The 288,358-nt window shown below is 45.1% G+C and overlaps 1 long non-coding RNA gene across 2 annotated transcripts; it reads right to left on the bottom strand.

Annotated features, from left to right (window-relative positions):
* Positions 1-142,030: 142,030 nt before the first annotated feature.
* Positions 142,031-267,350, bottom strand: LOC143769253 (uncharacterized). Of its 2 annotated transcripts, none has more exons than XR_013214302.1 (4): positions 267,299-267,350; positions 264,393-264,523; positions 186,572-186,640; positions 142,031-142,129 (listed from the first exon to the last, which is right to left on the bottom strand). It is a non-coding gene; the product is annotated as an uncharacterized LOC143769253 (long non-coding RNA). The 2 variants fall into 2 exon arrangements; XR_013214303.1 differs by lacking the exon at positions 142,031-142,129 and adding an exon at positions 173,544-173,594.
* Between the last annotated feature and the right edge of the window lie 21,008 nt (positions 267,351-288,358).

Genomic DNA, 288,358 nt, shown 5'->3' with positions numbered 1-288,358 from the left:
CTGTAAGTACCGCATTTACCGGATTGCGGCAAAACCGCAAGTGCCGCACATGTCCGCAAGTCCCATAGGGAATGAATGAGGCCGAATGCAGTGTTGCCGTAAGTGATCCGTTATGCGGCAGATGCGGAAAAACTGCCAGATCTAGTGCAAAAAACGACTTTCACGTCAGCGATTATTGCCAAAGTCACTGCCGATAGTGTCATACTCACCAATGGGGGAGTCAGCACTAAAAGTGCCTAGGGCAGCAGAAACTCTAAATACCGCCCTGCACCTGCCTAATAATCATTGTACAGACCAAGTACCCTCTTCATGGTGGTGCCTCTTTTGGTAGAATAATGGTCTGTCAGGATGATCTGAGGAACATGACAAAGAGACTTGTCTTTAAAATCCCCAGGACTCAAACTGATTGATCTGTTGGATGTCCTAGAAAATTAAGTCTGATCCATGGATTTGCTGCTAAAGCCCTGGTGCCAAATACCACAAGACAGGGCACCTCCAGAAGTTTTGAGGTGCCTTCATGATATTAGGTAGGAGGCTATAATATTTTGGCTGATCGGTGCAAGTGACTGGTATGTTTTTCTTAAGTCAGTATATGGGTATTTTTCATTTTCAAATACATTTCATCCATATGGTCATAATTAATATTACACTTGTATGAGTGAATGTGTTTAAGCACGTTAAAAAAAACATGGAAAGGTTCAGGTGTTAATTTTAGGTCCTGGACTAGTAGAGGTGAGATAACTTGGCGGTGGATATTTTGGATGTGAGAGCAGGTAGGAGGGACTAGACAGGGAGGTGCTGAGTATCATGTGTGAACCAAAAGCTCCCCGAAGGAATAATACACCCATTTTACACACAGACCGGATTCTTGTCTGGATCTACCCAAAGGGAAGAGTTCAAAGCAATTAAAAGTTGTGAAAAATGCATCTTCATCCAGAGGCTTAACTATCTATAGAATGACGATCATCACTTCTTTCCTAGACTGATTATTATTCATGGGAAAGTTTTACTTGATGAAATATTTAAAGGGGTTTTCCTGGCCTCATAAAAAAAACTTCAAATAGTTCAAATATTATATATTACTTACTAATATAGCTATATTAGTCCAAGTGGCATGATCAGAAGCATACATAGAAATCATAGTGCCCCATAATAGCAGAGGTCCTAATTGTACCCCCGAAAAAATAATAATATTCAGTTAGGTCAGAAAAGAGCACATCTCACAACTTTGCAGCTCTTACAAAGTAATTTTGCCCATATTTTGCCTCTTAGTGTTCCCATGCATTGAAGTACCCCTTTCATGGGACTGATAAAGTATGATGCAAGCAGAAGTGCACCTTAAACAGAGTAACGTACCCCCACAGTGAATTCCTCCAGAGTACCCTCCACACACACTATGATGACCCTACAGTATCTCCCAACTTCCACGAAGTAGGATACCTGCACAGTGACCACAATACAGTTTGCTGGCCTTCACAGTTCATCACACAGTATGATGGCACCAACACTGCCCTCCACACAATTTGAAGGCCCCCCACTCAGCCCTCCATAAAGTATAACAACCGTCCATATAGGATAATGGCCCTTTATACTGTATGTTGGCCGTCCATTCAGTATAGTGGCCCTTTCATACAGTGTAATATCCCTCGCAACCCTCCACACAGTATGATAGACTCCACACAACCCTCCACACTGTATAATGGCCAACATACAGTATAATGGCCCACACTAGCCCTACAAACTGTATAATGTCCCCACTTAGCCCTCTATACAGTATAATGGCCCCCACGTAGCCCTCCAAGTAGCATGATAGACACTAGTCGTTCAAATATTATGATGGCCCCCACAAAGTACTCATTGATTAAAGAAAAATTAATGCAGATATAGTTGAAAGTGTGATCCTGGACAGGGCAAGGGCCTGGAGTCGGCTACCCACAGGCCCCATAGCACCTATGTGGCTTCTGCTATTAGTGGTATGCCACTTCATCCTTAGACTCGGCAGCTTGGCTTCTGGTCCAGTACAGCGTTTTCTGTGTCAACATGTGAAAATAGTTGTCTGTGAAGGGGCTCGCTGATTGCCTATTTAAATTGGAAAGCCAGCCTCCTCCTTCCTATATATATATATATATATATATATATATATATATATATATATATATATATATACATATATATATATATATATATATATATATATATATAACTGTGACAAAGAAGGTGGTTTAGCTAATAAAAAAAAAACCACAAAACCGAAACAAGAATTTGTCAAAGTGGTTGTCTGCTTTGAAAAACCTTTACTTTTTTAGAAGAGGCTCTGGACAAAAGAAGTTTATCACAGAGTGCACTTCTGCTGCAATCCCCAGTGATCAGCTCAGCTGTGGTCTGTGATTAAACCTAATAGTAGGTATTCAGTTTCCCTGCAGCACCACCACAGGAGAAATTAAGTATTGCACAGTGTTAATTTATATTAGGCTTATTTGTATCATGCACAAAAGAACAAGTCCTCCAGAGCGCAAGAGACTCTCTGGCCAAGAGATAAAGGTCCTGTATGGAGGATATGGCACCAAGAATAGACTACAGAAGAACCTACAGTTGGCATTGGATTTTTAGGGGTTTAATTTTTAAAATATGGTGTCAGTCAAGCCTGAATATTACTTTGATGTTAGCCCAATGATCATCTGAGTATTACATCTTTAATTCCAAAGACATACTGATAGGGAATTTAGATTGCGAGCCCCATCAGGGACAGTGATGATAATGTGTGCAAAACTGTAAAGCGCTGAGGAATATGTTAGCGCTATATAAAAATAAAGATTATTATTATTATTATTATTAATAATAAATATGGTTATTCCACTTGAAATCTTCATTAGATAAAAAGGGGACATCTGCACACCTTCTGTTATTGGGAAGTCTAAAACTGCCCTACTGTTTGATCACAGAGTTTATGAATGTGTGATTGTGTTCTGCTACTGCAAACCCTGTCTTGATCATAGTGCGTCAAAGCTTGTGAAAGGGGTCAGACATTGACATTTCAGATGACTACCTCCAATCAGTGGCAGTGGAGAGCTAGATTTCCTCATTTCTTGGTGGGAACAAATTTGCATACACTTTTCACAGACAGCCTTGCAAAGCCTGTAAGACTGCTCATACACAATAGATGGCTGTTGACCAAAAGATACTTTGGTAGATCATTTGGCCTACAACCATCTCAGCTGTCTCTTCCATACACAGAAAGAGAAGGTTGGATCCAGAACTTCAAATAAACTCCCACATTTTATTTCACTAGGTTTAAAACATGATTCCAGGGAAAAATTTAAGTTCTACTATGGATGAATCATTGGTGAACCAGGACACTAAGTTTCTCTTGGGACTTTCTCCTCGGATGCTATATTCATCCCTTGAAGAATGTGAATTTTTCCCTGGAATCATGTTTTAGAGAGAATACAATCAGCAGTCCAAAATCAGACACGCGTGATCAACATCTTTCCAGACCATCAGCTATCCACCCACCGATACAGATTGGATTGTTGGCCTAACACATCGATATAAGCGGCTCGTTGGAAGGTCAGTTAGAAGTCTCCACGATCACAGTCATTAGCCCCTCCGTCAAAAGCATCTCACTAGAAATGAGTGAATTTATTATAAGCAAATTAAAGTCCCATGAAATTCATTTAAAAAATTTAGACTCCGACTTACTCAGAATTTTGGGGGAATATAATTTGCAAGAATTCAGCAAAATGGTGGCCAACTCTGAAGTCCGGGAAAAGGGTAAAAGAAAACTTATCAACTCTTATGCTTAAGTCTATGCAACCCTTCCAAAACCTGTCCCTTCACTGCTCCTCTTCCTTCATCTAATGGCCTTATTTTTATCCCCCTTGGTCACAGCGTGCACTACACACATCGATAATGTACATAACATATCCATTATGACTATATGGAGTGTGGGGCCTAGTCAGCACCTGTCCTGGAGGAAGAAAAAAGATGGAAAATGAGTTGATCGAAAGAAACAGACGGTGAGTGATGGTGGCTGAATCAGAATGGGAATGTTACACATCTGTTGATCATCTTCCTTCAACTTTGTCTGCTGTCCTCTGTTGTGCTCCTTATCTGGTTTTGCAGGTTGCCTGACATAGATCAGTGATATAATCTCCCTAATCTTTCTTAAGGTCCATTAGGACACACACGTGTGTCTTAGAGACTCTAGACTTCTGTTTGGTGTGCTCCACCTTCTGAGCATCCTGTGCTTCAACTTGCTTCCATCCCTGCTGGGTTCCATGTTGCTCCTGAGATTCCTGAGTGTACCAAGTCTTTGCTTCTCATGTGCTTTCCAGCTTGCTGCACCAATGCCAAGAATCCACGTGCCCACTGGGCCCAGAGGCTAAGAAGATTATTATTATTTATTTATATCGCACCATTAATTCCATGGTGTTGTACATGAGAAGGGATTACATCAAAATACAGATATCTCTTACAGTAAACAACACTAACAATAACAGACTGATACAGAGGGAAAAGGACCCTGCCCTTGTGGGCTTACATTCTACAGGATTATGGGGAAGGAGACAGTAGGTTGAGGGTTGCAGTAGCTCCGATGGGGTTGAGGTGGCCGTGTGGTCATTACAGGTTGTAAGCTTCTTTGAAGAGGTGGGTTTTCAGGTTTCTTTTGAAGGATCCAAATGTGGTGGATAACTGGACGTGTTGGGGCACAGAATTCCAGAGGATGGGGGATATTCGGGAGAAGTCTTGGAGGCGATTGGGTGAGAAGCGAATAAGCGAGGAGGAGAGAAGGAGGTATTGGGAGGACCGGAGATTACGTGAGGGAAGATATTGAGAGATTAGTTTGGAAATATACGGAGGAGAAAGGTTATGGATGGCTTTGTAGGTCAGTGTTAGTCATTTAAACAGGATACGCTGGGAGATTGGGAGCCAGTGAAGGGATTTGCAAAGAGGGGAAGCAGGAGTGTAGCGAGGAGAGAGATTAATTAGTCGGGCAGCTGAGTTAAGGATGGACTGGAGGGGTGTGAGAGTGTTAGAAGGTAGGCCTCAGAAGAGGATGTTGCAGTAGTCGAGGCGGGAGATGATTAGGGCATGCACAAGCATTTTGGTAGAGTGAGGGTTGAGGAAAGGATGGATTCTGGAAATATTTTTGAGCTGGAGGCAACAGGAGGTGGCTAGAGCTTGGATGTGCGGTTTGAAGGACAGGGCAGAATCCAGGGTTACTCCGAGGCAGCGGATTTTGGGGACAGGGGAAAGTGTGATTTTATTTATTACGATAGATAGATCAGGTAGGGAAGATATGCGAGATGGAGGAAAGATAATTAGTTCAGATTTGTCCACATTGAGCTTGAGGAAGCGAGAAGAGAAGAAGGAGGATATGGCTGATAGACACTCTGGGATTCTGGAGAGCAGAGAGGTGACATCTGGGCCAGAGAGGTAGATCTGAGTGTCATCAACATATAGATGGTACTGGAAGCCATAGGACCTTATGAGTTGTCCCAGGCCGAGTGTATAGATTGAGAAGAGTAAGGGCCCAAGGACAGAGCCTTAAGGGACACCAACAGAGAGGGGGCAAGATGAAGAGGTAGCATGGGAGTAAGAGACGCTAAATGAGCGGTTGGTAAGGTATGAGGAGATCCAAGATAGGGCGAGGTCTTTTGACCCCAAAGGAAGAGAAGATCTGTAGTAGGAGGCAGTGGTCAACTGTGTCGAAGGCAGAGGACAGGTCTAGAAGGAGGAGTATAGAGAATTGTCTGTTAGCTTTGGCTGTAAGTAAGTCGTTAGTAATTTTGGTCAAGACAGTGTCAGTGGAATGGTGGGGACTAGGGTTGAGCGAAACGGATCGGTCATTTTCAAAAGTCGCCGACTTTTGGCAAAGTCGGGTTTCATGAAACCCGATCCGATCCCAGCGTGGGATCGGCCATGCGGTACACGATCTTCGCGCCAAAGTCGCGTTTTCTATGACGCTTAAAGCGCCATTTCTCAGCCAATGAAGGTGCATGCAGACTGTGGGCAGCGTGATGACATAGGCCCTGGTCCCCACCATCTTAGAGAAGGGCATGGCAGTGATTGGCTTGCTTTCTGCGGCGTCACAGGGGCTATAAAGGGGCGTTCCCGCCGACCGCCATCTTACTGCTGCTGATCTGAGCGTAGGGAGAGGATGCTGCCGCTTCGTCAGAAGCAGGGATAGCGTTAGGCAGGGTAAATTGACCCCAAAACAGCTTGTGCTGTAGCGATTTCCACTGTCCAACACCACCTTTTCTTTGCAGGAACAGTGGAGGCTAGATTTCTCTTCATCAGCTCTGTAGGTTATAAGGCTCCCTGATAGCTGCGTTGCTGTGTGTACGCCGCTGTGCAAACCAACTGCTTTTTTCAAAGCACAAATCCTGTTGCTCCTTCCTTTCTGCACAGCTATCTTGTTTGTTTGTCCACACTTTTGACTTTTGTGTGCAGCAGTCCTTTTTATTGCTGCCTGCCACACTTTTCTGAGATTACTCTAGGGAGATAGTAATTGTAGTACAGTCCCTTTTTTTTTTTTTTTTTGGTATATCTCTTCAAGCCACTTTCTGCCACAGAAAATATACTGTAATACAGTGGCCCAGATTTATTCACTAGTCTCCCTGAAAAAAAAAAAAGAAGCAGATTAAAATTGGCAAATCTGCATTAGTGCCAGTCCTGTGTGTGGCATCTGTCTTTGTTTTTCTGCCACAGAAAACCTACTGTTTAACAGTGTGCCTGATTTCTCCCTAATTCTCCCATAAAAAAAAAACAAGTGGGAGATTAAGATTGGCAAATCTGCATTAGTGCCAGTCCTGTGTGTGGCATCTGTCTTTCTTTTTCTGCCACAGAAAACCTACTGTATAACAGTGTGCCTGATTTTTTCCTAATTCTCCCATAAAAAAAAAAAATTGGGAGATAAAGATTGGCAAATCTGCATTAGTGCCAGTCCTGTGTGTGGCATCTGTCTTTCTTTTTCTGCCACAGAAAACCTACTGTATAACTGTGGGCCTGATTTTTTCCTCATTCTCCCATAAAAAAAAACAAGTGGGAGATTAAGATTGGCAAATCTGCATTAGTGCCAGTCCTGTGTGTGGCATCTGTCTTTGTTTTTCTGCCACAGAAAACCTACTGTATAACTGTGGGCCTAATTTTTTCCTCATTCTCCCATAAAAAAAAAAATTGGGAGATTAAGATTGGCAAATCTGCATTAGTGCCAGTCCTGTGTGTGGCATCTGTCTTTGTTTTTCTGCCACAGAAAACCTACTGTATAACTGTGGGCCTGATTTTTTCCTCATTCTCCCATAAAAAAAAATAAATTGAGAGATTAAGATTGGCAAATCTGCATTAGTGCCAGTCCTGTGTGTGGCATCTGTCATTCTTTTTCTGCCACAGAAAACCTACTGTATAACAGTGTGCCTGATTTTTTCCTCATTCTCCCATAAAAAAAAAAAAAAATTGGGAGATTAAGATTGGCAAATCTGTATTAGTGCCAGTCCTGTGTGTGGCATCTGTCTTTGTTTTTCTGCCACAGAAAACCTAGTGTATAACAGTGTGCCTGATTTTTTTCCTCATTCTTCCATAAAAAAAAATAAAAATTGGGAGATTAAGATTGGCAAATCTGCATTAGTGCCAGTCCTGTGTGTGGCATCTGTCTTTCTTTTACTGCCACAGAAAACCTACTGTATAACAGTTTGCCTGATTTTTTCCTCATTCTCCCATAAAAAAAATAAAAATTGGGAGATTAAGATTGGCAAATCTGCATTAGTGCCAGTCCTGTGTGTGGCATCTGTCTTTCTTTTTCTGCCACAGAAAACCTACTGTATAACAGTGTGCCTGATTTCTTCCTAATTCTCCCATAAAAAAAAAAAATTGGGAGATTAAGATTGGCAAATCTGCATTAGTGCCAGTCCTGTGTGTGGCATATGTCTTTGTTTTTCTGCCACAGAAAACCTACTGTATAACAGTGGGCCTGATTTTTCACTGCATTCTGCCACACATAAAAAAGGGAGATTTACATTCACAACAAGTTCACATACACCTTCTACCAGGTTTTACAGGACCACCTAACGGTTGTTAGTTAGGTTACATTTTTCAAATAATGAGGAAGTCTGGTGGAAGAGGTCGTGGCCGTGGGCATTCATTGCCAGCTGGTAATGATGGTAGTGGTGGTGGTCGTGGAGCATCAGGTGGTCGTGGGAAAAGCAATATAGCCCCTAAGTCTCGAGTTGTTGAGCCTGCGTCATCGTCAGGCTCCACAAGGCCTCGAAGGCTCCCATTTCTGGGAGTAGGAAAACCGCTTTTGAAGCCGGAGCAGCAGGAACAAGTATTGGCTTTCATTGCTGACTCTGCCTCTAGCTCTTTCACCTCCTCCTCAGAAAGTGCCAAATGTCAGAGCAGTGCGTCGTCAGTGGATGCTCCCGGTCAGGAACAAGTCGCTTCCTTGTGTCCTTCACCAAGAACAACAGTGAAGGATGCGTCAGGCGACACAACTGGTTGCTCCATGTATCTCTTTACACATACCGTGCCTGGGTTAGAAAGGGAAATTGTTAACAGGCCATGCCCATTACAAGATGAATCGGACATGGAGTGCACAGATGCACAGCCACAGCCAGATTATTATGCTGTTCCTTAGACTCAGATCAGAACATTGCCCTCGCAGTGTACTGATCCAGAATCTGACCCCGATGAGACTATGGAGCCCCGTCACAAACGCTATAGCACCGGCTTACACGGTGACCCAGAGGAAGGTGCCCAGAACATAGAAGAGGAGGTCATAGATGACCCAGTTGTTGACCCCGACTGGCAGCCATTGGGGGAACAGGGTGCAGGCGGCATTAGCTCTGAAGCGGAGGAGGAGGAGGAGCCGCAGCAGGCATCAACATCGCCAAAGGTTCCATCTGGCAGGCCCGTATCTGGCCAAAAACGTGTGGCAAAACCAAAACCAGTTGTAGGACAGCGTGGCCATCAGGTTAAAGTAGCTCAGTGTGCAATGCCTGAAAAGGTATCCGATAGGAAGAGTGCAGTCTGCAATTTTTTTAACCAAGATCCCAATGATCAGCGCAGTCATCTGTAAGAAATGCTCAAAGACCTTCAGCAGAGGTCAGAATGTTAAAAATGTAAATACAAATTGCATGCATAGACATTTAACCACCATGCACTTGCAATCCTGGACAAACTACCAAACGTCCCTTAACGTTGTAGCACCCTCTCACAATGAAGCTAGTCAGCAACGCGACATCCCTTCCCTCACTGTAAGCCCACCGTTTACCACACCACCTGCAGGTAATGTGGGGGTTTCGTCGCAAGGCCAAAGCAGTCAGGGAATCACCAGGTTCGTGGTCGTAAAAACTGTATGTAGGGCAACATCAAGAATACCATCACCAACCCTCTCTCAGTCACCCATGTCCACCGGCACCCCCGCTAGTTCCACCGTATGCAGCTCTCCAGTCCAGCTCCTGCTATATGAGACTCTCGTTAGGAAAAGGAAGTACTCATTCTCGCATCCGCGTACACAGGGTTTGAACGCCCACATTGCTAGACTAATCTCGTTTGAGATGATGCCCTACCGGTTAGTTGAAACCGAAGCTTTCAAAGCCCTGATGGACTACACTGTACCACGCTACGAGCTACCCAGTCGACACTTCTTTTTGAGAAAAGCCATCCCAGCCCTCCACCAGCATGTAAAAGACCGCATTGTCCATGCGCTCAGGCAATCTGTGAGTAGAAAGGTGCACCTGACAACAGATGCATGGACCAGTAGGCATGGCCAGGGGCGTTACGTCTCCATCACGGCACACTGAGTTAATGTGGTGGATGCAGGGTCCACAGGGGACAGTAATATTGGGACAGTTCTGCCTAGCCCACGGTCTAGGAAACAGTTGGCTCTAGGCGTTCGTACCCCCTCTTCCTCCTCATCCTCCAGCAGAAGCGAGAGCTCGTCCACAGACCGCAGTCGCACGACCACTCCATCCGCAGCTGCCACTGTTGCACATGAGGTGTCCAATTATTGAACAGCTTGTGGCAAGCGTCAGCAGGTTGTATTGGCAATGAAGTGTTTGGGTGACAACAGACACACCGCGGAAGTTCTGTCCGAGTTCTTGCAGCAAGAAACTCAGTCATGGCTGGGCACTGTACATCTTGAGGCAGGCAAGGTAGTAAGTGACAACGGAAGGAATTTTATGGCTGCCATAGCCCTTTCACAACTGAAACACATTCCTTGCCTGGCTCACACCTTAAACCTGGTGGTGCAGTGCTTCCTAAAAAGTTATCCGGGGTTACCCGACCTCCTGCTGAAAGTGCGCAGACTTTGCTCTCACATCTGCCGTTCGCCCGTACACTCCATCCGTATGCAGAACCATCAGCGGTCTTTGAACCTTCCCCAGCATCGCCTAATCATCAACGTTGCAACAAGGTGGAACTCCACACTGCACATGCTTCATAGACTGTGCGAACAGAGGCGTGCTGTTATGTATTTGTGGGAGGATACACATACACGGGCAGGCAGTTGGATGGCAGACATGGAGTTGTCAGCTGTGCGGTGGTCGAAGCTCCAAGACCTGTGTCAAGTCCTTCAGTGTTTTGAGGAATGCACATGGCTGGTTAGTGCAGACAATGCCGTAATAAGCATGAGCATCCCCCTAATGCGTCTGCTGATGCAAAGTTTGACGCACATAAAGGAGCAGGCGTCTGCAGCCGAGGACGAGGGAAGCCTTGATGACAGTCAGCCATTGTCTGCTCAGGGAAGTGTACAGGACGAGGTGGTGGGCGAAGAGGAGGAGGACGAGAAGGATGATGGGGATGAGTATTTTTTGGATGATGAAGCTTCTCAGGGGGCAATAGAAAGTGCTGGCGGTGCAAGGCCGGGTTCAGGGTTTTTGAGGGAGACAAGTGACGTTGATTTGCCCGAAAGTGCTCCTCAACCCAGCATATGCACTGACTTGACAACTGGAACATTGGCCCACATGGCGGATTATGCCTTGCGTATCCTCAAAAGGGACCCACGCATTATAAAAATGATGACCGATGATGATTACTGGTTGGCCTGCCTCCTTGATCCTCGCTATAAAGGCAAATTGCAAAATATCATGCCACATGAGAACCTCGAACAAATATTGGCAACCAAACAAGCTACTCTTGTAGACCATTTGATTCAGGCATTCCCAGCACACAGCGCCGGTGATGGTTCTCACACGAGCTGCAGGGGGCAACAGGGCAGAGGTGTTAGAGGTGCACAAATCAGAAGTGGCATAGGACAGAGGGGTTTTCTGACCAGGTTGTGGAGTGATTTCGCAATGACCGCAGACATGACAGGTACTGCAGCATCAATTCAAAGTGACAGGAGACAGCATTTGTCCAGTATGGTTACTAACTATTTTTCCTCCATTACCGATGTTCTCCCTCAACTGTCATTCCCCTTTGATTACTGGGCATCCAAAATAGACACCTGGCCTGAATTGGCCGAATATGCATTGCAGGAGCTTGCTTGCCCAGCAGCTAGTGTGCTATCAGAAAGAGTATTCAGTGCTGCTGGTTCTATACTGACCGAAAAAAAGGACTCGTCTGGCGACCCAAAATGTTGATGATCTAATCTTCATTAAAATGAACCACTCATGGATTTCTAATTATTTTGCCCCACCTTTCCCGGCTGACACCTAGCTTTCCTGTAAAAAGGTCTTGCTTTGGGACTGGTATTACTGACTGTTCCAATCTCTTAATTTGCTGCTGCTGTTTGTCCAGCATACGACATGTTTACACCTCCCTAAATGGCCTAACTCCCCCCACGGGGCCGTGGTCTCGCCACTTGGCGCAAGCACCCATCAGAGTGCCGTTTGTCTGAAGAGGTGGGTGTGCCCACTTTTGGTCGACGGCACTGGCATTGGGTCCCTCATAGTACAATGGCGGTGGTGGCGCGCACCCAACGTCAGACACACCGTCGTAACATGAGGGGCCCTGGGCTTGTACCGCCATCCAGGAGAGAGTTTCCCCCACCCAGGTCAAACTGTGCTCTACCACTTGCAAAATTATCTCTCGATGCTCCACCACTGTTTAGTCTATGCGCTGAAATCCTTCAATGTCTGGCACAGACAATAACAATTTATTGACATGTATGATGCTAGTTAAAATAGTCAGGGGCCCTGTCCTACATTTACACCAGTAAATACATTGCACCAAATTACAATGTCAGAAAGTCAGCATAGGAGCACACCGCTGTACCTAAGCATGCCACCCTTTTTTTTTTTGGGGGGGGGCTTGTTTTTTTTGGGAGACATTAACATCTATTTTGTTTTTGGGAGTACTTAGTGTGTCAGACACTCCTTCCAATTGTCCTCCACTGACCACACCAATGCTGCCTGTGTACCCCTGCCACCTAATGGAAGCTGCATAGAGCCTATTTTATTATTTTAGGCCTAGGAAGTCTGTCTGCGGTCCCTCCTTCCAATTGTCCTCCGCTGACCACACCAATGCTGCCTGTGTACCCCTGCCACCTAATGGAAGCTGCATAGAGCCTATTTTATTATTTTGGGCCTAGGAAGTGTGTCTGCGGTCCCTCCTTCCAATTGTCCTCGGCTGACCACACCAATGCTGCCTGTGTACCCCTGCCACCTAATGGAAGCTGCATAGAACCTATTTTATTATTTTAGGCCTAGGAAGTCTGTCTGCGGTCCCTCCTTCCAATTGTCCTCCGCTGACCACACCAATGCTGCCGGTGTACCTCTGCCACCTAATGGAAGCTGCATAGAGCCTATTTTATTATTTTGGGCCTAGGAAGTCTGTCTGTGGTCCCTCCTTCCAATTGTCCTCCGCTGACCACACCAATGCTGCCTGAGTACCCCTGCCACCTAATGGAAGCTGCATAGAGCCTATTTTATTATTTTAGGCCTAGGAAGTCTTTCTGCGGTCCCTCCTTCCAATTGTCCTCCACTGACCACACCAATGCTGCCTGAGTACCCCTGCCACCTAATGGAAGCTGCATAGAGCCTATTTTATTATTTTAGGCCTAGGAAGTCTGTCTGCGGTCCCTCCTTCCAATTGTCCTCCCCTGACCACACCAATGCTGCCTGTGTACCCCTGCCACCTAATGGAAGCTGCATAGAGCCTATTTTATTATTTTGGGCCTAGGAAGTGTGTCTGCGGTCCCTCCTTCCAATTGTCCTCCGCTGACCACACCAATGCTGCCTGTGTACCCTGTTGTGAACTCCGTTTTCAGGCTCCCTCTTGTGGTCACAGATGGTATTGTGTGACTTTGGTTTTTTGGCTCCCCCTGGTGGTTTGGTTTATTATCCTGCGGGTCTGCTGGATCAGCTGCCTCGTTATTCACCAGGGAGGCTCCTATTTATCTCTGCTTCACTTCCACTTGTTGCCGGCTGTCAATGTATTCAGTGCTATTCTGATTACTCCTGATTATCTCGTTTTCTGCCTCTTCAGGATAAGCTAAGTTCTGTTTGAATATTTTTTGCTCATCTGCCTGCAATATGATTTCTGTGTATGATGAGTCTAGTCCAGCTTGCTAACATGTGATTTCTTTTTGCTGGTAAGCTCTGGGGTACGGAGTTGCTTCCCCCGCACCGTTAGTTGGTGCGGGGGCTCGAGCAATCTCTGCGTGGATATTTTGAATAGGGTTTTTTATTGACCGCACAGTTTCCTTCCTATTTTCTGCTATCTAGTATTAGCGGGCCTCATTTGCTAAATCTGATTTCATCTCTGCGTTTGTGCTTTCCCCTTAACTCACCGTTAATATTTGTGGGGGCTATTCTATATCTTTGGGGTCTTCCACTGAGGCAAGTGAGGACTTACTTTCCCTCCAGGAATAGTCAGTTTCTCAGGCCGTGACGAGACGTCTAGGATTTTTTAGGTAACGTTCCACGGCTGCCTATAGTTGTTTGCGGATAGGATCAGATTGCGGTCAATCTAGTTACCACTTCCCCAGAGCTAGTAGTCTGTTCAGTTACTTAGCTAGTCCGACCTGCGATCCTTGCCACTAGGATCATAACAGAGCGCGTTCAGGGCCTTAGATGACGTCACGGCTTGTGATTGGTCGCGGCCCCCCATGTGACCGCCACGCGACCAATCACAAGCCGTGACGTAATTCTCAGGTCCTAAATTCCTAGAATTAGGAATTTAGGACCTGAGAATTACATCACGGCTTGTGATTGGTCGCGTGGCGGTCACATGAGCGGCACGCGACCAATCAGAAGCCGTGACGTCATCTAAGGCCGTAAACGCGCTCATGTTAAGCAAAGAAGGCTGCCGGTTACCAGCGGCGATGTCCAGGGGCCTCCGGAGAGGTGAGTATATCAATATTTTTTAATTTAATTCTTTATTTTACACTTAAATGTGGATTCCGATACCGATTTCCGATATCGCAAACATATCGGAACTCGGTATCGGAATTCCGATACCAGATTCAGAAGATCGCCGACCTCATGGCCGACCCCACACAGGGGTCGGTTCGGGTTTCATGAAACCCGACTTTGCCAAAAGTCGGCGACTTCTGAAAATGGCCGACCCGTTTCGCTCAACCCTAGTAGAAAGCAGTGGCAGTGTCTGTGTGGTGGAGTGAGGATATGGATGCTAGTGGTAGGATAGAGTCAGAGAGTGTGTGTGTCTAGGTGTGCGAGGTTCATGCATGGGTGCGCATGCAGCGCCCCAGAGTCCTGGTCGTTGCAGTAGCATGGTTCAGCCACTAAGGGGGGCCATGCTGCGTTCGATGGCACGGAAGGAGTTCTCTGAGCAGGTATCACAGTCACCAAGACATTTCACAGCTGGGCCTCCGGGGGGAGCTAAGGGTGCTATTCATTAGGCCACTCCCCACCATAGTGGGTAAACTGGGGGTCAGGCAGGAAGTTAGAGAGAACGCTGACGGGATTGAACGGAGCAACACCTGGTGGCAGAGGGTGTTGTGAAGGGAGAGACTGTAGGGTCCCTGCCAGGGGTGGGATCCTGGCAGAGGCTTGGCATGGAAAGAACGTAAAGGGACCGTGCCTGCTCAGCATAGCGGCGGTGCCCAAGGAAGGACTAAGAAGCGAGATAGATTGTGCTGAGTGAGAAACGAAATCAAGCGAAAGGAGATACCAGTGAGGGTTGTGCTGAAAGAGGCAGCACCTTACTGAGGCGCACTACCGGTGGCCGGAACGCCGAGGAGGTAAAGAGTTTCAAGCCATACCTCAGACCTACGGCAGGGCAGTTAGCTTGAGGCGGACTGTCTCACGCATCACCCAGGAAGGCAAAGGGGGGTACCAACAGGAGAGGGGCGCAGATAGAGTCCCGGAAGATCTCCGAGCCTCCCCGTCATACGGGTGCGTTCCTACCATAGTATCTGGAGGGACGAGGAAGATCATTGCGAATTAAGTTGTTGTGAGGGAACACGAGAAACAGACACAACAGTTGTGGGGTACTTTCCGTAAGCACAGCAGGGAAGGACTGCAACACATAGCGCTAGAAGGAAGGCACCGATTTCCACCTGCAAGGAGAGCTCTGGAAGTGCCATTGGACCGGCCGGACTTGCGTAGCCTGGTGAGCCGTATTCCGGACTGAGGACCCAGAGAGCTTCAGTAAAGAGGTAAAGAGACTGCAACCTGGTGTCCTCGTTATTTACCGCGACCTGCACCCCACAACTGCACCGCTACAACATCACTTATTGCACCGGACGTCCCCCACTGACAGACAGGGCCACGGACCGGGTCTAGCTACCGTGACAACCCCAGGACTGAGACCTAGAGGCCCGGCTCCGGGTACCCCTCGGCCCTGCGGCGGTGTGGGGGCGCTCCACGCATGTTGCTGGACATGGGTGACAGGTGAGGAGGACAGGGATGAGAAAGTGAGCAGATGGTGGTCAGATAGAGGGAGAGGGGAGGTTGTGAAGTTAGATAGGGAGCAGAAACGGGTGAAGACAAGGTCTAATGTGTGTCCGTCTGAGTGGGTGACTGAGGAGGACGACTGAGTAAGTCCAAAGGATGAAGTAAGGGACAGGAGTTTGGAGGCTGCTGACTGGTGGGTGTCAATGGGGATGTTGAAATCACCCATGATGATGGTGGGAATGTCAGCAGAGAGAAAGTGAAGGAGCCAGGTGGAGAATTGGTCAATAAAGGCAGTGGTCGGGCCCGGAGGTCAGTATATGACAGCCATTTGGAGGTTGTAGGGGGAGTAGATGCAGACAGTGTGGACTTCAAAAGAAGGGAGGATAAGGGAGGGTAGAGGTGGGATTGGGTTAAAGGTACAGATGGGAGAAAGGAGAAAGCCTACTCCTCCACCATGTTTATTGCCAGGGCGAGGAGTTTGGGTGAAGTGGAGGCCACCGAAACATAGTGCAGCTGGGAGGCTCTGCCAGAGGATGTCAGCCATGTTTCGGTGATGCCCAGAAAGAAAAGATTATGAGAGGCAAAGAGGTAGTGAATCACATGGAGTTTATTGCAGATGGAGCGGGCATTCCATAGTGATCCAGAGAGAGGGTGCAGGGGGGTGGGCATCATGGGCACGGATTTGAGGTGGGCAAGATTTCGAGTGTTTATATTGGGTTGGGAGTGGTAAGAGGGGGTAGTAATGGAAGGTATGAGCTATGGGGGTCCAGGATTGGGAGATATGTCTCCAGCAGTGAGGAGAGACAGAGCAGGTGGGAGAAGGAGAGTGGGCGGCTTGTTTTGTGTTTTATTAGGAGAGATCTGAGGTTGAGGAGCAGGTCAGCAGAGGAGGTCAGGTGGGGAGGCAGGAGGGAAGGAGAGATTATTACTTGGTTAGAGGGTGCTGGGGTTTGGGGATAGCAAAGGAGGCTGAGGAGTAATGGAGCCAAAACTGTTAGAGCGTATGTCAGCATGATGAGAGTAAGTGTGGTGGAAAGGGAAAGAAATTTAGAACATTTATTAACAGAGGTTAGTCTTACCTTCTGTACACTTCTGGCTCATTTCTGGCATATTTCTGCTGTCATATTAGCTGTTATCCTTTTAGAGACATCCTTCTAGAGACAGACCACGGTCCAGACAGACCTGTGTCTCTGAATTTATAACAAGCTAAGAAGTGCACATGAAATAGGCCAGGTGTTATCAGGAGGGAGGAGCAGCAGGGAGACTGGTCACAGACACAGGAGGGGATTAATTAGAAGTCAGAAGGGAAAATGCAAGGGGAAAATAGATCCAAACGGAAAGATAAAGCCAACTGTGTATTGGCATCAAGGAATTAAATTGAGAAAACATGCAGGGGAAGGAAAAAAACAAAACAAAACAAAACAAAAAAACAGTAGTAGCAGCCAGCAGACCTACCAGGAATAGCAGGATGAGGAACATCAGGAACGTTGGTTGATGGTGATGGGATTGGGGGTGCAGCCAGTGGACATACCAGGAATAGCAGGGTGAGGAAGATCAGGAAAGGTGGGTGATCGTGATGGGATTGAGGGTGCAGCCAGCAGACATAGCAGGAATAGCAGGGTGTGGAAGATGAGGAAAGTTGGGTGATGGTGATGAGATTGGGGGTGCAGCCAGCGGACATGCCAGGAATAGCCATCTCTCCAGTAGACATGAGCGAATATCTTCGGCTCCCTCCTTATTTGGCTCACTTATAGAGATTACCAAATAGCTGCAGCGAGAACCCGGATACCTGGATCGCTCCCAATAATCAGGTGTCCAGCACTGCAGCTGCATGCGTCGCGGCTATGTGACATTCACAACACACTGGCTCTCCATGCATGTGTTGTGACTATCAGACAGCCGCGACACATGCAGCTGCTGCACCAGACACATGATTATTGGGAGCGATCCAGGTATCTGGGTTCCGGCTGCAGCTATTCGGTAAGCTCTATTAGCATCTCAAATAAGGAGGGAGCCGATGATGTTCACTCATGTCTACTCTCCAGGCGAGCCTAAACAAGGAGGGGTAAAGGAGAGATGAGCATAATAGCTTATTATTATTTTTTTAACCTTTTCCCAACAGATTGGATACAAATTCAATCTCTCCCATAAATTAAGCTAATCTGCACAAACTGAATTTCAAAAGTTTTGTACAATTTTACCTCTCATACAGCCATCAAGTACTGTATCGGCACTGAGCAGGAACCCCAAAGCAGTCGTCTCCAGATAGAGGTCTCGGTGTATCTTGTTCTTTTAGAGAAGACCCTGGATTGCTTTGGTTTATGTCCAAAGTCTTTTGGCATGGGACATTGGACCTTTACTTATTGAGTAGTTACCTCAGTTGGTTGCACTAAAGTGCCAGCTTTCTTTGTCTCGGAGGAGAGCTCATTTACACATTATTTGCCAAGAATCTGATATGTAGAGAAGCACGTAACAAGTCACAATCAATCTCTGTATTCAGAAATGTAATGTGTTAAGTTAGGGTAATATAATCCAATAACAATCAAGCAACTAATCTAAGATCATTTCTCGCCTTCATTGGGTCTCATCAGAAATCATCTGGACTGGTCATCACCTTTTTGTAGCAATGCTCCATAACCTCAAATATCTCCCGCTGGGACTACACTAAGCTTCAGAAATCTCACAAAATGTCAGTTTTGTATGGCAAATATCTCCACACGGCCCAAAGGTATAAAACACATCCACATTTCACAATTAAATATGGATTTTCTTAGTAGACTGGTAACAAGATATCATGTTGGCAGTGAGAGGAAGCCTATTCCATTAGCTGTCACCAAGCAACTAATGGAGACGCTGTATGTGGGCAACCTGATATTTGTAGATTTTTCCTTCTGACCCCTGAAATTAGAGAAGGTTCTGTAGTATGGCTTTTTTATAATCTGACTTGTATATGGACCAGCCATGGAAGGGAAGGTCAGGTTTGGGTGGCACAGCTTTTAAATAGAGATCTGAAGACTGAACCTGTGTGAAATTAATTTTGTAGAGGAATTGTACCTGCTATGTTTTACTTATACAGTATTGTGCGAAGTCGTAAAAAATGTCGCAAAGTAAGAATGCTTTAATATGTGTTAATTGTCTCTTCAGAGAGGAAGAGGACTAGAACTCTAGTGCCACCTATTGGAAGTAGCAATCCTAACAGTCAATGTCGACCCTTTAACGAGCCTTGTCACATGACTTAGGATAATAGCCAAACCACAATCTCAATTTGCAGACACTATGTTTCGGGGTACTGCCCCTCGTCAGTGCAGAGTGGAGATCTGGTTTGGCTGATTGAGAGGCGTCTGACTGGGATCTAGAAGTATTGTTTCTCCTTGCGGAGAGTGACATGATAAGCATGTCGAGGTGAGGAGACTTAAAGCCGCAATGCTCCTCTGGGAAATATGCAAATTGTCTCTTCAGAGAGGAAGAGGACTAGAACTCTAGTGCCACCTATTGGAAGTAGCAATCCTAACAGTCAATGTCGACCCTTTAATGAGCCTTGTCACATGACTTAGGATAATAGCCAAACATAGTTTTTGTTATCAATTAACAAAATGCAAAGTGAATGAAAAAAAGAGATATCTAAATCACATCAATATTTGGTGACCCTTTGCCTTCATAAATTCCTCTCTGTACTCTTGCTCACAGGTTATGAAAGGAGGTTGACGCAAACATCTTGGAGACCTAACCAAAACTCTTCTGTAGATGTTGCATGTGCAAATCCTTCTCTGTGTCTCATGTGATCCCCGACAGACTGGATGTTGTGAGATCAGGGCTCTGTGGGTACAGATCATTACTTCCAGTACTCTTTGTTCTTCTTTATGCTGAGGATATTTCTTAATGATATTAGCTGTGTATTTTGGGGTTATTCTCCTGCGAAGTTTGGAACCAGACACCACCCTGATGGTATTACATGATGGATAAGTATCTGCCTGTAGTTCTCGGCATTGAATACATCATTAATTATGAGTACGACCAATTCTCAATTCCATTTGTTGAAATGGAACCCCAAACTTGCAGGACACCTCACCATGCTGTACTATTCCTGTCCCGATCTCCAGCCCCCCAGAGAACAAACTGCCTTTTGTTCTAAACAAATATTTTACATTTTAACTCATCAGTCCAGAGCACCTGCCACTATTTTTCTGTACCCCAATTCTTATGTTTCCATGCATACTTGAGTCAGTTGGCCTAGTTTCCATGATAAAGGTATGATGTTTTAGCCACAGTACTTCCATGAAGACCACTTCTGGATAGACTTCCCACTGCTGGATATCTTCCAATTTCAAAGGGTAGTAAGATTGATTAGCGGACAGCTGCAGCTATGGTCCTCAGTGTTGCCCATTTATTGGTGTCCTCAATGCTGAGAAGTGCAGGCAGATACTTTTCCATCAGGCATCAGATGGGTTCCAAATTCATTCTACAGCGAGATACTCTTATTGAAGCCGAAAGGGTGAAATTCTGGTTCAGGCAAGATATGAGGAAAGCTGCTTTATGATCTCAAAGCTATGTTTTATATATTTTTAATGGGGTGGGGAACCTCCAGCCTGCAGGCTGCTTAAAACTGGTGTTTACCTTTTCTGCACTACCTGGGCAGATTCCCATGGACCGCAATGCTCTGGCCGGCAGCTGTGTTTTGCTGCCTACCGCCGCTTTAAACCCCTTTTGAATTGCATTGCAAGCACATGCATGCAGAATGATCTACTGAACGCTGCATGCGCATGCATGCAAGGATTATGTACAGACTCTGGCCACGAAGACAGAAGCAGAAGCTTCTGCGTCTCCTGTGATTATACCGCAGCTCCAGCCCTAATGTCTCTTCTGATTATACAGCAGCCCCGGCCCCAGTGTCTCCTGTGTTAATACCACAGCCCCAGTTGCAATGTTTCCTGTGATTATATCGCAGCCCCAGCCACAATGTCTCTTGCTACTATACCTGAGGCCCAGCCCCAATGTTGTACCGCAGCCCTAACCTCAAATTCTCCTGTGATTATACCACAGTCCCAGCCCCATTGTCTCCTGTGATGTGCTCCAGCCTCAAAGTTTTATGCGATATGCTCCAACCTCAAGTCCCAATGTTTCCTTTGAAGTATATTCTCCAGCCCCAGCATCTCCTGTGATGTATATGTTCCTGCCCCAGCATTGCCTATGTGATGTATATACTGGAGCCCCAGCATCTCCTAAGTGATGTATATACACCTGCCGCTGTGTCTCCTATGTGATGCATATGCTTCAGCCCCAGTGTCTCTTATATGATGTATATGCTTCAACCCCAGTGTCCCTTATATGATTTTTATTCACCAGCATCTCCTATGTGATGTATATACTGCAGTCTCGGTGTCTCCTATGTAATATATATGGCAGATTAGGTGTCTCCCTTATGTGATGTATATGCCTCAGCCCAAGCCTCTTTTATGTGATGAATATACTTCTGCCACAGTGTATCTCATGTTAAGTCTATGCTCCAGCCTCAGTGTCTCCTTTGTGATGTATATGCTTCAACTCCAATATCTCGTATACAATTGTTATGCACCAGCGTCTCATATGGTGTAGATACAGCAGTCTCTCTGTCTCTTATGTGATGTATACTAATATATACTATGACTAAGGGCGCCATAGTGCGCCAGAAACGCATCAGGCAGAGTCTCTCTCTCTCAATTTTAAAAATAGTTTTTTAAAATGTTCTGATAAAAAAATTATTTTATTTAAACTGGATGGACGTGCTGGAAACACCCCTCCTTCTTCCCATACAGCAGAAACCTCACAGCTTGAGTTCTATAAATGTAACGTGAAAAGTGTTCAATTTCCCATGTGAGGAGACATGCAGTGTAGTACACATCTGTGTTTGGTACAACTTACCTCTGAGAGTTCTTTGCAAAACTTATCATCACAAAGGTGACTGTGCACCATAACGACACAAATCTGGAAAAGCATCCATAATCACCTAACATCACAGCCTCTCCAAAGAAAAGCAGCTCCAGCAATCACATTAGGAGTGAGATAATTGTTTGACCAAATATAGCAGGGTAAATTTCAAGTTGATCATTTTGTGTGGTCCCCTATTGATGGCATAAATATGCAAATGGCCCTTGACATAAAAAAGATTCCCCACCTCTGATTTATAAGAAGCACCGGAGAATTACTCCCTTGGATATTATGCTTTTTGGAGAATCAGACACATATTCATGTTGATTTGAATGGAGACCTCTGAACAGACTATAAGAACACCTGGCTCTGGTCATGAGCGGAAATTGAATCTGCATTAGCTTGTGTTTTGAGGGCTCAAACTTTATATTTTTTGTTGTTTTTCTTTTGTTCTTGGGTTTCTCCAATCCTAAGATATCGCACCCCTTTCCTATAGATAATCTAGTCTTTTTAGCAAGTAGGTGTTTTCCTGAGGGTCACTCCTAGTTGGCTATATAGACTAGATTTATATGCAGGGAACAGGAGGCCATATCTCAGGAATGAAGAGGAGCATGAACAAATGAAAAACAAGGCTGGATTCAGAACAGCGACATTTACAACACATAAAAAATAGATATTTATCGTACTTTTCACTGAGCAATATTATTATATTTTTTACTTTGTGTTGTTATTTAGATTAATTTTTTCCACGTGTTTTGTATGAGCAGGTCATTACAATACATTGTTAAGAGTTGCATAGACTGCTCCTCTCATGACATGGCATGGTGAAGCTACAAACTAGGGTTTCTTGTGTACATTAAAAGCTGGTATCATGCAATACCTTGGCCGTGGACAGCTGCCCTGATGTTACTGTGGACCACACCATCACAAGGGATGTGTCTGGGTGACCCTATGACAAGAAATGGTCAACAACTGGAGATTCAGGACAATATCATTGATTTTAACCTAGAAGGACAGTAAAGCTTAAACATCCAAGTTTTCCTTCCTGGACTTAAGAATGAGTCAGAGCAAAGTGAGTCTGACCTCAGGGAACAGCGAATCTGACTGATAGACCACTCGATAAATCTGTCACCAACTAAAAAAAATAAACTTCAAATAAAGAACTTCTCACTTTTCCGAGACTACAACCTTAAAGAATCCAAATAAATGCAGCTCTCCTGAAAGTGGCCTGGCACTTAAAGCCTGCTTTTGACATTAGTATTTAAGTCAATACCCTCAGATTTACAATCTTGGGGGTGCTATTCCCTTGAAGATTAAACCTTCATTACGTTTTTTTGTTCCTGCTCTTGCATCCATCGGGTTCTTACTTTAGGAGCCGCTGTTTTCTAGAACGCTGCAGAAAGTCACTCTCACATGGGATTAAATCCATACCTAACACCCTGGAAAATGTTTATAGGAAATTGATGCCCCCCTGCAGTTCCCTTTTTCCCCCTCGCTCTCATTTTGCTTTGGTTCTTTCTCCCCTTGCCATTAAAAGCAGGATAAAGCGTATGACCCTCTTGACATACGTGAACATCAATCAACTTCTCTGCAGGCAAAAAGCATTTTTTTTCTCTTTCTCCAGACCTCAAATTTAAAAATGTCATCGAAATGAATAAGATAGAGCTGAAGTAATTCCCAATGTGGTTCTACATAAAATAGTCACCGGGAGGTAATTTATTGAAGGTATGTTTCAATCAACCTAACTAATGTGTCTGGAAAAGAATGTCGAATGTATTGTTCCTAAAGGCATGTACTCTGGGAGCATATCTCATATACACAAAGAGTGTAAAAGTTATGTGTAACGCAAGACTAGCAAAGTTCCCAATACCTTAAAAAAGCATACTGCATCTGTAAATCCCCAAAATAATTATAAGAATAATATAACAAGACAGTTAACCAGGGTAAAATAATAAATGCTGCCTCTAACATTAAAGACGCTCTCCTCCTCCCATCAAAATTCTTATCCTCTTAATACAGTGGGTATGGAAAGTATTCAGACCCCTTTAAAATTTTCACTCTTTGTTTCATTGCTGCCATTTGGTAAATTCAAAAAAGTTCATTTTTTTTTCTCATTACTGTACACTCTGCACCCCATCTGGACTGAAAAAAAAACAAAAATGTAGTAATTTTTGCAAATTTATTAAGAAAGAAAAACTGAAATATCACATGGTTTTAATTATTCAGACCCCTTGCTCAGTCTTGAGTAGAAGCACCCTTTTGAGCTAGCACAGCCATGAGTCTTCTTGGGAATGATGCAACAAGGTTCTCACACCTGGATTTGGGGATCCACTGCCATTCTTCCTTGCAGATACTCTCCAGTTCCGTCAGGTTGGATGGTGAACGTCGGTGGACAGCCATTTTCAGGTCTCTCCAGAGATGCCCAATTGGGTTTAGGTCAGGGCTCTGGCTGGGCCAGTCAAGAATGGTCACGGTTGTTCTGAAGCCAATCCTTTGTTATTTTAGCTGTGTGCTTAGGGTCATTGTCTTGTTGGAAGGTGAAGCTTCGGCCAATTCTGAGGTCCAGAGCACTCTGGAAGAGGTTTTCATCCAGGATATCTCTGTACTTGGCCGCATTCATGTTTCCTTCAATGACAACCAGTCGTCCTGTTCTTGCAGCTGAAAAACACCCCCATAGCATGATGCTGCCACCACCATGTTTCACTGTTTGGATTGTTTTTGGCAGATGATGAGCAGTGCCTTGTTTTCTCCACACATAGAATTATCACCAAAAAGGTCTATCTTCATCTCATCAGACCAGAGAATCTTATTTCTTATAGTCTGGGAGTCCTTCATGTGTTTTTTTTGCAAACTGTATGCGGGCTTTCCTATGTTTTGCACTGAGGAGAGGCTTCAGTTGGGCCACTCTGCCATAAAGGCCCAACTGGTGGAGGGCTGCAGTGATAGTTGACTTTGTGGAACTTTCTCCTATCTCCCTACTGCATATCTGGAGCTCAGCCACCATAATCTTGGAGTTCTTCTTTACCTCTCTCACCAAGGTTCATCTCACACGATTGCTCAGTTTGGCTAGACGGCCAGGTCTAGGAAAACGTCTGGTGGTCCCAAACCTCTTCCATTTAAGGATTATGGAGGCTACTGTGCTCTTAGGGTACCGTTACACAAAACGATTTACCAACGATCACGACCAGCGATACAACCTGGCCGTGATCGTTGGTAAGTCGTTGTGTGGTCGCTGGGGAGCTGTCACACAGACAGCTCTCCAGCGACCAATGATGCCGAAGTCCCCGGGTAACCAGGGTAAACATCGGGTTACTAAGCGCAGGGCCGCGCTTAGTAACCCGATGTTTACCCTGGTTACCATAGTAAATGTAAAAAAAACCAAAACGTACATACTCACATTCTGGTGTCCGTCAGGTCCCTTGCCGTCTGCTTCCCGCACTGACTGAGTGCCAGCCGTAAAGTGAAAGCAGAGCACAGCGGTGACGTCACCGCTGTGCTCTGCTTTTACTTTCCGGCCGGCAGTCACAGTCAGTGCGGGAAGCGGACGGAGAGGGACCTGACGGACACCGGAATGTGAGTATGTACGGTTTTTTTTTTTTTACATTTACGATGGTAACCAGGGTAAACATCGGGTTACTAAGCGTGGCCCTGCGCTTAGTAACCCGATGTTTACCCTGGTTACAAGCGAACGCATCGCATGGGTGTCACACACACCGATCCAGCGATGACAGCGGGAGATCCAGCGACGAAAGAAAGTTCCAAACGATCTGCTACGACGTACGATTCTCAGCAAGGTCCCTGATCGCTACTGCGTGTCAGACACAGCGATATCGTATGGATATCGCTGGAATGTCACGGATCGTACCGTCGTAGCGACAAAAGTGCCACTGTGAGACGGTACCCTTAGGAACCTTGAGCACAGCAGAAATTCTGTTGGAACCTTCCCCAGATCTGTACCTTGCCACAATTCTGTCTCTGAGCTCCTTGGCCAGTTCTTTTGACCTCATGATTCTCATTTGGTCTGACATGCACTGTGAGGTCTTATATACAGTGGGGCAAAAAAGTATTTAGTCAGTCAGCAATAGTGCAAGTTCCACCACTTAAAAAGATGAGAGGTGTCTGTAATTTACATCATAGTTAGACCTCAACTATGGGAGACAAGCTGAGAAAAAAAAATCCAGAAAATCACATTGTCTGTTTTTTTATCATTTTATTTGCATATTATGGTGGAAAATAAGTATTTGGTCAGAAACAAACAATCAAGATTTCTGGCTCTCACAGACCTGTAACTTCTTCTTTAAGAGTCTCCTCTTTCCTCCACTCATTACCTGTAGTAATGGCACCTGTTTAAACTTGTTATCAGTATAAAAAGACACCTGTGCACACCCTCAAACAGTCTGACTCCAAACTCCACTATGGTGAAGACCAAAGAGCTGTCAAAGGACACCAGAAACAAAATTGTAGCCCTGCACCAGGCTGGGAAGACTGAATCTGCAATAGCCAACCAGCTTGGAGTGAAGAAATCAACAGTGGGAGCAATAATTAGAAAATGGAAGACATTCAAGACCACTGATAATCTCCCTCGATCTGGGGCTCCATGCAAAATCCCACCCCATGGGGTCAGAAGGATCACAAGAACGGTGAGCAAAAATCCCAGAACCACGCGGGGGGACCTAGTGAATGAACTGCAGAGAGCTGGGACCAATGTAACAAGGCCTACCATAAGTAACACACTATGCCACCATGGACTCAGATCCTGCAGTGCCAGACGTGTCCCACTGCTTAAGCCAGTACATGTCCAGGTCCGTCTGAAGTTTACTAGAGAGCATTTGGATGATCCAGAGGAGTTTTGGGAGAATGTCCTATGGTCTGATGAAACCAAACTGGAACTGTTTGGTAGAAACACAACTTGTCGTGTTTGGAGGAAAAAGAATACTGAGTTGCATCCATCAAACACCATACCTACTGTAAAGCATGGTGGTGGAAACATCATGCTTTGGGGCTGTTTCTCTGCAAAGGGGCCAGGACGACTGATCCGGGTACATGAAAGAATGAATGGGGCCATGTATCGTGAGATTTTGAGTGCAAACCTCCTTCCATCAGCAAGGGCATTGAAGATGAAACATGGCTGGGTCTTTCAACATGACAATGATACAAAGCACACCGCTAGGGCAACGAAGGAGTGGCTTCGTAAGAAGCATTTCAAGGTCCTGGAGTGGCCTAGCCAGTCTCCAGATCTCAACCCTATAGAAAACCTTTGGAGGGAGTTGAAAGTCCGTGTTGCCAAGCGAAAAGCCAAAAACATCACTGCTCTAGAGGAGATCTGCATGGAGGAATGGGCCAACATACCAACAACAGTGTGTGGCAACCTTGTGAAGACTTACAGAAAACGTTTGACCTCTGTCATTGCCAACAAAGGATATATTACAAAGTATTGAGATGAAATTTTGTTTCTGACCAAATACTTATTTTCCACCATAATATGCAAATAAAATGATAAAAAAAACAGACAATGTGATTTTCTGGATTTTTTTTTCTCAGTTTGTCTCCCATAGTTGAGGTCTACCTATGATGTAAATTACAGACGCCTCTCATCTTTTTAAGTGGTGGAACTTGCACTATTGCTGAATGACTAAATACTTTTTTGCCCCACTGTAGACAGATGTGTGCCTTTCTAATTCAAGTCCTATCAGTTAAATTAAACACAACTGGCCTCCAATGAAGGAGTAGAATCATCTCAAATAGGATCACAAGGAAATGGACAGCATGTGACTTAAATATGAGTGTCTGAGCAAAGGGTCTGAATACTTATGACCATGTGATATTTCAGTTTTTCTTTTTTATTAAATTTGCAAAAATTTCTACATTTCTGTTTTTTTTCAGTCAAGATGGAGTGCAAAGAGTACATTAATGAGAAAAAAATGAACTTTTTTGAATTTACCCACTGGATATTGCAGTCATCATATTATACGGCACTGTGCACTTACAATTGCTCATTTTGCTCTTCTACCCAGGAAATTCTTCTCTTTCATATTAGATCTATGGCATCATGTGATTAAAAACTGACTAGCTAATTCCTTCTAAGCTCTATGGAGAAAGAGGAGCTCAACTTTCCCTGTATGAGTCATGAGTCACTGCAAAAGTCTATGGCAGGAGAGGAACGGAACAACTGGGTCAAAAGTTGAAGAAGGGAATGATAAGTGCAGTGACAAGATACTTCCTGTTTCTACATAGGGCAGAGAAAACAAAATTAACTGGGTAGAAAGGGAAATGAGCAATTGTAAGTCCAAGGTGCTATATAATATGACTTTTAAAAGGATAAAATCTTTGATGGGAGTGCGTTTTTAACCCCTTTCCGACATGTGCCGTACATGTACTGCTCTGCGGGAGCTGTGTTCCCGCAAACAGCAGTACAGGTACAGCGGCACAATCACGCGGCCTCACTCTGAGCGCCGCTGCAATTGGGTGCTACTGTCAGCTCTGTGTAAAAGCTGACACCCTGCAGCAATGCCCTCGATTGGTGCTAGCCCAGATTATGGGCATTTAACCCCTCTGTAGTGACAGCGACATAGAGGAGAATCAAGCAGGGAATGAGTTCCCTGCACGCTTCCATCAGGATAACATAATGCGATCGCATTGTCCTGATGGTCTCCATGGAGACCCGGAGGCTAGATGGCTACAAAGTCCTTCAGGGAAGGTGGTGTGTCAGTGCCTGCTCAGAGCAGGACCTGAGACGCCTCTGAGTTGCCCGCCAGGGCCGTGGGGTACTTGATACTGGGTCCGGTACTTAAAGGGGATGTCACGGTGGCTGTGGCCCTGGGCACCCAAATAAAAGGAAAGGTCTTTAAAGGGGATTTGGAATAAAGTTTGTTTTTGTGACGCCACCTGTGGTATTCGGTCAGTGGGGACCGACGCTGCTTAAAGGGGTCCTCTGGGGTGATGTTATGGCAGTTAGATGGTATAACTTCCCACAGGGGAAGTAGGTCCCCAGGGCTACCGGTGTGTAGATGAGGATGGTGAGTGGTGCAGTAAAAAACGGAGGATACAGGTTTGCAGTCTCTTTACCTGGTTTACTGAAGGCTTCAGGCAACCGCAGTCCAGGGCACCAGATCACAGGTACAGTCAGGGTCTGGCCGGCTTGGAAGCAAATTCAGGATGCCCTTTACCAGGTGGAGATGAAAGCCTTCCTACCAGCGCCTTGGTGTAGTCCCTTACTGCCTATGGCTTCTGGAAAGGTCCTCACAGTTCACTCATCCTCCATGAAGATTAATAGAAATTGTGGGACACATTTTGGTGCCATTTGTATGAAAATGTAAAACTTGGAGCTAACACACAATCTTAGTGGTAAAAGTGTAAATTATTTTATCTTCTCTGCTCAATGGTATAAAAGTCTGTGACACACCTGTGGTGTCAACATAATCACTGTACCCCTAGATTAATTCATTGAGAGGTTTTAATTTTTAAAATGGGGTCACTTATGGGGGGTTCTGGCACCTTAGGGGCTCTGCCAATGTAACATGACACCCTCAAACAAGTGCAGCAAAATATGCACTGTAATATGGTGTTTCTTCCCTTCTGAGCTTTGCACTGTGCCTCAAAAGTAGTTTTTGATGACATATGGGGTATTGGTGAACTCAAAAGAAATTGCACAACATTTGGGGTCCATTTTCTCCTGTTGCCCTTGTAAAAATACAAAATTTGGAGCTAAAAAAGAGTTTTTCTAGAAAAATGTGTTGTTTTTTTTTATTTTCACGGCTTAACGTTATAAACCTCTGTGAAGCACCTGTGGATTCAAGATGCTCAATACACATCTAGATAAGTTCCATATGGGGTCTAGTTTCCAAAATGGTGTCACTTGTGGGGGTTCCACTGTTTAGGCCATCAGGGGCTCTCCAAACGCAACATGGCTTCCACTAACTATTCCAGCAAATTTTACATTCAAAAAGTCAAATGGTGCTCCTTCACTTCCAAGCCCTGCCGTGCACCCAAACAGTGGTTTTCCCTCACATATGGGGTATCGGCATGCTCAGCAGAAATTGCACAACCAATTGGATGGAGCAAGTTCTCCTGTTACCCTTATGAAAATGCAAAATTTGAAGCTAAAAAAGATTTATCCGGGAAAAATGTGAATTTTTTTTTCACGGCTTAACGTTATAAACTTCTGTGAAGCACCTGTTGGGTTCAAGGTGCTCAAACCAAATCTAGATAAATTGCCTAAAGGGTCTAGTTTTCAAAATGGTGTCACTTGTTGGGGGTTTCCACTGTTTAGGCACATCAGGGGCTCTCCAAACATGACATGCTTCCGCTAATTATACCATCAAATTTTACATTCAAAAAGTGAAATGGCGCTCCTTCCCTTCTGAGCCCTGCCGTGCACCCAAACAGTAGATTTCCCCCACATATGAGGTATCGGCATGCTCAGGAGAAATTGCTCAAAAAATTGTATGGTCCATTTTCTCCTGTTAAAAAAATAGACCTAAATGAAATTTTTAGTGAAAGAAAAGTAAATGTTTATTTTTTCCTTCCACATTCCAAAAATTCCTGTGAAGCAATTGAATGTGGTTTTGAGTACCTTTAGGGGTGCAGTTTTTAGAATGGTGTCACTTTTGGGTATTTTCTGTCATATAGACCCTTCAAAGTTACTTCAAATGTGAGGTGGTCCCTAAAAAAATAGTTTTGCAAATTTTGTTGTAAAAATGAGAAATTGCTGGTCAACTTTTAACCCTTAGAACTTCCTAACAAAAAATTATGTTTCAAAAATTGTGCTGATATAGACATGTGAAAAATTTTATTTTTTAACTACTTTGTACGATTTGACTGATTTAAGGGCATAAAAATTAAAAGTTTGTAAATTGCTAAATTTTCAAAATTTTCGCAAAATTTCTGTTTTTTTTCACAAATAAATGCAAGTCATATAAAAGAAATCTTAAAACTGCCATGAAGTACAACATGTCAGGAGAACACAACCTCAGAATAAGTGGGATCCATTGAAACGTTCCAGAGTTATGACCTTATAAAGTAAACAGTGGTCAGAATTGTAAAAATTGGCCTGGTCAGGAAGGTGAAAACAGTTTTCAGGGTAAAGGGGCTAAAGAATATGTTAACTATAATACGGGATTTGGATGTTTTGCTCCCAGCAGTTTACCCCGGGTACATTTCGCCCCTGCACCCGCACATTTCGTCCCCAGCAAATGCTGGGGACGAAATGTGCGGGGGTGAAATGTACCCGGGGGTGAACTGCTGGGAGCGAAACATCCTACAACCATATAATACTGCCTCCTATGTACAAAAATACAACTACTATAATAATTCCCCTATGGATAAGAACATAACTACTATAATACTGATCCTATGTGCAAGATGTGAAAGGGTCACTGGCACAGTGTACGAGGGGAGATATGTGTCACTGCGCATGTTGGTGTCAGTGGTATGGAACCAGGATATTTTTCCAACAGCACACTAAGTATTGGGAGGGTTAAATTAAGCTGCATTCATGGGCTGGTTTTATGTGAGCACTCATAGAGTGGGAGGGAGCGTGTTCACTGTAAGGAGGTGAAGCACAAGAAGAGTCCGGGGGCGGTTACCTTCTCGGAACCATTGAGCTGTGCTACAGGTTCCCCAGGGGGCAGACTTAGAGACCGGGACAGGAAGGAAGCCGGGCAGAGAGCGGGAAAGGCGTGCACGCAAGGGTCAGAGCAGCGGTCAGAGCAGCGTGAGCAGCGGTCAGAGCAGGACGCAGCTGCACTCCGGGAAAGAGAAAGAGCTCCAGGTCAGAGGACAAATACAGGGAGATCACCCAAAAAGATCTTGTGACTACATGAAAGCAGACTCTGCTGTGACTGGAGAGGGGCGCCTTGACACCCATGCGGAGACAGTGGCCCGTGCAGAGACTGTGACCCCTGGTACCCACTGTACCAGTGCAGAGCCCTTGATTCCTGTAGAAACTTATTAATAGACTGACCATTGTTTTCCCGGGATAGGCTGTGCTGTAAAAATTAAAGACTCAGAGCCAGTGTATATCACATTAACTCCCGAAACACCAGGCAGTGGGTTCCTACAGACTACTCAGCCCACGGACAACAGAGGTACGACAAGTGCCGCTGTATCTCGGCACCTACGTTGGAGAAGACGACCCTTCAAGCAAGTCCTCATCAGACTGATAAGTGTTTTTCCCAAGAAATTCCGTTTTCTACTGTTGCACTGTTTGACTCCCATATTTTTGCACTGTTATACAGGTCCTTCTCAAAAAAATAGCATATAGTGTTAAATTTCATTATTTACCATAATGTAATGATTACAATTAAACTTTCATATATTATAGATTCATTATCCACCAACTGAAATTTGTCAGGTCTTTTGGTCTTTTATTGTTTTAATACTGATGATTTTGGCATACAACTCCTGATAACCCAAAAAACCTGTCTCAATAAATTAGCATATCAAGAAAAGGTTCTCTAAACGACCTATTACCCTAATCTTCTGAATCAACTAATTAACTCTAAACACATGCAAAAGATACCTGAGGCTTTTAAAAACTCCCTGCCTGGTTCATTACTCAAAACCCCCATCATGGGTAAGACTAGCGACCTGACAGATGTCAAGAAGGCCATCATTGACACCCTCAAGCAAGAGGGTAAGACCCAGAAAGAAATTTCTCAACAAATAGGCTGTTCCCAGAGTGCTGTATCAAGGCACCTCAATGGTAAGTCTGTTGGAAGGAAACAATGTGGCAGAAAACGCTGTACAACGAGAAGAGGTGACCGGACCCTGAGGAAGATTGTGGAGAAGGACCGATTCCAGACCTTGGGGAACCTGAGGAAGCAGTGGACTGAGTCTGGTGTGGAAACATCCAGAGCCACCGTGCACAGGCGTGTGCAGGAAATGGGCTACAGGTGCCGCATTCCCCAGGTAAAGCCACTTTTGAACCATAAACAGCGGCAGAAGCGCCTGACCTGGGCTACAGAGAAGCAGCACTGGACTGTTGCTAAGTGGTCCCAAGTACTTTTTTCTGATGAAAGCAAATTTTGCATGTCATTCGGAAATCAAGGTGCCAGAGTCTGGAGGAAGACTGGGGAGAAGGAAATGCCAAAATGCCTGAAGTCCAGTGTCAAGTACCCACAGTCAGTGATGGTGTGGGGTGCCATGTCAGCTGCTGGTGTTGGTCCACTGTGTTTCATCAAGGGCAGGGTCAATGCAGCTAGCTATCAGGAGATTTTGGAGCACTTCATGCTTCCATCGGCTGAAATGCTTTATGGAGATGAAGATTTCATTTTTCAGCACGACCTGGCACCTGCTCACAGTGCCAAAACCACTGGTAAATGGTTTACTGACCATGGTATTACTGTGCTCAATTGGCCTGCCAACTCTCCTGATCTGAACCCCATAGAGAATCTGTGGGATACTGTGAAGAGAAAGTTGAGAGACGCAAGACCCAACACTCTGGATGAGCTTAAGGCCGCTATTGAAGCATCCTGGGCCTCCATAACATCTCAGCAGTGTCACAGGCTGATTGCCTCCATGCCACGCCGCATTGAAGCAGTCATTTCTGCCAAAGGATTCCCGACCAAGTATTGAGTGCATAACTGAACATTATTATTTGATGGGTTTTTTGTTTGGTATTAAAAAACACTTTTATTTGATTGGTCGGGTGAAATATGCTAATTTATTGAGACAGGTTTTTGGGGTTATCAGGAGTTGTAGGCCAAAATCATCAGTATTAAAACAATAAAAGACCTGACAAATTTCAGTTGGTGGATAATGAATCTATAGTATATGAAAGTTTAATTGTAATCATTACATTATGGTAAATAATGAAATTTAACACTATATGCTAATTTTTTGAGAAGGACCTGTATTGTTAGTTATATTCCACTGCTTCCTCCCTGCGAGGAGAACCTGATTCCTGTTAATAAACTCCTCAACTGTTGGTCTGTCTGTTCCGTGGTGACACAGTCAGTACCTGCATACTATTACATCACCATATCTCTTCCTGCAGCCGACACTGGCATGTGTACTAGCAGGACCTGCGGTGATGTCACAATCATGTGATCATCACATGGTCCTAGTTAAATACCTGGACATATGAGACAATCTGGGTGGTGTCTTGGGAGAGGAGGTACTCCACGGAGCTCCAAGGAGGAGCGGAGGACATTGCCAGGTGTCTGCAGGTTGAAACCTGGAGAGAAAAAGACTCTGTTATACTTTATTTGTTTTACCATTATGCCAGCAAGGCTCTGTTTATTTTGTTGAACTCTGCCAAGGTTTATGCTATACACAATAAACCAGCAGGTGATTCTCTACCAGAACTGTTCCTGTGTCTACCCTGTGAAGCAGACAAGTGTGTCAACCCCTCACAAAGAATATAACTGCTATAATACTGTTTCTGTGCACAAGAATATAACTACTATAATACTTCCTCTATGTTCAAGCATATAACTACTATAATACTGCTCCTATGTACAAGAATATAACTACAAAAATACTGCTCCTATGTGCAAGAATATCTATATATATAATTGTCTAAGGGTTTTTCTGTCTGTCCTGGAAATCCCGCGTCTCTCATTGGTCGAGGCCGCCTGGGCCTTGACCAATCAGCGACGGGCACAGTATCGACGTAGATGTCATAATGGATGCCATGGCAATGATGATGTCATAAAGGTTGCCTCGACCAATCAGCGACGGGCACAGTCTGCCGCGAATTCTGGAATCATCATTGTCCATATACTACGGGGACATGCATATTCTAGAATACCCGATGCATTAGAATCGGGCCACAATCTAGTAACTACTATAATACTGCTCCCTATGTACAAGAATATAACTACTATAATACTGCACCTATGTACAAGAATATAACTACTATAATACTGATCCTATGTACAAGAGTATAACTACTATAATACTGCTCCTATATGCAAGAATATAACTACTATAATACTGCCCCCTATGTACAAGAATGTAACTACTATAATACTGTTCCTATGTACAAGAATACAACTACTATAATACTGCCCCTATGTACAAGAATATAACTACTATAATACTACCTCTATGTACTAGAATATAACTACTATAATACTACCCCTATGTACAAGAATATAACTACTATAACACTGTACCTATGTACAAGAATATAACTACTATACTACTGCAGCGCCCCAGAGTCCTGGTCATTGCAGTAATGTCGCTCTGCCACTAAGGGGAGCGATGTTACGTCTGATTGCACTAAAGGAGTTCACCTGACCAGGTATCACAGTCACACATTACACTTCACACTCCGGCCACCAGGGGGAGCAAAGAGTTCTATGTATTAGGACACTCCTCACACTCTGGTAAAACTGGGGGCTGGATAGGAAGTTAGAGAGAAGCTGACTGGGTTTTGCCCAGGTAACACCTAGTGAGAGAAGATGTTGCTTGGGAAGATCCAGGGCGGTCCCTGTCAGGGGTGGGATCCTGGCAGAGGCCTAGCGAAAAGGACAGATCGTTACGGAGCCGCGCCTGCACTTCATTGCGGCGGCATCTTAAGAAAGGACACGAAGCGAAGTATATTGTGGAGAAGTGAGAAACGAGATCACAGCACAAAGGTGATAGAACCAGTAGGATTCGTGCCCCGAGATCGGCAACATCCTACTGAGGCATGTAGCCGGTGGCTGGAACGCCGAGGAAGTATTGGGCTCTATGCATTACTTCAAACCAATGGCAGGGCAGTTAATTTTAGGTTGGCTGCCTCACCTAAATCACCTAATGAAGACAACGGAGGCAATTGTGGGAGAGGGGCGTCTCTAGGGTCCCTATAAAATAACTCCAGGCCTACCCCGTCATACGGGTGCGTCCTATCCATATCATCTGGGGGACGGAGAGAAAGAACAGAAACATACACGACAGTTGTGAGGACTATCCCGTGGTGCTCAGCAGGGAAGTACTACAACACCCAGGCGCTAGTAGGTAGGCACTGATTTCCACCTACAAAGGGAACTCTGGATGTGCCTTCGGACCAGCCGGTCTCAGCCAGCCCTGTTAACAGTGCTCTGGATTGCGGATGCCGAAGCCTTCAGTATAGAGGAAAGAGACTGCAACCCTGTGTCCTCATTATTTCCTGCGACCTACACCACCACCTACACCTTTTATTGGGCACCCCTTAGCAGGACCATGGACCGAGTCGGGCCACCGTGACATCCTCAGAACCGAGAGACCCGGTATCGAGTGACCCGTCGTCCTGCGTCTGGGGGCCGCTTCAACTTGGCGTCATGAACAGGATCTACTTAAGCCTGAAGAATCAGGTCATGTGTGCCTTGGAACTGTGATTGAATTGTGTTTGAACCGTGATTTATTGCAAAGACTGTGTATTGCTATTTGCCGCCATAAGTTCCCGCCAAAACGGCCACCATTGCAGCGCCACGAGGAGCGCAGAAGAAGAAGAAGGGCGTGCCATGGGAGGAGACTATCAAAGCGGCGCCAAAAGTGGCGACCGCCCCCTCCGATTATTGCTGCGAGATGACGATCTGCCTCGAAGCAGAGGAGAACCGCCCCCTGATTGGCAACGGCGGGAACCAAGACAAGAAGGAGCTCCACCCTGGGAAAATTGCGGAGCCTCATGCATGTGCAGCTGCCGACTGCGAAACAGCGAGGCTGACCAGCGAGTACCGTGTTATGATCCCAGTGGTAGAGGATCTCTGATATTCCGGCAAGATAGCAAAAACATAAATACTGCTCTAGGGAGGTGGAAACTGGGCTAACCGCATACCTGATCCTAACACACACAACTAGAAGCAGCCGGTGAACGTGCCTACGTTGGTTCTAGACGTCTCGAGCCAGCCGGAGAACTGACTACCCCTAGAGGGAAAATAAGACCTCACTTGCCTCCAGAGAAATTGAACCCCAAAGATATAGAAAGCCCCCAACAAATAATAACGGTGAGGCAAGAGGAAAACACAAACATAGAGATGAACTAGATTCAGCAAAGTGAGGCCCACTAGTCTAGATAGACAGAAAATAGACAGTGGACTATGCGGTCAGCAAAAAACCCTACAAAAACATCCACGCTGAACATACAAGAACCCCCACACCGACTGACGGTGCGGAGGGAGAATATCAGCCCCCTAGAGCTTCCAGCGAGCCAGAAAATCAAATATTAAGCAAGCTGGACAAAGACACTGAAAAATGCAAACGATCCAAATTATACAAAACGGACTTAGCTTTTCTTGCATGAGACAGATGAAAGGAATCCGGAGGAGACCATATAGGTCTGGATACAACGATGCCAGGCAAGAGACTGAGTCCGGAGGAGACTTAAATAGGGAACACCCGCTGCTTAACGACACAGCTGGAGCTCAGGCCTGCAACAAGACATGCCTAACACAATACCGTTAGTGACCACCAGAGGGAGCCCAGAAACACAGTTCACAACAGTACCCCTCCCTTGAGGAGGGGGTCACCGAACCCTCACCAAGACCCCCAGGGCGATCAGGATGAGCAGCGTGAAAGGCATGAACCAAATCAGCCGCATGAACATCAGAGGCGACAACCCAGGAATTATCCTCCTGACCATAGCCTTTCCACTTAACTAAATACTGGAGTTTCCGTCTAGAGATACGAGAATCCAGAATCTTCTCCACCACGTACTCCAACTCGCCCTCAACCAAAACCGGGGCAGGAGGCTCAACAGCAGGAACCATAGGCACCACGTACCGCCGCAACAAGGACCTATGGAACACATTATGAATAGCAAATGACGCTGGAAGGTCCAAGCGAAAAGACACCGGGTTAAGGATTTCCAAAATCTTATAAGGACCGATAAAGCGAGGCTTGAACTTAGGAAAGGAGACTTTCAAAGGAACATGCCGAGAAGACAACCAAACCAAATCCCCAACACGAAGTCGGGGACCCACACCGCGGCGGCGGTTGGCAAAACGCTGGGCCTTGTCTTGTGACAATTTCAAATTGTCCACCACATGGTTCCAAATCCGCTGCAACCTATCCACCACAGAATCAACCCCAGGACAGTCAGAAGGTTCAACCTGGCCCGAGGAGAAACGAGGATGAAAACCAGAGTTGCAGAAAAAGGGTGAAACCAAAGTGGCAGAACTAGCCCGATTATTAAGGGCAAACTCGGCCAGTGGCAAAAAGGTAACCCAGTCGTCCTGATCAGCAGAAACAAAACATCTCAAATAAGTCTCCAACGTCTGATTAGTTCGCTCGGTCTGGCCATTAGTCTGAGGATGAAAAGCCGACGAAAAAGACAAATCAATACCCATCTTAGCACAAAGGGATCGCCAGAATCTGGACACAAACTGGGATCCTCTGTCAGACACAATATTCTCAGGGATGCCGTGCAAACGAACCACATTCTGGAAGAACAAAGGGACCAAATCAGAGGAGGAAGGCAACTTAGGCAAGGGCACCAAATGGACCATTTTAGAAAAACGATCGCACACCACCCAGATGACAGACATCTTCCGAGATACCGGAAGATCCGAAATGAAATCCATGGAAATGTGTGTCCAAGGCCTCTTCGGGATAGGCAAGGGCAAAAGCAACCCACTGGCACGAGAACAGCAAGGCTTAGCCCGAGCACAAATCCCACAGGACTGCACAAAAGAACGCACATCCCGCGACAAGGAAGGCCACCAAAAGGACCTAGCCACCAAATCTCTGGTACCGAAAATCCCAGGATGTCCCGCCAACACTGAAGAATGAACCTCAGAAATAACTCTGCTGGTCCATCTGTCAGGGACAAACAGTCTCTCTGGTGGGCAACGATCAGGCCTATCAGCCTGAAATTTCTGCAGCACTCATCGCAAATCTGGGGAAATGGCAGACAAAATCACTCCCTCTCTGAGAATACCAGCCGGCTCCGAGACTCCCGGAGAGTCAGGCACAAAACTCCTAGAAAGTGCATCAGCCTTCACATTCTTCGAACCAGGCAGGTACGAGACCACAAAGTCAAAACGGGAGAAAAACAATGACCAACGAGCCTGTCTAGGATTCAGGCGCTTGGCAGACTCGAGGTAAATCAGATTTTTATGATCAGTCAAGACCACCACACGATGTCTAGCTCCCTCGAGCCAATGTCGCCACTCCTCAAATGCCCACTTCATAGCCAACAACTCCCGATTACCAACATCATAGTTCCGCTCAGCAGGCGAAAATTTTCTTGAAAAGAAGGCGCATGGCTTCATCACGGAGCCATCAGAACTTTTTTGCGACAAAACAGCCCCTGCACCAATCTCAGAAGCATCAACTTCAACCTGAAAGGGAAGAGAGACATCCGGCTGGCACAAGACTGGCGCTGAAGTAAACCGACGCTTCAGCTCCCGAAAGGCCTCCACGGCCGCAGGAGACCAATTAGCAACATCAGAACCCTTCTTGGTCATATCCGTCAAAGGTTAAACCACGCTGGAAAAATTAGCGATAAAACGACGGTAAAAATTAGCAAAGCCCAAGAACTTCTGCAGGCTCTTAACAGACGTGGGCTGAGTCCAGTCATGAATGGCACGGACCTTGACTGGGTCCATCTCCACAGTAGAAGGGGGAAAAATAAAACCCAAAAAAGAAACCTTCTGTACCCCAAAGATACATTTTGAGCCCTTCACAAATAGAGTATTCTCCCGCAGAACCTGAAACACCATCCTGACCTGGTTCACATGGGACTCCCAATCATCAGAAAAAACCAAAATATCATGCAGATAAATAATCATAAATTTATCCAGATATTTCCGGAAGATGTCATGCATGAAGGACTGAAACACAGAAGGGGCATTCGATAATCCAAAAGGCATCACCAGGTACTCAAAATGACCCTCGGGCGTATTAAATGCCGTTTTCCATTCATCTCCCTGCTTTATGCGCACAAGGTTATACGCACCACGAAGATCTATCTTGGTGAACCAACTGGATCCCTTAATCAGAGCAAACAAATCAGACAACAATGGCAAAGGATACTGAAATTTAACCGTGATCTTATTCAGAAGACGATAATCTATACAAGGTCTCAAAGACCCGTCTTTCTTGCCCACAAAAAAGAATCCTGCACCAAGAGGAGAAGAGGATGGGCGAATATGTCCCTTCTCCAAAGACTCCTTTATATAACTCCGCATCGCGGCATGCTCTGGCACAGATAAATTAAAGAGTCGTCCCTTAGGAAACTTACTACCAGGAATCAAATCTATAGCACAATCACAGTCCCTATGAGGAGGAAGGGCACTGGACCTGGCCTCATTAAATACATCCTGAAAGTCTGACAAAAACTCAGGGATCTCAGAAGGAATAGAAGAAGCAATAGACACCAATGGAGAATCACCATGAATCCCCTGACACCCCCAACTAGACACAGTCATAGCTTTCCAATCTAAAACTGGATTATGGGCCTGTAACCATGGCAGACCCAAAACGACAACATCATGCATTTTATGCAGTACCAGAAAACGAATCACCTCCTGATGTACAGGAGTCATGCACATGGTCACTTGCGTCCAATACTGAGGTTTATTCTCTGCCAATGGCGTAGAATCAATTCCTCTAAGAGGAATAGGATTTTCCAAAGGCTCGAGGACAAAACCGCAGCGCTTGGCAAACGACAAATCCATCAGACTTAAAGCAGCACCAGAATCCACAAAAGCCATAACTGAGTAAGAAGATAATGAACAAATTAAAGTCACAGACAAAATAAACTTAGGCTGAAAAGTACCAATGGCGACAAGATTAACAATTTTTTTTAAGCGTTTAGAGCATGCTGAGATAACATGTGTTGAATCAACCCAGTAGAAACACAACCCATTTTGACGTCTATGATTTTGTCGCTCGGCTCTGGTCAAAATTCTGTCACATTGCATAGAATCAGGTGACCGTTCAGACAGCACCGCCAAAGGATTAACAGATTTGCGCTCCCGCAAACGTCGATCAATTTGAATGGCCAGAGCCATTGAATCACTCAGACCTGTAGGGATAGGAAACCCCACCATCACATCTTTAATGGCTTCAGAAAGACCATTTCTGAAATTTGCGGCCAGTGCACACTCATTCCATTGAGTAAGCACGGACCATTTACGAAATTTTTGACAATATACCTCAGCTTCGTCCTGACCCTGAGAGATAGCCAACAACATCTTTTCAGCCTGATTTTCAAGATTAGGCTCCTCATAAAGCAAACCAAGTGCCAGGAAAAACGCATCAACATTCACCAATGCAGGATCTCCTGGCGCCAGAGAGAAGGCCCAATCTTGAGGGTCGCCGCGCAAGAAGGAAATAACAATCTTAACTTGCTGAGCGGAATCACCAGAGGAACGAGGTTTCAGAGACAGAAACAATTTGCAATTATTCCTAAAATTCAGGAACTTAGATCTATCTCCAAAAAACGGCTCAGGAATAGGTATTTTTGGTTCAGACATAGGGCTATGGATAACAAAATCCTGAATGCTTTGCACCCTAGCAGCAAGCTGATCCACACTAGAAGTCAGAGTCTGGACATTCATATCTGCAGCAGAGTTCCAGCAACTCAGAGAAAAAGGGGATGGAAGAAGCTAGGCAAACTGCAGCAACAAAAAAAAACCAAAAACTCAGAACTTCTTTTTAATCCCGCTTCTGCGATGCAATAAACATTTTCTTTCGGCCTGGCATACTGTTATGATCCCAGTGGTAGAGGATCTCTGATATTCCGGCAAGATAGCAAAAACATAAATACTGCTCTAGGGAGGTGGAAACTGGGCTAACCGCATACCTGATCCTAACACACACAACTAGAAGCAGCCGGTGAACGTGCCTACGTTGGTTCTAGACGTCTCGAGCCAGCCGGAGAACTGACTACCCCTAGAGGGAAAATAAGACCTCACTTGCCTCCAGAGAAATTGAACCCCAAAGATATAGAAAGCCCCCAACAAATAATAACGGTGAGGCAAGAGGAAAACACAAACATAGAGATGAACTAGATTCAGCAAAGTGAGGCCCACTAGTCTAGATAGACAGAAAATAGACAGTGGACTATGCGGTCAGCAAAAAACCCTACAAAAACATCCACGCTGAACATACAAGAACCCCCACACCGACTGACGGTGCGGAGGGAGAATATCAGCCCCCTAGAGCTTCCAGCGAGCCAGAAAATCAAATATTAAGCAAGCTGGACAAAGACACTGAAAAATGCAAACGATCCAAATTATACAAAACGGACTTAGCTTTTCTTGCATGAGACAGATGAAAGGAATCCGGAGGAGACCATATAGGTCTGGATACAATGATGCCAGGCAAGAGACTGAGTCCGGAGGAGACTTAAATAGGGAACACCCGCTGCTTAACGACACAGCTGGAGCTCAGGCCTGCAACAAGACATGCCTAACACAATACCGTTAGTGACCACCAGAGGGAGCCCAGAAACACAGTTCACAACAGTACCGGAACGACGACGAAGTGATCCCGGACTATCCCCACCGACCGGAGGCGGATCCGAACCCACCGCAGCTGGAGGATCCGGACCTCTTGGAGCCGCAGGCGGAGGAGCTGAGTCAACCTATCCCGAACACGGAGCCAGTAAATGCGAAGCAATGGAAGTTGGAGCCGTGCTGGAGAGATGCCTTGAAGGAACCGTGGTCCGAGCCGCTGCCGACTCCAGTGTCCTCGTCAGTGGAACAGATCGGCATCGGTGGAACCACATCAGATGCAGGTATGGAAAGCGCCCCTGCCCCACTGACCGATCCTGCTCCCATGACCGCTCCCCGTCCCGACAGTGACCGATTCCTCTCCTCCGAGCTGGTAGTGGTAACCCCCGATACTATGGAGAAGCTGGTGCCTCCATTACCGACAACTATGGGAGAACCGCTAGATGTGAGCTCGGAGGGGGTGATCTTCCAATGGGATACCCCGAGGATTGGACCAGACGGGGCCAGACAGGAGGGCCTCAGCATTGCTGTGATCACTTGGGAACAATATAAACAATGCCTAATTCTACACTGGAAAAACCGAAAAGAGACAGAACAAAGTGATCCACCGAAAGTACAAAACCCAACGACTGCACGCGGCAAGAAGGACTTGGTAAAACGGGGGACTGTACTAGCCTTTCACCCGAAACGGGGTTGGGGCTCTATACAAGAACCGGGACTGCCGGCTGAAATCTTCTTTACCAGCTACAATGTGAAAACCCCGTTCCGCAACAGATGTGACGATCCACTACTATGTAAAGGGGACCAGGTGACCTACACTCGCCATCAGAGTGAGCAAGGATGGTGCGCCCGGAACATCCAACGATGCGAGCCTGCAGTGGCACCACCTGCTGTCCTGACTACGACTAATCCGGACCTGACAAAGTCTGCTACCATCACCACTGTGTGCATTGTTGCTGCTACTGAACTTGCAACCAAAGCTGACATTCGAATCCAGACACCGGGTGACCTGACCGTGCCTGAGAGACGAACCACTGATACTGACACCGCAGCAGCCGAGAACAGGGAACCGGATCTTCCCCGGTCGGGAAGCGTTCGCTACCGGCTGGTGTCTTGCAACCTACTATGAGGATAAACCTCGGAACAATGAAACTGTAAATAGTTAACGGTGTGTGTTTTCCTTGCTGCTAAAATCCGACCAGGGTTAGTCCTTAAAGGGATCCCTTCATTTACCCGGGATCCCTAATGCTTTGTTTGTTTTGCATCACTGTTTTAAAAAGACTGCTGAATCATGGACGGTGAATGATTCACAAACTGTTGCTGTAAATAGTTGCACCTTCTTAAGGGTGCCCCCTACTGGTTTTACAAAAGGAAGAGCTTTTTGAAGAGACTGTTCCTGGATACAGCGTAGAAGCTCTGGTTCACTGCAGACTTGCAACTTGAGAGTTGCACTACCTCAAAGAGACTTGAGATGTCCCTCTTAAAGGGGATGTTCACTGTTGCAATTAGTCAAGATATAATGTTGCTTTAAGAAAGTTAGATAGTAATGATGTTTTACATAGTAGTATGTAGCTAGAAAGATAATGATAAGGAATAGAACTGTTGATAATGAATAAAAATTGAAGTCGAAGTGATTATCGGAACTAACGATAGAGAGCTAAGGAAAGATGCAGTAAGCCCGTGGGGGTAGACGAGAGAGTCCTGCATAGGAGAAAGAGAGCTCAGGAAAATATTGATTTGCACTTTTAGTCTTGTAGTATGCTTTTAGTGGGTACCTGCCTTACGCCCTTAAAGGAAAAGTTAAATTATTGCTCAGAATTTGCACTTAGTAGATAGAGCCCGGCTGGGTAATAATGGTTATTTATAGTCAGTTATTTAATAAATGTTATTTAAAATCTTAAGCACTATGTAAATACGTTCCTGTTTGTAATGTTCAAGTGTTCTCACCTCCCATAAAGGGAAGCACTGTTAAATTTACTTGTTTATTGCATTTCAAAATTTTGTATATCTTTTGCTAACATGTATTGTTGTTCTTCTTTCCCAGTCCGGGAGTACTGGATTTAACCGGGGGGAGTGCAGCGCCCCAGAGTCCTGGTCGTTGCAGTAATGTCGCTCTGCCACTAAGGGGAGCTATGTTACGTCTGATTGCACTAAAGGAGTTCACCTGACCAGGTATCACAGTCACACATTACACTTCACACTCCGGCCACCAGGGGGAGCAAAGGGTTCTATGTATTAGGACACTCCTCACACTCTGGTAAAACTGGGGGCTGGATAGGAAGTTAGAGAGAAGCTGACTGGGTTTTGCCCAGGTAACACCTAGTGAGAGAAGAGGTTGCTTGGGAAGATCCAGGGGGGTCCCTGTCAGGGGTGGGATCCTGGCAGAGGCCTAGCGAAAAGGACAGATCGTTACGGAGCCGCGCCTGCACTTCATTGCGGCGGCATCTTAAGAAAGGATATGAAGCAAAGTATATTGTGGAGAAGTGAGAAACGAGATCACAGCACAAAGGCGATAGAACCAGTAGGAGTCGTGCCCCGAGATCGGCAACATCCTACTGAGGCGTGTAGACGGTGGCCGGAACGCCGAGGAAGTATTGGGCTCTACGCATTACTTCAAACCAATGGCAGGGCAGTTAATTTTAGGTTGGCTGCCTCACCTAAATCACCTAATGAAGACAACGGAGGCAATTGTGGGAGAGGGGCGTCTCTAGGGTCCCTATAAAATAACTCCAGGCCTACCCCGTCATACGGGTGCATCCTATCCATATCATCTGGGGGATGGAGAGAAAGAACAGAAACATACACGACAGTTGTGAGGACTATCCCGTGGTGCTCAGCAGGGAAGTACTACAACACCCAGGCGCTAGTAGGTAGGCACTGATTTCCACGTGCAAAGGGAACTCTGGATGTGCCTTCGGACCGGCCGGTCTCAGCCAGCCCTGTTAACAGTGCTCTGGATTGTGGATGCCGAAGCCTTCAGTAAAGAGGTAAAGAGACTGCAACCCTGTGTCCTCGTTATTTACTGCGACCTACACCACCACCTACACCTTTTATTGGGCGCCCCTTAGCAGGACCACGGACCGGGTCGGGCCACCATGACATCCTCAGAACCGAGAGACCCGGTATCGAGTGACCCATCGTCCTGCGTCTGGGGGCCGCTTCACTACTGCCCCATATGTACAAGAATATAACTACTATAATACTGCTCCTATGTACAAGAATATAACTACTATAAGACTGCTCCCTATGTACAAGTATATAACTACTATAATACTGCTCCCTATGTACAAGAATATAACTACTATAATACTGCTCCTATGTACAAGAATATAACTGCTATAATACTGCCCCATATGTACAAGAATATAACTACTATAAGACTGCTCCCTATGTACAAGTATATAACTACTATAATACTGCCCCCTATGTACAAGTATATATCTACTATAATATTGCCTCCTATATACAAGAATATAACTACAATAATACTGCTCCTATGTACAATAATATATCTACTACTAGATGGTGGCCCGATTCTAACGCATCGGGTATTCTAGAATATGCATGTCCACATAGTATATTGCCCAGTGACGTAGTATATTGCCCAGTGACGTAGTATATTGCCCAGTGACGTAGTATATTGCCCAGTGACGTAGTATATTGCACAGCCACGTAGTATACAGCACAGAGCCACGTAGTATATTGCCCAGTGACGTAGTATACAGCACAGAGCCACGTAGTATATTGCCCAGTTATGTAGTATACAGCACAGACCCATGTAGTATATTGCACAGTGACGTAGTATATTGCACAGAGCCACGTAGTATATTGCCCAGTTACGTAGTATATTGCCCAGTGACATAGTATATTGCCCAGTGACGTAGTATATTGCCCAGCCACGTAATATATTGCCCAGTGACGTAGTATATTGCCCAGTGATGTAGTATATTGCCCAGTGACGTAGTATACAGCACAGAGCCACGTAGTATATTGCACAGCGACGTAGTATACAGCACAGAGCCACGTAGTATATTGCCCAGCCACGTAGTATATTGCCCAGCCATGTATGTCACAGGTTAAAAAATAAACATATACTCACCTTCCGAGGGGCCCCTTGTAGTTCTGTCACCTGTGTTCGGTTCAGGCGGCAGCTTCCGGTCCGAGGGTGTGATGACGTCGCGGTCACATGACCGTGATGTCACGGCATGTCCTTCTCGCGCAGGCGCACAGGGCCTGTGATGACGTCGCGGTCACATGACCGTGACGTCATGGCAGGTCCTTGTCGCACACCAACCTTAGCACCGAAACCTGCCGCTTGCATGGACTGGTCACCGGAGCGTCGCGAGGAGCGGGAAAGGCGGCGGAAGGTGAGTATATAATGATTTTTTTTTTTTAAATTATTATTATTTTTAACATTAGATGTTTTTACTATTGAGGCTGCATAGGCAGCCTCAATAGTAAAAACTTGGTCACACAGGGTTAATAGCGGCGGTAACGGAGTGAGTTACCCGTGGCATAACGCGGTCCGTTACCGCTGGCATTAACCCTGTGTGAGCCGTGACTGCGGGGAGTATGGAGCGGGCGCTGAGCACTGACTGCAGGGGAGTAGGGAGGGACTAATCGGACTGTGCCCGTTGCTGATTGGTCGCGGCAGCCATGACAGGCAACTGGCGAGACCAATCAGCGAATGAATATCCGTGACGGAAGTTGCCGACAGAAAGACGGAAGTACCCCTTAGACAATTATATATATAGATAATGCTGTTCCTATGTGCAAGAATATAACTACTATAATACTACCCCTATGTACAAGAATATAACTATTATACTGCTTCTATGTACAAGAATATACCTACTATAATACTGTTCTCTATGTACAAGAATATCACTACTATAATACTGCTCTTTGTACAAGAATATAACTACACTACTACCCCTATGTACAAGAATATAATTACTATAATACTGCCTCTATATACAAGAATATACCTACTATAATACTGCCCCTATGTACAACAATATAACTTCTATAATACTGTTCCCTATGTACAAGAATATCACTACTATTACACAGATCTATGTACAAGAAAGTGAAAACTAACAAATGACCAGCACATTGTAGTTAGTGTTCGCTCTAAGTCATGTAACTGGTACTAGACATGATGGTGAGGAAAAAAAACTATAATTACGGATGCGGAAAATATTCTTAAATTAACAAATACAACTGTGAGCAAAGTTAATGGAAAACATACTTCCTGGCCTGTATTGTTGTTATTGTGCCGTATGGCAATTAGGCGTACAGGTTGGGCTAAATGGCAGTGATTACATTACTTTTTATATAAGCAAACTGAGGTTTTAAAGTGTTTCTCCTATTACAGCACTTAGTCAGTGGCTATAAAGAGCATCAATGTCCACAGATTTCCATCACAGCCTGTGGGTAGAATAGCGGTTTCTCTACCCTTTGACCATTTTTAGCTCCTAAATTTTTTTACATTTCCCTCAAATCCATGCATTACAAATGTAATTCTTCAATTTATACAGTATGTCATGGTATGGTGGTATCAATACCAATATCTAAGGATAAACTAAAGCAAATTATATTACTCCACTGTGAAATCTTTTCCTACTTAGTGGTATTTATTTTGTCCTGGTGGCGCAGTATATCTACTTTCCCCCGTCACTGGTGATCCGTGGTTTTTATAATGGCCGTTGATTTGTAATTCCATATTAATATTGTATCCATTCCTTAACGATCTGTTGGTATATACTGTACTCATTCAAGTCTAGGTGTACGCCACAATGGAGAATCATTGATAAGAGATGTGTCAAGATTCTGATGACTACAGCCAAGATGGGGGCTGGTAAACTTGGAAACAAATACTTGCCGATCCGCTAGTCGCCCTCGACCCAGGGTTGTTGTTTCTTGTCTTTCCAGATTATATACTCATTTTTATCCTACAATACATACATTAAAGACTAAAGTGTCCATATCGTTTAAAGTAACAATTGGCTTTTCTTTCCAGATAGTACTGAAATAATCCAGGTGTAATTTTGGTGCCAGAATAGAAAAAAAATCATAGCATGGCACTTGTTCTTTTGGATTCCACATGGAAATTCCAAGGTTTTGCCCTATTAAATTACAATTGGGTAGGTCTGTTGCACCTAAGAAAGTTCCGAAGCCGAGGTTCAGTCTCTTCTTTAAATGCAGGCTAAGGTTGGTTACTCAAGTTTGCGTTTCATATTGTACACTTAGGTTCAGACAGATCATGGTTCTCCCACTCCAAATGGCATACTGGGTTCAAATCTGGAAACTCTCAGTTGGTCCAGATGGACGGTGAAGCGAGGACAGGTGAAACTGGATTTAGGCTTTTTTTTGTTTTACGTCAATCTGGACTTGGAGTTATTTTCGAATAGGACAAAAAACTAAAATTTCCCCAAATACTTCAATTTGTTTGCAGCAAATTGAATATTCCTTATTAGGTTTGGCGTGTCTCTCTAGACCCTAAAGCATAATAAATGTAAGATGAAAAAAAACTAAAAAATACAAAAACCTCACTGCTCATTTCTCCAGTTGCCCCTATGCTAACTGCTCACTGAAATCTTCATCTCCATCCTCTTCACTTTTTTAGCCAGGACTTCCTACTCGGTCACTGCACATTGTAAGATCACGCCACACATTGTGACGTCACAACATCTTGACCTTATGACGTGCTGTGACCCCCAAGCCTGATCGTGGTCTGAAGTGCTGGTCTATAATGAAGAGGGCGGAGATGCGGCGTGCGATAGTGGAAAGAAAAGGACTGGACGGTGGGTCAGTGAGCAGCAAGGTGGCCAGAGAGGTAAACTGTCAGCGGAGTATTCAAGGAGGGGTTTTTTGCTTTTTTTACGACAGCCCTAAAAAGTTCACCATAACAACCGGGAATTTTTGTTTTTGGCATATTGAATTGAAAAGTGTTCGAATTCGCATATGACCGCAAATTCCAGGAAATTCGACTCAGACTCATTCTTCCACGGATCGATTTGCTCATCACCAGTAAGTACATGACTCCACTCGCTTACAGTCAACTCTCTTTTACTTTAATTAAAACTTGAACTAATAATCATATGGAAGAGGACAGAACGCGAAGACTTTGAAGAATCCCGGTCGATACCGGGAACATTGCAGAGATTTGTAGTGATAGCGGGCTCACACACTGAAGACATTAGACCATTTGCTCATGGGGAGTTCTGACCTTGCTAAATTTCTCCACCACCAGCACAAATATGCCTTAAGTGACAAATCTCATCACTTCCCAGTGATAACGGCTGGCTATAAATGGATATTTTACTGCTGTCTCTGCCAGGCAGTCAATAAGGGAGTTGTACTGAAGACTGTTGTCAGGATGAAAAATTGTGCAGTGCACAAGGTCTCCATACCCGGGACACCGACAATAGAGAAACAGCCGGCTGGGGAAGTCAAGCATTTGACAAGCAACTTTGGTCTTGCTGTTAGGTTCTCCTTAATGCTGTCTTGAGTGATGACCCCTGCTGCTTGCAAAACATGTCCTAATGCTTCTGAAGTGTCATTTTGCTTGTTTTTCTTTAAGAACTGAATGAAATGTGCAATATGTGAGGTATTTGCAAAAAAAAAATCTTAAAATCCATATGGCGGCATTTGAATACAAGATTCCTATAACTCTGCCTCAGATCTACACTATTCCGTGAAAATAAAGTATAATTAATATATAATATATGTAGATATGATTGACGTAGTTGCTCTGTTTTGCTGTTTGAGCATTTTTCTAACAATTTCACAGAATCAAATTATTGGGAAAATTTAGCAAATTGAAGGAAATTGCTGAAGAACATTTAATCCACTTTGGTGGATTTTTTGGCCATTGCTGGAAGTTTCCATCTGATTTTATTTCCCTAAATATTGTTATATACCACTTTCTGCTTAAGGACCAGGTTCCTGCTGATGGTTGCACTGTGGCTATACAACCCGATACTGCTTCCTACTCTGCCTCTCCATCGCTTGGGTTCTGTAATTTTTTTATTTCTGGGCCACAATCTCCTGTTTTTTTCTTTGTTGTCCACATCAAATAGCCTAGTTGACCATCGCCTACAGTTAACTTCAGGTCAGGAATTTTTTCTAGTCTATTTGCTGATGTCTACTTTGACCTTGGCTTCGTTTTTGGTAACGCTTTCCAACTTGTCCACTGAAATGGTCTTCTAAATATATGTAGTACTATATATTTCTTCTGTTCTCATCCTGATATTGTCTGCATTATAATACTCACCTTGACCAATGAACTCTGCTTCTTGGTTTCGAATTCCAGCTCTTCCTCCATCCGTCTTCATCTCTACAAAAAATTGTAGCAATGTCTTATTTTTCATGTCATGATTATTTTAAAACAAACACTGGCCAATGGGGCTATTTTAGACTAATACTTCCTTTCATTTCAGGAAGAGTATTCAACAGTCTCATTATCATCACAGACAAGATTACAATGACAGGTAACGCCTCTCTAAACACAAGTGATATCACAGGATCTACCAATCACAATAGGTGAAGTCACAGCACAGCTGATCCCGCTCCCTCACCCTTCACAATGACTTTTACACGTTTATTAGATGCGCATGTGAATTTCCTGAAATAACAGGAAACTAGTGTTAAAAAATATGGCCAAAAAAATCTTTAACACAAAAACCTGATGATTTTAACAACGAAATCCTGATGAACCTTTAGAACCAATTATAAAAACGTAATTACCGCTCACCCAGTTGCTATATGCTCATCCACCTGGGGCTCAGACACCGGCCTTGCCCTGGCCTCACATCAAGGATAATAGAAAAAATTGGAGTCCGGCTCAACAGGACTGGATTTTCCTTTTCTTTTTCAAAAGAAATTATAGTGCATACAAAAGAAAAATGTATATGGTCGACATGACCCAGTCAACACGTTTTGACTGCACTCAACAGTCTTACTCATGACTCAATACTTCTAGCAAGCTATAAATGGATTGCTGATTTATAGAATTACGGTACTTTGGACTATATATCAACAAATTTCCCAAAATTAGTTTCTGGCAGATTCTCTCAAATCAAAATGCTCAATTTATTTGGTCCAAGTGAAGTTTGACGAAATTACTGTGAATAGACCTCTGTTATGCCATGAGGTCTCTTAAGACTACAAAACATATCATCGAAGGGCCAAACAGAGATGTAAACTAATAAAAACATATACTAACATGTCTTCAGCCTGCAAGTCATCTGTCCTATTGCTGCAGCGCTCCACCCGAATCTCCACTCACTCCCTCTGCTCACTCTTTGGTCGCTTTTTTGATCTTCCGGCACTTGACCTCACACAGTCATGTGCATTGTGCCAAGTGTAACCTTATGAGACCTAGTGCTAGAAAATCCAAAGAGTGACTATTGAGGGAGCAGAGAGCTGCAATGGAAGAACATGGGAGTGACCAGCTCAGGACAGGTGGACAGGTGGGTATAATCTTTTAAAATGTTTAATCGATTTTCAGCTCTGTAAAGAATCCATCAACATTTTGCTGAAGTCATGCAAATCGATTCACAATTTTTATTGACATTCATTATGAATTTGATTTGTCACCTGCAGTGGCCTGGTCTTGTTCTACTATATGTTGTAGTAAGACTCAAGAGGATCTGCAAATGCCAACAGTGAGGGAGCCACATATAAATGGAGACCAAGTGGCAATATTCAGGGAACTTTGCCCTTACCATACATAACCATGAGTTGGTTTTGTCAGTACCCATAATAGTGTGTTTAATCCATATGCTCAATATGTTACAATCAACCACAAGCACAGCAAAAGGCAGCTGTCTGGAAAGCGCATCTGAGGGGGTGTGAAATATGCTAGCACTCGGAAAATATGAAAAGTAAGAAATGTCATGCATGCTTCCATAGTTTTTACATTATTGTGGTCTGTCTTCATGAAGCAGATATATCAGCTTGCAAATAAAATGGGTACAAATCCTCTGGCTCACCCCCCACCCACCCACAATAACCAGCAGACCATAACATGGACATAGTCCAAATCTATCCACACCACTCAGCAAAAGAGCTGAAAAGCTCGGAGAAGGCTGAATATTTTAGTGGTGGTTCCATTTTTGTTATTGTAGTGCTGTAATTGCCGGGTGCTAAGTGATGGCATAAAAAGAACTGAAAAGAAACCTGCTAAGAATAAAGCAGGACTGGTAACATAAAGGGCAGTAGAACTCGTGAGTGCTAAGCTGGGTATAATCCTCGGCCAGTGGAACGTGATTAAAACCAGTAATCTGTTATCAATCAGTAAAAGGGTCAAGATGCCACTTAAGGAGCGTCAGCCGCCTGCTGAGACACAATGGTATATGGCCGGCAATAGTGTGGTGGTACTACTCATTGTCACTACTACTGGGCCAAAAAAATCTCGAAAAGTCAAGACGTTTGTATGTATATATGTGTGTGTGTGCACTGTTTTCCTTTAAGGAAACAATACAATACATTTTAATATTAAAAATACAATATTAATGATTATACAAAGCAATATACCCCACTTAGGATCCTTATCTATCAGCCAAAGTAGAAAGTAACTGCAAAAAAGAAATGGAGAACGTCCTTGCATTACTGAGACAACCCATGTGTAATGCCTAATTTCTCCTCTAGGGCGCTGAAGGGAAGTAAACAATATCTGATAGGTTGAAAAGTGGCTACAGAAAAAAGGAGAACCTACCACGTCCTTGTATCACTGAGACTACCCACATGCAATGCGTAATTACTCCTCTGGGGGCGCTGCAGGAAATTGTGATTGTTGATAAGTTAGAAAGAGGCTACAAAAAAATTAGAGCACCTACCGTGTCCTTGTATTACTGAGACAACCTATGTGTAATGCCTAATTTCTCCTCTGAGGGCGCTGCAAGAAATTAAACAGTTGCTGAAAGGTTAGAAAGTGGCTACAAAATAAACTGAGAACTTACCATGTAATTACTCCTTTAATGGCACTGCAGCGAATTAAACAATCACTGATAGGGTTGAAAGTGGTTAAAAAAATGGACAATCTACCACGTCCTTGCATTACTAAGGCAACCAATGGGAAATGCCTAATTTCTCCTCTGGGGCGCTGCAGGGAATTAAAAAAAAAATTGCTGATTGGTTGGAAAGTGGATATAAATATGAGCACCTACCATGTCTTTGCATTGCTGAGACAACCCATGTGTAATGCTTAATTTCTTCTCCGGGGGGTTTGCTAGGAATTAAACACTTGTTGATAGATTTCTTCCAAGACAACAGCTCATTACTTTGGTCCCCTGCCTTTGATCAGCTTATTCTAATGAAAAAAATAACAATTTTAAGATAATCTAAAGAGGGTCTCTATTTTTTTACAATTTTACACTTCAGAAGGGTCCCTTGATAGTAACCTGATACAATATCTGATGACAAAGTGTCCCCCACAGCTGAGATCCCCAGTGATCAGCTCTGATTTTTGTAGTAAGTGTTCTGTTTCCCTGCAGTGCCACCACAGGAAAAACTGAGCATTACACAATGCCTATTTCGATCAATGGGTGTGGAGCGCCCCCACTGCCGCAGGGCCGAGGGGTACCTGGTACCGGGCCTCTGTGTCTCAGGTCTGGGGTTGTCACGGTGGCTAGGCCCGGTCCGTGACCCTGCTGAGGGGCGTCCAGTGAAAGTTGAGAATGTGATGATGTCGTAGTGTGGTGCCGGTCGCAGTAAATAACAAGGACACCAGGTTGCAGTCTCTTTACCTCTTTACTGAAGGCTTCAGGATCCTCAGTCCGAAATACGGTTAACCGGGCTGCGTGAGTCCGGCCAGTCCGATGGTACCTCCAGAGTTCCCTTTGCAGGTGGAAATCTGTGCCTACCTTCTAGCGCTTGTGTGCTGTAGTCCTTCCCTGCTGTGCTTACGGGATAGTCCTCACAACTGTTGTGTCTGTTTCTGAAGTTCCCTCACAACTCGATTATGATGTTCTGTTTCGTCCCCCAGATGATATGGCTAGGACGCACCCGTATGACGGGTAGGCTCGGAGGTCTTCCGGGACCCTAGAGTCGCCCCTCTCCAGATGTTGCCCCCTGTGTCTGCTTAGGTGATTTTGGGTGAGACAGCCCGCCTAGAACTAACTGTCCTGCCGTAGGTTTGAAGTAAGGCCTGGAGCTCAATACTTCCTCGGCGTTCCGGCCACCGGCTACGCGCCTCAGTAGGATGTTGCCTCGTCTTACAGCACGACTCCTACTGGTAATTCTCCTTGTTGCGTTGATCTCGTTTCTCACTCAGCACAATAAACCTCGCTTCTTGTCCTTTCTTGGGGTACCGCCGCAATGACGTGCAGGCGCGGTCCCGTAACGTTCTTTCGGTTCGCTAGGCCTCTGTCAGGATCCCACCCCTGACAGGGACCCCCCCGAATCTTCCTCTGCAACACCCTCTGCCACAGGATGTTGCCTGGTTCCAACCCAGTCAGCTTCTGACTAACTTCCTATCTAACCCCCAGTTTTACCAGATTGTGAGGAGTGGCCTAATACATAGCACCCTTAGCTCCCCCTGGAGGCCAGACTGTGAAGTGTATTGGTGTCTGTGATACCTGGTCAGGTGAACTCCTTCAGTGCCATCAGACGCACCATAGACCCCCTTAGCGGCGGAGCATCAGTACTGCAATGACCAGGACTCTGGGGCGCTGCACTCCCCCCCGGTTAATTCCAGTACTCCTGAACTGGGAAGAAAACAACAATACATGTCAGCAAAAAGACATACAATTTTGAAATGCAATAACAAGTAAACTTTAACAAGGCTTCCCTTTATGGGCACATGAACGTTACAAACATGGTTAAATATTTTAAATAACATACTATAAATAACTTCTCTTACCCAACCGGGTATTCTACTTAGTGCAATTTCTGAACAATAATTTAACGTTGCCTTTAAGGACGTACACACTGAATCCACTAAAGACCTTCTTATAAAACACTATAAGGCTAATCAACTTTTCTTCATTTTCCACCTTTACATCTGCAGGACCGCCTGTTTATCTGCCCCAGGCCTACTGCCTCTCGCTCTGTTGCAGGACCGCCTGTTGTGATTCGGTTCGTGGGCTCCCCCGGTGGTCTCTTGTGGTACTGGTGTCCTGCAAGCTTTGCCTTCTCAGTTCACCTGTTCCTATCAGGATGTGGGAGTATCCTATTTAACCTTGCTCCTCAGTCATTCTAATGCTGGCCATCAATGTATCCAGAGTGATTCTGTTGCATGTTCCTGCTCCCAGTTTTCTGCTCAGCTAAGTTGGACACTTTAGTCCTTAAGTCTATTTTTGTATGTTTTGTCCAGTTTGCACTTATGTGAATCTCTGCAGCTGGAAGCTCTTGTTGGGCTGAAATTACCACTCCAGTGGTGTCATGATCTCCATGGCCAGAGAACTAGCATAAGCCTATATAGGAACAAGCTCTTGGAAGATGGTAACTGTACTGACCATGAACTAAACCTACCGCACAACTAGAAGTAGCCAGGTAGCATGTCCTACTTTTTATCCCTATATGCCCAGCGCCGGCCGGAGAACTAAATAATGCTAGCAGAGGGAAATATAAGACCTGACTCACCTCTAGAGAAATGCCCAAAAAGGAGACAGAGGCCCCCCACATATATTGGCGGTGATTTTAGATGAAATAACAAACGCAGCAGGAAAATAGTTTTAGCAAATTTGAGGTCCGCTTTCTAGATAGCAGAAGACAGAAAGCACACTTTCATGGTCAGTAGAAAACCCTAACAAAACACCATCCAGAAATTACTTTAGGACTCTGGCATTAACCCATAATACCAGAGTGGCAATTCCTGATCAACAAGAGCTTTCCAGACACAGTAACGAAACTGCAGCTGTGAACTGGAACCAAAAAACAAAAACAAACAAGGACGAAAGTCCAACTTATCTAGTAGATGTCTGGGAGCAGGAACAAGCACAGAGAGGCTTCTGATAACATTGTTGACCGGCAAGCAACTAACAGAGAAGCCAGGTTATATAGCGACACCCAGATCTGATGAGAACAGGTGAACAGGGAAGATGATGACACAAGTTCAATTCCACCAGTAGCCACCGGGGGAGCCCAGAATCCAAATTCACAACAGTACCCCCCCCTCAAGGAGGGGGCACCGAACCCTCACCAGAACCACCAGGGCGATCAGGATGGGCCCTATGAAAGGCACGAACCAGATCGGAGGCATGAACATCAGATGCAGTGACCCAAGAATTATCCTCCTGGCCGTATCCCTTCCACTTGACCAGATACTGGAGTCTCCGTCTGGAAACACGGGAGTCTAGGATTTTCTCCACAACGTACTCCAACTCACCCTCAACCAACACCGGAGCAGGAGGCTCAACCACACCAAATCTCCAACACAAAGCCGAGGACCAACACGACGGTGACGGTTGGCAAAAAGCTGAGTCTTCTCCTGGGACAACTTCAAATTGTCCATCACCTGCCCCCAGATATGATGCAATCTCTCCACCACCGCATCCACTCCAGGACAATCCGAGGATTCCACCTGACCGGAGGAAAATCGAGGATGGAACCCCGAATTACAGAAAAACGGGGACACCAAGGTGGCAGAGCTGGCCCGATTATTGAGGGCGAACTCCGCCAATGGCAAAAAAGCAACCCAATCATCCTGGTCAGCAGACACAAAACACCTCAGATATGTCTCCAGGGTCTGATTAGTCCGCTCGGTCTGGCCATTAGTCTGAGGGTGAAAAGCAGACGAAAAAGACAAATCTATGCCCATCCTAGCACAGAATGCCCGCCAAAATCTAGACACAAATTGGGTTCCTCTGTCAGAAACGATATTCTCAGGAATACCATGCAAACGAACAACATTTTGAAAAAACAGGGGAACCAACTCGGAAGAAGAAGGCAATTTGGGCAGGGGAACCAAATGGACCATCTTAGAAAAACGGTCACACACCACCCAGATGACAGACATCTTCTGGGAAACAGGCAGATCTGAAATAAAATCCATCGAGATGTGCGTCCAAGGCCTCTTAGGAATAGGCAAGGGCAACAATAATCCACTAGCCCGAGAACAACAAGGCTTGGCCCGAGCACAAACGTCACAAGACTGCACAAAGCCTCGCACATCTCGTGACAGGGAAGGCCACCAGAAGGATCTTGCCACCAAATCCCTGGTACCAAAAATTCCAGGATGACCTGCCAATGCAGAAGAATGCACCTCAGAGATGACTCTACTGGTCCAATCATCAGGAACAAACAGCCTATCAGGCGGACAACGATCCGGTCTATCCGCCTGAAACTCCTGCAAGGCCCGCCGCAGGTCTGGAGAAACGGCTGACAAAATAACTCCATCCTTAAGGATACCTGTGGGCTCAGAGTTGCCGGGTGAATCAGGCTCAAAACTCCTAGAAAGGGCATCCGCCTTAACATTCTTAGAACCCGGTAGGTATGACACCACAAAATTAAACCGAGAAAAAAATAATGACCAGCGCGCCTGTCTAGGATTCAGGCGCCTGGCGGTCTCAAGATAAATCAAATTTTTGTGGTCAGTCAATACCACCACCTGATGTCTGGCCCCCTCAAGCCAATGGCGCCACTCCTCAAATGCCCACTTCATGGCCAAAAGCTCCCGATTCCCAACATCATAATTCCGCTCAGCGGGCGAAAATTTACGGGAAAAGAAGGCACAAGGCCTCATCACGGAGCAGTCAGAACTTTTCTGCGACAACACTGCCCCAGCTCCGATCTCAGAAGCGTCGACCTCAACCTGAAAAGGAAGAGCCACATCAGGCTGACGCAACACAGGGGCAGAAGAAAAACGGCGCTTAAGCTCCTGAAAGGCCTCCACAGCATCAGGGGACCAATTAGCAACATCAGCACCCTGTCTAGTCAAATCGGTCAATGGCTTAACGACATCCGAAAAACCAGAAATAAATCGACGATAAAAGTTGGCAAAGCCCAAAAATTTCTGAAGACTTTTAAGAGAAGAGGGCTGCGTCCAATCACAAATAGCTTGAACCTTGACAGGATCCATCTCAATGGAAGAGGGAGAAAAAATATATCCCAAAAAGGAAATTCTCTGAACCCCAAATACGCACTTAGAACCCTTGACACACAGAGAATTAGACCGCAAAACCTGAAAAACCCTCTTAACTTGCTGGACATGAGAGTCCCAGTCATCCGAAAAAATCAGAATATCATCCAGATACACTATCATAAATTTATCCAAAAAATCGCGGAAAATATCATGCATAAAGGACTGGAAGACTGAAGGGGCATTAGAAAGACCAAAAGGCATCACCAAATACTCAAAGTGGCCCTCGGGCGTATTAAATGCGGTTTTCCACTCATCCCCCTGCCTGATCCGCACCAAATTATACGCCCCACGGAGATCAATCTTAGAGAACCACTTGGCCCCCTTTATGCGAGCAAACAAATCAGTCAGCAACGGCAATGGGTATTGATATTTAACCGTGATTTTATTCAAAAGCCGATAATCAATACATGGTCTCAAAGAGCCGTCTTTTTTTGACACAAAGAAAAAACCGGCTCCTAAGGGAGATGACGATGGACGAATATGTCCCTTTTCCAAGGACTCCTTTATATATTCTCGCATAGCAGCATGTTCAGGCACAGACAGATTAAATAAACGACCCTTTGGGTATTTACTACCCGGAATTAAATCTATAGCACAATCGCACTCACGGTGCGGAGGTAGTGAACCCAGCTTGGGTTCTTCAAAGACGTCACGATAATCAGACAGGAACTCAGGGATTTCAGAGGGAATAGATGATGAAATGGAAACCACAGGTACGTCCCCATGAGTCCCCCTACATCCCCAGCTCAACACAGACATAGCTCTCCAGTCAAGGACTGGGTTGTGAGACTGCAGCCATGGCAATCCTAGCACCAAATCATCATGTAGATTATACAGCACCAGAAAACGAATAGTCTCCTGGTGATCCGGATTAATACGCATAGTTACTTGTGTCCAGTATTGTGGTTTATTATTAGCCAATGGGGTGGAGTCAATCCCCTTCAGAGGAATAAGAGTCTCCAAAGGCTCTAAATCATACCCACAACGATTGGCAAAGGACCAATCCATAAGACTCAAAGCGGCGCCAGAGTCGATATAGGCGTCCGTGGTAATAGATGACAAAGAGCAAATCAGGGTCACAGACAAAATAAATTTAGACTGTAAAGTGCCAATGGAAACGGATTTATCAAGCTTTTTAGTACGCTTAGAGCATGCTGATATAACATGAGTAGAATCCCCACAGTAGAAACACAACCCATTTTTCCGTCTAAAATTCTGCCGCTCGCTTCTGGACAGAATTCTATCACACTGCATGCTTTCTGGCGTCTTCTCAGTGGACACCGCCAGATGGTGCACTGGTTTGCGCTCCCGCAGACGCCTATCGATCTGAATGGCCATTGTCATGGACTCATTCAGACCCGCAGGCACAGGGAACCCCACCATAACATCCTTAATGGCATCAGAGAGACCCTCTCTGAAAGTAGCCGCCAAGGCACACTCATTCCACTGAGTAAGCACAGACCATTTACGGAATCTTTGGCAGTAAATTTCAGCTTCATCTTGCCCCTGCGATAGGGACATCAAAGTTTTTTCTGCCTGAAGTTCCAAATGAGGTTCCTCATAGAGCAACCCCAAGGCCAGAAAAAACGCATCCACATTGCGCAACGCAGGATCCCCTGGTGCCAATGAAAAAGCCCAGTCTTGAGGGTCGCCGCGGAGCAAGGAAATCACAATCCCAACCTGCTGTGCAGGGTCTCCAGCAGAACGAGATTTCAGGGACAAAAATAACTTGCAATTATTTCTAAAATTCTGAAAGCCAGATCTATTCCCTGAGAAGAATTCCGGCAAAGGAATTCTCGGCTCTGATACCGGAGCATGAACAACAAAATCTTGCAAACTTTGTACTTTCGTGGCGAGATTATTCAAACCTGCAGTTACACTCTGAAGATCCATTATAGACAGGTGAACACAGAGCCATTCAAAGATTAGAAGGAGAGAGAAAAAAAAGAAAGACTGCAGCATAGACAGACTGGCAAGTGATCCAATTAAGAGCACAAAAAAAAAAAAAAAAAAAAAAAACTCTCAGCAGACTTCTTATTTCTCTCCTTTCTCAGCCAAGGATTTTAACCCTTTAGTGGGCCGGTCAAACTGTCATGATCTCCATGGCCAGAGAACTAGCATAAGCCTATATAGGAACAAGCTCTTGGAAGATGGTAACTGTACTGACCATGAACTAAACCTACCGCACAACTAGAAGTAGCCAGGTAGCATGTCCTACTTTTTATCCCTATATGCCCAGCGCCGGCCGGAGAACTAAATAATGCTAGCAGAGGGAAATATAAGACCTGACTCACCTCTAGAGAAATGCCCAAAAAGGAGACAGAGGCCCCCCACATATATTGGCGGTGATTTTAGATGAAATAACAAACGCAGCAGGAAAATAGTTTTAGCAAATTTGAGGTCCGCTTTCTAGATAGCAGAAGACAGAAAGCACACTTTCATGGTCAGTAGAAAACCCTAACAAAACACCATCCAGAAATTACTTTAGGACTCTGGCATTAACTCATAATACCAGAGTGGCAATTCCTGATCAACAAGAGCTTTCCAGACACAGTAACGAAACTGCAGCTGTGAACTGGAACCAAAAAACAAAAACAAACAAGGACGAAAGTCCAACTTATCTAGTAGATGTCTGGGAGCAGGAACAAGCACAGAGAGGCTTCTGATAACATTGTTGACCGGCAAGCAACTAACAGAGAAGCCAGGTTATATAGCGACACCCAGATCTGATGAGAACAGGTGAACAGGGAAGATGATGACACAAGTTCAATTCCACCAGTAGCCACCGGGGGAGCCCAGAATCCAAATTCACAACACAGTGGCATGAGTTGTCACATGAGTTAAGGTAATTTCAGGATGGTGTTTTGAAGGGTTTTGCAGCTGACCGCGAAGTCCTCTGTTGTATCTTTCTGCTATTTAGTTAGCGGGCCTCTCTGTGCTAAATCTGCTTTCATACTACGTGTGTCTTTTCATCTGCTCTCACCGTTATTATATGTGGGGGGCTGCTATCTCCTGTGGGGACATTCTCTGGAGGCAAGCCAGGACTGAGTTTTCTTCTACCAGGGGTAGTTAGTTCTCCGGCTGGCGCGCGGCATCTAGAGACAAAGCAGGAATGCCCCCTGGCTACTTCTAGTGTGGTGTGTAGGTTTAGCATCGCGGTCAGCTCTAGTTTCCATCACCCGAGAGCTTGTCCGTTTATTCTATGCTTCTGATGTTTCCTTGCCATTGGAAACCATAACAGTATGGCCAGCCCAAATGTTTAATCTATAGGCTGAAGCAGGAGAGAAAAGGAACTGTGTGAAACCTTTTTTTTTTTTTTTTTTTTCCTTCCTCTGAAGTTGCACTCCAGCTCTAATTGCAGCCTCCTGTTTTCCTCTCCTCTTAACCCCTGAATGGCTCAGACTTTATCTGTTGAAATATGGATCCCCAGAGTCTGGCTACCAATTTGAATAATCTTGCCTCTAAAGTTCAGAATATACAAGATTTTTTGTTACATGCTCCTCGGTCTGAACCTAAAATTCCTATACCGGAGTTTTTTTCTGGAGATCGATCTTGTTTTCTAAATTTTAAATACAATTGTAAATTGTTTCTTTCGCTGAGATCTCATTCTGCTGGAGATCCTGCCCAGCAAGTAAAAATTGTTATTTCTTTACTGCGGGGTGACCCCCAAAATTGGGCATTTTCATTGGCACCAGGGGATCCTGCGTTGCTCAATGTGGATGCGTTTTTTCTGGCTTTGGGGTTGCTTTATGAGGAACCAAATTTGGAGATTCAGGCTGAGAAAGCCCTAATAGCCCTCTCTCAGGGGCAAGATGAAGCCGAAATATATTGCCAAAAATTTCGAAAATGGTCTGTGCTTACTCAGTGGAATGAGTGCGCTCTGGCGGCAATTTTCAGAGAAGGGTCTCTGATGCTGTAAAAGACGTCATGGTGGGGTTTCCTGCGCCTACTGGTCTGAATGAGTCCATGACAATGGCAATTCAGATTGATCGGCGTTTACGGGAACGCAAACCTGTGCACCAGTTGGCGGTGTCTTCTGAAGAGGCACCACAGAGTATGCAATGTGATAGCTTTCTGTCCAGAAGCGAACGACAGATTTATAGGCGCAAAAATCATTTGTGCTTCTATTGTGGAAATTCTACTCATGTTATATCAGCATGCTCTAAACGAACAAAGAAAGTTGATAAATCCTCTGCTATTGGCACTTTGCAGTCCAAGTTTATTTTGTCTGTAACTCTAATTTGTTCGTTATCTTCTATTGTTGCGGATGCGTATGTGGATTCTGGCGCCGCTTTGAGTCTTATGGATTGGTCCTTTGCCAGGCGCTGTGGGTTTGATCTAGAGCCTCTGGAAGTTCCTATACCTTTAAAGGGTATTGATTCTACACCATTGGCTAGTAATAAACCACAATACTGGACACAAGTGACTATGCGTATAACTCCAGACCATCAAGAGGTGATTCGCTTCCTTGTACTGTATAATCTACATGATGTGTTGGTGCTGGGATTGCCATGGTTGCAAACTCATAACCCAGTCCTTGACTGGAAAACAATGTCTGTACTAAGCTGGGGATGTCAGGGAAATCATGGGGACACATCTTTGGTCTCCATTGCTTCATCTATTCCCTCTGAAATTCCTGAGTTTTTGTCTGATTATCGTGAGGTTTTTGAGGAATCTACTCTTAATTCTCTTCCTCCTCACAGAGATTGCGATTGCGCCATAGATTTGATCCCTGGCAGTAAATTTCCTAAGGGTCGTCTATTCAATCTGTCTGTACCTGAACATGCTGCCATGCGAGAGTATATTAGGGAGTCCTTGGAAAAGGGACATATTCGTCCTTCTTCGTCTCCTCTTGGAGCGGGGTTCTTTTTCGTAGCTAAAAGCGATGGTTCTTTGAGACCTTGTATTGATTATAGACTCTTGAATAAGATCACAGTCAAGTATCAGTATCCTTTGCCATTGCTGACAGATTTATTTGCTCGCATTGAGGGGGCGAAGTGGTTCTCTAAGATTGATCTTCGCAGTGCGTATAATTTGGTGCGAATTAAGCAGGGGGATGAGTGGAAAACCGCATTTAATACGCCCGAGGGCCATTTTGAGTATTTGGTGATGCCTTTTGGTCTGTCAAATGCCCCTTCGGTCTTTCAGTCTTTTATGCACAATATTTTCCGTGAATATCTGGATAAATTTATGATTGTGTATTTGGACGATATCTTGATTTTTTCGGATGACTGGGAATCTCATGTTCAACAAGTTAGGAGGGTTTTTCAGGTTTTGCGGACCAATTCTCTGTTTGTTAAAGGTTCAAAGTGTGTTTTTGGGGTTCAGAAGATTTCTTTTTTGGGGTACATTTTTTCCCCCTCTTCTATTGAGATGGATCCTGTGAAGGTTCGGGCTATTTGTGACTGGACGCAACCGACTTCTCTTAAGGGCCTTCAGAAATTTTTGGGCTTTGCTAACTTTTATCGTCGATTCATAACTGGTTTTTCTAGCGTTGTCAGGCCTTTGACTGATTTGACTAAAAAGGGTGCTGATGTTGCAGATTGGTCTCCTGCTGCTGTGGAGGCCTTTCGGGAGCTTAAGCGCCGTTTTTCTTCTGCTCCGGTGTTGTGCCAGCCTGATGTTTCTCTTCCTTTTCAGGTGGAAGTTGATGCTTCCGAGATCGGAGCGGGGGCGGTTTTGTCGCAGAAAAGTTCAGATTGTTCAGTGATGAGACCTTGTGCGTTCTTTTCTCGAAAATTTTCGCCCGCCGAGCGAAATTATGACGTCGGTAATCGGGAGCTTTTGGCGATGAAGTGGGCATTCGAGGAGTGGCGTCATTGGCTTGAGGGTGCTAAACATCAGGTGGTGGTCTTGACTGATCACAAAAATTTGATTTATCTTGAGTCGGCCAGACGTCTGAATCCTAGACAGGCGCGCTGGTCGTTGTTTTTCTCCCGGTTTAATTTTGTGGTTTCGTATCTGCCAGGTACTAAGAATGTGAAGGCGGATGCCCTTTCTAGGAGTTTTGAACCTGATTCCCCTGGTGATTCTAAACCTACGGGTATACTTAAGGATGGGGTGATATTGTCTGCTGTCTTCCCAGACCTGCGACGTGCTTTACAAGAGTTTCAGGCGGATCGGCCTGATCGTTGTCCGCCTGGTAGATTGTTTGTGCCGGATGAGTGGATCAATAGAGTCATCTCGGAGGTTCATTCTTCTGCGTTGGCAGGTCATCCGGGAATTTTTGGTACCAGAGATTTGGTGGCTAGGTCCTTCTGGTGGCCTTCCCTGTCTCGGGACGTGCGTACTTTTGTGCAGTCTTGCGATGTTTGTGCTCGGGCCAAGCCTTGTTGTTCTCGGGCTAGTGGGTTGTTGTTGCCCTTGCCTGTTCCTAAGAGGCCTTGGACACACATCTCTATGGATTTTATTTCTGATCTCCCTGTTTCTCAGAAGATGTCCGTCATTTGGGTGGTGTGTGACCGCTTTTCTAAGATGGTTCATTTGGTGCCCTTGCCCAAGCTGCCTTCCTCATCTGAGTTGGTGCCCCTGTTTTTTCAGAATGTGGTTCGGCTGCATGGTATTCCGGAGAATATCGTTTCCGACAGGGGATCCCAGTTTGTGTCCAGATTTTGGCGGGCGTTTTGTGCCAGGATGGGCATTGATTTGTCTTTTTCGTCTGCATTTCATCCCCAGACAAATGGCCAGACGGAACGTACTAATCAGACCTTGGAGACTTATTTGAGGTGTTTCGTGTCTGCTGATCAGGATGACTGGGTCTCCTTTTTCCCGTTGGCTGAGTTTGCCCTTAATAATCGGGCCAGTTCTGCCACTTTGGTCTCCCCTTTCTTTTGCAATTCTGGGTTCCATCCTCGTTTTTCATCTGGTCAGGTGGAGTCTTCGGATTGTCCTGGAGTGGATACCATGGTGGATAGGTTGCATCGTATTTGGGGGCAGGTGGTGGACAATTTGGAGTTGTCCCAGGAGAGGACTCAACGTTTTGCTAATCGCCATCGTCGTGTTGGTCCTCGTCTTCGTGTTGGGGACTTGGTGTGGTTGTCCTCCCGTTTTGTCCCTATGAGGGTCTCTTCTCCTAAGTTTAAGCCTCGGTTCATCGGTCCTTATACGATTTTGGAAATTCTTAACCCTGTGTCTTTTCGTTTGGACCTCCCAGCATCCTTTGCTATCCATAATGTCTTCCATCGGTCATTATTGCGGAGGTATGAGGTACCACTTGTGCCTTCTGTTGAGCCTCCTGCTCCTGTGCTGGTTGAGGGTGAATTGGAGTACGTGGTGGAGAAAATCTTGGACTCCCGTGTTTCCAGACGGAGACTTCAATATCTGGTGAAATGGAAGGGCTACGGTCAAGAGGATAATTCTTGGGTTACAGCTTCTGATGTTCATGCTTCTGATTTGGTCCGTGCCTTTCATAGGGCTCATCCAGATCGCCCTGGTGGTTCTTGTGAGGGTTCGGTGCCCCCTCCTTAAGGGGGGGGTACTGTTGTGATTCGGTTCGTGGGCTCCCCCGGTGGTCTCTTGTGGTACTGGTGTCCTGCAAGCTTTGCCTTCTCAGTTCACCTGTTCCTATCAGGATGTGGGAGTATCCTATTTAACCTTGCTCCTCAGTCATTCTAATGCTGGCCATCAATGTATCCAGAGTGATTCTGTTGCATGTTCCTGCTCCCAGTTTTCTGCTCAGCTAAGTTGGACACTTTAGTCCTTAAGTCTATTTTTGTATGTTTTGTCCAGTTTGCACTTATGTGAATCTCTGCAGCTGGAAGCTCTTGTTGGGCTGAAATTACCACTCCAGTGGCATGAGTTGTCACATGAGTTAAGGTAATTTCAGGATGGTGTTTTGAAGGGTTTTGCAGCTGACCGCGAAGTCCTCTGTTGTATCTTTCTGCTATTTAGTTAGCGGGCCTCTCTGTGCTAAATCTGCTTTCATACTACGTGTGTCTTTTCATCTGCTCTCACCGTTATTATATGTGGGGGGCTGCTATCTCCTGTGGGGACATTCTCTGGAGGCAAGCCAGGACTGAGTTTTCTTCTACCAGGGGTAGTTAGTTCTCCGGCTGGCGCGCGGCATCTAGAGACAACGCAGGAATGCCCCCTGGCTACTTCTAGTGTGGTGTGTAGGTTTAGCATCGCGGTCAGCTCTAGTTTCCATCACCCGAGAGCTTGTCCATTTATTCTATGCTTCTGATGTTTCCTTGCCATTGGAAACCATAACAACCGCCCCATCTCTCATCCGGGCCTACTGCCTTTCTGCTACTATACACAGTATAGAACTTATCATCCTTCTCTCAGTTCAAGATCGCTGAGCCATCTCTGTATGGCTCCTAGGAGGACTCACCGACTAACCCCATATGGGTTCACTTCCTGTCCTCATTCTCTAACACATTATTAAGCATTTCTTACAATTAACTAGCTATCTACATATAACTTTGACAAGTAAGCATTATTCGACTTTAAGTGCTATTGGTAAACGTCCCCTTTAAGAGGGGACCAAGTCTCTTGGAGGTAGTGCAACTCCTCAAGCTGCAAGTTCATATATAGCAAGGACTCCGGTGCTGTTTCCAAGAACAGTTTCTTCGCAAAGAGTCCTTTTCTTTGTAAAACCAGTAGAGGGCACCTTTAAGAAGGTGCAAACTATTTACAATAAGTTTGTAATCATGCAGTGTTCATGATCCAGCAGTTCTTTTCAACAATGATGAACGAGAAACAAAAGCAAAAAGGCAAAAATAGGGATTCCGGGTAAACTAAGGGATCTGTTATGATCCTTAGTGGTTGAGGATCACAAATTACTCCAGCTAAGTAAAAAACATAGGACAAGCTCTAGGGAGGTGGCAAACTGGACTGACCGCAAATCTGAACCTATCCAAACACACTAGAAGTAGCCGGTGAACGTGCCTAAAAATCCTAGACGTCTCTAGCCAGCCTGAGGAACTAACTACCCCTAGAGAGAAAGAAAAGACCTCTCTTGCCTCCAGAGAAATAATCCCCAAAGATATAGAAGCCCACAACAGATAATAACGGTGAGGTAAGAGGAAGGCACATAAACAGGGGTGAAAGCAGATTCAGCAAATGAGGCCCACTAATACTAGATAGCAGAAAATAGAAAAGGGAATCTATGCGGTCAGTAAAAAACCCTTACAAAATATCCACTCTGAGATTTCAAGAACCCCCACACCAAAAATGGTGTGGGGGGAGAAACTCAGTCCCCTAGAGCAACCAGCAAGCGAGGAAATCACATTTTAGCGAGCTGGACTAAAAACATAATGAACACTGATAATCAAAAAATGATCAAACAAAAACTTAGCTTGTCTTGGAGAGACTGGGAGCAAGGTAGACACAAGGAATCTGAAGAGCACTGAATACATTGGTAGCAGGCAAGGAACTGAGTCTCCAGGTGAGCTAAATAGGAAACCAACCAAGGATAATGAACCAGCTGATGCAGCCAACCTGCAGAAAGACAACACTACACAGTACCGCTTGTGACCACTAGAGGGAGCCCAAAAATAGAATTCACAACAGGGATCCCTTTAAGAGTTAACCCTAGTCGGGTTTAAAGCAGCAAAAAGCAGGGAAACAAACAGTTAACTATTTACATGTTCAGGTTTCCGAGGTTTAGTTGGACGGCTTCCAGGGCTGCACCTGGCACTTAACCCCTCTTGGCCTGGGAAAAGTGAGGTCCAGGGTAATACCCAGTGCTGGACAAACGCCGTTAATCCGTCTTTCAAGTACGGTGAAATCATATGCAGCGATGGAGGTCTGCGCAGCTTGAGTATGGGCATTTGCTGCAGCAGAGGTAGCAGCTGCTGCAAGATCAGTCACTGGAACGGAGTCAGCAGCTGTGGCACTAGCAGTCACTGCAGTGGTGTCGGTCGTCAGGGCAGGGTCGTCCTTCATACCTGCTTCAGATGCGGTCCCTACGGTGCCGGTCTGCTCCGTCTCCGCTGGGGTCTGGAACACTGGTTGCGGGGCCTTGTGCGGCGATGTTGTCATCTCTGCTTGCAGCATCCCGCTTTCCGGCAGGGCCTTGCTTTCTGGCTTCAGAGCGCTGGAACTTCTTTCCTGCTCCGGACCAGATGAGGCTGCCGACAGGCGTCTGGTGAGGCTCCCGATGAAGATCCTCTTCCACCCGGCCTCAGTGCTCAGCTGCGTCCGCCGGGGTCGGTCGCTGAGCTCGTCCACTCCAGCCTGCAGGAATTCAGCATCAGCGGTGGAGGCCTGGTTGCGGTGCCCCTCCAGGTGGCTGGGGGAGTCCTCTGCTCTGACCCCACACCCCGGCTCCGGGTGGCTCGCCATGGCGTCCTCCACATGGCTCACTTCCTCTTTGTCCTTTTCCCGCTCTCTCCTCCGTGGGCGGTTTCGTTTTCTTTGTCTCTGCCCACCATTGAGGATCAGGAGGCGGATCTCGGCTGCTGACGGACACGGCCTCAAGGGGCCGAAATATTTAGACTGGGCGGCCATTGTCTTTCGCGCTCTTCAGCTTGTTCACGCCCACTTCCACGCTCTTCTTCTTCTCCTGCGCTCTCCTTAGCGCTGTAATGGCGGCAGTTTTGGCGGGAACTTTTGGCGGCAAGTGGCAATCCACAGTCTTTGCAATAAGTCACAGTCCAAGCACAAAAAATCACAGTTCCAAGGCACACATGACCTGATTCTTCAGGCTTAAGTAGATCCTGTTCGTGATGCCAAGTTGGAGCGCCCCCACTGCCGCAGGGCCGAGGGGTACCCGGTACCGGGCCTCTGTGTCTCAGGTCTGGGGTTGTCACGGTGGCTAGGCCCGGTCCGTGACCCTGCTGAGGGGCGTCCAGTGAAAGTTGAGAATGTGATGATGTAGTGTGGTGACGGTCGCAGTAAATAACAAGGACACCAGGTTGCAGTCTCTTTACCTCTTTACTGAAGGCTTCAGGATCCTCAGTCCGAAATACGGTTAACCGGGCTGCGTGAGTCCGGCCGGTCCGATGGCACCTCCAGAGTTCCTTTTGCAGGTGGAAATCTGTGCCTACCTTCTAGCGCTTGTGTGTTGTAGTCCTTCCCTGCTGTGCTTACGGGATAGTCCTCACAACTGTTGTGTCTGTTTCTGAAGTTCCCTCACAACTCGATTATGATGTTCTGTTTCGTCCCCCAGATGATATGGCTAGGACGCACCCGTATGACGGGTAGGCTCGGAGGTCTTCCGGGACCCTAGAGTCGCCCCTCTCCAGATGTTGCCCCCTGTGTCTGCTTAGGTGATTTTGGGTGAGACAGCCCACCTAGAACTGACTGTCCTGCCGTAGGTTTGAAGTAAGGCCTGGAGCACAATACTTCCTCGGCGTTCCGGCCACCGGCTACGCGCCTCAGTAGGATGTTGCCTCGTCTTACAGCACGACTCCTACTGGTATTTCTCCTTGTTGCGTTGATCTTGTTTCTCACTCAGCACAATAAACCTCGCTTCTTGTCCTTTCTTGGGGTACCGCCGCAATGACGTGCAGGCGCGGTCCCGTAATGTTCTTTCGGTTCGCTAGGCCTCTGTCAGGATCCCACCCCTGACAGGGACCCCCCTGAATCTTCCCCTGCAACACCCTCTGCCACAGGATGTTGCCTGGTTCCAACCCAGTCAGCTTCTCACTAACTTCCTATCTAACGCCCAGTTTTACCAGATTGTGAGGAGTGGCCTAATATATAGCACCCTTAGCTCCCCCTGGAGGCCAGACTGTGAAGTGTATTGGTGTCTATGATACCTGGTCAGGTGAACTCCTTCAGTGCCATCAGACGTACCATAGCGCCCCTTAGCGGCGGAGCATCAGTACTGCAATGACCAGGACTCTGGGGCGCTGCAGGTGTAATGTCGGACAGGTCCTCCACAAAGAAAGATGCTTCATGTAGCTGTTCTTCTCTAAGAGAGAAGGATCCAGCACAGAAGATCTCCCTTTATGAACTCTGAATTGTTTTTCCAATCTGGACACCCCCTTGAATACTACAAATAATTTATATACATGGTAGCGTACATCAATACGTCTGGATTAATGGAAAACTTCAATATGAAAGACTAATTCTAAGAAGCTTTTGGTTACAATTATTGCTGCCACCTAAATATTAAAGAGAAAGTTATTTTTACACATTGGTGATATAAAGTTGGATCATTTAGTTCCTTAAAGGTATTTTCCCACCCAAAAAACCTATTACACAGTATTTACCATCTGATATTTGGAGACCTGACCCCATGAGAGCCTGACCAATGAATTAAAAGATAGGCGAGTACTAGTAAACGTATGGTGTCCTAATGTTTGGCCCTCCATTGATTAGACCCATGATGCCAGCAAAAGTTTATAATCTGTATCTTGTGATCATTTGGGTCCTCTTTGCACTTTACCATGGGTGAACGCTACTATGTGCTGAGGCTTTTACTAAATAAGCATTTAATTAAGCAATTATTTCCTGCACATTGGAAAAATAAGTCCAGTATTGAAAAGTAGGATGGAGATTGAAGCTCTCGTTTGTCAAAAGCTCTTCTGCAACTGTGTATATAGGTGTATCCTATACTAAAAATTCCAGCTGCTGCATAACATCTTTTGTAAAGGGAATAGACAGTTTCAATCAATCAGCAAATTTTATCTCCCTGTCCTTAAAAAAAGCATGTCCTGTAACAACTGAGTCTCTACACAATTATTTTAGATTTACATGCACCAACTTTTTTATGGAGCTTATAGAGGACCTGTCTTTCACTTTCCATAAATACGTTGTTTTTTTTACCTGGTAAAAATGCCACTGTTCTCCTGAATCCGATGTTGTTTTTCATTTGTTTCTGCATATCTCCGTTCCTGAGATATGGTCCTCTCTCCCCTGTATTGTTTCCCAAGTGGGTGTGGTCATAAAAATACAATAATAAAAAAGACCTGAGGACCACTCCTTCCTGGCTAACAAGACTATAGTAATATTTATATATAAAGATGGTGCCAGGTCTCAGGAATGGAGAGGCACAGAAACCAAAGAAAAACACCAGATTCAGGAGAACAGCGGCATTTACACCAGGTAAAAATAAATTACATGCTTATGGCAAGTGACAGGTCCTCTTTAAAGGAGTATTCCCATCTGGGACATTTATGTCATATTCCAATTAAATTTTGCGTATTACCTCAAGAGAGGGACCTTGGCATGTACCACCTGGAATGGAGAGGCGGCTGCACAAATGGAGAAGAAGAGCTGCGCTTGCGGTTCCAACTCCCTGCAGACAATGACATCAGATGGGCCTAAGAGTCCTACTGGTTTGGACCTGCAGATATGAGATAAATGTCCATGATGGGACAAACCCTTTATTGGTGGTTGGTTTTGATGCAGAAGAAGTGAAAAAGAGGAGCACAGGAAAGATGATGGAGGTAGCGAGTGCAGGTATTAAGAACAGCTGTCAAGTAGGAAAGCGCCAATGCCGAAAATTGAGCAATGGTTTGAGGAACCTGTCAGTGAGTCATCATAGCAGATCAGACTCACTGTCCTGCATTGAAACAATTGTAATCTCATCCAACGTAACATCATAAGATTCAGTCACATCAATGGGAATCGTCTTTCGTCATGTACAGTACATACTGTATAACTACTTTATTACTAGCTGCATACTTTCCCAATCGATAGAACTGTAATATGTGTGAAGGGAGACAAATTTTCCAAATCGTGAGAGCATGACTTTTTTTTTATTAATGTGCAGTGTATATATTAGAACATGCCACCCATAGGTAGACTATAAGCCTGGGGATTGTTACCTACCACACAATGCTGTAGTAACCCAGAAAGTAGCTTAAAAAAGGGAAAATGCTTATTGCCTTTGGTAATGGAAGAAGTGCTCTTGCGGAGTTTCACAGCCTTCATTTCCCATGGGAAGATCACAAACTATTTTTTAATTGCTAAGAGCGAGAACACTCATTGAGCAGGCAGATTCCCAATGACCGTCATCTTCTAAGAATGCAAGCAGAACGACCCAGAGCTATAGAACGAGGCAGTGTCAAATAGGAGCTCTTGCCAAGGAAGCAAGAGTCATACAAAACAGTATGCCCTTGGCATTATTGCTTGGCAGGTAATTCTTGGCCCATGTGAGAGCAATGGCAAAGCTGGATGAAAGATGGAAATTTGGGTTGTTGACACAGGAACTAGTTTGTCTGTTTCCACATATAGCACATTGCTAATGGTTTATGGGGAATCATCCTATCTGGAGGGCACAAGTTTGTGAGTGAAGTTGCACCAACATTTTTTGGTGGTTAACACATCAATGTACATGCTTGTCTTAGAACGAGCTTTGACATAATTCAACTGAATTGAATGAAAATATGGATGACACCACTGAACTAATCTTTGTGACTTTGAGGTATACTATGCCTCTTCCACTGAAGAAACTATCCAGAAGTGCTGCTTTCTGTGAGGTTTTAGGAAAATTTGCTTGCTCTCAGATTAGTCAACTTTCAGAACTGTGGAAGGTCTTCCATTGTTACACACCGCTTCCAGGTATTCCAAGCTTTGTCTCCTTCCCCTGGGTCCGCTGCCCTATGCTGTGCTCTGCATCAGGTTTTGCACATTTCCCAGAGTGGATTAATGACACCATATTCCTACACCTATTTGAGACCCATTTAGACACACATCTAGATCTTGAGATTGAGACTCTAGTCCAATTTTGGGTGTGCTCCACAATCGGTGCTTTGTGTTTTTACTTGCTTCCTTCCCTAGGTTCCACTTCATCCAGCCTGCAGTTCCTGAGATTCCTGAGTGTGCTTAGTCCTTGCTGTCAGTGTGTCTTTTTGTTTGCTGCATCAACGCCTGGGGTTCGTGAATACACCCGAACCTGAAGCTTAGAGGATCCACCTCACCTGGTGAGCCTAACTTTCATTTTACCAGGAGCCGCTAGGATGTTGCAGGGAAATTGTAAAATATGGCATAGCTTCATTATATAGATGATGGAAGTCAAGTGTCTGTTGGGACATGAAAGGGAACCTGTCGGGTCCCCCGTGCCCCCAGAACCACCTGCAGTTGTGTCTACATAGCTAAATACCCTGCCTAACAGTCCCTTTATTACATTACACACATAAATAGATCTTTAGAAAAAGTATTTCTAAAGTCCGTTTATGATGTGTAAATGAGGTCTATGACCAGTCAATTGGGCATTAGTGTCCCCAGACTAGTTTGCCCACTTAACATGTTATCACACACCTGTGGGCATGAAAACATAACTTACAAGCCCTGGAGTCATAGCCAGCACTATACATATCTCACGCATGCGTGCGGCTTCTTTCCATTTCTGCATTCATCCTCTAAAGCCAAGTGTAAGTGTAGCGCCCCCCACCGCCGCAGGGCCGAGGGGTACCCGGTACCGGGCCTCTGAGTCTCTGCTCTGGGGTTGTCACGGTGGCTAGGCCCGGTCCGTGACCCTGCCGAGGGGCGTACAGTGAATAATAGATATGGATGATGGTGGTGACGCTGTAGTGGTGCGGTGCAGTAAATAACGAGGACACCAGGTTGCAGTCTCTTTACCTCTTTACTGAAGATCTCTAGGTCCTCAGTCCGGAACACAGTTCACCAGGCTGCGCATGTCCGACTGGTCCAATGGCACCTCCAGAGTTCTCTTCACAGGTGGAAATCGGTGCCTTCCTTCTAGCGCTATGTGTTGTGGTCCTTCCCTGCTGTGCTTACAGAAAGTCCCCCACAACTGTTGTGTCTGTTTCTTAAGTTCCCTCACAACTCGATTAGATGATGTTCTGCTAATCCTCCGTCCCTCCCTGATGTTCTGGTTGGAACGGCACCCGTTTGACGGGTAGGCTCGGAGCTCTTCCGGGACCCTAGAGTCGCCCCTCTCCACAGGTTGCCCCCCAAGACTGCATAGGTGATATAAGTTAGACAGCCCGCCTTAGACTGACTGTCCTGCCGCTGTTTGGAGTATTGCTTGAAGCTGAATGTTATGATACTCCCTAAGCGTTCCGGCCACCGGTAGTGCGCCTCAGTAGGATGTTGCTTCGGTCTTACAGCACGACTCCTACTGGTATTTCTCCTTTGCATGATCTCGTTTCTCACTCAGCACAATCTATCTCGCTTCTAATCCTTCCTTGGGCACCGCCGCTACCCGGAGCAGGCACGGTCCCGTTATGTTCGTTCAAGTTGCCAAGCCTCTGTCAGGATCCCACCCCTGACAGAGACCCTACTGTATCTTCCCCTACAACACCCTCTGCCACAAGGTGTTGCCTGGTTCCAACCCAGTCAGCTTTCTGATCTAACTTCCTGCCTGACCCCCAGTTTACCCACTATGGTGGGGAGTGGCCTAGTGAATAGAACCCTTAGCTCCCCCCGGAGGCCCGACTGTGAAATGTATTGGTGTCTGTGATACCTGGTCAGATGAACTCCTTCAGTGCCATCAGACGCACCATAGCTCCCCATAGTGGCGGAGCCACAGTACTGCAACGACCAGGACTCTGGGGCGCTGCATAAGTATCCCAGCTTCAGAGAGGGGCACTGCGCATGATCAGAAGTCTTCGATCACTGCACATGATAGGAAAGTGGTGCCTAAAGGCCAAGAGGTGATTTTGAATTTATTCGGAAAGCTGCTCCTATATAAAATTTTGTGCATCCAAAAGGCATCAAGGGGCCAAGGCCACTACAGTACTTCTGTACCATTCTGCCAATCAGTTGTAGATAGTGGCACCAATGGCACCCATTGAAATATATTACTAAGAACATCTTGAGTTGTTATTGTTATCAATACCATGACATATTGAAAAGCTATGATTTTATGGGAATAATAGGACCAGTCTGCAGTGTTCAGATCTGCACTGTCTCCTGTTTCTCCATTGTGTATGACCTCTCCCAACAACAAATTCTTTGCAGGTTTACTAGTGCCATAAAGTGACAAGTGGAAAAGTGCCCCCCCCCCAAAAAAAAAAAAAAAGCACAGAAAAGTATGAATGACAGATCAGCGTATAAATAGTGGCAAATGCTCCAAGATGAATAAACTAATGGTTCAATTGACAAGTTACAAACAGAGTCTACCTTGCGAGGCATGCCACCAAGTTTTGACAAATTTTTGCAGTCTTTTCATGCCCTTTTGAATTTTGGCAAATTTTATCTTCAATCTTAGCACATTCGATCAAGTTCTGATTTTGCCAAAATTTTGAAGGGTGCAAACTTTAGTACTTGATATCTATCACTGTACCCTCATAAATCTACCACTCTTCACTATTAGGAACCATTCACTAGGTGCAGCTGCATGTTGTAGACAACCCTGATGCAAACATTGTTTATTCTAAAGCTGCCCATGAACATATGCATCATACCCCAGTGCGATGAGCACAGAAGGTGTTTGTCGTTCCTATGATACTGTGTGCAGATTACAGTAGGCTCAGCTTCCTGTATATCAGTAACAACTTGGCATGGCTTGTGAGAGAGGTCGGATCTGGGAGGTCTCTAAGCTGATAATTGCTAATATGAACACTTTTTGTAATTCGATTATTAAGCTTCCAGCATATCACATTACCGGATTTCCTGAACTGCCACATACAATTGTTTTCATTCATGGACAACATTAGCCATGGGGTCCCACTTCACCCCTAGATAAGCAGGGTAGACCTGTTGAGGTCACTTCAGATGTCATGAAATGTATTGAAGATGCACAGGTTCATATTGGTAAATCTGAGCGAAGAGTGTAGGTAGAATTCATAGGGTGCCATAGCAAAAGCTTGATTTTGTCAACACTCTTCCGCACCCCCCCCCCCAAAAAAAAATCAATTAAGCAGGATCAAGTGGGTTTACGGTCCATTATCACAGCAGTGCATACTCACCAGATGTTCAAAACAAAAAAGAGGGACATGTGTTGTGGCGCAATACCCCTATCATGACCCACACAAAGTATAATGCCTTCCCATGTAGTATGATGTTCCAATTATGCCCCTCCACACAATAAAACTCAGTACTCCTACACAGGTGATGTTCCTCACAGTGCCCGTAATACAGTATGATGCCCCAACAGTGCCCTTAAGCATGGCATAATGCTGCCACAGTGCTCTCTACATTGTATGATGCTCACACAGTGCCCCCAACACAGTATGATGCCCCCAATGTGCATTCCCTCCCAAATTATGATGGCGTCGCAGTGCCTTCCTTACAGTATGATGCCGCCACAGTGTAGTTAAGTGTGGTGCCTTCCTCATCACTCAGAAAAGTACACTGACTAAATAATAAAAAACTAGTAATCTAGCCCTGTTCCCATGATGAATAGCTCTCATGTGTGCTGAGTGGTTCTACGCCTGCTTCATGAAAACTCTCCTGCTGAATGGTGAAGCGGGGAGCTAATGGCTCCTTGTTCCACCATTGTATTAAACAGCATATTTGCCCTGAAGGTGCAGATATTGCTGAAATCAAGACAACGGGCAAGGGGCGGGCCATTTAGCATCGAGCCCTCCAACTCACAATCACCATATCAGCTGCATGGTTTGCCTTTATTGGATGCATGACACTGATCTGGGTTATGGTTACTTTTTCTATTTCCATTATTTCTAAAAAATAAAGTAGGGAGTCTAAAAGAATCATTTGCTATGTTCTCCAACTACATTTCCTTATAGTAAACTATAGTGATAAAAGGAGTCATCAATCAGATAAAAAATAGGTTTTTTTCCAAAGCTAAAACTCACCCTCAACCCAATATCTTTTCCTGGTTCCTGCTTTCTGGTCCAGTCATGATAAAACAGTGCTAGCCAGAAATGTCCGCTGACGCTGAGCCAATCACTGGCTAAGGGGAGTCACCATTGCAGCTAGTGTTGACATTTCTGAGAGGTTTAGGGGTGTTTCAGGGAGGATGGCTTAAATGGGTCTTCCAGTTTCAGAACACCCCTGTCCCCCACCTGCAGCTTCTTTAAAAAAAAAACAATTCTCTACTCACTCTCCACAGGTCCAGTACTCCTGCTGTCAGTTATTGTCTGCAGCGATGACCACGTTTACACCACTGCAGCCAATCACTGAGCTCAGTGGCTCTGCTTAAATTGACAGCAAGAACCACTCGGAGTCGCTGAGCTCACAAAGTGATGTCAGCACTGCAGACAATAACAGAACCAGAGAAGCAGCAAGGACTCAGGGAGGGTAAGAAAACTATAGGTTGCTCGTTTTTGTTTTTTTTAACGTAAATTGGTTCAGCATATAATAAGTTTCCTTGCATGCCTGGTACCCAGGGCACATGTCAATTGAACATGCTGGCCATGAAGAGACCATCAACGAAGTCACAGATTTGTTAAAATAAATCCAAACCCAAAAGTAAACATGCTGGAAGCTCTATATTCACTGCAGAAGTTCAGGTTTGGGCAAAACAGTAGCTCATTGGCTTTCAGCACTGGTTTCTTAACCAGAAGAAGATGTGTGAAACTGGAAAACCCCTTTAAATTTTGCGCTGTAAGTGTTTGAAAGAATTTAAATGATCAGATTCCAGAATATTGTGGCCCCACTGTTTTTTTTATACTAGCTGATTTTGTTTCTCGTCTTATTGCAACATCGTCTTGCTACCTGTTATCCCAGCTGCATAATAACGCATACCAATTAATAATTGTCGCTAATTAAAACAAACACTGGATTCTTGAGGTTCATAAAACCTTCATTAAAGGCTAAGAGGAGAGAGGAATGGCATAAAATATAATTAGCCAGTCTCTGGGCAGGGGCCAAAGAAAACTATGTCAGTTTCAGGTGTTTCAGGTTGGATAACCAATACATGATTCCCATCATTATGGACAGTCAGATACAGGTACAACACTGTTATTTTAAGAACAAATCACCCATCGGTTATTAATGCTCTTGGGTGTGTGCTGGGAAGTGAAATTCCAATAGTCTGCCATGTCCAAGTGAAATGACGGCACGGTGGCATTACAGTCAACAAACTCCAACGTTCGAGCTTACAGTCTGCTATCATGGTTTTCCAGGCTATCCAAATAATATTATAGGGGATCCTAATTTATGAAGGTCCAGCCTCCTAAATTGGTCTCCAGTTCAGAACCTTACTGTCATGACTCTGTTGTTGGGTGTCCTGGGACTAAGGGCTCCTTCCCTATCCCTAACGCTAGGGTTGTCCTAGCTCGCCCTGATTACTTCTGATGGTGAAGATGCTGGGGCCGCATACCTTGCCTTAGCCCCTGAATCGGCCCTCAGTCTGTACCCTTCCCCAACCCAGGGAAGAGGGGAGTAGTAGTGTACCATATTACACCAAGCAGACTAACAAGTTAATATACATGGGTAAAGAATAATACCGAACATACAAATATGCTCACACATATAACAGAGGGATGCACCAGGGAGTGGAGGATGGGGTTAAACCAAACTAGAAGAAGAAAGGGAATTATAACAACCACCAGCAACCTCCAGTCATGCAGCATAAGCTAACCCTGACAATGAGTGCTAGTCAGGACCCAGCTTATATAGGAAATGGGAGTGACTACCAGTGCACAGCTGAGAGCCTTACTGCTCCAGGAGCTCTCAACTGAGCAAATTAACCCCTGCACTGCTAAAATAAACGTACACCATTTAATATGAAGGTGAAGTGCTTCTAATCAATGCAGGAGTAGCAGAAATCAGACGTTGAGGTCTTCTGGCTCTTCTCTGTCGTGGTAAACCTGTGACACTTACCACTTAGCCCTTGTAGCAAGTAGTCACGAAGAGGGTCTGTTTTTTTTCTACGTTATGCAACTGAGGGTTCGTTCACACTTGTTTTTTAACTTACAAGAAAAATGGTCCAGTTTCATCAGTCTTTTTTGGAAGAGAAACTAAAGAAAAGATGTTTCTCCTCCTTTTCCTCTAGCAATGCGTGAGAAACAGACAGCACTTAGATGGTATTTTTTCAGAAACCTATTGGACATGTCTACGTAATTTTGCTCAGTTGGACATGTGAACAGTCCCATAGACTATACTAGGTACGAGCAGGACTGGTTCCTGGTTTTTGTGCACCCATGGCAAAAAAGCCCCAGTGAGCCCCTGTAACACATACTACAATTCATGATGCCCAGATACGACAGAGAAATATAGGTATAGTACAATGCCAAAGATTTTACTTCTTTCATTACATGAGTGATATCTATTGTAAATTTGACAAGGTGAGATAATTGGGGGCAACCTGGCTATATGGAAGGCTGGTGCACATTGTGCAAGCCATGTAGTGGTCAAGATCTCTGCTTGCTGCCAGTGAATGGGAACCTTTTAAATCATTGGAAAACTGTAACCCTGTCCAGTATGAATACTTCTGAGGGTTTGCTACAGTTGCATGTAGTTTGGGCAGTCTAGGACCAGCCACTTATGTTTGTGCACTCTAAGCAGTAGGTTTATCTGCAGTCCTGTGTAACATCACCAGATGACAAGTTCAGCTGTGTTACATCGGCATATCTATCCCACAGCAAGAATCAAATAAATTATATCCAGCAAGTTCTTGTGCTCTCTGTCTGTGTCAGTTTTCACTACTCATTGTGTATTTTATTCATGATGGAAGAAGCTGGGTGACAACTTCTGTAGACACCGTAATGGCAACCATATTGATTGTCACCCAGCTTTTCCAAGAACACAGCTGTGTTTTTAAAGAAACAGTGCCAATTACAAAACTCATGTTGACTGATCACTGGTCAGTGACTGATCCTTTGTGTCGGATCACTGGGTCAGTGACTGATACTCTGTGCTGAATTAGTGGGTCAGTGACTGATTCTCTGTGCTGGATAGCTGGATCAGCGACTGATCCTCATTGGTGGGTTAATGACTGATACTCTGTGCCGGATTGGTGGGTCAGTGCCTGATCCTCTGTGCTGGATTGGTGGGTCAGTGTGACTAATCCTCTGTGTTCTGAGCTATGGATTCCATTCGATTAGAACTCTCCTATTCTAAAATCAAACTGAGCCTCCACCGCGCTCTGACCAATCAGTGTCGAGCTGAGGTGCTTTCTACCCAATGAACGGTGAGCAGGAGGAGCACATTGAGACTTCACGCTTGGGTCCATTCACTCTGAACTCACTCACTCACTCACTCACTGTTTGTGCACTTCTCCTAGGTTTCAAGGTACATGGAATATGCCCCCAGCACAGACGGGCTGCCCCGTGCCTTCCTCCACAGGCTGCACACCCTGTTTGACATCTTGGATGATGAGAGCGGGGGATATGTGCATATCCAGGTGATAGATAGCCACTGGCAGGGGCCAGACACCTGAGCACTTCCCCCCAGGGTGCTGCTGAGCCTCAGGAAGGTAGCATCCCCTAATAGCTACCTCACTTTTGACCGGTGTGTTCATAGCCTCCGGACTTCAATATTGAACTCTTGGAACAAGGAGAACTACCAGGCAGGGGCGCCAGAGTTCCTGCAAAAGTTCCTGGCAAAGTGGGGTACAGTGCGACAATCAGCAAGTGGCAAGCCTCGCGGACGGTTGGCAAGTGGGACCCCCATTTGTTCAGGGCTCCGACACTTGCTCGGGTGTGCCGGGTGGTGAGGCCGCCACTTGATACAAGCTCTACCTGGCAAAAACATGGTCTCTGCCCAAATTTGGGGCTTTCTGCCATGAAGCTAGAGCTTCCAACACGTTTACTTTTGGGTTTGGATTTACTTTAACCAATCTGCTGTGACTTACATAGTTATTAAGGTTGAAGGAAGACTTTAAGTCCATCTAGTTCAACCCATAGCCTAACCTAACATTCCCTAACATGTTGATCCAGGAGAAGACAAAAAAAACCCATGTGGTAAGAGTAAGCTCCACCATGGGGAAAAAAATTCCTTCCCGACCCCACATACGGCAATCAGACTAGTTCCCTGGATCAACGCCCTATCAAGGAATCTAATACATATACCCTGTAACATTATACTTTTCCAGTAAGGCATCCAGTCCCCTCTCAAATTTAAGTAATGACTCACTCATTACAACATCATACGGCAGAGAGTTCCATAGTCTCACTGCTCTTACAGTAAAGAATCCGCGTCTGTTATTATGCTTAAACCTTTTTTCCTCCAGACGTAGAGAATGCCCCCTTGTCCCTGTCGCCGGTCTATGATTAAAAAGATCATTAGAAAGGTCTTTGTACTGTCCCCTCATATATTTATACATTAACATAAGATCACCCCTTAGCCTTTGTTTTTCCAAACTAAACAGCCCCAAGTGTAATAACCTATCTTGGTATTGCAGACCCCCCAGTCCTCTAATAACCTTGGTCGCTCTTCTCTGCACCCGCTCCAGTTCAGCTATGTCTTTCTTATACACCGGAGACCAGAACTGTGCACAGTATTCTAAGTGTGGTCGAACTAGTGACTTGTATAGAGGTAAAATTATGTTCTCCTCATGAGCATCTATGCCTCTTTTAATGCATCCCATTATTTTATTTGCCTTAGTAGCAGCTGCCTGACACTGGCCACTGAATATGAGTTTGTCATCCACCCATACACCCAGGTCTTTTTCATTGACGGTTTTGCCCAGAGTTTTAGAATTAAGCACATAGTTATACATCTTATTACTTATACCCAAGTGCATGACCTTACATTTATCCCCATTAAAGCTCATTTGCCATTTATCAGCCCAAGCTTCTAGTTTACATAAATCATCCTGTAATATAAAATTGTCCTCCTCTGTATTGATTACCCTGCAGAGTTTAGTGTCATCTGCAAATATTGAAATTCTACTCTGAATGCCCCCTACAAGGTCATTAATAAATATGTTAAAAAGAAGAGGGCCCAATACTGACCCCTGTGGTACCCCACTGCTAACCGCGACCCAGTCCGAGTGTGCTCCATTAATAACCACCCTTTGTTTCCTATCCCTTAGCCAGCTCTCAATCCACTTACACATATTTTCCCCTATCCCCATTATTCTCATTTTATGTAACAACCTTTTGTGTGGCACCGTATCAAAAGCTTTTGAAAAGTCCATATACACTACATCCACTGGGCTCCCTTGGTCCAGTCCGGAACTTACCTCTTCATAGAAGCTGATCAAATTAGTCTGACATGAACGGTCCCTAGTAAACCCGTGCTGATACTGGGTCATGAGGTTATTCCTCTTCAGATACTCCAGTATAGCATCCCTTAGAATGCCCTCCAGGATTTTACCCACAGTAGAGGTTAAACTTACTGGCCTATAATTTCCGAGTTCAGTTTTTGTCCCCTTTTTGAATATTGGCACCACATTTGCTATACGCCAGTCCTGTGGTACAGACCCTGTTATTATGGACTCTTTAAAGATTAAAAATAATGGTCTATCAATGACTGTACTTAATTCCTGCAGTACTCGGGGGTGTATCCCATCCTGGCCCGGAGATTTGTCATTTTTTGTGATTTTTAGACGCCGCCGTACTTCCTGATGGGTTAAGCAGGTAACATTTAATTGGGAATTTTTATCACTAGTCATATTGGCTGCCATGGGATTTTCTTTTGTAAATACTGATGAAAAAAAGTCATTTAGCATATTGGCTTTTTCCTCATCCTCATCCACCATTTCACCCAGACTATTTTTAAGGGGGCCAACACTATCATTTTTTAGTTTCTTACTATTTATGTAGTTAAAGAATATTTTGGAATTATTTTTGCTCTCTCTGGCAATGAGTCTCTCTGTCTCAATCTTTGCTGCCTTGATTTGCTTTTTACAGAATTTATTTAATTTTCTGTATTTATTTAATGCCTCCTCACTACCTACTTCCTTTAATTCCCTAAATGCTTTCTTTTTGTCACTTATTGCGCCCCTTACAGCTCTATTTAGCCATATTGGTTCCCTCCTATTTCTAGTATGCTTATTCCCATACGGTATATACTGTGCACAGGTCCTATCCAGGATGCTAATAAACGTCTCCCATTTTCTTTGTGTACTTTTATGTCTCAGGATATTGTCCCAGTTAATTGCACCAAGATCCTCTCTCATCCGTTGGAAATTTGCCCTCCTGAAGTTTAGTGTCCTTGTAACCCCTGTACTACACATCTTATTAAAGGAGACATGAAAACGTATTATTTTGTGATCACTATTCCCCAAGTGACCCCCAACCCTTATATTTGATATGCGGTCTGGCCTGTTGGTTAATATTAGGTCTAGCAGTGCCCCCCTTCTTGTTGGGTCCTGAACCAGTTGTGAAAGGTAATTGTCTCTCATAGTTGTCAAAAACCGATTACCTTTACTGGAACTGCAGGTTTCTGTTCCCCAATCTAATTCAGGGTAGTTGAAGTCCCCCATAATAATGACTTCTCCTTGAGTCGCAGCTTCATCTATTTGCTTTACGAGGATATTCTCCATTCCTTCCATTATTTTTGGAGATTTATAACAAACCCCCTGTAGGTAATTTATTATTTTTTCCCCCTCCCCTTATCTCCACCCACAGGGACTTTACATTTTCATTAAATTCACCTATATTATCACGCAGGATGGGTTTTAAGGACGATTTTACATACAGACACACCCCACCCCCTCGCTTATCTGTACAGTCATTTCTGAAAAGGCTATAGCCCTGCAAGTTAACAGCCCAGTCATGGCTCTCATCCAGCCACGTCTCAGATATCCCCACCTTGTCATAATTATGTTCCAACAACATTAGTTCTAATTCGTCCATTTTGTTGGCGAGGCTTCTGGCATTAGTATACATGCACTTGATGTTCCTCTCTGTACCTCTTTTCTTTCTTAAATTATTAGCTGTTCTAACCCCACCCCCCCATGCCACCGCCACCCCCAACTTCCTTATTTGTGCCCAGGTCTCTATCTGCACTATCTTCCCCTCCTATAAAATGAATACCCTCCCCCCAATCCCTAGTTTAAACACTCCTCCAACCTTCTAGCCATTTTCTCCCCCAGCACAGCTGCACCTTCCCAATTGAGGTGCAGCCCGTCCCTAGCGTAGAGCCTGTAGCCAACTGAGAAGTCGGCCCAGTTCTGCAGGAACCCAAACCCCTCCTTCCTACACCAATTCTTGAGCCACTTATTAACCTCCCTAATCTCCCGTTGCCTCTCTGGCATGGCACGTGGTACAGGCAGTATTTCGGAAAATACCACGTTGGAGGTCCTTGCTTTCAGCTTGCAGCCTAATTCCCTGAAATCATCCTTAAGGACCTTCCACCTACCTCTAACTTTGTCATTTGTGCCAATGTGCACAATGACCGCTGGGTCCTCACCAGCCCCTCCCAGTAATCTGTCCACCCGATCAGCGATGTGTCGGACTCGAGCGCCAGGTAGGCAGCACACCGTCCGACGATCCCTGTCTTTGTGACAGATTGCCCTATCTGTTCCCCTAATAATTGAGTCCCCCACTACCAGCACCTGTCTGGCCTGCCCTGCTCTCCTATTTCCCTCCTTACTGGAGCAGTCACTCCTCTGGCTTTCAGAGGACATGCCTGGCTGCAGCAGTGCTACCCCTGTACTGGCACCCCCCTCATCTGCCAACTTAGCAAACTTATTGGGGTGAGCCAGATCAGGACTAGCCTCCCTGGCACTCTTCCCTCTGCCCCACTTCCTAACTGTCACCCAGCTTGCTACTTCACTGTCCTGCAGCTCCATCCTACCATCCCCATCTACCTTCATTGATGGCTCTTCGCAAGTTCATCTGGCATATACCCTCGGTACAAGGCATCAAAGGAAGACCAACATATACTGAAAGTATTTCTGGATATGGGTCTTGTAAGTAGGACCTTTACTGAAGGAAGTGAATATCTCACCCAGTGTTTTTTTAAATGTGATAAATAAAAAAATCTAGAAAAGCTCATTTTGGCATTAGCTTTTTTAAGCCTGGATTTTTATTGAGTGATTCGTGGGTTTGTACTGGGAACTGCCTTTCCCTCCCCAGTAGTACTGATGTAAGAAACGTTGAGGTCACACAGACAGTCAAAATCAGTAGGGGCGCTGGGATTCGAGCGAGAGACAGTTCACAGGGCTCTTGTTTGGCAACTATGGATTGTCGATATGGACGCTAGACCAGGGTCCAGAGAACCGATTGGCTTATCTCTAATACTTACGTCCTTTTGCTTTTCATATACTTGTATATATACGTATGCATGAAATGAAGTTTTAATAACAATACAATATGTTCAAGGTAATTAAAATGTGCTTGATTAGGAGGTTGTTTTCAGCTCTCCACACTCTCACATTCTTATTCTGTATTACACACCTACAAAGGAACGTTCTGAACCACCTACATTCACAGTAAAGACACAAATGTTTTCCTTCTGCTTTCCAAAAACATAATCCAGGCAAATGAACTTGGGAGCAATGATAACATTATGAAATCCATCCATTGTGTGGTGTAACTGCATGAAGTGGAGCCGGTATGAAACACGGCACGAAAACTTCTCTTCCTGACTCCAAAGCTTGTGTGTTTGGAAAGAGGTAAAAGTAATTACACTAAACAAAAATAGAAAAAGTTGACATTTGGAAATATGGATGTGAAAGCATGGGACATGGCAAAGACCTGCTCAAACCATTGGTCATTGCCTGACAGATGTCTGTGACTTTACTCTTTCCATAATGCAACCAGAATGTGCCAGATTGAACATGTTCAAAATTCTCACAGGTAATTTAACACTTGATGATTTAATGGCTTATAGCTTTTAGTAATTTTTGGACCTCTCCAAAAATTATTTGCCATTTTTATTTCATTTTGACTAGAGCAGGTAAAAACAGTAAAAAAAAAAACATATATATATAAAAAATTGATAGGACATCAATTTTATCGCCAATTTCCATTTCTGCATTTTCAGATTTTACTTCTCTTCTTCCTAGAGCCATAACTTTTTAGTTTGCCACCGACAACATTGTAGGAGCTTAACTTTTGCTGAGTTGTAGTTTTGAATAACACAATTCATTTGACCATCTAATGTTCTGAAAAACAGGAAAAAGAAACCCTAGTGAAGTTTTGTTTTTACAGCATTCATTGCACAGTAAAAATGACCAGAGAACATGAATCTCCATGTGCATGTATTTTTTTTTACTGTATAATTTTGTGCTTTAAAATAAATAACAGTGTCATTTAGGTGGTTAAACAGCAGCAATTGAAGCTTGCTCCAGTCGCTGCTGTCAGTGGATGACACCTGATCTGTATGGAGCGATCTCAGTGGATGACATCTGTATTCTCTCTGTCCTGTACATATTTCTAGAAGACATTTGGAGAACCTTCATCTGATTTTTAAAGACAAAAAGAGGATAAAATATGAATGGTAAAAACAGACACACAGAATAAAAACGATTTAAAAACTGACCATGACACAATGAAAAATGGTCTAATTTTTTTTACGGGAAAAGTAAAACTTAAAAAAAAAAAAATGGAAAAATTGTGATTTTTTTTTTCACCATTTCACTTCTCTTGAAATTTTTTTTTCCATTTTTAAGCACAGTATATGGTAAAATGAATGACATCATTCAAAACTACAACCTATCTTGTAAAAACAAGTCCTCATATGGAAAAGAATAAAGTTATGGGCCATGAAAAAAAAAAAGGGCAAAAACAAAAATAGGCTAAAAGAGGAGTTCTAATTGGTTGCTTTAGGTATCAAAGACAGGTTTTTTTTTTCTAAACAGTTTTGATAAATGAGTCTGATATTATGTGCACATTCCCCCAAGAAAACTCCATGAAAAACCTATTAAAAATGTAAAAATTAGCTGCTCTTTTTCAGGGTTTTAAACAAAGATGAGAGAATCCGAACTTAAAGGCTGCCGTCACACTAGCAGTATTTGGTCAGTATTTTACATCAGTATTTGTAAGCCAAAACCAGGAGTGGAACAAATAGAGGAAAAGTATAACAGAAACATACAGTATGCACTAGGGTTGAGCGAAACGGGTCGGCCATTTTCAGAAGTCGCTGACTTTTGGCAAAGTCGGGTTTCATGAAACCCGACCCGACCCCTGTGTGGGGTCGACCATGAGGTCGGCGATCTTCTGAATCTGGTATCGGAATTCCGATACCGAGTTTCGATATGTTTGCGATATCGGAAATCGGTATCGGAATCCACATTTAAGTGTAAAATAAAGAATTAAAATAAAAAATATTGATATACTCACCTCTCCAACGCAGCCTGGACATCGCCGCTGGTAACCGTCATCTTCCGTTCCTAAGAATGGCGCTTGAAAGACCTTCCGATGACGTCACGGCTTGTGATTGGTCGCGGCCGCCCACGTGACCGCTCAGCGACCAATCACAAAGCCGTGACGTAATTTTCAGGTCCTAAATTCCTCATTCTAGGAATTTAGGACATGAGAATTACGTCACGGCTTGTGATTGGTCGCGAGCGGTCACATGGACAAGCCGCGACGTCATCTAAAGTCCTTCACGCGCTCATTCTTAAGAAGGAAGGCTGCCGGAAAGAAACAGGGCGCGTCCGAGGGTGAGTATATACCTAATAGGAATATACTCACCCTCGGCTTCTTTCCGGCAGCCTTCCTTCTTAAGAATGAGCGCGTGAAGGACCTTTCGATGACATCACGGCTTGTGATTGGTCGCGGCGGCCCACGTGACCGCTCAGCGACCAATCAAAAGCCGTGACATAATTCTCATGTCCTAAATTCCTAGAATGAGGAATTTAGGACCTGAAAATTACGTCACGGCTTTGTGATTGGTCGCTGAGCGGTCACGTGGGCGGCCGCGACCAATCACAAGCCGTGACGTCATCGAAAGGTCTTTCAAGCGCCATTCTTAGGAACGGAAGATGCCGGTTACCAGCGGCGATGTCCAGGCTGCATCGGAGAGGTGAGTATATCAATATTTTTTATTTTAATTCTTTATTTTACACTTAAATATGGATCCCAGGGCCTGAAGGAGAGTTTCCTCTCCTTCAGACCCTGGGAACCATAGTATCCCATTGCACTGCATTGGGTTTCGTGTTTCGGCCGACCCCGACTTTTTTATAGGATCGGCCGATTTCACTCGACCCGACTTTTGAGAAAGTCGGGTTTTGTGAAACCCGACCCGATCCTATAAAAATAAAAGTCGCTCAACCCTAGTATGCACCACTTCTGCATTTATCACGCACTCCTGGTTTTGGCTTACAAATACTGATGTAAAATACTGACCAAATACTGCTAGTGTGACGGCAGCCAAAAGTTTGGGATTTGTACCAGACATTAAGGGTATGTGCACACGTTGCGGATTCTCTGCGGATCCGCAGCGTTTTTTTGCAGTGCAGAAACGCTGCAGATCCGCAATTGATTTACAGTACAATGTAAATCAACGAGAAAAAAAAATGCTGTGCACACTTTGCGGAAAATCCGCTGCGGTTTAAAAGAAGTAGCATGTCACTTCTTTTTTGTGAATCTGCAGCGTTTTTGTACCCATTCCATTATAGAAAACCGCAGGGGTAAAAAACGCAGCAAATCAACAAGAAAACCGCAGCAAAAACGCACAAAAAAACGCTGCAGAACCGCACAAAAAAACGCAGGTACGTTTTCTGCCAGGAAAGACAGAATCCGCACCAGAAATTCCTAAGCCTAATCCACAACGTGTGCACATAGCCTCAAGGTCTGGTGCTAAATGCTGAACACGGACTTCTCCTAGAAGTCCATTGCAATGTTCAGAGCTCCGAGACAAGTCAGAGAAAAAAAAGAATTAATTTTCCAGCCAAAAGTTTGGGTTCCCATTCTTTTCAATGGGGTTCAGGTTCTGGTTCAAATTTGGATACAGTTCTGGTATGCAAACCGATCTTTATTCCAAAGTTTGTGTCTGGTACCAGAACTGAACTTCTACGTCTCCGCTCATCCCCACTTTTAACCACTTTACTTTAGGTTTCTAAAAATTTCAAGCGCTTAAAGGAAGCAACTGGTAGTTTCTGTCATTTTCTGCTTGGAAGACACGATGCACTTTACGATACAAGTCTATGGGAAAGCTCAAAAGACAACTAGCCTTTTTTTAATCGAGCATTTTGCTATCTTTTTGCTTAAAAAAATGATATATGTTTCTTCATTATTCAAAGGTGAAAAAACTACAGTAACAAAGACTAACACAATGGAAAAACTTTATGAAAAATCACTGGGTGGCTAAAACTGGTCAAAAAACGCCCTGGCAACGACCAAAAAAAAAAAAATGACACAAAAGATGATTCAAGAAAAAAAACCTCCAGAGTTTCCTGATGTGTCTTCTGCTTGAAAAACTCATGGGATTTCCAAGAGCTTGAGGTTACGAATTGAAACACGCATCACAGGTCAGTTTTGGAGTTTCTGCTGTTTTTATTCCAAGCCCACTCGCCCCAATAAGCTCAGTGTGAACATAGCTGTGGGGGTGCATACTGAATTTTTTTGCTGCGTTTTTAAAATAGAAACTCTCCAAAATGCTCCTAAATTTAAAAAAAAAAACACTTGGAAATCTCTTACAATTCATTTTTGTTGCAATTTCACTTTTCTGTTTGTGAGAAATTGATTTTTTGTTTTGGTTTTTTTTGTTCCCTTGATGAGGACTTGAAAAACTACAGAGATAAAAAGGAAAATCATGGCCCTTCTTTGAAGTGGATTTTGAAAAAAAACTCTAAACATTGTCTAATCAAAAGTCTGCAAAAAAACTCTTCAGAAAAAAAAAAATCTTCCACAGCATCTACAAGCAAAACTGCTACAGAAAAAGTAGAAATCTTCCAAACTACCTCCACTTTCCCCCTCGAAAAAAGCATTTTTCACTGAAGAATCTCCTGCTTGAAAACTCTTAGCTTTTGAACTTCTGGGAAAAAAAACCCTCAGTGGGATTGTAGACTAATTGTTTGTCTATATTGTGAACTTTCCTTTTTTCCCCTGAGAAACTGTCAACGTATAACAAGCAAAAGCAATGTGAAGTGTGCTACATTATACTGATTAGTTATTGATGGGGGTTATAATGAGACGACCAGACAGGTGTGTCTCCTCCGACGGGTTCCCAGGTTTCGCCTCGCTCTATGCTGATCTGCAGGTGCACTGAATACCTTGAGGGTTGCATTTTTCTGGTCAGGTTCACATCCCCTCTGTATTTCATGTAATAGAATGCAGGTACTGAGTATGTCACCACGGAACAGACAGACCAACAGTTGAGGGGTTTAATAACAGGGATATGGTTCTCCTCGCAGGGAAGAAGCAATGCAAAATAACTAACAATAAAACAATGCAAAAATACGGGAGTTAAACAATATAACCGAATTAAGCAGGATTCCTTGAGAAAAGAACACTTATCAGTCTGAAGATGACTTGCTTGGAGGGTCGTCTTCTCCAACGTAGGCGCCGAGAAACAGTGGCACTTGACGTCCCTCTGTTGTCCGTGGGCAGAGTAGTCTCTGAGAGCCTGCTGCCTGGGGTTTCGGGAGTTAATGTGGTATGCACAGGCTCTGAGTCTTTAACTTTTACAGCACAACCTGGAAATCGGGGCTCCGCACTGTTGTCTCTATACCAGGAAAACAGGGGCTCCGCAATGTTAAGTCTCTGTACCAGGAAAACAGGGGCTCCGCAATGTTAAGTCTCTGTACCAGGAAAACAGGGGCTCTGTATTGTTAAGTCTCTGTACTGATACCGCGGGGACCAGGGTGTCATAGTCTCTAAAACGGGTCTCAAAGTGCCCCTCTCCAGTCACAGCAGAGTCCGCCTTATGTACTCACGAGATACAGTCTTTCTGGGCAGTCTCTCTCTATTTGTCCTCAGACCGGGAGCTCTCTCTCTATCTCTTCTGAAGCGCAGCTGCACCCTGCTCTGCACGCTGCTCTGTCTCCTGCGCGTGTCCCTTTCCCGCCCTGTGGCTGCTTCCTTTCTGTCCCAGTCTATCAGTCTCTCCCTAGGGAACCCGCAGCACAGCTCAATGGTTCCGGGCACAGAGCCAAGAAGGTAACCGCCCCCAGACTCTTCTTGTGCTTTTAACTCCTTACATTCCCCCCATCTTTCTGCTCGCCATTCCACGGGCGAGATCTTCAGGAGTTCCTGTTGGCAATCTTCCAGTCCTTGCACAATCTGCTGCCAGATGAACTCGTCCTGATTGTAGCGAACAGGGGGTACACCAGCCGTTGAACGTTCAGAGTGTCTCAAACCAGCAGGGGTGGTGGTGTCAGCTGCTGTGGGAGGAGTCGAGGCTTCCTCCGATACGTTGGTAGAATCTGGAAGAGATTCGGAGTCTTCCTCGTCTTCCACATCTACATTGATCACGGCACCGCCGGTGGGGGTGCTGGAGTCAATTGGACTAATTCAGGATCTCGAGACAAACATGAGCGCAACATATTCCTGTGCAGTGTGCGGGTGGGAGTCCCTTCTTCCATTTCGGGCTGGACCTCATAAACGGGGCCCCCGTTGGCCGAGCCGCCGCTTCACTCGGTACGGCCTTTTCTCCCACCGGTACTCTAGTTTGTTGTGTGAGCGCTTTTCCCTCACTAAGACTCGGTCTCCAGGCCGCAGGGCTGTCCCCTTTTGAGGAGCTACCTGGGGATGCTCCAATTCTTGCAGCCGGTCCTGCACTAGACGTTGAATTGTCCGCAGCCAACGACGATGTTCTTGAACCCAGGAGTACACCCCCATCCGTGGGTAGTCCTCCTCGGGTTCCAGCGCCAGCTCTGCCAGTCCCTTCCCGGGTCGGCCAAAGAACAGAGAGTAGGGGGTGAATCCGGTGGTGCTGTGTTTACGATTGTTATACGCCCACACCAATTCAGGGACGGACTCAGTCCACTTCGCCTTCTGGTCCTCCTCTAGGGTCCTCAGCATTTGAATCAGAGTGTGGTTAAATCTTTCACAAGCCCCATTCCCCTGTGGATGATAAGGGGTGGTCCGGGACTTATCGATTTTGTACAGCTGGTGCAGCTCCTCCATCACTCTTCCGAGGAAGCAGGCCCCTTGATCAGAATGAATGCGCTTGGGACACCCGTACACCTGGATGAAGTGTTTGCAGATTGCGTGAGCCGCAGACTCGGCAGTCTGGTCCCGCGTGGGCGTCACTACGGCAAATTTAGTAAAGTGGTCTATCATCACTAAACAATGCTCATAACCTTGGTGTGCTGGTCCAATTGTCAAGTAATCTATTGCCAGTAGGTCCATGGGGCCAGAAGACCTCACCGTCTCTGTGGGAGCTCGTTGTTCTGGTGGTTTGACCAGCTCACAACTTCTGCATTGCCGACATACTTTATCCACAGTGTTCCTTAAGTGGGGGTGATAAAATAGGCGCTGTAACCACTGGATAGTCTTTTCTGGCCCAAAGTGTGCTCCTTTCTCATGTGCTTCCTTAGCCACCTGGTCTATCATGGACGAGGGAATCACTGTCTGCCATACAAGACTGAGTTCTGTTTGCAGGAATACCTTCCGGTACAGGATACCATCCCGCAACTCGAGCCTCTCCCACTGGCGTAGCATCTTCAGTACTTCAGGTGACATGGACCTCCTCTCTTGCCGATTGGGCATTTGTTCAGACACGACCCACTTTCTCAACTGAGCTAGCTCCGGATCCTCCTGCTGTACTCGGACCCACTCATCGCGAGGTTGCTCCAGCAAGTTCACACAGGCCTCTTCCTGTTCAATTTCCTGCGCCGCTGCCACCGTCCTGGCAGTCTCTCCAAAACCTGGAACCTCTACATCTTCCAGTTCTTCATCCTGGCTGGGTGCTGGTTTGCGATAGTTTACTCGGGAGAGGGCATCCGCATGTACATTCTCAGCTCCTCTTTTATACGAAATTCTGTATCGGAACTTGGCCATTCGGGCTACCCAACGTTGTTCTAGGGCGCCTAACTTGGCATTCTCGAGATGGGCCAACGGATTGTTATCGGTGCGTACATGAACTTCTGAGCCAGCCAGATATTCCGCGAACTTCTCAGTCATTGCCCACACCAGCGCAAACAGCTCCAACTTAAATGAACTGTAGTTTTCTGGATTCCTTTCTGAGTCATGCAGAGACCGACTGGCGTATGCGATGATGCGCTCTTTCCCGTCCTGCATCTGCGACAGTACAGCCCCGAGGCCCTGCAGGCTCCCATCAGTGTGCAAGATGAACGGTTGTGTGAAGTCAGCGTAGGCCAGCATGGGGGCCTCCGTCAAAGCCTTCTTCAAAGCCAAGAATGCCTCCTCCTGATGCTTCCCCCACTGTATGTTCCTATTTTTGGCGCAAGAGGGCACTCCCCTCAACAACTCCTGGAGTGGATTAGCAAGGCGGGTAAAGTCTTTTACAAAGCGTCTGAAATATCCCGTGAGTCCCAGGAACGCACGCACATCTTTCACCGTTTTTGGAGTTGGCCACTCTTGTACCGCAGCAATCTTCTCCTGGGAAGGCCTCACCCCCTCAGCGGAGACAACATGTCCCAAGTATTCAATCTCTGTACGGAAGAGGTGGCATTTCTGGGGTTTCACTTTCAAGCCATACTTCTGTAGCCGACTCAGAACTTGCTCTAGCCTCTGCAGATGCTCCTCAAAGGTGGGGGCAAAGACGATGATATCATCCAAGCAGATCAAAGTGGCTTCAAAGTTCAGGTCTCCCAGACATCTCTCCATGAGTCGCTGAAATGTTCCTGGGGCGTTTGCTAGGCCGAAGGGCATCCGGTCAAACTCATACAGTCCCATCGGAAGGATGAAAGCCGTCTTGGCGCGGTCTTGCTCAGACATGGGCACCTGCCAGTAGCCGCTGGCCAAGTCTAACGTGGAGAAATATCTGGCATTCCCTAGTGCCGTCAGGGACTCCTCTATCCTGGGCAGTGGGTACGAGTCCCGCACTGTGCAAGCGTTGAGCCGCCGATAGTCCACACAAAACCGCAGGGACCCGTCTTTCTTTCTCACCAAGACGATAGGGGCAGCCCACGGGCTCTGACTCTCACGTATAACTCCCTTCTTCAGCATGTGTGACAGCATTCCCTTCACCTCCTGGTACATCTGTGGGGGTATTTGGCGGTACCGTTCCCAGGTTGGTGCCGCATCCCCGGTGGGTATCTCGTGGGTGATGGCTGTGGTACGTCCAAAGTCATCTTCATCTTTGGCGAATGCATCCTGAAATTTCCCCAATACAGCTTCTACCTGAGGTACCTGCTGCAGAGTAAGTTCCGAGAGCTCCGCCCTCATGCGTTCCAGTATCTGGCACCCTTCTTGCATTAATCTGGGGTCCGGAGAGGCCTCCGCCTTGACGGTCACCAGCCACGGGTCTTCTGGCCTTGCTGTCAGCTGTACCGCCTCAGTGGGGACCAACTCGTCTGGAAGGCCCAGGACTCGAGCGACTTCGCTTCTAGGGGGCAACGTTGTATCTGTCTCCCCCAAATTGATACAGCGCACAAGGACAGTTCCATCCCGCACGGTAGCCAGGGACCGTGCGACCAATATTCCTGACGGCAGCTGGTCGGCTCTGCTGGGCTCAATTTGGACTTCGACCCCCTCCAGCGGGATGCCAGCTCGTACAGGCAGGGGAAGCACTGTCTGCCCAGGGGGCAACACTCAATTGACGGAGGCGGGGACGACGACTTTGCCGAGTTCTTTTCCGTCGCTGTATGCTTCCTGGACCTGGGCGGTCCGTATCAGTTGTTGGAAGACACTCCTCTGGGGGGTTTGATCACTCCATTGTTGTAGGAACTGTTCCGGGGACTCGTTGAAAACGAGGCTTCCGAGGTCTTTTAACACATTCATGCCCAGGGTCACGGTATGGTCTTTAGCTACCTCTCCATCCACCAGTACCACTCCTCTCCTCCCGAGGTCTTTTCCGCAGACTTCTATGTTCATCCATACCACCCCTGCGACCGGAAAGGGCAAGTGATTGGCCGCCATAAGTTTGATCACAGGGCCCCATTCGGGCCGTAGCGCCTCTGTGAAGTGATGGCGGAAATATCTCTCAGGCATGGTGGTCACTTGTGAGCCGGTGTCCATCAAGCATCGCACTGCTCTTCCATTGATTTCTGCCCAGACCAGAGGGCACATGGAAACAAGGCTGTGGGGACTTTTACTCCTCTGTTATGATTTTCCCAATGGCAGGGAAATCTAAATAACAACGGACTAGCTCTCGGGTGATGGGAACTAAAGTGACCGTGACCTGAACCTGACACGACACTGGAAGTAGCCGGGGAGTGTTTCCTACGATGCCCTAGACACCACGCGCCAGCCGGAGATCTAACTACCCCTATCAGAGGAATATACAGGCCTGCCTTACCTCCAGAGATGAACCCCAAAAGGAGATAGCAGTCCCCCACAGATATTGACGGTGAGTCAAGAGGAAAAGACATACGTAGGATGAACAGCAGATTTAGCACAGTGAGGTCCGCTTACTAGATAGCAGAAGTACAGGAAAGAGTCACTTCCCGGTCAACTTCAAAACACTACTCAAAAACACCATCCTGAAATTACTTTAAAACTCCAGTGACAACTCATGCCACTGGAGTGGCAATTTCAGTCCACGAGAGCTTCCAGCTACAGAGAGTCACATTGCAAATAGCTGGACAAAAATAGCATTAACTAGAAACAAAATACAACTTAGCTGAACAGGATCTTGAGGCAGGAGAATGCAACAGAATGCTACTGATACATTGTTGGCCGGCATCGGACCAGCAGCCAAGCAGCCTTAAATAGGAAACTCCCCTAATGGGTGTCAACAGGTGATCAAGGATAGAAGAAGGCAAATAAGTGGCAATACCATAAAACACCACCGGGGGAGCCCACAAACAGAATTCACAACAGTACCCCCCCCTTAAGGAGGGGGCACCGAACCCTCACCAGAACCACCAGGGCGATCTGGGTGAGCACTATGGAATGCACGAACCAAATCAGGAGCATGAACATCAGATGCTGTCACCCAAGAATTATCCTCCTGACCATAGCCTTTCCACTTAACCAGATATTGAAGTTTCCGTCTGGAAACACGTGAGTCCAAGATCTTTTCCACCACATACTCCAACTCACCCTCAACCAGCACAGGAGCAGGAGGATCAGCAGACGGAACAACCGGCATCTCATTCCTCCGCAATAATGACCGATGAAAAACATTATGAATAGTAAAAGATGCTGGGAGGTCCAAACGAAAGGACACAGGATTGAGAACCTCCAGAATCCTATAAGGGCCGATAAACTGAGGCTTAAACTTAGGAGACGAGACCTTCATAGGAACAAATCGAGAAGACAACCAAACCAGGTCCCCAACACAAAGACGAGGACCGACACGCCGATGACGATTAGTGAACTGTTGAGTCTTCTCCTGGGACAACTTCAGATTGTCCACAACCTGTCCCCAAATCTGATGCATTCTATCAACCACAGCATCTACTCCAGGACAATCCGAAGACTCCAATTGACCGGACGAAAAGCGAGGGTGAAACCCTGAATTACAAAAAAATGGAGAAACCAAAGTGGCAGAACTGGCCCGATTGTTAAGGGCAAACTCTGCCAATGGCAAAAAATCAAGCCAATCGTCCTGATCAGCGGACACAAAACACCTCAAGTAAGTCTCCAAGGTCTGATTAGTACGCTCAGTCTGGCCATTAGTCTGAGGATGGAATGCAGACGAAAAAGACAAGTCGATGCCCATCCTGGCACAGAACGCCCGCCAAAATCTAGACACAAACTGAGTACCCCTGTCAGACACTATATTCTCAGGAATACCATGCAAACGCACAACATTCTGAAAAAACAGAGGGACCAGCTCAGAGGAGGAGGGCAATTTGGGCAAAGGTACCAAGTGAACCATCTTGGAAAAACGGTCACACACCACCCAGATGACGGACATCCTACGAGAAACAGGAAGGTCAGAAATAAAGTCCATAGAGATGTGCGTCCAAGGCCTCTTAGGAACAGGCAAGGGCAACAACAACCCGCTGACCCGGGAACAGCAGGGCTTAGCCCGAGCACAAACATCACAAGACTGCACAAAAATACGTACATCTCGAGACAAAGAAGGCCACCAGAAGGACCTAGACACCAGATCCCTGGTGCCAAAAATTCCAGGATGACCTGCCAACGCGGAAGAGTGAACCTCCGAAATAACTCTACTGGTCCAGTCATCAGGGACAAACAGTCTACCAGGCGGACAGCGATCAGGCCTATCCACCTGAAACTCCTGCAAAGAGCGCCGCAGGTCTGGGGAGACAGCTGACAATATCACCCCATCCTTCAGGATGCCAGTAGGTTCGGAATCACCAGGCGAGTCAGGCTCAAAACTCCTAGAGAGGGCATCCGCCCTCACATTCTTAGACCCAGGCAGATATGAGACCACAAAGTTAAATCGAGAGAAAAACAACGACCAGCGCGCCTGTCTAGGATTCAGACGCCTGGCTGACTCAAGATAAATTAGATTTTTGTGGTCAGTCAAGACCACCACCTGGTGTCTAGCACCCTCAAGCCAATGACGCCACTCCTCAAATGCCCACTTCATGGCCAAGAGCTCCCGATTTCCAACATCATAATTTCGCTCAGCGGGCGAAAACTTTCGAGAGAAAAACGCACATGGTCTCATCACTGAGCAGTCAGGACCTTTCTGCGACAAAACTGCACCTGCTCCGATCTCGGAAGCATCTACTTCAACCTGGAACGGGAGCGAAACATCAGGCTGGCGCAACACAGGAGCAGAAGAAAAGCGGCGCTTAAGCTCCCGAAAGGCCTCCACAGCCGCAGAGGACCAATTAGCAACATCAGCACCCTTCTTGGTCAAATCAGTCAAAGGTTTAGCAATGGCAGAAAAACCCGCTATGAATCGGCGATAGAAATTAGCAAATCCCAAGAATTTCTGAAGACTCTTTAGAGAAGTAGGTTGTATCCAATCACAAATAGCCTGAACCTTAACAGGGTCCATCTCCATAGATGAAGGGGAAAAAATATATCCCAGAAAGGAAATCCTCTGAACCCCAAAAATACACTTTGAGCCCTTCACAAATAGAGAATTAGCTCGTAAAACCTGAAAAACTCTCCTGACCTGTTGAACATGAGATTCCCAGTCCTCCGAAAAAATCAAAATATCATCCAAATACACAATCATAAATTTATCCAGATATTCACGGAAAATATCGTGCATAAAGGACTGAAAAACGGAAGGGGCATTCGCGAGACCGAAAGGCATTACCAAATACTCAAAATGGCCTTCAGGCGTATTAAATGCGGTCTTCCACTCATCCCCCTGCTTAATCCGCACCAAATTATACGCACCACGTAGATCGATCTTAGTGAACCACTTTGCCCCCTTTATGCGAGCAAAAAGATCAGTCAGTAAAGGTAACGGGTAGGGTTGAGCGAAACGGGTCGATCATTTTCAAAAGTCGCCGACTTTTGGCTAAGTCGGCGTCTCATGAAACCCGATCCGACCCCTGTGCTTGTCGGCCATGCGGTACGTGACTTTCGCGCCAAAGTCGCGTTTCAATGACGCGAAAAGCGCCATTTCTCAGCCAATGAAGGTGAACGCAGAGTGTGGGCAGCGTGATGACATAGATCCTGGTCCCCACCATCTTAGAGAAGGGCATTGCAGTGATTGGCTTGCTGTCTGCGGCGTCACAGGGGCTATAAAGGGGCGTTCCCGCCGACCGCCATCTTACTGCTGCTGATCTGAGCTTAGGGACAGGTTGCTGCCGCTTCGTCAGAAGCAGGGAGAGCGTTAGGCAGGGTCCACTAACCACCAAACCGCTTGTGCTGCAGCGATTTCCACTGTCCAACACCACCTTCGGTGTGCAGGGACTGTGGAAGCTATTTTTTTTTTTTTTCCCCTCAGCGCTGTAGCTCATTGGGCTGCCCTAGAAGGCTCCGTGATAGCTGTATTGCTGTGTGTACGCCACTGTGGAAACCAACTGCTTTTTTCAAAGCACATATCCTCTTGTTCCTTCCTTTCTGCACAGCTATCTTTTTTGTTTGTCCACACTTTTTATTTAATTTGTGCATCAGTCCACTCCTATTGCTGCCTGCCATACCTGGCTTAGATTACTGCAGGGAGATAGTAATTGTAGGACAGTCCCTGTTTTTTTTTTGTTTTTTTTGTGGGAGATTAAGATTGGCATTTCTGCTACAGTGCCATCCCTGTGTGTGCCATCTCTCACTGAGTGGGCCATAGAAAGCCTATTTATTTTTTCCGTGATTTGTGTTCTAAATTCTACCTCAACACAAAAACACTACATCAATCAGTGGGAGAAAAATATTGGCCTCAGTCAGGGCTTGTGTGCCACTGCTGTGTGTGCTATCTCTCATTCAGTGGGCTATAGAAAGCCTATTTTTTTTTTTTTTTTTTTTTTTTTTTTTTAATATTATTTGGTTTCTAAAGTCTCCCTGAAAAAAAAAAAATACCTAAAAAAACAGTGGGAGAGTAATATTGCCCTTTCAGCTTGTGTGCCAGTCTTGACTCCTGGGTGTGCCACCTCTCTCTCTCATTCAGTGGGCCATAGAAAGGCTATTTTTTTTTTTGTTTTTTTTAATATTATTTGGTTTCTAAAGTCTCCCTGAAAAAAAAAAAAAAAACATAAAAAAACAGTGGGAGAGTAATATTGCCCTTTCAGCTTGTGTGCCAGTCTTGACTCCTGGGTGTGCCACCTCTCTCCCTCTCATTCAGTGGGCCATAGAAAGCCTATTTTTTTTTTTTTTTAAATATTATTGGGTTTCTAAAGTCTCCCTTAAAAAACAAAAAATACATAAAAAAACAGTGGGAGAGTAATATTGCCCTTTCAGCTTGTGTGCCAGGCTTGACTCCTGGGTGTGCCACCTCTCTCTCATTCAGTGGGCCATAGAAAGCATTTTTTTTTTTTTCCTTGATTTGTGTTCTAAAATCTACCTCAACACAAAAACACTACATCAATCAGTGGGAGAAAAATATTGGCCTCAGTCAGGGCTTGTGTGCCACTGCTGTGTGTGCTATCTCTCATTCAGTGGGCTATAGAAAGCCTATTTATTTATTTATTTTTTTTCTTATTATTTGGTTTCTAAAGTCTCCCTGAAAAAAAAAAAAAAAAACATAAAAAAACAGTGGGAGAGTAATATTGCCCTTTCAGCTTGTGTGCCAGTCTTGACTCCTGGGTGTGCCACCTCTCTCCCTTTCATTCAGTGGGCCATAGAAAGCCTATTTATTTTTTTTTAAAATATTATTGGGTTTCTAAAGTCTCCCTTAAAAAACAAAAAATACATAAAAAAACAGTGGGAGAGTAATATTGCCCTTTCAGCTTGTGTGCCAGTCTTGACTCCTGGGTGTGCCACCTCTCTCTCTCATTCAGTGGGCCATAGAAAGGCTATTTTTTTTTTTGGTTTTTTTAATATTATTTGGTTTCTAAAGTCTCCCTGAAAAAAAAAAAAAAACATAAAAAAACAGTGGGAGAGTAATATTGCCCTTTCAGCTTGTGTGCCAGTCTTGACTCCTGGGTGTGCCACCTCTCTCCCTCTCATTCAGTGGGCCATAGAAAGCCTATTTATTTTTTTTTTTAAATATTACTGGGTTTCTAAAGTCTCCCTTAAAAAACAAAAAATACATAAAAAAACAGTGGGAGAGTAATATTGCCCTTTCAGCTTGTGTGCCAGTCTTGACTCCTGGGTGTGCCACCTCTCTCTCTCATTCAGTGGGCCATAGAAAGGCTATTTTTTTTTTGGTTTTTTTAATATTATTTGGTTTCTAAAGTCTCCCTGAAAAAAAAAAAAAACATAAAAAAACAGTGGGAGAGTAATATTGCCCTTTCAGCTTGTGTGCCAGTCTTGACTCCTGGGTGTGCCACCTCTCTCCCTCTCATTCAGTGGGCCATAGAAAGCCTATTTATTTATTTTTTTAAATATTATTGGGTTTCTAAAGTCTCCCTTAAAAAACAAAAAATACATAAAAAAACGGTGGGAGAGTAATATTGCCCTTTCAGCTTGTGTGCCAGTCTTGACTCCTGGGTGTGCCACCTCTCTCTCTCATTCAGTGGGCCATAGAAAGGCTATTTTTTTTATGGTTTTTTTAATATTATTTGGTTTCTAAAGTCTTCCTGAAAAAAAAAAAAACATAAAAAAACAGTGGGAGAGTAATATTGCCCTTTCAGCTTGTGTGCCAGTCTTGACTCCTGGGTGTGCCACCTCTCTCCCTCTCATTCAGTGGGCCATAGAAAGCCTATTTATTTTTTAAATATTATTGGGTTTCTAAAGTCTCCCTTAAAAAACAAAAAATACATAAAAAAACAGTGGGAGAGTAATATTGCCCTTTCAGCTTGTGTGCCAGTCTTGACTCCTGGGTGTGCCACCTCTCTCTCATTCAGTGGGCCATAGAAAGCATTTTTTTTTTTTTTTCCTTGATTTGTGTTCTAAAATCTACCTCAACACAAAAACACTACATCAATCAGTGGGAGAAAAATATTGGCCTCAGTCAGGGCTTGTGTGCCACTGCTGTGTGTGCTATCTCTCATTCAGTGGGCTATAGAAAGCCTATTTATTTATTTATTTTTTTTCTTATTATTTGGTTTCTAAAGTCTCCCTGAAAAAAAAAAAAAAACATAAAAAAACAGTGGGAGAGTAATATTGCCCTTTCAGCTTGTGTGCCAGTCTTGACTCCTGGGTGTGCCACCTCTCTCCCTCTCATTCAGTGGGCCATAGAAAGCCTATTTATTTTTTTTTTTAAATATTATTGGGTTTCTAAAGTCTCCCTTAAAAAACAAAAAATACATAAAAAAACAGTGGGAGAGTAATATTGCCCTTTCAGCTTGTGTGCCAGTCTTGACTCCTGGGTGTGCCACCTCTCTCTCTCATTCAGTGGGCCATAGAAAGGCTATTTTTTTTTTGGTTTTTTTAATATTATTTGGTTTCTAAAGTCTCCCTGAAAAAAAAAAAAAAACATAAAAAAACAGTGGGAGAGTAATATTGCCCTTTCAGCTTGTGTGCCAGTCTTGACTCCTGGGTGTGCCACCTCTCTCCCTCTCATTCAGTGGGCCATAGAAAGCCTATTTATTTATTTTTTTAAATATTATTGGGTTTCTAAAGTCTCCCTTAAAAAACAAAAAATACATAAAAAAACAGTGGGAGAGTAATATTGCCCTTTCAGCTTGTGTGCCAGTCTTGACTCCTGGGTGTGCCACCTCTCTCTCATTCAGTGGGCCATAGAAAGCATTTTTTTTTTTTTCCTTGATTTGTGTTCTAAAATCTACCTCAACACAAAAACACTACATCAATCAGTGGGAGAAAAATATTGGCCTCAGTCAGGGCTTGTGTGCCACTGCTGTGTGTGCTATCTCTCATTCAGTGGGCTATAGAAAGCCTATTTATTTATTTATTTTTTTTCTTATTATTTGGTTTCTAAAGTCTCCCTGAAAAAAAAAAAAAAAAACATAAAAAAACAGTGGGAGAGTAATATTGCCCTTTCAGCTTGTGTGCCAGTCTTGACTCCTGGGTGTGCCACCTCTCTCCCTCTCATTCAGTGGGCCATAGAAAGCCTATTTATTTATTTTTTTAAATATTATTGGGTTTCTAAAGTCTCCCTTAAAAAACAAAAAATACATAAAAAAACAGTGGGAGAGTAATATTGCCCTTTCAGCTTGTGTGCCAGTCTTGACTCCTGGGTGTGCCACCTCTCTCTCTCATTCAGTGGGCCATAGAAAGGCTATTTTTTTTTTGGTTTTTTTAATATTATTTGGTTTCTAAAGTCTCCCTGAAAAAAAAAAAAAAAACATAAAAAAACAGTGGGAGAGTAATATTGCCCTTTCAGCTTGTGTGCCAGTCTTGACTCCTGGGTGTGCCACCTCTCTCCCTCTCATTCAGTGGGCCATAGAAAGCCTATTTATTTATTTTTTTAAATATTATTGGGTTTCTAAAGTCTCCCTTAAAAAACAAAAAATACATAAAAAAACAGTGGGAGAGTAATATTGCCCTTTCAGCTTGTGTGCCAGTCTTGACTCCTGGGTGTGCCACCTCTCTCTCTCATTCAGTGGGCCATAGAAAGGCTATTTTTTTTTTTGTTTTTTTAATATTATTTGGTTTCTAAAGTCTCCCTGAAAAAAAAAAAAAAAACATAAAAAAACAGTGGGAGAGTAATATTGCCCTTTCAGCTTGTGTGCCAGTCTTGACTCCTGGGTGTGCCACCTCTCTCCCTCTCATTCAGTGGGCCATAGAAAGCCTATTTATTTTTTTTTTTAAATATTATTGGGTTTCTAAAGTCTCCCTTAAAAAACAAAAAATACATAAAAAAACAGTGGGAGAGTAATATTGCCCTTTCAGCTTGTGTGCCAGTCTTGACTCCTGGGTGTGCCACCTCTCTCTCATTCAGTGGGCCATAGAAAGCATTTTTTTTTTTTTTCCTTGATTTGTGTTCTAAAATCTACCTCAACACAAAAACACTACATCAATCAGTGGGAGAAAAATATTGGCCTCAGTCAGGGCTTGTGTGCCACTGCTGTGTGTGCTATCTCTCATTCAGTGGGCTATAGAAAGCCTATTTATTTTTTTTTTTTTTTTCTTATTATTTGGTTTCTAAAGTCTCCCTGAAAAAAAAAAAAAAATAAATAAAAAAACAGTGGGAGAGTAATATTGCCCTTTCAGCTTGTGTGCCAGTCTTGACTCCTGGGTGTGCCACCTCTCTCTCTCATTCAGTGGGCTATAGAAAGCCTATTTTTTTTTTTTTTATATTATTTGGTTTCTAAAGTCTCCCTGAAAATAATAAAAAAAAAACTTAAAAAAACAGTGGGAGAGTAATATTGCCCTTTCAGCTTGTGCGCCAGTCTTGACTCCTGGGTGTGCCACCTCTCTCTCTCTAATTGTGGGCCATAGAAAGCCTTTTTTTTTTTTTTTTTTTTTTAATATTATTTGGTTTCTAAAGTCTCCCTGAGAAAAAAAAAAAAATAAATTAGGTGGGAGATTAATATTGACATTAGTGCTTGAGTGACAGTCCTGCGTGTGTGTCATCTCTGTGATTTTGTGCCACAGAAAACAGAGTGTGTAACATTGTGCCTGATTTTCCTTGTGGTCTCACCAACCTGTTAAGGGATATTGAAATCATACTGAAGTTATAGCTCACCGTGTAAGTTGTTTGACAGCAACAAATAAAGTTACTTTGGTTAAGATTTTAAAACAATGAGGAAGTCTGGTGCAAGAGGTCGTCGTGGGCGTTCATTGTCAGCTGGTAATGATGGTAGTGGTAGTGGAGCATCAGGTGGTCGTGGGGATAAAAATATTCCACCTAAGTCTGGAGCTGTGGAGCCAGTTTCGTCGTCAGGCTACACAAGGCCTCGAACGCTCTCTTTTCTGGGAGTAGGAAAACCGCTTTTAAAGGCGGAGCAGCAACAGCAAGTTTTGGCTTACATTGCAGACTCAGCCTCTAGCTCTTTTGCCTCCTCTTCCGAAACTGGTAAATGTAAAAGCAGCGCGTCGCTTGTGGATGTTCACGGTCAGGGACAAGTCGCTTCCTTGTCCTCCTCAGCAAAAACTACAACAAGAGAGAAGGATGCAGCAGGCGACACAACGGGTCACTCCATGGAGCTCTTTACACATACCGTCCCTGGCTTAGAAAGTGAAACATTTAACAGGCCATGCCCATTACAAGTATATTCTGACATGGAGTGCACTGATGCACAGCCACAGCCAGAGTACTATGCTGCTCCTTTGACTCAGACCACCACATTGCCCTCTCAGGGTACAGATCCACAATCAGACCCTGATGAGACTATGTTGCCCCGCCACGAACGCTATACCACCGACCGACACAGTGACACAGACGAAGTTGCACACGAGCTCGAAGAGGAGGTAATAGATGACCCAGTTATTGACCCCGATTGGCAGCCATTGGGGGAACAGGGTGCAGGCGGCAGTAGTTCAGAAGCGGAGGTGGAGGAGGGGCCGCAGCAGGCATCAACATCGCAACAGGTTCCATCTGCCGGGCCCGTATCTGGCCCAAAACGCGTGTCAAAGCCAAAACCTGTTGGAGCACAGCGTTGCCATCCGGTTAAAGCTCAGTCTGCAATCCCTGAAAAGGGATCCGAGTCTAGGAAGAGTGCAGTCTGGCATTTTTTTAAACAACATCCAACTGATCAGCGCAAAGTCATCTGTCAAAAATGTTCAACTAGCTTAAGCAGAGGTCAGAATCTGAAAAGTCTAAATACTAGTTGCATGCATAGACACTTAACCACCATGCATTTTCAAGCCTGGACTAACTACCAAACGTCCCTCAAGGTTGTAGCACCCTCGGCCAATGAAGCTAGTCAGCAACGCAACATCCCTTCCGTCACTGTAAGGCCACCATTTTCCGCACCACCGGCAGTATCTGTGCAGGTTTCTTTGCCAGCCAAAAGCAGTCAGGGTCAGGGAATCACCAGTTTTGTAGGAGGAAATATTGCATCTAGGGCACCGGCGGAAACAATACCGTCTCCAACCGTCTCTCAGTCTGCCATGTACACCGGCACACCCGAAAGTTCCACGATCTCCAGCTCTCCAGTCCAGCTCACCCTACATGAGACTCTGGTTAGAAAAAGGAAGTACTTATCCTCGCATCCGCGTACACAGTGTTTTAACGCCCACATAGCTAGACTAATCTCGTTAGAGATGATGCCCTACCGGTTAGTTGAAAGCGAAGCTTTCAAAGCCCTGATGGAGTACGCTGAACCACGATACGAGCTACCCAGTCGACACTTTTTTTCCAGAAAAGCCATCCCAGCCCTGCACCAGCATGTTAAACAGCGCATCGTCCATGCACTCAGGCAATCTGTGAGTACAAAGGTGCACCTGACTACAGATGCATGGACCAGTAGGCATGGCCAGGGACGTTATGTGTCCATCACGGCACACTGGGTGAATGTGGTGGATGCAGGGTCCACAGGCGACATCAATTTAGGGACAGTTGTGCCTAGCCCACGGTCTAGGAAACAGTTGGCTGTAGGCGTTCGCACCCCCTCCTCCTACTCCTCCTCGTCCTCCTGCAGAAGCTACAGCTCTTCCACAGAACGCAGTCTGCCAACCACTCCATCGGCAGATGACACTGTTGCACACCAGTTGTCCCATTATGGGCCAGCTACTGCCAAGCGTCAGCAGGCTGTATTGGCTATGAAGTGCTTGGGCGACAACAGACACACCGCGGAAGTTCTGTCCGAGTTCTTGCAACAAGAAACGCAGTCGTGGCTGAGCACAGTAGATCTTGAGGCAGGCAAGGTAGTGAGTGATAACGGAAGGAATTTCATGGCTGCCATCTCCCTTTCCCAACTGAAACACATTCCTTGCCTGGCTCACACCTTAAACCTGGTGGTGCAGTGCTTATTGAAAACTTATCCTGGGTTCTCCGACCTGCTCCTCAAAGTGCGTGCACTTTGCTCACATATCCGACGTTCGCCTGTACACGCCAGCCGTATGCAGACCTATCAGCGGTCTTTGAACCTTCCCCAGCATCGCCTAATCATAGACGTTGCAACAAGGTGGAACTCAACACTGCACATGCTTCAGAGACTGTGCGAACAGAGGCGTGCTGTTATTTATTTGTGGGAGGATACACGGGCAGGCAGTAGGATGGCAGACATGGAGTTGTCAGGTGTGCAGTGGTCTAAGATACAAGACATGTGTCAAGTCCTTCAGTGTTTTGAGGAATGCACACGGCTGGTTAGTGCAGACAACGCCGTAATAAGCATGAGCATCCCCCTAATGCGTCTGCTGATGCAAAGTTTGACGCACATAAAGGAGCAGGCGTCTGCACCAGAGGAAGAGGAAAGCCTTGATGACAGTCAGCCATTGTCTGGTCAGGGCAGTGTACAGGACGAGGTAGCGGGCGAAGAGGAGGTGGAGGACGAGGAGGATGATGGGGATGAGTATATTTTTAATGCCGAACCTTTCCCGGGGGCACAGGAAATTGGTTGCGTGTCACGGCCGGGTTCTGGTTTTTTGAGGGACACAAGTGACGTAGATTTGCCTGCAACTGCCCCTCAACCAATCACAACCGGAGATTTGACAACTGGAACTTTGGCCCACATGGCGGATTATGCCTTACGTATCCTAAAAAGGGACACACGCATTACGAAAATGATGAACGATGACGATTACTGGTTGGCCTGCCTCCTTGATCCACGCTATAAACGCAAATTGCAAAATATTATGCCACATGAGAACTTGGAACTAATATTAGCAACCAAACAATCAACTCTTGTTGACCGTTTGCTTCAGGCATTCCCAGCACACAGCGCACGTGATCGTTCTCACACGAGCTCCAGGGGGCAGCAGACTAGGAGTGTTAGGGGTGCACACATCAGAAGTGGCGTTGGACAGAGGGGTTTTCTGACCAGGTTGTGGAGTGATTTTGCTATGACCGCAGACAGGACAGGTACTGCTGCATCAATTGAAAGTGACAGGAGACAACATTTGTCCAGTATGGTTACTAACTATTTTTCATCCCTTATCGATGTTCTCCCTCAACCGTCATTCCCATTTGATTACTGGGCCTCCAAATTAGACACCTGGCCAGAATTGGCAGAATATGCATTGCAGGAGCTTGCTTGCCCGGCAGCAAGTGTCCTATCAGAAAGAGTATTCAGTGCTGCAGGTTCAATATTAACCGAAAAAAGGACTCGTCTGGCTACCCAAAATGTTGACGATCTAACATTCATTAAAATGAACCACAACTGGATTTCGAAATCTTTTGCCCCACCTTGCCCGGCCGACACCTAGCTTTCCTATGAAAGGCTCTTGCCTGTGAATTACTTTTCTAATGTCTAATTTGCTGCAGCTGATTGTACAGCATACGACATGTTTACACCTCCCTAAATGGCCAAACTCCCCACACGGGGCCGTGGTATCGCGACTTGGCGCAAGCACCCGTGAGACTGCTGTTTGTCTGAAGAGGTGGGTGTGCTCGCTTTTGGTTGACGGCATTGCTACTGGGTCCCTCATAGTACAATGTAGTGTCTCTGGCGGTGGTGGTGCGCACCCAACGTCAGACACACCGTTGTAACATGAGGGGCCCTGGGGCGGTCCCGCCGGCCTCTAGAGAGTTCCCCCCTACCCCAGCTCAAAATGTGCTCTACCACATGCAAAATTATGTCGCACAGCTCCACCAATCTTTAGTCTATTCGCTGACATCATTCAATGTCTGGCACTGACAATACAAATTTGTAGACATCTATGATGCAACTTAAAGTAGTCTGTGTCTGTGTCCTATATTGGCACCATTAAATAGTTACTGCCAAATTACTATGTCAGAAACTCAGCAGATGAGCCCACCCCTGTACCTAAGTATGCCACCTTTTTTTTTGTTTTGGTTGTTTTGCGAGACATTAACATCTATTTATATTTTGGGAGTACTGGGACAGACACTCCTTGCACTACTCCTCCACTCACCACCAAGCTGCCCGTGTATCCATGTAACCGCTGTAAAACTGCCATGAGCCTATTGTTTGTTATTTTAGGCCTTTGAAGCCTGTCTGCGGTCCCTCCTTCCACTAGTCCTCCACTGACCAGACCACTGCTGCCCGTGTACCCCTGGAACCAATTATAAAGTGCCTACAGCCAGCCCATTTTTTTATGTTAGGCCTTTGAAGCCTGTCTGCGGTCCCTCCTTCCACTAGTCCTCCACTGACCAGACCACTGCTGCCCGTGTACCCCTGGAACCAATTATAAAGTGCCTACAGCCAGCCCATTTTTTTATGTTAGGCCTTTGAAGCCTGTCTGCGGTCCCTCCTTCCACTAGTCCTCCACTGACCAGACCACTGCTGCCCGTGTACCCCTGGAACCAATTATAAAGTGCCTACAGCCAGCCCATTTTTTTATGTTAGGCCTTTGAAGCCTGTCTGCGGTCCCTCCTTCCACTAGTCCTCCACTGGCCAGACCACTGCTGCCCGTGTACCCCTGGAACCAATTATAAAGTGCCTACAGCCAGCCCATTTTTTTATGTTAGGCCTTTGAAGCCTGTCTGCGGTCCCTCCTTCCACTAGTCCTCCACTGACCAGACCACTGCTGCCCGTGTACCCCTGGAACCAATTATAAAGTGCCTACAGCCAGCCCATTTTTTTATGTTAGGCCTTTGAAGCCTGTCTGCGGTCCCTCCTTCCACTAGTCCTCCACTGGCCAGACCACTGCTGCCCGTGTACCCCTGGAACCAATTATAAAGTGCCTACAGCCAGCCCATTTTTTTATGTTAGGCCTTTGAAGCCTGTCTGCGGTCCCTCCTTCCACTAGTCCTCCACTGACCAGACCACTGCTGCCCGTGTACCCCTGGAACCAATTATAAAGTGCCTACAGCCAGCCCATTTTTTTATGTTAGGCCTTTGAAGCCTGTCTGCGGTCCCTCCTTCCACTAGTCCTCCACTGGCCAGACCACTGCTGCCCGTGTACCCCTGGAACCAATTATAAAGTGCCTACAGCCAGCCCATTTTTTTATGTTAGGCCTTTGAAGCCTGTCTGCGGTCCCTCCTTCCACTAGTCCTCCACTGACCAGACCACTGCTGCCCGTGTACCCCTGGAACCAATTATAAAGTGCCTACAGCCAGCCCGTTTTTTTATGTTAGGCCTTTGAAGCCTGTCTGCGGTCCCTCCTTCCACTAGTCCTCCACTGGCCAGACCACTGCTGCCCGTGTACCCCTGGAACCAATTATAAAGTGCCTACAGCCAGCCCATTTTTTTATGTTAGGCCTTTGAAGCCTGTCTGCGGTCCCTCCTTCCACTAGTCCTCCACTGACCAGACCACTGCTGCCCGTGTACCCCTGGAACCAATTATAAAGTGCCTACAGCCAGCCCATTTTTTTATGTTAGGCCTTTGAAGCCTGTCTGCGGTCCCTCCTTCCACTAGTCCTCCACTGACCAGACCACTGCTGCCCGTGTACCCCTGGAACCAATTATAAAGTGCCTACAGCCAGCCCGTTTTTTTATGTTAGGCCTTTGAAGCCTGTCTGCGGTCCCTCCTTCCACTAGTCCTCCACTGGCCAGACCACTGCTGCCCGTGTACCCCTGGAACCAATTATAAAGTGCCTACAGCCAGCCCATTTTCTTATGTTAGGCCTTTGAAGCCTGTCTGCGGTCCCTACTTTAAATACTCCTCCACTGACCACCAAGCTGCCTGCCCGTGTATCCATGTAACCGCTGTAAAACTGCCATGAGCCTATTGTTTGTTATGTTAGGCCTTTGATAGCCTGTCTGCGGTCCCTACTTTAAATACTCCTCCACTCACCACCAAGCTGCCTGCCCGTCTATCCATGTAACCGCTGTAAAACTGCAATGAGCCTATTGTTTGTTATTTTAGGCCTTTGATAGCCTGTCTGCGGCCCCTACTTGCAATACTCCTCCACTGACCACAATGCTGCCTGGAGTGCCTGCCTGTGTATCCATGTAACCGATGTAAAACTGCCATGACTGCCTACTGTTTGTTATTTTAGGCCTTTGATAGCCTGTCTGCGGCCCCTACTTGCAATACTCCTCCACTGACCACAATGCTGCCTGGAGTGCCTGCCTGTGTATCCATGTAACCGATGTAAAACTGCCATGACTGCCTACTGTTTGTTATTTTAGGCCTTTGATAGCCTGTCTGCGGCCCCTACTTGCAATACTCCTCCACTGACCACAATGCTGCCTGGAGTGCCTGCCTGTGTATCCATGTAACCGATGTAAAACTGCCATGACTGCCTACTGTTTGTTATTTTAGGCCTTTGATAGCCTGTCTGCGGCCCCTACTTGCAATACTCCTCCACTGACCACAATGCTGCATGGAGTGCCTGCCTGTGTATCCATGTAACCGATGTAAAACTGCCATGACTGCCTACTGTTTGTTATTTTAGGCCTTTGACAGCCTGTCTGCGGCCCCTACTTGCAATACTCCTCCACTGACCACAATGCTGCCTGGAGTGCCTGCCTGTGTATCCATGTAACCGATGTAAAACTGCCATGACTGCCTACTGTTTGTTATTTTAGGCCTTTGATAGCCTGTCTGCGGCCCCTACTTGCAATACTCCTCCACTGACCACAATGCTGCCTGGAGTGCCTGCCTGTGTATCCATGTAACCGATGTAAAACTGCCATGACTGCCTACTGTTTGTTATTTTAGGCCTTTGATAGCCTGTCTGCGGCCCCTACTTGCAATACTCCTCCACTGACCACAATGCTGCCTGGAGTGCCTGCCTGTGTATCCATGTAACCGATGTAAAACTGCCATGACTGCCTACTGTTTGTTATTTTAGGCCTTTGATAGCCTGTCTGCAGCCCCTACTTGCAATACTCCTCCACTGACCACACCAATGCTGCCCGTGTACCCCTGGAACCTATTTAAAAGTTCATAGAGCCTAGTTATATATTTTATTTACTATTAATAAGGCCATGATGGACTACGCTGTACCACGCTACAAGCTAACCAGTCAACACTTCTTTTGCGAGAAAAGCCATCCCAACCCTCCACCAGCATGTAGAAGACCGCATTGTCCATGCACTCTGGCAATCTGTGAGTACAAAGGTGCACCTGACAACAGACGCATGGACCTGTAGGCATGGCCACGGAAGATTACGTGTCCATTACGGCGCAATGGGTTAATGTGGTGGATGCATGGTCCACAGGGGACAGCCTACTAAGTCTGTCTGCAGTCCCTAATTCAAATTGTCCTCCACTGTCTAAATCGGAGCTTCCACCTTCTGGCTTTCGGCCTATAGTATCAGAAATTAAACTGCATTTGGCCTTCAACTTTGGTTAGGGCCTACTAACGGCTTCTGCCCCTCCCTGGTGTTGCCCTCAACTAAATAAAGCTGAGCTTCAACCTTCTGCTCCAAATTACCATTTTAAAAAATGCAATAGGCTTTTCCGGCCTACTAAAGGTGTCTGTCTGTGTGCCCCTGCCTGGTGTTGTCCTCAACTAAATAAAGCTGAGCTTCAACCTTCTGCTCCAAATTACCATTTTAAAAAATGCAATAGGCTTTTCCGGCCTACTAAAGGTGTCTGTCTGTGTGCCCCTGCCTGGTGTTGTCCTCAACTAAATGAAGCTGAGCTTCAACCTTCTGCTCCAAATTACCATTTTAAAAAATGCAATAGGCTTTTCCGGCCTACTAAAGGTGTCTGTCTGTGTGCCCCTGCCTGGTGTTGTCCTCAACTAAATAAAGCTGAGCTTCAACCTTCTGCTCCAAATTACCATTTTAAAAAATGCAATAGGCTTTTCCGGCCTACTAAAGGTGTCTGTCTGTGTGCCCCTGCCTGGTGTTGTCCTCAACTAAATAAAGCTGAGCTTCAACCTTCCGGCTCTCATTAAGTGGTTTAAAAAAAAAAAAATGGTGGTTAGGGCCTACTAACGGCTTCTGCCCCTCCCTGGTGTTGCCCTCAACTAAATAAAGCTGAGCTTCAACCTTCTGCTCCAAATTACCATTTTAAAAAATGCAATAGGCTTTTCCGGCCTACTAAAGGTGTCTGTCTGTGTGCCCCTGCCTGGTGTTGTCCTCAACTAAATAAAGCTGAGCTTCAACCTTCTGCTCCAAATTACCATTTTAAAAAATGCAATAGGCTTTTCCGGCCTACTAAAGGTGTCTGTCTGTGTGCCCCTGCCTGGTGTTGTCCTCAACTAAATGAAGCTGAGCTTCAACCTTCTGCTCCAAATTACCATTTTAAAAAATGCAATAGGCTTTTCCGGCCTACTAAAGGTGTCTGTCTGTGTGCCCCTGCCTGGTGTTGTCCTCAACTAAATAAAGCTGAGCTTCAACCTTCTGCTCCAAATTACCATTTTAAAAAATGCAATAGGCTTTTCCGGCCTACTAAAGGTGTCTGTCTGTGTGCCCCTGCCTGGTGTTGTCCTCAACTAAATAAAGCTGAGCTTCAACCTTCTGCTCCAAATTACCATTTTAAAAAATGCAATAGGCTTTTCCGGCCTACTAAAGGGGTCTGTCTGTGTGCCCCTGCCTGGTGTTGTCCTCAACTAAATAAAGCTGAGCTTCAACCTTCCGGCTCTCATTAAGTGGTTTTAAAAAAAAAAAATGGTGGTTAGGGCCTACTAACGGCTTCTGCCCCTCCCTGGTGTTGCCCTCAACTAAATAAAGCTGAGCTTCAACCTTCTGCTCCAAATTACCATTTTAAAAAATGCAATAGGCTTTTCCGGCCTACTAAAGGTGTCTGTCTGTGTGCCCCTGCCTGGTGTTGTCCTCAACTAAATAAAGCTGAGCTTCAACCTTCTGCTCCAAATTACCATTTTAAAAAATGCAATAGGCTTTTCCGGCCTACTAAAGGTGTCTGTCTGTGTGCCCCTGCCTGGTGTTGTCCTCAACTAAATAAAGCTGAGCTTCAACCTTCTGCTCCAAATTACCATTTTAAAAAATGCAATAGGCTTTTCCGGCCTACTAAAGGTGTCTGTCTGTGTGCCCCTGCCTGGTGTTGTCCTCAACTAAATAAAGCTGAGCTTCAACCTTCTGCTCCAAATTACCATTTTAAAAAATGCAATAGGCTTTTCCGGCCTACTAAAGGTGTCTGTCTGTGTGCCCCTGCCTGGTGTTGTCCTCAACTAAATAAAGCTGAGCTTCAACCTTCTGCTCCAAATTACCATTTTAAAAAATGCAATAGGCTTTTCCGGCCTACTAAAGGTGTCTGTCTGTGTGCCCCTGCCTGGTGTTGTCCTCAACTAAATAAAGCTCAGCTTCAACCTTCCGGCTCTCATTAAGTGGTTTTTAAAAAAAAAAATGGTGGTTAGGGCCTACTAACGGCTTCTGCCCCTCCCTGGTGTTGCCCTCAACTAAATAAAGCTGAGCTTCAACCTTCTGCTCCAAATTACCATTTTAAAAAATGCAATAGGCTTTTCCGGCCTACTAAAGGTGTCTGTCTGTGTGCCCCTGCCTGGTGTTGTCCTCAACTAAATAAAGCTGAGCTTCAACCTTCTGCTCCAAATTACCATTTTAAAAAATGCAATAGGCTTTTCCGGCCTACTAAAGGTGTCTGTCTGTGTGCCCCTGCCTGGTGTTGCCCTCAACTAAATAAAGCTGAGCTTCAACCTTCTGCTCCAAATTACCATTTTAAAAAATGCAATAGGCTTTTCCGGCCTACTAAAGGTGTCTGTCTGTGTGCCCCTGCCTGGTGTTGTCCTCAACTAAATAAAGCTGAGCTTCAACCTTCTGCTCCAAATTACCATTTTAAAAAATGCAATAGGCTTTTCCGGCCTACTAAAGGTGTCTGTCTGTGTGCCCCTGCCTGGTGTTGTCCTCAACTAAATAAAGCTGAGCTTCAACCTTCTGCTCCAAATTACCATTTTAAAAAATGCAATAGGCTTTTCCGGCCTACTAAAGGTGTCTGTCTGTGTGCCCCTGCCTGGTGTTGTCCTCAACTAAATAAAGCTGAGCTTCAACCTTCCGGCTCTCATTAAGTGGTTTTAAAAAAAAAAAATGGTGGTTAGGGCCTACTAACGGCTTCTGCCCCTCCCTGGTGTTGCCCTCAACTAAATAAAGCTGAGCTTCAACCTTCTGCTCCAAATTACCATTTTAAAAAATGCAATAGGCTTTTCCGGCCTACTAAAGGTGTCTGTCTGTGTGCCCCTGCCTGGTGTTGCCCTCAACTAAATAAAGCTGAGCTTCAACCTTCTGCTCCAAATTACCATTTTAAAAAATGCAATAGGCTTTTCCGGCCTACTAAAGGTGTCTGCCCCTCCCTGGTGTTGTCCTCAACTGAACAAAGCTGAGCTTCCACATTCTGGCTTTCGCCCTATACTATCAGATATTAAACTGCATTTGGCCTACTAGTGTGGTTAGGCCCTTGAAACAGTGTCTGCTGCTCTTGGGTTTGCTACTCCACTGAACAAAGCAATGCCGCCTGTTTAGTCCTGTTACCAATTTTGAACTGCATGTAGCCTACTTTATTCTTTGGCCCTATATCTGTTTCCTCCTCATCCTGCCCATTGCCCAGCCACTGCTAAATGAGTCTGCTGGTACATTGACCTAGACCACTACATTCCCCTTGTACTCTACACAGCCAGAATCTGACCCTGCTGAAAGTAAGGTTCCCCTTCCCGCATGTTATACCACCTTACACAGGGACAAAGAGGAAGGTGCAGATGAAAGTGCAGGTTCCTTCATCAGGTGGGGGGGCATACTCGTTGGCGACGTCACTGGCACAGGGCCCCTCAGAGTACGCAAAAGTGTCGCTGCTGGTGGGAGGCGCCCCCGCCATGCAAACACACCGCCATACTTTGAGGGGCCCTGTGCCAGTGGCAATGCGAACGAGTGGGCCCCCCCCTGCTTGCTCAGGATCACAGCACTTGCAACGTTTAAATACTTACCTTTCCCTGCAACACCGCCGTGACGTAGTCCGCATTTCCTGGGCCCACGAAAAACTTGAGCCAGCCCTACTCCCCCCACAACTTTCCCCCAATTCCCTATGCCCAACTATTATTATACAGTTAATTAAGATTGGCAAGCTTCAGAAACAAGAATGGATGTTTTTGGCATTAAAATGGACACTGTAGGTGTTTTCCTGGCCTCCACTCACTGCCGACTATGCTTCCCCATTGACTTGCATTGGGTTTCGTGTTTCGGTCGATCCCCGACTTTTAGCGATAATCGGCCGACTGCACTCGACTCGACTCTGGACAAAATCGGGTTTCCCAAAACCCTACTCGATCTTAAAAAAATGAAAGTCGCTCAACCCTAGTAACGGGTACTGGTATTTAACTGTAATCTTATTCAGAAGTCGATAGTCGATACAAGGTCTCAATGAACCATCCTTTTTACCCACAAAGAAAAACCCTGCCCCCAATGGAGACAAAGAGGGGCGAATATGACCCTTTTCCAAAGATTCTCTGATATACTCCCGCATAGCAGTATGTTCAGGTACAGACAAATTAAACAAGTGACCCTTAGGAAATTTACTACCGGGAATCAACTCAATAGCGCAGTCACACTCTCTGTGAGGGGGGAGAGAATCAGTTTTAGGCTCCTGAAAGACATCATAAAAATCTGACAGAAATGCTGGGATCTCAGAGGGAGTAGATGAAGAAATGGGAACCAAAGGTGCATCCCCATGAATCCCCCGACATCCCCAGCTCAGCACAGACATTGATCTCCAGTCCAAGACTGGATTATGAATTTGTAACCATGGTAATCCAAGTACTAATACGTCATGTAGATTATATAACACAAGGAAACGAATAATCTCCTGATGGTCTGGGGAAAGATGCATAGTCACTTGTGTCCAATATTGTGGTTTATTGCTAGCCAAAGGTGTAGAATCAATACCCTTTAAGGGAATAGAAACCTCCAGAGGCTCTAAATCAAACCCACAACGCTTGGCAAAGGACCAATCCATGAGACTCAGAGCGGCGCCAGAATCCACATAAGCATCCACAGTAACAGATGATAAAGTACAAATCAATGTCACGGACAAAAGGAATTTAGACTGCAAGGTACCCATAGAAAAAGATTTATCAACCTTTTTATCAACCTTCTTTATGCGTTTAGAGCATGCTGATATAACATGAGCTGGATCTCCACAATAGAAGCACAACCCATTTTTGCGCCTGTAATTCTGTCGTTCGCCTCTAGACAATACACTATCGCATTGCATATGCTCTGGTGCCTTTTCAGAGGTCACCGCCAAATGATGCACAGGTTTTTGCTCAGAAGATACCGCCATATGGTGCACAGGTTTTTGCTCAGAAGATACCGCCATATGGTGCACAGGTTTTTGCTCAAAAGATACCGCCATATGGTGCACAGATTTTTGCTCAGAAGATACCGCCTTATGGTGCACAGATTTGCGCTCCCGTAAACGCCGATCAATCTGGATAGCCAATTTCATGGCATCATTCAGACCTGTAGGCACAGGGAACCCCACCATGACATCCTTCACGGCATCAGAGAGACCTTCTCTGAAATTAGCTGCTAGAGCGCACTCATTCCATTTAGTAAGCACCGACCATTTACGAAATTTCTGGCAGTATATCTCAGCTTCATCTTGCCCTTGGGAAAGAGCTATCAAGGCTTTCTCAGCCAAAATCTCTAAATTAGGTTCTTCATAAAGCAACCCCAAAGCCAGAAAAAACGCATCTACATTTAATAACGCAGGATCCCCTGGCGACAATGCAAATGCCCAACTTTGTGGGTCACCCCGCAATAGAGAAATAACAATTTTAACCTGTTGCGCAGGATCACCAGCAGAGCGAGATTTCAGAGACAAAAACAATTTACAATTCTCTCTGAAATTCAAAAAACGGGATCTGTCTCCGGTAAAAAATTCAGGCATAGGGATCTTAGGTTCAGACATTGGAGCACGTATAACAAAATCTTGTAAGTTCTGGACCTTTGAAGCCAGGTTATTCAGACCTGCAACCAAACTCTGTGGATCCATGATTCAAACAGGTGTAACCAAAGCCATTCAGAGATTAAGAGGAAAGGAAAAAAAAAAAAAAGGCTGAAGACTGCAGTTTAAGCAAGGAGTACAAATAAGCACTAAGGTGCACTTTCCAAACACAGAAGGAGAAAAAAAAAAACCTTTTCATATCCTTTCCTGCTTTAGTGCATAGTTTTAACACATGAGGCCGGCCAAACTGTTATGATTTTCCCAATGGCAGGGAAATCTAAATAACAACGGACTAGCTCTCGGGTGATGGGAACTAAAGTGACCGTGACCTGAACCTGACACGACACTGGAAGTAGCCGGGGAGTGTTTCCTACGATGCCCTAGACACCACGCGCCAGCCGGAGATCTAACTACCCCTATCAGAGGAATATACAGGCCTGCCTTACCTCCAGAGATGAACCCCAAAAGGAGATAGCAGTCCCCCACAGATATTGACGGTGAGTCAAGAGGAAAAGACATACGTAGGATGAACAGCAGATTTAGCACAGTGAGGTCCGCTTACTAGATAGCAGAAGTACAGGAAAGAGTCACTTCCCGGTCAACTTCAAAACACTACTCAAAAACACCATCCTGAAATTACTTTAAAACTCCAGTGACAACTCATGCCACTGGAGTGGCAATTTCAGTCCACGAGAGCTTCCAGCTACAGAGAGTCACATTGCAAATAGCTGGACAAAAATAGCATTAACTAGAAACAAAATACAACTTAGCTGAACAGGATCTTGAGGCAGGAGAATGCAACAGAATGCTACTGATACATTGTTGGCCGGCATCGGACCAGCAGCCAAGCAGCCTTAAATAGGAAACTCCCCTAATGGGTGTCAACAGGTGATCAAGGATAGAAGAAGGCAAATAAGTGGCAATACCATAAAACACCACCGGGGGAGCCCACAAACAGAATTCACAACACTCCTCCTCCTCTGTTCTTCACGCTCTGAGCGGCGCCCCTCAAGCCCAGAGCCACCTAGTTTAAAGGAGGATGTGGGGATGGTCGGCTCCGCCGGGGACACCATCGAGCAATGTGGCCGGACTCTCCACAAGTGTAGCATGTAAGAGGGCTTCTCCTCCTGGTAGTTTCACCCTCCCTTCGGGGGGGCAGCTTCTCTGTCTCGCACCAGAGGGCCAGGCCCCTCTGCCAGAGTTCTTCTGGTGGCCGCCATTTCTTCACGGACCTGTCTAATCTCCATTCTCAGGTCCTCCACCCACTGGGGAATATTGTCTGCGGTGGTGGTTACCTCCCCGATCCTGCCGACTACGCCAAATGTAATAGAATGCAGGTACTGAGTATGTCACCACGGAACAGACAGACCAACAGTTGAGGGGTTTAATAACAGGGATATGGTTCTCCTCGCAGGGAGGAAGCAATGCAAAATAACTAACAATAAAACAATGCAAAAATACGGGAGATAAACAATATAACCGAATTAAGCAGGATTCCTTGAGAAAATAACACTTATCAGTCTGAAGATGACTTGCTTGGAGGGTCGTCTTCTCCAACGTAGGTACCGAGAAACAGTGGCACTTGACGTCCCTCTGTTGTCCGTGGGCAGAGTAGTCTCTGAGAGCCTGCTGCCTGGGGTTTCGGGAGTTAATGTGGTATGCACAGGCTCTGAGTCTTTAACTTTTACAGCACAACCTGGAAATCGGGGCTCCGCAATGTTGTCTCTATACCAGGAAAACAGGGGCTCCGCAATGTTAAGTCTCTGTACCAGGAAAACAGGGGCTCCGCAATGTTAAGTCTCTGTACCAGGAAAACAGGGGCTCTGTATTGTTAAGTCTCTGTACTGATACCGCGGGGACCAGGGTGTCATAGTCTCTAAAACGGGTCTCAAAGTGCCCCTCTCCAGTCACAGCAGAGTCCGCCTTATGTACTCACGAGATACAGTCTTTCTGGGCAGTCTCTCTCTATTTGTCTTCAGACCGGGAGCTCTCTCTCTCTCTCTTCTGAAGCGCAGCTGCACCCTGCTCTGCACGCTGCTCTGTCTCCTGCGCGCGTCCCTTTTCCGCCCTCTGGCTGCTTCCTTTCTGTCCCAGTCTATCAGTCTCTCCCTAGGGAACCCGCAGCACAGCTCAATGGTTCCGGGCACAGAGCCAAGAAGGTAACCGCCCCCAGACTCTTCTTGTGCTTTTAACTCCTTACATTCACTCACACATTTTCTGAGCATCTCAGCCCACTCCATGCAATTCCCTCAAAAAATCTAATAATCAAGGCTCCTTCTGCTGGCATCACATACTTTACAAGACCTATCAATGCAGCTGTAAGCTGCAAAACTGGACACGGCCAAATGTATACGTGAATGGTGGGTTCTAGAAAAATAGACTGTTGATTGGTGCAAATTATCAATCATATGATTGTCCATTTCGGCACAAGTGTGAGCGTACCCTAAGAAGTGGCCCAAGCGCTTGAGACCACTCTATACACATACAATGGCTGTTGCCAAAAGGAAGTCTGGGACTAGTGGTGTCCAGATGCAGTAGGTCCCAACACTTGCCAGTGTAATAATTATAGGGGATAACTCAGGAGACTCTTTGCGTGGAACAAGACAGCTACAGGACACAGTTTTATAAGTGGTAAAGTCTATATTATCACACGGGGATTCCAACAGATGCAGAGAGAAACTCAAGTCCACAACACTTGGTGCAAATAATAAACGCAGCTTAGCAGTCTATAGGAAACTTCAGAGCAAAATGCAATCAAGCAGAAAGTCTATGAAGCACAGTTATTCTTGTGGATACTTGACACAGCAGTTTACATGTCCAGCAAATGCAGGTGGAAGTAAACACGAACAGCAGATGAAGGAGGATTACTGGAAACTTGTGTATGCAGCAGGAACTCAGAGCAGAGTAGCAGGGTCACCACACAGGTTCACAGGAGCAGGTGTATAGCCAGGGAGTAATCAGAGATCAGGAGCTGGATGCAAGGCAGAATACTCTAGCACAGACTGAAGGCTGGGGTGGAGTTTATAGCAGGAAGACACAGTGCACATGAGACCAAAGACGCCATCTTGGAAAAGAGCAGTAATGCACAAAAGGTAAAAAATGTTCAGAGTCCTGACAGCCAGGTGCTGATGCTGGCCCTACACACCTGTCTACTGTTGTCTGGTAAAGCAGCTCAATTGAAATGAATTTTGCAGACATGCAATACTGACTACCACCTGAAGATAGGGGTGGCCCTGTTTTTATAAGTTGGCAATGATTTTTTTTTAATCCTGGACTTCCACGTCAAAACGCTGCTGCCTTACAGATGTTATCTTAAGGCCATGTGAACAAGATGAGTATTTGGTGAGTTTTTTACCTCAGTATTTGTAAGTCAAAACCAGGAGTGGATGAAAAATGCAAAAGTGGTGATGTGTTTCTATTATACTTTTCCTCTGATTGTTCCTCTCCTGGTTTCATAAAAGCTGAGGTAAAAAACTCACCAACATCTGCATGTGGCCTTAAAGTCTATATTGAATATTTTTGGATGTGGCAGTTTTGAACTGGCAGCATGGTGATGTTTTTTTTCCTGTTTTTCCATTGCAGCCTTTTTCCGGATGTCGTAACGCTGCCCCAGATGTTAGCTGTCAATTAATAATGAATCATGAAATTTAATTTTTGATGAGCGAATCTCCCAAACTTAATATTGGACAGATTCATTCAAATCGGCCAGCAGTTTTGATTCGATCTGAATCAAATCTGCCCGTAAAGATGTTTCTTATGCTTTGAGGCCTCTCCAGACCCTCCCAAAAAATAATTAATAGAAGGAAGGCAATAAAAAAAAAATAAGAAAAAAAGATTACTCACCTGTTCTGTGCTTGCCCCTCACCTGCCCCACCGGCACAGTTACCCACTTGCTTCAGATTGGCCTTCTCTTCGATCTTAGTCTTCTAGAGCTGACGAAGAGTGAAACACGTGTCAATGTTGTGTACCACAGCCCTCAGGAACCGCATCAGGAAGGACTGAAGACTGATCCTGAGGCCTGTTTCACACGTCAGTGGCTCCGGTACGTGTGTAGTTTCCTCATGTACCGGAGACACTGACTCACGTAGACACATTAAAATCAATGTGTCTCTGCACATGTCAGCGTGTTTTCACGGACTGTGTGTCCGTTTGAAAAACACGGAGGCATGTCAGTGTTCGTGGGAGCGCACGGATCACACGGACCCATTAAAGTCAATGGGTCCGTGTAAAACATGTACCGCACACGGATGCTGTCCGTGTGCCGTCCATGTGCCGTGCAGAAGACTACAGTAAGCGCTGTCCCCCCAGCTTGTGGTGCTGAAGCCGCCATTAATTTCTTCTCTCCAGCAGCGTTAGCTGGAGAGAAGATCTGAAAAATCTTTTTTTTTTGTGTGTGTTTCCCATAGGGGTGGAGCCGCATATTCATCACTGTAATGTGCGGTACCACGTGACCGCTCATACAGGAAGAAGCTGCGGCGCTGAGAGGAAGCAGCGAGGGAGCCGGGTGAGTATTTTATTTCCAGCGGGCGGGAGCACAGGGGGTGGGAGGGGGGTGGTGACAGGGATCTTTATTTGAAACACAAAAAAAAAAAGAAAAATGATTTTTCATATCTTCTCTCCAGCGAACGCTGCTGGAGAGAAGAAATGAATGGCGGCTTCAGCACCAGATGCAGGGGACAGCGCTTATCTCTAGCGCTGTCTCCTGCACGGTCCGTGTGGTACCCAGTCGGCACACGGGCGGCACACGGCTGCCGCACGTGTGCCACACTGATGTGCCACGGGAGCACACGGACACACGGACACGGATAACTCTGGTACCGATTTTTCCGGTACCGGAATTATCTGGACGTGTGAGACTGGCCTAAGTGAGTAGAGGACCAGGATAGAAGCTGTACATGTCAAAGATCCATGAGGGACTTAGGACAGGTGAACATAATCTTTCTTTTATTTTATTACTTAACCTCCTCTCAGCTTTCATAAGATCCCAAGCAAAACCCGGGAAAAAAATCTGTATTTTTCAAGAAATCTGATACGAATTTGATTAATTTCGAATTGCGTCATTCATTTTTAAAGACAGAAAAAAATTGCAAATTCTTTTGTGCCTTTTTCACGATACTGTGCTTTTTAGGCCGGTTTCACACGTCAGTGGCTCCGGTACGTGAGGTGACAGTTTCCTCACGTACCGGAGCCACTGACACACGTAGACCCATAAAAATCAATGCATCTGTGAAGATGTCATTGATTTTTTGCGGACCGTGTCTCTGTGTGCCAAACACGGAGACATGTCAGTGTTCCTGGGAGTGCACGTATTACACGGACCCATTAAAGTCAATGGGTCCGTGTAAAGCACGGACCACACACGGACCTTCTCCGTGTGCAGTCCGTGTGGCGTGCAGGAGACAGCACTACAGTAAGCGCTGTCCCCCCCACATGGTGCTGAAGCCGCGATTCATATCTTCCCTGCAGCAGCGTTTGCTGCATACAAGATATGAATAATAGTGTTTAAAAGAAAGATCTATGTGTCCACTGCCCTCCCACCCGCTGTTCTGAAAATACTCACCCGCTTCCAGTGGCGTAACTACAAAGATATGGGCCCCGGTGCGAACTTCCAAATGGGGCCCCCCCGCAGCCCTGCCATACAACTCAAGGTAACCCCCATAGAATACAACGCAGCCCCCCTCATAGTGCTCCATACCGTTGATTATTGCCCCATAGATGGTCCATATAAAGCTGCCCCATATATAATGCTCTGCACCGTTCATTATGGCCCCATAGATGCTCCATAGAAATCTGTGCCATATATAATGCTCTGCACCGTTCATTATGGCCCCATAGATACTCCATAGAAAGCTGTGCCATATATAATGCTCTGCACCGTTCATTATTGCCCCATAGATGCTCCATAGAAAGCTGTGCCATGTATTATGCTCTGCACCGGTCATTATGGCCCCATAGATATGCCATATAAAGCTGTGCCATATATAATGCTCTGCACCGTTCATTATGGCCCCATAAGATGCTCCGCACAGCCACTTGCCCCTTATAGTGCTGCACAAGCGTTATGGCTAGTGTTGAGCATTCCGATACCGCAAGTATCGGGTATCGGCCGATACTTGCGGGTATCGGAATTCCGATACCGAGATCCGATACTTTTGTGGTATCGGGTATCGGTATCGAAACAACATTAATGTAAAAATGTGTAAAAGAGAGAATTAAAATAAAAAATATTGCTATACTCACCTCTCCGACGCAGCCTGCACCTTACCGAGGGAAGCGGCAGCGTTCTTTGCTTAAAATTCGCGCTTTTCTTTCCTTTACGTGAAGTCCCGGCTTGTGATTGGTTGCGTCGCAGTCACATGGGCGACGCAACCAATCACAAGCCGTGACGTCACGGGAGGCTGGACACGCGCGCATTTTAAAATGAGCGCTTGTCCAGCCTCCCGTGATGTCCCGGCTTGTGATTGGTTGCATCGCGGTCAACCAATCACAAGCCGGGAGGCTGGACACGCGCGCATTTTAAAATGAGTGCTTGTCCAGCCTCCCGGCTTGTGATTGGTTGACTGCGACGCAACCAATCACAAAGCCGGGACGTAATTTTAAAATCCTTAAGGGCCTGAAATTACGTCACGGCTTGCTGTGATTGGTTGCGTCGCCCATGTGACTGCGACGCAACCAATCACAAAGCCGGGACTTCACGTAAGGAAAGAAAAGCGCGAATTTTAAGCAAACAACGCTGCCGGTTCCCTCGGAGAGGTGAGTATAGCAATATTTTTTATTTTAATTCTTTCTTTTACACATTAATATGGTTCCCAGGGCCTGAAGGAGAGTTTCCTCTCCTTCAGACCCTGGGAACCATCAGGAATACCGTCCGATACTTGAGTCCCATTGACTTGTATTGGTATCGGGTATCGGTATCGGATTGGATCCGATACTTTGCCGGTATCGGCCGATACTTTCCGATACCGATACTTTCAAGTATCGGACGGTATCGCTCAACACTAGTTATGGCCCCATAAGATGCTCCGCACAGCCACTGCCCCTTATAGTGCTGCACAAGTGTTATGGCCCCATAAGATGCTCCGCACAGTCACTGCCCCTTATAGTGCTGCACAAGTGTTATGGCCCCGTAAGATGCTCCGCACAGCCACTGCCCCTTATAGTGCTGCACAAGTGTTATGGCCCCATAAGATGCTCCGCACAGCCACTTGCCCCATATAGTGCTGCACAATTGTTATGGCCCCATAAGATGCTCCGCACAGCCACTGCCCCTTATAGTGCTGCACAAGTGTTATGGCCCCATAAGATGCTCCGTACAGTCACTTGCCCCATAAAGTGCTGCACAATTGTTATGGCCCCATAAGATGCTCCGCACAGCCACTGCCCCTTATAGTGCTGGCGCTGCACAAGTGTTATGGCCCCATTAAAATGCTCCGTATAGCCACTGCCCCTTATAATGCTGCACAATTGTTATGGCCCCATAAGATGCTCCACACAGTCACTGCCCCTTATAGTGCTGCACAATTGTTATGGCCCCATAAGATGCTCCGCACAGTCACTGCCCCTTATAGTGCTGCACAAGCGTTATGGCCCCATAAAATGCTCCGTACAGTCACTTGCCCCTTATGCTTTTGCTGCCATAAAAAAAATAAATCACATACTCACCTCACATCTCTCTCTTCGCTCAGGACCCCCGGCACTTTCAATATTTACCTGGCTGCTCCTCGTGCGGCTCCGTCTTCGGCACTGACGTTCAGCAGAGGGCGCGCACTGACTACGTCACCGCGCCCTCTGACCTGAGCGTCACTGCCAGAGGACGCTGATGACAGAGCCGCACCGGAACGAGGAGCGGTAAATATCGCGCAGCGCTGCGCAGCGCTGTATACTCACCTACTCCCGGCACGGTCCCTGGAAGTCCCTGCTTCTTCCAGCGCTGCACATTCTTCCTGTATTGAGCGGTCACAGTTACCGTTCAATACAGAAATGAATATGCGGCTCCACCCCTATGGGAGGTGGAGCCGCATATTCATTTCTGTAATGAGCGGGACCATGTGACCGCTCAGTGCAGGAAGAATCTGCAGCGCTGGAAGAAGCAGGGACGTCCAGGGACCGCGCCGGGAGTAGGTAAGTATAATTAGAGAGCAGTGACGGCTCCCTGCTGCGGGTCACTCACAAATGGTGGATCATCATCAATCATGGGTCATTTCATTCTCCTTCACTCCTGTCCATGGGGCCCCTAAGTAGTCTGGGCCCCGTCGCAGCTGCGACCGCTGCGACCGCGGTAGTTACGCCCCTGCCTGCTTCCCTCATTGGCTGTCGATGCTTCCTGGTCTGGCCTCCCCTTTTACTGTATGCGGTCACGTGGGGCCGCAGATTAGAGTCATGAATATGTGGCTCCTCCTCCCATAAGGGTGGAGCCGCCTATTCATGACTGCAAATGAGCGGCCCCACGTGACCGAATACAGGAGAAGATGGGGCCAGACCAGGAAGCAGCGACAGCCAACGAGGGAGCGGGTGAGTATTTTCAGAACAGCAGGGGGGGGGGGCGCACAGGGGGTGAGAGGGCGGCGGACAGATAGATCTTTATTTTAAACACTATTATTCATATCTTCTATGCAGCAAACGCTGCTGCACAGAAGATATGAATCGCGGCTTCAGCACGATGCAGTGTACCACACGCGTGGGTACCACACGCTCCGTGTGGTACCCACTCGGCACACGGGTGGCACACGTGTGCCGCACGTATGGCCTACGTGAGCTCACGGGCACACGGACACGGATAACTCCGGTACTGATTTTTTCCGGTACCGGAATTATCTGGACGTGTGGGACAGCCCTTAGAATGTTTAGATTTTTTTTTTTATAAGGCATTTTTCTGACCATAAGGTCTCATTCAGCCGTAGGTTTTTTAATGTATGAGAAAAACAGGCAGAGTTTCATCAGCTTATTTCACTGATGAAAAAAAAATGTTTCTCCACCTTCTCCTATCAGTCAGTGAAAAACACAGATGTCATCCGAATGCTGTCCGATTTTTTTTTTTCATAGACTTGCTTTTGCCGATTTTAATCCAACACTGATCAAAATCAGACATATCTCTGCGATTTTGAACGAACCACTCGGACGGAGGAAAAAGTCTGATGTTAACAGCCCCATAGAGTGTCCCAGGTATTAGTGCTATCCATGATAAAAACTGATAACACTCGTATGTGAAAAACTGATGTGTGAATGAGCCCTAAGGCCAGTTTCACACATCAGTGGCTCCGGTACGTGAGGTGACAGTTTCCTCACGTACCGGAGCCACTGACACACGTAGACACATTAAAATCAATGCATCTGTGCAGATGTCATTGATTTTTTGCAGACCGTGTCTCCGTGTGCCAAACACGGAGACATGTCAGTGTTCGTGGGAGCGCACGTATTACACGGACCCATTAAAGTCAATGGGTCCGTGTAAAACACGGACCACACACGGACCTTCTCCGTGTGCCGTGCAGGAGACAGCGCTCCAGTAAGCGCTGTCCCCCCAACATGGTGCTGAAGCCGCGATTCATATCTTCTGTGCAGCAGCGTTTGCTGTAAAGACGATATGAATAATCCATTTTTTTAGTGGTATTTCGTGTTTAAAATAAAGCTCCATGTCCCCACCCCCTGTGCGCCCCCCCCCCGCTGTTCTGAAAATACTCACCCGGCTCCCTCGTTGGCTGTCGCTGCTTCCTGTCCTGGCCGCACCTTCTACTGTATGCGGTCACGTGGGGCCGCCGATTACAGTCATGAATATGCGGCTCCACCTCCCATAGGGGTGGAGCCGCATGTTCATTACTGTAAATGAGCGGCCCCACGTGACCGCATACAGGAGAAGCTGCGGCCAGGACAGGACACTGCGAGAGAGGCGGGTGAGTATTTTCAGAACAGCGGGGGGGCGCACAGGGGGTGGGGACATGGAGCTTTATTTTAAACACGAAATACCACTAAAAAAATGGATTATTCATATCTTCTTTACAGCAAACGCTGCTGCACAGAAGATATGAATCGCGGCTTCAGCACGATGCAGGGGACAGCGCTAAACTTTAGCGCTGTCTCTCCTGCACGGTCCGTGTGGTACCCAGGCGGCACACGGCTGCTGCACGTGTGCCACACGGATGGCCTACATGAGCTCACGGACACACAGACATGGATAACTCCGGTACCGATTTTTTCCGGTACCGGAATTATCTGGACGTGTGAGACTGGCCTTAGGCTGTGTGTCCAACGTGAGTTTTTCGATGCAATGTATTTTTGCTGTGTCTTACAGTTCCAGCAAAGTGGATGGGAGTTTTAGAAATCTTCTATCCACTTAGCTTTTTTTTTTTTTTTTTTAACTCAGCGTTAACTGACCTACGCAGCACGAATTTCATATCCATAACATATCAATTTTTCTCGTGGGTATGCCAAATATAATGGGTGGCTTTTTCCCATAGACTTGCATCAGATGTGGAAAAAACAAAACAGCAAAAAAGTGCGATAAAATTGCATCTTAAAAAACGCAGTCACAAATGCAATAAAAAGCACTAGTAACCTAATTAACTTAATAGGTGCAGAATATCTATAACATCAGAAATTAATCATGGGAATAAAAATGCCACAAAAAAAAAAACTTAACACTATTCATGGTCCTGTTTTAAGTGCTGCTCCCCGGTTCCTAGACACAGCCACTGCCCACTTTGGTACTGCTGTTTATACCTTTACTACATTGACAGGATGTGCGGGGACCACACAACATTTCCACAGAAAATCCCCAAGCATCACACGGGGGATTTCCAGAATCCGCTGAGCACCTGGGTAGGGTTTACAGATTGTAACCTAAGGCCACACACCCACTCCCACATTCCCACTCGCCTCTGTCTGCACAGGTAGTGTCTCTCCTGACTCCGAAACGTTCACCTTCATAGAAGGACGGTGAGAATGTGATGAATGAATACATTTTGCTTTGATATAGTTGCCACCCAGGTCATTACAAATACCATAGAAAGATCATATATGGAGTAAGGGAAAAAAGTCGAAATGTCAAAACTCTCTTGGCACATTTCAGCATACTTAGAAGTCGGGTGTAATTGGTTTCTGCAAACAGGATGCAGATGAATGAGACAGCGAAGACATTTCTGCCACAAATCTGCCGCATAATTCACTCTAACAATTTGTTCACGGTTTTGACCCTTCTTTTCAGCGCTTTTATTTTTTTTTTTCAACTGAAAAAAAACACAGCATTTCACTGTACCAGCAAAGTGAATGAGGTTTCTGGAATCTCAAGCACATGTCATTTATTTTTTTTTCCTTGCAAATTTGAACCTCCAAAGCGTTTTTGTTTTTTGTTTTTCAAATCTGCAGCGTGTCAATTTTTTTGTGTGTGTGTGTTTTGCAATGTTTTTTTACCCATTCAAATGACTGGAATAAAAAGGCATCAAAAACGCAGTTTGTCCCTAGGTACAGTATCTTTACATGTCGACCAGAGAAAAATCTGCTGCAAAAACCTGAGTGTTGGCAGAAAAAAAAATTGCATAATATATACATGTTTTTGATGCATATTTACAAAAGTTTTTTTTGCCATTCATTAGAATGAGTGAAAAATAATGCAAAAATACTAACGAAGAGGCACGCATTAGATTTGATCAAATCTCCAAGGAAAAAATAAGCAGAGTGTGCAGGAGATGTCGGAAATTTCATTAACTTTACTGGTGTGCTGTAAAACACTTTTTTTTCCTGAAAAAAGCATAAAAACGCAAAGTGTGAATAAGCACTTAAGGATATGTTCACACATGGGGTTATTGCAGTAGTTTATTTTTTATTTTTTTTTGTAGCAGCTGCCAGAGTGTTAGCGGGAAAAACACTGCTTAAAATTGCACAACTTTGCCTAGTTTTTTATGTGTTTTTAAATGTGTTTTTCCCACATATATAAGGACACGTTCAGTATTTAGTCACTATTTTATATCATTATTTGTAAGCCAAAATGCTCTGTTTTTATTTCTGCAGAAAAAAATGCATTGAACAAGCTGAGTGTAAACATGCCCTGAGAAACATGTGTACAGTTTTTTTTTATTTAAGTGAACATTTCCTGCAGAAAAATCCACACTTAAAATAAGCCTGTAAAAGACACTTCGACTTTGGTACAGTTTTGTAAAAAAAAAAAAAAAAAAAAAAAACATGTGGTCTGACGTTTTAATTAGTTCAAGCTGCAAGAATCTATCGAAAAACAATGTGATAAAAAAAACCTCACACCTTGCTTGGCCACAAAATTGACTTGAAACTTTTTTTTTAAATGTACAGAAAAAAACACAATGTTCACGGCAAACATGTTTTCTCAATGGAAAGTTCGTTGTAAGCCTTTTTGTGTGTGTGCAGATTTGGGTGTGAAATATGAAACTGGTCAAAATCCATTTTTTTCCTATGATCCTTTATGTCCTTTATAAGATATAAAAGCAGCAACCTTACATGGGATCCAGATCCTGGAAAAATAAGTGGGATTAAGGGTACGTTCACACAAAGCAGAAATGTGTGAATGGAAAATACGCAGAAAAATAAAGTAACGGCAAAATGGATGAGACTTTAACCCCTGTTAGTCCAGCAAATTTTCTTTTATGCTCTTCCATGTCTTTCTTCCAAGAGCCATAACTTTTTTTTTTTTTCTGCCTTACAAAGGCTCATTTATTGCAGGATGAGTTGTAGTTTTGAATGACTTCACTCACTTTACCATATGAGATGCTAAAAAATTCGGAACAAATTTCCAAGCGGGATGAGAAAGTGAAAAAAAAAAACCCATCATCCTGCCATTGTTTTTTTAGTTCTGTTTTTACCTGGTAACAAGATTCCGACTGTAAGGCCGAGGTCACACTGACGAGTGTACCAGGCACTGCCGCTGGCACTCGGGACCGGAGCGTTCTACTGCATAGAAATACATGTAGCTGAACGCTCCGGTCCCAAATGTCGGCGGCAGTGCCGGGTATTGATGTGAGAGACTCGTGCGAGTTCCTCGCATTGCACACGCAAGTTTGACCCCGGCCTAAAACACAGTTCAGGTACAGACCGTGATGTCCGACCGGCCAATGGTCTCCTGACTAGTGTTGAGCGATACCGTCTGATACTTGAAAGTATCGGTATCGGAAAGTATCGGCCGATACCGGCAAAGTATCGGATCTAATCCGATACCGATACCCGATACCAATACAAGTCAATGGGACTCAAGTATCGGACGGTATCCCTGATGGTTCCCAGGGTCTGAAGGAGAGGAAACTCTCCTTCAGGCCCTGGGATCCATATTAATGTGTAAAAGAAAGAATTAAAATAAAAAATATTGCTATACTCACCTCTCCGACGCAGCCTGGACCTCACCGAGGGAACCGGCAGCGTTCTTTGCTTAAAATGCGCGCATTTACTGCCTTCCGTGACGTCACGGCTTGTGATTGGTCGCGTGCCGCCCATGTGGCCGTGACGCGACCAATCATAGCAAGCCGTGACGTAATTTTCAGGTCCTCAATGCAGAATTAGGCATTCAGGACCTGAAATTACGTCACGGCTTGCTATGATTGGTCGCGTCGCGGTCACACGGGCGGCACGCAACCAATCACAAGCCGTGACGTAATTTTAAAATGCGCGCGTTTCCTGCCTCCCGTGACGTCACGGCTTGTGATTGGTCGCGTCGCCCATGTGACCGCGACGCGACCAATCACAAGCCGTGACGTCACGGAAGGCAGTAAACGTGCACATTTTAAGCAAAGAACGCTGCCGGTTCCCTCGGTAAGGTCCAGGCTGCGTCGGAGAGGTGAGTATAGCAATATTTTTTATTTTAATTCTTTCTTTTACACATTAATGTTGTTTCGATACCCGATACCACAAAAGTATCGGATCTCGGTATCGGAATTCCGATACCCGCAAGTATCGGCCGATACCCGATACTTGCGGTATCGGAATGCTCAACACTACTCCTGACATGAACTCGGAAGCCTGAGAGGCGTGCTGAGTTTGAGTCATGGGACCCTAGGCGGGTCCAGACATCAAGGTTTGTACTTGGACTGTCATCAAAGGATTTTTTAATGAGACCGATATCAGAGGAATTTGGGTTGAATTTGCCAGTTCATGTTTTTCCATCTGGTATGGATGTACCCTTAAAGGGAACCTGCCACCACGGTGTGGGCATCACGAAGCAGAGCCTGACTGCATGATTGCAGCCAAGTACATGTTTCCTCAAGACGCTTTGGCGTTTCCGACAACATGCATTTTAAAGATCCAGCTCCGCCATCATTAGCTTTTCTCAGCACTGCTGGAGAGGATTAGAAAGTCTCTCCCAGGGTTCCAACCATCCAGAAATCCCAGGACAGTCTGTAAAAATGAGGGTGTCTGTGATTCTTTTGAAGCTGAAGAAACTGAAAATTTTTTTGATAGCTGTGCAGAAAAAATAAAAAGTCATGCTGGCAACTCTGGTCTCTCTCTCATAGCAAAAGGTCTGTCAATTACCAGGAGCAGTGATGGGAAAAGCCAACGGGGGGCGACGTCAAACTAGTGGTCTCTCCCTATGATCTACATCCGTATCTTTAGGTCATGTTCACATGTTGCATTTTTTTCAGCGATTTACTTTTTTAATGTTTTTTTTTTTATTCAAATTTGTAGCCTTTCTGGCTATAAAACATAGGGGGACCCCACTTCATTTTTTTGGGGGTCCCCCTATTTTAATAGCCAGTAAAGGCTACGCAGACAGCTGTGGGCTGATATTCATAGCCTGCGAAGATCCATGGGTATTACCTGCTTGCCATGCTATAAACACCGGCCCCCAGGCGCTGGCTTTTCCACTCTGGACTTGAAAATTGCGTGGGAGCCCACGCATTTTTTTTTTTTCCATTTTTCTTTTTTTTTTAATTAAATAGATATTGCATTTAAGGCCGTGGTCACACTTGCGAGAAACTTGCACAAGTCTCGCACCTCAATACCTGACACTGCCACCGGACTGTGCAGCTGCATGTATTTCTATGCAGCTGAATGCACCTGGCGGCAGTGCCGGGTATTGAGGTGCGAGTTTCTCGTAAATTGTGACCCCAGCCTAACGCAGATTTTTTTCTATCTATCAATAGATCGATAGATCTATCAATCGATATATCTATCTATAGATATATACTGTATCTGTGTATCTATCTCATTCCTTCTATCTATCTCAATCCTTCTATCTATCTGTCTGTCTATCTTTGTGTGTAATGGAGTGTGAGTTGGACAAATGTTAAAGAGGAGGTTGGACCAGAAATGACATCACAATTTTTTTTTTTTTGTTCAATAAAAGATCTTTATTTAGCTTTCAAAAACGCATAGAAATCTGCATGAAAAAATGCATCAAAAATGCATTAAGAATTGCAACAAAAATGCAGCAAATCCGCACCTGCGTTTTCTGGCAAGAGAGGGAAGAATCTGCACAGAAAATTCCACAGGCAAATCTACAACGTGTGCGCATACCATAAAATGAGTTGTCCAGACTTAACTTGTGACCGTTAAAGCTGATGTCTGATCAATCAGGAGCTGTGGTTACAAGGTAGTGAAACGGGACGGGAGCGGCACTGGGAAGAGCAGAAGATGGCAGCTGGTAACTATTTTACTATGCATTAGTGATACCACTCTTGTGGTTAAATAGCTTCAAATAAAAAATCCCAACATTTCTGCACTAAAGAAAGCATTAAAAAACATTGCATCAAATATGCACCAACGACGCATCAAGAAAGGGAAAAGCAGTCTAAAGAAAGTGTATATTTTGATGCAGACACTTGCCGAAAAAAATGCAGCAGAGAAAAATACAGTATTTTTGCATGTAGGACACGTCGATTGTTGTTGTGATTTGCAGCAATTTTGTAAAAACTGTAACTACAAAAAATCTCACTTAAAAATATATATATATTTTTTTTATTTCTTGGACAACGACCCCATTAATTGTTACTTCACCAGCATTTATCTACATTTTCCGTTTTTCTACACAATATGAAGGTTATAATGTACTGTATAAATGTAACTCTCTTGCATTGTTCATGGTTTCTAATTGTTATCATAGATGCCACAGCGGCTTTTGAAGTGGGAGTATCATGAGCAGAAATTTAGTGTACAGCAGGGAAAAAGGGCAAACATGTTCAGTTCTGGCTCATTTGCAATGTTTCAGGATAAAGTGTTGAGAAAAATCTCCTTTAACGGCCCCCATTGGAAACATTATTATTATTTTTATTAGAGTATCCCTTGTCGACCTTTCTATAGCCATGTCCTCCACCACTATATGTTTCTTCTGCAAGTTGATAAATTGAGAAACATAATGGTAATCATAAAGAAAGATCATAAAACCAAAAAAGGACCACCAGAGCCCGGGCTCTCCCAGTCAACGTGTTTATTTTGCTGGTCTGTTTTGGGTGGATTATCTGGATGTTGAAAGGGAACTTATGGTCAAAACCCAGCAGGAGAAACAGGCCAACGACTTTGAAAGTAATTGAGATAAAACATTGTTGCACATGGGTATATGGAGGGGACCTCCCTCTTAGAGGAACCTCAACCCATTAGTCATGTAGACCTTCCATTACTCGGCAAGACATGGCTCCGTGTTGGAAGCTCAAGCCACAGGTCGTCCTGCCGTTTTCCACGGATATTCCTAAAGCAAATACCATGGGGTATTTACAATTCTAAATCATTTCAGTCATCTAGTAAAATGTTTATTACTAATAAAAGAAAGTTTCAGGGTTGTGCACATAACTCACTGTGAGGGTTTGTAAGTTTTAAACATTCCCCCCTGGATAGCTAGATTTTTCAGCATGGTACAAAGCTCTGCGACCAGGTATTGTAAAATCCGTAAAAAATGTTAAGAATTTAGAACAATTATTTTGGATGACCTTTTTTTTTCTTTTCTTTGAGTCTCAAAGCTACAATTTATGATGACCACCAGGATCACTCAAACTTATTTTCTTGAACTATTTTTACTAATTCTTTAAATTGAAATGGACTCCCATGGTTAAAGTTGACGCCGGCCACTCTAGTTAGCGGAATATAAGAGACTCCCTGGTATCAATCCTTTATACAAATGGTAGAACAAGCTACAGGAAAACCAAATAGGTCAGGGTAAGAACCAGATAAATAACAACTGGGTCAGAGTCAAGTTCAAAAGCATAATCAAGAATAGCCAGATCAAAGTCCAAGAGGTCACCATAAATATTAATGGCTTATTCACTCTTCTATTTTTCGCGAACGAGTGCTATCTGTGAGGTTTTCACGGGTAGCACTTATACCCATAATATTGTATGGGGCTGTGCATATGATCATTTTTTTTTCTCAGACTGATGTGGATCTGCTGATTAATTTCAGAGACAATCAGAGACATATCCAATTTTGATCCATGTGAAGGATCAAATTAAGCAAAGCAAGTTATTGGATCTGTGAAAATATCGGACCGCACTTGACATCGTACTACAGTTTAGGGACTGTCAGATTGGAGAAGGTGGATAAACTTTTTTTTTCTCTCCACGTGCAGGAAAAACGGATGACACTCGGGCCACACTTTAAACAAAGTCTCATTTAAATAATTGGTCTGTTTTTCTCATACGTGGAAAAATCAGACATATAAATGGCCCTAAGGCAGTGAAAGGTACTGTGTTCAGGTCCATTTACAGGGAATTTGAGTCCCATTTTGTGGATTGACATTGGGTCCCAGCAGTCAGGAGATCAGCAACCAGCTGATGAGTTGCTGAATGCAAGGCTTAGTGATTTTTTAAGAAGTTTTTCCCTACTCGTTCACACTTTCTGAAACCCTATGTTTCCCCCATTAAAAAAATAGACGTTTTCTCGTTTCCAATGGTGGTGCCATTTCAGAAGTGTTGGCCCTAGCTCTTCAGGGGCTGGAATGACATTGTTGTGTCAAGCGATCTCAGTGTCCAATTACTGCTGGCTTCACTCTTTCCTCTAATTGACAAATAGGGGATGGTGAAGCCAGCACTGGTTGACCACAATGACTGCATGACATAACAATTTCAACCTGGAAGAGCAAATTTCAATCGCTGGAACCTAACCGGCACCGGAGGTGAGAGGAACATAGGCATTGAGAAGGGGTTGTCCAAGTAAATTGCATGAGGCCCTGATTCACTCTTTTACTGGCCCTTCTGTTCATTTGTTCATTGTCTATTGACTGGCTCAATCGATTGGTAAATCAAACAGAATTTCCTGTTTGACCAATAACACCGCCAATAACCGGAGCTGTGCAGGCAGATATATTGAGCATGCGCCACTTAATGACTCTTCCAGCTATGCTGTAAAGAGTAAACCAGTGGTATGTGGCAGACTGAATTGGCACCGGAGTACGGAATTGTGAGTATTTGGCATATTTAGTACATATTATCAGCTTTACTGTGAATACATTAAAGTATAGTACTGAGCAAGCCAGAGTATTTACTTGCTGTAGCAGCAGCTACCTGACCTCAAATACTGCCACTAAGGCTAGTTTCACATTTGCGTTTAAATCCGCAGCGTTTAAAACGCATCCGCAAGTGGTGGAAAAAACGCATATAAACGTGTACAAACGCGGCGTTTTTTAGACGCATGCGGTATCGCATGCGGTTAAAAAAACGCCACGTTTGTACGCGTTTATATGCTTTTTTCCTGCGTTTGCGTTTTTGGTGCACATGATGTGAAATTTCACAAGAGAAAAATCTAGACAACCAAACAGCCAATGGGACTACAGAGGGCGTGTATTATGGAATCTCTATATATAGACCCTTGAACAGCTGAAATGTTCAGATTTTGCTCCTGTATGCTGTGTCATAATGGATCTTTGCATGGAGAGCTTTTATTTCAACCTGGATTTAAGCATCAAGCTGTTTCTTGCCTGTGCGTTTGCTTGGGAGCAAGACAGAAATCGCGAAAGATGGAGAAGGAGACAACGTAGGCGTTTTTGGAGACACCCCATTATCGAACTACGTGAGAGCCGTGGAGCCTATCACACGCTGTATGCCGAGCTTAATGCCAACCCGGAGAAATTCCAGGAATACACAAGGATGTCGCAAGACTCTTTCCAGGATTTGCTTGGTCGTGTCCAAGGAGCCATACGGCGACAGGACACCCAGCTCCATAGAGCGATTCCACCGGAGGAACGTCTGCTGGTTACATTAAGGTACTTCCAAATCTAAAACAATGACAGTCCAAATTTTGTGTTTTCTGACATGTATGTTTTGGGTATTTTCCTTTCTTTCTTTAGCGTAACCACACCATAAATAGAATAGTTTGTAATTTTTGGGGGGTTTCTTTTTCTTACACATTTCTGGCAACCGGAGAGAGTTTATCATCCCTCCACTTCCAATACCGGCTTGGAATATCCACCCTGTCCGGAATAGTTGCAGACACCTGCCGGGCTTTGTGGAATGTACTCCGGGATGAGTTTATACCCCTACCCACCTTGGACATGTGGCTTGAAATTGCGGAAAAATTCTGGAGTGTGTGTGATTTCCCCAACTGTTTAGGAGCGGTGGATGGAAAGCACATCCGCATTATCAAACCTGCCAGAGCAGGATCGGAGTATTTCAACTACAAAAAATATTTTTCTGTTGTGCTAATGGCAATAGCCGATGTGAACTGTCGCTTCATCGCCGTGGACATTGGAGCTTTTGGCCGTGGCAACGATTCCCAGACTTTCAAGAACTCGGATATGGGCAGCCGTATGTATGGCAAAAATTTCAATTTTCCACCGCCACAACCTCTCCCCAACACTCAAGGTCCACCGATGCCATTTGTTATGGTTGGGGATGAGGCCTTTCAGATGTGTGAAAACCTACTGAAGCCCTATTCCGTTCGGGACTTGAACCACACTAGAAGGATCTTTAACTACAGACTGACCAGGGCCCGAAGAACTGTAGAGTGTACCTTTGGCATTCTGGTCTCTAAATGGCGCATTCTTGCATCAGTCATAAATCTAAAAGTGGAAACAGTCGACGAGGTGGTTAAAGCCTGTGTGGTTCTACACAATTATATAATGGCTAAGGAGCAACCCAACATTGAACTGGATGAACCAGTTGCACACCCACTACCCGATTTCCAGCATCACCCGCTGCGGTCAACTGCAGCAGTTGGTCACATGCGGGACCAATTTGCTGCCTTTTTTTATTCAGATATTGGACGTGTGTCATGGCAGGACAATGTTGTGTAAATGTTCTGTTGTAATTCGATCTGTACCAGTAATTTTCTGCAATGATAATAATATTTCTCATTAATAAACTTTACTTTTGGTTGTGTTGACCGTGTCTCCTATTTATTTCCTCTACAAACCAAGGCTGTCCTAAAACTAGCAGTATTTGGTTTGTAATTAATATCAGTATTTGTAATCCAAAACCAGGAGTGGGTGATAAAGGCAGAGGTGATAGTTATTATATTAATATCAGAATTTACCTCTATTTGTTCCACTCCTTGCTTTGGCTACTGATATAAAACACTGGCCACATACTGCTAGTGTTATGGCAACCATGTTGCTTTATTTAAGCTTGTTGACTTCATTGCGTCCTGATTCTGTTCTGCTTTATCCATTGGACACAGACTGAAGAGACAATGACTGTCACACTAAAGAGATCTATACTCATCAAGTCAGGTGTCAGAAATAATGAATTCATGATGCACATATAAGCTTCATGAATTCACTATTTCTGACACCTGTGCAGGTGAGCATAGATATGTAGTGTGTGACCACCATTGTCCACTCAATTTGTGTGTAAAAGATTATGTACAAAGAAGAGAAAATGGAGGTTATACAAGGCAGTTCTCTACTCACCAGGTCAGGTGTCATAATTAATGAGTTTTTTGACACCTGACCTGTTCAGTAGAGGTCTGCACTGTATTTCCACCATTTTCTCTTCAGACTGCCACACTAGTCAAAGACTAAGCAGAAAGAAGAGATTATGGAGATAATACATCTAATATTTTTGGGCCCACCTCATATCTGTATACTAAAGACACACAAAGCTGCAGTCTTTTTTTTATAACTACTGGAGATATGATGTGGCCCAAAAAGTAAGTGTGTGGCGAAGTTTCTTAGTTGGTGCACGGTGTGTGTTGCCGGCGGCGATAGATACAATAAACCAAACCTAATTTGGGCAAATCAAATTGTATTTATTTTTTTACAACCAAAAAACTTTATTTAACTGCGCCGGCTTGGGGTAGAGTGATGTAAACGGGGGGTGTTAAGCACTGAGGCCTGGCTAACCGTGGACGACGCAGAGGTGGCAGGAGAAGGGGCAATGAAACTACTGGGGTCTGGTAGTTCGGGGATGGGGCTTGACACATGAGAGGCTTGAGACGCACTGGAAGGGTGAGACAAACCTAACATTACAGACACATTGGGAGGTGAAGGGGGAGGAATGCTAAGAGTCCTCTGTGTGTTTTTTTTTTTGTGTGTGTTTTTTTGGTTTGCCTGGTTGTGGGAGGTCTTGGTGGGCTCATATGGCGTGGCGTAGTGGTGGGTGACCTTTCAGGGTCCGGCTGCACTGTGTCAGTCCATGGTGCAGCCATGCCAGAGTCCATAGTGCTCATAGAGTGTGCAGCCTTGCCAGAGTCTATAGCGCTTGTAGAGCGGAAGGCCATGCCAGGGTCCTGCTGCATCGTGGTGGTGGCGGTACGGAAGGCCATGCCAGGGTCCTGCTGCATCGTGGTGGTGGCGGTACAGAAGGCCATGCCAGGGTCTTGCTGCATCGTGGTGGTGGCGGTACGGAAGGCCATGCCAGGGTCCTGCTGCATCGTGGTGGTGGCCGTACGGAAGGCCATGCCAGAGTCCTGCTGCCTCGTGGTGTCAGTGGAGGAGGTCCAAGCAGGAGCAGCGGTTGTCATGGTGGTGGCGGCGGGATGTCCAACTGCACTCGGCATGGTGGTGGTGCTGTAGTGGTGTCCGGCTGTGGAAGGAATTGAGGTGGCCGTGCAGTGGGATGCAGCAGAGGTCGGCATTGAGGTCAATAGTGACAGTGAAGGCACAGGTGGATATGCCGCCACTGTCTGCTGGAAATACCGACTCTGCTGCATAGCCTGCACGTAAGCAGCATTGCAGGCCTGCATGACACTCAGCTGGAGATCAGGAGTAAGGTGTTCCGACATGCCCTGCTCAATTTGGTTAAAAAAATGATGTGCTGGCCTCTGGAAGTCGGCTTTCACTTGGTCAAGGCTTTTGCTGACCTCCTGGAAATGTGCATTCAAGAGGCTATGGGAAACATCCATTCAGTCACCCAAAGCCTTGATTGCTTCATGTAAAACCGAGCTCAAGTGCAAAAACTCAGGCATGAGTGACCTGTCCGAAGCCCTCTGCCGCTGCCGGGAGCCCAAAAAAAGGGGCAGTGGAAGAGGACTGCAAAAGGGGAAGACCTGATGGACCAGCTCCCTGGTCTCCAGTTAGTGTGGAAGGCCCAGTTGCTGCTGCGCTGCTGGATGGCTGGGACGGGTCCGTGGCTGTCGGATGAAGGACTGCTCCAGAACCTGGGCCAACAGTAGTGCTGTATGTGCTGTGAAAAAAGGAAAAAGAAAATTAATACCAAATATTAACCAGACGCAAAATCCTGTGGAATATAAAAATACAGATTATGGCAATACAATACAACCTAATGCACGTGATACTTACGTTCTCTGGGCAAGGACCGGTCTTAAAAATGCCAGAACTCGATGGTATTTGTATCTTCTGATCCTTGCTCCTGAACCACCGGGAACACGGCTCTCTTGATGCAGGTCCTTGTTGAAGCGGTCCTTCATCGAACACCAATTTTGACTTTGGCCACTGTTAAAAAAAAATTGTGATCAGAAAAAGGACTTTTGGCTGTGCTCACACAACTGTGTGTGATGACAGAAACTCCTGAGAGTTTCTTTCATCACACACAGTCGAGTGAGCACGGCCAAGGTCTCTGCTGCTTCACACTGCAGTGCAATACTTACCAAATGCATTTCAGACCCGTGGCGGGGCGTTGTCCCAGCCATCCCACATCTCTTTGGCCACCTCATTCCATAAGCGCCGGATCGTGACGTTGTTTGAGTGCAGTGGATCCCGGGTGTCCCACAACGGGACTCGCTCCTGGACCAGCGAGATGAGGAGGTCATTCTCAATAAGATCATCCTCCCGTTGTGAAACCTAAAAATTAAATAAAGTAATTAAAGTTTGCTCAATTAACATAAGGAAAAGAAAGAAAAAAGATGCTGAGAAATGGCATGAATAGGAAAGTCAACATACAAAAGGATTCCAGAAGAAAAAAGTTAAGAAATACGAATGGAAAGAAAGGAAAATTCAAGATAACAGTAAGCCTTGTATACGTACCCGCTGCCGTCTTTCCACCGGACCTTGACTCCGCTGCTCCTGCCCTGTCTCTGCCGCAGTAGAAGAAGAGCTCTAAAAAAAAGAAAAATTCAAATTGTCACATGTGTAGATGTGACAGTGAATACTTACCAATCTGACGAGGCAAGTACTCACCTCACTGACATGCTCGACTTTAGACGGCCCAGGAAGAAACTCCTCATGGGAAGAATCCGAAGAAGACATGATGCATGTAGAAAGAAAGAAATGGCAGAAATTAGGACATGTAGAAAAAGAAAATAGAAAATAAAGGCATTGGCTAGGATATACTCACATTGTTCAGAGGCTTGTTTTCTCCAAGGTGCTGTGGTCTGTCTGCTCTGCTTGGCTGTCTGCTGAGAAGTGACCTGCAACTGTCCACACCCTCCCTTTATGGGGGGTGGCATATCAGTTTCTAGACATGTTTTTCTCTTGTGGAACGCATGCGTTCATGAACGCAACCAAACGCATGTGCTTGTAAACGCATGCGTTCATATAGACAGCAATGCGTTTTTTTGTTGCAATCCTTGCGCAATCGACTGCATGCGTTTCCAGGCAACAAATTGACGCCTCTAAAAATTACTACATGTTGCATTTCCGCGCCAAGCAGCAAACAACGAAACAACGCATGCGTCGTCAAACGCGGCAAAACACGAAAAAGCAAAAACGCATGCGTCCCTAATGTTAAATATAGGAATACAAAATGCATGCGGATATATACGGTACAAACGCTGCGGACACAACCGCAAATGTGAAACCAGCCTAAGCTGGCTATTTTTTTGCTTTGTGCCCAGTTTTATCACCACATGATTTTTTTTTATACTTTATCCATTGTCAGCTATGAATAGTAATAGATCCTGTGGTTTTCTTTGCCTCAACAAGATGACTAAAATATCTGAATCATAGAAGCTTCTAAATTATCTGCTACTCGGTTGGTGGGCTATTGGAGGGGCCTGTTTAGATTCACGCTGTAGTGACATTACTTTTCAATGTGGCCAAGTGACTCAAGCTTTCACTATAGACCACACATGGCGGCTCGCCTCTTAAATCTTAAGCAATAGAAAAGTTTATCCCGAAGAAAGCACTAGACCATGACATGGGACCATCCAAATAATAATTAAGTCTAACCACATGTCTAAACTAGGCATCTCCCAGTGACAGCTGTCTTTGGTCTGCAAGGAGTGACTGGCCATGTGTCTGCTTCATGCCCTGCAAATAATTTATTACCGGAGAATCTACAATAGATGGATGGTATTTTAAAGACTTCAAGCTTTGAATTTTTTTTGTGCCTTGTTTCATTCTGTCCTCATCATTTACGCGAAGGTTTTGTTTTCTTGTTTACGTGATTTTTCTATACATCACTTAGTGGCTATGATGACATCACTACCATATGGGAATAATTGGCTACAACATGACAACAAACATATGGAATCCAAGTTGCAATCCATCTTTATTGTTTTTAAAAGCTATTGAACTTATGTTGTACTTCTTCTAGGCATTTCCTTTTCATTTGTGATTGGCACCATTCCGGTTGAGACATCATTCACTTTAGCCAACTAATCTAAGTTGGCCTTGATTTTGGTCTCCTGCTTCTGTCATTTGGTCCATTTGCTATTTTAAGAGTACTATTAAAATTATGACTTCGCATTGTGCCACAGATCTTGAGAATAGAGCCCTGATAACCCCCATCAGTATGGAGAGCATGTGCAACCACCACTCCAGTCCTTCCCTAAGAGAATGCCAAAGACAGACAAATCAATCATTGTATCCTGTGGATTGCTGATCATTTTTAATGAAGGGAACAATCCTTTAAATAGGACTGTCTTTCATTTTCTTACCTAATGTCAAGCTCAGAATGGCACCATTTTGAGAACAAAAGTCAAAATAGTTTCAGCGCCTTCACCATAGACAGTGATTTGTGAAGGCAGAGCCACTTTTTAAAATAATAGTAATAGACAGTAACTTTCCACTTACAGATGTATCAAGCTGCAATAGTGGCATAGCGCTCCGTCCGTTGGGATTGCATAAGCAACGCAAGAGCGGTGCGCAGAACGAATGTTGAATGCATTAAATCAATAGAAGTAGCAATTCTAAGTAGCTTACACTATACATGAGAGAGAGGAACCCACTGGCCATATTCTTCAGCCCAGGAAACGATGACGTCACTTCCACTATCCACGGTCAGAACTTGTTTCTATTGGCTGCTTTTGTGCTTCTGGTCCCGCCCTCACCTTTTTTGTATCGGGCTTCCACATTTACATTGTTGCACATAGAAGAAGGGGTAGAAACCTTGTTCAGTGATGCCACCACACACTACCTTCAATCTGGACTGTGTTATGTTTTCTATGCACATTCCACCTATTTAAATGTGACTTTACTATGTACCACATCTTTTAATTCAATCTCTCATGTTCTCTCCTAGAAATATTTCCTATTGGGTCCTCCCTTACCTCCTTTACTTCTTCTTACCTGTGCAGTTGGGTAAGTTATTCTCATTTGATTAATTGCTGCAGTATTTTGAATCTATTCCTACAGAGCTGATGAATGATTTTGACTCTGATATCATATATTTAATATGAACTAAAATGATTGTGGAGCCTCTACAGCATTTGCGATTTATTACATTATATGACATATCTTATTCTATTACATGTTTTGACTGTTTTTTTTTCTAAGATGCATTCCACTGTTGACAAATTATCACTTTTAATTCTTTTAGAATATACTGAGGAAGGTCCTATGAGACTCAAACGTCTACATGTATTACTCTTGCTGTTTTTGACTGCCATACAATTAAATATGTTTTACCATTCAGCACTTATTTAAGTTCCAAGTTTTTGATTATAATTGCTGGTATTGGACTTGAGCACCTGTTCCAGGAGTACAGTGATTTTTTTATATTGCTATAGCAGCATACACTCTACAGAAGGCAGAGAGACAGGACCCCACTGACCGTAAGAGTTTACACTCTACAGGAGAGAGACAGAACCCCGCAGAGCATATGAGCTTACACTCTACAGGAGAGAGAGAGGACCTCGCTGACCATAAGCGCTTATATTCTACAGGTGACAGAGAGGACCCCGCTGACCATAAGAGTTTACACTCTACAGGAGAGAGAGAGGACCCGACTGACCATAAGAGCTTCCACTTTACAGGAGAGGGAGAGGACCCCACTGACCATAGGAGCTTACACTCTACAGGAGAGGGAGAGGACCCCACTGACCATAAGAGCTTACACTTTACAGGAGAGGGAGAGGACCCCACTGACCATAAGAGCTTACACTTTACAGGAGAGGGAGAGGACCCCACTGACCATAAGAGCTTACACTATACAGGAGAGAGGACCCCACTGCCCATAAGAGCTTCCACTCTACAGGAGAGGGAGAGGACCCCGCTGACCATAAGAGCTTATACTCTATAGGAGAGAGAGAGGACCCCAATGACCATAAGAGCTTACACTTTACAGGAGAGAGGATCCCGGTGACCATAAGAGCTTACACTCTACAGGAGAGAGAGAGGACCCCACTGACCATAAGGCTACTTTCACACTAGCGTCGTGCACTGCACGTCGCTATGCGTCGTTTTGTAGAAAAAACGCATCCTGCAAAAGTGCTTGCAGGATGCATTTTTTCTCCATAGACTAGTATTCGCGACGCAGTGCGACGCATTGCCACGCGTCGCAAACGTCGTGCGACAGTTGCGTCGTGTTGCGTCGGACCGTCGCCACCAAAAAACGTTGCATGTAATGTTTTTTGGTGCGTCATGTCCAGCATTTCCGACCGCGCATGCGCGGCCGTAAACTCCGCCCCCTCCTCCCCGCACCTCACAATGGGGCAGCGGATGCGTTGAAAAACAGCATCCGCTGCCCCCGTTGTGCGGCGCATTCACTGCTAGCATCGGTACGTCGCAACGACGCAATTCGTCGTGCGTCGTACGACTCTAGTGTGAAAGTAGCCTAAGAGCTTACACTCTACAGGAGAGAGAGAACCTCACTGACCATAAGAGCTTACACTTTACAGGAGAGAGAGGACCCCACTGACCATAAGAGCTTACACTATGCAGGAGAGAGAGGGAGGACCCCACTGACCATAAGAGCTTACACTCTACAGGAGAGAGACAGAGCCCCGCAGAGCATATGAGCTTACACTCTACAGGAGAGGGAGGACCTCACTGACCATAAGCGCTTATATTCTACAGGTGACAGAGAGGACCCCGCTGACCATAAGAGTTTACACTCTACAGGAGAGAGAGGACCCCACTGACCATAAGAGCTTACACTCTACAGTAGAGAGAGAGGTCCCTGCTGACCATAAGAGCTTACACTCTACAGGAGAGAGAGAGAGGACCCCACTGACCATAAGAGCTTACACTCTACAGGAGAGAGAGAGAGGACCCCACTGACCATAAGAGCTTACACTTTACAGGAGAGGGAGAGGACCCCATTGGCCATAAGAGCTTACACTTTACAGGAGAGGTTGAGGACCCCACTGACCATAAGAGCTTACACTCTACAGGAGAGAGAGAGGACAATGCTGACCATAAGAGCTTACACTCTACAGGAGAGAGAAACTTATCAAGTGACTCTGGAGATGGAAAACAACTCAGCCATACAAATCGTGGCTGCTGGATACCACTGATCTGTGATCTCCCAGGTACTGACCGCCACTGTACTAGGTATGATAATCCGCTTGATGTCATGGCTTCAGGGCATTATGGGAAGACCCATGTGACATCACCTAATTTCATTTGCCTCTTTCTGATGCTTCAGAAGTGTGAGCATGGTTCTGGGCAAGTTTTATTTTTAGCAAACCATGAACTGAATTTCAAAATGTTCGAATTTTAGGGAAACCGCAAATTTCATAGACACAATCTTATTTTAAAGATTTATGGAAGTGTTTGTATAACTGATGAAAGGTCTTATATAAAAAAAAACTACACTTCTGTGTGAGATTAATCAGAAATGTAATAGATTTTCTTAAATGGAATTAGTCAGCAAAAATGCCCCTTAGGTGTGGAGCTGGAGCACATGTGTGGCCACAGCTCTGTTAATTGTGCCTGGGATCTCTAGGAGTCATCAAACCAATCACAAAGTATCATGTGGATTGGTGATGATAACCTTTAATGATGGGAATAAGGTACATATGAAAGATTTAGGCCATGTGCACACGTTAAGTATTTTTCGCGTTTTTTTCGCGTTTTTTCGCTATAAAAACGTGATAAAAACGCGAAAAAAACGCTTACATATGCCTCCCATTATTTTAAGTGTATTCCGCATTTTTTGTGCAAATGTAGCCTTTTTTTCCGCGAAAAAATCGCATCGCGGGAAAAAAAAGCAACATGTTCATTAAAATGCGGAATTGCAGGGGATTCCGCACACCTAGGGGTCCATTGATCTGCTTACTTCCCGCACGGGGCTGTGCCCACGATGCGGGAAGTAAGCAGATTATGTGCGGTTGGTACCCAGGGTGGAGGAGAGGAGACTCTCCTCCACGCACTGGGCACCATATAAGTGGTCAAAAAATAAGAATTAAAATAAAAAATAGTCCTATACTCACCCTCGATGTCTTCCCGCCTCCACTGCACGCTGTCGCTTCGGTTCCTGTAGCTGATGTGCGGCGAAGGACCCTGCCGATGACGTCACTGTCCTGTGATTGGTCGTGAGTGGTCATGTGACCGCTCACGTGACCGTGACGTCACGGAAGGTCCTGTGCGCACACACCAGCTATAGGAAGAGGAACGGACGCCGGTGAGGAGATGTCTGGGTGAGTATAAGCATTTTTTTATTTTTTTTATTATTTTTAAACATTCTATCTTTTACTATAGATGCTGCATAAGCTGCATCTATAGTAAAAAGTTGGTCACACTTGTCAAACAGTATGTTTGACAAGTGTGACCAACCTGTCAGTCAGTTTTCCAAGCGATGCTACAGATCGCTTGGAAAACTTTAGCATTCTGCAAGCTAATTACGCTTGCAGAATGCTAAAAAAACGCGTAAAAAACGGAAAAAAAACGCAAAAAAAAAAATGCGGATTTCTTGCAGAAAATTTCCGGTTTTCTTCAGGAAATTTCTGCAAGAAATCCGCAACATGTGCACATACCCTTACACTAATGAGATTAATCAGAAATTAGATCGGAATTAGTTAACCAATGAGGTTCTAATGACAAACAAGGCCGAAAAGAAGGAAAGCGAAAACTGCAGTACATCAGCAGACCACAAGGTGTACACAGAGAACTTCCATTCACATGGTATTATTACAGATTTACAAGGTCATTTATATTTTCCCTGGGGATGCTGTATTATATACAATCAAAGCAAGCAAATGGGAAAGCAAAAAGGCAAAGCAACATTGCTTTGATCCAGGTTTGGACAGTCCAGATATTTTAATGCTTGAATTTGAGAATGAATTTCAGGGTCATCTAAAATGCAACTGGCTGCAGAATATTCCATTCTGGACAGACTTATGGAAACAGAGCACCAATTAGATTTGCAGCATATGCACTGCCAAGCCATTTAATGCCTATGGAAGGGATGGAGATACAGTCATATGAAAAATTTGGGGCACCCCTATTAATCTTAAGCTTAATGTTTTATAAAAATTGTTTTTTTTGCAACAGCTATTTCAGTTTCATATATCTAATAACTGTTGGACACAGTAATGTTTCTGCCTTGAAATGAGGTTTATTGTACTAACAGAAAATGTGCAATCTGCATTCAAACTAAATTTGACAGGTGCATAAGTATGGGCACCCTTATCATTTTCTTGTTTAAAATACTCCTACCTACTTTTTACAAACTTACTAAAGCACTTTTGTTGGTTTTGTATCCTCATTGAGCTTTGAACTTCATAGCCAGGTGTATGCAATCATGAGAAAAGCTACTTAAAGTGGCCACTTGCAAGTTGTTCTCCTGTTTGAATCTCCTCTGACGAGTGGCATCATGGGCTCCTCAAAACAACTGTCAAATGATCTGAAAACAAAGATTATTCAACATAGTTGTTCAGGGGAAGGATACAAAAAGCTGTCTCAGAGATTTAGCTTATCAATTTCCACTGTGAGGAACATAGTAAGGAAATGGAAGAACACAGGTACAGTTCTTGTTAAGGCCAGAAGTGGCAGGCCAAGAAAAACATCAGAAAGGCAGAGAAGAAGAATGGTGAGATCAGTCAAGGACAATCCTCAGACCACCTCCAGAGAGCTGCAGCATCAACTTGCTGCAGATGGTGTCACTGTGCATCTGTCAACTATACAACGCACTGTGTTTTTTTGCCGCCATGCATAACGCCTTTTTGTATGACCAAACAACTCAATCTAGGTTTCATCAGTCCACAGGACCTTCTTCCAAAAGGAAATTGGCTTCTCCAAATGTGCTTTTGCATACCTCAGCTGACTCTGTTTGTGGCGTGCGTGCAGAAACGGCTTCTTCACATCACTCTCCCATACAGCTTCTCCTTGTGCAAAGTGCGTTGTATAGTTGACCGATGCACAGTGACACCATCTGCAGCAAGTTGATGCTGCAGCTCTCTGGAGGTGGTCTGAGGATTGTCCTTGACTGATCTCACCATTCTTCTTCTCTGCCTTTCTGATGTTTTTCTTGGCCTGCCACTTCTGGCCTTAACAAGAACTGTACCTGTGTTCTTCCATTTCCTTACTATGTTCCTCACAGTGGAAATTGACAGGTTAAATCTCTGAGACAGCTTTTTGTATCCTTCCCCTGAACAACTATGTTGAATAATCTTTGTTTTCAGATCATTTGACAGTTGTTTTGAAGAGCCCATGATGCCACTCTTTAGAGGAGATTCAAACAGGAGAACAACTTGCAAATGGCCACTTTAAGTAGCTTTTCTCAAGATTGCATACACCTGGCTATGAAGTTCACAGCTCAATGAGGATACAAAACCAAAAAAAGTGCTTTAGTAAGTCAGTAAAAAGTAGGTAAGAGTATTTTAAACAAGAAAATGATAAGGGTGCCCATACTTATGCACCTGTCAAATTTTGTTTGAATGCAGATTGCACATTTTCTGTTAGCACATTAAACCTAATTTCAAGGCAGAAACATTACTGTGTCCAACAGTTATTAGATATATGAAACTGAAATAGCTGTTGCAAAAAAAACAATTTTTATAAAACATTAAGCTTAAGATTAATAGGGGTGCCCAAACTTTTTCATATGACTGTAGCTAACTACAGCACTGGATTACTTCCTCTGCACCAATGAGTGATCATTGCTTCATGCAAACTCTTTAAGGTTGCCTCTGGTCCCGCACTAAGGGCCCCTTCACACTGTGCAATCAAAGTCTGAACGAGCGTTTGATTTGTGACGTTTATCCGTCCTCGTTCCGAGGTTGCAAAGTGTGACATGGCGTTACGATTTGCGACGCAGCCCAGCATCGTACGATGTGAAAGAAAGAGCAGAACTTTCTTTCGTCGTAAATGTCTCGCTGTGGCGGTCGAAATCGTAGTATGTGACGGCGGTCATACGAGCTCGTAATGCGACTACGTGGGTTGGGCTTCCGCATACCTGTCTCCTGATTGGGCGTGACGTTTTAGCACGCCCATGCTGGTAATACGTCACGCTCGGAGTCGTAGGACTATGGCGGTGTGAAGGGTAGCGTACGATTGCGACGCGTGACGTTCACATCGCAACTACGTCAGAAAAAGCGTTAACATCGTAGAGTGTGACCGCTGGCTACGAGCTCGTACTGCGATGTCGAATATGACGCAAATGCGTCGTAATCGTAGCAGAATCGACCAGTGTGAAGGGGCCCTAAGTGTTGTTGGGATCCTCAGTGATAATACACTTATCACCTTTCATGTGGATAGATTAAATTTGGTGAATATGTTGGACTATACAACAGCTGCAGGTTCATGTTACAGGGAATTTTCAGGATTCAGCAGATGGTGCTGTGTTATAGGACTATTCTCATCTCCAAGATCCTCTCCCAATATGTAGTACATGTAATAATAATATTAGGAGAATAGTTCTGGTTCGCTATTTCACTAACCCCATGTGCAGGGCATTGCAGTAGCTTAGGTATCCATGGTTACGGCCACTCATATAGTGACAGTTGTTAATGGTTACAACCATGGATCTGCACATGGGGTAAGCAACATAACGAATCCTAGGAACTATGCTACATTTCTAATTGGAGGTATTTGCTAATATTATTAATATTATACCTTCTTAAAATGGGTTCGCATATTGTTGTAAATTAATCTGTGCTTGAATGTAATGAAAAAGGCCCTCACAATATTTTTGTTTTGCTTGTTTGTTTGTTTCTCCCATCTCTTCCTCCAGTTTTTTAGCTCAGTGTCTCCATGTTGGCTGTTTACTTGCTCCTCTTCCTGGTTAGGCCGCTTCCTGTGCTTTTTTTTAACCAAACTCATCGTCCTCACAACCAGTGTTAGCACCGTCCTGACTCTGCTCTTGTACTCCTCTCTGTCGACACTCCAACTTCATTGGCCAGGACTCTTCTCTAAGTAGCCACTGTCTTCTGGTCCTCCTCATTCTTACTAGTACATCACATAGCACCTACTCTGTGCCCATGGTATTAATAAAGCTGCAAAACTTGTTACATGATGCTGTATATCATCGAGCACTAAGATACCTGATCTGCTGTTTCTCTCTGGCCCAAATAAAGTATGATTCCATCACAGCTTTTACACACAGTATGATGTCCCAACATACCCCACACAGTATGATTTTAAACGCCCCCCCCCCATACAGCATGTTGGCCCCACATCCCCATATGGCATAATCACATCTCACATCTCCCCCAGACAGTATAGTACCCACATCACCCATACAGTATAATGCTAGCGTGTCCCCATACAGTATAATGCCACCATACACCCCCTACAGTATAATGCTAGCATATCCGCCATCTACTATATAATTGTCTAAGGGGTACTTCCATCTGTCTGTCTGTCCTTCTGTCTTTCTGTCACGGATATTCATTGGTCGCGGCCTCTGTCTGTCATGGAATCCAAGTCGCTGATTGGTCATGGCAAAACGCCCACCACCATTGCCATGACCAATCAGCGACGCGCACAGTCCAGAAGAAAATGGCCGCTCCTTACTCCCCGCACTCAGTGCCCGGCGCCCGCATACTCCCCTCCGGTCACCGCTCACACAGGGTTAATGCCGGCGGTAACGGACCGCGTTATGCCGCGGGTAACGCACTCCGTAACCGCTGCTATTAACCCTGTGTGTCCCCAATTTTTTACTATTGATGCAGCCTATGCGCCATCAAAAGTAAAAAAAATGTAATGTTAAAAATAATAAAAAAAAACAAAAAACCTGCTATACTCACCCTCCGTAGTACACCGAGCCGCTCGCGCCGGCCGCCATCTTCCGTTCCCGGCGATGTGTTGCGAAATTACCCAGAAGACTTAGTGGTCTCGCGAGACCGCTAAGTCATCTGGGTAATTTCTCAATGCATCCTGGGAACGGAAGATGGCGGCCGGCGCGAACGGCTTGGCAGAGCTTCGGTGGATCCCAAGCGTCGGTAACCGCTTCCTGGATCCAGGCGCCAACGGAAGGTGAGTATATAACAATTTTTTATATACGTGGGGTGCGCAATATACTACGTGGGCTGCGCAATATACTACGTGGGCTGCGCAATATACTACGTGGGCTGCGCAATATACAACGTGGGCTGCGCAATATACTACGTGGGCTGTGCAATATACTACGTGGGCTGCGCAATATACTACGTGGGCTGCGCAATATACAACGTGGGCTGCGCAATGTACTACGTGGGCTGCGCAATATACAACGTGGGCTGCGCAATATACAACGTGGGCTGCGCAATGTACTACGTGGGCTACCAATGTACTGCGTTGGCTGCGCAATGTACTGCGTGGGCTGCGCAATGTACTGCGTGGGCTGCACAATATACAACTTGGGCTGCGCAATGTACTGCGCGGGCTGCGCAATGTACTGCGTGGACTGCGCAATGTACTGCGTGGGCTGCGCAATGTACTGCATGGCTGTGCAGTTTACTACGTGGGCTGTGCTATACACTACGCATACATATTCTAGAATACCCGATGCGTTAGAATCGGGCCACCATCTAGTCTACTATATAATTGTCTAAGGGTCACTTCCATCTTTCTGTCTGTCCTTCTGTCTGTCTTTCTTTCTGTCTGTCACGGAAATCCCAAGTCGTGATTGGTCGCGGCAAAACAGCCACGACCAATCAGCGACGGGCACAGTCTGGCGGCAAAATGGTCGCTCCTTACTCCCCGCAGTCAGCGCTCACAAAGGGTTAATGGCAGCATTAATGGACCGCGTTATGCCACGGTGTAACGCAGTCCGTTAGCGCTGCTATTAACCCTGTGTGACCAACTTTTTACTATTGATGCTGCCTATGCAGCATCAATAGTAAAAAGATCTAATGTTAAAAATAATTTTAAAAAATAAAAAATAGTTATATACTAACCGTCCGTCGGCCCATGCATTGCGATCTCGTGAGATGACGACGTAGCGGTGTCGCGAGACCGCTACGTCATCATCTCGCGATACCGCAATGCACGCAATGCATCGGTAAACGCTTCACCTGGATCCGGGGGCCAACGGAAGGTGAGTATATAACTATTTTTTATTTTAATTATTTTTATTAACAGGGATATTATGCCCACATTGCTATATACTATGTGGGCTGTGCTATATACTAGGTGGCTGTGCAGTATACTACGTGGCTGTGCAATATACTACGTGGCTGTGCAATATACTATGTGGCTGTGCAATATACTACATCGGCTGTGCTATATACTATGTGGGCTGTGCTATATACTACATGGCTGTGTTATACACTACGTGGGCTGTGCAATATACTAAGTTGGCTGTGCAATATACTACATGGGCTGTGCAATATACTATGTAGCTGTGCTATTTACTATGTGGCTGTGCTATATTCTACATGGGCTGTGCTATATACTATGTGGGCTGTGCTATATACTACGTGGGCTGTGCTATATACTACGTGGGCTGTGCTATATACTATGTGGGCTGTGTTATACACTACGTGGGCTATTATATACTCCATGGGCTGTGTTATACACTACGTGGGCTTTGTTATACACTACGTGGGCTGTTATACACTACGTGGGCTGTGTTATACACTATGTGGGCTGTGTTATACACTATGTGGGCTGTGTTATACACTGCGTGTGTGGGCTGTTATATACTGCGTGAGCTGTGTTATATGCTACGTGGGCTGTGTTATACACTACGTGGGCTGTGCTATATACTCCATGGGCTGTGTTATACACTACGTGGGCTGTGTTATACACTACGTGGGCTGTGTTATACACTACGTGGGCTGTGTTATACACTACGTGGGCTGTGTTATACACTACGTGGGCTGTGTTATACACTATGTGGGCTGTGTTATACACTATGTGGGCTGTGTTATACACTATGTGGGCTGTGTTATACACTGCGTGCGTGGGCTGTTATATACTACGTGAGCTGTGTTATATGCTACGTGGGCTGTGCTATATACTACGTGGGCTGTGCTGTATACTCCATGGGCTGTGTTATACACTACGTGGGCTGTGTTATACACTACGTGGGCTGTTATATACTACGTGGCCTGTGTTATACACTACCTGGGCTGTGTTATACACTACGTGGGTTGTGCTATATACTACATGGGCTGTGTTATACACTGCATGCGTGGGCTGTTATATACTATGTGAGCTGTGTTATATGCTATGTGGGCTGTTATACACTCCGTGGGCTGTGCTATATACTACGTGGCTGTGCTATATACTACGTGGCTGTACTATATACTCCGTGGGCTGGGCTATATACTCCGCTGTGCTATGTACTACGTGGCTGTGCTATGTACTACATGGCTGTGCTATTTACTACGTGGGCTGTTATATACTAGGTGGCTGTGCTATATACTACGTGGCCGGCCGCGAACAATCAGCGACAGGCGCAGTCCGGCCGCGAATTGGCGCAGGATTTTAACCACGCTTCGCTAATTGGTCACGGCCGGCCGAATCCTGTGTATTCAATGTACTATTCTAAAATCTTCATAAATAAACTACATACATATTCTAGAATACCCGATGCATTAGAATCGGGCTACCATCTAGTACTGTATAATGCCATCACATCCCCATATAGTATAATGCTAGCATATCCGCTATACAGTGTAATGCTACCACACTCCCCCATACAGTATATTGACACCACATACCCCAGACAGTATAATGACTTCATGCCCCCCAGACAGTATAATGTAATCATATCCCCCATACAGTATAATGCAGCCACACATGCCACAGAATGATGTTCGCATATTCCCCAGAAAGCATAATGCCACAACTTCCCCCACACAGTATAATGTCACCACATCCCCCTTACAGTATAATGCCAGCACACACCCCTCATACAGAATGATGACACCACATCCATCATATAGCATAATGCTAGCATATCCACCATACAGTTTAATTCCAGTATATCCCTCATACAGTGGGATGCCACCACATCCCTCATATAATATGATGCCACCACATCCCCAAGTAGTATAATGCCACCTCGTCACCCATATTATAAGATGTCACCACATCCCACATATATTGTAATGCCACCAAGTCTCCCATACTGTATGATGACACCACATCTCCCATATAGTATATTGCCAGCACACTTCCCCCATATAGCATGATGCCCCCACACACGTTTTTATTAGCTGAGCGTGCACATGAGAAGTGCAGACATTGAAGTCTTCAAGTGATCCTCAGCGTCTATGTAGGTAATCAGTGTAACTTCCTTCCTCTGCGCTGTGCATCCTCCTGCTTATCTAATGAAAATTTTACATCTCTCAGCGCGCTTTCACTGGGTTAGGCAGCCAGGAGCTAGCTGACAATTAGCATAATAATGGTGCCCCGAGAATATTGCAGAGCGAAAGAAAAGGAACCGCTCTGTTGATGAGACATCACAGGAAGATGGAAAATTTCAGCCAAAAACAGTTATGTGACCTCTAAGAGCAAGAGATCTATACACTTGGAGGAGAAGTAGGTAGATAGCCATTACCTAGTGCAGAATTATATGGAATTGAAAAAAGGTCCCAAACAACCCCCTTTAATTATTTATTGTTTTTGAAATGTGGTCTGTCAAACTCACAACCTGTTCCATGTCACATGCTTTTGCTGTGAGCCATAGGCTGCACTTCGAAGTATGGGAGATATTTTCTGTCCACAGAACTAAAAAGTATTATTCTTCTTTACAGGCAAACTGTACTGGTACTTTGATATTCCTTTCTATATAATATATTAGAGGAAAAATAAAAGTCAATAATATTCTGTTTCTATAAAATTAATGAATAATGATTACAATAATTACACATTATGATGCATTTTTAAAAAATAAACATCACAAACCAGTAAATTGCATAAACATACTTGATATCCCTGCAATTATCAGTAAGTGGTGCAAAAAATTGTGTGATTGCTCTTTTTGTACGTTCTTTATCCCAAAAAAAAGGTTAACTCAAATTTAAATCTTACGCGTTTGGCTAAATGGCACTTTAAAAAATGACACATTAAAAAAAAACACAGCAACCCTCAAATAGTAAAAATTAGCTAATTAGTGATGATCGAATAGTTAAATATTTGGATTCGGGAAAATTGGCATAAATAATTTCTATTATCTGTTTATTAGTACCGAATAATGAATCCAATGCAAGTAAATGGGAAAGCTAAATATTTTTCTGCTGGACCCAACAAACAGGTCTGGGGGCATGAGAAAAATTCTGAAATGGATGAGAAAGAGCTAAAACTTGATGGGAACAGCATGGAGAAGGTGCTTGCATGACTTTCTGACTCACATATAGTATCTGTCAGACTGTTGCACGCTTTTATGGATTTCTAAAAAGACCTACCAAACAAAAAAAATTTTTTGAAGAAAAAAAGTGCTCATCTCTTGGCATCACAGACTTGGCCCTATCCTGGATCTCATCATATCTAACAGACCGGACATTCAGTGTCTCTCTCTCCCACACCACCTCCTCATCTTGCCCCCTATCTGTCGGTGTTCCCCAAGGCTCAGTTCTAGGACCCCTACTCTTCTCCATCTACACCTTCGGCCTGGGACAGCTCATAGAATCCCACGGTTTACAATATCATCTCTACGCTGATGACACGCAGATCTACCTATCAGGACCCGACCTCACTTCATTACTGTTCAAAATCCCACAATGTCTGTCTGCTATTTTATCTTTCTTTTCTGCTCGCTTTCTAAAACTGAACATGGACAAAACAGAATTCATCGTCTTTCCCCCACCTCACTCTACCCCTCCACCCGACCTATCCATCAATGTCAATGGCTGCTCACTTTCCCCAGTCCCGCACGCTCGGTGCCTTGGGGTGATCCTTGACTCTGCCCTCTCTTTCAAGCCACATATCCAAGCCCTGGCCTCCTCCTGCTGATTCCAAATTAAAAACATTTCCCGGATCCGTGCATTCCTTGACCATGAAACCACAAAAACACTAGTGAATGCCCTTATCTCCCGCCTGTCTGAATTCCAGCTTCTCAATGTCCATCAGAGTAAAGGTACCTTCACACTAAGCGACTTTGCAGCGAGAACGACGACGATCCGTGACGTTGCAGCGTCCTGGATAGCGATCTCGTTGTGTTTGACACACAGCAGCGATCTGGATCCCGCTGTGATATCGCTGGTCGGAGCTAGAAGTCTAGAACTTTATTTCATCGCTGATCACCCGCTGTCATCGCTGGATCGGCGTGTGTGACGCCGATCCAGCAATGTGTTCACTTGTAACCAGGGTAAATATCGGGTTACTAAGCACAGGGCCGCGTGTTATGATCCTTAGTGGTTGAGGATCACAAATTACTCCAGCTAAGTAACAAACCTAGGACAAGCTCTAGGGAGGTGGCAAACTGGACTGACCGCAAATCTGAACCTATCCAAACACACTAGAAGTAGCCGGTGAACGTGCCTAAAAATCCTAGACGTCTCGAGCCAGCCTGAGGAACTAACTACCCCTAGAGAGAAAGAAAGACCTCTCTTGCCTCCAGAGAAATAATCCCCAAAGATATAGAAGCCCCCAACAGATAATAACGGTGAGGTAAGAGGAAGGCACATACACAGGGGTGAAAGCAGATTCAGCAAATGAGGCCCACTAATACTAGATAGCAGAAAATAGAAAAGAGAATCTATGCGGTCAGTAAAAAACCCTTACAAAATATCCACTCTGAGATTTCAAGAACCCCCACACCAACTAACGGTGTGGGGGGAGAAACTCAGTCCCCTAGAGCAACCAGCAAGCGAGGAAATCACATTTTAGCGAGCTGGACAAAAAAACATAATGAACACTGATAATCAAAAAATGATCAAACAAAAACTTAGCTTGTCTTGGAGAGACTGGGAGCAAGGTAGACACAAGGAATCTGAAGAGCACTGAATACATTGATAGCAGGCAAGGAACTGAGTCTCCAGGTGAGCTAAATAGGAAACCAACCAAGGATAACGAACCAGCTGATGCAGCCAACCTGCAGAAAGACAACACTACACAGTACCGCTTGTGACCACTAGAGGGAGCCCAAAAATAGAATTCACAACAGTACCCCCCCCTTGAGGAGGGGTCACCGAACCCTCATCAAGACCCCCAGGGCGATCAGGATGAGCCGCGTGGAAGGCACGAACCAAATCGGCCGCATGAACATCAGAGGCGACAACCCAGGAATTATCCTCCTGACCATAGCCCTTCCACTTAACCAAATACTGAAGCCTCCGTCTAGAGATACGAGAATCCAAAATCTTCTCCACCACGTACTCCAATTCGCCCTCGACCAGCACCGGAGCAGGAGGCTCAACAGAAGGAACCACAGGTACCACATACCTCCGCAACAAAGACCTATGGAACACATTATGAATGGCAAACGATGCTGGGAGATCCAAACGAAAAGACACCGGGTTAAGGATTTCCAAGATCTTATAAGGACCGATGAAGCGAGGCTTGAATTTAGGAGAGGAGACCTTCATAGGAACATACCGAGAAGACAGCCACACCAAATCCCCAACACGAAGTCGGGGACCCACACCGCGGCGGCGGTTGGCAAAGCGCTGAGCCTTCTCCTGTGACAACCTCAAATTGTCCACCACATGGTTCCAAATCTGCTGCAACCTATCCACCACAGAATCCACCCCAGGACAGTCAGAAGGCTCAACCTGACCCGAGGAAAAACGAGGATGGAAACCAGAATTGCAGAAAAAAGGCGAAACCAAAGTAGCAGAACTAGCCCGATTATTAAGGGCAAACTCGGCCAATGGCAAAAAAGTCACCCAATCATTCTGATCAGCAGAAACAAAACATCTCAAATAAGTTTCCAACGTCTGATTAGTTCGCTCGGTTTGGCCATTAGTCTGAGGATGGAAGGCCGACGAAAAAGACAAATCAATGCCCATCTTAGCACAAAAAGTCCGCCAAAACCTGGACACAAACTGGGATCCTCTATCAGACACAATATTTTCAGGAATGCCGTGCAAGCGAACCACATTCTGAAAAAATAGAGGAACCAAATTGGAGGAAGAAGGCAACTTAGGCAAGGGCACCAAATGGACCATCTTGGAAAAACGATCACACACCACCCAGATGACAGACATTTTCTGAGATACTGGAAGATCCGAAATAAAATCCATGGAAATGTGCGTCCAAGGCCTTTTCGGAACAGGCAAAGGCAAAAGCAAACCGCTGGCACGAGAACAGCAAGGCTTAGCCCGAGCACAAATCCCACAAGACTGCACAAAGGAACGCACATCCCGCGACAAGGAAGGCCACCAGAAGGACCTAGCCACCAAATCTCTGGTACCAAAAATCCCAGGATGACCCGCCAACACCGAAGAATGAACCTCGGAAATAACTTTGCTGGTCCATCTATCCGGGACAAACAGTCTCTCTGGTGGACAACGGTCAGGTCTATCCGCCTGAAATTTCTGCAGCACTCATCGCAAATCTGGGGAAATGGCAGACAAAATCACTCCCTCTCTGAGAATACCAGCCGGCTCAGAAACTCCCGGAGAGTCAGGCACAAAACTCCTAGAAAGTGCATCAGCTTTCACGTTCTTCGAACCAGGCAGGTATGAGACCACGAAGTTGAAACGGGAGAAAAACAACGACCAACGAGCCTGTCTAGGATTCAGGCGCTTGGCAGATTCAAGGTAAATCAGATTTTTGTGATCAGTCAAGACCACCACACGATGTTTAGCTCCTTCGAGCCAATGTCGCCACTCCTCAAATGCCCACTTCATAGCCAACAACTCCCGATTACCAACATCATAATTCCGCTCGGCAGACGAAAACTTTCTTGAAAAGAAAGCACATGGCTTCATCACAGAGCCATCAGAGCTTCTCTGTGACAAAACAGCCCCTGCTCCAATCTCAGAAGCATCAACCTCGACCTGGAAGGGGAGAGAGACATCTGGCTGACATAAGACTGGAGCTGAAGAAAACCGGTGCTTCAGCTCCCGAAAGGCCTCCACGGCCGCAGGAGACCAATTAGTCACATCAGAACCCTTCTTGGTCAAATCCGTCAAAGGTTTAACCACGCTAGAAAAATTAGCGATGAAACGACAGTAAAAATTAGCAAAACCCAAGAACTTCTGAAGACTCTTAACAGACGTGGGCTGAGTCCAGTCATGAATAGCCTGGACCTTGACTGGGTCCATCTCCACAGTAGAAGGAGAAAAAATAAAACCCAAAAAGGAGACCTTCTGTACTCCGAAGAGGCATTTTGAGCCCTTCACAAATAAAGCATTAGCACGCAGGACCTGAAACACCATCCTGACCTGCTTCACATGGGACTCCCAATCATCAGAAAAGGCCAAAATGTCATCCAGATAAACAATCATAAATTTATCCAGATATTCTCGGAAGATGTCATGCATGAAGGACTGAAACACAGAAGGAGCATTAGAGAGTCCAAAAGGCATCACTAAGTACTCAAAATGGCCTTCGGGCGTATTAAATGCTGTTTTCCATTCATCTCCCTGCTTAATGCGCACAAGGTTATACGCACCACGGAGATCTATCTTGGTGAACCTACTGGCACCCTTAATCCGAGCAAACAAATCAGACAATAGTGGCAAAGGATACTGAAATTTGACTGTGATTTTATTCAGAAGACGATAATCTATACAAGGTCTCAAAGAACCGTCCTTCTTGGCCACAAAAAAAAATCCTGCACCAAGAGGGGAAGAGGATGGGCGAATATGTCCCTTCTCCAAAGACTCCTTTATATAACTCCGCATCGCGGCATGCTCTGTTATAGACAAATTAAAAAGTCGTCCCTTAGGGAATTTACTACCAGGAATTAAATTTATAGCACAGTCACAATCCCTATGAGGAGGCAGGGCACAGGACCTGGGCTCATCAAATACATCCTGGTAGTCAGACAAAAACTCAGGGACCTCAGAAGGAGTGGAAGAAGCAATAGACACCAACGGAGTATCGCCATGAATTCCCTGACAACCCCAACTTGACACAGACATAGCTTTCCAATCTAAAACTGGATTATGAGCTTGCAGCCATGGCAGACCCAAAACGACAACATCATGCAAATTATGCAGAACAAGAAAGCGAATCAGCTCCTGATGTACGGGAGTCATGCACATGGTCATTTGCGTCCAATACTGAGGCTTATTCTCAGCCAATGGCGTAGCATCAATTCCCCTCAGAGGAATAGGAAATTCCAAAGGCTCCAGGACAAAACCACAGCGCCTGGCAAACGACAAATCCATCAGATTCAGGGCCGCACCCGAATCCACAAAAGCCATAACCGGGTAGGACGACAAAGAACAAATCAAAGTAACAGACAAAATAAATTTAGGCTGTATAGTACCAATGGTGACAGGTTTAGCGATTTTTTTTAAGCGATTAGAGCATGCTGAGATAACATGAGTAGAATCACCACAGTAGAAGCACAACCCATTTTGACGTCTATGACTTTGACGCTCAATTCTGGTCAGAGTTCGGTCACATTGCATAGACTCAGGTCTCTGTTCGGAAAATACCGCCAAAGGATGAGCAGATTTGCGCTCCCGCAAACGCCGATCAACCTGAATGGCTAAAGCCATAGAATCACTCAGACTTGCAGGGGTGGGAAACCCCACCATAACATCCTTAACGGCCTCAGAAAGACCTTCTCTGAAATTTACAGCCAGGGCACACTCATTCCATTGAGTAAGCACCGACCATTTCCGAAATTTTTGACAATACACCTCTGCTTCATCCTGACCCTGAGAGATAGCCAGCAACGCTTTTTCTGCCTGATTCTCAAGATTAGGCTCCTCATAAAGCAGTCCAAGAGCCAGAAAAAATGCATCTACAGGTCCTTCTCAAAAAATTAGCATATAGTGTTAAATTTCATTATTTACCATAATGTAATGATTACAATTAAACTTTCATATATTATAGATTCATTATCCACCAACTGAAATTTGTCAGGTCTTTTATTGTTTTAATACTGATGATTTTGGCATACAACTCCTGATAACCCAAAAAACCTGTCTCAATAAATTAGCATATTTCACCCGTCCAATCAAATAAAAGTGTTTTTTAATAACAAACAAAAAACCATCAAATAATAATGTTCAGTTATGCACTCAATACTTGGTCGGGAATCCTTTGGCAGAAATGACTGCTTCAATGCGGCGTGGCATGGAGGCAATCAGCCTGTGACACTGCTGAGATGTTATGGAGGCCCAGGATGCTTCAATAGCGGCCTTAAGCTCATCCAGAGTGTTGGGTCTTGCGTCTCTCAACTTTCTCTTCACAATATCCCACAGATTCTCTATGGGGTTCAGGTCAGGAGAGTTGGCAGGCCAATTGAGCACAGTAATACCATGGTCAGTAAACCATTTACCAGTGGTTTTGGCACTGTGAGCAGGTGCCAGGTCGTGCTGAAAAATGAAATCTTCATCTCCATAAAGCATTTCAGCCGATGGAAGCATGAAGTGCTCCAAAATCTCCTGATAGCTAGCTGCATTGACCCTGCCCTTGATGAAACACAGTGGACCAACACCAGCAGCTGACATGGCACCCCACACCATCACTGACTGTGGGTACTTGACACTGGACTTCAGGCATTTTGGCATTTCCTTCTCCCCAGTCTTCCTCCAGACTCTGGCACCTTGATTTCTGAATGACATGCAAAATTTGCTTTCATCAGAAAAAAGTACTTGGGACCACTTAGCAACAGTCCAGTGCTGCTTCTCTGTAGCCCAGGTCAGGCGCTTCTGCCGCTGTTTATGGTTCAAAAGTGGCTTTACCTGGGGAATGCGGCACCTGTAGCCCATTTCCTGCACACTGCTTCCTCAGGTTCCCCAAGGTCTGGAATCGGTCCTTCTCCACAATCTTCCTCAGGGTCCGGTCACCTCTTCTCGTTGTACAGCGTTTTCTGCCACATTGTTTCCTTCCAACAGACTTACCATTGAGGTGCCTTGATACAGCACTCTGGGAACAGCCTATTTGTTGAGAAATTTCTTTTTGGGTCTTACCCTCTTGCTTGAGGGTGTCAATGATGGCCTTCTTGACATCTGTCAGGTCGCTAGTCTTACCCATGATGGGGGTTTTGAGTAATGAACCAGGCAGGGAGTTTTTAAAAGCCTCAGGTATCTTTTGCATGTGTTTAGAGTTAATTAGTTGATTCAGAAGATTAGGGTAATAGGTCATTTAGAGAACCTTTTCTTGATATGCTAATTTATTGAGACAGGTTTTTTGGGTTATCAGGAGTTGTAGGCCAAAATCATCAGTATTAAAACAATAAAAGACCTGACAAATTTCAGTTGGTGGATAATGAATCTATAATATATGAAAGTTTAATTGTAATCATTACATTATGGTAAATAATGAAATTTAACACTATATGCTAATTTTTTGAGAAGGACCTGTACATTAAGCAATGCAGGATCTCCTGGCGCCAGAGAGAAAGCCCAATCTTGAGGGTCGCCACGCAACAAGGAGATAACAATTTTAACTTGCTGAGCGGAATCACCAGAGGAACGAGGTCTCAGAGATAGAAATAACTTACAATTATTCTTAAAATTTAGAAACCTAGATCTATCTCCAGAAAACAACTCCGGAATGGGTATATTTGGTTCTGACATATGGCTATGAATAACAAAATCCTGAATACTTTGCACCCGTGCAGTAAGATGATCCACACTAGAAGTCAGAGTCTGAACATTCATGTCTGCAGCTGAGCTCAAAACCACCCAGAGTTCAAGGGGATGAGAGAAGCTAAACAGACTGCAGCAAAGGAAAAGCGGGAGGGAAAAAAAAAATGTACTCAGGTCGTCTTTTTATCCCACTTCTGCGATGCATTAAACACTTTTTGGGCCTGCTATACTGTTATGATCCTTAGTGGTTGAGGATCACAAATTACTCCAGCTAAGTAACAAACATAGGACAAGCTCTAGGGAGGTGGCAAACTGGACTGACCGCAAATCTGAACCTATCCAAACACACTAGAAGTAGCCGGTGAACGTGCCTAAAAATCCTAGACGTCTCGAGCCAGCCTGAGGAACTAACTACCCCTAGAGAGAAAGAAAGACCTCTCTTGCCTCCAGAGAAATAATCCCCAAAGATATAGAAGCCCCCAACAGATAATAACGGTGAGGTAAGAGGAAGGCACATACACAGGGGTGAAAGCAGATTCAGCAAATGAGGCCCACTAATACTAGATAGCAGAAAATAGAAAAGAGAATCTATGCGGTCAGTAAAAAACCCTTACAAAATATCCACTCTGAGATTTCAAGAACCCCCCACACCAACTAACGGTGTGGGGGGAGAAACTCAGTCCCCTAGAGCAACCAGCAAGCGAGGAAATCACATTTTAGCCAGCTGGACAAAAAAACATAATGAACACTGATAATCAAAAAATGATCAAACAAAAACTTAGCTTGTCTTGGAGAGACTGGGAGCAAGGTAGACACAAGGAATCTGAAGAGCACTGAATACATTGATAGCAGGCAAGGAACTGAGTCTCCAGGTGAGCTAAATAGGAAACCAACCAAGGATAACGAACCAGCTGATGCAGCCAACCTGCAGAAAGACAACACTACACAGTACCGCTTGTGACCACTAGAGGGAGCCCAAAAATAGAATTCACAACAGCCGCGCTTAGTAACCCGATATTTACCCTGGTTACCATTGTAAAAGTTAAAAAAAAAAAACAGTACATACTCACATTCTGATGTCTGTCACGTCCCCCGGCGTCCACAGGGTTACGCGCTGCTGCTCACAGCTTCCTGCACTGAATGTGTCAGCCCCGGCAGTAAAGCAGAGCACAGCGGTGACGTCACCGCTGTGCTCTGCTTTACGGCCGGCGCTGACACAGTCAGTGCAGGAAGCTCTGAGCAGCAGTGCGTACCCTGTGGACGCCGGAGGACGTGACAGACATCAGAATGTGAGTATGTACTGTGTTTTGTTTTTTTTTACTTTTACAATGGTAACCAGGGTAAATATCGGGTTAATAAGCGTGGCCCTGCACTTAGTAACCTGATGTTTACCCTAGTTACCCGGGTGCTGCAGGGGGACTTCGGCATCGTTGAAGACAGTTTCAACGATGCCGAAGTCGTTCCCCTGATCGTTGGTCGCTGGAGAGAGCTGTCTGTGTGACAACTCCCCAGTGACCACACAACGACTTACCAACGATCACGGCCAGGTCGTATCGCTGGTCGTGATCGTTGGTAAGTCGTTTAGTGTAACGGTACCTTAACACTCAGCCCCCACACATAACAATGGCCAAGTGGATTAAGGTGTGGATTAATGACATTTGTGAGGTTCTTAAATTTTGAATACTGCACCAAGACGGTGAGCGCTGATGACACTATTGTCGGCGTAACCATCTCGCTGCTCTGTCTGTTAAAATGTTCACTGCAGAATCTCAGAGAGGAAGCTTTGAATGCTAAGCAGGTGGCTATGGAGCAATATTTTACAGTGGCTGATGCCACACAGCCCAAGTTCACACAATCTTCTCAAGCCACATTTTGTGTTGATTAGTGTTGAGCATTCCGATACCGCAAGTATCGGGTATCGGCCGATATTTGCGGTATCGGAATTCCGATACCGAGTTCCGATATTTTTGTGATATCGGAAATCGGAATCGGAAGTTCCCAGTCTATGGTTCCCAGGGTCTGGAGGAGAGGAAACTCTCCTTCAGGCCCTGGGATCCATATTCATGTGTAAAATAAAGAATAAAAATAAAAAATAGGGATATACTCACCGTCTGACGCGCCCTGGTTGTAACCGCTGCAACCGGCAGCCTCCGTTCCTAAGAATGAGCGAGTGAAGGACCTGCGATGACGTCGTGGCTTGTGATTGGTCGCGTGAGTGGTCACATGAGCGGTCACGCAACCAATCACAAGCCGCAACTTCATCGAAGGTCCTTAACTCGGCATTCTTAGGAACGGAGGCACCGCTAAGAGCAGGGGCCGCCGGAGGGGTGAGTGTATCAATATTTTTTATTTTTATTCTTTATTTTATACATGAATATGGATCCCAGGGCCTGAAGGAGAGTTTCCTCTCCTTCAGACCCTGGGAACCATTCCGATATTTTGTGTCCCATAGATATGCATTGGTATCGGGTATCAGTATCGGCGAGATCCGATATTTTGCCGGTATCGGCCGATCCAATCCGATACCGATACCTTTGCATATCGGAAGGTATCGCTCAACACTAGGGTTGAGTGACCTTTACATTTATAGGATCGGGTCGGGTTTCACAAAACGCGACTTTTTCAAAAGTCGGGTCGAGTGAAATCGGCCGATCCTATAAAAAAGTCGTGGTCGGGGTCGGCCGAAACTCGAAACCCAATGCAGTGCATTGGGTTTCCAATGGTTCCCAGGGTCTGAAGGAGCGGAAACTCTCCTTCAGGCCCTGGGATCCATATTTAAGTGTAAAATAAAGAATTAAAATAAAAAATATCGCCATACTTACCATCTGATGCGCCCTGTTACTAAGCGGGAACCTTCCTTCCTTAGAATCAGCCTTCCAGGACCTTGCGGTGACGTCGCGGCTTGTGATTGGTCGCGCGGCCGCCCATGTGACCGCTCGCGCGACCAATCACAAGCCGCGACATCACCATGACATCACCGAAGGTCCTGGAAGGGCTGATTCTTAGGAAGGAAGGCTGCCGGAAAGAAGCCGAGGGTGAGTATATTCCTATTAGGTATATACTCACCCTCGGACGCGCCCTGCTTCTTTCCGGCAGCCTTCCTTCCTAAGAATCAGCCCTTCCAGGACCTTCGGTGACGTCACGGTGACGTCGCGGCTTTTGATTGGTCGCGCGAGCGGTCACATGGGCGGCCGCTGTTGTGAATTTGCTTTTTGCTCCCTCTAGTGGTTACTAGTTTTTTGACTCTGGTTTTTCTGTCATTCCTTTTATCCGCACCTGGGTCGTTAGTTAGGGGTGTTGCTATATAAGCTCCCTGGACCTTCAGTTCAATGCCTGGCAACGTAGTTATCAGAGCTAGTCTGCTGTGCTCTTGTCTACTAATCCTGGTTCCAGTTATATCAGCTAAGTCTGCCTTTTGCTTTTTGCTATTTGTTTTGGTTTTGTATTTTTGTCCAGCTTGTTCCAAATCTATATCCTGACCTTTGCTGGAAGCTCTAGGGGGCTGGTGTTCTCCCCCCGGACCGTTAGACGGTTCGGGGGTTCTTGAATTTCCAGTGTGGATTTTGATAGGGTTTTTGTTGACCATATAAGTTACCTTTCTTTATTCTGCTATCAGTAAGCGGGCCTCTCTGTGCTAAACCTGGTTCATTTCTGTGTTTGTCATTTCCTCTAACCTCACCGTCATTATTTGTGGGGGGCTTCTATCCAGCTTTGGGGTCCCCTTCTCTGGAGGCAAGAAAGGTCTTTGTTTTCCTCTTCTAGGGGTAGCTAGATTCTCCGGCTGGCGCGTGTCATCTAGAATCAACGTAGGAATGATCCCCGGCTACTTCTAGTGTTGGCGTTAGGAGTAGATATATGGTCAACCCAGTTACCACTGCCCTATGAGCTGGATTTTTGTATTCTGCAGACTTCCACGTTCCTCTGAGACCCTCGCCATTGGGGTCATAACAGTTTGCCAGGCCAGTATTAAATGTTTAATGCATTGCAGAAGAGGGATTATACGAAAGAAGATTCTGAGTTTTTTTTTTCTTTTTCCCCTTTACCTCAGAGTGGCTATGCTTGCTGCAGACATGAATGTCCAGACTTTGATTACAAGTGTGGACCAGCTGGCTACTCGTGTGCAGGGCATACAAGACTATGTTATCAGAAATCCTAGGTCAGAACCTAAAATACCGATTCCTGAACTGTTTTCCGGAGACAGGTTTAAGTTTAGGAATTTCGTGAATAATTGTAAATTGTTTTTGTCCCTGAGACCCTGTTCATCTGGAGATTCTGCTCAGCAAGTAAAAATTGTTATTTCGTTCTTACGGGGCGACCCTCAGGATTGGGCTTTTTCGTTGGCGCCAGGAGATCCGGCATTGGCTGATTTTGATGCGTTTTTTCTGGCGCTCGGTTTACTTTATGAGGAACCCAATCTTGAGATTCAGGCAGAAAAGGCCTTGCTGGCTATGTCTCAGGGGCAGGACGAGGCTGAAGTGTATTGCCAAAAATTTCGGAAATGGTCCGTGCTGACACATTGGAACGAGTGTGCACTGGCCGCTAATTTTAGAAGTGGCCTTTCTGAAGCCATTAAGAATGTTATGGTGGGTTTTCCCATTCCCACAGGTCTGAATGATACTATGGCACTGGCTATTCAAATTGACCGGCGGTTGCGGGAGCGCAAAACCGCAAATTCCCTCATGGTGTTGTCTGAACAGACACCTAATTCGGTGCAATGTGATAGAAAAACCGCAAATTCCCTCATGGTGTTGTCTGAACAGACACCTGATTTAATGCAATGTGATAGAATCCTGACTAGAAATGAGCGGAAAATTCATAGACGCCGGAATGGCTTGTGCTACTACTGTGGTGATTCTACACATGTTATCTCAGCATGCTCTAAACGTATAGCTAAGGTTGTTAGTCCTGTCACCGTTGGTAATTTGCAACCTAAATTTATTCTGTCTGTAACTTTGATTTGCTCACTGTCATCTTATCCTGTCATGGCGTTTGTAGATTCAGGTGCTGCCCTGAGTCTCATGGATCTCTCATTTGCTAAGCGCTGTGGTTTTACTCTTGAACCATTAGAAAATCCTATTCCTCTTAGGGGTATTGATGCTACACCATTGGCAGCAAATAAACCGCAGTATTGGACACAGGTTACCATGTGCATGAATCCTGAACACCGCGAGGTGATACGTTTCCTGGTTTTACATAAAATGCATGATTTGGTTGTTTTAGGGCTGCCATGGTTACAGACCCATAATCCAGTCCTGGACTGGAAGGCTATGTCAGTCTCAAGTTGGGGCTGTCGTGGTATTCATGGGGATTCCCTGCCTGTGTCTATTGCTTCTTCTACGCCTTCGGAAGTTCCGGAGTATTTGTCTGATTATCAGGATGTCTTCAGTGAGTCTGAGTCCAGTGCACTGCCTCCTCATAGGGACTGTGACTGTGCTATAGATTTGATCCCAGGCAGTAAATTTCCTAAGGGAAGACTGTTTAATCTGTCGGTACCTGAACATACCGCTATGCGTTCATATATCAAGGAGTCTCTGGAGAAAGGACATATTCGTCCGTCTTCTTCCCCTCTTGGTGCGGGATTCTTTTTTGTGGCAAAAAAGGACGGATCTTTGAGACCTTGTATTGATTATCGGCTTTTAAATAAGATCACTGTCAAATTTCAGTATCCTTTACCGCTGTTGTCTGACTTGTTTGCCCGGATTAAGGGTGCCAAGTGGTTCACCAAGATAGACCTTCGTGGTGCGTACAACCTTGTGCGCATTAAGCAAGGTGATGAATGGAAAACCGCATTCAATACGCCCGAAGGTCATTTTGAGTACTTGGTGATGCCTTTTGGGCTCTCCAATGCGCCTTCAGTTTTTCAGTCCTTTATGCATGACATTTTCCGGAAGTATCTGGATAAATTTTTGATTGTTTATCTGGATGATATTTTGTTTTTTTCTGATAATTGGGATTCGCATGTGGAGCAGGTCAGGTTGGTCTTTAAAATTTTGCGTGAAAATTCTTTGTTTGTCAAGGGCTCAAAGTGTCTCTTTGGTGTACAGAAGGTTCCCTTTTTGGGGTTCATTTTTTCCCCTTCTGCTGTGGAGATGGACCCAGTCAAGGTCCGAGCTATTCTTGATTGGACTCAGCCCTCGTCAGTTAAGAGTCTTCAGAAGTTCTTGGGCTTCGCTAACTTCTACCGTCGTTTTATCGCTAATTTTTCTAGCATTGTGAAACCTTTGACGGATATGACCAAGAAGGGCTCCGATGTAGCTAACTGGGCTCCTGCTGCCGTGGAGGCTTTCCAGGAGTTGAAACGCCGGTTTACTTCGGCGCCTGTTTTGTGCCAGCCTGACGTCTCACTTCCCTTTCAGGTTGAGGTGGATGCTTCGGAGATTGGGGCAGGGGCCGTTTTGTCGCAGAGAGGCCCTGGTTGCTCTGTTATGAAACCTTGTGCCTTTTTCTCTAGGAAGTTTTCGCCTGCCGAGCGAAATTATGATGTGGGCAATCGGGAGTTGTTGGCCATGAAATGGACATTTGAGGAGTGGCGTCATTGGCTCGAGGGTGCTAAGCATCGTGTGGTGGTCTTGACTGATCACAAAAATCTGATGTATCTTGAGTCTGCTAAACGCCTTAATCCGAGACAGGCCCGCTGGTCATTGTCTTTCTTCCCGCTTTGTTCCTATGAAGGTCTCCTCTCCCAAATTTAAACCTCGTTTTATTGGGCCTTACAAGATATTGGAAATCCTTAATCCTGTATCTTTTCGTCTGGATCTTCCTGTGTCGTTTGCTATTCACAATGTATTTCATAGGTCCTTGTTGCGGCGGTACATTGTGCCTGTAGTTCCTTCTGCTGAGCCTCCTGCTCCGGTGTTGGTTGAGGGCGAGTTGGAGTACGTGGTGGAGAAGATCTTGGATTCTCGCCTCTCCAGGCGGAGGCTTCAGTACCTGGTCAAGTGGAAGGGCTATGGTCAGGAGGATAATTCCTGGGTGGTCGCCTCTGATGTTCATGCGGCCGATTTAGTTCGTGCCTTTCATGCCGCTCATCCTGATCGCCCTGGTGGTCGTGGTGAGGGTTCGGTGACCCCTCACTAAGGGGGGGGTACTGTTGTGAATTTGCTTTTTGCTCCCTCTAGTGGTTACTAGTTTTTTGACTCTGGTTTTTCTGTCATTCCTTTTATCCGCACCTGGGTCGTTAGTTAGGGGTGTTGCTATATAAGCTCCCTGGACCTTCAGTTCAATGCCTGGCAACGTAGTTATCAGAGCTAGTCTGCTGTGCTCTTGTCTACTGATCCTGGTTCCAGTTATATCAGCTAAGTCTGCCTTTTGCTTTTTGCTATTTGTTTTGGTTTTGTATTTTTGTCCAGCTTGTTCCAAATCTATATCCTGACCTTTGCTGGAAGCTCTAGGGGGCTGGTGTTCTCCCCCCGGACCGTTAGACGGTTCGGGGGTTCTTGAATTTCCAGTGTGGATTTTGATAGGGTTTTTGTTGACCATATAAGTTACCTTTCTTTATTCTGCTATCAGTAAGCGGGCCTCTCTGTGCTAAACCTGGTTCATTTCTGTGTTTGTCATTTCCTCTTACCTCACCGTCATTATTTGTGGGGGGCTTCTATCCAGCTTTGGGGTCCCCTTCTCTGGAGGCAAGAAAGGTCTTTGTTTTCCTCTTCTAGGGGTAGCTAGATTCTCCGGCTGGCGCGTGTCATCTAGAATCAACGTAGGAATGATCCCCGGCTACTTCTAGTGTTGGCGTTAGGAGTAGATATATGGTCAACCCAGTTACCACTGCCCTATGAGCTGGATTTTTGTATTCTGCAGACTTCCACGTTCCTCTGAGACCCTCGCCATTGGGGTCATAACAGGCCGCGCGACCAATCACAAGCCGCGACGTCACCGCAAGGTCCTGGAAGGCTGATTCTAAGGAAGGAAGGTTCCCGCTTAGTACCAGGGCGCATCAGATGGTAAGTATGGCGATATTTTTTATTTTAATTCTTTATTTTACACTTAAATCTGAATTCCGATACCAATTCCCGATATATTAAACATATCGGGAATCGGTATCGGAATTCCGATTCCAGATTCAGAAGATCGCCGACTTCATGGCCGACCCCACACAGGGGTCGGGTCGGGTTTCATGAAACCCGACTTTGCCAAAAGTCGGCGGCTTCTGAAAATTGACGACCCATTTCGCTCAACCCTACTCAACACTAGTGTTGATGAGGAACAGGAGGAGGAGGTGGAGGATGAGGAGGAACAGGAGTTTTTGGTCTGCGCTACAGAGGGGACTTCCAATCCCATCTTCATGCCTGTCCAGCATGGATGGCCTGAAGAGGAGAAGAAGTAGGAGGCTATGACTCTTTGTAGTCTGCCACACATGGCAGAGTTCATGTACAGACGCCTTTCCCAAGACCCTTGCATGAAACACATTTTGTCCAACATGAAATACCGGCTGTGCATCTTTCTTGACCTATGGTACAAGGAGAAATTAACTTCTCTCATGTCACAGGCAGATGTGCCATTTTCAATGCATGTATGCTAGAGGGCCATTGTGGAGGACTTGCTAAAAAGATTACCCTGAGACAACACTGCTGACAGAGGTACCAGCTTTTTTCACCCACAAGGATTACAGGGGAGGGCCACACACACCAGGTGCAACTCGGGGGGGAGGGGTTAAAAGTCGACCAACTGACACATTTTCATGAGACCATCAACAAGGGCTATCTGTGGGTGTAACTATGACAAGGAGGGAGAAGTTGACCAAGATGGTGAAGGACTATTTAAGTGACCATACCAACATCCTTCCTTATTCTTCTTATTCAAAATTGTCTTGTTGTCATAAAAACAAGTGCATCATAATCATATTTTTTATTGCAATGACCATAAAAATTTGAGAGCTTAAAAAATAAAAATTATTTAACCTATATGGTATACACATTTTTATGACTACAAAATTTCTTGCCCAAAAAGGGAGCGAGAGAGACAAAAGCACAAAATAGAAAATGGACCACAGCGCGTAGGAATTGATGGCCAATCTTTTTAACAACAACCTAAAAGAAATTGCCTACAGTAGTTTTCCTTTCTACCTATGGATTACAGTATATGAAAATTTATACCAGATGTAATAAAAAAAAGTTATACATGGAGACCTATTCTGAAAATTGCAGTTATAATATCTATTATTGCAGAATGTGCCGAATTAGTAAAGTCTTTGCCTCTTACTTTTTTTTCTAACTTGATGATTTTCCTAAAAGACATTATGTGGTAGGCACATTCTTCCGACACCTGCGTGCCACATGTGTTGACTTGTCTACCGTCACAGTTCCGGGGCTAAAATATTACAAAGTTCAGCCGCAGGTTATAGACCTATATCTCGCATGGAAACTGAAAAAACACCTACAGTGCAGACAGACAATAAACACATAAAAAAATGAAGAATAAAGAATGCATACTCGGGGGTCTCAGCACTGTAATAATGTAAGACGAGGGCGCACCTTACACCGTCATCGGGTTCTAGACTGAATCATACCACTTAGCGTACATCCTCCTAATGGATGCAGGCTGCTTAAATTATTACATTTTATTTATAACCCACGACCGATTAAAAAAAAAAGTGAAGTTAAAAAAAGCAAATTTATCTTTATGCACAATTTTCCTGAACATAAGCTTTAGATTAACAGTGGACATTAAACAGACGAGCATCGGTTTTTTTTTAAGGGATCAGCAATGTAAACCACCCTTTGGCTATGTGCACACAGCGTTTTTTCAGGTTGATTCTGCTTGTAGAGGTGCTGCAATAGCGCCCAAAAAATTAATATAATGCACGACATGTACAAGTTTAGTCTTATGCCATGTCTTTTACAAGAGCAAGTATACTGTATTTAAAGATTGGCACTCATATAAGTTGCAATTAATTCTTGACTTGACATTATTCCATTTAAACTTTAATACATCAAATGCATGTGACGCGTTTCGGCTTCTATCCTGAAGACTTTTTCAAACAAAATCTTGAAGTTGAAATACATCATATACATTTGATGTATTGAAGTTTCTATGGAATAAAGTCAAGTCAAGAATTAATTGCAACGTACGTGAGTGCCGGTCTTCGTATATACTCATAATTTGGACACCATCACTTGACACATGCACCTCCATCCTTTGGAAATAGATGTAGTATGTCTTTTAAGAGACCTGACGTGCTAATTTTTCAGGTTGCTTCTTCTCTGGAAGAACCTGCTCTCTATACTTCACAGAATAAAGTGTAAGACGCCAGCGCAGAGCCGCCGCAAAGTGGTGGCAAAACTACTGGTCAAGTTTCTTCAGGAAAATAACTGGCATATTCACATGGCCTTTTGCCTCCTTTACAAATCAGGTTTTTTTTCCTTTCCCAAAAAAATTTATTAATTTTTATCCATTTGGTCTGTTTATTTTTGCCATAGACGTAGCATTCGTTTTTTCATATGCAAAAAGATAAATGTTTGCAAACTTTATAAAATGGATAGCACTAGCATAGAACAAGGAAGGCATCCATGTGCTGTCAGCATTTTTCAAGGGCTTGTAAAAAACAAATCAAAATCGGACATGTTCTCTTTTTTTGTTTAGAAAAACCCATGGATTATGATGGATACGTGTTCTATGTATGAAACACGTACAACAAGAACGGATGTCTGAATGAGTCTTTTTTCACACATCCATGTTCTATACTTAATTTTTAAACAACTCACAAGAAAAAAAAAAGGGACGTCCTAATTTAATCAGATTTCATGATACAACTCATCAATGGATCCACACAAAAAAAAAGATCTACAAATGGATACCAACATTGCTATTAACCAATGTTAGGAGAAACATGGAAAACATTCATCACTTTCTTTTTTTTCGAAAGAGAAAAATAGGAGACATGTTGATAATAAAAGGAAAACATGGACCAAAAATACCCCGAAATCAAATCCAGCACATGCAAATGAACGCATAAAAACTTACAAGTGAACGAAGCCTAAGGTCTGGTCTGTCCATATTCCCCACTAGGGCATCACAGGTGGGGCTTGTGGCTCATGATGACTTAGTGAAAAAATTCAACTTAGATTCAGAAGCAAACCCTTAGCATTCAACTTCCCACCCATAACTTATTGTTTCCTGTCTGTACTGATTACAGATTATGGAGTCAAAGTAATCAGTGCACTCGTATAATTTCAAGTTGCATATATCAAAAGTTTATTTGACTTGAGTCAGTAGACAAATGCTTGGCGAATTTAATGCTTGGCGAATTTAACGTTTCGGCCAGCCCGTGGCCTTGCTCACAAAATCGCTGCAACAAGCAAGAAGACAAACAGAATATCAAAAACAAATAAGTACACATATACATATTTACATGAATGAATACATGTCAAAGACACTGGCAGCCATGGTAGGACAAATATATCAAAATAAAGAGCACAAACTGCATCTGGTAAGTGAAGTCCAGAAGGATAAGAAGTCACAGGGATCAAAGAGAATGGTTTGAAAGAAATGTATACATGTGATATGGAGCCAAACGAGGCAAGAGAACATACCCCAATGGAAATCTGTTGTTTTAAAGTAAGGATACCGTATGGCTGATGAGTCAGATAGGAGGACCCAAATGTGTAACCTGGAAGGAACAATGTACCATAAGGTTGCAAAAAAACAGTATATATACAAATGTACACCTGGAATGTGCTAAGTGGGATATTACCCGTCGATCTCAAAAGAGAGGTGTTATATGGGAATGCTGTAGTCTGACTAGATTCCAGAGAGAAGACCCCATTGATTGTCACCTTTATTATCAGGGAGGGAGGGGGGATGGAGCCCCAGGTCAATATGCACTTAGTTATATAGGCCATAAGGGTGGACTATGTGCCAAAGACATACTACACACATACTAACCAAACTGATATGATATAAACGCTTGCCTGTTATGATCCTGGTGGTTAGAACACATGAACTGACCTGATAAGTAAACCCAAAAATACGGACAAGCTCTGGGAATGTGGGAACTTTACTGACCGCAATTCTGATCCTATCAAACCACACTATAGGCAGCCGTGGAGCGTTCCTAACTCGGCCTAGACGCCTCGTTCACAGCCTGAGAAACTAGCTACCCCTAGAGAGAAACAAAGCCTCACTTGCCTCAGAAATTTTCCCCAAAGTGTAAGCAGCCCCCCACAAATAATAACGGTGAGTTTAAGGGGAAAACACAAACATAAAAATGAAAATAGGTTTTAGCAAATGAGGCCCGCTAATAACTAAAAAGTCAGAAGATAGCAAGGAATCTGTGCGGTCAGTATAAAATACTACAAAAGTATCCACGCAGAGAATACAAAAAGACCCCCACACCGACTCACGATGTGAGGGGCGCAACTCCGCACCCCAGAGCTTCCAGCTAGCAATCAAATAGCATATAAGCAAGCTGGACTGAACTCATAACGTACTGAGAAACATTTTCAAATAGAAATGAGCAAAAAAGGACTAGCATGAACTTAGCTTCTCACGAGGAGACAGGTCACAAGGGAAGTCCCAGAGAGATCTGAACCAGTACTGAATACAACGACAGCAGGCAACAAGTAAAGGTCCAGATGGAGTTAAATAGGCAGCAGGCCTAGCAGGAAACGAGGCAGCTGGAGTCCAGCTACAGACCAGCCGTAACACTACAAGCCACCAGAGGGAGCCCATGAACAGAACTCACAAAGTACCACTCATGACCACAGGAGGGAGCCCGAGAACGGAATTCACAACACTTGCCCGTGCACTACAGTTGTAATTCCAGCCGGAGGGTAAACAATTGCTGAAATAGAGGTTAGATATACATGAGAGTAATAGGGGGGGAAATTCATGGGTTACCAGATTGTGGACACATAAAGAAGGCTTATAGGGTACCTGTCATATATATACACTCAGGAGTACAGATCAGGCTGTATAGATCATGTGCCTTCTGGACTATTCCAGGAAAAGCCGGGGAAGATAGTGCTGTGGACAAGAGGATAATAGATGGCTGCCAGTGTCTTTGACATGTATTCATTCATGTAAATATGTAAATATGTATATGTGTACTTATTTGTTTTTGATATTCTGTGTTATGATCCTTAGTGGCTGAGGATCACGAATAGACCAGCAAGTGAATAAACTAAGGACAAGCTCTAGGGAGATGGTAACTGGACTGATCGCAAATCTGAACCTATCCAAAACAACTAGAGGTAGCCGGTGAACGTGCCTAAAAAATTCCTAGATGTCTCAAGCCAGCCCGAGGAACTAGCTACCCCTAAAGAGAAAGAAAGACCTCGCTTGCCTCCAGAGAAATAATCCCCAAAGATATAGAAGCCCCCAACAAATATTAATGGTGAAGTAAGAAGAAGGCACATACGTAGGGATGAAATCAGATTCAGCAAAAGAGGCCCACTAGTACTAGAAAGCAGAAAATAGAGCAGGGGTCTATGCGATCAATAAAAAACCCTTACAAAATATCCATCCTGAGATTTCAAGAACCCACGCACCAACTAATGGTGTGTGAGGAGAAACTCAGTCCACTAGAGCATCCAGCAAGCAAGGGAATCACATTTTAGCAAGCTGGACAAGAAAACATGATAAACACTGCTGATCAAAAAATGAGCAAACAAAACTTAGCTTGTCCTGGATGGACTGGGAGCAAGGTAGTCAGAAGGAATCTGAGTAGCACTGATTACATCGACAGCCGGCAACAAGTGGAAGTAAAACAGAGCTATATAGGAACCTCCCAGAGGATAACGAACCAGCTGATAGCCAGAGACCAGCAGGATAACAAACAAAGCCACCAGGGGGAGCCCAAAGCAAAAGTCACACCATACCACCAGTGACCACAAGAGGGAGCCTGAAAACAGAGTTCACAACAGTACCCCCCCTTAAGGAGGGGTTACCGAACCCTCATGAAAACCCCCAGGGCGATCAGGATGAGCCACATGGAAGGCACGAACCAAATCGGCCGCATGAACATCAGAGGCGACAACCCAAGAATTATCCTCCTGACCAAAGCCCTTCCACTTGACCAAATACTGGAGCCTCCGTCTAGAAACACGAGAATCCATGATCTTCTCCACCACGTATTCCAATTCTCCCTCAACTAGTACCAGGGCAGGAGGCCCAACCGGAGGAACCACAGGTACCACATACCTCCGCAACAACGAGCGATGGAACACATTATGAATAGCAAACGATGCTGGGAGGTCCAGACGGAATGACACAGGGCCAAGGACTTCCAGAATCTTATAAGGACCAATAAACTGAGGCTTGAACTTAGGAGAGGAGACCTTCATAGGAACGAAGCGAGAAGACAACCACACCAAGTCCCCAACGCGAAGTCGGGGACCCACACAGCGACGGCGGTTGGCAAAGAGCTGAGCCTTCTCTTGTGACAACTTCAAATTGTCCACCACATGATTCCAAATCTGATGCAACCTATCCACCACAACATCCACTCCAGGACAGTCTGAAGGCTCCACCTGACCCGAGGAAAAATGAGGATGAAACCCCGAATTACAAAAAAAAGGAGAAACCAAAGTAGCAGAACTAGCCCGATTATTAAGGGCAAACTCGGCCAACGGCAAAAAAGTAACCCAGTCGTTCTGGTCAGCAGAAACAAAACATCTTAAATAAGTCTCCAAGGTCTAATTAGTTCGCTCGGTTTGGCCATTCGTCTGAGGATGGAAGGCCGACGAAAAAGACAATTCAATGCCCAACTTAGCACAAAAGGTCCGCCAAAATCTAGACACAAACTGGGATCCTCTGTCAGAAACAATGTTCTCAGGAATCCCGTGCAAACGAACCACATTTTGAAAAAACAGTGGAACCAACTCGGAGGAGGAAGGCAACTTAGGCAAGGGCACCAAATGGACCATCTTAGAAAAACGATCACACACCACCCAGATGACAGACATTCTCTGAGAGACAGGGAGATCTGAAATAAAATCCATGGAAATGTGCGTCCAAGGCCTCTTCCGGACAGGCAAAGGTAACAGCAAACCACTGGCACGAGAACAGCAAGGCTTAGCCCGAGCACAAATTTCACAAGACTGCACAAAGGAACGCACATCCCGCGACAAGGAAGGCCACCAAAAAGACCTGGCCACCAAGTCTCTGGTACCAAATATTCCAGGATGGCCCACCAACACCGAAGAATGAACCTCGGAGATGACTCTGTTGGTCCATCTATCCGGGACAAACAGTCTCTCCGGTGGACAGCGGTCAGGTCTATCCGCCTGAAACTCTTGCAGCACACGTCGCAAATCTGGGGAGATGGCAGACAAAATCACCCCTTCTCTAAGAATACCAGCCGGCTCTGAATCTCCAGGAGAGTCAGGCACAAAACTCCTAGAAAGAGCATCAGCCTTCACATTCTTCGAACCCGGCAGGTACGAGACCATGAAATCAAAACGAGAGAAAAACAACGACCAACGAGCCTGTCTGGGATTCAGCCGCTTGGCCGACTCGAGATAAATCAAATTCTTGTGATCAGTCAAGACCACCACACGATGATTAGCTCCCTCGAGCCAATGTCGCCACTCCTCAAATGCCCACTTCATAGCCAACAGCTCCCGATTACCGACATCATAATTCCGCTCGGCAGGCGAAAACTTTCTTGAAAAGAAAGCACATGGCTTCATCACAGAGCCATCGGGGCTTCTCTGCGACAAAACAGCCCCCGCTCCAATCTCGGAAGCATCAACCTCCACCTGGAAGGGAAGTGAGACATCTGGTTGACATATGACCGGAGCCGAAGAAAACCGACGCTTCAGCTCCCGAAAGGCCTCCACAGCCACAGAAGACCAATTAGTCACATCAGAACCCTTCTTGGTCAAATCCGTCAAAGGCTTAACAACGCCAGAAAAATTAGCTATGAAGCGACGGTAAAAATTAGCAAAACCCAAGAACTTCTGAAGACTCTTAACAGATGTAGGCTGCGTCCATTCATGAATAGCCTGAACCTTGACTGGGTCCATCTCAATAGTAGAAGGAGAAAAAATGAAACCCAAAAAAGAAATCTTCTGGACTCCAAAAAGACATTTTGAGCCCTTCACAAATAAAGCATTGTCACGCAGGACCTGAAAGACCATCCTGACCTGCTTAACATGAGACTCCCAATCATCCGAAAAATCCAGAATATCATCCAGATACACAATCATAAACTTATCCAGATATTCACGGAAGATGTCATGCATAAAGGACTGAAAGACTGAAGGAGCATTAGAAAGTCCAAAAGGCATCACCAAGTACTCAAAATGGCCTTCAGGCGTATAAAATGCAGTTTTCCATTCATCACCCTGTTTTATACGCACAAGGTTATACGCACCACGAAGATCTATCTTGGTGAACCAACTAGACCCCCTAATGCGAGCAAACAAGTCAGTTAACAATGGCAAAGGATACTGAAATTTGACCGTGATTTTATTCAAAAGGCGATAATCAATACAGGGTCTCAGGGAACCATCCTTTTTAGCCACAAAAAAGAATCCTGCACCAAGAGGGGATGAGGACGGGCGAATATGTCCCTTCTCTAAAGACTCCTTTATATAACTCCGCATGGCAGCATGCTCCGGCACAGATAAATTGAAAAGTCGTCCCTTAGGAAACTTACTACCAGGAATCAAATTTATAGCACAATCACAGTCCCTATGAGGAGGTAGAGAATTGAGTTTGGGCTCCTCAAATACATCCTGGTAGTCTGACAAAAATGTAGGGACTTCAGAAGGAGTGGACGAAGCAATTGACACCACAGGAGCGTCACCATGAATTCCCTGACAACCCCAAATTGACACCGACATTGCTTTCCAATCCAGGACTGGATTATGAGTCTGCAACCATGGTAGACCCAACACGACGACATCATGCAAATTATGCAGTACAAGAAAGCGAATCACCTCCTGATGAACAGGAGTCATGCACATGGTCACTTGTGTCCAGTACTGAGGTCTATTCGTAGCCAATGGTGTAGAATCAATTCCCCTTAGTGGAATAGGGAATTTTAAAGGCTCCAAATCAAAACCACAGCGCCTGGCAAATGACCAATCCATCAGACTCAGGGCGGCAACTGAATCTACAAAAGCATTAACCGGGTAAGATGACAGGGAACAAATCAGGGTAACAGACAAAATTAACTTAGGCTGTAAAGTACCAATGGTGACAGATTTATCAACCTTTTTTTTGCGCTTAGAGCATGCTGAGATAACATGAGCTGCGTCACCACAGTAAAAGCACAACCCATTTTGCCGTCTATAATTTTGCCGTTCACTTCTGGTCAGAATTCTGTCACATTGCATAGATTCAGGTGTCTGTTCAGAAGACATCGCCAAATGGTGCACAGGTTTGCGCTCCCGCAAACGCCGATCAATCTGAATGGCCAGAGTCATTGACTCATTCAGACCTGCAGGCGTAGGGAACCCCACCATGACATTCTTAATGGCTTCAGAAAGACCTTCTCTGAAATTTGCAGCCAGGGCACACTCATTCCACTGAGTAAGCACCGACCATTTCCGAAATTTCTGGCAGTACACCTCTGCTTCATCTTGCCCCTGCGAGAGGGCCAATAACGTTTTTTCAGCCTGGTTCTCAAGATTAGGTTCCTCATAGAGCAATCGAAGGGCTAGAAAAAACGCATCTACACTAAGCAATGCAGGATCCCCTGGTGCCAATGCGAAGGCCCAATCTTGAGGGTCACCACGCAAAAAGGAAATGATAATCTTAACTTGCTGAACGGCATCACCAGAGGAACGAGGTTTCAAAGAAAGAAACAACTTACAATTGTTCCTAAAATTCAGGAACCTAGATCTATCTCCAGAAAACAACTCCGGAATAGGTATTCTAGGCTCTGACATAGGACTGTGAACAACAAAATCCTGAATACTTTGAACCCTAGCAGCAAGATGATCCAGACTGGAAGCCAAGCTCTGGACATCCATGTCAGCAGCTGAACTCAGAGCCACACCAAGATTAAGAGGAGGAGAGAAGCTAGTCACAGCAGCTAGACACACGGCAAAAAAAAAAAAAAATTTCTCAAGGCTTCTTTTCTCCTGCTTCTGCCATGCAATTAACACTTTTGTGGCCGGCTGTACTGTTATGATCCTTAGTGGCTGAGGATCACGAATAGACCAGCAAGTGAATAAACTAAGGACAAGCTCTAGGGAGATGGTAACTGGACTGATCGCAAATCTGAACCTATCCAAAACAACTAGAGGTAGCCGGTGAACGTGCCTAAAAAATTCCTAGACATCTCGAGCCAGCCTGAGGAACTAGCTACCCCTAAAGAGAAAGAAAGACCTCGCTTGCCTCCAGAGAAATAATCCCCAAAGATATAGAAGCCCCCAACAAATATTAACGGTGAAGTAAGAAGAAGGCACATACGTAGGGATGAAATCAGATTCAGCAAAAGAGGTCCACTAGTACTAGAAAGCAGAAAATAGAGCAGGGGTCTATGCGATCAATAAAAAACCCTTACAATATATCCATCCTGAGATTTCAAAAACCCACGCACCAACTAATGGTGTGTGGGGAGATACTCAGTCCACTAGAGCATCCAGCAAGCGAGGGAATCACATTTTAGCAAGCTGGACAAGAAAACATGATAAACACTGCTGATCAAAAAATGAGCAAACAAAACTTAGCTTGTCCTGGATGGACTGGGAGCAAGGTAGTCAGAAGGAATCTGAGTAGCACTGATTACATCGACAGCCGGCAACAAGTGGAAGTAAAACAGAGCTATATAGGAACCTCCCAGAGGATAACGAACCAGCTGATAGCCAGAGACCAGCAGGATAACAAACAAAGCCACCAGGGGGAGCCCAAAGCAAAAGTCACATCATACCACCAGTGACCACAAGAGGGAGCCTGAAAACAGAGTTCACAACAATTCTGTTTGTCTTCTTGCTTGTTGCAGCGATTTTGTGAGCAAGGCCACGGGCTGGCCGAAATGTTAAATTCGCCAAGCATTAAATTCGCCAAGCATTTGTCTACTGACTCAAGTCAAATAAACTTTTGATATATGCAACTTGAAATTATACGAGTGCAGTGATTACTTTGACTCCATGACTTGTGGGATTTAGTGTCCCGTTCACTGGCACCGTGAACTATATTGATTGAGTGCTAGCTTTCCAGATTCTCTACATCTGATTACAGATTAGACAGGACTTGGTACAGATACAGTTCAATTTATGATTGAGCAGAGTGATTCAGAAGTGCTCTGTCTGATCACTTTGGGTAGAGCCAATGATAGTTTGGTGTGTGGTTTGTTGATCCCACTTATTTAGCTGTTTGGTTTCCACCACGACCCATACAGTATATGCGTCCTCAACATAAAATTCAGCATTAGAAGTATGCAAAAGAACATGTAAACAAACCTGATGCATTTTGGAAACTAGTCCTGTGGACCAATGAGACTAAAATAGAACTTTTTGGCTACAATTTTCCAAAGTATGTGTGGAGAGAAAAGGGCACAGAATTTCAATTAAAAAGAAAATCTTGTCCACAATTAGGTACGGGGGTGGACCAATCATGCTTTGGGGTTGTGTTGCAGCCAATAGCACACGGAACATTTCACAAGTAAAGGGAAGAATGGATTCAATGAAATTTCAACAAATTCTTGGAGCAAACATAACACCATCTGTTAAATAGCTGACGATGAAAAGAAAATGGCTTCTACAAATGGATATGATCCTAAACAAACATCAAAATCCACAATATACTACTTCAAAAGGTCGAACTTGAAGGTTTTACAATGGCCCTCACAGTCTCCTGACCTGAACATCATTGAAAATATGTGGCTAGACCTCAAAATAGCAGTGCTATGACCCAGGAATCTCACAGAACTGGACGAATTTTCCAAGGAAGCAGAAATAAGAAGCCAATGCCCATCGTAGGACGGAATATCGCAATTCCAGGGCGTAGGCGAGGGATAACCACTAGACATCAGAGTGCACTGTGAGGCTGATGGGAGGCAACAGGAAAACAAATGAAGACCGGTGGCCGAGTTTTCTTACAGGCACCACATGCCCCGAAGGCTGAAAGAACATATTATTATAAATGATTTCAGAAGAACAAGACAGCAGATATGAGGCATACAGGTATGATTATTTAAAATATCCTAATACCTGTATGCTCATATTAATTACTTAGTTACAACCAAGGGGATGACAAATTCCCTTTAAGTGTCTCGTTCGTTTAATTGGGCTTACAGAAATCCATGCATTGGTTGAGGAAACTAGGCCATTCATACAAATTGGTATAAAAATGAAAATAAACCCTTAGGGCATATTGAGGTCCTACAGAACCTAGAAGATTTGGCCCTTCCATGTATCACAAATGCTTTTCTGTTGGAGGAATAGCGAAATTTAAGTCCCACCTATAAACTCCCACCTATAAACTCATGATCCTCACTATGATATACAACCAAAGCCAAAGTACCCACTTTTTGACATAGTTTACATTAATTCACCTGTTTTTGTTTCCAAATTTGGTGAGATTGTGTCTGTAACTTGGGACAGTTGGCAGGTTAGCAAATCTATGGCTTTCTGCTGCTTTGTCTAGAGGAACTTGGGGTCAAATAAAGGCTTTAAAGGGTTTGGTAGCTTTAGGAGGAACTTGATCTTCCCTCTAAGGATGGAGTCTTATTAGAAAGGTAATACCTATAAGTCAATGTCCAAGATCCACTGGTGGGCACAGGCAGAAGGGGGGCCCTTGTGCAAGAACAACATATGGACCCTTTGCAGTCAAATAGCTGATCATAATGCACACTTCCACATTTTTTGGAGATATAAATGGTCCACCGTAGGCTGGTTTCACACTTGCGTTTTGATCTGCAGCGTTTGTAAAAAAAAACCGCATGTGGTGAAAAAACGCATGTAAACGCGTGCAAATGCTGCGTTTTTTAGACCCATGCATTTTTGCATGCAGTAAAAAAACGCGGCGTTTTGATGCGTTTACATGCATTTTTTTCCTGCGTTTGCGTTTTTGAAACGCATGCTGAGAAGTGTGTGACAGCTGCCAATCATCAAAATCAACTAGAAAATCCACTATTAATAGAATTAGCTAGGGTTAGGGTTAGGGTTAGGATCCCTAGGGTTAGGGGTAGGGTGTTATGATCCTAGTGGTAGAGGATCTCAGGAGTTCCAGCTAAGTCCGCAAACACAAGAACCAGCTCATAGGGAAGTGGTAACTTGGCTGACCGCATATCTGATCCTAGCACAACAACTAGAAGTAGCCGGGGAATGTACCTACGTTGATTCTAGACGTCTCGCACCAGCCGGAGAACTAACTAACCCTTTCAGAGAAAATAAGACCTCACTTGCCTCCAGAGAAAAGACCCCAAAGTTATTATACAAGCCCCCAACAAATAATAACGGTGAGGTAAGAAGAAAAGACAAACGTAAGAATGAACTAGATTTAGCAAAGAGAGGCCCACTAATTAATAGCAGAAAATAGGAAGAGGACTTATGCGGTCAGCAAAAAACCCTATAAAAATATCCACGCTGAAGATCCAAGAACCCCCGCACCGACTAACGGTGTGGGGGGAGAATATCAGCCCCCTAGAGCTTCCAGCAAAAACAGAAATCACATTTTGAACAAGCTGGAACAAAATAAGAGCAAATGCAAAAGGACAAAAATAAGAAAGCAGAACTTAGCTTATCTTGCAAAACTCAGGGACCAGGAGTCAGGAGGAAAACAGACATAGACTGATTACATCGATTCCAGGCACTAGACTGAGTTTCCAGGAAGTCTAAATAGGAACACCCAAGGCCTAACGAACCAGGTGGGTACCAACCTTGGGAAGGATAATCCAAGTGCCATACCGCTAGTGACCACAAGAGGGAGCCAACAAATATAGTTCAAAACAGTAGGGTTAGGGTTTGGATCCCTAGGGTTAGGGGTGGCTTTTTATTAGAAGAGTGTCCTGGTCACCAGGTCACTGATAAGCCACCCCCCACCATCAAGGTGATAAAGGGATCCAAACCCAAACCCTAACCCTACCCCTAACCCTAGGGATCCAAACCCTAACCCTAACCCTACCACTAACCCTAACCCTAACCCTAGGGATCCTAGGGATCCATAGGGATTGGCTATTATGTTGACCTGGAGACCAGGACATTCTTCTAATAAAAAGCTTTGTTCAATGTGGACACCCCAAGATATACGGTATTGCTATAGAGTGCTAAAAATATAAACTCGGAGAGTATTCACTGTCATATTGTTAGGGTTAGGGTTAGGGGTAGGGTTAAGGTTAGGGTTTGGATCCCTAGGGTTAGGGTTAGGGGTAGGGTTAGGGTTAGGGTTTGGATCCCTAGGGTTAGGGTTAGGGGTAGGGTTAGGGTTAGGGTTTGGATCCCTAGGGTTAGGGTTAGGGTTAGGGTTAGGATCCCTTTATCACCCTGATGGTGGGGGGAGGCTTATCAGGGTGTATTCTTGTTTTTTTCTATAAAAATGCATGCGTTTAAAACGCAAGCAAACGCATGTATGCAAAAACGCATGCGTTTCCATAGACAATGTATTTTTTGCCGCAAATCAAACGCAAATGAACGCATGCGTTTTTTTGCGCAAAAAAAGCCTCTGAAAATTACTACATGTTGCATTTCTGCAAAAGAGCGCATGCAGCAAAAAAACATGTTAAACATAGGGAAAAAAACTCATGCGTTTTTTTCGGTAAAAACGCTGCAGATCAAAACGCAAGTGTGAAACCAGCCTTACCTCTTAGGCCTCAGTGCGGCTGCATAGGTTGCACAAATGATATGTCTGCCCCTGCCGAGACCCTTCAAGGTGGTACTATTGCAGTTCGTCCTTCAAGGAGAAACTTTTAGAAAAAGTTTTTTTTCTACTCCTAGACTCTGCAGTAACAGCCCTGGATTTACAGATGTATGCTGATTTACTATTACATTCTGTTCAGGGTCTGATTATAGAACGACTTTTACATTCCATAAACTTTGTGAAGTTCTTACATCATCCACTGAAGTTCTTTGATTAGGGAGAAACCCAGGTACGGAAGTGCAGTTGATAAGTTCGCTGACTTGCCACAACAAGCGAGAAAATCTTCTTTGATGACACTTGGCACTTAATAAGTTAACCTGCTTCTCATATTACTCCTTCCTCTATAAATAATCAGAATCCAGACACAATCCACCCCCGGTCTAACGTATCTTGTGGTTTACTTATTAAATGTCAGTTTTCTATGAATCAGATCATGTCGTTTAATCAAAGGTTTACTGATTTACTACTACTATGTTTTCATAGTATTTTTTTCAGTGTTTTTGCTCATTGCTAAATGGTTAATAATGGCATACAATCATAGTATAATTCATGGCATATGCTCCCAGTGTAAGCACTGGCAACTACTTTTTCCAGCATACTCTGGAGCTCTGGAAATATTGTAAAATCCCTTATTAATTTTGTCATTGGAGTGAAAAGTGTTTTTTGAGTTTTAATTTCATTGCCAACAAGAAAAGACATATCTCCACAACATGCTGGAATCTTCTGTATAAGTAATTGCCAAAATCAGAAATATTCTTTTAGCAGATGGGTATCATTTCCTCAATTAAATCATCTTCACTATTGGGGCACAATGAAGGTTTTTCTGATATTTGGAAATTATGTCTTCTTTTCTACTAAAAGCACCACCTATCTTTTCCAAAAGTTGTGTTTTATATGGCAACTTAGTCTCATGTAATTGATTAGCCTATGAATAATAAGTGGAACTGTTGCATAGGACTGCTAGTAGTTCCCTGTACAGATGGGTAGCCAAAGTGCCCCTAAGCAGGTAAAAACAGTAAAGTGACAACAGTGCTGAATGGATGGGTGGTGAATCCATAGGTCGGATCCCCACCAATCATAAAGTGATGGAACATCCTTGCGAGATTGGAATACCTCTTTAACACTATTTTGACTAGTGTTCTGAAAAGGGCTCAAAAATGTTCAAGTTACACCATGCACATTAAATAGCAATTTGCCAAATGATCATTTCAAGGACAGCTATATTTTATGACTCCCCATCTATAGGATGCACCACAGTGACTTACCTTCCCACTGAACAAAAGGATAGGTCAATTGAAATACATCTGCTTGATCCTTATGTTCCTTCACATGATCTGTTGGGGGCAATCAGAAGGTCCATATATGAATTAGATGGTTGGTCAATCTAGCTAAAATTGATGGGCTTGGCCAACTTTTTTCTAATCTATGTGGGGAACGTAAGGCAAGATTCACTCTCTCCAGGACTGCCCTGGATGCTCACGGAAAAATGGCCGATGTCTTTGACTCCCAAGAAAGTAGGCAGCTTTCTTGGTGTTAACAAAGCCTCCCCAAACCTCCTAAAAAGGTTTCTTATGCAATGCATTAGGATGATTCATCATCAGACAGACCCCTGGCATCAAGTGCACATTTGGGTGGTGAGAAACAGAGCAAGAATGAAATTTGGTCTCCTACAAGACCTTTTCAAAAAGTATTGTGTAAGGTCTATCAAGAACAATAACTATGAAAATGTTGGGTCATTTGGAAGAACGTACATTATTTTCACCCAAGGACTATTTTTCTAGGACAATTTGCAAACTGTAAAAAGCAAAGCCATGAAAAAAGCTTCACGTTCTTATTTTACATGATGGTCTATAGAACATGTTGTTCTCTTCCAGTGGCTCTTCAGATAAACTTTTCTTGCGAAAGGTTGTAGAAAACAAAAATTGCCATCCTAGAATTGATGTTTACACTACTGGTGAGTTGAAGTCTGAAGTCATATAAGTAACCAACAGCTTGATATTCCCATGATCCCCTTAATGCTCAAATTTTCTGTCGGTCTCTACTTTCTCATCCCTCATAAATAATAAAATAACTGCTCAGCTGAACACTTGCCACAGCGAACACCCATCAAAACCAATGATTAACTGCAGTGCTCACATTATGTGGACATCATTTTTAGTGGGTGAATGTGACGGTATCTGAACAAGAATGGTGGGAGATTGGTAAAAGTAGTATGTTTTTGTTTTGTTTTTTTCGTTTTTTGTACCCCCAAATTGTCAAATTGGATAATCCTTTTAAGGTTTCCATAACCAACAGATGAAAAACTGTGAAAACGCCACTGTACTGAAGTGTCCTTAATCTCCCGAGATAGAAAATGTCTGGAAAAAGAAGTATCAGGCTTGTTAGATTTTAAAGGAGTTTTGATTTCTAAAGCAGTCTAGCAGAGTCTTATTCCCATCTTCCCAGACTCGTGGGCATTTGAAAAATTATCTCTTTTTTTTTTTTTTTGTCTAGAAATGTTCTTTGTGTCATGGAGTTTGAGAAACCTCTTTATCGCATGAGTCAGTACAGGAAGTTCTTGAAAATGTTGGATTAAAGCAAAAGCATAAAATCCCCTCGTCTTGCCATCCAATATGTCCGGTACAATCCTCGAATTTCCTGCCTGTAGTGTCTGTGCACTAAGATAGTTCTTACCCATAATAGCACAGTTCAAAGAGAAATGAATCTGCCAAACTGCTGAAATTCCCAAAAGCTATCAGATAAAGTAATGATATGAAGTGCATTTTAATTGCTCTTGCCAATGTTTGGTTAGCTGGTGTCTTACCAGAAGGGCTTCTTGCCATCTGTATTATGACTGGAGCAGCAGATTTTATACCGAGGAGTGTTCACTAGTCGGTATAGTAAAACACAATTCCCAATGATATTTCTGCTTCTCATTGCTGCCTCTTACTGATCTCGTTGGTGAAATAAAATGCAAAACCTCTAAGTGTACAGTACGTGCTCTCTAGGCTGTCTTCCTTTTGGGCAAGGATTACATTTGCTGTCTGTAGCCAAAGAAGAGTGGCTTGCTTGTTTAGCTCTGATACCCAGCACATAGACAGAGCGGTTCCCAATGAAGTTGTTGCCATTAGCCAATGCCTTTCTTCACCTGGTGCAAATATTCTTTATACTATCCTAGCTCACAGCCTTGCATGAGGAGCTTCTTGGTGCCCCCAACTGTCAACCAGCACCTTTGGTTACATGTTGCCCCTGGTTGATTGCCTAAAAGTTTTGACTTGAATCACAGGTAAAATGTTTTTGAATTTTATAAGGCCAATCTGTGGTTAGAGATTATGTTTTCTTAGTAAGAGTGTATCTTAAAATCCAAAATGTTCCAATGTCTTAAAGGGTTATTCTCAATATTCTGAAGAACCTACAGAAATTCTGAGAATGGGGCTCTGAAATAGTAACATAATTATTAAGTTTGAAGGAAGACTTTAAGTCCATCTAGTTCAACCCATAGCCTAACCTAACATGCCCTAACATGTTGATCCAGAGGAAGGCAAATAAAACCCATGTGGCAAAGAGTAAGCTCCACATTGGGGAAAAAAATTCCTTCCCGACTCCACATACGGCAATCAGACTAGATCCCTGGATCAACGCCCTATCAAGGAATCTAGTATATATAACCTGTAACATCATGCTTTTCAAGAAAGGCTTCCAGTCCTCTCTTAAATTTTAGTAATGAATCACTCATTACAACATCATATGGCAGAGAGTTCCATAGTCTCACTGCTCTTACAGTAAAGAATCCGCTGATTCTATCTATCCATATAGATACCATACACTGCCTCCCTTTGTTCATAAATCCATCTCTTAACATACTTATTTGTACCCGTTCGATTCTATAGCGTATCCTACCAACTCACATGACATATGCACTGCAGAAGATACCTATGCCTTCATAGCTGCAAAACCACTTACCCATCCCTATACAAAAAATGCCCTCACTCTCAAATATTGAGGAGAAATTGCTCTAGCCCCGCCACCTGGGCATAGTGCAATAAGTAATTTTGAGATACACTGAATGAAGGGTATGTTGCAATAACTATATATCTGGCATGTACTTGTTTGGGGGTCGGAGAAAAAACCTCTATTGGTTGATCCCAGGACTTCTATCAAGTGTTTTTTGATTGTACTGCACCGCCCTCACTTTCTTTTTCTTTATTTATTTTTTGTTATGGTCTAACTGATACTCGGGGTCCGTAATAACCTTTCACTAGTAGTAGTCCCATAGGCACCTCCCCATGCAGTGTCCCTGTGTACCTAAGGGATTTATTAGGGCCACCAGGGTAAGCCGCCGAGGAGCGGGGGCGCCATATTGTGTTCAAGAGGGTGCCAACCTCCGCTGGTAGGCAGGGATGTCTCTTAGGGACTAATTAGGGTGTAAAAAGCATTAGAGTAGGATCGCACGATAGTACTGTCAGACCATAAAAGATTGTTAACACATTGGTGATTTGTACCTAGCATTGACCTGTTTTGGTACGTTTATGTTTTCTTAGGGTCTTGGTATATAGCCATTGCATGTTTTGGACTATATTCTTAGTATTAAGGATAAGACTCTGTAGCAAGGGACTCCTAGGGTTGGCAGGGCCAGCCGTCATGGAGCAGGGGCGCCATTTTTGCGTCCACGAGGGTGCCAACCTCCACAGAGGCAGGGTAAAAGAAGGGAGAAGTAGGGTGATAGTATCTCTTTATGCCCCCACCATCCTACATTTAAATGTCTGGCTAGGTTTGATAGACTCACATTCTATTTAAGTTGTTGGGTGTTGTGTATGCTTTTAAAGCCTTTTTTGTCTATGTTGTTCAATAATTTGATTAATAAACTTTGTATTTGTATGACATTAGTTTTTTCATTAGTTTTCATGTTGATACTAATCCCAATTATCTGATAGAATTTTTTCTTATTGGCTTTTTCCTCATCCTCATCCACCATTTCACCCAGACTATTTTTAAGGGGGCCAACACTATCATTTTTTAGTTTCTTACTATTTACGTAGTTAAAGAATATTTTGGGATTATTATTACTCTCTCTGGCAATGAGTCTCTCTGTCTCAATTTTTGCTGCCTTGATTTGCTTTTTACAGAATTTATTTAATTTTTTGTATTTATTTAATGCCTCCTCACTACCTACTTCCTTTAATTCTCTAAATGCTTTCTTTTTGTCACTTATTGCGCCCCTTACAGCTCTATTTAGCCATATTGGTTTCCTCCTATTTCTAGTATGTTTATTTCCATACGGTATATACTGTGCACAGGTCCTATCCAGGATGCTAATAAACGTCTCCCATTTTCTTTGTGTATTTTTATGTCTCAGGATTTTGTCCCAGTTAATTGCACCAAGATCCTCTCATCCGTTGGAAATTTGCCCTCCTGAAGTTTAGTGTCCTTGTAACCCCTCTACTACACATCTTATTAAAGGATACATGAAAACTTATTATTTTGTGATCACTATTCCCCATGTGACCCCCAACCCTTATATTTGTATGCGGTCTGGCCTGTTGGTTAATATTAGGTCTAGCAGTGCCCCCCTTCTTGTTGGGTCCTGAACCAGTTGTGAAAGGTAATTGTCTCTCTTAGTTGTCAAAAACCGATTACCTTTGCTGGAACTGCAGGTTTCTGTTCCCCAATCTATTTCAGGGTAGTTGAAGTCCCCCATAATAATGACTTCTCCTTGAGTCGCAGCTTCATCTATTGGCTTTACGAGGATATTCTCCATTGCTTCCATTATTTTTGGAGATTTATAACAAACCCCTATCAGTAATTTATTATTCTTTCCCCCTCCCCTTATCTCCACCCACAGGGACTCTACATTTTCATTAGATTCACCTATCTTATCACGCAGGATGGGTTTTAAGGACGATTTTACATACAGACACACCCCACCCCCTCGCTTATCTGTACGGTCATTTCTGAACAGGCTATAGCCCTGCAAGTTAACAGCCCAGTCATGGCTCTCATCCATCCATGTTTCAGACATCCTCACCATGTCATAATTATGCTCCAACAACATTAGTTCTAATTCCTCCCTTTTGTTGGCGAGGCTTCTGGCATTAGTATACATGCACTTTATGTATCTCTCTGTACCTCTATTCTTTCTTAAATTATTAACTGATCTAACCCCACCCCCCATGCCATCGCCACCCACCCCCAACTTCCTTATGTGTCCAGGTCTCTATCTGCCCTATCTTCCCCTCCTATAAAATGAATACCCTCCCCCATCCCTAGTTTAAACCCTCCTCCGATTGGTATGAAATTGTGGCAGTGAATTTTACTGACTTAGAGACTGTGCATCTCCTGTACATAGTGAGCTGTGCTGCTGCTTTTGATAAAGATCTGCTGTCACACTGCTCCTGGCTGTATAAAGTAGCTTTGTTCATTCCCTTTCTTCTCTCAGTAGATGATAGCAGCAGAAAAGTAATTGGGATGATGTTATTCATGGCAGATCAAAGTGTTGGGAGGTAGGAAAGCATCCAAGTCTTCCAGGAATGCATATCCTACCGGTTGTCCTGTTTCGGAGTGTAAATAAGTAGGAAAGGACACACACAGCAGTTTGCATGGAAAGGGGATGAACAGCACTGACTATTTTTCAGCGAAGAGAGATGTGAGAACGCCTGGTGATACTCAAAGGAAAGAACAGGGAAAAATCACGCAGCTCAATTTCAACAAGGCTATGCTGTTGCAAAAGAACTAGCGAAGGTGGAATCATCCTGGGCACATACACCTCATATTCAGCATGTTCAAAGCAACCAAGTCTGAAATTAGTATCAAAGTATAATCTGTTTATCAAGGAGTAGGGAAATTAATAAAAAAATAGAGCCTGTAACTTTAAATTAAAACACTAATATGTGTATACAAAAAAATCCCCTTTTTCCATATCAAAGTTGTCTAGACTTTATGAGTTGTCCTGGATTTATGTTCCATACTAGGATGTAGAATGTAGGATATTGAGTGCCTGTATTAAACTTTACTTGAAAGAAACCCTAATTAATCCTATTTGCTAAGTCAGTGTTTCATCCACCCTGGCCGAGCTCCACTTCAAATATACTCAAGGCTCTGGTCTGTGGGCGTTTCTTATCCTAGAGAAATCTTTCCATTTCTCATTATTGCTGACTTTCAGGAAGAACATGAAGGGTTGCTGATGGTTCCTCTACACATTGCTTCAAGCATTATTTGTATCGGAGTCTACAGGGAACCGGCCATATGTTTATCAGCTCCAGCCTTGGACAAAATGAGCTTCTCTTCCAGCAATAACAAAATGCTGAGGTTTTTGTTAATTGTGTAATATTGTCACATATAAAAAGATCAAGCAAATACAGATGATTTTTCAGATATAGCTTAGCTGAGTTTATCATTTGTTACAATGGAGTATGTGGGTTTTACATTGGACCACAGATGATCTTAATGAGTTCATTCTACTTAGTAAGTCATCACTCTACCATTAAAGACATTTTTCATGAAAATTCAGCTCTACTACAAATGTACTTAAAATCAATCATCGACAATAAGACATTCTTCACTTAAGGACAAAAACTATGCACAAGTTTTCTCCAAAAAGATAGAGGATCTTCAACAAATCACTCCCTGAGTCACCAATAAGGAAAGCCACAAGAGTCAGAGAACAATTGCCTCCTTTTATTGAGTCTTAGGAAGAGTTTGTCTTCCCCCTGGCTTCCACCGGCTTGCCACCCCAGTGTCCACCACGATCCTCGATGGAGTTCTGATCTCTCACTAAAGGGAATAACTTATGAACACACTCACACCCCTTGGACTTGGAAAAGATAGATGTTGCACCAAGATGAATCCTTGATCAGACTTTTAAAAAAAATCCTAATACTAGTCCAACTAGAAGACTAGGAAAGTAGAGGAGAATGTACTCAAGCGTGAGAAAGTGAAGTGCATAGAAGGTAAGCTATTAATCTTCTCCCAGCTAAGGACATCTCATACGTCATTGCATGGTGGGACCTCAGCAGCTAAGGACATATGACATACTGTAAGTCCTAGCTACTAATGGCCATACCCCATTTTGGGTTGCAGCTACAGCAGCAATTTAGGGCTCATTTTAAAGTTAGGGTCGCACAACCATATTTTCTCTCATGTGGGAAAATTGGTCCAATAATACTAATCACACTCTGATCAACCAACCACTAACCATGAGTGGAGAAAAAGTTTTGGCGCTATCATTCATAAGATATTAGTGATTGCGCGCCCTTTGGGCATACGCGGTGATGACGGACCATGCAGTGGGGTGTACCCACGCACCAGACTGGCATATGTGCAGACTAATAGCAAGCATAAATACCTGGTGTACCTCTCCTGCCACTCCTACCTTGTGTAAGAAAAAGCTAATACTGTTTGGGTAGAGCTATCTGATATCCCTTTCCATGAAGAAATTGAACAGGTAGAGCTATCCCATAGCCCTATTCCTAAAGGAAATGAACGGGTAGAGCTATCCGATAGCGCTATTCCTCAATGTTCATGAGCGTAAGCTATTTTACATGGTTGAGCGCACTTGGGATCTGCCCCCAAGGCCCTGTCCATGCCCAATGTTTGGTCCGTAGACCACGGCTAGGAGTTAGTCCCGCTTTTGTGTACAATTTTTTTTTGGCTTTTACAATTGTTAAAAAGCTTAATAAAAGACTTCTTTGTACACACAGTTGACAGTAAACCATTTGTCAACGTTAGGAATAAGTTTACCTTGCTTCTGTGTCTCAAATATTTTGACCCTTATTTGTTGGCTTTTCCTTCCCCTGGAGAAAACCACATATAACTGCCGGTGTGAAAACACTGGGAGAGGCAAATAAATTCCTGCAATATCCAAGGACTGTCCCTGAGATTTATTGATGGTCATTGCAAAAGCCAACATGCCAGGAAATTAATGCCGTCGCATCCGGACTGGCAAGTTTTTATCTTTGGAAATCAGGTCAACTCTTGGAATATGAACTGTCTGACCCTTTACTTTTCCATTTAAAGCAGTGTTTCACAAACTCCAGTCCTCATGGCCCCACGGGTCATGTTTTCAGGATTTCCATAGTGTTGCACAGGTGAGGCAATTCCTGATGCCTTGATGATACTTTCACTACTTGCGCAATACTAAGGAAATCCTGAAAACATGACCCGTGGGGCCCGTGAGGACTGGAGTTTGGGAAACACTGATTTAAAGCAACGACATGAATAACTTTTGCTTTTAAGCTTTTCACATAAAGCCTTGTGCTATTACAAAAGCCACGCTTTCTGTTAAGATTATGCAGGAGCATAGCTACAGCTCCTGGTTTCAGCTTTAGTTCATGAGGAGGCATCCCAGTGGGATTTAAAGATTTAAGGAACTCTACAGGGTAATCTGTGAGAATCACACCCTCCTATTCCGCAATTGTGTCGACGGAGCGATATGTTGAGTGTTCACCTTGAACTTGACTAAGAATTTTGTCGTTCGAGGCGTGAACGTCATCATTCAATGGCGTAAGAATTGCTTTATTGGCAATTACTTCTACCGTTGCATCGGTAATCTCAATTGAGTCATCAAAAATAGCTGTAATTAAATCACCCTCTTCAATAAAAGAATTCGGGATTTCAATTATGTCTTCTGGTAGACCATATACATTTGACAATTCTCCATTGCCAAGTTTCAGTAACCATGAGTTGTACTCAACCTCGTTCTGAGACATTCTCATATTCTGTTATAACTGGAACCATGAATACTGATTCCAGGATTTTGAGTATTTAATGGTGGACTGTACAATTTGGGCTCTTTTTCCACCTTCCACTATTGGTAGGGTTTAACAAAAGTCACCACCGTTTATGAAAACTTTTCCACCAAATTGCCTTTTTTTTCCACATAGTGTCGTCTGGCTGTGATGTATCATTGACTGCTTGCATAATTGCATCGAAAGCTGATTTCTGAGCTTCATTAAACATAGCTTTCAATTGCTCAGCCTCCTGCTTTATTACAGCATAATTCAGTTGGTCCAGTATTTCATCTGGAACATTTACTGGAGTTGGCATTAATATCACGAAGAGCCAGTTGCTCAGCAATTTCTGGAATATACCACCTGGTGTAATCCTCCATAAATTCAGTTTTATATTTTTGCCATAATGCCAATGGTTTAGCTGGTTCCCCATATACACAAATTATAGCAAATAATTTGCGAAGTTGGTAGGGCATTTGGAAAGCAATTGCATCCGTTATACCGTCTTCCCATTGGGAATCGTCTTCCAAAAGATGAAGATCAATGCACGCATGTTTATACGTGTCATGTACGACTCCATTGACAGTCCTTAAGTCAGCATAAGACTTTGCTCTTCTTATGTAAAGTAAAAGGAGTCTTAGGTAATACAGCTCACCATCTGCTGAAGAGACTGTATACATTCGGGAAATTGTTTTCCCAAATTGAGCCCGTCATTTTTTCCATCCTTCTAGTACAGCTTTTCTATCCCAGACATAGTGTTCAGGGATTTCACTGTACAAAAACTGATGGGCGGAATTCCGTGTCAACTCCGTTTAGCTCAAAATAAGCCTGCAGAGTTGAGGCTTTTGAGTCTGAAATAACCATATCCACATTACCATCTTTGAAAAACACTTGCTGCATGTTTTCAAGGTGAACAGCAAGCCTTTTAATGGTATGTGAGGCATCATGCATTTTATTTTTTCTGATTTTCCACATGCCCTCAGGGGCGCTTATATACCGAGAATCTAGGTACATGGCTGGTTCATTCCAGTTTAATGTATCAAACTTGATATTGGCACAATCATGTCCTTTGTATACATATTTGAAAATATATTTAACACTTTTTATTGAAGCACATATCTCAACATTGATATGGCAATTGTACTTGAGTAATAAATAAGGGTTGTATGGAACTACCCATCTATAGTCGATTTCTCCCGTTCCTCGTCTGGTTTTGCCAGTATTGCGTTGACGGTACTGTGGATAACCATCAACATTGGGGTTTGTCTCTGTATTAAATTCCTTTGGGAATTTTTTTTGCGCATTGACCATCTGTCATGCATATAGCACCAGGTTGATCTTCGCCACATGGGCCATGAATCATGTGCTTCATCACTGCCTCATGTAGTTTTGGATTTGCTGTCTCATTTGGGATTTCAGCAGAGACCAATTCATCAATTATTTCTTTGTCCCTTGCTTTATCTTCCTCTCCGAGGATTAAGAGCATGTGAGTGTGTGGTAGTCCATGCTTTTGAAACATCTACTACATTAGCCCTTGGTGTAATGCAGCATTATGGATGTGATCCATAACGCTGGTATAACTGTCGACGCGTAATGCCTTTTGATTTTGTTTTATATATTCGATCCTGTCGGATTCAATTTTGACGTAACTGTCAAAGATAAATTGTTGTGTTAACTTCCCAGCATTTAAAAGGGCAAGCCTGTATGCATAGTACTGCAACAGCGTGATTTTTTTTCTTGTCAATCTTGATCCACTGGTATGGATGGTAGATGAATGTCACCAACTCCTTGATGTTGCACACTTAGGGTAATTAGAGTTGTAAAATTTATTGTCCATCCACTGTCCCCATATGGGAATAGAAGTGGATATGTCATTGCATCACACTTTCTGTGAAGAAAGCTGATTTGAACAGTTTGGTTCTCATGTTTGAGGTGAACTCTGATATCCCTATTAAATTGGGGTTCACCCATTGCATTTTGATAAATTATAGCTACTTCATTGCACCTTGGTGCATTGTAGCGCCTCTGGTCACCATTGTAGTCATTTATAATTGACATTGTTATTTCGAGTGGATCGCGATTTTCTAATTCAGCAATCCTCTTTTCCTCTATTTCAAATGCCCTCATCATTGTGAAGGTTCTTGGGAATGGGTTAGTTGCTTTCATTTTCTCTCCAAAAGATGACAGCAGTGCTGGGAGGCATGTTTTATTTGCTTGACTTCTTGTACTTAATGCTTCTTCACTGTTCAAGATATAAATCTGGGCAAACTTGGGAGTACTACCCACAGCGGGATGCAATGGGGCTGTTCTGTGGTAAAGTTGTCCATGAATTTGAAAAAAGTATGGACCATGCCCAGGAGGTGGCGCTTCTTGTGCTCCCATTGATGCCAAAGCAAGCAAGCTATTGTATTGCCTTATATTAGCCATACAGTTATTGGAATGCTGATGTTCTCCTTTCATCAACTTGACTAATGGATCATCCAAACGAATGGGACGTAATTGGATGCACCCTCTCTTGCAGCAGGAAGGGAATGTTTTGTCCTGCGCCATTTCGTCTTTGAAATTTTTAGATTGGCAGAACTGACATCGAAATGTCAGTTCACCAGCATAGTGCTCTTCAATACGTGTCTCATCAATTTGATTGAGAAGTCCTCTAGCAGCAAATGTAACTTTCCGTCGTCGAGTGGCTTTGCATTTTGGACTCGTATTCTATCTTGTTCTCTTTTTTGTGAAATATGTGTATCACTTTGTGCACTACGTGTTGATCATTGTCATGCAGCATTAGATGCTCTACGTGATTCAGTTACTTCATTCTTTTCTCTTGCTCTGGCCGCCCTCTGTTGGGCTGCATCAGCAGTTCTTCGACAATTTTGTTCATCTTCTGTTTCATTATGACACAGGTTATGCATCCGTATGCGATTTGCTTCTCTACGTGCAGCAGCGAGCTCAATTTGATCCATCTTTGCAATGTTGCCTCAGTGTTGCCTCACAGGCTAACATTAAAAAAAAAGCCTTAACTCGATACCAGGGAGAGCTCCTCTCCTTAGGTATCCATGGTTACACCCAACTGTGGATAACTCATTGTGCACAGACACACGGACATGTCCAAATTAGGTATATTGATGTTAAATTCTTCCTTTTACTCCAGCCAGTGTAAAGGAAGAGAGAAGAGGCTGAGGGAGAGCTGACTGGCTGCAGGGACAGAAGAGAGATGATATATGATCTCCACTTGTCCATGTGTAACACAGGATTTTATGTATCAAACTTTAAAAAAAAGAATAGAAAAATAAAAAAAGACAAAAAATGTAATAAACCATTTTTTAAAAAGTCCTTTATTATTAAAAAAAAAAGAAAATTATTTGGCATCCTTGCATCTCTAATAATCCGAAATATAAAACTAGCTTGTCACTCAACTTTCCTGGTGAACGCCATATAAAAAATAAGTATTGCCGGAATAGTTACATTTTTGCCACTTTGCATAAAAAAATGAATAAACGTCCATAAAAAAGGCAAAAGCCTCAATTCTACCAACTAAAATGATAGTTTGTCCCACTCGAAACAAGCCCTCATACACCCCCATGTTCAAAAAAAAATTTTTTTTAAAGTTGCGACTCGGAGAAAATGGCAAAGCAGTAAAATATTTTAAGAACAGGGATTTTATTGTGAAAAAGTAATAAAGTGTAAAGAAACTATACATATTTGGTATCATCACATCCATCACTTCCAAAGCAATAAAATCAGCATGATATGTGTCCCACCCAGTGATCACAAAAAAAAAAAGGCCGAATCTCTGTTTTTATGTCATTTTGTCAAAAAGTGTTTTAAAAAGGACATATACCCCAAATGGTACCAATAAAAACTACTACTCGCTCTTCAAAAAAGAAACTGCATTGAAGGGGTTGTCTGATCAAAACCGGTAAATCTGCAGACTTATGAAACCCCTAAGTGCACAATGTGTGCGGTGGGGATTCGTCGGTTTCAGACCCAAGAACTGGAGGGTATGTATGAGTTATACATACTCCTGGCCAGTGGGAGTGGCCTTGCTTTCAAAACACTTGCATGGAGCAAGACCATGCCATCGAGTCCGCCATGCCCACTAGCCGACCTCGTTAATAGTCAGGGCACAGCTTTGGCTCAATACAAGTGTATGAAGCGAGACCATGCCCACTGGCAAGGTAAATGTATACCCTTTGTTCCTGGGTCTGAAATCGGTGAATCCCTACAGCGCACAGTGCATGTGCTGGGGGATTCATAAGAGTGACTTCAGACTTGGCATTGACAGGACAATCCCTTTAACAGAAAAATAAAAAATTTAATTTTCCTAGAACCTGGTGACACAAATATATAGTTTTTTTACAAAGTATTTTTAATGTGCAAAAACACACAAAGCTACATAAAATAATATACCTCAATTGTAGCATCCTGTTAAGTGGGTCACTTATGTGGGTCACTTATTCCACACAGTCAATGTACAAAAAATAAATCATAATTAGGAAAAGAAAATTGCAATTTTAACTTTTTGCCATCTGCTGAACATAAATTTTGTCAAGACAGATTTGGGGTCAAAATGGTCACTAGTACCGCACTTCTTTTTATATCCCTAACAAGAGGCATATAAGGCCTTTAAATGCTTATTAAATCCATACCTTTCTTGTAGAAAACCGTTTTTCCATTTAGAAAAATAAAGCTTTAATACTTTAGGCTCATGAGCTGCAAGTACAGTGGGGTGGGCACTGCACTTTCCTGCCTTTCTCCATATTCCCCACCCACTGTCCTCCTCCTGTCTGTGATTGACAGGTTGCTCTTGTTTCAATAACCAGCCTGTTCTGCCGTATAATTTGCACAACTGCTGTCATTGCCTGGTTGTGCCTCCTCAGAGGGTGCAGCACATGCGCAGGCTGATAGTCCAGCTATCGCAGAGTCATCAGGACCTTACCTTCACAGACCACTCCTGCCATCGATTCAGCAGCTTACATTGACGTCACATGTGTAATTCCCCAAAGTTGCAGTGTATGTGCCTTTAAGTTGTAGCAGTGTTATCAGCTACCTCATTAGGTTTGCACAATATTCACATTTCCTTTGCAGATAATGTACCTTGTAATTCAGTACATAGAAGTGGTTTATAGATGCATAAAGTTATGTACTGTGAAGAGCGGAACAAAAATGGTTACCTCAATGAACCAAAACGAATTTGTGATCAATATTGACCTGTCCATTCAAGGACATTTTAGCTATAGTGTGAAATCCTATTTTTTGTTTGTGAAACTGCCACTTAGGCGAAACTGTACTGTTTTGTTTGTTGTGAAACTATCACATAGCCGAAACTGTTTTTTTGTCTTCTCTTTTTCTCTTTTTGTTTAAACAAGCAAAACTTGTATAACCACTGAAACTACCTGTACAACTATATAAAGAGGGGATAGCACCTTGAAGGCAGGCGTGCTTCAGAGACTTCCCAGTGATATACTATACAAAACGTGTCTTGTGTATTATTTCTGGTGATTCCCCACTTCCAAAGGCTGCTCCGACTGAGTGTGGTCCCGACATTTCCTGGCGCCTGAACAGGGACCCGAGGTCTGTGTACTCCTTCAAGAACACCGGCAGAATACGAACGAAAAGAGAATCTGGGATAATGGACGGCAGATGAATAAAAACCTGGCCAGGTAAGAGACACTGTTAGATCTCTTATATCTGCCCTGCACTGTCCGTAAGATTTTCTGTGTCGTGTCCTTTAGCGGGTAGTGTTGTGAATTCGGTTTGTGGGCTCCCCCGGTGGTCTGTTATGGTAGTGTCTCTTATGTGCCTTCCTCCATCTCTGATTACCTGTCGCCACCCTCTAGGGGAGTTTCCTATTTAAGGCTGCTTGGCTGTTAGTCATATGCCGGCCATCAATGTGCTGGTAGCATTCTGTTGCATTCACCTGCTTCAAGTCCCAGTTCAGCTAAGTTGAATTTTTGTTTCTTGTTTTGCTATTTTTGTCCAGCTATCTGCAATGTGACCTTTCAGTGCTGGAAGCTCTTGTGGACAGAAAATTACTACTCCAGTGGCATGAGTTGTCACTGGAGTTTAAAGTAGTTTCTGGATGGTGTTTTTGAATAGTGTTTTTAGGTTGACCGTGAAGTAACACTTTCCTGTCCTTCTGCTATCTAGTAAGCGGACCTCACTGTGCTAAATCTGCTGTTCATCCTACGTATGTCATTTCCTCTGAACTCACCGTCAATATCTGTGGGGGCCTACTATCATCTTTTGGGGTTCCTCACTGGAGGTAAGGCAGGCCTGTATATTCCTCTTATAGGGGTAGTTAGATCTCCGGCTGGCGCGTGGTGTCTAGGGCATCGTAGGTACATCCCCCGGCTACTGTAAGTGTTGGGTCAGGTTCAGGTCACGGTCGACCTTAGTTTCCATCACCCGAGAGCTAGTCCGTTTTGTATTTTTATTCCCCTGGTCATTGGGGTAACCATAACAGTTTGGCCGGCCGGTAAAAAATCTATGTGTTAAAATATGCACTAAAGCAGGAAGGAGGAGAAAAGGTTTTTTTTTTCTGTGTTTGAAAGTGCACCTTAGTTTGCTCATTTGTATTCCTTGCTTAAACTGCAGTCTTCAGCCTTTTTTTTTCTCCTCTCCTCTTAACCTCTGAATGCTTGGGTTACACCCATTTGAATCATGGATTCACAGAGTTTAGTTGCAGGTTTGAATAACCTTGCGACAAAAGTACAGAACCTACAAGATTTTGTTATACGTGCTCCAATGTCTGAACCTAAGATTCCTCTGCCTGAATACTTTACCGGAGACAGATCCCGGTTTTTGAGTTTCAGGGAAAATTGCAAATTGTTTTTGTCTCTGAGATCTCACTCTGCTGGTGATCATACTCAACAAGTTAAAATTGTTATCTCTCTACTGCGCGGCGACCCACAAAGTTGGGCATTTGCATTATCGCCAGGGGATCCTGCGTTGTTAAATGTAGATGCGTTTTTTCAGGCTTTGGGGTTGCTTTATGAAGAGCCTAATTTGGAGATTTTGGCTGAGAAAGCCTTGATAGCTCTTTCCCAAGGGCAAGATGAAGCTGAGATATACTGCCAGAAATTCCGTAAATGGTCGGTGCTTACTAGATGGAATGAGTGCGCTTTAGCAGCTAATTTCAGAGAAGGTCTCTCTGATGCCGTGAAGGATGTCATGGTGGGGTTCCCTGTGCCTACAGGTCTGAATGATGCCATGAAATTGGCTATCCAGATTGATCGGCGTTTGCGGGAGCGCAAATCTGTGCACCATATGGCGGGGTCTTCTGAGGAAAAATCTGTGCACCATATGGCGGTATCTTCTGAGCAAAAACCTGTGCACCATATGGCGGTGTCTTCTGAGCAAAGACCTGTGCACCATTTGGCGGTGACCTCTGAAAAGGCATTAGAGCATATGCAATGCGATCGTGTTTTGTCTAGAGGCGAACGTCAAAATTACAGGCGCAAAAATGGATTGTGCTTCTACTGTGGAGATCCAGCTCATGTTATATCAGCATGCTCTAAACGTATAAATAAGCTTGATAAAAAGGTTGATAAATCTTTTTCTACAGGTACCTTGCAGTCAAAATTTATTTTGTCCGTGACATTGATTTGTACCTTATCATCTGTTACTGTGAATGCTTATGTGGATTCTGGCGCCGCTCTGAGTCTCATGGATTGGTCCTTTGCCAAGCGTTGTGGGTTTGATTTGGAGCCGTTGGAAGTTTCTATTCCCCTGAAGGGTATTGATTCTACACCTCTGGCTAGCAATAAACCACAATATTGGACACAAGTGACTATGCGTCTTACCCCAGACCATCAGGAGATTATTCGTTTCCTTGTATTATATAACCTACATGATGTCTTGGTGCTTGGATTACCATGGTTACAGATTCATAATCCCGTCTTGGACTGGAAATCTATGTCTGTGTTGAGCTGGGGATGTCGGGGTATTCATGGGGATGCACCTTTGGTTCCTATTTCTTCATCTACTCCCTCTGAGATCCCAGCATTTCTGTCAGATTTTTATGATGTCTTTCAAGAGCCTAAAGTTGATTCTCTCCCTCCCCACAGAGAGTGTGACTGCGCTATTGAATTGATCCCCGGTAGTAAGTTTCCTAAGGGTCGCTTGTTTAATTTGTCTGTGCCCGAACATACTGCTATGCGGGAGTATATCAGAGAATCCTTGGAAAAGGGTCATATTCGCCCCTCGTTGTCTCCACTAGGGGCAGGATTTTTCTTTGTAGGTAAAAAGGATGGTTCATTGAGACCTTGTATCGACTATCGACTTTTGAATAAGATTACAGTTAAATACCAGTACCCGTTACCTTTACTGACTGATCTGTTTGCTCGCATAAAGGGGGCTAAGTGGTTCACTAAGATCGATCTACGTGGTGCGTATAATTTGGTGCGGATTAAGCAGGGGGATGAGTGGAAGACCGCATTTAATACGCCTGAAGGCCATTTTGAGTATTTGGTAATGCCTTTCGGTCTCGCAAATGCCCCTTCCGTTTTTCAGTCCTTTATGCACGATATTTTCCGTGAATATCTGGATAAGTTTATGATTGTGTATTTGGATGATATTCTTGTTTTTTCGGAGGACTGGGAATCTCACGTTCAACAGGTCAGGAGAGTTTTTCAGGTTTTGCGAGCTAATTCTCTTTTTGTAAAGGGCTCAAAGTGTAGTTTTGGAGTTCAGAGAATTTCCTTTTTGGGATATATTTTTTCCCCTTCATCTATGGAGATGGACCCTGTCAAGGTCCAAGCTATTTGTGATTGGATGCAACCTACTTCTTTGAAGAGTCTGCAAAAGTTCTTGGGTTTTGCTAATTTCTATCGCCGATTTATAGCGGGTTTTTCTGCCATTGCTAAACCTTTGACTGATTTGACCAAAAAGGGTGCTGATGTTGCTAATTGGTCCTCTGCGGCTGTGGAGGCCTTTCAAGAGCTTAAGCGCCGCTTTTCTTCCGCTCCTGTGTTGCGCCAACCTGATGTGTTACTTCCGTTCCAGGTTGAGGTGGATGCTTCAGAGATCGGAGCAGGTGCAGTTTTGTCGCAGAAAGATCCTGACTGCTCAGTAATGAGACCATGTGCGTTTTTCTCCCGAAAGTTTTCGCCCGCTGAGCGAAATTATGATGTGGGAAATCGGGAACTTCTGGCCATGAAGTGGGCGTTTGAGGAGTGGCGTCATTGGCTTGAGGGTGCTAGACACCAGGTGGTGGTCCTCACTGACCACAAGAATCTAATTTATCTTGAGTCGGCCAGGCGTCTGAATCCTAGACAGGCGCGCTGGTCGTTGTTTTTCTCCCGATTTAACTTTGTGGTGTCATATCTGACTGGGTCCAAGAATGTGAAGGCGGATGCCCTCTCTAGGAGTTTTGAGCCTGACTCGCCTGGTGATTCCGAACCTACCGGCATCCTGAAGGATGGGGTGATATTGTCAGCTGTCTCCCCAGACCTGCGGAGTTCTTTGCAGGAGTTTCAGGTGGATAGGCCTGATCGCTGTCCGCCTGGTAGACTGTTTGTCCCTGATGATTGGACCAGTAGAGTTATCTCGGAGGTTCATTCTTCCGCGTTGACAGGTCATCCTGGAATTTTTGGCACCAGGGATTTGGTGTCTAGGTCCTTCTGGTGGCCTTCTTTGTCTCGAGATGTGCGCATGTTTGTGCAGTCTTGTGATGTTTGTGCTCGGGCCAAGCCCTGCTGTTCTAGGGCCAGTGGGTTGTTGTTGCCCTTGCCTATTCCTAAGAGGCCTTGGACGCACATCTCTATGGACTTTATTTCTGACCTTCCGGTTTCTCGTAGGATGTCTGTCATCTGGGTGATTTGTGACCGTTTTTCTAAGATGGTTCATTTGGTACCTTTACCCAAATTGCCCTCCTCCTCTGAGTTGGTTCCTCTATTTTTTCAGAATGTGGTGCGTTTGCATGGTATTCCTGAGAATATAGTGTCTGACAGGGGTACTCAGTTTGTGTCTAGATTTTGGCGGACGTTCTGTGCCAGGATGGGTATCGATTTGTCTTTTTCGTCTGCATTCCATCCTCAGACTAATGGCCAGACTGAGCGTACTAATCAGACCTTGGAGACTTACTTGAGGTGTTTTGTGTCCGCTGATCAGGATGATTGGCTTGACTTTTTGCCGTTGGCAGAGTTTGCCCTTAACAATCGGGCCAGTTCTGCCACTTTGGTTTCTCCATTTTTTTGTAATTCAGGGTTTCACCCTCGGTTTTCGTCCGGTCAATTGGAGTCTTCGGATTGTCCTGGAGTGGATGCTCTGGTTGATAGGATGCATCGGATTTGGGGACAGGTTGTGGACAATCTGAAGTTGTCCCAGGAGAAGACTCAACAGTTCACTAATCGTCATCGGCGTATTGGTCCTCGTCTTTGTGTTGGGGACCTGGTGTGGCTGTCTTCTCGATTTGTTCCTATGAAGGTCTCGTCTCCTAAGTTTAAGCCTCGGTTTATCGGCCCTTATAGGATCCTGGAGGTTCTTAATCCTGTGTCCTTTCGTTTGGACCTCCCAGCATCTTTTAATATCCATAATGTTTTCCATCGGTCATTATTGCGGAGGTATGAGGTACCGGTTGTTCCTTCTGCTGATCCACCTGCTCCTGTGTTGGTTGAGGGTGAATTGGAGTATGTGGTGGAAAAGATCTTGGACTCCCGTGTTTCCAGACGGAGACTTCAGTATCTGGTTAAGTGGAAAGGTTATGGCCAGGAGGATAATTCTTGGGTGACAGCATCCGATGTTCATGCTCCCGATTTGGTTCGTGCATTTCATAGTGCTCATCCAGATCGCCCTGGTGGTTCTGGTGAGGGTTCGGTGCCCCCTCCTTAAGGGGGGGGTACTGTTGTGAATTCGGTTTGTGGGCTCCCCCGGTGGTCTGTTATGGTAGTGTCTCTTATGTGCCTTCCTCCATCTCTGATTACCTGTCGCCACCCTCTAGGGGAGTTTCCTATTTAAGGCTGCTTGGCTGTTAGTCATATGCCGGCCATCAATGTGCTGGTAGCATTCTGTTGCATTCACCTGCTTCAAGTCCCAGTTCAGCTAAGTTGAATTTTTGTTTCTTGTTTTGCTATTTTTGTCCAGCTATCTGCAATGTGACCTTTCAGTGCTGGAAGCTCTTGTGGACAGAAAATTACTACTCCAGTGGCATGAGTTGTCACTGGAGTTTAAAGTAGTTTCTGGATGGTGTTTTTGAATAGTGTTTTTAGGTTGACCGTGAAGTAACACTTTCCTGTCCTTCTGCTATCTAGTAAGCGGACCTCACTGTGCTAAATCTGCTGTTCATCCTACGTATGTCATTTCCTCTGAACTCACCGTCAATATCTGTGGGGGCCTACTATCATCTTTTGGGGTTCCTCACTGGAGGTAAGGCAGGCCTGTATATTCCTCTTATAGGGGTAGTTAGATCTCCGGCTGGCGCGTGGTGTCTAGGGCATCGTAGGTACATCCCCCGGCTACTGTAAGTGTTGGGTCAGGTTCAGGTCACGGTCGACCTTAGTTTCCATCACCCGAGAGCTAGTCCGTTTTGTATTTTTATTCCCCTGGTCATTGGGGTAACCATAACAGGGTAGTTCTAGTAGAGGAGGATACCTATAGCTCGGGTTCTTGAACTACTTAGGAATTGACCACCTCACGGAGTACGGCATTGAATGAGAGTGAATGTGAATAGAAGGTGTGTGGAAGTTGGGAATAGCCCTATAAGCCGCCCAGGGTGTTGAAACAGAAGAAGTGACTGTCCCACTGGGCAACGTGGTTGCGTCCTTTCGGGGAGACCTCCGCGCCTATGTTCAATCTCTGATCCTGTCTTTGACGAAAACCTGGTGACGGATAAGTGTATGATAGTATGAGCCCAGGACAGATAAATTAGCCTGGGACAAGATACGTTGTATTTTGATCCTCTGTCTGGTTGCATTTGTGTTGTTTGCTATAGGTGTAGGAATCAGGATTTTCTTACATCAACACGGTACGCAGAAGCCGTTAAACATCCTAGCTCCTTAGGAAGAAGGTAACGAGGTATTCTCATACCCAAACGCCACCTAGGGCAAGAAAAGAAAAAAAAGCTCAGGATAAGAAAATGGGGAATAAGCAAACAAAGTCGGAACCAGAAGAATTAGATATCTATACTATCATAAAGGAGAGAAGTGGTGAAGATGCCACTAAGGGGCTGAGAAAGATTTTTTGTAAGTTTGGAGTTACTAAGGCAGAAGCCTTTAGTAGAAAAAAATGGGAAGGAATTCAGGAAAAAAAAAAAAGGCATAATCAGAGACAAGAAATGGATAGATCAGATCCAAGCGTTGATTGATGTCTCTAGGGTAGCAGAAAAAGAGGGATGGACATATAATCAACAGAATAAAAAGTGGTGTATTAGACCCGCAGGCTATGGAGAAAAACAAAATGTGGAATATAAGAACACCCCACCCCCATACCTTAACCCACATGCCCCATCTTTTCTCCAAACACCACCTCAAAGTTTAGCCGGACCAGGAGGATGGGTATGTCCGCACTGTGGACAACAAAATCCAGACTGGAGAAATGATTGCCTAGCCTGTGGTACACCTAGACATGGCGCTGTACTTGCCCCTGTTAGGGTAGTACCAAGACCCTTTAGGGAACCTGGTGCTGACGTAGTAATGGGAACTAGATATCACCAAACTCGACAATATTTCCCTTGGTCCCCCGCTGAAGGCATGTCTCTCTTGCATAACGCACCAGATCCCACCCAGTGTCCAGTTAGATTTGCACAATATATACAGCAAATTATGCAGACTCACGCTGGAGTTTGGGCAGATGGAGAAGAATTATGTAGAATGAAAATGACTCCTGGACTCTTCCAGGAGCTATTAGCAAATCTACAGGTACATAGGCCCCAGGCAGGAGATGGTGCCTTACAAACGATAGAATCAGGTACGCAATTTGTAGATCACTTAATGGTTTTCATGAGGGAAAAACAGAGGCAGAGAGGAACAACGGGAGTGGTGGCTCAGAAATCTGGACAATCAGTAGACGAATATTATCTAAGTGTAGAAAATAATTTCAGAGATGAAGGCATGGATCTAACCGCTTCAGGAATGATGAGGTTAGTTACAAAAACCTTTATAGATGGATTGTCTCCAAAAGTGAAGGAAAAGCTTAAGGCCGCAACCCCTGATTGGAGAACCTTGGAAGACCCACACCTGGCTAGACAGAAAGCTGTAGGGATAGAAATGGACTTAAGAGAAAATTCTAAGCCAGTAAGAATTGCACAGGCTAATACTGGCTCTGCTAATCAAAAGTTTACTTGTCATTACTATAAGAAGCCAGGACATTTCCAAAGGGAATGTAGGAAGAGAAAAGCAGATATAGATTCAGGAACCTTTGTACCCAAAAATAGGATAAATAACCCAGCGCCTGATCAAACAGACAGCTCAGAATGACTGAAGGTTATGCAGGTCTCACTTCCTTCTAGAAGACCAATAATACAAGTTGAGGTTGAGGGCAAAAATGTACCTTTTCTGATAGATACGGGAGCAACATCCTCCATTTTAAATCAAGACTTTTTACCATATCCTGACAATATATCCTCAAAGGTAACATATGCAGAAGGGTATGATGGTAAAATTCAGGCGTTGCCCTTTACAAAACCTTTAAATGTGAGCTTTGGCCCTAAAACCTTTGTATCCAAATTTTTATTTGCTAAAGGTGCACCTACCTGCTTGCTGGGTACTGATGTCTTAAGTAAAATGCACGCAAACATCCATTTTAGAGAAAATGGCACAGTTATGCTGACCATCCCTGAAGATGCAGAAACTCTGGAACAATATGTTAGAATACAGGCAATGGAGGATTTTCCCGAAATTTACACTCAACAAGCAAAAATTGACTTGTCTCGGGTTCCTGACAGCCTATGGGCAAAAGGAGACACTGATGTAGGATTCTTATCAGTAGCTCCTATACTGTTAGAAACTGCCCCGCGAACCATTTTACCTCAGCTTAGGCAATACCCCATCAGCGCCCAGCAAGAACTGGCGATTTCTCAACAAATTCAGGATTATGTGTTACAAGGTGTTTTGGTAGAAATCAGGTCACCCGCCAATACACCCTTATATCCTGTTAAAAAGAAAGTTTCCTCCAAAGAAACTATGGTGAAATATCGCATGGTGCACGACCTACGGGAAATCAATAAGGTTTTGGCACCGGTCACACCTGTGGTACCGAATCCTCATACCTTACTGTCTCAAATTCCCAGCACTGCTGCATATTTTACGGTAATTGACTTATCAAACGCATTTTTTTCTGTGCCACTACATAAGAACTGTTGGCATTTGTTTGCCTTTACATTCAAGGGTAAACAATTAGCATGGACAAGATTGCCACAAGGTATGGTACACTCACCAACTTTGTACTCTGAAGCAATGCAGACCGTGCTGAAAAATTTCACCCCAGAACCAGGAGTAGTCATTCTACAGTATGTAGATGATTTACTTATTTGTTGCCCTGATGAGCAGACGGCAGTTACCTCAACTGTTAATTTCTTAATTTTCCTAGCGCAAGAAGGCTGTAAAGTAAATAGACAGAAACTCCAGGCTTGTCAACAAACAGTCGTGTTCTTAGGTCACTGCATATCACAGGGCATCAGACACCTCAACGTACGGAAGCCATACGTAACATGCTTGAACCCAGGAATCACAAACAGCTGCGTGCTTTCCTGGGTATTGTTTCACACTGTAGACAGTGGATCATACATGCAAGTCAACTCATGCAGTCTTTATATGACTGTATTGCCAACACGCCATATTCACTCAGTGAAGAGGCTAAACAGTCATTTTCCTCTTTGAAAACAGCACTGGTATCAGCTCCGGCTTTGGGGCTCCCAGACTACACTAAACCTTTTCAATTGATGGCAGCTGAGATATCCTCACATGCTACAGGGGTGCTCACACAAAAACATGGAAACAAACAGAGACCTGTGGCATACATATCAGCTCATCTGGACCCTGTAGCTAGAGCCGCACCTTCTTGTGTAAGAGTAGTAGCCGCAATTTCACTGTTATTAGATAAAGCTTCTGAGATTGTTCTTGATCACCCACTTCTAGTTCAGACCACTCATGATGTACATGGCATTCTTAACCAGGTCCAACCTAAACATATTTCAATGGCCAGACACCTCCGTCTCCAATGTTCCCTACTACTGCCGCCCAACATTTCCTTTGCCAGGGTTCAGACTCTTAATCTCGCGTCTTTGCTCCCTTTAGAGCCTGAGGGGGGTACCATACCTGAGGAAACTGCACTCTCCAACTCCTTTGACCCATCAGAGTCAATGCATGATTGTGTACAATTAATGGAACAAGAGACTCAGGGCTTACGTAATGTACGTGACAAGCCACTCTGTAATGCTACATTTGAACTTTTCATAGATGGCAGTAGATATGCAGATATGAATGGACAATTTCATACAGGTTATGCGGTAGTAACTCAGCATGAAGTGCTGAAAGCAGAACCTCTCCCTGCTAATCAGTCTGCACAAGAAGCAGAACTTACGGCATTAGTTGAAGCTCTAAAAATAGCCAAAGATCAGACAGCAAACATATACACTGATTCTAGATATGCACATGGCATTATTTTCGATTTTGGCGTAATATGGAGAGCCAGAGGTTATATGACTGCTTCAGGCCAACCTGTTAAACATGCCTCCCTCATTAGACAGATTCTGGAGGCAGCACAAGAAACTAAAGAAATAGCGGTGATTTAGGTAGCTGCACATGTGAGACTCGACACCGAGGAAGCCAGGGGTAACGATAAAGCCGACAAAGCAGCAAAACAGGCAGCACGTAAACCCTTACATCATGCCCACACACTAGATAGCTCTGAAGATGATGAGGAGAGATTGAAGGAAGCTCAGAAACAGGTAGACGACGAAGAACGAGGGCAGTGGCAGAAAAAAGGGGCAGAAGATCAGCAAGGATTATGGAAAAAAGGAACTTTGTTGTGTTTACCCAGAGCCTGGTACCCCGCAGTGGCGAGTGACCTCCACCTACCTACGCATGTATCGGCAAACGGTATGACGCTCAAGGTAAAAGAAAGGTGGTTGGCTCCAGGCTTTGGTAATTTCGCTCGGAACATGTGTGCTGCATGCGCTATATGCCTGGCACACAATCCAGGTCAGACCATTAAAACCCCAACCAAGCATCATGTAAGACCACTGTATCCCTTTCAAAGACTCCAGATCGACTACATCCAGCTTCCTAGGTACAATGGATACGAATATGTGCTTGTGTGTGTGGACATGTTCTCAGGGTGGCCAGAGGCTTACCCAGTTCGTAAAGCCTCAGCAAAAACTACTGCCATTAAAATAGCACATGAACTGATACCCCGTTACGGCATGCCTGAGGTGATCGAGTCAGATAGGGGTACCCATTTTACTGGAGAAATATTCCAGAATGTTATGAAAATGTTGGGAGTAGAAAACCAGTTTCACACTCCGTATCACCCACAGAGTTCAGGTAAAGTGGAAAGATTAAATGGAACAATAAAATTACAAATCCAGAAGGCCATGGCAGAAACAGGAAAGCCTTGGACCGAGTGTCTACCACTTGCCCTGTATTCCATCCGAAACGCCCCAAGGGGGAAGGCTAAGCTGTCACCACATGAGATTCTTTTTGGTAGAGCAGCAAATTTGGGTTGTTATTTTCCACAACAACTGATGTTGAATACTGAGACTTTAACTGCTTATGTACAAGAATTACAAAAACGTTTAACTAAAGTGCATTCGCAAGTTTTTGCTTCCCTTCCAGATCCAGAAAATCTCGAAGGAGGCCACAAGTTGGAACCTGGTGATCAAATCTACGTGAAAAGACACACCAGAAAGACTCTGGAACCGAGATTTGACGGACCTTTCCAAGTCCTGTTAACAACTCCAACAGCAGTCAAGCTTGAAGGAAAGGCATCATGGATACATGCAAGCCATTGCAAAAAAGCAGTATAAGACTCATGATATTGATGTTAATAATGTTAACCTCAACGGAATGCATGTATGTGGGAATCCCGCAGCCGGGTACTGTAGCCCCTTGGGACAAAAACCCTCTTGGTGTATGCTTCAGAATGTATCTAGTTTTGTGGATTTGGCTCACAGATTGGTATTGCAGCACTCAGCTTTGTGGGATCTGCCTGAGGGTACATTTTGGATATGTGGAGAAGGAGCATATAAATGGCTTCCCGTAGGTATAAAGGGTACTTGTACATTAGGACGCCTAACCCCGGCTACTTTCATAATTTCGAACAAACAAGTGAATATGCAAGCCGTGCCCAAGCACACACTGTATAAAAGAGCTGCAGATAACTCACCACGTCCCTCGGGGAGGCCACATATAGTACAAATGGGAATTCCCAACAAAATTGCTAGTACCATTTTTATTTATCCTATGTTAACACAGATGTGGGATAAATTAGTTAGAGCCACGGATTATCTAGATGACCAGATTTGGGATATATTGGACATATTAAATACTAGTATAGCTGTACAGAATCAGCTTATAATAGTCACTAACCAACATACCCTGGTATTGGATTACCTAACTGCCTCACAAGGGGGTATGTGTCAAATCATCGGACCCACCTGCTGTCATTATATAGACCCGAATAGTACTATGAGTATGACATTTAAATTAGAAGACGTACAACGACTCAGGGATCAGTATGACAAAGACAATGACCAAAATAAGGATAGCTGGTGGTCAGATACCTTTTCTTTTCTTAACCCGGCCAATTGGTTCAGGGGGATCGGTGGGTGGGTTACCGGGATTATGCAAAGCCTAATACATACAGTTATAGTTATTGTAATTATATATGTATTATTCAAGGTTGTACTCAAGGGTATCTCGGTATGCATAAATAAATTTTGTGTAATGGATGCGAGAATATAAAGTTGTTTTTTTTTGTTTTTTTTTTTGTAATATCACAAAAAGAATGACTAAAATAATTGTCTATATGACAAGGTTTTGAATGGAATATGTCAAAGGGGGGATTGTGAAGAGCGGAACAAAAATGGTTACCTCAATGAACCAAAAAGAATTTGTGATCAATATTGACCTGTCCATTCAAGGACATTTTAGCTATAGTGTGAAATCCTATTTTTTGTTTGTGAAACTGCCACTTAGGCGAAACTGTACTGTTTTGTTTGTTGTGAAACTATCACATAGCCGAAACTGTTTTTTTGTCTTCTCTTTTTCTCTTTTTGTTTAAACAAGCAAAACTTGTATAACCACTGAAACTACCTGTACAACTATATAAAGAGGGGATAGCACCTTGAAGGCAGGCGTGCTTCAGAGACTTCCCAGTGATATACTATACGAGACGTGTCTTGTGTATTATTTCTGGTGATTCCCCACTTCCAAAGGCTGCTCCGACTGAGTGTGGTCCCAACAGTACTTATTATGTTCTGCTATCAGGAGGTTGTTAAGACTTAATAAAGCAGCCATAAGGTCACATGGTTAGACAAAATGAATGGGGTCCTGGGCTTAGCGCTGAGAGAAAAGGAGACATTGTAAGCAGAAGTGTGCTGCTCAGGAAAACTGAAGGAACAGGTAGGAAACAGGCAGAACTCCTGTAAAAGAGAAACCACAGCCTCAGCTCAGACAGCTGAGATAAGGGCTGTGCATATAGGCAGAAGTTGGGATCAGGAATCGCTGCACCATTGTTATATCTGCATGACTATACCAGAAAGTAACTGTGATTGCTGCATTGGAATTGAATCTCTGTTAAATCATTTATCTGGATGTACCTGTGTATTCGTGCAATAAGTAAAGTTTATAAATAGCTTCTCTCTGTTTTCTGGACTATTTGGAGTGCACCACATTACTCACACTATCAGGAAGCAGAGGTTAATTAAGTGTACCCTGGTGTCACAAAGTTTGTGTTTTCTTTTATTTTTGTCCCTGCCGTACTGAAGTGGTAACATCCTCACACCACATGGTGCATGATCTATGGCATAGTTAGTAGTGTTGAGCGATACCTTCCGATATTTGAAAGTATCGGTATCGGATTGGATCGGCCAATATCCAAAAAATATCGGATATCGCCGATACCGATACCCGATACCAATACAAGTCAATGGGACACAAATATCGGAAGTGATCCTGGATGGTTCCCAGGGTCTGAAGGAGAGGAAATTCTCCTTCAGGCCCTGGGATCCATATTCATGTAAAAAATAAAGAATAAAAATAAAAAATATGGATATACTCACCCTCGGACGAGCCCTGGCTGTCACCGCTGCAAGCATCTGCCTCCGTTCCTAAGAATGCAGAGAGTGAAGGACCTTCGATGACGTTGCGGTCACGTGAGCGGTCACGTGAGCGGTCACGTGAGCGGTCATGCGACCAATCACAAGACCGCGACGTCATCGCAGGTCTTACACTCACTGCATTCTTAGGAACGGAGGCTGCCGGTTGCACCGCTGAGGTCCAGGGTCCGTCGGAGGGGTGAGTATATCCATATTTTTTATTTGTATTCTTTATTTTTTACATGAATATGGATCCCAGGGCCTGAAGGAGAGTCTCCTCTCCTCCAGACCCTGGGAACCATACGCACCGCACAAGCCTGGGAAGTTATAGGAACTTCCGATTCCGATTTCTGATATCACAAAAATATCGGAACTCGGTATCGGAATTCCAATACAGCGAATATCGGCCGATACCCGATATTTGCAGTATCGGAATGCTCAACACTAATAGTGAGGCATCACAGCATTACACATGGACAGTGCAGTGGCTTCTCTTCCACTCTACTCTGTTTGTAACACCCCAGGGTCCTGGTTGTTATAGGGGCATTGCTTTCCTCACGGGGAGAGTGATGTCACCCTTGGAAGCAAGGGAAGAGCTCTTCTATCAGGTAATCACAAAGCACACAACATGGTCACACTCCAGGCCAGAAGGGGGAGCTCTGAACCTGGTTTTCAGTGGAACTCCCCTATTGATAATATTCTGGCTTGGAGGGAAAGCAGTCAGTCGGTCCAGGGAGACCAAGAGAGAAGGAAGTCTGTAAGAGGAGCAGAGCAGAGTGAGTGAGAGGGCCAGACAGCAGACTGGAGCAGTCTGAGGCCGGAAGGAGAGTTGGAGAAAGCCAGAGAGGAGCTTGTCACTGAACTTCAGCTGAGGCAGAGCTGGTACAATAGGAGAATAGCTGAGCTCCTGGCGGAAAGAGGAAAGAAGAGAGACTTGTGAGGGGCCATGCAGCCAGAGGTGCTGCAGCTCCTGGACAGGGAAACAGAGAAGGAAGAACAGTGTAATGTGAGAGTGTCACCAGGGAAAGACAGCAGCGTGGGCTATCTCCCTGTGGAGCACAGATTCCCGGTAGCCGGAAGACCGAGGTTGTGTCAGACTCTAGGAGGCACAGCAGAAACCGTCAGGACAGCTGAACTACACGTAACCTGTCCGCCCTAATACCCATGAGACACAGTGACACATAGAGCCCGGGTCATGATAGAGACCCTATAAAAAGGCTCGAGCCACCTGTCATATGGGTTTGTGTCCCACCTTTATGGAGAGCAGAGAGAACTGTGAGGACCTTGCCAGAAGCCATAGGCAGTAAGGGACTACAACATCACCGCACTAATAGGAAGGCTTCTAACTCCACCTGGTAAAGGGGACTCTGAACTTGCTTCCAAGCCGGCCGGTCCTGCCTGTGATCTGGTGCCCTGGACTGTAGATACCTGAAGTCTCAAGTAAACCAGGTAAAGAGACTGCATACCTGTGTCCTCCGTTTCTTTATACACTACCCACCATCACCAGCTACACCCCGGGAGCCCTGGGGACCTACTTCACCTGTGGGAAGTTATACCATCTAGTTGCCATAACATCACCCCAGGGGGCCCCTTTAAGCAGCTTCGGTCCCCTCTGACCGAATACCACAGGTGGTGTCATGAACACAAACTTTATTCAATTTCCTCTACATGGGTGCCCAGGGCCATGGACCGCGTAGCCGCCACTGTGACACGTCCCCTTAAGTACCGGACCTGGTACAGAGTACCCCATGGCCCTGGCGGGCGACTCATGTTCACTTGGCATGACTGTCAACATCATGCTGATTGACAGTCAGCTCCCTGCTGCCTAATTGCGGGGAGCCAGCTGTCAATCAGCATGACATTGGCAGTTAATTCCTATTGACAAAGAAGCCTAGAAAAAGAAGTAGGCCCATAGTAAAAAAAATAAAAAAATTCTTCCTAGATAATTCTTTTAAGTTGGACACCTCCGTAAAGGAGGTGAAACAGAATTTCATGTTTTGAACTACACTTGCTTAATTAAAGTCAATGGCTTCATCAGGGGTACTTCTGATTCCAATTTTTCAGGGGTTTTGACAGAAGTCCCTGACGGTGTAATGATCTAAGCTCAACCTCAACATCCAAGCACCAGATACGTGCACTATTAGTGTAGCGCCCCCTTCAATAATGGCAGGGAATGGCGTATAAATCGGTATAAAACACAACATAAAGCTAGATATCTAAGTGTTATTCTCAATCTCTGCCAGTATTCTTGGTGTTAGTACAGGACAACAATAAGGATGTCCTAGGTCTTGTGGGCTTTGACTGTGACCTCTTTTTCACATGGCTTTCATTTGAGAGATCAGAACCCCCCAGATATTGTAGATCAGTCACATCCATTGAGAATATGACGGCTTGTACATTTATTACTCTTCTGCTTGAGAAAAAGACATGGTTTGTGGTTTGGCAGCTGCAGCCGCTCCACCAATAATGCCTCATCTTATCATTTGAGCATATTAAATGAAGCATATGAAAGTGTGAAATTTATATTTTTATCCACACTGTAACCTCGGGTCTAATATATCACTCATCTCTTGATTTTTTCTTGGAAGCCTCGCCGATGGTTTTAATTTTGTTTTTTTGAGCACATCACTCCTGTACTACACATAATAACCCATGTTCCAAAAAAGCTTAATAGGCTTATAACACGGAGGCACGTACCACACAGCATTACTCATGGGCATTAATCAGCTCATTCCTAAAGATCGCGGTTTATGCCTATAATGCATTGAAGCCATCACATTGTTATTAACAAAGGGTATTGCCACTTTAGGACGCTTATTAATCAAGCACTGGGGTTTTCTTCGGGCAACAGTGATCTGTTTTATGAGAGGTGGACAGGTTGTCAAGATTGTACTGGTGGTGCACATGTTTTTTATTACAAAAAAAGATGGACTGTTATGCAAAAACACAGGACTGGTTTTACTTATTTTGTAAAAGGGATCGGTCAGCATATTTTACAATACCAGCTGCATACATTATTAAATAGATCTATCATACCTGATGAGACTGGTGTACTTACTTTGAAAATCAATGTCAGAGTAGCTGTCTAATTCTTTTTAAAGTGTAAACTTAATCTCCACCTATATCGATTTACTGACAGCTCCTCAGTGTCCTTCCAGATGTTGAACCTCCAGCCACCAAATTTGATTGACAGTTCCTTAGTATCCATCCTCCCTGCTGCTGAAATTACCCAGTTAGCCTGACTGACAGCTCATCAGTGTCCCTCCTTTCAGCTGCTAAAAACCAAGCCTACCTAATCTGACCACTCCTCAGTGTCCCTCCTCCCTGTTGCTGTCAAATTAATAACTCCTCAGTGCCCCTCCTCCTTGCTGCTGAATCTCCAGGCACCTAGTCTGATTAACAGATCTTCAGTATCCTTCCTCCCTGATCCTGGAATCTCCTCTAAGCTAGATTGGCTGACAGGTCCTCAGTGTCCCTCCTTCCAATTTCTGAAACTCTGCCAATTTAGTCTGGCAACTCTTCAGTGTCCCTCCTCCCTTTTACTGATGGATCTCCTCCCACCTAGTAGGATTGACAGTCCATCAGTATCTTCTTTAGATTGCTTTTGAATATCCATAAACCTCTCTTGCTCCTTATTGTTCCTCCTCTCTGATGCTTCTAAATCTCAGTCCACCCAGTCAGATTGTCAGTTCCTCAGTGCCCCTCCTCTCTGCTGCTGAATCTCAGCACACCTAGCTCTTCAGTATCATTCTTGCTACTAAAATCTCACAACGCAGGTGAGATTTAAATTCTAATATTTTATTAAGTACACTTCTTTGAAAGTACTGGTTCTTCTTGCAGAAACCCACTGTTTGTAATGAGTCTTACTGACCATGCTCCCTAGGAAAAGTAAACCAATTTACTGATACATGTCTAGGATTATTATCCAAACGAGTGACACCCATACACAGATAGCCATTTCAGAATTTTTGCTCTCATCAGTAGATTAGGACACTAGCTAATTGGATGTGAGTCCATATGGAAAATACTGTTTCCCCTTGTTGTATAGGATAGATACGCAAAAGCACAGGGTTGGGTTAATTTTTTAAAGAGGATCTGTCACCAGGTCCAAGAGCGCATGATGTCGTACTGGCAATTCTTTGTGGAAAAGTATGCAAAATGACTCTTCTCCAGAAGGTTAAAAGTATTTATTATTTTATTATTATACATTTTTATAGTGCCATTTATTCCATGGCACTTTACATGTGAAAAAGGGGGCAAATATAGACAAATACATTAAACATGAGCAAAAAACAAGGCACACAGGTACATAAGGAGGGAGGACCCTGCCCGCGAGGGCTCACAGTCTGCAGGGGATAGGTGAGGATACACTAGGAGATGGTAGAGCTGGTTGTGTGGCGGTTCAGTAGGTTGGGGATCACAGCAGGCTGTAGGCTTGTCGGAAGAGGTGAGTCTTCAGGTTCTTTTTGAAGGTTTCTATGGTAGGTGAGAGTCTGATGTGTTGGGGTAGAGAGTTCCAGAGTATGAGGGAAGCACGGGAGAAGTCTTGGATGCGGTTGTGGGAAGAAGAGATGAGAGGGGAGTAGAGAAGGAGATCTTCAGAAGATCGGAGGTAGGGTGTAGGTAAGTACCGGGAGACCATGTCACAGATGTATGGAGGAGACAGGTTGTGGATGGCTTTATATGTCATAGTAAGGGTTTTGAACTGGTGTTTCTGGGCGATAGGAAGCCAGTGAAGGGCTTGGCATAGGGGAGAGGCTGGGGAATAGCGGGGAGACAGGTAGATTAGTTGGGCAGCAGAGTGTAGGATTGATTGGAGTGGTGCCAGAGTGCTAGAGGCGAGGCCAGAGAGTAGGAGGTTGCAGTAGTCAAGGCAGGAGATGCGCGGATCCGGGAAATATTTTTGAGTTTGAGACTGCAGGAGGAGGCAAGGGCTTGGATATGTGGCTTGAAAGAGAGGGCAGAGTCGAGGATCACCCCGAGGCACTGGGCGTGTGGGACTGGGGAAAGTGAGCAGCCATTGACATTGATGGATAGGTCTGGTGGAGGGGTAGAGTGAGATGGGGGAAAGATGGTGAATTCTGTTTTGTGCATGTTCAGTTTTAGAAAGCAAGCAGAAAAGAAGGCCGAGATAGCAGATAGACAGTTTGGGATTTTGGTAAGTAAGGAGGTCAGGTCAGGTCCTGATAGGTAGATCTGCATGTTATCGGCGTAGAGATGATACTGCATACCATGGGAGTCTATGAGCTGTCCCAGGCCGGAGCTGTAGATGGAGAAGGGCAGGAGTCCTAGAACAGAGCCTTGAGGAGCACCGACAGACAAGGGGCGAAGTGAGGAGGTGGTGTGGGGGAGGGAGACACTGAGTGTTCGGCCTGTCAGATATGACGAGATCCAGGATAGGGCCAAGTCTGTGATGCCAAGAGATGAGAGGATCTGTAGTAGAAGGGAGTGGTCCACAGTGTCAAAGGCAGAAGACAGGTCCAGGAGAAGGAGGACAGAGTAGTGTCGCTTGCTCTTGGCAGTTAGTAGGTCATTGGTGACTTTAGTTAGGGCAGTTTTAGTTGAGTGATGGGGTCGGAAGCCAGACTGTAACCAGTCATAGAAGGAGCAGGAGGAGAGGTGGGAGGACAGTTCAAGATGGACGTGTTGTTCCAGTAATTTTGAGGCATAAGGGAAAAGAGATATTGGGCGATAGTTGACACAGAGGATGGGTCGATGGAGAGCTTTTTGAGGATGGGTGTGATCTTGGCATGTTTGAACGATGAGGGAAAGACACCTGTTGTGAGTGAGAGGTTGAAGAGGTGTGTTTGGGTTGGGATGAAGACCGTGGCAATGTTAGGGATGAGGTGGGACGGGAGCGGGTCAAGCGTGCAGGTGGTGAGGTGTGATCTTAACAGGAGGGTGGAGAGCTGATCTTCTGCCATGGTGGAAAAGCTGGTTTTGGAGGAACAGGGTTGAGCAGCTAAGAGGGGTGTTGGGTGCTGTGGGCCAAAGCTGTTTGCAGCTCCTACTGCAGCTAGAACACTACAGCTTCATACAAAAGGTAGCGGTTATTCTCGGGTACTGCAGATCAGTTCTCATTGAAGTGAATTGGATCTGACCTAGAGTAAGATCAGTCACTACACAGTGTACACAGCTGCCAAGGGATTTGATATCAGTGATCGGTCTGAGTGCCCAGTGACCTATCCAGAGGTTAGATCATCAATATCAAAGTAAGAGAAATTCTCTTTAATTGGATCTTATCTGTCGAGTAACACCTTTGACCTGCAGATATAGGGTTAGTCTGCAGGTTAATAGCGTTATGAAGGTGCTCGGCCATAGTAATGAAAGTGCAGCACGCGAGAGAATATTAACTTTACTTCTCCTGGGAGCCGCCGGCTTTTAGTCATCCAAGTGTGTTAGCACAACTTGAATCTCGACTCACAGCACTGAGAGTGGCAGCTGTAAGCATGCGCCCTGGCACTTTGACTGTCAGCCGGCTCTGCAGTGCATCAGTACAGAGCCGGCTGTCAGTCAAAGTGCCAGGGCGCATGCTTACAGCCGCCGCTTTCAGTGTTGTGAGTGGAGACTATAGCCACTCTGAAACTCCAGCATGACTGAAAGCCGGCAGCCCCGGGGAGGAATAGCGTTCATTTTCTCCCAAGCGCCGCACTTTAAGTACAGTGGTCGTGCACCTTTCTAAAGTTATTAACATGCAGATTAACCCTATAATATATTGCCTTAAAAGTCCAAACTATATACAGTATAGAGTGATAAGTCTATAACCCTGAGATTAGTAATTTCCAATGCACTTTTGACACCTCCAAAGCTCCATTGTTTGGAAATGGCAGAATTGTTCAAGATCAATGGGGTGTGAACGGCAAGTACCGGAAACACCTTTTAAGCCCCATTCATGCTGCTCCATGCAGAACATTTTGATATTATTTCAGGAAAGCTAATGAAAGTGAATTTGTGTGAATATTTTCCTGTCCTTATCCTCTAATCACATGTGTTTTCTCTTTGAAGTTATCCGATGTGTAAACCAAATGTAAAGGTCACGTAGAATATGATATACACAGTGTATGTTTTAACACTTTGCCGCTTGTACCAACTGGTCTGTCACTATCTTACATCCTTCAGGTATTTCTCGATTCCTTGGATCATCATTGCATACTTTTTATGTAGTTCTAGAAAGTTAGAGCATAAGTTCACCTATGGAGAAAATACATTAGTGCTACACCTAAACACCATGGAATGGCATATGTGTGGCGCCCGTGTCTGTAGCGCCACAAAATACCTGCATGTGTGATATACAGGTGCTTCTCACAAAATTAGAATATCATCAAAAAGTTAATTTATTTCAGTTCTTCAATACAAAAAGTGAAACTCATATATTATATAGAGTCACTACAAACAGTGATCTATTTCAAGTGTTTATTTCTGTTCATGTTGATGATTATGGCTTACAGCCAATGAAAACCCAATCAACACTTCCGATGTTCTCACAAGAATCTTCTATCCACTGCCAGTCCTGACACATAGCATGCTGGAGACCAGGACTTGACATTGTTTACATTGTCTTCATTGCCTTCTCAGACTTAAACCTATAGCGCTTGCCTCAATGCATTTATAATTCCTACTTAGAAATAAGCTATGCTTGTCCATGTATATTATAAGCTGGAGACAAAGACTAGACAATGGATGACTTTGAGATCATGAAATTCTCAGAACAGTACACCTAGAGGTCCCCTTACAGCATGTATATTTAATACTGAGAAATAACATACACCAGTCAATGTGCATAGTAGGCTCAAGATCAAATCTTGGTAATGGCTGATTTTGAGATCATAGACTTCTCAGATCAGCACTCCTATCCTAGGCTAATCTGGTGAAGTGGATTAAATAATTCATAGATCAAAGAGAAAGTCATGGACCAAAGGTGTTGATGCAGCAGTGCTGGACAAACCAGATGGCGAGTGAAGCAGTGTCTACGAGTAGAACTAGATGCACTAGAAGGCACTTGTATCAGGAAAGCTAGAAGCACTGGATGGCCCGAGAATCAGTAGAACAAGAGATATGGACAAACACCTTGGAATAGTAGAATCGAATGTGCAAACGGCACCTTAAAGCAGTAAAGTATAAAGGCAAGTACCTTGATGCAGCAGAGTTATGTTTGCAGGCAGCACCTTGCTCAGTAGAGAAAGATACGCAAGCAGAAATTTTGATGAGGCAGAGTTGAGTATGCAGATAGCACTTTGAAGCAGTAGAGATGACCAAGCAGGCATGTACTTTGATGTAGCAGAGCTGAGTATGCAAACACCCTGGTACAGCAAGGCTGAGTCAGCAGTCAGGAACCTTATTGTAGCAGAGCCTAGTGTACACACAGAACCCATGGAAAACAAGCTGAACCAATGGTGAGGCACCTTGCTTCAGTAGAGGAAAATGAGTGTACAATATCCATGCGGACGATTGTGTAAAAAAACGCATTACTGTCTATGGGAACACATTGGTACGCAAGTACATGCATACGCATGCGTTCGATACGCATGCGTACTTCACACTAATCATGTCCAGGAAATGAAGTTGCCAACTGAAAAATCATTGATGTATAAAAGGGGGTGTGGAGACAGATAGTCCATTACTCTCAAGACTCTGCAAGCGATTGTTAGCGGCTCTGAAGACTGCTTTGCTGATCTGAAGACTGTGGACTTCACTCAGGATGTGAGTATAGAAGCTATGAAGATGTCTGTCTGTTTCTCTCACTACAGTCTGTACTCCCTTCTGTCTCTCTTGCAGCATTCCTCATCAAAGATGTCCTCCAGTGAAGAGCATACCTCCCAGAGTGGACACGAGACTGATGAAGTGAGTACATTTGCTACTGATTGGTAAGTATTGACTAAATATGACACATGGGGTAAAATCATGCATTTTCTTTCCAGAACAGTTCCAGTGCGCGGCAGAGCAGGAGCAGACTCAGGCCCAAGTTCAGGTGGAAAGACGGCGGGTAAGTATTCTTGACTGTTTTTGTTTTGTTTTATCTTTACAACTATATTAATGTGTTTCTTTGATTTCTAGGTTCCACATCACGAAGCCACCATTGACAACGACCTCCTAATATCATTGGTGCAGGAGCGAGTTCCGTTGTGGGACACCCGGGAACAGCTGCACTTAGACACTGTGGTTATTTGGCGGCTATGGGATGAAGTGGCCAGATCACTGTTGGATGATTGGGACCATGCCATGCCACAAGTCAGAAAGGAATTTTGTAAGTATTAAAATGAGGTCTGACGCAGCAGTAAACCTGTGGTGCATTGTTTTAGGCTGTGTGCACACGTTGAGGATTTTTCACGTTTTTTCCACAGTTTTCCGCTATAAAAACGCGATAAAACTCAGAAAAAAAGCATACGCTAAGCATCCTATTATTAGAATGCAATCCGCACTTTTTGCGCACATGTTGTGTTTTTTTCCGCGGCGGAATCGCATTCCGGAAAAAAACACAGCGTGTGTGGGGATTCTGCACACATAGGAATGCATTGATCCACTTACTTTCCGCATGTGGCTATGCTCACCATGCGGAAAGTAAGTGGATCATGTGCGGTTGGTACCCAGGCTGGAGGAGAGGAGACTCTGCTCCAGGCCCTGGGAACCATATCCTGTGTAAAATAAAAAAGAATTAAAATGAAAAATCATTATATTCTCACCTTCCGGTGGCCCCCGCAGCTTTCCCGCTCCTCGCGATGCTTGCATTCCCAGGGATGCTTTGCAGCAATGACCTGTGATGACGTAGCGGTCTTACGAGATGCTGCCTACGTCATCTGGGGTCATTGCCACGAGGCATTATTGGGAATGGGAACATCGCGAGGAGCGGGAAGGCTGTAGGGGCCGCCAGAAGGTGAGAATATCATGATTTTTTATTTTTAACATTAGATCTTTTACTATTGATGCTGCATGGGCAGCATCAATAGTAAAAAGTTGGTCACAATTGTCAAACACTATCGTCCTCTGTTGGAGCGGCCCCTCATTGAACAGCCACCAAACAGTCCCAGTCATCCACCAGCGATGCAGCAAGTGGACAGTTTTCACAGGCTGGAGAACAGGCAGCTGGTCCATCAGGTTTTCCCCTGTCCCAGTCCTCTGCCACTGATTTTTTTTGGCTCTTCTCCCCAGCGGCAGAAGGCCTGGAACAGGCCACTCATGCCCGAGTTTGTTCACATAGACTCAGTCTTCCAGAATGTGTGAAGTGTGAACTCACTTTTCCAGGAAGTCAACCTACGTCTTGACCGCCTGGAAGCCGACCTTCAGAGACCAGCACAACATTTTTTTAATGCTATAGAGCGGGGCATGTCAGAAAACCTTATGCCTGATCTCCAGCTGAATGTGATGCAGGCCTGCCTTGCTGCTTACGGCCAGCAGACTCGGTACTTCCAGCAGCCACACATGGCATTTTCAGTTGTTCCGCCACTAACCAGGTTCAACACCATGCCGAGTCCTGCTGCATGCCTGCCTCAAACCAGCACCATGCTGAGTCCTGCTGCGCACCCGTCTACCTCCACCACCATGCCAAGTCCTGCTGCACACCTGTCTACCTCCACCACCATGCTGAGTCCTGCTGCGCACCAGCCTCAAGCCACCAGAAAGAAAAAAAAAGAAGCAAACAGAAGGCCAGTACCAGTTCAGCACAGCAAACCAAGAAGAAGTCTAGGACCAGCAAACGTACCCCCAAAACTCTCCTACCACCTCCACACTCACCTTCCAATGTGTCTTTGTTTTCTAATCTGTCTCTCCCTTCCCACGCTTCCACTTCCAATGTGTCGTCTTCCATCCTTGACCTGCCAGACCCCACGCATTTTGTAGGTCCTTCCCCTGGAACCCCTTCATCATCCACACATCCTATTTCACCCTCCAACATTCCCCAAAGCTAATTTTTTATTCTATTTTTTTATTGTTAAATAAAATTTTGCTTTTGTTTGCATATTCACTGTGTTCTTCATCTCTGTATGAGCCGTCGCCACACTTATATGCCGTCACCACACTTTTTATGCTCCATCGCCTCAAACACACACTTATGTGTATTGTATTGTTGAGGGAAATTGGAACAGGTGTTTAACTAGAGGTTTTTTATTATTTCAGTCAGCAAACATTACATGAACATTTAAACATTACAGGTACATTTTAACTTTACAGGTACATTTTAGTGGCTAAACCATTTCGTCTTGCCATGACAGACGTCCATTATCAGAAACAAAGTAGGCAGCAAATGTATCCCTCATTTGGACAACTTCCACTGAAGTCCTCAGAGGGTGATCTTGGTAATTATGCAATGTGGTACTAACAGGTTCCTCTAGTTCTAAGTTTGGTTGCTCTTTAGCCAGGATGTAGTTGTGCAGAACAACACACACTTTCACAACCTCATCAATAGTTTACATTTTTAGATTAATCGCTGTTCCCAAAACATGCCATTTTGATGCCAGCAATCCAAAGGCACACTCCACAGTTCTTGCTCTTGTCAGTCAGTAGTTGTAAATCTTTAAGTCCCGACTTGAGTACAGTTTTGGAGGTTGGCACACATTTCGAATGCTTCATCCTCAACAACAACAAACGGCATTAGCGGTCCTTCAGCGTTGGGAAGAGGTTGTTGCAGTGGACAATTAAATTCATTCATTAGCATACAATCATTGGCCCATGTCAGAGTTTTTAAAAGTCTGTGAGTCACTTCCTCTTCCAAAAGAGCCAATGTCAATGGCGACAAATCTACAGTCTGAAGCTGCAATCGCCATGAGAGTGGTAGAAAAGTATTTTTTATAATTGAAAAACTCAGATTCACTTCCAACTGGTTTCCTAATGCGAATGTGTTTGCCGTCCACAGCCCCCAAACAGTTAGGAAAATTACAAATGTCTATAAATTTGCCAGCATTTTCCAGCCACAGTTCAGTTGTTGGTTGGGGAGAAATTCTGCACGAAGAATGTCACATAAAGCCCTGCAGGTGTCTCCAACAATCCCAGAAAGGGTGGACAGTCCAATCAGGAATTGGAAATGGAGAGATGATAATGTCTCTCCAGTAGCCAGGAATCTGCGGAGCAGAAAATGAAAAAAAGAATCAGTACATGGCTTTTAGAAAAAAAAAGGAAAAAAAAACCCAGTACGTAGCTTTTAGAAAAAAATGCAAAAAAACTCAGTACATGGCTTTTAGAACAATCATATTATTAACAGGTGTTTCTTTTTCAAAATTACATACCTTAGGGTCACCAACAGACGTTCCTCAGCAGGAATTCTTTGCCGTAGCTGTGTGTCGTGCCTGGTTATGGATCCTCGCACACGTTGCAGCAAGTCATCGAAGCTCTGTTCCGACATCCTGGTGTAGTCAAAAATCTTCTGAGGGTTTACATGCAGCTCATTGTACAACGTGTGGTAGGCTCCACAGCTCTCTCGGACTTCAACGCTGGGGTGACGACTACGTCTTCTCCATCTTTCTCTTTTTCTTTCTTCATAACAAGCAACAGCATAGGCATAAGTTCAAATCCAAATCCAGATTACGATATAAGCTCTCCATGTGAAGATACATCTTGCAGGAGGATACAGTAGCAAAAGATGAGGATTTCATCTGTACAAGGGTCTAGATAGAGAATTTCCATGAGACACACCCATTGGACGTGGCTTGTGTCAAGGAAATTCTCCTGGAAAAGCATTGTCCTATCGAATGCATGAACAGAAATAATGCAAACGCAGCATTTTTTTGGCGTCATGCGTAAGATGATGTGGATAAAAAAATGCGCTTGTGCATGCGGATGTGCGGATGATACGCTGTGGACTCAAACGCTAATGTGAACCTAGCCTTAGCAACCACATTCTTCAGTGTAACAGAGCCATGTGTGCAGACAGAACCAAGGTCCAGCAGAGCTGAGTCATAAACAGGCAATTTTTTGTATTAGAGCTGAATATGTGGATAGCACCCATGAACCGCTGAGGTTGATGTGCGGACAGCACTCAAATAAATAGGGTGGAATAAGTCCAGTGGTACACGGAGAATACATTATAGCAGTGTTCAGCAGAGACAGAACTGTGTGGATACTGTGGTAGCAAAAGGACAGCACATGGAATCAGCTTGTGTTCCTAATCCTAACTCAATATTCAGCAGCCATTTATAGCGAGCCACTGGAGCCAGGATAATGCCTTCATATACATTTTTTGCTGAGAAACAATGCATGCTAGTCCTGGTACATAGTATGCTGGAGATCAAGACTTGATAATGATTCACATCAATGATGTCAGATAAGTATTCCTAGAGCGTCCCTTGTAGCATTTAGAATTAATGCCAAAGAAAATCTCACTTTATCCATTGGTCGATTCCCTGTCACATAAGAAGAAATGATACATTTCTTATCACTTGCTTCCTTAAGCAGCAGGAACATTTCTATATACATAGCAGAGTTACAAGATGACAGATTTGTTACCCTTGGAATCCGAATACGGTTTATTGTATCAACATAAACTGCAGCATTTACAAAACAAGACGGTGGTGATGAGAACGTGACGATTTGGATGGAAACCAACGCACTGAAAGATTACGCAGACACAATGTTGCAATTCATTGCATGAGGTGCCTCGTAACAAGACAGCGTAGTAGGTACTGAAAATGTTTAACTTGCTTAGAACTTTATATGGCCGCCATTGTTTAGGAAACACATGAGACGGACATGTCTAAAAACGAGTGGAAACAACCACTGATTCGAGTTGTAAGTTTATACGTTAGAAAAGCTGTAGCCATAACACAAAACGTTTATTTCCCTTTGTGCCCATTTTTACTTATTATTATTAACTCTCATATTTTTTTAACCATTGTTTGATGACGAACTTGACTAACCCCTTCACGACACGCGCCGTACTAGTACTGTAAGCCTGTAATTCAGCTGCATATGAGCGATCTGATGATCGCTCCTATGTAGCTGAGCCGATCCAGTTGTACCAGCTTCTAGCCTCCCATGGAGGCTATTGAAGCATGGCAAAGGTAAAAAAAAATGAAAACAAAAAAAATAAAAGTTTAAATCGCCCTCCTTTCGCCCCATTCAAAATAAAACAATAAAAAAAAATATCAAACCTACACATATTCAAACCGCATTCAGAATCGCCTGATCTATCAATTAAAAAACAGCATTAACCTGATCGCTAAACGGCGTAGCGAGAAAAAAATTCAAAATGCCAGAATTACGGTTTTTTGGTCGCCGTGACATTGCATTAAAATGCAATAACGGGCGATCAAAAGAATGTATCTGCACAAATGTTGTATCATTAAAAACGCCTTCTTGGCACGCACAAAATAAGCCCTCACCCGACCCGAGATCGCAAAAAATGGAGACGCTACGGGTATCGGAAAATGGCGCAATTTTTTTTTTTTAGCAAATTTTGGATTTTTTTTTTCACCACTTAGATAAAAAATAACCGAGACATGTTTCATATGTATGAACTCCTAATGACCTGGAGAATCAAAATGGCAGGTCAGTTTTAGCATTTAGTGAACCTAGCAAAAAAGCCAAACAAAAAACAAATGTGGGATTGCACTTTTTTGCAATTTCATCACACTTGGAATTTTTTTCCCGTTTTCTAGTACACGGCATGCTAAAACTAATGGTGTTGTTCAAAAGTACAACTCATACCGCAAAAAATAAGTCTTCACATGGCTTTATTGACAGAAAAATAAAAAAGTTATGGCTCTGGGAAGGAGGGGAGTGAAAAACAAAAACGCAAAAGGGCTGCATCTTGAAGAGGTTTTTAAAGGGTATCAGAAATACAATATTTGTCAGGACTTTCTTAACCCCACAAGTCTCTGATATCACAGGCCGGGAAGGTCACGAGTAGCACCCACTGTGATCTTTGGAGTGAATTGCTCTCTGCTGCACCCTATCATCTGGACAAATACACGATTGGCCGACAATCAACGGAGAAGGCCACAGCCTGTTCGCACCACTAGGCCGGCTATCGGAAAATTAACGGTGAGTGTACGGCATATACACCTCCAGATTCCAACACATGGAATATTGTATACACTCCGGTACGGCCACAGCTAACTCTCCGATAACGCCAGACTACTCGCCGCCACCACTAATCTGTTAAGGTCGATTAGACACCGTTTGCGGTAGCTATCACTTCAAGGTGTAGTTTACAGAACAGAAGGAAGAGAACTATTAAATGTTATATAGGGAGGCAGTGTTTATGAAAAATATACAAAAGATTTTACAAGGGGGACAAAACAATACAGCATAAACAGTTACAGAAAATAAAAGGGATTAACAGGAGAACTTACTACACCGATCGCGGAGACAACTCCGTTTAGCCGAAGGAGAGCGCATCAATTTGGCTGTCGATAAGGCCTCTTTCACACTTCCATCTTTTTGTTTCCGTCAAAATCCGTCGTTTTGTGAAAAAAACGGATCCAGCAAATGTTCCTGCTGGATCCGTTTTTTTCTCATAAACTTGTATTAGTGACGGATTGTGACAGATGGCCTTCCGTTTCATCCGTCGTGCGCTGGATCCGTCGTAAAATCGCTGTCCGTCGGGCGGAGACAACACACATAGAAACTTTTTTTGTGCATGTCGGAAAATCGCCCAGCGACGGATCCTGCGCTGTCCGTCGTTGGCTATAATGGAAGCCTATGGACGCAGGATCCATCTTTTGAAACTGGTCAAATAGACCAGTCAGGGAAATTCTCTCTCATTCTCTCTCTCTCTTTTTACTATTGATGCTGCCTATGCAGCATCAATAGTATAAAGATATAATGTTAATAATAATAAAAAAAATAAGAAATCGTGATATTCTTACCTTCTGGAGTCCCCCGCAACCTTCCCGATACTCGCAATGCTCCCAGCAGCTCCCGTTCCCAGTGATGCCTTGCAACAATAACCCGATGACGTAGCAGTCTCACGAGACCGCTACGTCATCACAGGTCATTGTGTCACAAGGCATCACTGGGAATGGGAGCATCACGGTCCTCGGGAAGGCTGCGGGGGATGCCGAAAGGTAAGAATGTCACGATTTTTTATTTATTTTTTAAATTATTTTTAACATGGGTTGTGTTGTGTATGCGTTTTCGCAGTGAAAAAATGCGGCAAAGACGCATACACAACGTGTGCACATAGCCTTTTTAATTCTGGCAACAACTGCCTCGACGGATCTGTAAAAAAAACGGATCCAGTGCATCAGTTTTTTACAATCTGCACAGGATCCATCTTTTCAACATTTTGAGGGATTGTGACTGATTGCAAAAAACAGAAGTGTGAAAGAGGCCTAAACAGGGCCCCTGCATACATACACAATATGTAGCTTTCTGCACAAATGCTGATGATAATTGGGCTTAATCTTTTATCAAACTCTGAGTCCCACCCACACCCCCCCCTGTGATGACCCCACAAGGGCCCGGTTGTGGGCTGGACTTAGCCCTTCATGATTGTATTAAATCCCAGTTTATGCAATAACTCCTCATAGTGTGATTACAGAAGGTCAAAACTGATGTCATTATTTGGATCGGGATTTTATCTACGCTTAGAGCCCAAACATGGCCTAGCTGCTGGTAGTTATATGGCCCCTATGGATTTGGTGCTTTTTGATGGGGGTTATAATTATGAGAAAAATATGGGTATTTTTGCCAAGTTATCCCCATGCCAACAATGTGCGTCTCCTTAATACGGGATGTATAAAAAATCCAATATTCCATATTTTCTTACGGGTCATACTGTCTACTCTCTCATTGTACTGTGACCATGGCTAGTTGTAAAGGATATCATATCTTCTTTGATCCACTTGAGACCCTAATAAGACTTTTCCTGTCTTTTCTGGACAATAGACATCCTCCTCAGTCACCTGAACATAAAGAGGAATCCTCTTATTTTAATTAATCTGCTTCACATTTCTGTCACTGCCATTTTTCATAAAGGCATCCATCATTTGTCTCCTCAAGACAACTGGTAGATGATAGAAAAAAAAGGGAGGGGGGATATGAGGAACCTCAAGGATTTTTAATATTTTCTATGACAAAAGAGTTGTCCGGCCACTAATAAAACGGTGGCCGGACAATGGTAAATGGTCAACTTTCCATCCACTGCTGCTCTTATTGCAATTCTTTCCAGGTCCTTCAATAGTATGCGTACGAGTTACTGAGACGAGAAAGTCATGTGACTGCTGCAGCAATCACTGGTTGCAATTGTGAGTCATGGTCAGAGTGATTGGCTACAGCAGTCACATGTTTGGACCAATCAGTAAGACCAGGAACCACCTCAGTATTTCATGATTGGTCATAATGCCACCATTGTAACCATTCACTGGCACATCACCGGGAGTGTCAGATTTGGAGTTATGTAGCCCAATAAAATAAATATTACGTTTTTAAATATCTTTTTAATTTCTTACAGCACTGATGAGTGAATCACTTTAACTCGACTTTAATAAAAAAAAATCAGTCTTGCCAAAAATTGAAACTTTTTGTTACTTGATTTGAATCCAGCAAAAAAAAAAGAAAAATAAAAAATGGTCCTTACCTGTTACTTGCGCATACTCACTCTGGCTTAGTAATTTGCTTTAATCTTATCACAAATGAGGTCTTCACCGGTCCATCTTCAGGATCTTCCAGACACCAACATCATTACCATCTCGCTGCACTGATAAGGCTGCAGAGATAACTCAGCAGATGTACAAACATGTCAAAAATTGCAGAAGACGCCAGAAATGGAAACTTGAAGACCACATCAGTGACCAGACTGAAGAAGATGAAGAAGCGGGTCTACGTGATGCGACAGGTGAGGGCTGGGTAAGTATACACTTTTTTTTAGGTATTTTTAAAATTTTTAGGGGGGTCTGAAATTTTCTGGCCAAATTCGAGTAAATTGATGAATTTGAATTTCGAAGAAGAGAAGAACCTCTTTAGTGAAAAATCAAGTATGCAGTACACACAATGGCGATTTTTCCCATCACAATCAAAAAGATTTCTACCAAGTCTGTTCTTGCCCAGGTTAGAAAATAAAATCAACAATCTTATTGATTGTTGTGGCCTACTCTTATGTTATCTAAAGGGTGATTACAAATCAATGGAAATCTGAACACTGGGACCAAAACGGGGTATATGAAATTGCTTATCATTATATATAGGACAACCTCGATAATTAGGCGCGCTACTCGGCTATCCCATAAAGTCCCATTGAGAAAAAATGCTGCGTGTGCACACATGGGTGGCCCCCGCTCCATTCTATTGGGGTATTAGAGAGGCCAATATTTGGGGATCTGCAATCAGTAAGTTATTATCTATGTTTTAGAAAACTGATAACTTTAAGGTTAAGTTACAATGTAGCCTTAATTTTGGGAATAACTAGAAATTTGTGTTAAATTTCTACTCATTCGCTGAACTTGGTGAATTGGAACAACATGCGATTTAATCATGTAAATCACAAAAAATGGCGACTTTCAGTTTACAAATTGCAGAAGATTGCATCAACTAGACAAGGCTCACATAACCACGGGCCCAGCTCGATAGGCTTCAATATGCAGCTATAACATCATATGATATAGCACAGCTTATCACAATGGACTATCATAGCCTGTATAAAAGCAGAGACAGGGAATGCAGCAGCCATTTTCTGGTGAATCTGGATAGTGAAAGGACATTACAGCTCACCGCTTAGCAATAAAAATAGGGAGAAAAGCCATACATCACAGAAAAAACTATACAGATTGTGTGTGACAGCATAGAAGTTACCAAAATCTGTTGACACATAGCCATATATGTTAAGGTAACTTTCAAATTACTGTGTTTCAGTTAAAGATTATAAAAAGTGTTCAATGAAGTCCTAGAAGACCATAAATTAGCACCTATGTCTTGTCAGGTCCATTGGAGTACTCACTAAATTGAAATTTTGAGAAAAATGTGCCCAAGTCATCAAATTAGGGTTTCAATTATTTGCTCATCTCTAGGATGGCACCACAGTCTCTTCATTTGCTTTCATCCTCAGTAAAAAAAAACTTCCTTTTTTTCCAGGGATAGATTGACTTTGCCCATCGTCTGCAGTTGGAAAGAATTAAGGAAAAAGCCAATCATGTTTTCAGTCTCCAGCTGAGTTACAGAGTGCAGCCAGGAGCTAATTTTTCCTGAAAATCAATGCTTTGTAATATATTCTAGCTTTAATGGGATAACTCAACATGTTCTTCGGTGGGGACGGCTGATTTCAGTATGTTTGTGTATATGTCCAATAACTCCGTCACATCAGACAGTCGAGCAAATTACCGCAAAAGAGAAGATTAATCCTCGCAGCAACCTCAGAGCATTAAGGAAGGAATTCTGCATTGTGGAGCGTTATTAATCTACTTTTTTGTTTAACTTCCCATCAGGGCCCTTTATGTTAACGGCCAGCGCCTGCCTCAGATCTCCACACATCTTTGCCATCCAGTCACATAAATCACTAGTCGTAGACTGAAACTAAACCTCAAGCTGGGCAAAGAATTAACCCATGTCTAGCCACATTTATACTATTTTGACACTTCATTTTTACATTCATCTAGTGACCTTTCGTATTGACTTGTATTGTCAAGTACATAGTGTGTCTGAGGAATGGACCAGCTACATTTTTTTACCTTGTGTCATTTTTAAAAACCTAAAATGGTTAAAAGATGCTCAAAAAGCTGAACATGGGAACAGCAAAGTCGTTTTTACATGGAAATGCATATCTTTACTCTTCTGAGCATTTTCTGATTTTTTTTAGGTGGTTTCCATGGCAGTATCCATCTGAAAAAGTAGTATGCATATATCCTTAAAAAGAAAACTTACCCGAAGCTACCGCTGCTTGAAAAAATTGAAATTTTCAAACTTCTGCGCACATAGCCAAATAGTATTATATATACATCCCTTGCCTCATTGGTAGCTCATCATAGAACAACCTTATTATGTCTCTTGACCAAAATGTAGAGCAGTTACAAAGAGCGTCTCTCCTTCTGGAGGACCTGACCTTCCCTGTATTACTCTGGCACTGTGTAATGCTTCATTTTTCCTGTGGAGGCACTGCAGAGAAAACAAACACTTGCTATTAGGTTTCCGCACAGATCACAGCTGGTCACAGGAGAATACTTTGCGATCTGCTTATTAACAAGAGGCCCTTCTAATATGTAAGAAAGATGCCTTCTGTAAAATTGAAAATGTGCAATATTCGGAATAAGATATCTGATTACAGTGAAGTGAAAAGCCATGTGGCTAACTGGCATGAACTCACAGGTCACAAACTCTCTCGGCATCTTCTAATATAGTCCCACTATTAACTCACCGGAAACCTCTTGAAGGACAGACAGTGAGAATGGCCAGCACCAAAATACTTAATCTGTGCAGTTTATTAAAGGTGAAGGTTCTACAAAAGGGGCATAGGAAAGGTATGGTAAGGGAGGAAATGAAAGCTACTTGATCCAGCCTACACGTATATCATTACATCCCAGCGGCAGGTTTATATATTGTTTTTATGTCTTGACCACTCTCATCAAGATAGTCTTCTAGGTTAAAGTTTTCAGACCCCATAACAAGTATGGTGAGTTCACTATATGGCATAATATAATTTTTAGCCCTATTTTTTATGGTTAAGTGTCTTAGATTTTTGTGCAGAATGCATTAATATTTTTTATAGGCAAGAATATACCGTATTTTTCGGACTATAAGACGCACTTTTTTCTACAAAATACTGTGGTGGCGGTCCCTCCGATGCTGCTGGGTGATGCAGCCTCCCTTCCCAGGCTGGTACGTCGGTCCTGCTCTGTGGAACGGCGGTCGTGCTCTGTGGCGCTGCGGTCATGCTCTGTGGGACAGCGGTGGTGCGGCGGTGGTGCGGGGAGGCTCCGCTGGCATTTTCTGAAAGCCCAGAGACCCCCACAGATCCATTGCTACAATGCAATGGCTTCTGGGAAAATGGCCGCTGGGGGCAGCGCATGCTCAGATTAAGATCTCGGGAGACAAGATCTTGGGACCAGATCTCGTTGCCGAGATCTGAATCTGAGCATGTGCTGCCCCAAGCGCCATTTTCCCAGAGGCCACAGAATCTCTGGATGAGATCTTGCTGCTGAGATCTCAATCTAGCATGCACCACCCCCTGCAGCCATTTTCCTGGAGACCACCGCATCGCAGCAATGGATCTGCGGGAGTCTCTGGGCTTTCATAAAATGCCAGCAGAGCGCCGCCGCAGCACAGAACATCATCGCCACACCTGTTGCAAAATGCCAGAGGAGCCCGCCGCACCACAAAGCACCACCACCACACCTGTCGCAAAATGCCACCACTGAACCTGTCACAAAATACCGGCAGAACCATCGGGAACCACAGAGTACCACAGCCGCACCAGCCTGGGATGGGATTAAGGTCAGGACTTTGACTAGGCCACTCCAAAGTCTTAATTTTGTTTTCTTAAGCCATTCAGAGGTGGACTTGCTGGTATGTTTTGGATCATTGTCCTGACGCATAACCCAAGTGTGCTTCATCTTAAGGTCATGAACAGAAGGCCAGGCTTTCTCCTTCAGGAATTTTTGGTAGACAGCAGAATTCATGGTTCCATTTACCCCAGCAAGTCTTCCAGGTCCTGAAGTAGAAAAACAGCCCCAGACCATCACACTACCACCACCATATTTTGCTGCTGGTATGATGTTTCTTTCCTGAAATACTGTGTTACTTCTACGCCAGATTTAATGTTACATACACCTTCTAAAATGTTCAACTTTTGTCTTGTCAGTCCACACAGTATTCTTCCAAAAGTCTTGGGGATCATCAAGATGTTTTCTTGCAAAATTGAGACGACCCTTTATGTTCTTATTGCTCAGCAATGGTTTTCGTCTTTGAACTCTGCCATGCAGGCAATTTTTGCCCAGTCTCTTTCTTGTGGTGGAGTCATGAGGACTGACCTTAACTGAGGAAAATGAGGCCTATAGTTCTTTGGATGTTGTTGTGGGGTCATTTGTGACTTCTTGGATTAGTTATCACTGCGCTCTTGGGTTAATTTTGGTCTGCTGTCCACTCCTGGAAAGATTCACCACTGTTCGATGTTTTGCCATTTGTGGATAAAGGTTCTCACTGTGGTTCATTGGCGTCCCAAAGCTTGAGAAATGGCTTCATAACCTTTTCCAGACTGATAGATCTCAATTACTTTGCTTCTCATTTGTTCCAGAATTTCTATGGATCACGGCATGATGTCTAGCTTTTGAGGAACTTTTGGTCTACTTCACTTTGTCAGGCAGGTCTTATTTAAGTGATTGCTTGATTGAGAGCAGGTGTGTCAGCAATCAGGCCTGGGTTTGGATAGGGAATTTGAACTCAGCTTCCCAAAGATAAACCACAGTTTTAAAGGGGAGGGGGAATGCAATCACTTTTCACACAGGGTGCTGTAAGTTTGGATTTCCTTTTCCCTTAATAATAAAGACCTTCATTTAAAAACTGCATTTTGTGATTACTGGTGTTATATTTGTCTAATATTTACATTTGTTTGGTGATCTGAAACATGTAAGTGTGACAAACATTCAAAAGAATAGGAAATCCGGAAAAGAGGGCAAACACTTTTTCACACAACTGTATAAAGTCCTCTATCCTGATATATGTTCCCCTTCCTGGCGGCATCCTGGTATATATATCCCCCATCCTGGTATATAGTTGCCTTATTCTGGTATATATATCCCCCATCCTGGTATATATCACCCCCATTCTGCCGCTGTTCTTTACTGTATAGAAAAAAATAAACTATTATACTCACCTTCCTTCTTCTCCTCCGCCATACGGCGTCCTCTTCTGAAGCCAGCAGCTGACGTCAGCATGCAAGCAATGGCAGTGCATCATATTACTGCTATGTGCCCCCAATCACGTGCATGCTGGCATCAGCTGCTGGCCTCTGATTGGCCGGCAGCGTGTATTGCTGTTCCGAGTCTGACAGGTCTCTGTGCTGCGATACACTTCAGTGAAATTTGCTCTGGCATCGGTGGGCACCTCACCCGCATGGGCCCTGTCACAACCTCTGCGACTGTGATTTCTACACCCCTGCACACATGACATAGAGTCACCGAAGATAGGAATAGAATGGCTATTAAAGCAAGAGCCTAGAAAAGAGTGGTTGCACAGCCCCCGAATTAAATACCTTATTAAATAAATTAGTATTCCACATCAACAAATAAAACCTATTGTTAAGTTTTTTAAAATATACTTTCTGTACCATTTGATTGTGTTTTTCAAGATCTCTGCTAATTATCACTCAATAGGAACTTTCTTCCAGGGGATATACAGTACAGACCAAAAGTTTGGACACACCTTCTCATTTAAAGATTTTTCTGTATTTTCAGGACTATGAAAATTGTACATTCAAACTGAAGGCATCAAAACTATGAATTAACACATGTGGAATTATATACTTAACAAAAAAGTGTGAAACTACTGAAATTATGTCTTATGTTCTAGGTTCTTCAAAGTAGCCACCTTTTGATTTGATGACTGCTTTGCACACTCATGGCATTCTCTTGATGAGCTTCAAGAGGTAATCACCGGGAATGGTCTTCCAACAATCTTGAAGGAGTTCCCAGAGATGCTTAGCACTTGTTGGCCCTTTTGCCTTCACTCTGCGGTCCAGCTCTCCCCAAACCATCTCGATTGGGTTCAGGTCTGGAGACTGTGGAGGTCAGGTCATCTGGCGTAGCACCCCATCACTCTCCTTCTTGGTTAAATAGCCCTTACACAGCCTGGAGGTGTGTTTGGGGTCATTGTCCTGTTGAAAAATAAATGATGGTCCAACTAAACGCAAACCGGATGGAATAGCATCCCGCTGAAGATGCTGCGGTAGCCATGCTGGTTCAGTTGGTGGTTCAGCTTCAATTTTGAATAAGTCCCCAACAGTGTCACCAGCAAAGCACCCCCACACCATCACATCTCCTCCTCCATGCTTCACGGTGGGAACCAGGCATGTAGAGTCCATCCGTTCACCTTTTCTGCGTTGCACAAAGACGCGGTGGTTGGAACCAAAGATCTCAAATTTGGACTCATCAGACCAAAGCACAGATTTCCACTGGTCTAATGTCCATTCCTTGTGTTCTTTAGCCCAAACAAGTCTCTTATGCTTGTTGCCTGTCCTTAGCAGTGGTTTCCTAACAGCTATTTTACCATGAAGGGCTGCTGCACAAAGTCTCCTCTAAACAGTTGTTGTAGAGATGTGTCTGCTGCTAAAACTCTGGGTGGCATTGACCTGGTCTCTAATCTGAGGTGCTGTTAACCTGCGATTTCTGAGGCTGGTGACTTGGATAAACTTATCCTCAGAAGCAGAGATGACTCTTGGTCTTTCTTTCCTGGGGCGGTCCTGATGTGAGACAGTTTCTTTGTAGAGCTTGATGGTTTTTGCCACTGCACTTTGGGACACTTTCAAAATGTTCCCAATTTTTCGGACTGACTGACCTTCATTTCTTAAAGTAATGATGGCCACTCGTTTTTCTTTACTTAGCTGCTTTTTTCTTGCCATAAAACAAATTCTAACAGTCTATTCAGTAGGACTATCAGCTGTGTATCCACCAGACTTCTGCACAACAGCACAACACAACTGATGGTCCCAACCCCATTTATAAGGCAAGAAATCCCACTTATTAAACCTGACAGGGCACACCTGTGAAGTGAAAACCATTTCCGATGACTACCTCTTGAAGCTCATCAAGAGAATGCCGAGAGTGTGCAAAGCAGTCATCAAAGCAAAAGGTGGCTACTTTGAGGAGCCTAGAATATAAGACATATTTTCAGTTATTTCACACTTTTTTGTTAATTCTATAATTCCACATGTGTTAATTCATAGTTTTGATGCATTCAGTGTGAATGTACAACTTTCATAGTCATGAAAATACAGAAAAATCTTTAAATGAGAAGGTGTGTCCAAACTTTTGGTCTGTACTGTACATCTGTGCTGCTTTTGTGATGGCTGCAGCAACATATCAGTGTAAGGAGGAAGACCGGACTGCGGGATGCCTGTACGGTGTGGGACTCTTACTAGTGATGAGCTAATATACTCGTTACTCGAGATTTCTTGAGCATGCTCGGAGGTCCTCAGAGTATTTTTTAATGCTCGGAGATTTAGTTTTTCTTGCCGCAGCTGAATGATTTACATCTCTTAGAAAGCATATGTACATGTGGGGATTCCCTAGCAACCCGGCTAAGCCCACATGTGCTTATGCTGGCTAACAGATGTAAATCATTCAGCTGCGGCAAGAGAAACTATATCTCTGAGCACTAAAAAATACTCGGAGGACCCCCGAGCATACTCGAGAAATCTCGAGTAACGAGTATATTCCCTCATCACTAACTCTTACCCATTACCCAGAATTGAGGAGTCGCTATCTGCCTTGGGAAAGGCGAAGTATTTCTCGTCCCTGGATCTGGCCAGTGAATACTGGCAGGTGTCCATGTCTGAACACGACCCAAAAATGTCACCTCTTCCGTAAGCAAATCGAGTACCTGGGACTTGTTGTCTCTGCTGAAGGGGTGAGACCTGCACGTGAGAAAATAGCGGCAGTCCAGGACTGGCACACACTGAAGACAGTAAAGGACGTTTGGGTCTTCCTGGGGCTTACAGGGTACTAGCAAAGGTTTGTGAAGAATTTCACTCACGTCGCTAATCCACTGCTGGAACTTTTGAAAGGGGTACCGTCTGGTGCAAAGAATCGGACCATTCAGTGGGGAGATAGCCAAGAGGAAGCCTTCCAAGCCTTGAAGATGGCCTTGACTAAGGCTCCAATACTCGCCTACGCAGACTTTTCTCAGCCCTACACACCAATGGAAGTCTCCATGGTCTGGGGGGCTGTGCTATCGCAAATGCAGGAAGGGAAAGAATGAGTGATTGCTTACACGAGTTGGTCCCTCTATGACTCGGAACAGAGCCCGAATAACTACAGTTCCTTCAAGTTGGAATTGCTGGCATTAGTGTGGGCGATGACCAAAAAGTTCACCGAATACTTGTCCGGATCCGAAGTCTTGGTGTGCACCGATAACAATCCCCTGGCCCACCAAGAAAATGCGAAACTGGGGGCCCCAGAGCAAAGATGGGTGGCCCGCATGGCGAAGTATCGATACAAGATCACATATCGGAAAGGAGCCGAGAATACGCATGCTGATGCTCTGTCGAGAGTGACCCATGAGCGACCTGGATGCGACCGAGATGAAGAGTTGGAGGCAGAAGAGATTCTTGGTTTTCGGGACCTCACCAAGTCATTGGCAGCGACGCAGGAACAGATCGGAGAGGCATCTGGGGAACAGGTGCTGGGACGACCCCGGGATGACTGGTTGTGACTCCAGCAGGAAGATAAGGAACTTGCCCAGTTGAGACCGTGGATGGCCCTGAAGTGACTTCCCAGCCGGTGTGAAAGAGATGGTCTGTCCCTGGAAACTCTGCAAATTCTAAGGCAGTGGGAGTGACTCCAATTGCAAGATGGCTTGCTGTATAGAAGGGTGCAGTTGGCGCAGAAGTTGGGGGTCACCTGGCATGTGGTGCTTTCAGAGAAGTTTATCCAAGTAGTGGCTACGGAAGCCCATGAGAGAGGGGCCCACTTTGGTCAGGAGAAGACTTTCCCGTGGTTACAGAAGCTGGTATATCACCCTCGATTGAAGACCATAGTAGAGGAAACCTGCCAGCGATGTCGGAACTGTGAACTAGCCAAACCGCCAGAGCAGAGAGCCCACACACAGACCATTGTGACGTCTGCCCCCTTAGAGTTGTTGATGATCGACTATTTGACCGTGGGTCCAGCTCATCTCGGATATGAACATTGTCTGGTGATGACCGACCACTTTACCAAATTTGCTGTGTGACTCTGACCCAGGATCAGACTGCCGAGTCAGCTGTGCAAGCTATCTGTCAGGACTTCATCCGGGTGTATGGCTGCCCGAAGTGAATTAATTCCTATCAAGGTGCTTGTTTCCAAGGCCGAGTGATGGAAGAGTTACATTGGCTGTACTGGATTGAGAAGTCTAGAACGATGCCTTACCATGCTTAGGGGAATTAAGCCTGTGAACGCTTCAACCAGACAGAGTCAGATGTTGAGAACATTGGAAGAAGATCAGAAAGTCCGCTGGCCTGAGTACGTATCTGAATTGGTCTGGGTGTACAATAACTGAGTGCACAGTACAACAGGATACACTCTGTATATCCTGCTGTTTGAAGGATAAGGTTAGCGTGCACTCGGTCAGGAGTACGAGGTGCTGGTGTAATGGATCGAATGATCCCAAGTACTAGTAAATATAATTTCACCGCACACTCTAATGAGAACGTGTTGATTGCTTAAACATTTATTATCAATAAATCTATATTGGGGAGCAAAACAGAAACACAGAGTCTGGAAGCGATATGTACAGACGTTTCGGCTCTACCAGAGCCTTACTCATTGTATCGCTTTTCCACAGTGAATATTGGGATGTAGCGGATAGGATAGAGATCCCACAGTGCCCAGTTACGGCTGCAAGGAATGGTATTACAATTAGTAATATATATGCCAGAGCTCTCTATATCACGGAGAAGTGGAGTGCTAGGGTAATACCTATGACTGTAGTGCTGCTCATAAATTTTATGTAGGTGGTGGCCCAGCAGTTATAGGGTAGCCTGGTATGGTAGATAGTATAAGTGGCACTCCCGTGCCTTGCTCAGGCACGCCGCTAACTGAGCAAGGCGCGGGAGCGCCGCTTATACTATCTACCATACCAGGCTACCCTATAACTGCTGGGCCACCACCTACATAAAATTTATGAGCAGCACTACAGTCATAGGTATTACCCTAGCACTCCACTTCTCCGTGATATAGAGAGCTCTGGCATATATATTACTAATTGCAATACCATTCTTTGCAGCCGTAACTGGGCACTTTGGGATCTCTATCCTATCCGCTACATCCCAATATTCACTGTGGAAAAGCGATACAATGAGTAAGGCTCTGGTAGAGCCGAAACGTCTGTACATATCGCTTCCAGACTCTGTGTTTCTGTTTTGCTCCCCAATATAGATTTATTGATAATAAATGTTTAAGCAATCAACACGTTCTCATTAGAGTGTGCGGTGAAATTATATTTACTATCCTGCTGTTTGGGCAAAAAGGACAGGAGATTACAGAGTTGGAATTGGATCCAGAAGAAGACTACCCACGGACAGGAGTGTCTTCCTGGTCCGAGAACATAGACATCGGTTGCAGACTCTTCATCGGTTGGTGCAGACCAAGTTACGAGAACTTGAGCATCATGAAGTGTCGCCCCTTCGAGGGACAGCTCTTAAAGTAGGAGGCCGGGTGCTGGTATGAGACAAGAGGCCTCCGGGCAAGTTAGAGCATCGATGGGAAAAAACTCTGTATCGGGAGAAACGTCGAGTTTGAGCCGATGGCCCAGTGTATGAAGTTCAACCCGAAGGGGAGAAGGAGGCGCCTATCCGAATAGTCCACTGGAGCATGTTGTGTCCTTGCCTGTCACGGGACCCTGAAGAAGAGGAGAGGGAGTCAAGCCACACCAAAACACTCACTCCCCCGGCTCCCGACTATGATGAGGAAGAACCACTTGCCTCCTTCTCAGACATAGATAGTCCGCTGACCACCAGTCCAAGGGAAGTGTGTAGCCCTGAAACTGCGGAGATAGCTGATTCATTGGACCCTGGCGTGCTCCCGTCTTCTACCCCTCAACCTGACTCTACCACTCAACCTGAACTGCACCATACTGAGAGGACGACCGCTGGAATACCTTCCGCTTGTTATGAACAAGATCAGTTTATTTGGCAATGGATTGTTTGAGAAATGGAAGAGTGTCAAAGTCTACTGAAAGAATTCTCGCCCGTGGAATGGCGAGCTAAAGGAGAGTGGGAGTTTAAGGAGGAAGACCGGGCTGCGGGTACCCGTACTGAGCCGGGTCCGGAATTGTCGAGGCTGCATCCCATGTTGCCCTGGGGAAAGAATAGAGAACCGGACAGGTCACATGACCCGGGAAGAGGGGGCATGTTTAAGCCAGAAACAGAGCAAAAAGCATGCAGAGTGAGAGTTTCTTGCCGGCAGCCCGAGCAGAAGCAGGTGTGCGGCGCGCTCCGCAGGGTGACAGACAGCGTGGAGATGCGCCACGGCAGAGATTAAGTGAGTGCTCCAGAGAGACAGTGAGTGTGCAGAGCGCTGCGCGCCCAGTGACAGTTAATAACGCGCACGTACAGCGAAGCGAGGGTTAGCTACAGGACAGTAGGCCGTGGTCCTTTCTGCAGGACAGTGAACATCAGCCCATGTTTGACCCCAGGATTGCTGCAGCTCTTGTTACTTTAGCTGCACAGGCTCATGGACTAGGAGCTCAATGGGTAAAACCGGAGACCGCCCATTGCCACCAGAAGTTGGTCTGTCGTCTGTGGGACCCCATCTGTGGATGCTACCCCGGCCGTCGCTGGTACTTCAACCCCCATCAGAACATCTGCAGTGGAGGAACAAAAGGACAGGATAAGTTTGATATTTGGACTGCTGTTATCTTATATTTTCTCTTTTCAATTTAACTGTTTATCTCCCTGCAAGGAGTTTCTCTTTGTGTCAATTAAACTGTTATAATGTTAACCCCGGATCTGCCTCCCTTGCGTCACTGTATCCCGCAATCTGCTTACATCAGGCTGCTCACTGGTGCTTTTATCAGGTGTGTCCATCACATCACAAATAGATTGGGGGTGACAAAGCTGAAGCTTGAAAGATTTTCTCCAGGAAGAGAAAAACATGCAAAATCAGCAACACAACCATCCACAGGTTTTGCATGGTACAGTGTGTCCGTAAAATCATGGTGCACTTTTGACCAGTCACTGGAAAGCAACAAAAAAAATGATAGAAATGTGAAATCTGTTCCAAATAAAAGAACACTCTCCCAGTTTCATACCTATTCAGTGCAGTTCGATGTGGGCTCCATTTGTTGCCCTACACACATCCAAACAATAGCATAAACTTGTGGTTGCATGATGTCACAGACCTGGCAGTGTATTAATCAGAGTTCAGTTTATCAGGGGTTAATCTGACTGAGGGCTCAGCAACAACTTAAATGAGTTTTGTATTGTTTGATAGGTTATTGTTATCTCTCCTCATGAACAGGCCTGATATGATTGGGCCAGAGAAAGGGTGCAAAAATGTAAACTATAAAAGTGCACCATGACTTTACGGGCACACTGTATTACAGCTCAGTTCCAAACAGTTCAGTTCAATACTGGACACAACCTGAAGATATGGGTGGTACTGTTTCTTGAGTAAGTATCCACGTGTTTCTAATCTTTAATAACCGCATTTAAAATTGCCATTGAATAATGTAAGTGATTATTAGTGGAGATTCGACTGCTGAAACCTCCACCAATTCTGTTTTTTGAGTAAGCATCCACGTGTTTCTAATCTTTAATAACCGCTTTATTTTTAACCTCTTTTATTTTTTTTATTTTTTTTATTAGTTGCAACTGATTTTGATCAGTTCATGAATGATGCTTCCTAAGGGAACCTGCGGTTATTGGTTATGTATAGTGTTGAGCGATACCGTCCGATACTTGAAAGTATCGGTATCGGAAAGTATTGGCCGATACCGGCAAAGTATCGGATCCAATCCGATACCGATACCCGATACCAATACAAGTCAATGGGACTCAAGTATCGGACGGTATTCCTGATGGTTCCCAGGGTCTGAAGGAGAGGAAACTCTCCTTCAGGCCCTGGGATCCATATAAATGTGTAAAAGAAAGAATTAAAATAAAAAATATCGCTATACTCACCTGTCCGACGCAGCCGGGACCTCAGCGAGGGAACCGGCAGCGTTGTTTGTTTAAAATTCGCGCTTTTACTTGGTTACGTGAAGTCCCGGCTTGTGATTGGTCAGGGCGGCCATGTTGCCGGGACGCGGACCAATCACAGCAAGCCGTGACGAAATTACGTCACGGCTTGCTGTGATTGGTCCGCGTCCCGGCAACATGGCCGCCATTAACCAATCACAAGCCGTGACGTCACGGGAGGCTGGACATGCGCGTATTTTGAAAAGCGCGCGTGTCCAGCCTCCAGTGACGTCCCGGCTTGTGATTGGTTAATGGCGGCCATGTTGCCGGGACGTCACTGGAGGCTGGACACGCGCGCTTTTCAAAATACGCGCATGTCCAGCCTCCCGTGACGTCACGGCTTGTGATTGGTTAATGGCGGCCATGTTGCCGGGACGTCACTGGAGGCTGGACACGCGCGCTTTTCAAAATACGCGCATGTCCAGCCTCCCGTGACGTCACGGCTTGTGATTGGTTAATGGCGGCCATGTTGCCGGGACGTCACTGGAGGCTGGACACGCGCGCTTTTCAAAATACGCGCATGTCCAGCCTCCCGTGACGTCACGGCTTGTGATTGGTTAATGGCGGCCATGTTGCCGGAACGTCACTGGAGGCTGGACACGCGCGCTTTTCAAAATACGCGCATGTCCAGCCTCCCGTGACGTCACGGCTTGTGATTGGTTAATGGCGGCCATGTTGCCGGGACGTCACTGGAGGCTGGACACGCGCGCTTTTCAAAATACGCGCATGTCCAGCCTCCCGTGACGTCACGGCTTGTGATTGGTTAATGGCGGCCATGTTGCCGGGACGCGGACCAATCACAGCAAGCCGTGACGTAATTTCGTCACGGCTTGCTGTGATTGGTCCGCGTCCCGGCAACATGACCGCCCTGACCAATCACAAGCCGGGACTTCACGTAACCAAGTAAAAGCGCGAAATTTAAACAAACAACGCTGCCGCTTCCCTCGCTGAGGTCCCGGCTGCGTCGGACAGGTGAGTATAGCGATATTTTTTATTTTAATTCTCTTTTTTACACATTATTACATTAATGTTGTTGCAATACCCGATACCCGATATCACAAAAATATCGGATCTCGGTATCGGAAATTCCGATACAGCAAGTATCGGCCGATACCCGATACTTGCAGTATCGGAATGCTCAACACTAGTTATGTATCATAAAGGGTTAGACTGAATATTTAAAGTTGCCATTGAATAATGTAAGTGATTATTAGTGGAGATTCGACTGCTGAGACCTCCACCAATTCTGAAATCAAGCCTCTGAATGGTTCTGTTCCGACAGGGCATTTCAAAACCTTATTGTTATTCATCTGACTCCAGGGCCAGGCTTTGTTCCTCCTTTCCCATGCATCCCAGTCTCTCTGTGCTCGTCCATGCCGGGTTCTGTGGCATACTTCTCTGATGTCATCATCCAAAGCCTCCTAAGGATCGTGCTTTCTAGTCAACTCCTCGGTGTAATCCTGCCCTTACCACTGATTAGCGGCTTAGTGTCAATCAGTGGTATGGGCGGGATTGGCTCAGCTAGTTCTGCAGCTGAGAAAACTGTGATTGTATCAAAATGACAGAAATCAGCCCAGTAAGCGACACATCACTGCAATCAGGATCTCAACTCCTACATCATACTGCTGTCAGATTAAATAACAAAAACCTGCGGACAGATTCCGTTTAACACTTTTTCTTTTAATCAGCTGCTCTCAACTATTGTTGGTTTTGTTCACATCTTTGTCTCTGCTATCAAGGTTCATTGATCATTAATTTGTTTCTGTTGTTCCACATCTTCAACTTTGCTGTGCCAAGTTTCTTGGTGACCAACTCGTCTCAACTATCCTTGTGCAGCCCACACATACAAATCTACTGTTCCTGTGTATATAACTAAACTCTTGCTGATTAAAAAAACTAGTTTACCTATTCATCTCTGCTTCTCTTGTGCAATCTGCACATCTGGCTCAGCCGCATCTAGAGCTCCTCGTGCCTATCTGCCTCCTACATACCCTGCTGTGCTAGTTCTCCCTGATCCATGTGCAAGTCCTGCTCTGCTGTACCATTACCTTCGATCTGAGCCGCTCACTCTGACCTATGGATTGGAGAATCCACCCCACCAGGTAAGCCCATAACACTTGCTGACCGGACTAGTGGTGGTCCAAGCTGTTTGACTCCCACTGATCCACAAATGATCACCCCCTATGCTGTGGATCAGTGATAATTTAATTCAGAATAACCCATTAAAGGGAACTTGTCACCCCCCCAGGCGTTTGTAACTAAAAGAGCCACCTTGTGCAGCACTAATGCTGCATTCTGTCAAGGTGGCTCTTTTATTTGGGGTCCCTTCCACCACTGAAAGAATCGTTTTTATAATTTGCCCTCCATACCTGTAGTTTGTCGGGGGCATGTCTTTCCTCCCAGGATGCAAACGCCTCCCAGTCTTCAGTTATTTCCTCCTTTCCCCTAAGCGCCGCCTCCTCAGCATTCAGTTATGTCCCCGGCGCCTGCACTGTAATTTTTTTTTCTCGGGCATGCGCAGTTAGCGCTGCCCTTCCACTGACATCACATGATGTCTTCATTCTTGTGCCTGCATGTATGAGCGGCCCAAGATTCCCAGCCCCGCAGTGTGAATAAATCAGAAGAGACTGTGGGGCGGGATCTCGAGCCGCGTGTCCATGCAGGCGTGAGAGTGAAGACATCATGTGATGTCAGTGGAAGGGCAGCGCTAACTGCGCATGCCCGAGAAGAAAAATTGCAGCACAGGCGCCGGGGAAATAACTGAATGCTGAGGAGGCGGTGCCTAGGGGAAAGGAGGAAATGACTGATGGCTGGGAGGCGTTTGTGTCCTAGGAGGAAAGACACGCCCCCCGACAAACTACAGGTATGGAGGGCAAATTATAAAAACGATTCTTTCAGCGGTGGAAGGGACCCCAAATGAAAGAACCACCTTGACAGAATGCAGCACTAGTGCTGCACAAGGTGGCTCTTTTAGTTACAAACGCCTGGGGGGGGGGTGACAGGTTCCCTTTAAGTAGGAACTAGGAAAAACAGAATTTCGATCTTTATGGAAGTGTAACCGTATCTTGTTCACGTTTCCTTTGTTCATGGGTGTAAATTTAGTGCTGGGGCAGTGCTTGTATTTCCTCATGAGCAACAGAGTCAAGGAGGATCTCAAGAGTTCAACATGAGAAGAGTAGATCAATACTATCAAAGACCCATGGAGCCCGGAGGGAGAAATTGCATTGGGACCCTTAACTTTATAAGCCAATGCCTATGTTCACAAGGCCTCCACTTTGCTGTACTGAAGAGACTTCATAATTTGGGATCAGTTTGCAGCAAGTTCTCGAGCCCCTCAGTGTCCTCTCATTTGAATTTTAATTTGAGCACGTAAATGGGGGGAACATTCAAGACCTGGCATAATGAAACATTTATGGGCTATTTTTTTAAGTGATTGGCCACTTGTCTGCAATTTCTTTAACTACTCTGGAAATGATTTTTGTATATTAACACATCAGGGCTGTTTGGATGGTTAGAAGGCAGCGGTGTCACAATGTGTCCTCTCTGCTTTACTACATCAGATGTTTATTTTCCCACCTCTACTACAATATTCTTCATAAACTTACAGCAGTCATTTAGATTAAACCCTTAAAGATTCCCTAAAGAGAGAGATGGCGCCCATCCATGCAGCCGCCCGCCCCGTGCCTTCTGCTCCAGCATATGTTCCTTATTTCAGTTTTTGTTGTTGTTTAGAGCAGGAGAAGTTAAGCATATCTTGTCAGAGACAGGCAGATAAAGACAGTGTAGGGGCAGCTATACCTTAACCACACTTGTAAATGTTTCCGTGAGAAATGAGCAGGTCTTTTGAAATACGAATTTTCAGAATTTTTCCCAAAAATTTGATTTTCGAAAAATAAATTTGTGCGATTCTCCTTACTGGAAAGCTTGTAATTATATTTGTTTAATAGAAGAGAGAGACAAGCCTGCTAGCGAAAAGAGCTTACACTCTACAGGAGAGAGAGGACCCTGCTGACTGGAGTTGAGCGAATATGTTCGGGTACCTACTTATTCGGCAAGCTATGGCGCTTACCAAATAAGCTGCAGAGGGAACCCGGATACATGGAGCACGCTGGATGATCAGCTGATCGGTGCCGCAGCTGCATGTGTCGCGGCTGTGTGACACAACACATGCATGGAGAGTGTGTTTGTTGGGATCTCCATACATGTGTTGTGACCGTCACACAGCCACGACACATGCAGCTGTGGTGATGGACACCTGATTATCTGAGGGCTCCAGGCATCTGGGTTCCTTCTGAAGCTTATTAGGTAAACGCTATAAGGAGGGACCCAAACATTTTTGCTCGTTTCTACTGCTGACCCTAAGAGCTTACACTCTACAGGAGAGAGAGAGGAGCCTGCTGACCATAAGAGCTTACACGCTACAAGAGAAAGAGGATCTTGCTGACCATGAGCACTTGCACTTCTCAGGAGAGAGAGAGATAGGATCCTGCTGACCATAAGAGCTCACACTGTACAGGAGACAGAGAGGACCTAGTTGACCATAAGGTTGCCATCACACTAGCAGTATTTGGTCAGTATTTTACATCAGTATTTGTAAGCCAAAACCAGGTGAGGAACAATCAGAGGAAAAGCATAATAGAAACATGTCACCACTTCTGTATTTCTCACCCACTCCTGGTTTTGGCTTACAAATACTGATGTAAAATACTGACCAAATACTGCTAGTGTGACGGCAGCCTAAGAGTTAACACTCTAAAGGAGAGAAAGGATTTTGATGACAATAAGCACTTACACTTCACAGGAGAGAGATAGGATCCCGCTCACCATAAAAGCTTTCACTTTACAGGATAGAGAGAAAGAGAGAGAAAAAGAGAGAGGACCCCACTATAAGAGCTTACACACTACGAGAGAGAGAGGACCCTGCTGATCTTGAAAGCTTATTTTCTGCATTTGAGAGACAGAGGACCCTGCTGCCCATAAGAGCTTACCCTCTACAGGAGAGAGAACCTCACTGACTATAAGAGCTTACACTTTACAGGAGAGAGAGAACCCCGCAGATCATGAGAGCTTTCACTGTACATGAGAGAGCTAGTCTGCAGATGAAAAGACAGAGGACCCTGTAGACCATAAGAGAAGAGCTTACATTCTACAAGAGAGAGAGAGGACCCTGCTGACCATAAGAGCTTACACTCTACGTGAGGGAGAGGATTGTGCTAAACATAAGAGCTTACACTCTACAGAAGAGAGAGGACCCTACTGACCATAAGAGCTTACACTCTACAAAAGAGAGAGGACCCCTCTGACCATAAGAGCGTACACTCTACAGGAGATAAAGAGGACCCCACTGCCCATAAACGCTTAGATACGGCAGGAGACAAAGAGAAAACCTCGCTGACTATAAGAGCTTACATTTTACAGGAGAGAAATAACCCTGCAGATCATGAGAGCAAACACTCTACAGGACAGAGAGAGAGGACCCTGCTAACTATACGTAACAGGTTATACTCTACAGGAGAGACAGAGGACCCCATTGACCATACACTCTACAGGAGACAGAGAACTCCGCTGACCACAAGAGTTTACTTTCTACAGGAGAGAGAGAGGACCTCAATAATCATAAGAGTTTACACTCTACAGTGTACAGTTGGGTACTCTGGCTTTCTTCCTCTTCTAATTTGGCAGTTCGTACAAGGTAAAACAGAGTACCCCTTTGCTTTCCATTTGCCAGATCACTCCAGCTATGTGTCTGTCCACCCCATTCTCTTTTATTTTTATATGGCACTAACATATTCCTCAGCGCTTTACAGTTTGCACACATTATCATCGCTGTCCCCAATGGGGCTCACAATCTAAATTCCCTATCAGTATGTCTTTGGAATAAGGGAGGAAACCGGAGTACCCGGAGGAAACCCACGCAAACACGGGGAGAACATACAAACTCCTTGGTGGAATTTGAACCCAGGACTCCAGCACTTCATCCCATCTACACCACTTTTTCCAGTTCACCTATTCACAAAACCTTTGCTTCCACATGTGTTATAGAGAATTAATAATTTCAATAATCAAAGTTTGAAATTTAAAACTTTAACCCTGGAGCCATCTTTCATTTTCTCCTCCTTTTCTTCCAATAGCCATATTTTTTTTTATGTTTCAGTTTGCTTATGATGGCTTGTTTTTTTAGGGATGAGTTGTGGTTCTGAATGACATTATTCTTATTACCATATAATGTATTGAAAAATGGGGAAATAATTATTGTGAAAAGATTAAATAATCTTAGTTCTGTAGTTGGTGTGAATCGATTCAGAAGTTCCAGTACATTGGCCACAACCTTGGTCTATGGTCCAGGACAAGAGCGGGAGAACCGCCACTCCCCTGACAAAATCTGCGGTTCTTCTTTTGATATGTGCACTAGTTTTCATAATATTTACCAAGGGGGTGTGATCTCAGATGATTCCCCTGGGGTGTGTCTTTAGAATGTTCTGCACAATTACCAAACCCCCCTTGGTCAAGACCATAAAAATTAACACTAAATAAAAAGACCCACATCTCTGGAACCGTATTGTGGAAGAACCTTTTAACCTAATCCTCTTTAATTACCTTTTTATTTTTTTAGGTTTTATTTTTTAGTCCTAGTAGAATTGAACCTGTGATCATTTTATCCATTGCATAATTGTGGGAAAGTAGGATATGCAGCAGATGCCCACACCATTTAAAACAAATTATATGCCGCTTTTAGAGATCGATATTGGCATCTAAATGCCTTACAGCTAGCTCTGATCACTTCTGTTAGGCCGGGTTCACATTAGTGTTTCTGTGCGCAGCATATGATCTGCATACATCCGCATGCGTCATGCATACATATCTTTAACATGGTGTACGCAGGGACGTGCATTTGCATGCGGATGTGTACGCACGTGTGGTTTCACGGTGTGCGGCGGTGTCCGGCAAACGCAACATGTTGCATTTTTTTGAGCTGTAAATATTGTGCAATCATGCGCATGCTGATGATTGCAGATGAGTGCGTCAAAAAACACATTACTGTCTATGGGAACGCATTAGTACGCAATGACATGCGTACGTATGCGTTCGATATGCATGCATTCTTTGGACTGCACAAGTCCAGAAAATGATGTCACCGCCTCCACCATGCGCAAAAAAACCGCAAATGCATGCCAAAAGCATTTAAACGCATGCACATGCAGCGGTTTTTTGCATCAAGTGCAAGATGATGCGGAGACGTAAGCATGCGTTTTGGCATGCGTTTGCGCATGCAGATGCTGCGCACAATGTGAACCTAGCCTTAGAGACAGGTGTAGACTGTGTTCCTTAACCCCTTTCTGCCAGCTGACGGAATAGTGCGTCAGCTGGCAGATCCCCTGCTTTAAGGTGGGCTCCGGCGGTGAGCCCACCTTAAAGCCGCGACATGTCAGCTGTTTTGTACAGCTGACATGTGCGCGCAATGAGCGCAAGCGGAATCGCGATCCGCCCGCGCCCATTAACTAGTTAAATGCCGCCATCAAGCGCTGACAGCGGCATTTAACTAGCACTCCCGGCCGCGCGGCCGTGTGCTCGCACCGCTGACCCCCGTCACATGATCGGGGGTCAGCGGTGCATTGCCATAACAACCAGAGGTCTCCTTGAGACCTCTATGGTTGTTGATGGCCGATTGCTTTGAGCGCCACCCTGTGGTCGGCGCTCAAAGTACACCTGCCTTTCTGCTACATAGAGGTGATCTGTGCTTCACCTCTATGTAGCAGAGGCGATCGTGTAGTGCATGCTTCTAGCCTCCTATGGAGGCTATTGAAGCATGCCAAAATTAAGAAAAAAAAGTGTTTAAAAATATAAAAAAATAAAAAATATATAAAAGTTCAAATCACCCCCCTTTCGCCCCAATCAAAATAAAACAATAAAAAAAAATTAATCCTACACATATTTGGTATCGCCGCGTTCAGAATCGCCCAATCTATCAATAAAAATAAAGGATTAACCTGACCGCTAAATGGCGTAGCGAGAAAAAAAATCAAACCGCCAAAATTATGTTTTTTTGGTCGCCACGACATTGCATTAAAATGCAATAACAGGCGATCAAAAGAATGTATCTACACCAAAATGGTATCATTAAAAACGCCAGCTCGGCACGCAAAAAATAAGCCCTCACCTGACCCCAGATCATGAAAACTGGAGACGCTACAGGTATCGGAAAATCGCGCAATTTTTTTTTTTTTTTTTTAGCAAATTTTGGAATTTTTTTTCACCACTTAGATAAAAAATAACCTAGACATGTTTGGTGTCTATGAACTCATAATGACCTGGAGAATCATAATGGCAGGTTAGTTTTAGCATTTGGTGAACCTAGCAAAAAAGCCAAACAAAAAACAAGTGTGAGATTGCACTTTTTTTGCAGTTTCATCACACTTGGAATTTATTTCCCGTTTTCTGTTACACGGCATGGTAAAACCAATGGTATCGTTCAAAAGTACATCTCGTCCCGCAAAAAATAATCCCTCACCTGGCCATATTGACGGAAAAATAAAAAAGTTATGGCTCTGGGAAGGAGGGGAGCGAAAAACGAAAACGAAAAAACGGAAAAAGCTCCGGGGGTGAAGGGGTTAAGGAGAAAGATCAGTTCCTGAGCCAGCTCTAAACATCCACAACTTACATGCACATATATGTCACATACTGGGAGGGGGTTAATGATCCCATATGGTGCATCAAATACGAAGTCATGGTAGAAATGTCATTGGGCAATGCATTTGGGGTGACCTAGTTGACTCCACTGTCCTTACCTACTCAAATTTATAGCATATCTAGCCAAATTCATAGCACACTGCAATAACATATCACACCGTAGTGATTCCTTTGGATCCGTCTTCTCGTCCATCCCACCCCCATCTTCTGACAGTAATTTTTGGCTGTCAATGGGGAATACGCCAACAGCAATTTGCAATCGAAACATACATGACATTTAATGAAACCTCAGGCCGGGCTTACTGGTTTCTGCTCTCCTGCTTTCAATCTGTTTTCACAGACAGACGAGCGCTCTGATTTTAGGTTTAATAACCAGGAGAAATCTGAAGTTGGCTCTCTCTTGCTTATCTTGGCTGCACTTTGCTGTGCAGTAGACAGGCGGTTGGAGCTAATTGCACTAAATGGTGAGAACATTTTTTGACCCCCACAGACCCTGATTGGTTCGATGTAATGCAACAGTACGAGCAAGGTATAAAAAAAAAAACATGAAATACTATGTCTTCTTACATTCTGGGATTTCTGCGTGAGATCAGTTTCCTGGTGCCTCCTCTGCCCTTGTATATTGCCAAGATTGCCGTTTATGTTAATTACTCAAATTGCAGAACATATATCATATTTACCTTAAATCCCTATTTAAAATGTTTCTCTCCGTTGTTCAAATTGCAAATTTGTAGCCAGGCTTCCAGTCAAGGGCATCTCACCCAGGTAATCAGAACCCTACTCTGCACTGATGAGGAGCAAAAATCCAGAAACTGTCCACAGATGGTTGCCTGGCTTGGCTGAGATCCTTAGTCATGTCTCAATGTCAAATCTCAGATTGGTCTAACATTGACTTGCAGGATAGCAATCTATCTGAAGTTGCCTGTAAGACTCCCTACACCAGTACCATCGAAGGGCTGTACTTAAACAAAGATTTAGTTTCCTATCATGGACCTGTACCTAAATGGATCTGACCAGGGCAATGATTCTTTGTAATGATTGGACGCCCATAGACCCCAAACCCCACCCTTAAGTGTGTGATGGAGTCCAATCATTGCAACCTCAACAACACCCAAAATGTAGATTGAAGGCAACAACACAAGCAAAATCATATCATTAAACTAGTAATGGCTGATTCTCCTTCCTCACCTACTTCAGTATCTCCCAAGACTGACCATGGTCCTTTTAGTAAGAGATAAGGGACTGGTCACGAACCCCTAGAAAATTCTGGGGGTCCCCAGTGATTGTACCTTGCATTTTGACATTGCTTCTCAAAATCTTTGTTCTGAAAGAGTGCCTAACAATTGGAATAACCTTCATATCAGAACAATATACTTTTTTCTTCTCTTATAAGCCACTTTGTCTCCTACTTCTGCCTCCTGAACTGACAATTTTATCTGAAAAACTGCTAAAATTCATTCTCCTGAAGACAATATGGACTGGCAGTTTAGAGGAATCAGATTACAGCTGTCTTATAGTTCCTATGGAGAGGGGAGGAGCACAGTGAGATTGTGCTGTTGCTTTCTAGTAAGTGTTTATCTCATTCCAGACCTGGATTCACAACTACACTGCTCAGTACTGCTATTTAATGTTCTCCATGTTTTTTTTCTGTTTCTGAACATGTGTTACATAGAGAGAGGAGAGCAGAAATCCCTTATATCTGTGTGTGGGAATTATCATAATAGGTAGTCTCAATCCACTAGCTCATAGATAACTGAAAATTAGAAATATAGCCTCGAGTGGGGAAAACTAGAGAAAATTCCGGAAACAACTCATATAATAGCCATACAGGTACACATTAAAGATGTGTACAGCTATATTGTACCTTTTTAGATGTGATGTAAGCGCTACTCATATGATGTATATTGCTACTAGAATGTCAGTATCTCTGTCTTCATTTGCATGGCCGCTTGCACATCTTAAATTCATGAATGGAAATTTTCAGCAGAATAATTATATTCTTCCATGATAATAAACATATTGATTTGTACATGAATATTTATTTCCTCTCGTCAAGCACAAGGTATCCATTACTTTGCCAGAACATGCCTTCAGTATAATTATCTCTTCCCTTATAAATGTCCCATCACATTCCTAAGTCTACGATAATTAAAAAAGTTGTAAAATTCTACATAAAATCAGGCTAATTAAACAGAGGAATAGGGCCATAGACATATTGTGGACAAGAAACCCAATATCCTTCCTTAGCCATGACTCATTTTCTAGATTTCCATTTTGGACATGCAAAATTACCGAGTTTTTCTGCAATTCCAGTTCATCACTTTTATTACTTTACATGGTCATACATTGGGACTTGACCTTATTTTTTCTACATAAAGGAGATATCCATCTTAGCAACTATATATTTTTTTGTCTCAATATCTGCAAAATAAAAAATGAAGCGACTTAGCACTAAGTCTCAATTAAAAATGTCCTATTGTTTTGCAACGACAGATCCTCTGCATAAGATGTGTCTCCTTGGCAACAGACAACAAACAAATCCTGTGTAGTCTGATCCTTTTGCAGAGTTGCATTATTTTTTAGTTTAGATGCTTTGGGGAAAATGCTTATTAAGGAGAACATTGCCTTCAGTATCCATTTAAGATTGTGTGATTACTATTTTTTAGAAAGGCAAGTGTACATTTGGACTGTCTCCCCCTGATTGATAAGTCATATATCCGGCAAAATTCACTCTGGGCAATTCCTTGGGCATGAGTGTTGCATATGCAGTAGATGTATTTTATCTATTTTGGGGGATTTTTTTCCGAGGATTTTCTCCAGTTTAGTCCCATATTTCAAGAACTTGTTGTTAGCTATAATAATGTAGACTGAAAAACCTGCAGAACTGGTGCATGTGTATCAAGCAATGGTAGAGATAACTGTCAATCAATCATCCTCTAAAGCACCCATGGACAATAGATAAAAGTTGGACAAAGATAGCTATTTTATCAGGAGTGACCAACCATCTTTTGTGCATAGAGACCTCCCAAATCTACTGAAGGATGTTAGATAAAATAGGGATGGACATGTTGAATTTAGGAAGTGTCTAATTCTCTCTCTCTCTCTCACAGGAGCCTCTCCTCAACACTTTAACGGATTGTAACTGATTGTAAAAAACGGAAGTGTGAAAGAGGCCTAAGAGGAATAGTTGTGTGGAATAGCTGTCGGCTGAAGGTACATGTGATTTGTGTCATTAAGAGAGATATCTATAAACCAACCAATATTCTACTGGTGATACACATTAGACTGTAGGTTGAGCCCATTGATATCTAAAGTGCCTGGGACCTTCCGCCTTCCCTCCGACAGGTGATGTCGGGAGATATAAAAATTGGATATGTCTGATTTTCAGCTACCGATCCTTTTGTTCTCATCAAGATAAGCCGCCACCAGAGCAGTCTGACAGCGGCTCTCTCATATAGAACACAGAAGCGATTAACTGAGCAGATGATCTTGTGTATGGTGGAGTTGGGATAGATTGCTGCTGGCCGAACGATGAACTATAGGCTAAAAGCTATCTATTGTGTATGGCACCCCTTAAATATATATAGATTAACAGATGTGTAAAAAAGGTGTTTTTAAAGTCCGTTTAAAATTTGTAAATTACCTTTTGACTACTTAATTTGTTTTAGCAGACTAGTAGTTCCACTCACCATATTTTCACACCCCGTTGGCGTGATTACAAGATTTGCAAGAGCCAACATCATCTCTGGCCCTCTGCAAATTTTGCACATACGCATGAATCATAGAATGATAAAGTTGGAAGGGACCTCCTGGGTCATGTGGTCCAACCCCCTGCTCAAAGCACGTCATTGTGCATATGAAGTCGGGGGTACGCTTCCCAGCTTCAGGGGCGCAGTACGCATCTCCGGAAGCAAAGAAGAAGCCTGACGTCAGATGAACAGAGCCTCCAGAGATGTCTTTTGGCGAATCTGCGACTGATCTTCAGCTCCTCCTTTGACGTCAGTCATTTTCATTGTTTCTGGACATGCATGGTACACCACTGAAGCTGGGAAGCGTACACCCGACTTCAGAGGTGCAATGAAATGTAAGAAAGAAATATTGTATTTTACAGCATATAAGACGACTGGGCATATAAGACGACCCCAAACTTTTCCAGTTAAAATATAAAATCTTCTCAAAAGTTGGAGGTTGGCTTATACGCCGGGTGTCATCTTATAGGGCGGATGTGGAGCAATCTGCGGTCACCGCATATGGTGGGGGGAGCAGTCCCAATGACAAGGTGAGGGGGTTCCTCACCGGGAAGGTGTAAGTGAAGCAAACTGCAGGCGTTTGGGACGCCCAGGGTATGGAAAAAGAGATAGAGAGTGGCGCTGTGCCCAGAAAAACATACCTTTTTCACCTGTCTGGCCAGCCCTTGTATCCTATTACCTCCTTATCTGCCTCTCAGATCTCGCTCCCGAGGACTGCAGTGAAGCCGCGTAGGCACGCATGTGTGAGATCTGGGACTGCTCCCCCCACCATATGTGGCAACCGTAGATTGCTCCGCACCTGCCCTATAAGACGACACCCAGTGTATAAGATGACCCCTGACTTTTGAGAAGATTTTCAGGGGCTAAAAAGTCGTCTTATATGCCGGAAAATACGGTAGATTTGCAGAGAACCGTTGATGATGCCGGCTCTTGCAAATTATGTTATCATATCCACATGACCGTGATAACAAGGTGAGCGGGATGACTAATCTGGGGAAACAAATGCCCCATCAACTAGTCAAAAGGTGATTTGTGTGATATCTGTATCAGAGCCAGCTCTTCCTGCATATGCTTCATTTGCACTCTCATTGCAGATGATGAGGGGCGACAGTTCTAGTTTTATTTTCTCTGGGACTTGTAGTCCCATCCATATTGGGAGACATAGAATTAACTGCTAGGGGGTTTGGGTGGGGCTACAAGCTATTTAAGATCCTGATATCCTGCTGTCCACTGCCAGTTATAATCTACCCTGCTTATGCATAAACTGTGCCTTGCTATTCTCTTATTGCAGGGCCGGCGTCATAACCTAGTGCACCCGGGCAAGTGCCGGGGCCCTGAGCAAGAGGGGATCCCACTCGCAGTCGGGGACACGGCACGCTATGACGCTTATTAGTTGGGGTGGTCTTTGCCAGCGCGGGCGCTGCCACCAGGTCCCTCAGTTCTGTTTTAAACTGTTTCAAATACTTACCACTCCCTGCTGCCTCACAGCTCCGGTCTCTTCTGCATCTTCTGACTCTCTGATGTCTCAGAGTCAGGACAGAGGGCACGATGACGTCACTACAGTGAGCTCTGTGAGCAGAGCAGTGCAGAGAGTAAGAAGATGCTGGGGAGAGTGGAGCTGCATCCAGCAAGGAGCGAGGAGAGGTGAGTATTTGATTATTTATATGGGGCCCATACTGTGTGGAGCATTATATGGGGCTCATTATACTGTATGGAGCAAGATATGGGGTCCATTATACTGTATGAAGCATTATGTGGGGTCCTTTATTCTGTATAGAGAATTATATGAGGCCCATTATTCTGTATGGGGGATTAAATGGGGCCCATTTTGTCTGGTGCATTATATGAGGCCCATTATTCTGTATGGAGCATTATACGGGGCCCATTATTCTGCATGGAACAATATATGGGGTCAATTTTTCTGTATGGAGCATTATAAGGGGTCTACTATTCTGTATGGAGCATAATAAGGGGTCCATTATTTTGTATGGAGCATTATATGGGGCCCATTATTCTATATGGAGCATTAAATGGGGCCCATTTTGTATGGTGCATTATATGAGGCCCATTATTCTGTATGGAGCATTATATGGGGCCCATTATTCTGCATGGAGCAATATATAGGGTCAATTTTTCTGTATGGAGCATTATAAGGGGTCCATTATTCTGTATGAAGCATTATATGGAGTCCTTTATTCTGTATAGAGCATTATATGAGGCCCATTATTCTGTATGGAGCATTATGTTGGGACTATTTTGTATGGAGAATTATATGGGGCCCATTAATCTGTATGGAGCAATATAGGGGTCAATTATTTTGTATGGAGTATTATAAGGGGGCCGTTATTCTGTAAGAAGCATTATATGGGGCCCATTCTGTATGGAGTATTCTATGTGTCCCATTATACTGTATGGAGCATTATATGGGGCCCATTATACTGTATAGGGCTCATTATACTGTATGGAGCAATATATGGGGCCCATAATACTGAATGGAGCAATATATGAGGTCCATTATACTGTAAGGAGAAATATATGGGGCCCATTATACTGTATGGAAGAATATGTGGTGCTCATAATACTGTATGGAAGACTATGTGATCACACAATACTGTATGGAGGACAATGTAGTGCCCTTAATACTGAATGGAGGACTATACTGTCCGGTCTAGAACAAAAAGTAATCAGTCACTCTAACTAAAGACTTTTGAATCCCCCCCCAGAGCATGCACTGTGCGCTGTCAGGATTCGCCAGTTTCTGACCTATTGAAGAATGTACAATAGATATCACTCATGTAATGTAAGAAGTAAGTGAAATCTTTGGCATTGTACTATCCCTATATTTCTCTGCCGTATCTGTGCATCATGATTCATCGTATGTGTTAAAGGGGCCCACTGAGACTCTTTCGCCTACAAAAATCTGGAGCCGGCCATGTTCCAGTTTACAGTCCTGACTTTTGACCTCGGCTTGCATTTGACTATTCTCATTCCTTGCAATTTTGTCCCTATACCGATCTCCTGATTCTGACCCGACTATCTGTCTCATCTATTGCCTCTAGTTCGCTCCTCCGGATAGCAGCAATCCAGGGGACCCCATTTTAAGTCCAGATACCTGTACAGGAGTTAGAGTGAAGGCTGGTGTTCCTATGGACTCTTCTAGACAGAGTGGTTTGCATCAAGTCTGCCCGAGGTAGCCCTTTTGAGCCGGCGGCCTCTGACATATTTTTACACATCTGTTTATGTGTCATCATCCAGTATAAAGGGCTTGTTAGTCAGGGTATTTATGAATGAATATAGGAATGCTGGTGGTTTGGAGGGCATGGGTTACCTGTCAGGTTCCATGTAAGCAGGCCATGCACATATTTGTCCACAGATCATTCGCTGGTGTTAATGTTATGTGTATGATCACCACTTGCAAAAGATTATCAGCCAGTCTTACCAAATTTAGCAACATCGTTCTGCAGATGAAAATTGAATTATAAAGCAGATCCAGAATGGGGCCAAGTGGGGGACCCAGTTTGGGTACAATGATACAGAATCTGTTGGCACTACAGAATCAAAAAGAATAAAACCTGAACATTGTTATAATTTGGCCCCAAGGTGATAAATGTGCAGACGGCAGGAAGTAAGAGTCACACGATTGGCAGTCAGGGACCGAATTGCAACAGACCCAAGTGAGTGGGTGCTGTGCAATGTCTGTGGCCACTTGACCTGCGCTCAGATTACCTAAGGGAAGTAAACAGAGTCTCCTTTTTAAGGATAAGAGCTGAATGTTTGTCTCTGTGGTGTAGAGTGCTAATCCACCCCCTTGGGACAATCATATCTATCCAGGTGATGTGCAGAGGGGGGTTGTGGGCGAATTCTTTCTCGAGAAGATGGTGTGATGCCAGTGGGATTCATGAAGATAGTCACGTACAGAATAGTCTTTGTGCCAAGATGAATTTCACGTATAATTTGTGCCCTTGATTCTCTAAATACAAAACCTCACACATGATCATTTAATGCTTATCTATAAAAATATGTGATTTGTATCTGAATACCAAATCATGAAACTCCAGTGACCCAATGCAAAATCTGTAACAAGGACCACCATTTACCTTACCCAGAGGTGTAGCTATATCATAACAAACATTGAGTTTAGCACCCCCCCATCTGTAACTTTCTGCCTTCCCATGCTGGGCCAGGCAGCCACAGCATCGACTCCATAAAATTCCACTCAACATGACAATTGCACACGTTGAGTATTTGCTGAGTTTTTTTACCTTAGTGTTTGTAAGGCTAAGTACACCCTTGCATTTGGCTGGTCTGTGTATGGCTGCGTACATCCTCTGCTAAGCTCCGCATATGCTCCCCGTACTTCTGCATGCATCCTGCGTCATCCTGCGTACCTATCTTTAACATTGGGTACACAGGGACATGCGTTCTATGCAGATGCGTCCGCATGCGGTGTTTTGATGTGCCCACCGGCTGCACGGGAATACAACTTTTTGCGTTCCCATGCGGTCGGCAGGCACGTCAAAACAATCATAGAATGTTAGAGTTGGAAGGGACCTCCTGGTTCATAATGTCCAACCCCCTGTTCAATGCGGGATTCACTAAATCATCCCAGACAGGTGTCTGTCCAGCCTCTGTTTAAAGACTTCCATTGAAGGAGAACTCACCACCACTCGTGGGAGCCTGTTCCACTCATTGATCACCCTCACTGTCAAAAAATATCTAATCTGTGTCTCCTCCCATTCAGTTTCATCCCATTACTTCTAGTCTTTCCTTGTGCGAATGAGAATAAGGGTACCGTCACACAGTGAAATTTTCATCGCTACGACGGTACGATTCGTGACGTTCTAGCGATATCGTTACGATATAGCTGTGTCTGACACGCAGCAGTGATCAGGGACCCTGCTGAGAATCGTACGTCGTAGCAGATCGTTTGGAACTTTCTTTCGTCGCTTGATCACCCGCTGACATCGCTGGATCGTTGTGTGTGACAGCGATCCAGCGATGTGTTCGCTTGTAACCAGGGTAAACATCGGGTAACTAAGCGCAGGGCCGCGCTTAGTAACCCGATGTTTACCCTGGTTACCAGCGTAAAAGTAAAAAAAACAAACAGTACATACTCACATTCCGGTGTCTGTCCCCCGGCGTCTCAGCTTCTCTGCACTGTGAGCGCCTGCTGGCCGGAAAGCACAGCGGTGACGTCACCGCTCTGCTTTCCGGCTATGGTGCTTACACAGTGCAGAGAAGCAGAACGCCGGGGGACAGACACCGGAATGTAAGCATGTACTGTTTGGTTTTTTTACGTTTACGCTGGTAACCAGGGTAAACATCGGGTTACTAAGCGCGGCCCTGCGCTTAGTAACCCGATGTTTACCCTGGTTACCCGGGGCCTTCGGCATCGCTCCAGCGCCGTGATTGCAAAGTGTGACCGCAGTCTACAACGCTGGAGCGATAATCATACGACGCTGCGACTTCACGGATCGTGCCGTCGTAGCGATGAAAATGGCACTGTGTGACGGTACCCTTAGGATGATAACTCTACAATGTGACAGCCCTTCAGATATTTGAAGACCGCTATTAAGTCTCCTCTCAGTCTTTTTTTTTTGCAAGCTAAATATTCCTAAATCCTCTAATCATTATTCATAGGACATTGTTTGCAGACTGATCACCATTATCATGTCAGGACCATAGGACATTGTTTTCAGACTGATCACCATTATCATGTCATGACCAACGTCATGTCATGCTTAATGCAACAATGTCACAAGGTTTTCTGGTGGCGGACGAGGAAGTTCGCGGAGTTCCAAAGTGGATGCTGGACCAGAGTACTATGAATCTTTTTGCTCATCTCTACCTTCAATGGCCTCACAGCCTTTATCAAACCTACTGCTAAAAAAATATATTTGCTAGGTAATCTCATCAGTTTTGAGGCAAAGCTCAATGTCAAAGGAGTTTTCCAGGATTATAAAAACTTGGCTTAAAAAAAACAGTGCCTCCCTTCTCTACAGGTTGTGTCTGGTACTGTATTAAATGTAATGGAGCAGAGCAGCCGTACCACACACAATCTATAAACAGGGGTGATGCTGCATAAGCAAGAAGGCAGCCATTAGTTTATAATCCTGGAAAACCCCTAATCTCATAACATTTTTTTAATCATGCAATTGCAGATTAGCTCCCCTCTATGGAAAGATAACGTTTACTAGTGCAATGTGACTAGGGATAGTAGCCAAGCCTGAAGCTTATCTGCCGGCAGCTGTTTCGGGGTGCTTGCCCCTCATCAGTGTAGAGCTTGGCTTGTCTAGTTGAAAATGATGCCCTTGATGCTGGTTTAGGATGGAATTAGATAGCTATGTTTCCGTCAGGAGAGGTAAAAAAAAAGCAGATTAGCTCCGTCGTTAATGATACTTATTGGAGTTTGCTACCTTGGAAGTCAATTAATAAAATATATTACATTTGTCAGGTATATAATATAATTTACATGGTGCATGTTTGACCTAGAAAATTCTTATTGATGCAATTTTATATTTTATTGACTATCTTGTCTACTGCAGCAGTTTTAGACTAATCATTTTATGACCTCTTTACATATTTTATAGATGTTTCATGCCAGACTGCAGGTAGTTACTCTGTAAGTCAATAATGGACATTTTATTACAATACCATTTTGCCAATATACTTTACATTTCAGAGTTTGACCTCTAAGATAATTAATCAATTAATCAATGCAATTTATAATATTGTCCTGCCTATCTTGCCTACTACAATACCTTAGACCTTTGAACCAAACATTATGACCCCAGTGTAAACTTTTGGCTATTTTATGCCAGACTTTGCATTCATTTTCTTACTGAAATGATTGGGAAATTCTAGAGAATTAGTTTATGTTCGTAAATTCTAGGAACTTGTTAGGCTTACTAGGTAAGGTTGATTCTCAAAGCCCAAGGTCAGGGTGGGCACACGGGCCACAGCCATCGATGCAACAGACAGCTGAGGCATGCAGGAAACAGATAGCAGACGTCCTGGAAGATCACAGACAGACAGGAGTTCTGAAACATGTAAGTTATTATTATTATACATTTTTAGAGCGCCATTTATTCCATGGTGCTTTACATGTGAATACAGGGCAAATATAAACAAATACGTTAAACATGAGCAAAAAACAAGGCACACGGGTACATAAGGAGAGAGGACCCTGTCCGCGAGGGCTCACAGTCTGCAGGGGATGGGTGATGCTTCACTAGAAGAGGGTAGGGCAGGTTGTGCTGCGGTTCAGCAGGTTCAGGATCACTGCAAGCTGTAGGCTTGTCGGAAGAGGTGAGTCTTCAGGTTCTTTTTGAAGGTTTCTATGGTAGGCGAGAGTCTGATGTGTTGGGGTACAGAGTTCCAGAGTATGGAGAAAGCACAGGAGAAGTCTTGGATGCGGTTGTGGGAAGAAGAGATGAGAGGGGAGTAGAGAAGGAGGTCTTTAGAGGATCGGAGGTTGCGTGTAGGTAGGTACCGAGAGACCATGTCACAGATGTATGGAGGAGATAGGTTGTGGATGGCTTTGTATATCATTGTGAGGGTTTTGAACTGGAGTCTCTAGGCGATAGGAAGCCAGTGAAGGGCTTGGCATGTAGTAAACTGCACACAGGTAGCAGAGGTCCTGGAACACTGGGAACAGGTAGCAGAGGTCCTGAAAGCCACATGCAGACAGGAGACATCTTGGAAATCTCAGGCAGACACATAACAGTGGTCCTTGTAGACAGGGAACAGGTAGCAGAGGTCCTGAAACCCATTGGTAGACAGGAGACAACTTGGAAGCCTTAGACAGACATGCAGTAGAGGTGCTGGAAGATGTGGAACAGGTAGCAGAGGTCCTGGAAGCCACAGGCAGACAGGAGACATCATGAAAGTTGCAAGTGGACATGTAGCAGAGGTCCCGTAAACCCAGGAACAGATAACAGAGGGCCTTGAAGACTGGGAACAGGTAGCAGGCCGAACTATGGCGCAACTAGAAGGTCTGAGCAACAAGACACAGGTATGTGTCTTGGTAGACAGTGTATTCTATTCTATAGTCCCAGGCAGATGATCACATTGGATCTCGCTGGGCCATCTGCAAAGACACACCACAGAGTTTGGATAGCCAAGAGAGGCAGATAGCAGAATAACATTTGCACAACAGGAGGATGGAGGATAGTTCACTGTACATGCTGTACACTTTAAACTAATATACATGCGTGGGTTCACTTTGGGGTCAACAATGATGGCTCTATGCCCAAATGATCTGATTTGGAAGTCTCCAGTTATCTGCAGCACAGATGTGATCTTGCTTACCTTACACACTTGGTTACTGCTCTATGCCATTAGTGTCAACTTGCTATAGCTATGCTCACCATAAGGTGACGTGGATTGAACTCACATGCAAACCAGTATGACCTGTCCCCATTTAGCAAATTGGAGACACGAGTTTGATTTGGGGCCAATAAAGGCTTTCACTCCAGCTTTGAGCTCCACGCATGACCTAGCAAAGTAAAAGTTTGGCACCAATCTGCAGTAATATAGTAACTTGAGAATCTGACGGTGTGAGGATGAATATGTCTGCAAGTCTTCAGGACGATAACAGCATCATTGGATGAGGATCATTGCATTTTTTCAATGCTTTATCAGAATTTCTTATTCAATGGAAACTGGGATCATTGGTATACAAAATAAAAGCTGGCACTCGTCACCAATTCAAGCCTATATTTTTTTTAACAAAAGTGGGGTACAAGAATAAAATTCTCTGTCTCTCACTCAAACACTAGGACCAATTTAATAGAAAAATAATTTTCCTATTGGGATATTTAGTAAGAGACTGAAGACTCAAATGAAAGTCATACAGAAGATCTCCAAACTCAACTTTCCCTTGGTTAGATTTGAATTTTGCCTCCAGTGACACAATGAACCGTCATGTGGTCACTTTCTTCTGTACCTCCGTAGTTATAATTTGTATACATTTTTAAGGGTTTTTCACATTTCATCATTCTTTAATCCCATCTAAGATGTTCGTTGGAAGTATTCCCCAATGTGTGCCTCTGAAGAAAGCATACAAGTACAGCAGGGGCAACATTACTGGCACTACAGTAATTAGCATAGAGTGTCTACACTATTTGTGCCCCTTAGATAATATGCTATACAAATAGCGTAGGGTTAAAGGATTACTCCAATATTTGCAAGTTGTCATCTTTTTGCTAATGGTAGTCATTCAAATCAGGGTCTGTAGAGCCTTGTTCCCTGGATTGGAGGAGGTTCAGTGGGTGGGATCCACATCAATTGGCCAGTTGTCAGCAAGCCGCAAGATATGTGAAACCTTAAAATTTTCCACAACCCCTAAAAAGAATATTTAGCTTGTAAGCAGAATTACCCTAATTTCCATTACTGACTTACGCTCATCTTGGACCCCAAATCAATTATGTCACAATTAGAGATGAGCAATTAAATTTGAGTGGAATTGAATTCTACTTCAATTTAACAAAAATCCACCTTTACCAAAAATGTTGATTGTTTTGTAACTTGCTTCAGCTCAGATTTGGCAAATGGCGGGTGCTGACCTTCATTATTTTAAACCAGTGTTCCCCAAGTTTGGTCCTCAAGAGCCACCAATGGGTCATGTTTTCAGGATTTCCTTAGTGTTGCCCAGCTGAGAATTCCATTATCTAGACAGGCAACAATTCCATCACCTGGGCCATACTAAGGAGATCCTGAAAACACGACCTGTTGGTTGCTCTTGAGGACTGGAGTTGGGGAACACTGTTTTAAACCATAAATTGCCATCAAAAGGTCAAAATTCTTGTTGTTACCTTATTGCTCACATCTGTAGCCTGTCCACTACTCACCACCACCCATTCATTCTTCACTGCATCTTCTCATCGCCACTTGCGTTGGAAGGTCACAATGCACGTTGTGATGTCATGATGCTGTGAGGTTCTGCACTCCTGCTCAGAACCTTACAGGGCTCATGAGAGATGGATGTCTGGCACGGCGTGTGAGACCTGGGAATTCCAGTATGAGCATCAGGGTATCAGAGGATTGGCTATGGTGGCAGTGAGTAGTTGAGGGGTCTGAGAGATGAGCGGTAAGGTGATTATAAGGATTTTTTGCATATTATGTTTATTATGCTCTGGAGTCTATAAGGGACATTAAAATTACAGACAATAACTTCTACTTTAATCAGATTTCCTGGGAAAAACATGAGAACATATAAATTTGAATTTTGCTTGATCTGCTTATCGCTAGTCACAATCCACAAAGCAACGCAATGTAAAGATGGAAGAAAGTAACATCTATCTCTGACAATTTTTGACAATTTTTCTCTTGTGTCTAATCTAATGTACTCACTAAATCGTTGCTTAGCATCCCAGGATGCTCTGCAGTTTATACTTGGCTATTGGCTTTTATCAAGAGGTGGCATTAGGATAAAATAAAGATCAAAGAAAAGTTTGAGATAAAATGAAACCAAAAAATACATTTATCCCTATAGACTTATAATATCTGAGTGGATGCTTTCCTTGGTACATGTGCCAGAACATAATATATTACCAATCAATAGTGTTGAGCGATACTTTCCGATATCGGAAAGTATCGGAATCGGAAAGTATCGGCCGATACCGTCACAGTATCGGAATCCAATCCGATACCGATACCCGATCCCAATGCAAGTCAATGGGACGAAAATATCGGAATTAAAATAAACCCTTTATACACTTGTAGGTTCATTCTACATGAAGGAAAACAACTAAGAATAATGTAGGATGTATTGGGGGACGTGGCGGAGACATTAAAGGCACAGAGGTTTAGCCCAATCTAATAGAATAGCAGGATTTTTTTTTTTTTTTTATGACGTTCGGCGTTAGAAAGAATTTGACTATGTTATTTTTTTTTTTTATGTCAGATATTGATGTTTCACTACTTCCACGCCCTTCACCTTCTTTTTTACTTCTCCCACGCTTTCTTCTTCATTATCCTCATCATCAGCTTCTTTGACATCAACTTCTTCACCTTCTTCATCTTCTTCTTCATCTTCTACCTATTATTTTTTGGGTTACATTGTTCATATTCTTTTTATTTTACTATTATCTTCATCATATTCTACTTCTTCATCATATTCTTATTTGTGACAGGCATTCCCGTAGTTGTTATCTATAAAAGTTTGAAGATTACACCTTCCGTTCTGCCTGTCACAAAACAGTTACATTTGTCCGCGTTCAGTTTGGCCTGCAGCATCAGGCTTTATCCAGGGGCACCACGAGGAGGAACGGACTCACCCCCATACACTGCTTAGTCTTCTTCTGCTTATAATTTACATAATATTTTTTGCTCTGATATTTTGTGTTATGCTTAATGTCCTTCTGCTCTTTGTTCTGCAGCCTCTTGTTCTTCTGCTTCTCGGTCTTCCAGGTCGTCGTCGTCTCCAGGGTCGTCGTCTCCGGGGTCGTCGTCATCGGGGTCGTCTCCGGGGTCGTCGTCATCGGGGTGGTCTTCAGGGTCATCGTCTCCAGGGTCGTCGTCATCACGGTGGTTGTCGTCTCTGGTGTCGTCGTCATCTTAGGGGTGGTCTTCCGGGTCATCGTGTTTAGTCTCTTGAACTTGGAAATGCAGCAGAAGGTACAAGAAGGCTGAGAGAATGCCGAGAACCAGCTGATGGAACTGGAGCTCAGATGGCTACCCGAAGGTCCAAGAGCCAATGGAACGACCGAGGACCAGCTGACGTTACTGGAACCCGGTTACTAAGCAGGAGGTACCCGTGCTGAAAGCACTACCAAGGACCACCTGACGTTGGTGGAACTCAGATACCCAGAGGGAGGCACCTAAGCCAAAGGCTCTGCCCGGAACCAGCTGACGGTACTGGAACCAGGATGGGGAGCAGAAGGTACAAGAGCAAAAGACACTGCCGAGAACCAGCTGACGGTGCTGGAACCCGGATGGGTAGCCGAAGGTCCAAGAGCCAATGGAACTACCGAGGACCAGCTGACGTTACTGGAACCCGGTTACTAAGCAGGAGGTACCCGTGCCTGAAAGCACTACCAAGGACCACCTGACGTTGGTGGAACTCGGATACCAAAGGGAGGCACCTAAGCCAAAGGCTCTGCCCGGAACCAGCTGACGGTACTGGAACCAGGATGGGGAGCAGAAGGTACAAGAGCAAGTGTCTGCGTGGCTTTTGCAGGACACGATGCCGGCTGCACAGCAGGGGAACAGCTGGCGGTGCTGAACCCCACTGACACATTGGCTGGTGTTTTTCTCTGTGCAGCTAGCACATCTGGGCCCCAACTGGCGGTGTGTTAGAGCCCAGGGACAGCAGGAGAAGGAGGAGGAGCAGGAGCAGGGGGAGGGGAGTGTAGGCCGAAGCCTGCACTGGCGGCAGCTTTGGGTGTGTTGTGTCTGCGTGGCGGTCGCAGGACACGTTGCCGGCTACACAGCAGGGGAACAGCTGGCGGTGCTGGACCCCACTGACACATTGGCGAGGTGTTTGGCTCTGTGCAGCCAGCACTTCCGGACAGCAACGAGCGGTGTTGTAGCCCGGGCTCTGCAGGGGGAGCAGAGTGTAGGCCGAAGCCTACTTGAACCAATTTCAAAGGTAACCTTTAACCCCCCCTCAGGGGTTACAAAGTAGAAGAGCCACAGCTTATGCAGCAGTAGTGCTGCGCAAGTCAAAGGTTGCTCTTGTAATTTTTCTCCTTGCACACGCTGAATGGAACACGTATAACATTTAGCCCTTTATACAGTCAAACTGTGTAATGGAGGCGAGAGTTCCCTTTGTAATGAGACGCAGCACAGATGTCAAGAATCCCACCTTGGTGCTGGGTGCAGCCTCCTGAGCGTTGTTATTTGCTGTACAGGAGTCTGCGCTGTCGTGTTATCCCCTGGCCTAGCGCCGTTAGCGCTGCCCATCTTCTGACATCATTTAATGTCGGCCGTTGCGGTTCGCGATGACCATGAATCCCAGCCCCGCAGTGTCTTAACATTGTTAAAACACTGCGGGGCTGGGATTCAGGGCCTGGCGCAGCACATATGTTCGCCTCTCACACGCGGGTCCTTACACCCGCTTCAGACTGTGCGGCGTCATCTGATCCCTTATCGCATGCCACGGCCATGAAGCCGCACAGTCTGAAGAAGGCGGAAGGAGAGGAGGGACAGGCGAACTGATGCACTGATCCTGCCCATCAATCACACCCTCGCAGTCCCAATAAATAAGACACCGAGGGGCGTTGTGTGGGTCAGGGCGGCCGCAGAGGCGCAGCCAGCCAAACAATGATGCCAGAAGACGGGCAGCGCTACCAAGGGGGTTGCAGCGTGTCATTACAAAGGAAAGTCACACCCCCGGGACGGTTAAATGGTCACACAGAGGACACATTTCAGACGTGTTTTCAGTTCCACATGTGCGAGGAGAATACGTTTATGAGCCACCTTGCACACATGCAGCATTACCGCTGTACAAGGTGGCTGGATAACGTAAAAACGCCTGGGGGAGGGGGGACAGGTTCCCTTCAATTTCAGTTCTTGTGTCTGCGTGGCTTTTGCAGGACACGTTGCCGGCTGCACAGCAGGGGAACAGCTGGCGGTGCTGGACCCCACTGACACATTGGCTGGTGTTTTTCTCTGTGCAGCTAGCACATCTGGGCAAAAACTGGCGGTGTGTTAGAGCCCAGGGACAGCAGGAGGAGGAGCAGGAGGAGGAGGAGCAGGGGGAGGGGAGTGTAGGCCGAAGCCTGCACAGGCGGCAGCTTTGGGTGTGTTGTGTCTGCGTGGCTTTTGCAGGACACGTTGCCGGCTACACAGCAGGGGAACAGCTGGCGGTGCTGGACCCCACTGACACATTGGCGAGGTGTTTGGCTCTGTGCAGCCAGCACTTCCGGACAGCAACTAGCGTTGTTGGAGCCCGGGCTCTGCAGGGGGAGCAGAGTGTAGGCCGAAGCCTAATTGAACCGATTTCAAAAGTCACCTTTAACCCCCCCTCAGGGGTTACAAAGTAGAAGAGCCACAGCTTATGCAGCAGTAGTGCTGCGCAAGTCAAAGGTTGCTCTTGTAATTTTTCTCCTTGCACACGCTGAATGGAACACGTATAACATTTAGCCCTTTATACAGTCAAACTGTGTAATGGAGGCGAGAGTTCCCTTTGTAATGAGACGCAGCACAGATGTCAAGAATCCCACCTTGGTGCTGGGTGCAGCCTCCTGAGCGTTGTTATTTGCTGTACAGGAGTCTGCGCTGTCGTGTTATCCCCTGGCCTAGCGCCGTTAGCGCTGCCCATCTTCTGACATCATTTAATGTCGGCCGTTGCGGTTCGCGATGACCATGAATCCCAGCCCCGCAGTGTCTTAACATTGTTAAAACACTGCGGGGCTGGGATTCAGGGCCTGGCGCAGCACATATGTTCGCCTCTCACACGCGGGTCCTTACACCCGCTTCAGACTGTGCGGCGTCATCTGATCCCTTATCGCATGCCACGGCCATGAAGCCGCACAGTCTGAAGAAGGCGGAAGGAGAGGAGGGACAGGCGAACTGATGCACTGATCCTGCCCATCAATCACACCCTCGCAGTCCCAATAAATAAGACACCGAGGGGCGTTGTGTGGGTCAGGGCGGCCGCAGAGGCGCAGCCAGCCAAACAATGATGCCAGAAGACGGGCAGCGCTACCAAGGGGGTTGCAGCGTGTCATTACAAAGGAAAGTCACACCCCCGGGACGGTTAAATGGTCACACAGAGGACACATTTCAGACGTGTTTTCAGTTCCACATGTGCGAGGAGAATACGTTTATGAGCCACCTTGCACACATGCAGCATTACCGCTGTACAAGGTGGCTGGATAACGTAAAAACGCCTGGGGGAGGGGGGACAGGTTCCCTTCAATTTCAGTTCTTGTGTCTGCGTGGCTTTTGCAGGACACGTTGCCGGCTGCACAGCAGGGGAACAGCTGGCGGTGCTGGACCCCACTGACACATTGGCTGGTGTTTTTCTCTGTGCAGCTAGCACATCTGGGCAAAAACTGGCGGTGTGTTAGAGCCCAGGGACAGCAGGAGGAGGAGCAGGAGGAGGAGGAGCAGGGGGAGGGGAGTGTAGGCCGAAGCCTGCACAGGCGGCAGCTTTGGGTGTGTTGTGTCTGCGTGGCTTTTGCAGGACACGTTGCCGGCTACACAGCAGGGGAACAGCTGGCGGTGCTGGACCCCACTGACACATTGGCGAGGTGTTTGGCTCTGTGCAGCCAGCACTTCCGGACAGCAACTAGCGTTGTTGGAGCCCGGGCTCTGCAGGTGGAGCAGAGTGTAGGCCGAAGCCTAATTGAACCGATTTCAAAAGTCACCTTTAACCCCCCCTCAGGGGTTACAAAGTAGAAGAGCCACAGCTTATGCAGCAGTAGTGCTGCGCAAGTCAAAGGTTGCTCTTGTAATTTTTCTCCTTGCACACGCTGAATGGAACACGTATAACATTTAGCCCTTTATACAGTCAAACTGTGTAATGGAGGCGAGAGTTCCCTTTGTAATGAGACGCAGCACAGATGTCAAGAATCCCACCTTGGTGCTGGGTGCAGCCTCCTGAGCGTTGTTATTTGCTGTACAGGAGTCTGCGCTGTCGTGTTATCCCCTGGCCTAGCGCCGTTAGCGCTGCCCATCTTCTGACATCATTTAATGTCGGCCGTTGCGGTTCGCGATGACCATGAATCCCAGCCCCGCAGTGTCTTAACATTGTTAAAACACTGCGGGGCTGGGATTCAGGGCCTGGCGCAGCACATATGTTCGCCTCTCACACGCGGGTCCTTACACCCGCTTCAGACTGTGCGGCGTCATCTGATCCCTTATCGCATGCCACGGCCATGAAGCCGCACAGTCTGAAGAAGGCGGAAGGAGAGGAGGGACAGGCGAACTGATGCACTGATCCTGCCCATCAATCACACCCTCGCAGTCCCAATAAATAAGACACCGAGGGGCGTTGTGTGGGTCAGGGCGGCCGCAGAGGCGCAGCCAGCCAAACAATGATGCCAGAAGACGGGCAGCGCTACCAAGGAGCTTGTTGCGTGTGTCAATACAAAGTCAAATCACACCTGAGGGACGTTTTAATGGTCACAGAGGACACATTTTAGACGTGTTCACTTCAACATGGGCAAGGAGAATAAGTTTCTGAGCCACCTTGAACACATGCAGCATTACTGCTGTTCAAGGTAGCTGTAAAACATAGAAACACCTGGGGGAGGGGGGACAGGTTCCCTTCAATTTCAGTTCTTGTGTCTGCGTGGCGGTCGCAGGACACGTTGCCGGCTACACAGCAGGGGAACAGCTGGCGGTGCTGAACCCCACTGACACATTGGCTGGTGTTTTTCTCTGTGCAGCTAGCACATCTGGGCAAAAACTGGCGGTGTTAGAGCCCAGGGTCAGCAGGAGGAGCAGGGGGAGCGGAGTGTAGGCCGAAGCCTGCACTCGAGCAAGTTGAAAGGAAACCTTTAACACCCCCCCCCCCAGGCGTTTGTAGCTGAAAGAGCCATTGTGTACAGCACTAATGCTGGAAAAGGTAAACTTAGCTCTTTTAATTATGGTCCTTGTACATGCGGAACCAAACATTTATGAAATGTGTCTCCTCACAGCGTTAAACCGTCCGGTAGGTGGAACTTTCCTTTGTCGTGTGACGCAGCACAGCCATCATTTTTACCCCCTTGGTGCCGTGCGCCCACTCCTCAGCGTTGTTTGAATCTGTCCCGGAGCCTGCGCTGTTAGGTTAGCCCTTGGCCATGCACACATGTTGCGCTGCCCGTCTTCTGACCTCATTTGGTGTCAGGCTGGCTGCGCCTGTGCGGGTGCGCTGGCCGAGATCCCGCCTCGCAGTGTCGTCTAATGTAATCCCACCGCGGGCCTGTGATCCGTGCCCGTGCGCAGTGCATATCCTGTCCTCTCACTCCCCTCCCTACGGCTTTTTCAGACTGTGCGTTGTCACGGCCGTGGCATGCTATTAGGGACCAGCTGACATCGCACAGTCTGAAGAAGCCGTAGGGAGGGGAGTGAGAGGAGAGGATATGCACTGCGCACGGGCACGGATCACAGGCCCGCGGTGGGATTACATTAGACGACATTGCGAGGCGGGATCTCGACCAGCGCACCCGCACAGGCGCAGCCAGCCTGACACCAAATGAGGTCAGAAGACGGGCAGCGCAACATGTGTGCATGGCCAAGGGCTAACCTAACAGCGCAGGCTCCGGGACAGATTCAAACAACGCTGAGGAGTGGGCGCACGGCGCCAAGGGGGTAAAAATGATGGCTGTGCTGCGTCACACGACAAAGGAAAGTTCCACCTACCGGACGGTTTAACGCTGTGTGGGGACACATTTCATAAGTGTTAGGTTCAGCATGTGCAAGGAGCATCACGAAAAGAGGCACTTTTTCCCTTTGCATTATTACTGCTGCACAAGGTGGCTCCTTCAGTAACAAACGCCTGGGGGGGGGGGGGGTCAGGTTCCCTTACATTTAACTTGTTGTGTCTGCGTGGCGGTCGCAGTACACGTTGCCGTATACACAGCAGGGGAACAGCTGGCGGTGCTGAACCCCACTAACACATTGGCGAGGTGTTTGGCTCTGTGCGTACAGCACTTCTGGACGGCAACTAGCGGTGTTGGAGCCCAGGGACAGGTGGAGGAGGAGGAGGTTGGAGGAGGTTGGAGGAGGTAGGAGGGATTGCCACACACACAGCAGGGGAACAGCTGACGTTACTGAACCCCAATAACAGAGGAGGGACTGTTGACTGTGCGTACAGCACTTCTGGACGGCAACTGGCGGTGTTGGAGCCCAGGGACAGGTGGAGGAGGTAGGAGGAGGTAGGAGGGATTGCCACACACACAGCAGGGGAACAGCTGACGTTACTGAACCCCAATAACAGAGGAGGGACTGTTGACTGTGCGTACAGCACTTCTGGACGGCAACTGGCGGTGTTGGAGCCCAGGGACAGGTGGAGGAGGAGGAGGTAGGAGGAGGTTGGAGGAGGTAGGAGGGATTGCCACACACACAGCAGGGGAACAGCTGACGTTACTGAACCCCAATAACAGAGGAGCGACTGTTGACTGTGCGTACAGCACTTCTGGACGGCAACTAGCGGTGTTGGAGCCCAGGGACAGGTGGAGGAGTAGGAGGAGGTTGGAGGAGGTTGGAGGAGGTAGGAGGGATTGCCACACACACAGCAGGGGAACAGCTGACGTTACTGAACCCCAATAACAGAGGAGGGACTGTTGACTGTGCGTACAGCACTTCTGGACGGCAACTGGCGGTGTTGGAGCCCAGGGACAGGTGGAGGAGGAAGGAGGAGGTAGGAGGGATTGCCACACACACAGCAGGGGAACAGCTGACGTTACTGAACCCCAATAACAGAGGAGGGACTGTTGACTGTGCGTACAGCACTTCTGGACGGCAACTGGCGGTGTTGGAGCCCAGGGACAGGTGGAGGAGGAAGGAGGAGGTAGGAGGGATTGCCACACACACAGCAGGGGAACAGCTGACGTTACTGAACCCCAATAACAGAGGAGGGACTGTTGACTGTGCGTACAGCACTTCTGGACGGCAACTAGCGGTGTTGGAGCCCAGGGACAGGTGGAGGAGGAGGTAGGAGGAGGTTGGAGGAGGTAGGAGGGATTGCCACACACACAGCAGGGGAACAGCTGACGTTACTGAACCCCAATAACAGAGGAGGGACTGTTGACTGTGCGTACAGCACTTCTGGACGGCAACTGGCGGTGTTGGAGCCCAGGGACAGGTGGAGGAGGAGGAGGTAGGAGGAGGTTGGAGGAGGTAGGAGGGATTGCCACACACACAGCAGGGGAACAGCTGACGTTACTGAACCCCAATAACAGAGGAGCGACTGTTGACTGTGCGTACAGCACTTCTGGACGGCAACTAGCGGTGTTGGAGCCCAGGGACAGGTGGAGGAGGAGGAGTTTGGATGAGGTTGGAGGAGGTTGGAGGGATTGCCACACACACAGCAGGGGAACAGCTGACGTTACTGAACCCCAATAACAGAGGAGGGACTGTTGACTGTGCGTACAGCACTTCTGGACGGCAACTGGCGGTGTTGGAGCCCAGGGACAGGTGGAGGAGGAGGTAGGAGGAGGTTGGAGGAGGTAGGAGGGATTGCCACACACACAGCAGGGGAACAGCTGACGTTACTGAACCCCAATAACAGAGGAGGGACTGTTGACTGTGCGTACAGCACTTCTGGACGGCAACTGGCGGTGTTGGAGCCCAGGGACAGGTGGAGGAGGAGGAGGTAGGAGGAGGTTGGAGGAGGTAGGAGGGATTGCCACACACACAGCAGGGGAACAGCTGACGTTACTGAACCCCAATAACAGAGGAGCGACTGTTGACTGTGCGTACAGCACTTCTGGACGGCAACTAGCGGTGTTGGAGCCCAGGGACAGGTGGAGGAGGAGGAGTTTGGATGAGGTTGGAGGAGGTTGGAGGGATTGCCACACACACAGCAGGGGAACAGCTGACGTTACTGAACCCCAATAACAGAGGAGGGACTGTTGACTGTGCGTACAGCACTTCTGGACGGCAACTGGCGGTGTTGGAGCCCAGGGACAGGTGGAGAAGGAGGTAGGAGGAGGTTGGAGGAGGTAGGAGGGATTGCCACACACACAGCAGGGGAACAGCTGACGTTACTGAACCCCAATAACAGAGGAGGGACTGTTGACTGTGCGTACAGCACTTCTGGACGGCAACTGGCGGTGTTGGAGCCCAGGGACAGGTGGAGGAGGAGGTAGGAGGAGGTTGGAGGAGGTAGGAGGGATTGCCACACACACAGCAGGGGAACAGCTGACGTTACTGAACCCCAATAACAGAGGAGGGACTGTTGACTGTGCGTACAGCACTTCTGGACGGCAACTGGCGGTGTTGGAGCCCAGGGACAGGTGGAGGAGGAGGAGGTAGGAGGAGGTTGGAGGAGGTAGGAGGGATTGCCACACACACAGCAGGGGAACAGCTGACGTTACTGAACCCCAATAACAGAGGAGCGACTGTTGACTGTGCGTACAGCACTTCTGGACGGCAACTGGCGGTGTTGGAGCCCAGGGACAGGTGGAGGAGGAAGGAGGAGGTAGGAGGGATTGCCACACACACAGCAGGGGAACAGCTGACGTTACTGAACCCCAATAACAGAGGAGGGACTGTTGACTGTGCGTACAGCACTTCTGGACGGCAACTGGCGGTGTTGGAGCCCAGGGACAGGTGGAGGAGGAGGAGGTAGGAGGAGGTAGGAGGGATTGCCACACACACAGCAGGGGAACAGCTGACGTTACTGAACCCCAATAACAGAGGAGGGACTGTTGACTGTGCGTACAGCACTTCTGGACGGCAACTGGCGGTGTTGGAGCCCAGGGACAGGTGGAGGAGGAGGTAGGAGGAGGTTGGAGGAGGTAGGAGGGATTGCCACACACACAGCAGGGGAACAGCTGACGTTACTGAACCCCAATAACAGAGGAGGGACTGTTGACTGTGCGTACAGCACTTCTGGACGGCAACTGGCGGTGTTGGAGCCCAGGGACAGGTGGAGGAGGAGGAGGTAGGAGGAGGTTGGAGGAGGTAGGAGGGATTGCCACACACACAGCAGGGGAACAGCTGACGTTACTGAACCCCAATAACAGAGGAGCGACTGTTGACTGTGCGTACAGCACTTCTGGACGGCAACTAGCGGTGTTGGAGCCCAGGGACAGGTGGAGGAGGAGGAGTTTGGATGAGGTTGGAGGAGGTTGGAGGGATTGCCACACACACAGCAGGGGAACAGCTGACGTTACTGAACCCCAATAACAGAGGAGGGACTGTTGACTGTGCGTACAGCACTTCTGGACGGCAACTGGCGGTGTTGGAGCCCAGGGACAGGTGGAGGAGGAGGTAGGAGGAGGTTGGAGGAGGTAGGAGGGATTGCCACACACACAGCAGGGGAACAGCTGACGTTACTGAACCCCAATAACAGAGGAGGGACTGTTGACTGTGCGTACAGCACTTCTGGACGGCAACTGGCGGTGTTGGAGCCCAGGGACAGGTGGAGGAGGAGGAGGTAGGAGGAGGTTGGAGGAGGTAGGAGGGATTGCCACACACACAGCAGGGGAACAGCTGACGTTACTGAACCCCAATAACAGAGGAGCGACTGTTGACTGTGCGTACAGCACTTCTGGACGGCAACTAGCGGTGTTGGAGCCCAGGGACAGGTGGAGGAGGAGGAGTTTGGATGAGGTTGGAGGAGGTTGGAGGGATTGCCACACACACAGCAGGGGAACAGCTGACGTTACTGAACCCCAATAACAGAGGAGCGACTGTTGACTGTGCGTACAGCACTACCAGGCAACAACTAGCGGTGTTGGAGCCCAGGGACAGCAGTAGAAGCAGAGGAACACAATGTAGGCCGAAGCCTGATTGGAGAAAGGGAACCTTTAACCCCCCCCCCCAAGGCATTTGTAGCTGAAAGAGCCAGCTTGTGCAGCTCAAAAGATGCAAAAGGAAAAGGTGGCTCTTTTAATTATGCTCCTTGCAAGCACAGAACTAAACACTTATAAAATGTGTCCCCTGAAACCGTGAAACTGTCCCGGAGGTGGGACTTTCCTTCGTAATATGACGCAGCACAGCTGTCATTCCTACCCCCTCGGCGCCGTGCCCCGGCTCCTCATCGTTGTTTGATTCCGTCCCGGAGCCTGCGCTGTTAGGTTATCCCTTGGCCAGGCACACTTAGCGCTGCCCATCTTCTGACATCATTTGGTGTCAGGCTGGCTGCGCTTGTGCGGCCGCGCTGTCCGAGAGCCCGCCTCGCAGTGTGGTCTAATGTAATCCCACCGCGGGCCTGGGATCAGTGGCCATGCGCAGTGCATATCCTCGCCTCTCGCTCCCCTCCCTACGGCTTTTTCAGACTGTGCGCTGCCACGGCCGTGGCATGCTATTACGGATCAGCTGGCACCGCACAGTCTGAAGAAGCCGTAGGGAGTGGAGCGAGAGGCGAGGATATGCACTGCGCATGGCCACTGATCCCAGGCCCGCGGTGGGATTACATTAGACCACACTGCGAGGCGGGCTCTCGGACAGCGCGGCCGCACAGGCGCAGCCAGCCTGACACCAAATGATGTCAGAAGATGGGCAGCGCTAAGTGTGCCTGGCCAAGGGATAACATAACAGCGCAGGCTCCGGGACGGAATCAAACAACGATGAGGAGCCGGGGCACGGCGCCGAGGGGGTAGGAATGACAGCTGTGCTGCGTCATATTACGAAGGAAAGTCCCACCTCCGGGACGGTTTTACGGTATCAGTGGACACATTTTATAAGTGTTAAGTTCTGCGTGTGCAAGGAGCATAATGAAAATAGCTACCTTTTCCTTGTGCAGCATTACTGCTGCACAAGGTGGCTCTTTCAGTAACAAACGCCTTGGGGGGGGGGGGGGACAGGTTCCCTTACATTTCAGTTGTGTCAGCGTGGCGGTCGCAGGACACATTGCCGGCTACACAGCTGGGGATCAGCTGACGTTACTGAAACCCAATAACACTGGGTCGTATGTTTTGACTGTGCAGATGGCACTTCTGAGCCTCAACTGGCGTTGTTGGAGCCCAGGAATGTAAGTTCAGGTGGTTGAAAGATGAACACAACAGGAGACCTGGATAACGTATACAGTGACCTAATTATTTAATCAGGAGGAGGAGTGGCAAATTCCTGCGAGATCCAGGCCTTGTTCATTTTCAGGAAAGTAAGCCGGTCAACGTTATCGGAGGATAGTCGCATGCGACGGTCAGTTAGTACACCACCTGCAGCACTAAAGACACGTTCCGATAATACACTGGCCGCAGGGCAAGACAGCACCTCCAATGCATACTGGCTTAGCTCTGGCCATGTATCCAGCTTTGAGACCCAAAACTTGAAAGGGGAAGAGCCGTCTGGGAGTACAGCAAGAGGGCAAGACATGTAGTCTGTCACCATCTGACGGAACCGTTGCCTCCTGCTGACTGGAGCCGTCTGTGATGGTGTAGACTTTTGTGGGGGGCACACAAAACTGTGCCACAGTTGGGCCATACTGGTCTTGCCTTGGGCAGAGGCACTGCTTCTGCTCCCTCTTTGTGCAGAGCCTCCACCACTGCCTGGACGCACTGAGCTGCTTTGGAATGCACTAGCAGCACTTCTCTCAGTTGGAATGGAGAAGATGATGGAACTGACCAGTGTGTCTTGGTACTCCCGCATTTTTCGCTCCCGGTTCAACGGTGTGATGAGGCTTTCTACGTTGTCCCGGTAGCGAGGATCGAGGAGGGTGAACACCCAGTAATCAGACATGTTGAGAATGTGGTCGATGCGGCGGTCGTTTCTCAGGCACTGCAGCATGTAATCCACCATGTGCTGCAGACTGCCAACTGCCCAAGAAACGCTGTCCCCAGCTGGAGGCGTGATCTCTGCCCGCTCGTCATCACCCCACCCTCGCTGTACACACTGAGTACTGGACAATTGTGTAACTCCCTCCTCTGGACGGATGTCTTCCTCCTCCATTGACTCCTCCTCATCCTCCTCACAAACTGTCCCCTGCCTACGCGTTTGTGAGGAACCACGTGGCGCTGACTGTCCAGAAGATGATGGAAGTGGTGAATCCTCATCCTCCACCTCTTCCACAACATCATCCCTTAGCGCTTGCAGTGATTTTTCAAGCAGGCAGATAAGGGGGACAGTCATGCTGACTAGTGCATCATCTGCACTCGCCATCCGCGTGGAATAATCGAAGGGACGCAAAACCTGGCAGACATCCTTCATAGTGGCCCACTCTGTGGTTGTGAAGTCTGTACGGCGCTGACTGCGACTTTTGTGCGCCTGATACAGCTGGTACTCCATTACAGCTTGCTGCTGCTCACACAACCGCTCCAACATATGTAACGTGGAATTCCACCTGGTAGGTAGGTCACATATGATGCGATGTTCCGGCAGGCGGTGTCGGCGCTGCAGAGCCGCAATGCGCGCTTTTGCCGTGCTGGAACGCCGCAAGTGAGCACACTCTAGGCGGACCTTGTGCAGCAGTGCATCAAGATCCGGATAGTCCCTCAAAAAACTCTGCACGACCAAATTGAGCACATGTGCCAGACATGGGATGTGAGTGAGGTTGCCGAGGCCCAGGGCTGCCACCAGATTTCGGCCATTATCACACACTACCATGCCTGGCTGGAGATTCGCTGGCTCAAACCACACATCGCTCTCCTGCTTGATGGCATTCCAGAGCTCCTGCGCTGTGTGGCTACGATTCCCCAAAAAAATTAATTTCAAGACGGCCTGTTGACGTTTGGCCACGGCTGTGCTCATGTCGGTCGTAACAGGTACACGTTCATCACGGGTCCATGTGGAGGTGGACTGTGACGGCTCCTGCAGCGATGATTCTGAGGAACTGGTGTAAGAGGAGGAGTCAATGCGTACAGAATGGATTCCTGCAATCCTTGGAGTGGGCAGGACACGTCCTGCGCCACTCGCACGGTCTGTACCCGGCTCAACTACATTAACCCAATGGGCAGTGAGGGAAAGGTATCGCCCCTGTCCATGTTGACTGGTCCACGCATCGGTGGTGAGGTGGACCTTGCTACTGACGGCGTTCAGTAGCGCGTGTTTTATGTGTCCCTCCACATGCTTGTGCAGGGCAGGGACGGCTTGCCTGCTGAAGTAAAAGCGGCTGGGCACACTGTACTGTGGGACTGCCAATGACATCAAGTCACGGAAGCTGTCAGTCTCCACCAGCCTGAATGACAGCATTTCCAGTGACAGAAGTTTGGCAATGCCTGCAGTCAGAGCCTGTGCTCGTGGGTGGTTTGACGAGAAAGGCCGCCTTTTCTCCCATGCCTGTACTACCGATGGCTGTAGACTGGGCTGGGAGTGTGTGGTTGACTGGGAAAGTGGTGCTGCGGGTGGAATTACAGCGGGTCTCTGGACAACAGGGCCAGAGGTTCTTCCACGGCGATCCTGGGAGGAAGCCGAACCAGCTGCGTGTGAGCTAGAGGAAGAGGCAACACGAGCTGAAGAGGTGGTAGCTGCCGCTGTTGGTTGGCCTAGCTCTTCAGTGTGTTTGTCTAACTCCGCCGGGTGCCTGTTGCGCACATGTTTCCACATGTTGGAGGTATTGAGGTTGGCGACTTTTTGACCTCTTTTGATTTTTTGATGACACACCTTGCATCTGACATAGCAAATGTCATCTGCAACTGTGTCAAAAAAGGACCAGGCACTGCAAGTCTTGGGAGCCCCCCTTTTGACTTTTGGAAGAGACATGCTCCTTACGGGTGCCAAAGCGGAGGCTGCAGGATCCGCAGTCTTCCCCCTCCCTCTCCCTCTTTGGACCGTACGGGGAATCTCTTCCTCAGAGCTGCTCCCACCACCTTCCTGTCCCTGACGCCAAGATGGGTCAAGGACCTCGTCATCCACACTACCCTCTGCCCCCAACTGCTCCTCCCGGGTAGTCTCAGCAGCAGAGCACGCACCAGTAAGTGGCACCTGAGTGTCATCATCAGCTGATGCGGCCTGCGATGTGGTGAACGGAGCCACTGGCCCACCCGCCTCTTCAGAGGAAGACAGAAAAAGCTGTTGGGCATCACTGCACCCTGCCTCTTCTTCCATTTCTCCAATGCTGCTTGGCTGGCCCCCTGTTTCCAAGCCAAGAGATTCAGAGAACAGAAGTAGAGACGGCTCCTGTCCTGGGCTCTCTGTCTGCCTGGGCAATTTGGCAGGTGGTGAAGAGACAGATGGCTGCTCTCCAGTGCTCTGTGTCTGAGAGGATGTGGCACTAATGGAAGTTGATGCATTAGCTGCCATCCATCCCACAACGGCTTCAATTTGGTCTTCACGCAGCAGCGGTGTACGGCGCTCGGCGACAAAGCTGCGCATGAACGACTGTTCCCTCGTGAAAGTGGGTGCTGATGAGTCACCGGTGCCCGCAGCGGGCACAGAATCCCCACGTCCCCTCCCTGCTCCGCGCCCACGCCCACGTGCCTTACTCACTGCCTTCTTCATCGTGGTTGACTGATAAAGAAAAGCAGAAAAGTACTAACGGCTTTGTGTGCTTATTCCTGAAAAACTCCTCCTAACAGGTATAAGAAACACTAATTAGCTAAAGTGTGGACTAGACTTTAATATGAGTTAATGTGGCCTACACAAATGTAAAGTGGTGTAACTGGTGTGTTTGGTGAACTTTATTATTTATTTCTTTTTTGGGGGCTGAACTGACAACGGATAGAGCTGCAGTCACACGGAGACCGTGCAGACAGACGTTAACGGCGCTGTAAGGCCCAAAAACCCTCCTCTACTTTATCCTATGTAGTGTTTTTCCACAAATTAGCTGGAGACGGGTGGAAAGACACTAATAGGATTTTTTTAAATTAATTAGCAGCAGACTACAGTACTTGAAAAAAAATTAAAATTGATTTGGCGGTATGACGCAGTTAACAACCCTGAGCTGGAGACAACCAAGCTACGGCTGCTCACAGACTACAGGGCGAGCTGCAGTCACACGGAGACCGTGCAGACAGCCGTAAACGGCGCTGCAAGGCCCAAAAACCCTCCTCTACTTTATCCTATGTAGTGTTTTTCCACAAATTAGCTGGAGACGGGTGGAAAGACACTAATAGGATTTTTTTAAATTAATTAGCAGCAGACTACAGTACTTGAAAAAAAATTAAAATTGATTTGGCGGTATGACGCAGTGAACAACCCTGAGCTGGAGACAACCAGGCTATAGCTGCTCACAGACTACAGGGCGAGCTGCAGTCACACGGAGACCGTGCAGACAGCCGTAAACGGCGCTGCAAGGCCCAAAAACCCTCCTCTACTTTATCCTATGTAGTGTTTTTCCACAAATTAGCTGGAGACGGGTGGAAAGACACTAATAGGATTTTTTTAAATTAATTAACAGCAGACTACAGTACTTGAAAAAAAATTAAAATTGATTTGGCGGTATGACGCAGTGAACAACCCTGAGCTGGAGACAACCAAGCTACGGCTGCTCACAGACTACAGGGCGAGCTGCAGTCACACGGAGACCGTGCAGACAGCCGTAAACGGCGCTGCAAGGCCCAAAAACCCTCCTCTACTTTATCCTATGTAGTGTTTTTCCACAAATTAGATGGAGACGGGTGGAAAGACACTAATAGGAATTATTTGAAAAAATGTGCAGCAGCCTGCACTACTTCAAAAAAAAAAAAAAAAAAGGACAGTATGAGGCAATGAACCACCCTCCCTGAACTGAATACAACCAGCTATGGATGGCCTATGTGGCTGCACTCAGACTAGAGAGTGGGCTGCACTCACACACACACACACAGAGAGACCTTGCAGATCGCTGTGAAAACAGCGCTACAAGGCAAAAGCAAGGTGAATAGTAGGTGAACACAGCGGTTGCTAAATTAGCCTTTGGAAAGCACAAAGAAGCAAATCGCTATCTCTAAACTGTCCCTCAGTCAGCAAACAGCGTCCTGTCACTAACTGAATTCACAGCAGAGTGATCGCAAAATGGCGCCAGCGACTTTTAAACTGCATCATGACATCATTTCAGCAGCCAATCACAGCCTTGCCAGTACTTTCATGCCCTCCATGCTAAACAGGATGTGCCCACACTTGGAATCTTTCTCATTGGCTGAATTTCTGAATTTTGAATCATGGAACTTCCGATTCCGGTATCCGATACGCGCCAAGTATCGGAATCCCGGTATCGGAATTCCGATACCGCTAGTATCGGCCGATACCCGATACTTGCGGTATCGGAATGCTCAACACTACCAATCAAATGTTTGGCTGGCCGTAACTGTTAATGTGTTGCCAAAACATTGGTTTACCACTCTCCCCTCTGAATAGACCCCAGTTACTGGGAAGTCCTCTCTAGTTCTATGGAGCCAAATCTTTGGCTTACCACTAGTTCTTCTAGGGATCTTTGGGAACTGGGATGATCCACTTAAAACCGCAAAGAAGGATAGGCTATATTTCAATCAGGTTTTACCAGAAGTCATTTGATTATAGGACATTTTCTGACTTTTTACAAGTTCGTTTTTCATGTTTCAAAAATCTGAAGCTTTCGATTTTTTATTTATCCTGGTAGCACAAACAGAAATTTTGTCCATTCTGTATTGCTTTAGAATTTTATCGTCCTACGTATGCCTTTTAAAGGGAATCTGTCAACCCTGGGACGTATATGACCTATTAATATGGGCATGCAGGTAATAGAAATGTTACACTAATCCTACCTGTATGTGGAACGCCCGCCAGGGCCGTGGGGTACTCGGTACCGGGTCAGGTTCTTAAAGGGGATGTGTCACGGCGACGGCAACCCGGTCCGTGTCCCTGGGCGCACAAGTAAAAGGGATGGTCTTTTAAAGGGGTTTGAATAAAGTTTGTTTGTGACGCCACCTGTGGTTCTCATTCGGAGGTGACTGACGCTGCTTAAAGGGGTTCTCTGGGGTGATGCTGTGGCAGCAGAGATGGTATGGCTTCCCACAGGTGAAGCTGGGTCCCCAGGGCTCCCGGTGTGTAGATAGAGATGGAGAATGATGTAGCTAGAAATGGAGGACATAGGTTTGCAGTCTCTTTACCTGGTTTACTGAAGGATTCAGGCAGCCACAGTTCAGGTACCAGATCACAGGTGCAGGTATGGCCCGGCCAGCTTTGAAGCAAGTTGGGAGTACCCCTTACCAGGTTGGGTTAGAAGCCTTCCTTCTAGCGCTGTGGTGTAGTGCCTTGCTGCTTTAAGCCTCTCACAAGGTTCTCGAGTGTCCTCTCTGTCCTCCAGGTTGGTAGGAAACTGCCCGTACTACAGGTAGCTCGAGCCTTTTTACAGGGTCTCTATCATGACCCGGGCTCTATGCGCTACTGTGTCCTCAGGTGACTTGCAATCCAGCTGTCCTGCCCTGCTGGTTTCTGCAGTGAGACGTGGAGTCCCTCACAACCTCAGTCTTCTGGCTCTGTCTGCGTTCAGTAGGGAGGTAGCCCAGTTGCAGCTAACTCTCCAGTTCTTCACTCTCCTGCGCTCCACTTCCCCTACAAGCTCACTACAATCTGTTCTGCTTTCTCTTCTCTTGCTCTTTCCAGGAGCTGCAGCACCTCTCATGGCTGCATGGCCCCTCTCGTCCTCTCTCCTCTGTCCCTCTGACAGATTGACTGAACTCCCTTCCCCTCCAGACCAGACCCCCCTCTGGCCTGGAGTATGAAAATTTTGCATGCTTGTGATTACCTGATAAGAGAGATCCTTCCTCGCTTCCAAGCTTGACATCACTCTCCTCGTGAGGAAAGCAATGTCACTGTAATAACCAGGAACCTGGGGTGTTACTGGAGCGCCCCCACACCGCCGCAGGGCCGAGGGGTACCCGGAGCCGGGCCTCTAGGTCTCAGTCCTGGGGTGGTCACGGTGGCTAGACCCGGTCCGTGGCCCTGTCTGTCAGTGGGGGACGTCCGGTGCAATAAGTGATGTTGTAGCGGTGCAGTTGTGGGGTGCAGGTCGCGGTAAATAACGAGGACACCAGGTTGCAGTCTCTTTACCTCTTTACTGAAGCTCTCTGGGTCCTCAGTCCGGAATACGGCTCACCAGGCTGCGCAAGTCCGGCCGGTCCAATGGCACTTCCAGAGCTCTCCTTGCAGGTGGAAATCGGTGCCTTCCTTCTAGCGCTATGTGTTGCAGTCCTTCCCTGCTGTGCTTACGGAAAGTACCCCACAACTGTTGTGTCTGTTTCTCGTGTTCCCTCACAACAACTTAATTCGCAATGATCTTCCTCGTCCCTCCAGATACTATGGTAGGAACGCACCCGTATGACGGGGAGGCTCGGAGATCTTCCGGGACTCTATCTGCGCCCCTCTCCTGTTGGTACCCCCCTTTGCCTTCCTGGGTGATGCGTGAGACAGTCCGCCTCAAGCTAACTGCCCTGCCGTAGGTCTGAGGTATGGCTTGAAACTCTTTACCTCCTCGGCGTTCCGGCCACCGGTAGTGCGCCTCAGTAAGGTGCTGCCTCTTTCAGCACAACCCTCACTGGTATCTCCTTTCGCTTGATTTCGTTTCTCACTCAGCACAATCTATCTCGCTTCTTAGTCCTTCCTTGGGCACCGCCGCTATGCTGAGCAGGCACGGTCCCTTTACGTTCTTTCCATGCCAAGCCTCTGCCAGGATCCCACCCCTGGCAGAGACCCTACAGTCTCTCCCTTCACAACACCCCCTGCCACAGGGTGTTGCTCCGTTCAATCCCGTCAGCCTTCTCTCTAACTTCCTGCCTGACCCCCAGTTTACCCACTATGGTGGGGAGTGGCCTAATGAATAGCACCCTTAGCTCCCCCCGGAGGCCCAGCTGTGAAATATATTGGTGTCTGTGATACCTGCTCAGAGAACTCCTTCCGTGCCATCGAACGCAGCATGGCCCCCCTTAGTGGCTGAACCATGCTACTGCAACGACCAGGACTCTGGGGCGCTGCACTCCCCCCTGGTTAAACACAGTACTCCGGGACTGGGAAGAAAAACAACAATACAGGTTAGCAAAAAGACATACAATTTTGTTGAGTGCAAATAACAATAAGTATACTTAAGTAGGCTTCCCTTTATGGGAGGTGAGGACACTTGTAACGTTACAAACATAGTCAACATTATAAATTACAGGCTATGCATAACTCCTGTTACCCAACCGGGTATTCTACTTAGTGCAAATTTTAAATAATAACTTAACATTGCCTTTAAGAAACTCACACTCTTAGTCTATCAAAGGCCTTCCTATAATCACATTACAGGGTATTTCAACTTTACATTCTCCTTCTTGTGAACCTGCAGGACCGCCTGTCCCTACGGCACCAGACCTACTGCCTCTCCTTTCTTTTACAGGACCGCCCTGTTCAGCCAGGGCCTACTGCCTTTCGCTACTATACACAGTATAGACATAACA

Source organism: Ranitomeya variabilis, chromosome 4 (assembly GCF_051348905.1).
Source record: "Ranitomeya variabilis isolate aRanVar5 chromosome 4, aRanVar5.hap1, whole genome shotgun sequence".
Taxonomy (NCBI): Eukaryota; Metazoa; Chordata; class Amphibia; order Anura; family Dendrobatidae; genus Ranitomeya; species Ranitomeya variabilis.
The sequence above is the reverse complement of the archived record's forward strand: the minus strand, read 5'-3'. Positions and strand labels throughout refer to the sequence as shown.